The sequence below is a fragment of the Ochotona curzoniae genome, unplaced genomic scaffold, assembly GCF_017591425.1.
Source record: "Ochotona curzoniae isolate NIBS_2020 unplaced genomic scaffold, NIBS_Ocur_1.0 scaffold_4506, whole genome shotgun sequence".
NCBI lineage: Eukaryota > Metazoa > Chordata > Mammalia > Lagomorpha > Ochotonidae > Ochotona > Ochotona curzoniae.
In genome coordinates, this window is record NW_024467119.1 from 25,503,831 (window position 1) to 25,792,188 (window position 288,358).

Here is a 288,358-nt window from a genome sequence, read left to right on the forward strand (position 1 = left end):
AAATGCTTCACTGGCTCTTGGTGAGTGATGCTGTCCCTTTAACAGAGGCCCCAGCCTTGCACACTGATTACATCACTGCCCCTAGTGGCCAGGAGCTGGGCTTTAGCCAGATCTCAATGCCCTAGCTTCAGGGTTCACATGGTATATAAGAGTTTGCTTAGTGCCACCCAAGTACTAAAACCAACTCACACCTGTCTTAAAAACTTAAAAATGTATGTATTTTCATATTCCTTGGAAGGCAGGGAGATGGTTTCCATCTATTGGCGCACTCCCTAAATGCCATAGCAACTTAGGCTGGACCAGGCTAAAGCCGGGAGCCAGGTACTGCAGCCTGGTCCCCCGTGTGGGTGACAGGAACACAAGCACTCGGGCCATGTTCTTTGCTTTCACAGGATGTACATTAGCAGGGAGCAGGATGGGAAATGGTATGGCTGGGACTGGAGGCCAGGCAGGGACCTATTGCGTCAAACGCTGCCGACACCTGTCCCTTCCGTCAGTGACAGGCTGCTTGGGCATCCCTGCAGGTGACCTGAAGTTGGACTCCCCAGGCCTTCACTCCACATATCCCTTTAAAAAATTATTTTCATTTGAAAGGCAGATTTACAGAGAGAAGGAGAGACAGAAAGAGCTTTCATCTGCAGGTTCACTGTCCAAATGACCACAACGGCTAAAGCTGAGCTAATCCAAAGCCAAGAGTCAGGAACTTTCTCCGGGTTTCCCACGTGGGTGCAGGTCACCACGGCTGTGGGCCATTTTCTACTGCTTTCCTAGGCCACAGGCAGGGAGCTTGATAGAAACTGGAGCAGCCAGGACATGAACCCTTGCCCATATAGGATGCTGGCACCTGCAAGGCAGAGGATTAGCCAATTGAGCCATCAAGCCAACTTCTACTCTCTCCTCCCTCTCCCTGTCATATACCCTTGAGTCTTCACTAGACATGAAGCACTGATCTCAGCTCCAGAAAGGGAGATAAGGGGTGTTCCAGAAGGCAGTCAAGTGCACTTATCTTTCAATTCCATTTTCCCACAGATATTGGCAGCGCTCACACATGCAGCTTTCTGCTTACTCTGGTTGTGAGAGGCGGAAGTCATCACAGCATCACTGAGGGTGGGCCACAGCTGAGATGCTGTGGAGGACTCCACAGCCACACTGCCTAGGAGCCCAGCATCCATGAACACCTGCACCTCCTCCATGTTAGACTCAAGGTGCATGACCCAAACTCCCACCCACTCTACCCTCAGCTCTCTAAAATACATGAACAATACCTATTATTGTGACAGAAGAAAGGCGATATTAAGTTTGCTTCCAGCTCCCCTCTCCTCCCCACAGCCCTCTCCCTTTATTTTAGAATATAATTATTTTGCTTGTCAGGGGGAGATGCGCTGAGTTCTTAGCTGCTGTGATTGTTTTGGTCTCAGTAACCTCTTTTTCCTTCTCTGTCAGTTACCCACAGGCTGTCACTGGTTTTCTCTGGGGAGGGAGGAGCTTGCTAAATAGGGTTCAATAATGTCAAAAGGGTGACCCTGATGTACGGTACCAAGGAAAAAACCCAATTCATTGTTAGCCCCATGTAAGCCCTGGAATGCAGCCTGTTTAAGACTCAGGGGATACCCATGCAGAGAAGTTCCACACATGGGCATGGATATCCCTAATAAGGAAGACTCACCATGTAAGGACCTTGAGGCCAGGCAAGCATATCTGTTTCTGGTCCTCATGTTATAAACCCACTCATGCTTATTCACTTGTTTCCAAGGAAAATGCTACATTAATTGCCCCGCCCCTCCCACCACCACCATCAACCCAACTGGAAATCAAATTAACCCTACCAAGGGAAAATGCCATCCATTACAAGCAGGTCCCAGTTGTTTTTTTCCTCCCTTACAAAAGCTTGGGTCCTTGCCAACATTTCTTTTTGATTCCTTCTGAAAGACCTGAAGGTAATATCACCTGGGAAATGTCAACAGCGTAGATTTGCAGTGCCAAAAGTGACATGAGAGATCAATCCAGTCCTGCCCTTCCTTTAACGGAAACAGAAACAAATGCAGGCAGGAAGAGGTGACATGAGTTGACCAATGGTAAGAGGCAGAGAAGACACTAGAACCCAGTTCCTGGATCAAGCACAATGGCTCAATTGGCTAGTCCTCCTCTTACAAGCGCCAGTTTGTATCCCGGCTGCTCCATTTACCATCCAGTCCCCTGCTTGTGGCCTGGGAAAGCAGTGGAGGATGGCCCAAGACTTGGGACCCTGAACCCACGTGGAAGACCTGGAAGAAGCTCCTGGTGTCTGGCTTGGGATCGGTCCAGCTCTGGTCACTGTGGCCACTTGGGGGGAGGGGGAGCAGCAGATGGATAATCTTTCTTTCTGTTTCTCCTTCTCTCTGTAAGACTGATTTTCCAATAAAAATAAATGCATCTTAAAAAAAAAAGAGGTCATCCATTACAGGGAGACACAGGCGTACTTCAAAATGTTTGTAGAAAATGAATTGAAAGGTAACTTAATTTTGGTGCAAAAAAAGTGAAATCCTATGTTTCAACACATTTTCTGTATACTTTTTGAAGATCCAATTTATGCCCCGATTTCTAAATTTCCTGTACCATCATCAACTTATCTCTTACATTTCCCACAAACTTTCCGAAATCCTCTGATATATTCGCAGGGAAAGGAAGTGAATTTTAGGCAACTTTGAGGAAATGGCTGCTTTCCTTACTGCCAAGACCAGCTGGCAATTTCCATTCTACCTTCCTCGGCAATCCTCCAGCAGGCAGACACCTGAATGGAGAGACTGCAGGGTGCAAAGGTTTTCTGTCACTCATTAGAACATGCTTACTGGTCACCAAGTGCTATGGCTCAATGGCTAAATCCTCACCAGGATACCATACGGGTGTCAGTTTGTGTTCCAGATGCTTCACTTCCCACCCAGCTCCCTGCTTGTGGCCTGGGAAAGCAGTGGAAGACAGCCCAAAGCCTTGGGACCCTGCACTTGCATGGGAGATGGAGAGAAAATTTCTGGTGCCTGGCTTGGGATTGGCTCAACTCCAGCTGATGCAGTCATTTGGGAAGTGAACCAGCGGATGGAAGATCTTTCTGTCTCACCTTCTCTGCATAAATCTGATCTTTTCAATAAAAGTAAATAGGGCCCAGCACGGTAGCCTAACAGCTAAAGTCCTCGCCTTGCATGCACCAGCATCCCATATGGACATCGGTTCTAATCCTGGCAGCCCCACTTCCCATATAGCTCCCTGCCTGTGGCCTGGGAGAGCAGTCAAGGATGGCCCAAAGTCTTGGGACCCTGTACCCACATGGGAGACCCAGAAGAGGCTCTGGGCTCCTGGCTTCATTTTGGTGCAGCTCTGGCCATTGCAGCCACTTGGAGAGTGAATCAGCAAACGGATCTTCCTCTCTGTCTCTCCTCCTCTGTTTATCTGACTTTCCAATAAAAATACATCATAAATCTTAAAAAGTAAATAAAACACACACACACACACACAAACATTATGGGCACTCTTAAATTATAGATTATATTCACTGACATGTTACTTCTGGGGAGAAACAGTCTAGAACTCTCATTTTCTATTCAAACTTGATCCCACTATAATTGCCCTGATTTTCATTGCCTACCTGGAGACACATCTGTAGGGACAGGAAGTTTTTAATGAGCTATAGAAAGTACTTCACAATATTCAGGAAGTGCAGAACAATCTAAGAATACTAGCACAGGGCCCAGAACAATAGCCTAGTGGCTCAAGTCCTCGCCATGTATGCGCCAGGATCCTGTATGACACCAGTTTGTGTCCCAGCTGCTCCACCTCCCTTCTAGTTACCTGGGAAAGCAGTAGAGGATGGCCCATGTGGGAGATCTGGAGGAAGCTCCTGGCTTTGGATTGGTTCAGCTTCATCTGTATCTCCCACATGGGTGACAGGGCCCACGTGCTTGGTCCATCCTCTGTTGCTTTGCCCAGGCCACTAATAGAGAGTGGAGCGGAAGTGGAGCAGTGGGGACACAAACTAGCACCCACGTGTGATAATGGCGTTGCAGATGGCAACTTTTCCCACACCACAATGCCATCCCCTCTTCAGTCTTTTTGAAATAGCCTTCCTCTATCTCACAAGACCTCTGAAGCTGCTTCCCATTTGTTCAATGTTAGGCCGCTAACAAAAGGAAAAGGAACCCTGGAAAGTTCACAGGGTCAGGAGATTTTAAGATGTCAGCCATAAAAGCAGACCTCTAGGTCTAAGTTAGCCTAGTACCAAATAAAAATTCAGCAGTGAATACAGCTACAATACAATGAAGAACTCAGATATTATTGAATAATGATACTTGCATGAAGTCATTCTAACGGCACAGCCTTAACTATGTCAGTGTCATTTGCTAAATGAACACTTCAGCCCAGTTATCTTTGGTAATGGATGCAAACAAATACACACTGTGGCTAACCCAAGGCTATTTGCTTCATTTTATTCACTTTCGAAAAATTCATTTCAATCACCCCAAGGCCTTCATAGCCCACACCTTCTGAAACAAAGGCAAACATCTGGAAAGTAAGGGAGGAATAGTATGAACACAACACAGCACCCAGGCACACACGTTTACCAACGCACTGAAGCAGGTGCAGCAGCAAGAGGGCACAGCAGGGCTAAGGGGACGGCATCTCCCTCCTCTGCGCTCTGCCTGTGTTGAGGATGTGGGGGCTTTACCCTAACTGCAGCAGCTCACACTGTCTGCACACAGAGCACTCCCTGCCCTTACTTCCTGGCGAACTGCAAGACTGACATCCATGGGAGACACCCCTACAGACTATTCAGAGGCTGGGATTTGGGGGTGCTGCTGCCCACTAGGGGGAAAGACAAAACTGAGAAGAGGGGACATGTGTGTGTGCACATACTGTTTGCTGGGATCTATAGACTCCGAAAGTCTCCACAGCAGAGGAGATGGAAGGTAGCTTTGTTGTTACTTGTTCTTGGGTGAACCCAAATTCCTGGTGAAACCCAGGGTGGTAAATGGTAGCCAGCCATTCTCCCCTCTCCAGCTTTCAGATACTTGTGGAAAGCAAGGCTGCACGTGTTTGCCTGGGTACCCACAACATCTTCCCAACCTCCGGGATACAAGGGAATTGTTCAAGTCCAGAGGCTCACATGTAGACTGCCAGTTCCCAACTTATTCCCACTCCCACATTATTGAAATGAACAACCTCCACCCCACCCACATCTCTCATTACTCCTAGTGACTCTCAGGCAGGGCACAAGAAGACACCCATGGCACCAAAAACAAGAGTGCCACAGAGAAGGGAGAGGTCAAAAAGCACCACCTCCGTATCCTGTCTCCTGCCAACACCTGGTTCCACTGACCAGTTTCCCTCATATTCCTTCATTCAAAACTTCAGTAGTTTTAAACGTGAAAACAAGACATAAGAAAATCAGAGAGGTCTGTGATGCAATGTATACTACTAAAGCATACTACTAATGCATACTACTAATGACAGGCAGGACATGACGTAATGACACAGGCACAGAGAATGGTATTGTGACAACAAAACTGAACAATCAGCTGCATGGTCCCTAAAGTCTTCACCTACGAATAGCGTGAAGCATAGCTTCCTGAACTACTCAGTATATATGGCAATACTGTCCATGTTGAAAACATTCCAACAGAAACATTTTATAAAACCAAGATGTTGTCTTTTTAAAGATTTATTTTAAGAGATCGATCGATCTTTTATCCCCTGGTTCACTCCCCAGACAGCCACAATGGCCAGTGCAGGCCCAGGCTGAAGCAGGTAGCTGAAGCAGAAATGAAGCAGCCAGGACTCAAACCAGCACTCAAACGGAATGTCACAATCACAGGCAGCAGCTTAACCTGCTATACAATGTATCTCCAAAATTCTGTCTTTATTCCCTAAAAAGTAAATCAAAACTTTTCCTTAGAAAAACTACTACTGTTTCTTGGCCTTTTGGCTAAGATCGAGTATAGAAAAATGAACTACTCCGCAGCTGTGCACAACAAACTGAACTTCTACACGCAGTGCCAGCATCCTCTATGGGCACTGGCTGGGAGTCCCAGCAGCTCCCCTTCCAATCCAGCTCCCCGCTAATGGCATGGGAAAGCAGGGGAGGAGGGCCCATCCTTGGACTCCTGAACCCCCAGGGAAGACCAAGGAGGCTCCTGGATCCCGACTGGCCTAGCTCTCGCTATTGTGGCTATTTGGGGAGTGAAACAGCATTTGGATGGTCTTTCTGTTCTCCTTTCTCTAACTCTTTCAGGTAGAAACAAACAAACAAACCTAGCTACTCTGTCCATAATTTCTTATCTTCATACTTCAGAGACAGAAACAATTTTAGGTTCAGCTCATCTTACCACCTTTCACTGAAACTTCTCAGGGTTATAAATTACACTAAGAAATGGCCCCACAGCAGGGACAATCCCACAACATTGTACTGTAAAAGAAGACAACTCCTCGGATGTCACAGGCAAACTGTTTTCTTACATGCACACTCTAGAAACCCCAAGGTTTGGCTAGGGCTCCCCTGCCACCTAATCTTCTCATCTTCTTTCTTTCCAAAGTCTCAAACTTCTGTCTTTCTAAAATGACTCCAATTATCCCATTATGACAAGAGGGTAAACATGCAGCCACAAACAGATGTGACAGTAAGAGCAATGAGTAGAAAAGAATGAGTAGAAGCCAGCAGCCTGCTATCTAGATGGAGTCCCGGGTTGACTCTGTGGTTCAGTGTCAGGTCCAGGCCAAGCCTTCACCTAGTGGAGCTGCCAACCGCTCCATGCCTAAGATATACATACATGTGTGTCAGTAAGGCACTTTCTTTTTCAGTTGTAAAACTATTGTGAGATGTCAAATTGGGTTGGTTGATTTTTTTTAAGTGTAGATGGCTTGTTTGCCTCATTCCAGCCCAAGAGATGAGTTCTCGCAGACTATTTCCCTGCAGCTACAGAAAAGCCTGATGAATTCTTACTCCTTCAATAGCCCAGCCATCTATGCAGTAGTTAAAACGACAATTATCAGCACTTAAGTCTCTACATGCAGTCTAAGGGCATTATTCTCTTCTGTCTACCACTACTCTGAAAAGAAATTAGAGGCTAGCAGGGTGGCACAGCATGTTAAGCTGCCGCCAGAACCACTGCCATCGTATATGGGTGTTGGTTTGAGCCCTGGATGCTCCACATCCAATCCAGCTCCCCGCTAATTGCCTAGGAAAGCAGAGGAAGATGACACAAAGTGCTCTGGAGACCTGGAGGAAGCTTGTGGTTCAGTCCTCGCCATTACGGCTATTTGAAGAGTGAACCAGTCTATGTAAGGTCTTTCTCTCCCTCTCTGCAACTGAGTTCAAACAAATAAATGTTTTTAAAGAGCAGGTTAGAATAAAACTATTTAACAAAAAAACTGGATAAAAATGCTTTGATTTTGCTCAGCAGGCCAACTAGAACTAAGGTTTTTCTTGTCAGGCTTAAATCTCAAAGTCACAGGTAATTTTTTTTTAAGGGAATAAATTTCTAACTACAAAATGTAGAGAATTGGACCTAAAATTCAGACCAAGCACTGAAAATGTTTAACAGAGAAAAGCTCAGTGCATTCTACAGAACACAATGTTTAGGTTCCCCCATACCATTTGCTAAAACCTATGTAGTAGCTTCTGGTTGCCATTACTGGCTCAGGCCTATCGTGAGGCTTAAAAGACAGAATGGGGAGTAAACTCAGTTGCACAGAGCTGTTCTGAAAAACTCACGACATGCGCATGAAACAGGAGTATACACTTTAATTTGATTGACATAGAGGAAGTAGAGAAGACATGGAAGAAATTTAGCTTTCATTCTGCTTTATGCATAACCATATGCAGTTTTTCTAAAAAGTAAACTGAGGTTTTAAAAATCATATTTATCAGAATACCTGGAAAACCATACTGTGTGTAATCCAGGAAATACACTATTTGCAGAACAAGAAAATCAAGATGTGCAACAGAAAGTTACAACAAAAGGAGGCACTAGGGTTTTGAGCAGTGTAAAGTGAGTACAGCTGTAGGAACCATGGAACTGCTCTTCACTGGTTGCTATGGAAACATGCTAATGAGGATTGGTCCATGTCATACAATTTCTCTAGAACACGTTTCTTTGGAAAAAATGGCAATATTGGTGGGGAGATGAAGTTGTCCCTTCAGACACCCAGCTTATTGGCCTGGGTGAGGACAACTTTGAGAACTGGCATGAAGGCGGAGGTCTCACTGAAGTTGCTGGTGCTGACGATGTGCGTGTGGATGGCCAATCCTTCGGAGTAGTTCCGCGTTTCAATGCTCCTGGCAATGTTGTGTAAACCATTGATGATCGTCGGTGACAGCTGAAGTAAAGGCAGAACCAAAGAAACATTAAGAGAGGATTTCCCGCAGTAGTCTCTATGAACATTAAAGCTGGATAGTGAAATGGGGATTGAAGTGAGCATTATTATTCTTGGATAAGCAACAGTGAAGTCACAGAGCAGAATCATGATGCAATGATTTGCATAAGGGAGCTATTTATGAATCTTACATTATAGCTGCCAGGTACTGTCTTACATAGCATCATTCTGAGTCCCAAGGCTGTAATGACATGACACTTTCTCGGCCTGCCTAATGTCTTTAATTCTCCAGTTATTGCAGTCAAAGTTTTTGACAGACTTTCCTATGTCATGAAAGAGATGAAAACTTCATCATCAAGCTCTCTCAAAGTACGGATTCAAGTTACTACAACAGAGTGCCTGAACTGAACTTGGCTGGGACAATAGGCCTGGCCACATACTCAGTTCACCCAGTTCTTAACCACTTTTTATGATTTTCCCATCTCTTACAACTATAAAACCAAGTTTTCTTTTCCATGTACTTTCTTAGAAAAACAACTTCATTTTGGATCAGGCCACGGATCACACCACTTCCACTGTGATGGCAGAGTTCTTTGGTCTGGGTCTCAGGAAGGACATGGTTATTTTTATCTGGTTGGACTGGGTGTGGGGAATGGGGCAGAGGAATGCTGAAATGCAAAAATAGGCAAGGAATGCACCAGGCCTTTCTCCCTCTTCTCTCCTAGTGCTTTCATTAATTAAAAAAGAAAAGAAAAAACTCAAGAAAGGAATAGAGAGGTAGGGACAAGAGTGGACAGGGTACTTTGCTTCCTTACTGGCAGCTACCTTTAGTTACAGCGCACTGTCCTGTTCAGCTTGTAGCTTTGTCTGGCTTCATCTCTGCATAATAGCTATTCTAGAAGAACAGGACCAGGAATTGCGGATCACAGGAAAGATGACACTCCGGACACTAGAGCATCCGCCTAGTCCATGATGACTTAGTGTATCTAGGATTGTTTAAAAAGAACAGCAGTAGAAGGCCAGAGATCTCAAGGCTAAAATATGCCAGTCTGTGTTTCTAGTTAGTTCTAAGAAGGGTTAAAATTTCTTCTACACATGCAAGCATGCATCTCTCCCTTCATTCTCACTGAACAGAATGCACAATTTAGGGCCCAGAGAAAAGGCCATTTTATAAACATTGCAACTTTGCCCCCAAGCATTCTAAATGAAAGTGATGTATCACTCATGTTACTAGCAAAAACTCAGAATCAACGATTATCATAAATCCTCCCCTTTACCCCAAAACTTACTGTTTGTTCCCTAAGTTTATCATATAGAAACTCCAGACGTTTGCTGGCATCATCTAGCTTCCTCTTGGTTTGCTGCAGGAGAGGAAAAACAGATGTTACATTATGGACAGTCACTTTGCTCAAGAAAAGACTGCTGTATCTCATTTCACCACACCTTATCCTCAAGCTGCTCAACAGCTCCCTTTTATAAAGAAACGGACACAACTAGGAGACTTGACCAGATTATTATAACAGAGATCAGGAGCTCATTAAGGATGGGGGCAGGTGAAGACTGGCCTGCGGGATGAGCAGTTATGCTAGATCCACAGGTACCTGTAAGCAGCAATGGTTAGTATTCCAGGAAAGAGGTCGAATGATGCAACTGCAGACTGTAGGCTTTAAAGGGGAAAATAAGTGAATGAACTGTGGAGCCATATACACTTTGAAGGACTGATGCCTGCCTGCCTGCCTGTATGTTTTTATTTATTTGAAAGGCACAGTGATAGTAAGTCAGAGAAAGAGGATGTGTGAGAGCAGACAGACAGACCTTCCACCCACTGATTCACTCACTGAATGTGCGCAACAGCTGAGGATGGGCCAGGCATAAGCCAGGAACCTAGAACCCCATTCAGATCTTACCCCATATGGGTGGCAGGGACTTAAGCATCTGCTGCCTCTCAGATTAGCAGGAAGCTAGAAGAGGAATTGAGTAGTCTAGGGCTAGCACGTTAGCAGACCAGGCTAAGTCTCATATGGGTGCTGTTCTGAGTCCTGGCTGCTCCATCTCCGACCCAGCTCCCTACTTAGGGCCTAGGAAAGCCAAAGAGCATGACTCAAGTCCTTGGGTCCTAGCACCCACTTTGGAGATGCAGAAAAAGCTCCTGGTTTTAGATCAGCTCAGCTCACACAGTTGCGGACATTTAGAGAGTGAACTGGCAGATGGAAGACCCCTCTCTCTGTCTCTCCTGCTCTCTGCAAAATCTGCCTTTCAAATAAAAATAAATCAAATAAAAGTAAATCTTAAGAAAAAAAAAAAGAGAGTAACTGGACTTGAATCAAGCACCTTCATATGGGATGCAGGCATCCCAAAAAGTGGGTTAGCCAACCGTCCCACAATATTAGCCTGTGAAACTTTGCTTTAACTTTTCAAAATTGTACTTCCACACACTTAGTCACACTTGGCATGTTTAATTCTCCTTTCTGAGCCTTTAAAGCACCAAACCGGGGTGGAGTAGAAGGGGGAACTCCAGAAATTTCAGATTACTAACAAGAAAGTTATAAAGTTCTTTCGTTAGAGGTTCTTTGCCCACCCTACTCCCATCCTCATTTTGTAAGTACAGTGAGAGAAAGTATTTCAGAACAACAATGAAAAGCTTTCCGTTTCAGCGGGAGTGGGCATTTGGTATGGCACATAAGACCACACTTGAGATGCTGGCACCCCATACGGAATCCCCACAGTCAAGTCCTAGCCCTGCTTCTAAGACAGCTTCCTTCTAAGGTGCATCCTGGAAGGTAGATAATGGTTCAAGTCCTTGGATCCTGCCACCCATGGGATGGCGAGTTACGGCTGTCCGGCTTCATAAAGCCCAATAGTCCTGGGGCACCTGAACAGAGACTTTAACAGAGCCAGAGCAGGCAATGCCAATCAAGGGGCATGAGTGCCAGGCAGAGGGCTCCGCCAGGACAAAGGCCTTGAGCTGCAGGGCTCTGGGTATTTGAGGAAAGAGTGCCAAGGTGTCAGGAGCAGACAGAAGCAAGGCGAGGCTGCCACTGACACTATCAGGGACTCAGTTGGGCTGGAAAGTTAGTTTGTGCTGTTGGAACATGTGTGAAAATAAGAATAGACCAAGGCTATAGAAACTATTCTAATTACTGATGCAAATGAACCTTGGTGAATGCAAACTCATGGTCCCTGCCCAAAACTAACCCTGCACAGCTACAAACAGAAGCTGTACCCCGAGGGGGTGCAGAAAGCTGAGGAGACATAACAACCTCTCAGCTAACTGGAGAATGACATGAGCAGTCTTTGCAGGTTCCCTCTGCCCAGGATTCCTGGGCACCCAGAGGGAAGATATTATGACTACCTAAAGAAAAGGTAAACACCACCAAGATGCTACTGAGCTGGGTCACGTCTCCCTTGCCTCTTCACCTCCATACTGACTTCCACCAGCAGCAGGAGTGGAGTTCTGCCACCTTCTTCCTAGCAGCTCTCCAGCCCTGCAGCCTACTGTCTAGGTCTCAGGGCGTGCACAGCGGACAGTGGCTGTTTCTGGCTCTCAGCTTCACATGCTCTCCTTTCCCAGCTCCGTCTTCCCAGCCCTCGCCGAATGCCAGGAGCCAAGGTTCCTGCTATTGCTCTGCTTTCCTGACAGTCTCCATGCTGGGAATTCCTGGCTACAGGGCTAGCAGAAGGCTACACATACTAATACCCAGTGTTTGATGAAAACAACACATTCCAGAAGCTGTTTTGTTCAAGCAGACGAGTAGCAAATGACTGTAAAAAATATATTCGCTGTTTGCTGGCAAAAAAAAAAAAGCTTCATTTACAATATTGACTTTGTGGAATTTTGGTTGTTGACAAAACACAGGCATCCTCAAGATACATTAAATAAAAGCAACTGGTTTAACTACCCAGTATCTAAAACATCTAACTAACTTTAAGATTCCTGTAAAGTTACAGAGGTGATTGTTGGTGTAATTTCAGCAAGAACTCCCATATATGACCTTTGTGTGTGACAGCAGGATGCGGTTATATTGATGCTGTATGTATGCACCAAGTACGCAGGCGGCTGACGAGCCACTGCACAGCTCAGGGGCTGCGGGCACGTGGTCTGCAGTGGGACTGTCAGGGGTCCAACACTGGCTCTGAGTGCAGATGGTCCCTGCCTGCCCCTTGCTGTAATTGTTTTCATCTATAAAACAAAACGCACAAATCTACCTATACTGGGGCTAGTGGGAGGACTAAGCACACGTGTGTGTTCATGTGTACACACACACACACACACACACACATAAAGCAATGACCCATTTCTCTAATGTAAGCTGTATAAGTGCCAGGCTGGGGACTTTCACACAAACTTTTAAGACACACATCTTATAAGACTTAGAGCAGCAATTAGGTAAGAGTCCCATACAGGATTGTTTTAATAACCCCCAAAAAGAATAAGATACACACAGGATCCGTGGCCGAAGAGAGGCAGCGCTGAATAAGCTCCTCGAACGTGGTCTTCAGAATGAGGTGCTCGTCAGGGATGGGTTTCTTAGTGATTTTTTCTGTGGGCAAAGACTGCACATGCTGGAAGAGATGTTGTAAAATAATCAGAAATGGCCTGAAGCACTTCCATATAAAATTCTGAAGCTATGAGGTAGAGAAAAGCTGACCATTGTATAGACAGGTCTATTAAAATCAGATAAAAATATAACACGTGGAATCAATAAAGAAAAGGGAACTGTAGATATACGGTGTAACAAGCACTCTTCTGGTAGCTTAGATTTTCGTAAGCAGGACTAACTTAAAATAGCTCCTTAGGGAACAGATGCTCACCATTATCAAACAGAAACAATGGACATAAATCTGCTCCAATGGAAACAATCAGGGTACTAGAGAACACAGTTGGCTGGTCAGGGTGGCCGCTTGCTTTGGTGGCTGTTTGTGTGTGTGTGTTTTTAACGTTTATTTCTTTATTTTAAAGGCAGAATTAGAGCAAGAGATAAAGATCTTTAATCCATTGGTTGACTATCCAATGGCTGCCAATAGCATGGGGTTGGCCTGCTGAAGCCAGAGAACGGAACTTCATCCAGGTCTCCCACATGTGTGCAGAGACCCAAGCACTTAGATTTCCCTCCACTGTTCTCCCAGGAGCATCAGCAGGGAGCTGGATAGGAGATGGAGCAGGATGCTCATATGGGATACTGGTGTCATAGGCAGCAGCTTAACCCGGCTCTCCCATAGCACTGGCTTCTGTTTTTCTGGCTCTTTTTTGATCATCTTACAGTGCAATTTCATTTGTTGTTTCACTGAGAGCTTATTTACTGTGTAATTTTCAAAATAGCAAGATCAAACTAGACGAGAGAAGGTGCCACGATTTTGCTGAGTGTATACATGGTGCTTACTAGTTCATTTTTCATTCACACACAAAAAAATCATGCAATGATATCCCAGACACTGGCTACATAGAAATCACCGAGTTCCCAAGGAGTTCTCAAAGTAATGGGAAAAAAATTTTTTTAATGATCAAAACAGGAACTGTAGCAAATTAACACTCAGTGAAACCTGAAAAATGCCATGCCTGGGATTTGACTGAAAGGATGGGAATTCTCTTTCGGAAATTATATTTGAAGGATAAGTAACAATTAAATGTGGAAGAAATGGCATGTCCAAAAGAAGGAGCATGAGGAAAAAGGACTAAAAGGAGGTCAAGTGGCTGGAACAGAGAAAGCAAGAAGTAGCATAATAAAAGCAGGCCTTCCAGACTGTGTTAGATATTTTGGCCTTTATCCTGATGACAAGGGGAAGTTGTACTGTTTGCAGTAAGGAGGAATCAAAAGCAAATTAGAACTAGATCAAGATAGGAACACATGTTGTGGCACAGCTGCTGTTGAGGAATCTGTATCCTATACTGGCATGCTGGTTTGAATCTCAGCTATTCTGCTCCAAGCCAGCTTCCTAACAATGACATCCACTTGAGACGTGAACAGAGCTCCCGGCTGCTGACTTTGATCTGGACTGCCCCAATGTTGAAGGACCTTGGGGAATAAGCCTATGTTATATCTTCCTATGATCTTGGTTTTCAAATAAACAAATAAATAAATCTCTCCTTCCCCCCCTACCCCTTTTCTTCTCTAAATGGGTCAAGAAAGATGCTGACAGAAAAATCACGAAGCTCCTGCCCTGGTGTAGATCAGAGATAAGGGCAACATGGGACAGAGTAGAAACATACAGAAGATCAAGAAATAATTTACAGTAGTACATTCAAAATCTGAATTGGAGTTTAAAGGAGGCAGATTCCTAGGTTTCTGGCTGGAAGCAACAGAAATGAAAATGGTCCCACTCACTGAACCAGGAAACCCTGACACTCTGTTTGGAAGTAAGAGTATAAATTACAGTTTGTACATGTTGAGGCTGAGGGGCCTTGGGGACAGCACCAGAGCCAGGCAGCTGGCTCCAGGACCTGCCTGAACATTGCAAATCTCTCCCTGTATGGGTCAGACTTTCCATGATCACTGATGTTCTGCTCTACAGGAATCATTTACTGCCTCCCACGCACATTAGCAGGAATCCAGATCAAAGGAGATTACCCAGGATGTGAGAACGGATGTGGGTACCACAATAGGTGGCTTAACCCAGGATACCTCAATGCTTTTCCCATGTGTTTTCATAATTCAACTTTTAATATTTAAAATTAAAATATTTAAAACAGCAAAACACAGTCCTGTTAAAGAGATACTGATTTGACAAATCTGAATTGGATGAGTAAAAGACAAACGGAACTAGTTTTTTACTGGGGCAAGAGCTTGCTTCAGCTCCCTGCTTTTCATGAACAGACAGATGTCACTGATGAGGTCAGGATACAGCACAACTGGGCCGGGTGCAACAGCCTAGTGGCTAAATCCTCGCCTTGTACAAGCGGGATCCCATACCGGTGCTGGTTTGAGTCCCTGGCTGCTCTACTTCCCTTCCAGCTCCCTACTTGTGGCCTGGGAAAGCAGTAGAGGATAATCCAAAGCCTTGGGACCCTGCACTTGCATGGAAAACCCAGAAGAAACTCTTGGCTCCTGGCTTTGGACTGGCTCAGTTCTGGCCAGTGTGGCTATTTGGGAGTGAACCAGTAGATGGAAGATCTTTATCTCTCTTCTCTCTAGATCTGTATTTCCAATAAAAATAAATAAATAAATAAATAAATAAATAAAATATATACCACAACTGTCAAGGCAGAAAATGTAAATGATCAAATAGATAACCCTCTTTATATGAAAATGCATTTAACAGAGCCATCCTCCCATTCCACTTCCACAGCCTGTTACCTGGACAGTATTTCCAATAGGAGCCCCTGGGGCACCTTCCAAATTGGGCTTGGAGAAAGATGGTGGCATACTTGCTTGGCCAAGAGGCTGTTGCATGCCATGGAAAGGCTGGCCACCTGGAAGGTGTGGCTGTGGGAATGAAGCTTGATTCGATGGTGGTATTGGAGCTGGAGTTTGTTGCTGCAGCATCTGTGACTGGGGGTCACCCAAGGGGTTCATGATTGGCGACGTGATGGGAACTGGAGGCGTGAAGTTCTCGGGCATCTTTGCGAAGATGGAAACAGAGGGCACCAAGAGTCAAAACAAAAACAATAGCAACACTTTCTCAGCTTTATGTAAGAGAACTAGACCATTTCTTGGTTTAAAAAAATTCACAACAGAAAACTTCCGTCAAATGAAGTTTCATGCAGAATTCTAGGATAGGACACAAATTAATATGGCTAAGGTTGGTGGGAGCTCTAACCTGGACCTCTCAGTTCTGCCCTTGCCCTTCCACACTGACCCCAATTAAGGGAAGCAAAAAACACAGCCTTTCCAAAAGGCAATGTTAAGTCTGCAGAAGTCTGCCTGGGAATACTTGGAGTCGCATGTGCCGCACTTGTGTGTTTAATGTGTCTAGGGAGGGTACTCCTTTCCTAGGCCAGAAAGTAGATATTTAGCAATTTTACAACTCAAAGTAGCTGATCAAGTCTGTTTTAGGTTTCTTTGAGCACTTCATGTCTCTCAATTTCACATTGTGTGCTCATGGCTGTATTTGGAGGAACAGTTAAAAAAAAAAGAAGTAGAAAATGGCTTGGGAAGAAGGAAAGGAAAATCATAAGAACTATGAAGTTCTTAATAACTTTGACAACTGAACAACACTTAGCTACACCATCACTTCTGTATTCAAACAATATCCAGTTAGACAAAATGCCAATGTATCATGACCAAGTTCATGATTCTTGCTGGAACCCCACAACCGAAGTAATGCCGTCCAAAACACATCATTTGAGAAGCCTGAAATGTTATTTCCTACTTTTGGAAGAGGCCTGCTGGGAACTGACACTTTGCCTTCTTAAAGGGATTCAAGTTGTACCACTTCCATTAGAGCTAGGTTTAGATGATACTGTTTTCCACGGTCTTTGCTTCCCTCCAGGGAAGACTAAAACCATGTTGAAATACCCTGTAAATACACCAGTGAGTAAACTATGCCTTGAAAAGGATCAGTGAAGTGTAATGTGCTCCAAGTGCCTATGTGATGAGCCTGACACCTGTGGGCCCCAGGATGGGTGTCTTTTTCTAAGTACCTTCTTCTTCTTGGGTACTCTGTTCAAAGCTGGAGGGTCATTCCACCCATTCTGTGGACCTATCAGAGACAACAGAAGATAACATTTCTTTAGAATCTTGAAAGCAAGAAAACGAAACTGAGTTCATCATTTAATTTCTAAAATTCTACATAGCTCTGAGATAAACCTCATAAAACTTTTACCAACTGGCCTGTGGGGTCGCTGGTAGCACTGTGGTCTTGCAATCAGACCTCTACCACAGGTTGCAGTGGAGGGACCAGCCACCTTTGCACCATTTCTACTTAAATGGCTAATGTATGAATGGCGACATGCTTCACCTCCAAGGAGCAGTTTACTATTCTCTCCCAGGAAGGGCAGAATCAGTGACCTTAGTCTGTTTAAAAAAAAAAAAAAATTCTGCTACATTCACCATACCTGAATAAATAAGCACATACTCTCGCCTCTATATGGTAGAAACATTGCTTAAAAACAAAAACAAACCTTTACACAGCACCACAAATTCTGATCATCTCTGCTTTGAGAATTATAAAATGGAAGGATTACTAAAAAATCTGCTGTAAGATTTTTTTTTTAATGCTAAAAAAAAAAAAACCCCAACCCTCCAGACTGGCAGCAAACATATAATGAAATTATTGTAAATAGTACATTTCTCTGAACACATCAAAACAAACCAAAAAGCACAAACTCCCACCCCTATATCTCAAGTGAAAAATGAAGATCGGAAGCAGAATTTACTAAACACTGGGGCTAGTGTTGTGGCATACTGGGTAAAGCTGGTCCCTGTGACACTAATATCCCATATGGGCACCAGCTCATGTCCCAGCTGTTCCACTTCCCACCAGCTCCCTGCAAATGGCCTGGGAAAAGCAGATGGCCCAAAGCCTTGTGACTCTGCATTCATGTTGGAGACCCCAATGAAGCTTCTGGCTCCTGGTTCAGCCAGCTCTGTCTTGGCACAGTTGTAGTGACTTGAGAAGTGAACCAGTAGATAGAATATCTCCCTCTCTTTCAAATAAATAAACTTTTAAAAAATAGAAAGAATTTATTAAGTATATTAGAGCCTTGAGTGTCTTCAAAGGAGAAAAAGCATATTGAAAACAGGATCATTTTATTAAAAAAAAAAAAAGATTTGAAAGGTACAGTTACAGAGGGGTACATAAGGAGAGACAGAGTTTCCATTCACTAGTTCACTCCCCAAATGGCCACAACAGCCAAACCTGGGCAGGCCAAAGCCAGGAGTCAGAAGTGCCTTCCAAGTCTCCCATGTAGATGCTGGGACCCAAGCATTTGGGTCATCTTCCCTTGCTTTCCCAGGCACATTAGCAGGGAGCTGGATGGGAAATGGGACAGACAGTATTCAAGCATATAGGAAGCCAGCACTGCACGCAGTGACTTCACTTGCAGTGCCACAACACTGGTCCCCAAAGCCAAAAAAAATTTTTAAAGATTTATTTTTATTGGTCCCACAGTAAATTTTAAATCATAACATTTTTCATCAAGTGCAAATTATAATCTGTCCTATCATGGACCCAGATAACTGGTAAAGATAGTTTCGTGCATGTGTATATATAAGGATAACAAATTACTCTTCTTCCAATAAACTATTTTTCAGCATGTTAACTTTTATTTGTTTGATATGCATGACATCCAATCACAAAATTGTTGAGCAAGCCAAAGAACCTGATTCACGCATAACATCACAAACTTTTAAACTACAGATCTCCTAACCACCCTGTATCCACAAGTTTATCAGGAGGTGGGACACAAAATCAGGCTAAAGTACTCCGAGTTCAATTATGCCAGCTTCTTGGAAAATGCTTACATCTCTGATCAGGTATCAATCATTCAAGTCTCTTTCATGACTTTTTATTTTTACCCATACCTAAGATAATCTTTAGCAGTCTATCGCTTTAACCACTCAGCCACCTCGTCCCATTACCTAAGACAATCTTACAAGCTGTTCCCTTTATGTCTTTATAAAATATACAGCTTTTATGATTTAAAGCTGTTTTGTGTCATGATATAAAGTCAATCAGCTAGCAAATTTTACTGAATCAAGGCTAAATAAAAATTATACTAATCACATTTTTGGATCATTAGCTTTCAAATTTACATGCATTATTGTTTTTGTTCATTCATCAATTGTACTTAATGATTCAGGTATTACCAAGTATATTTTACAACCAATTCACCTTCCAACATAAATGCCTGGTCTTGGATAAACTGAATTTCTGTAGATAAAAAGTAAAAGTCATTTACATAGTTTTACTGAAAACATTCCAAAGTCTAATTTAACATCTTCTCCCCTTCCCCCCACCCATTTCTATAAAGAACAAATTATTTTTTTAAATTTACTGCCGATGTGCTGGGGATGCTACAGGGTCAAGGTTACTCATTTCATGTCTCCCTCTCTTCTCTGTCATCTACTTGCAGGGCAGCGAGAGCCAGAAACGCAGACAGAGCTCCCATCTGCTGATTCACTCTCCAAGTGTCCTCCACAGCCAGGACTAGGCCGAGCTGAAACAGTCAGGAACCCAACCCAGGTCTCCCATGTGGGTGGCAGAAACCCAAGTACTTGAAAACGCTGGAATCCCATATGGGTGCTGGTTCTAATCCCAGCAGTTCCACTTCCCATCCAGCTCCCTGCTTGTGGCCTGGAAAAGCAGCTGAGGACGGCCCAAAGCTTTGGGATCCTGCACCCATGTGGGATACCTAGAGGAGATTCCTGGCTCCTGGCTCCAGATGGCACAGCACCGGCCATTGTGCTCACTTGGGGAGTGAATCATCAGATGAAAGATATTCCTCTCTGTATATCTGACTTTGTAATAAAAATAAATAAATCTTTTAAAAACAAAAATCTAGGGGCAACTTGGGAATTAACCTATCTCATCACTGGACCCTGCTGAAGTCTCATCTCCCTGGTGTGGAGACCAGGTCCTCCACAGAATTCTTTGGGAAGAAACAGGGGCCTGCTGCTCTTGCACGTTGAGTGCGGGGCTGCACACCACCCTTAGCTGAACGCCTCTTCTCAGGGACCTTCTCAGGAACTCGTGGAGAATACAATGACAGGATGGATACAGTGGCTAAGATACTTTCCAGTTGCCTTGGATCTCAGTATGATGCCAATGTCATGGTAAGTTTTGGTTAGATAATCTTTTGAAAGGCAAGGAATAGGGAATCCTCATTATACATAAACTCTTCCTATCGTTGCAAGCCAGCAGGTTGTATTTTTTTAAAAAGTCATAAAATCAAAGATCAAATGTAAAAAGACATAAATCGTTGCAGCCATTTTTCAGTGACCCAAGATAAAATTAAAGTAAGGAAGGCTATAATGCTCCATTCACTTTACCTGAAACCAGTAAAACCAGGTCCTACAGTTTTAGGGAAATTCATAAAAATTAAGACAAAATTTTAAGAAACTGTTTCACAAAAACATGCAATACTATGACCCTTCAAAATTGTTGAATAAGCACAAGTATAAGACTGTATGCATAGGTGAAAACTTCAAAGGCTGCTTTATTAGAAAATAATTTTTCTGAGTAAAATTCTAGAGACTTCACTTTTGAAAGCACTTTCCCTTTAAAAATGAGCACACATTTAACCAGAGGCAAGAAAGTTAACCAACCAACAAATCAATGAAATAAGTGAACTGGGCAGTGCCCACTTCTCCTGGAACAGAGGCTGCTCCCTGCTGTCCCGGGCTGGCCACTCCACACGCAGACCCTGGAGAGCCAGCCAGCTTTGCTGCCCCGCTCCGTTGGTGTGCTGTCCACAGGCCACCCTGCAGCCCCCTTCAGCTGATGCTCCCTCAGCACCACTCACCTGCTCAAAGTCCTGCACAACAATCTCTCATCTTACTAACCTCTGCCCTTCTTGCCCTGCATAAAAGGTTCCCTAAAACTGAGCCCAGATACAAACTGTAGGCTTCAGCTTAGCTGCTGCTCGATAGAAATGCACTGTGCCTTTCTACCTCCCCATCCTTGGGGTAATTCCAATTCAAGATCAAACAGGTCATCATTAAGAATTTACTGAATCAATGTTTGTGGTTTATTCATGGGAGAACCAAAAGTCTATGTCTATGACAGCAATTATCCACTGTCAACTGGAATTTCGAAATGCTGAATAAAATCATGATCATAGAACAAAGACAATGTTTTCACACAGAATTATTTATATAATGATCAAAATTCTTAGGAAGTAAAAAAAGAACAGAGTTAAGCTATTAACTGTTAATATAAAATACAGGAGACTGTTAATGTGCAACAGAGCAGCTAGGTATAGTGCATGCCAAACACTGAAAAATGTTTGGTTTCTTATTATTTACTCTGTTTTCAGCCAGGTTAGAGCACTATGTTACTTTGCATTCACAGACTAACTTTCACAGGGCGCAGCCAAATGCTGTTTTGCTTACAGAGAGAAAGAACACCCATGCAAATATGTACACTAAATTATAACGTAACAAACTCCTGGGCGGTGCTGCTATACGACTCTCGCAATCCCCAGGCTGGGCACTTTTCCATCATCTATATCAAGACTAGACTATCTGGTGCAGAAGGAACAGGAGCTTTGAAGACTGAAAGAACCTGGGTTTGTATCTCAACTTGCTCAATCCTATTGCACACCTGAGAAAATTTTATAAGTTTAATCCCTAAGGAACTCAGTTTCCTCACGTACAATTAAAAAATAATAAATGTTATTTCTCCGAGTTCTGAGATAAATAAGAAAATATAAAACAATAAAAAAATAGTGTCCAACATCAGCTCAATCTTATTTCCTTCCCTTTTTCCCTGTACCACTTTTTAAGTGAGGATTTCCTTGATTTCCATGCTACCTCTTTCACTTAAGAGCTCTGATTATTAGCCAATTATTATTTGGTAAGGTTTATTTCATTTATTGGAAAGACAGAGAACATCAGAGAGGGGGAGACACAGAGAGATCTGCATCCAAGGGTTCACTTCCCAAATGGCCTCTAACGACTGGGACTGGGCTAGGCTGAAAAGAGGAGTCTGAACTGCATCTGGATTTCCCACTCGGGTGGCAGGGGCCCAGCACTTGCGGCACGTTTCATTGCTTTTCCACGCTCTTCAACAGGGAGCTGGATTAGAAGCAGAGCAGCAGGGTCTCAAAATGGTGCTCTATTATGAGATGCCAGCAACACAGTAGCAGCTTAATCTACTGTGACATTACTCAACTATTCAGAACACGTACTATCTTCACTCATCCACTAGAGATGAAGTAGCACTCCTCTCTAAAATATGCAACAACTGGGCCCAGCTCGATGGCGCAGTGGTTAAGGTCCTCACCTTGCACACCCGGGATCCCATATGGGCGCCAGTTCTAATCCTGGCGGCCCCGCTTCCATTCCAGCTCCCTGCTTGTGGCCCGGGAAAGCAGTGGAGGACAGCCCAAAGCTTTGGGACCCGGCACCCGCGTGGGAGACCCGGAAAAGGTTCCTGGCTTCGGATCGGCATAGCATCGGCGGAAGATCTTCCTCTCTATCTCTCCTCTCTGTATATCTGCCTTTCCAATAAAAAAATAATAAAAATAAATCTTTAAATAAAAATGCAACAACTGAAGCTATCTGTAGTGTATCACTGTACATTTATCTGAGTAACAAAGGACAGTGCACATACACATAGTAGCTTTATTTTTCATAGTTCCAATTACTGGAAGTCAAATACGGACTGATAATATAAAATGGAACATTCCAGAAAGAAGCCATTTTTAAGTTTTAAATTGTGCAGCACTGTGAGCAGCATGATGGAATCTTGTGCATTCAGCTCCCTTCCTCCTGGGACATGAATTATCCCTATGTTCAGTGTGCATGTACTAAGCATTCTAACCTGCTCCCTAGACACTTAGTAGCCATCTTGTTACCATGCCAATAGTATCAGAGTACTTGAGCTCAAGTAACCTTTATTTTACATAATCATCGGTCCTAAGGTGAAATAGCAATTATGTCAGATTTATTACAGTATACAGTAATAATCATTCTGGTTCATAATTACTGTTAGTTTTAATATGTCTAAATAATTTAACTTTTTCATAGGCTTATATGAATAGGAAAAAACATAGTATATGCAAAATTCAGCACTTCTGTGGTTCTTGGCTGGGGATCCTGCACTATATTCCTAACAGGTAACAGAGGATGACTATAGCATACTCATGAGTGTGAGTATTACGTGTGTGTGATTTTTACTATTAGGGATTTTAACATTTTACACTAAAAAAGGAGATGAAAATGCATGTATAATTCTGGGACCAAACGTTCATTAGACTTTAAAAGGAACTCCTGACTCCTGGCTTTGGACTGGCCCAGTTCTGGTCATTGTGACTCTGGGAAGTAAAGCAAAGGATGGCGGGTTTTTCTCATCTCCCCCACCCTACCCTGTAACTTTGTCTTTCAATAAATAAATAAATCTTTAAGAAGCACAAAGGAAAGAAAATGTCATATCCATACTTATTAGGACATTATCAGAGGAATTAGCATTGTGGTGTAATGGTTAAAGATGTTGCCTGCAATACCAGCATCCCATACTGGTGTGGATGAGCGTCCTGCTGTTCTGCTTCTAACCCAGCTCTGTTAACGGCCTGAAAAAGCGCTGCATGACAGCCCCAGCACAAGGCAGACCCGGATGAAGTTCCAGGTTCCCAGCTTCAGCCTACGTCAGCCTTGGCTGCTGTGCCACCTAGGGAGTGAGCCAGGGAATGCAACATCTTTCTCAATATCTTTCTCTCTCTCTTTCAAAAGTAAATAAATAAATAAATAAATAAATAAATAAATAAATAAATCTTTAATAACTTTGGAATTAGAAATAGCTAGCGTCACCTCATCTTTTTTTTTTGCCAACCTATTCAAAGCCATAATTTATAACCTGAAAAGGAAACCTCTTTTAAATATTAAAATGCACAGAGCTCTGAGTAACGTTTTCTATCATTACAGTTAACTTTGAAAAAATGTGTTTATTTGGGCTGGTGCTGTGGCATGGCAGGTAAACCTACTGCCTGTGACACCAGCATCCTATGTGAGTGCTGGTTTGTGTCCCGACTGCTCTACTTCTAAACCAACCACTGCTGACACGCCTGGGAAAGCAGTGAATGACGCCCCAGCGTTTGCGCCACTGCATCCACTCAGCGGACTTGGACGAAGCTTCTGACTGTAGCCATCTGGGGAGTTGGAATTTCTCACTCTTAACTTTCAAAATGAACAATCAATCTTTAAAGATAAACAGTGCTTCTGATATACCAATCGCTGTCTTCAAAAGTATTTAATGCACTAACACATTCAATCTCTCTTGATGGATAGGTACTACTGTTATTCTCTGAGGAAACTGAAACTTAGGAAATTACTCAAATCATATACTGAGTAGCCAAGCTGAAACACAAACCCAGACAATCTGTACACTCAATTTTTGTGGAAGTGGTTCTTGTGCTAATCTGATGGGTTCTTTTTTTATATCGTGTACTTCTGAGGCCTCTTTTGAGCACCCCAAAGTGAAAACCAGATAATACAACCTTATCCATAAAATGAACACAATGCTCTAACTGTAATATTAAGAATTTAAAAATGTATAAAACTGTATTTTACCACGAAGAAAAAAAAAAGGCAGGCGAGTGAAGTGAGAGACAATACCCTGAAGCAATCACTACATACTGTACACGCATACTGTACACGCATACTGAAACAGCGGGTACTTCTGTAATTATAAAATGCAAAATTAATAAAGATATATCTCATCATGAAAATTTTACAAAATTATGAGTTTAATTAGAAATACTCAAACACAACTACGTAAGACCAAAAAAAAAAAAAAAATCCTGGAAATTTCCAAAATGTTCAAGAAGGCAGTATTACCATAGTGGACACTGCACTTACTACTGTACACTGACTTTACTCTTACAATACACAGTCAAAGTTGAATGCTCCTCTTCTCTCAGCCCAGCATGATGAGATCTTAGTGAATTTTTAACAAATAAAATTATAAAATTTGGGTCCAGTGGCATGGCCTTGAACGTGCCGGAAACCCATATGGGCGCCGGTTCTAATCCGGGCAGCTCCACTTCCCTTCCAGCTCCCTGCCTGTGGCCTGGGAAAGCAGTCGAGGATGGCCAAAAGCTTTGGGACCCTGCACCCATGTGGGAGACCCGGAAGAGATTTCTGGTTCCCGGCTTCGGATTGGCAAAGCACCGGCCGTTATGCTCACTTGGGGAGTGAATCATCGGACGAAAGATCTTCCTCTCTGTCTATCTGACTTTGTAATAAGCATAAATAAATCTTTAAAAAAATAAGTAAATAAAATAAAATTTGCAATACTTCATTAAGATACTGTACTAACTTCCATGAATGAGTTTAAGTTGCAAATGATTTTAAAAACCAAAGCTTTCCCCATGAAAACACAAAAGAAATTAGTGTCCACTAGACTGATTCCAAACACTACATTGTGCCCATTCATAGCTTACTTTCAATGGTACATCACATATTTTCTGCTATTTTGAAGCTGTGATTTTTCCTAATTCAGCTGCTCAAGATATTATGAGAACACTTTCAGTTCTAGAATTTGGTATGAGGCCCCCACCAACACCTCACAGTACCCATTTACAATCAGGTAGAAATAACACATGTCCCCATCCACCCAGCTGTTCATGACCAAAGGAAGGAGGGAGCCAAACCACACCCCTTTCAAGCGCAGACCTGTTCTCTGGGACGCAGGCAGCTCACTGGCAGCAGGCAGTGTACCTGTTGTTCCAGGGGGCAGTGCATAAGCTGCAGATGACGGTGGAGCTCCTGGCCCGCCATGCTGGAAGGATGCTCCAGAGGAAGGGGGAGGAGGGAGAGAAGCAGCAGGGCTGGAGGTAGGTGAGGAGGCCTGGTGCTGTGCTGCATAGAGCTGAGACTGCCCAGAATAGGAAGAAGCAGAAGAGATGTAAGGGGTGTTAGGGTAAGCGTTTGAGGCAGGAGGAGCAACAGGCTGCTGAGGTCGATACAGTGCTGACCCCCCTGTTCCGAAGGGATACTGCTGGGCTGGTTGATAAGCTACATCAAGAAGAAGAAACAGAAATTTTGGTTAGTTCAAGTTTATTCATACTACAACAGAAACCCAAAAAGCTATATCATTCTAGGGACTCTACTCAGAATAAACTACAGAAAAAGGTACATGGAGTATGGTGGCAGTTCAAGATCTGTCCCCAATAAAAACTGCAGCGTTAACACTATCATGAATCAGTTATCTTCTCCCAAACCTTGTAAAATCATCGGTTTCCCACATTCTGAATCTGAGGGTCTTTCCAGACTAAGAGTCAATTCTGTAAGCCCGGAGAGAGCCAGTACTTTAATGAATTTACATACTGCATGGAGGGGGTTAAGAGCCAATCAAGCAAGAGAGCCAACCAATGTTTTAAAGCAAAGACTTAAATTTAAATTAGGGTGATCTTTATGACCAAGGGTAGGTACCTAGCAGAACTGTGACGCGCTTCTATTAGTACTCTCAAGCACATGTTCACACTGAACACTTGAAAGAAACACTGTCTCGTATTTACATTCATGGAAAGTGAGAACATTATTTTAACACAAATGGTGGTTATCTAGATTAGTTCTTGTTTCTGCAATTAATTGTAATTTTTGTAAATTGTCTTGTTAATTTTTTCATTTGAGATTCGGTGTTTCTTTTTAAATTTTTTTCTTTGCTCTTAAAATTTCGAGCACATTTTGTTTTTAATATTCCCAAGTGCATTTTCTATAATGAAACAAAACAAAAAATTAAACCCTAATAATGGATAATGTGATTTTACATTTGTTGAAACCCATAGAATAAATATCAACAAATAAACTACTTTTTAAAAAAGCAATAAAATCCAGAAGCTCTATCTACAATTCCAAGAGTACAAGTTAATGTGTGCAAACAGTGGACTTTGGGTGACAATGGGGGGTTCAGCGCAGCTTCACTGAATCTACCACCGCAGAAGCAGAGGTGGACGGACCGTGGGGAGGGTGGGCAGATAGTGGCACTTCTGCTCTAAACAGGCCTATTTTAAAAATAAATAAATAAAATGGATAAACAGCAGTAACAGCAAATGTCCCTTGGAACCACTTTTCCCAGAAGAATTTACATTCCCTAAAGGAAAAGATTGCACTGTATAATTTTTAAAATTGTATTTCTTTACACCAAAAGTGTGGGACATCTGCATCTCTTTAACAGGTCCAAGTGATGGCTCAGGCAAAGGAGTCAAATGCTCCAAACACAGTGACAGGACAGGAGCTACTGCCCAGCCTGCTGATTCAAGCCGGATGCTTCTTGGGAAACCGTGTTCCTCCACTGCAGGGATTTAGCAGTCCTGGGCAGAACTGATTCGCACTTTGTCCAAAGTGAATGGCTGCTACATCAGCTATGCTGCTGTGAAAGAACATTAGGGTTGCACTACTTACGCTGTGGCTGCGGATAAGGTGGTACCTGGCCATGCATATGACCCGTAGATGGGGGAAGCGGAGTGGCAGCATTTGGGTTAATATTTCCATGCATTATGAAACCTGGAGGTGGAGGATTTTCTCCCTGGGAAGTAAGAATATGGTCAAAAAAAGAGGATTACATTGGAAGCAACAACCTCACAAGATGAATTTATAATCTCTGAAATAAAATGCCATGTTCATTTTTTTTTTAAATTTACTGCAAAAGCAACATCGCATTTTATAACCTCAAAATGATTTTTAAACAGACATGTCCAAAAAAATAACTGCAATGAATGGCCAAAGATGTAACAGCCTCATAAAACAGTGTCAGTGATACTTATAATGTCACCAGGATTTTCTGTTTCTAATTGCCATTACTATTTCATACTTTAGAACTATAAATATGCATGTCAAAAAGAAAAATTTTATTTCTCCTCAAACTCTGCAAAGCTAAAAAAAAAAAAAGATAAAGAAATTCTAAGAGAAATTACATTTAAACCATTGTTGACGAGTTCCAGTTCAAGACATTTTTTGAACTGCCAAAAAAAGAGAAGGGATAAGGAAATTGCTAAAGACTGCTTCTCGCACCACAGAAGCATTAAAACACAGACAGACAGGGATGGGGCACTTCAGAAAGGGGGTAGGGAAATATATAACTCTCTCTCTATGTATTTCTATTTGGTGAGCAGAATCCTGCTCGAAGCGGAATAATGAAGGATATACCTGTGTGTCAGAGGGAGAGGCTGCAGGTGGATGGCTGGGAAGGGCAGTAGGAGTTTTGTTACTCCAGGTAGTGACAGTAGGGGCAATTTTAACCTGAATTGAACAAAGAAATACCAATCACAGAAAATAAAAAATGAAAATGTTAAAAGAAAAAAAAAAATCCTCAAAAGGTATTAATACTAGCCAGATAAAAGGCCAAAAGAGCTGCAAGATAATGTGCATCAGTCAGGCAAATGTTTTCAAAGTAGCTGGGATACCAAACGGAAAACACAAAGTCATAACAAAATGATGGGAGTGGGGCAAAAGAAACACAAATATGAAAAACATAAATCAAAGCACGAGGACAATGCCATTCAAGCACCAAGAATAAATGGGAAAAGTGAGATACTAAAACTAGGATAAGAAGACATGGCAGAAAAAAAAATGCTTAAGAAAGTGATTTTTGAAGCATTAATAGCATTCATGCCACCATTAATCTGCAAACATCCTGACAGAAGTTCCCTTTTCTGGATTTCATTAGAGCCACAAACACCACATTAGTCCCACACAAGGCTTAACAATCACACCGCAAACACTGAAGCTGAATCTGTAGCCTAGTCCTCTCCTTAGCAGGAAGGAAGGAAAGCAAGGGCAAGAGAAACGAGGGGTCTGCTAAGGTGCCTCGCACTCCACCATGAGCAGAGATGGTGCTCTGCGGGTCACCTGCTTCCCAGCCCTGGATTCTCACATGGCACCACGCGACTTACCTTGGAGTCCAGTGCTTTCCAATGTTAACTCTAAAACCACTAAGATCTTTTTTGTCAAGTAAATCTTGAACACACACACACAAAAGAAAGGCCAAGCTGTGCTGACTGGATTGGGAGTGGAAGTCCTGTTAACCTGGCATCCTGTTTGCCCTGTCTGCAAACTCCTCTTTAAAACTACAAATCACTGTCTTTACTTATCTAAGGTACTGTATGTTTTAATTTAAAAGAAAAAATGCTTTATTTATAATTCAACAACTGGTATCAACGTAGAACAAGTCTTTGAATATTTTTACCTTTTCCCACAAAGACTTAGTTAAACTCAATGATGGAAAGAGTGTCCTAAGGCAGGTGCTATGGCACACCGAGATGCCACTTGGGATGCCAGCACCTCTATCTCTGAAGGCTAATTTGAATCCTGGCTGTTCTGCTTCTGATTCAATTTCCAGGGAAGATACTAGGTGATAGTGCAAGCGGTTATTAAGTTCCTGCCACCCTCCTGGCTTTGCATGTCCCAGCTCAGCTGGTTTTGAGTGCTTAGGGAGGGAACTAGTGGACAGCAAATCTTTCTTTCCCCCTCCCTCTCTTCCTCTGACAAACTTCCAAAAAACAAATAAAGCCTCTTCCCCCCTGTTGCCTTGCTTTAGTACTCCAAGAAAGCATTTGCTCTAACACAAGTACCTGGGAGATTTAATATTTTGGCCATTGAACAGCCACTTAAAGCTGAGAGAGAGTCAAGCTCTGGGTTTTGAAATTCTGGTTGGTCACTTGTGATCTGTCTCAGTTTTCCTAGACACCATCTGCTCTGTTGCACCTACCGTAGAGACTTTGAAAGTCTGATACAATCTTCAGCAAGGAGGAAAATTCATGTTTGTATATCATTTTCTTTTTTGTATATTATTTTCACCAGTATACACTCAACTACAAGAATACTAGGTAGTCACAACAAACTTATTAAATGAGCAACAACAACAAAATACAGAGAATTCTAGTTACTTTCAAATGTAATCTATCCTGGTTAGCTACCAATCAAAAATACAACAGAAAAAAAAAAGATGACTTCTTTTTCTTTTTAAACATTTCATGATTGTATTTTTACTCTCACTACAATGAAGTGCAAAATGCCTGCCAATGCTATTAACAATCTGTTCTATTTAAAACAGACAAGGTACTTACTAGGTTTGCTATCAGTTAAGTCCACACATTATATACTTATGGGGAGTTACTTCTCACCAAACAACATGAAGAATCTCTGTTGTTCTGGAATTTTTTCTAAGTTTGTACATGAAACAGTAACACAGTAAGAAGCCACATTTTATGTGACTAAACATTTGATAATTTAAAAAATAAATAAGATTAAAACTGTTAATCCTTCAACATGCTCTAAAACCTACACCTTCATAAACCTTTTGGTCACCCACTTTTCTCTAATATCCAAGTCACCCAAAAATGTGTATTCTGGATACTCTTCATTGTGTAGATACAGACAACAAAAGAAACCCATACTAATGTGTCACAAAAAGATGCTCAAAAAGACTGTTTACTAAAAATACAAAATTAAGTCACTAACAAGATAATTCCTGCTACTGTACTCAAGTTTATAGAATTAATCAAATAGAAATTTCTAGTACAGATGTACAAGGGCTGGCACTGTAATGCAGTGGGTAAGCCGGTCCTAGTTTAAATCCTGGCTGTTTGACTTGTTGTCTAACTCCCTGCTAATGCTCCTGGGAAGACAGTGGGAGACAGAGCAAGTCCTTGGGCCGCTGCACCTATGTGGGAGACTGAGCTGGAGTTCAGCCTCTTGCATTTAGCCTGGCCAAGCTATGTGAACATCAGCAAGCGAATCAATGGATAGAAGATCTTGTTCTCTGTCTCTCCCTTTCTGTCAACCTCAGAATAATATTTTATCACTTTCAGACATTATTCAAATAAATAAATCATGAAAGACAGATATACCTTTAAAGAGAAATAATAAAAAATAAAATTTCCTATAGAATTAAAAACTAATTTACAGCTAAAATAATCTGTTTGACCAGATTAATGCAATGATTTATTTTTTTGATGTATCTTATTTTTTATTTGAAAGGCAGAGTTACAGAGAGAGAGTAAGAGACAGAACGAAAGTTCTTTCATCTGCTGGTTCAATTTCTAAATGACCATAATAGCTCAAACTAAGCCAATTCAACACCTGAAGCCAGAAGCTTCCTCCAGGTCTCCCAGATGGGTACAGAAGCCCAAGGACTTGAGCCTCTGCTGCTTCCCAAGCCATTAGCAGGGAGCTAACTGTATTGGAAGTGGAGCAGCCAGGACACAATCTGGCATTCATATGGGATGCCATTGCCACCAACAGAGGCTTAGTTTACTATATCACAGTACTAGCCCCATGCAATGACTCTGAAAAGGAGATCATAAATGTCACTTTGACTTATCTAAAAAGTATTAGTGCTAAGAAAGGTACTACGTGGTCTACTTTTACCATATCAGAACTGTCTTGTCCAACAAACTAAAACTTTCAATTTGAACAGAAACACATAAATACTCACATGGGGATAATATTGCTGAGCTTGCATTCTTGGCATCTGTGGGTGGCCAGCAATCGGCCCAGGCCTGCCCTTGGACACTGGCTGCCTCTCATAAGGAACTTTAGCTGATTCTTGCACTGATAAAGGCTCTCCTTGTGCTCGACGAAGTCGGTCACGCAGCTGCACAATATTTGGCTGTAAGGAGCAAGAACAAATTATCAGAATTCACCCAAACTACAGCAGCATATTGAAAGTCCTAAAGCAATATGGTCATTCAGGAGACCCCACTCGATATGTATTACACCACAGACCTTGACATTTGAGGACCTGCCATTATGATTTCTAACATTCACAACCGGCACTGGAATTCAATGACCTACAGTGTAAGTTCTAGTTTAACTGAGGCAGGAGTTTGAATTATGCTCACATCATTATAGCATGACTTCCTACTTGTCACTGCATCTCTTCTGAAGTTTCCTTGTGGTTAATGCTCCCAAACTACAAAACTAACTTACAATATACACTAAAGGAGACTCCAAGAGAGTATCAATTGCTAAAGGTAGTAATGGATGAAAAAAGTGACCTAAGACAAATGAAATTTAAAATACTTTTGAAATAAATTGAAAGATTCAGATTTGTGGCTCACATAACTCTACAATTATACAGACTTAGAAAAGTATGAGTTGATCACGTTCTAAATATTTATCAAATAATAGAAAAAAATGTGTTAAAATGTTTCAAGAAATATCTTTTTAAAAGACTAGATAATCCTATAAGTTGGCTACAAGTTCAAAGGCATCATTTAAATTTCCTATTTATTTATTTATTTATTTATATTGAAAAGGCAGAGCTGGAAAGAGAAGTGACAGAGAGAGAAAGAGAGAGCTCTTCCATCTGCTGGCTCACTCCCCTAATGGCTGCAACAGCCAGAGCTAGCTGATCTGAAGCCAGTAACCAGGTGCTTTTTTTTGGTCTTCCAAGTGAATGCATGGGGCCCAAGGACTTGAGCCATCCTCCACTGCTTTCCCAGGCCACAATCAGGGAGCTGGATCAGAAGTGGAACAGCAGGAACACAAACCAGGACTACTGTGGAATGTCGGCACTTGTAGCCTGAGGATTAGCTTGCAACAGTGTCAGCCCCTAAACTCTTTCAGATATGTGTATTATCTTTCATGGAGGAGAATTTTATACAATAATAAACTTGAAAAAATAAGTTATGAAACTTCAAAAAGTTAACCTCCTCATAAAACTGTAGTGGCAATGTTGCTGTAAAGAAAAAAAAACCTATGCTCCTAAAATTAATATTTTCATTAACAATTCAGAATTCAGAGAGGTAATAAGTGGATCCTAGCATTGAATGTTTACAAAACCAATTAGAATCCTGGAGCACATCAAGTTTTGTAGTTTTATTCACTGATATTTAATGATAATCCCCCTATAACACACAAAATACTGCAAACAACTTTTAAAAAGTCCATCGACACCCAGAATAACATTAATAATAAAAAGTACAGGGGGCTAGTGTTCCACTCTAGTTGGTTAAGTGTGATGCCAGCATCCTGGCAGGGCACCGTTTCCTTTCCTGACTGCTCTACTTCTAATTGAGTTTCCTGCTAATGCACCTGGAAAAACAGCAGACGAATGTCAGGCCCCTGCTACCCACTTGGGAGATCCAAACAAAGCTCCTGGTTCTTGGTTCTGGCCTCGTCCAACCACAGCAATAGAAGCCATGTAGGTGAGTGAATCAGCAGAGAAAAGATTTTTCTGTAACTTTGCTTTTTCAAATAAAAAAAAATAAATCTAAAATAAAACAAATAATCTAGTGAGGCTAGGGAAGTGCCACAGCTGACAAAATCTCTGCTTGCAAAGCTGGCATCTCATCTGGGTGCCAGTCTGTGAACAGCTGCTCTACTTCTCATCCAGCTCTCCACTCAAGGCCTGGGAAAGCAGCAGAGGATGGCTCAAGTTCTCGGGCCCCTGCATTCAACAGGAAGACCTGGGAAAAACTCTTGCCACCCAGCTTCAGAGTGGTCCAGCTCTGGCTGTTGCAGCCATTAGGGGAGTGAAGCAAAGGGTAGAAGACTCAAGTAAAACAAATAAATCAAAAAAAAAAAAAAACCTGAACTTTATTATACACCAAATAAGGACAATGAATTAGAAATGTAAAGCAATTGTTCCTTATAAATAGCATCAGATTAAAATGGATTCAGACATCCGCCAGTCATGAAAACACTTAATAGTAGCATGTGAGTAGATGGAACTTTCTGGAACATTCCAATAAGGCTTAGGGTACCCACATCTCATACTGCAATACCTGGGTTTGAATCTCAGCTCTGTTTCTAATTCAAGGAGCACATCCAGGGATTTAGCAGGTAATGACTCAAATGGCTAGCCCCCTGCTACCCGTATGGGAGTCCTATATTGAATTCAGGTTTCTGAGGCTGATGCTATGGCACAGCAGGTTAAGCCACTGCTTATTGCACCAGCTGGACTTCCAGCTGCTCCAGTTCCCATTGAGCTCTCTACTAACGTGCCTGAGAATGCAACGGAGGGTAGCCCAAGTGCATGGGCCTCTGCACCCACATGGGAGATCTGGTAGAACCTCCTGGCTTCTGGTTCTGGCCTGACTCAGCCCAACTGTTGTGACCATCGGAGGGTGAAACAACAAATGGAAGAAGATCTGTCTCTCCTTCCACCCTAACTCTGTCTTTCAAATGAAAAATAAATGTTGGGGGCTGGGGATGGGGATGGGAGAACAAACTCCAGATTCCTGGCTTCAGGATGGCCCAGTCCTGACTTGTAGACACTTGGAGGTGAACCAGTATATGGGAACTCTCTCTATTTGTGTCTGTGTCAATGTCTGTGTATACCTTTTAAATAAATGAAATAAGAAATTAAAGCAGGGTGAAAGTGCCACACAGAATAGATTTCCTTGCTAATATCTGTATTATATTGTGTGGGAATCTAGACACTTTAATAATCACACCTGTTTCACTAACATTTATACCTTTCTAATATTAAATATTCCTAAAAAGAATCTTACATGAAGAATCAGCAATTTGATTCAGAATAATTTGGCCTCCCCCACTCATTTCCCTCAACACAAAGCGATCTTTCATACTACAAGAGCATCCTGTCTAACACAGATCAGGTGTCCTTAAAATGATCCTTGAAGAACTATCATTAACATCCACCCACAGTTGAGTGATAGAAATTTAACTGTTCCAAAAAAGCCCATCTACCTAGAGCACCAAAAGGTGCTTACTGGCCTCATCTTACTCATACATTAATGATGACAAACTGTCCATTCTACTGACCTGGTTGGTGTTGTCGGGAAGAAAAGCCAACGCTGCAGTAATACTGCCCTGGGCAGCCAGCAAGTTGGCATACTGACTCATCTTCTCAGCCAGCAGAACCCCCACAGAATTAGTGTCCATGGCTTGGGTGAGTTGTACAGCCTTTCGCAGAATGACAACTTTCTCAATTAGATCCTAAATGAGAAAAAGAAAGAACAATCCAAAAGAATTTGTCAAAGATATCAAAACCATGTGAGGAAAAGGAAGCAAGAAAAGATTCACAGTTACTAAGAATGTCAAAATCTACTAGAAATATACTACCTATTATCAACTCCCTTTGGAAGGCATGGAATAGCTGACCACTATTAAGGTAACTGAAAAAGTTGAGGAAGAAGAAAGTCTCTTACTCACGGATAAGGACTAGGTTACCACCTTCCCCTAACCATCCAAATCCTTGCCCAGCAATCTAAAATAGGCAAATATTCAAAGTGAATAACAGGAAGTTATCTGCATGTTGAAACTAGGTTTTAGCAAGTGGGGGATGAACATCATATCATCTACACACATTGCACCATTTACCCCAAAAATTCCCTCACTACTATAATATGACCCACATATAAAGGCACATAACCCTCAAATGGGCACACTGTTTAATTCAACATTTCTCATGTTGCCCTTCAACATGGCAAGCCAGGCTTCACAGAAAATGGACAGGCCTATCTTATCTGTCTACCTTTGAATACACAACTTCAGTAATGTGAATCAAGTGTTTTTCTCCCAGAAGCAATTAGATGGAAAACCTTTAGATTTATGTAATTAATTACCCAGTTGCTTTGTAGTTTTACAGTGATGTTACTGAAATCATAAGGAAACATAGTAAAATTTGGCTGATTTATGTTTAGGGAAAAAACTTCAACATAATTAAGAAGTCAATGAAAATAGTCTTCACTTTTACTTCATCCCTTAACACTGAAGATTCTGTATTGGACCGGGGATACATTCTATTACATAGCCTGCATGACTTCCTTCTGTGCCCAAGGCAGGAAGACCACTGGACAAAGGGACAGGACCATGAGCAAAAAGAAGTGATCACATTGGGACCATTTTTGCTGCAACCCCATTTTCCTATAGTATCATAATGGATTTTGCTTTTTCAAAGACAGCAATAAATGCTTACAACTGACTATGAAAAAACTCTTAGAACATAAACTAGGGTGAAAGCAATGAACTTCTAGAACAATGAACGTCTAGAATCTATCTTGATTGTATACAAAGAAAACACTAAAATGTGAGGGCCACTTGTTTCAGATGCTAACCTGAAGGGACAGAGAACTGCTTCCATCTTGAGCTTTGGTCCAACACGAAACTAGCTTCTCAACATTCCCAGCACAGATATAGCAGAGACAAGCCTGTGTCTGCAGGAGACTATCTCCTTCCCTTTCAAGCCTCGTTCCCAAAAGATCTAGAAAACCAAAGAAAAGCAAAGATGTTACTCAAAGCAATCTGTATGTGAGGCTGTGAATAACTTAAGAATCTCATAAGTATGGATTAAAGTTCACACTAATGCCTAGGAGAGACAAAATCATTTTAAATGCTCATAAAAATTTGTCAACTGAATGCATGTAGGTGACAGACTGCATGCAATAAATCATGTCACAAGAATCTATATCTGCATAACTTATTTCTATTGATTATGAATAGACTTTCCAATGGTAGGTAGGTTCAGTATAATTTATGAAAAGAGTTAATATCTTATTGTTTTCATATTCTCATAAGCCTTTAAGGTAGCAAATGCCTGTTTCTTTTTTTCCTGTATTAAAACTTATTTTCTTAAAAATAATATTGATTCCACTGCCAGCACTTTAAACATGGCCTATGACAATAATTCCTATTCAAAGGTTGTCATTCCTGGGATCAGCATTGTGGTACACCAGGTGAAGATGCTACAGGTAATGTCAGCATCCCACATGTGCAACAGTTCAAGTCCTGGCTGTTCTACTTCTGACTGAGCTCCATGCTAATGCATCTGGGATGCAGGGGAAGATGGCCCAAATATTTTGGTTCCTGCCATGGAAGATGTCTTTTTCTCCCTTCCCTCTATAACTTTTTCAAAATAAATAAATGAATCTTTTTCTTTTAAAGTGTTCTACTTCTATATTGATAACAGGCAGCATTCAATAATCAGGGTTTCCTTATGTGTCATTTTATGAATGAATAAATTGAGGGTTAGAAATTATTTTTTCCTAAGTGATACAGAGATAAAAGTAGTAAAGGCAAGATTCTAACTCAACTCTCTGGTTTCTGTCTACAACCAAAAAGTATTGCTTTTAAACTTTAACAATCAGAGAACTAACGTTAATAATTTTGACAAAAACACTGAAATGAAGACTTTTCTTATTTGTTGCAGATATATTTGTTAATTTTATCATGACAAACTTAAAAAATTTGCAATAACATTTGTATTTAATATTTACAACAATGATAATATCATGCACGTGAAGTAAATATAAAGCCCATTTCTTACCACAAAGGGCTGAGAACTCATCTGGTTTTGCGTAAGTCAACACTGCAGCTAATGCCTCTCTCCAATTCTTAAGGTCACAAGACTCTACAATCTCTTTCCAGTTCTTCATCACTACTGCAGTGATGAGCTTAGGAAAGAAAAACAAAGGGAGAATTACAAGTCTTAGGTATATCAACAAAAATCAACCCTGCCTAACCAAGCATATCTTTCATAATTACTTGTGCTAGTACTCTATGCCAAATAAAGCTGTAGCAAAGTGAAGCACATCCTTGAGTCAACAAAATGACATAATAGATTTTCACACAAAACACAAAACTATACTAACACACCTGTAAAATATGAAGAAGAGTAGAGATGACTGTCAGAACTTTGAACAGGAAGATGGGACCTGATCTGATGAATCAGGACAAACTACCTCGGCATGTGGACTTCTGAGATGTGACAAGAGGGCCACACAAGAATGAACCTCACCAAGAAGAATAAGCTAGGGTATCTGGCACAAGCCAGGCCAGAGTTGCAGCCTAGCATGCTAGGCCCTATCTGCAATGCTGGCATCCTGTGTAAGCAACTGAGTCTCAGGTTCTCCACTTCTGCTCCAGCTCCCTGCTACTGCACCTGCAACCGGAGCACGAGGACCCCAGCCATGCATGGGGGAAGACATTCATTGAGCTGTGGGCTTCTGCTTTCAGTCGGGCCCAGCACCAGCTAATGTGGTCATTTGGAGAGTAAACCAACACATGAGAGATCTCTGCCTATTTTTTTCTCAATGTGTTCTCAAATAAAACAAATTAATAAAAACATATTTTTAAAAAAAAGAAATAAAGAAGAGAAAGCAGGGGAATGCATTATAGGCTCAGCTGGAAACTGAAAAACACTCAGTGTGTTGAAGATATGTGCCCCGGGGAGGCTCATGAGATGAGGCCGTGGGAGATGAATGGCACCCAAGGCAAGCACACTGCACTAATTCCTACAGATAACAGAATCCACAAAAGTTAGTATTTTACAATATGGAAAATAACAATTAGAAGGCTTAAAGTTTTTTAGGCCTTCTATGCCAGAAGAGACTCAGAATATGAGTAAATCTTTACAGTAATAAAATTTTTATAGCAATCTTACATAATGTGGGAAAATGCTTACAATGCTTGTAAACTGTAAATGAAATCAAATACAAACATACACAAGTATGATTATGACCCTGTCTTAAATAAATTAAAAATACACAGGAAGAGGAATAGGAATATTTTTCTTAATTTTTGGTTAAATTTTTCTACAATTCAAAAGTAATTTTAACCTTTTAAAAATATTTCATGTATTAGATCCAGCATGGTAGCCAAATGGTTAAAGTCCTCGCCTTGTGAGCAGAGATCCCATATGGGCACCAGCTCTAATCCTGGTGGGTCCTGCTTCCCATCCAACTCCCTGCTTGTGGCCTGGAAGCACTAGAAGATGGCACACAGCCTTGGGACCTGCACCCACATGGGAGACCCAGAAGAAGTGTTTGGCACCTGGCTTTCGGGAGTGGGAGTGGTCTAGGAGGGAAATACTGGCACCTGGCTTCGGACTGGCTCAGGTCCAGCCATTGTGATTGCTTGGGGAGTGAATTAACGGACAGATCTTCCTCTCTGTCTCTCCTCTTCGCTGTATATCTGACTTTGTAATAAATATAAAATAAATCTTAAAAAAAAACTACATATGGTAACAACAGAAACTGGAATAATTGTGTCAAACTTCTAACAACTGCTTCTAGATAAAGACATCATGGAGGGTTTTGTTCTGTTTTTATCCTTCAAAAATCTAGAATATGCGCATATTGCTTTTACAATATATTATTATTTATTCTTAAAATAACATACCCTGGTAATTTTGCTTTGGGATTTGGCAAAGTATTTTCTCTGTGTTCGAGCCAAAAGTTCTTTTCCACCTGCTATGGCCAATATAATGGCATCAGCCATACGGTTGTCATGTAAACAAAGGTCAACAGCACTCTCAAAATTCCCCGTCAGCAAAGCTCGAGTAATTAGACCATCAATATCTGCAACCAGAATGTAACACCAAAGTTAAACAGCAACTATTAAAAACAACAAAAAGTACACATTAGCAATTCATACACACACACACACACACACACACACAGAATGCAATGTGAACTACTGGTAGATAGAATGAGCTGGAATTCATACAAGAGATCTATAGAAATATATGGGAAATATAGAACCATAGTGTATGCGATCCCAGGCACAGATCGCATATGCTAAGTGATAGCTAAGTCTAGCTGTTGCAAAATCTCTATACCTTAAACTCAGAGCTGCTGGCTTTCAAATTTAACAAAAGCAATAAAAAAAAGAACAAATGCTTTGCTTACCCCCACTGACGGAGATATTAAATGTTCCTCCAGCTGAGGGCAGAAATTCAGACTCTTGTGTTTCCTCTTTATTACGCTAGGAGATTAAAGGGAAAAAAAGGCAGCAATTTCATCAAAATGAAACAGTCTGCCATGATGTGTTGGCAAAACAAAATTCGTAAATGATTATTTACCTATTGACTGGATGACACGCCAAGAGTCCTATAGAGATTCTTACATCTAAGTGTCCACTAAATTCTCTGACTCTCCTAAGTATTAACACCATTACACAAAAATAAATTTAAGGTTATCAAGAGCATTGTTAAGCTGAATTGTATATATTTATATTGTATATGGGGATATTTATTATTGTTGCCTCCAAAGTTATGATCAAAATGGAAGACCCTTTTCTTGGATTCCTCAACCATGAGAAGATTTTAAGTCACACTATTTAAGATTTTTGAAAAGCCACTTTTACACATATTAACTCCATTTACCAGGTATGGTTATAAGGGCTATGTTTGCTTGAATTGGATTATAAAAAAATAATCTGTAAAACAGATGATTAATGTAATAACATAACTTACAGTATTCATAAACTCAAATTCAATTATATAGGCTACTATTCTCTAGAATTAGTCATACTTCAAACAGCATGTTACTCTGGAAAAATATTTTTTTAATAAACAAGTTGTAAATTTCTGAAATTAGTTACAAAACTAATTAACATAAATTTAATATTTTCACTGGTTAGAAGAAATATATCGCAGCCATTTTATTGGCAAATAACTATGTGGTTTTCCATTTACTCACAAAAATTCAAAAGAAAAATCTTAGAGACCAATCTATTTATAAAGTTCTTCTAAACAGTTTCAATACAAGATAAAAGATCTAATCTTTGGTGGTTAAGGTATCTACCTATATGATTGCACATGCCTAATATTCAAGGTCGGGGGCATTTGGAATAGGATAATATCAGGGCTGAGTACAGCATTATGTCTTCTAGTACTTAATGTTGACTATTACAGAAGAATGCATGATCCTAGTATTTTTTCGCTTATTAAAAGGCAGCATTTGGGCCTGGTGCGATAGCGAAGCGGTTAAAGTCCTCGCCTTGAATGCACCGGGATCTCATATGGGCGCCGGTTCTAATCCCGGCAGCTCCACTTCCCATTAGCTCCCTGCTTGTGGCCTGGGAAAGCAGTGGAGGACAGCCCAAAGCCTTGGGATCCTGCACCTGTGTGGGAGATGCAGAAATAAGTTCCTGGCTCCTGGCTTTGGATCAGTGCAGCACCAGCCAGTTGTTGCAGTCACTTGGGGAGTAAATCATCAGATGGAAGATCTTCCTCTCTGTCTCTCCTCCTCTCTGTACATCTGCCTTTCCAATAAAAAAAAAAAAAAAAAAAAACTTTCAACAAAATAAAATAAAAGGCAGCATTTGAGCTTAAAAACTCAAAAATGAAAGAAAGAATCTAAGTTATTCACATTAAGAAATAAATCAGACAGCCAGTGCCGGGGTATAGTATGCTGAGCTTCAGCCTGCTGCACTGGCATCCCATATAGACTTGGTTCAACCTAGGTTACTCCACTTCCACTCCAACTCTCTGCTTGTGGCCTGGGAAAGCATCAGAAGATGGCCCAAGTCCTTGGGCCCCTGAAATGATGTGGGAGACCAGGAAGAAGTTCCTGGCTCCTGGTTTCAGACTGATCCAGCTCTGGCCCTTGTGGCCATTTGGAGAGTAAACCAGCAGATAGAAGCTCTGTCTCTTTCCTTCCCTCTCTGTAACTCTGCCTTTCACTTAAAAATCAAACAAAAGGGAATAAATCAGAGATACTTATCAAAGATATTCATTAAAGAATTTACAAAAAGTATTTTTAAAATTCATTAGCTTTCAAACTTGCTTTCTAAAAACAATTATTAAATCTGTATTTACGGAGTTATAAAAAACAAATGTAGCTAAAAAAATAAAATTTATTATGTATTAAGTACCTGCGATGTGTACATTAACTTTGATAGCAAATAGTATCACTAAGGGGAAGGGGAAAAAGAATGTTTACCTACCTAAACACCATTCTTTATTCCTTTTATTTATTTTTTTTTTCATTTGTTTTTTGAGAGAAGAGCTTTATTTTCAGTACTTCCAAGTGGTAAAAGTCTAGATATCATTTTCTCTTCCCTCCAAATTAACCTACCAGCCAATTTCTAAAACCACAACAAACAATTCCAGCAGACATGGATCCAGGCACAGACTACCGGCAATGAAACTAGACTCACTTCTTAAGGTACTTGTGAACAAACTGCAAAAGTGTTTTTCTTAGATTGAAAACTGCTGTTTTTTAACCTTGAAATTGCCTACTTTAAAAGCAGACTTGGGAGGAGTGGGGAGGATCCGGCGCTATTGCTCAATGGCTACCTCTACTTGCAGGTGCTGGCAATCCATACAAGCACTAACTTGTGTCCCACCCAGCTCCCTGCTTGCGGCCTGGGAAAGCAGTGAAGGATGGCCCAAAGCCTTGGGAACCTGCAACTGTGTGGGAGACCTGGAAGAGGCTCCTGGCTTCAGATCACCTCAGCTCTAGCTGTTGCAGCCATTTGGGGAGTAAACCACTGGATGAAAGATCTTTCTCTGTCTCTCCTTCTCTCTGTAAACATGCCTTTCCAACAAAAATAAATCTTAAAAAAAAAAAGCAGACTTTGAAACCCCAGTTTTCTGATCATGGTCCTAGTATCACCACATAAATATAGTGGCTCTCATTCTGGCACCTGCACAAGGAATGACTCCCAAAGTTGCTTAACATGTGATTCAAAGCAACGCAAACTTTCCAACACCCTCAATTAGCCTCAGCTAATATTCTGCATCCCTCCTCCCTGAAAACCAGTTGTATTTCATTTCACCAAAGTTGCTCTTTCTTCTTCTAACAACTGAGTCTGAATAAGACCTGGATCAGCTCCAGGTGATGGTGGATCCACTGCTTAAAATGCTGGGGATCCCACCCAGCTCCCTGCTTGAGGCCTGGGAAAGAAGCAGAGGATTAACCAAAGCTGTGGGCCCCTACATCTGCATGGAAGAGTCAGATAAAGCTCCTGACTCCTGGCTCCGGACTTCGGATAGGCTCCGCTCTGGCCATTGCAGTCACCTGGGGAGTAAACCAGTAAATGGAAGATCTTTCTCTGTCTGTCCTTGTCTCTGTAAATCTGACTTTCCAATAAAAATAAAATAAATCTTAAAAAAAAAAAAACTATATTGGGTGGGCATTCTGCACACTGCTTAACCTGCCATTCACGATATCCACTCACAATATCACAGTGCCCGGATCAAATCCTGACTACTCTGTTTCTGATGCAACTTCCTGCTAATGAGCCTGGAAGGTAGCAGATAATTATGCAAGTAATTGGGTCCCTGCCACCTACAGGAGAGACACAGATGAAATACTCGGCTATTGATTTTGGCCTGGCCTCGTTCCAGATGTTGCAAAGTGGGTAAGATGCTTGCATCCCATATCAGATTGCATAGGGTTGAGTCCTGATTTATCAGCAGATAGCTCAAATAGTGGAGTCCCTGTCAACACATGGGAGGTTGAACTGAATTCCGGCTCCTAGCTTTGATCTGGCCCATTCTCGCTTGGTCAATACAGGCATTTGGAGAGCAAAACGGCACTTGGAGGACTCACTCTGTCCCTGCCTGCCGCTAAAATAAGTAAATTCTTTTAAAAAGCTGTATGATTCTAACCAAAGGGATGCTTAAACACTATTTTTTTAGAAGTGAAGGATCAGCATTGGGCCACAAACGGCTAAGATAAGCCTTTGATGCCATCTTCCCACAAGAGCGCCAATATGAGTCCAGGCTGCTCCTGGCAAACGCATCTAGTAAAGCAGCAGAAGCTGCCCCAAGTACTTGGGACCCTGCTACCCAAGCAGGAGACTCAGAAAAGGCTCCTGGCTTCCACCTAGTCCAGCCCCAGCCACTGAAACCAACTGGGGAGTGAAGCATCTGATAGATCTGTCTCTGTCTCTCCATCTTCCTTTCTTTCTGGCTTTCAAATTCATACATAAATCTCTTTAAAAGTTACAGTGATGGTTAGTTTGTTAAGTTATCTATTATTCATGAGTATATTGTCAAATGGTTGTCTACTAGGCAACACACAGTTAATCTAGCTGTATAAATAAAAGTACTTGTATATGCCCCTATAAATTTCCCTAGGTACTCCTAAATTTAATTGAAACTTTTATGTCTTAAACATAGCCGGTAGTCCCATCTTGCATTAATGCTACTAGGAGATCTACTTCTAAAAAAATTTTTTTATTATCTTCTTGTAATGATGTTTAAACTTACTAATAATGAATCATTTTTTATAATCTAGTGAAAGATCATACAAAGCATGGCAGGCAAGATAGTTTCATATCAAGAACAAAGAAAAAGTCAGAAATGAGATGAGAATCATGAACTTGCTGATTAATTTTCAAAGACAACACAGAAAGCAAGAAAAGCAAATTACCGTGTTAGTTGTTAAGTTAAAAAAAATCTCACAAAGTTAAATGGAAAAATTTAAGGATACAATCTTGTGTTCAAGGACTCTTTTAAGTTAGTTACAAAAATTTATCAGCTACATTAAGGATACATTGTTAATAAATGACATTTATTAACAAATACATTGTTAATAAATTTAGTTTAGTGAAAAATACTTGCTAGTCTAAACTTCAGGACTAATTCAGAGTCTATGCCATTGAGAATTTATGTGCCATAAAAAAATTATCTCTATGTGCAATGCCAAGTAGATTTCTGAATACAATCCCTTTTCAGTTTGCCATGCTATCTGACCTAAAAGTTAAATCTCAAATCAACTGTTAATTTTAATATAGAAACAATTATATACATATATTACATCTGGAAGTCAGATGAGAGAACTGAAGAGCTCAGAGATGACATTTCCTTTGGTCTACAATCAAAATGAACAGATTTCTACCGTACGCATCTCTAAAAAGGCAACATATTCCAATTTCCTTATTTAAGAAGTAGTCAGGGAAATTTTCCATATTTCACCAGATACACAAACATTTGTCCAATATAATGCAAAAAACATCAGTACCTCTGCCAAGAGCTGCTCCTCGGCAGCAGGGCTTTCCTCCCCATCACTCTGTGCTCCTGGGCCAGAGTCTGTAAGAGCCTTTGGTACACGAAACAGTCCCAGAGCAGGAGGAAGAACGGAGCAGGAAACGAGGATTAGTCATGAGGAAGACAAAGACCCAATCAAACACCATTCAGAGCCATTTAATTTAAGAAACACCATTAGAGGAAAAGCAAGGGTCCCCCAGCCACAAAAAGATTTTCATCCCAAGTATCGGAGCAGTTGTTGGCTCTGCCATTTCTCTTTTACCAAATTCAAACATGCCAAGAGAAAGGAATGCTGTGTGTCAGCTAAACTGATGCTATTTTATGACGAGAGCCAGAATTAGCATTTATTTTTCAAATCCGAAGCGTAAAACAAATTTCTTAAGAATTAATTCCCTTTTTGTCATTATGCCCTAACCAAAACTTTAAAGGCCTTCTTACCACATCAGTTCCATCCACTTTGTTCAAGGCCAAAGCAATCTGAAAAAAAATAACAACTCGCCTACTAAACAAAATTCTACTTTGGGGTATACAGAAAATGTTCACATGTTATTCCATTCCCAAGAGCAATAATCCACAAATCTTAGCAGGTACAGTATGTTTAAACAAAGAAAAAAAAAAAGCTGTGCAGAACTGGCTTTAAAATCTTCTACTTTCCTTCACAGAGAAATTTGCAAATCAGATGTCATCCTGCTCTGCAGTTCAATGACAAAACCAACTTGAAAAGGAACATGCTTGCTTCGACTTGGCTTTAAAAAAATTAATTCTTAAAAATATTTCTTCAGATACTCACTATGAAAAAGAACTGCTATTACAAGTATTTTGAGAATCAGATTCTAGCTCCTCTTTTTTTTTTTTTTTTTTTTTTGCTATCAGGCATGCAGCAAAACTTTCGTATTAATCTTTGGCAAACCTAAAAAAATTATAGCATCATGAGGTTTAGGCTAATGGAAGAGTTAAATATAAAAACTCTAAGAATGAGTAAGGATACACAGCCACTAAATAGTGGGGCTGTGATGGGATCCTTGGCCAGACATCAAAGGGACACTGACCAGCTCCTAGAATGGACCCTACCCAACCTGTGATGCACGGATGCTAGATTTCAATCATTTCCAAACAATCACCAACGCTAACACAAATTACACAGAAAGAGAATATAAAATACTATCTTCAAGCTTGCGAAGTCAGGGTGCTTTTACTATTACTGATGTTAGTGGCAAAACAGTGTATAAGTTCCCGAAGGACAACATAAAATTGCAGCGTGACTCCCTCTTTTCAGGTGGCAATCTTTCCATTATTGAAAATGTGGAGACCCTAAGGTGACCTTTCATACTTTCCTTTACCCCTCAAGGTCACTGGTTACACACTGCATTAAAATGTCAGAGTTATTTCCAGAGTCTGAGGTTCCTAAGTGACTTAACATTCAAGGCCCAATTATCCGTAACAATTAAGTTTGAACTGAATTGCTTCTGGCAGCTTCTAAATACAAGTATAACTTAAAGTTCTGAATGTTAACAACCTGTATTTGCCACTTCTGTAACCAAGCACAAATTCTTATTAGATGCTTATTAATTGGCTTGAGATAATCTATGTAGAGCTTTATAAGAAAAAAAAAGTCTGCCAACTAAATATTTTACTTGTATAAGTACAGTGATTCAACCTTCCCAGACTTCACCTTCTTTCTCAAATCTTCCTTTCTGTATCCCAGAAGTTCAAGATATTTTCCACGAGAATCATCCTCAAAGTTCACCTTTAAAAAAAAAAGATACAATCTTAAAGGCCTATTTTAAAATACTTGCTTTTATAACAACTGACAAGAATTCAAGATTTATTTAAAAAGTTTAAGGCCCACTATATCATCCTAAAGATTCACTACTAGAAAGAACTCAAACAACAATTTTTTAAAATCTGCTATTTTAAAAATAATTAGTATTAGCAACAATCATTGTTAAATACAACTCATTTTGAATTTTAATTTTTGCAAAGACAATCTCACATCCAGTTATAAGAATGCAAAGTTCACACTATATGAAACAGTCTATCCCAAAACTCTTCCCCCAAACTAATACATAAATATAAAATATAAAAATACAATCTATAGGCATGGTGGCGTGGCCTAGCGGCTGAAGTACTCGCCTTCCACACACTGGATCCCATATGGACACCAGTTCTAGTCCCGGCAGTTCCACTTCCCATTCAGCTCCCTGCCTGTGGCCTGGGAAAGCAGTTGAGGACGGCCAAAAAGTTTGGGACCCTGCACCTGTGTGGGAGACCCGGAAGAGTCTCCTGGCTTTGGATCAGCACAGCATCGGCCGTTGTGCTCACTTGGGGAGTGAATCATCGGACGGAGGATCTTCCTTTCTGTCTCTCCTCCTCTGTGTATATCTGACTTTCCAATAAATAAATAAATCTTTAGAAAAAAAATGCAATCTACAATATTTTCCCATTGTCCTTAACTGGATCTAGTAAAGACATTTAAATGGTCCATACTGGGTTAATCTCTCTGTTTATAAAACGATTGGCAGAGCAGTTAACATGCTGTTCGGGATGCCAGCATCCCATTTTAGAGTGTGTAGGTTGGAGTCCTTGCTCCACTTCTGATTCTAGCTTACTATTACTGCACATCTTGGGAGTCAGGAATAACTGAATCTGCCTCCACATGGAAAACCTGAATTAAGTTTGAGATTTCAGTTTGGCCTCGCCCAGTCTATTGAGGACATTTGTGGAATAAACCATTAGATGCATGGCTGGTCTCTGTCTGCTTTTCAAATAAAAAAACAAATTAAAAATAAAATATTTTAAAATTATTTTATATCAGGCCATTCAAAGTAGAGAAGGAAAAAACTCCAGCTATAAGACAGATTATTTGCATTTTAAACTTCATGAATTCAGGCAATCATACTTTTCCAACTGCTTCTTAAATTAAAAGGCAGATAGAGTATAAGGAGAAAAGTTTAAATATGCAGACAGGTTCCGGGGGCCACTTCCTTCGGGGTGAGTAGACCGAGGGGGAGGCCTCCGGGGCTGGGCAGGCCCGGCACCCACCCGCCGCCCTCATGGGGCAGTGAATGGGATTTGGGAGGGGGGCGACCTTGGGCCTGGGTTATTTAAACCTCCAGCTGCCTCCTGGCAGCTGGTGGGTCTCAGGACGGGGCGTCTCATGCCTGGATCCCGGACAGCCGCCATGTGCTGAGCTGTCCCCGGGCCTGCTGGTTCCAGGGGCCGCTTCCTTCGGGGTGAGTAGACCGAGGGGGAGGCCTCCGGGGCTGGGCAGGCCCGGCACCCACCCGCCGCCCTCATGGGGCAGTGAATGGGATTTGGGAGGGGGGCGACCTTGGGCCTGGGTTATTTAAACCTCCAGCTGCCTCCTGGCAGCTGGTGGGTCTCAGGACGGGGCGTCTCATGCCTGGATCCCGGACAGCCGCCATGTGCTGAGCTGTCCCCGGGCCTGCTGGTTCCAGGGGCCGCTTCCTTCGGGGTGAGTAGACCGAGGGGGAGGCCTCCGGGGCTGGGCAGGCCCGGCACCCACCCGCCGCCCTCATGGGGCAGTGAATGGGATTTGGGAGGGGGGCGACCTTGGGCCTGGGTTATTTAAACCTCCAGCTGCCTCCTGGCAGCTGGTGGGTCTCAGGACGGGGCGTCTCATGCCTGGATCCCGGACAGCCGCCATGTGCTGAGCTGTCCCCGGGCCTGCTGGCTGCCCGGCCGGGGAGCTCTGGGGATTTGGTTCTTTGAGTTGCTGCTTAATTCCCTCCAGTTTGAACCCATTGTGCTTCTTGGACCTGAAACAGGCAGTAACTCTTCCTTAGCAAAACTTTCAATCACTAATAATTCTGAGTACCAAATACCAGTCATGCAGAAGCTAGGGCTTGGGGCCTGTCCTGCAAAAGTAGCTCCAACAGTTGGCCAATGTGTCAACTGGTAATGGAACAGAGTAGATTAGGCACGACTGAACAAACCTTAGCCCACAAGTAAAACTAGAAACCAGGAGGGCACAGAGGTCTTGCCGAGCTAGGTTCTTGTACCTGCTGGTCTGTGGGAGCCAGGGACGCTAAGCCACAGTGTCTAAGGCAGAGGTCGGGACAGGTGAGGAGCTGTGCCAAGCTGAGTCAGAGCATCCATTGGCAGGCAAGTGGTCTATGGCTGGGAACAGACCTGGTTGGGGAGCAAAGGGGACAACCCTAGCTGGGCTGAGGTTCCCACCAAGAGGCACATGGCCTGGAAGGGGAGCTGCGTTCTGATCTGGAAACAGCTGTAGTCTCCCTTGGCACAAGTGTGGACTGGGATTGGGTGCACCGAACCGGGCCGGACCCCGACTCCCCCTGGTGTTCTGGAGGACCAGGGCAGATGTGGGATGGACCAGGCAGGGTCTCAAACCCCTACTGAGCCATGTGTGAGCCATATGTGGGTATAGACAAACCATGGCTGGGCTGGAACATCCAACAGCAAGAACCAGATTGGGTGGAAGGCCAGACAGGAAAAGCCACAGTTCCTGTTATTACAGGAGGTGGACTGAGTAGGGTTGGCTCATGGACCCACTGGTAAGCGTGAAACCTGGCATTGGGAGAGGTTCTGATGGAGGAGCCTGGGCAACTCCTCTGGCAGGACACAGACCTGGCAGGTAAACGCAAGAAACATGATAGGAAACAGCCCAGAAAAGGCCATGGAAAGCTACCCACTGGCATACAATTGGCTGATGTGGGGGCAAGACCAGGCTGAATCTGTCCACATTATCCACTGGCAAATCCAGGCACCAGTGTGGGTCGACCTAGGGTTGGTCGCAACAAAGACTAGTGCACATTATGGAATGCCGAGGTGAGGTTGCCTGTACCGGAAGGGACCGCAGCGCCCTACCAGCCTGAGAACAAGAAAGGAAGTGGGCAGAGCCGGCAGGGGAATAAAGGAGGGTTTCTTTGCAGGACAGCTACTTCCGCAGGAGAGCATGGGCTGGGATGGGGGCAGACCAGACTAGGCAGAGCTACCACACCTGTGCGCCTCATGTGGACTAGATCAGGGAAAAGCCAGGCTGGGCGGATTATTCCTACTGGTGCAAGCAAAATTAAAGTGGGCAAGGGTTGTTTGGGCTTAGACGCAGCATCAACTGGAATCTGGGAGTGGGAGAGGCCTGGGAGGGAAATAGTGGGCTCATCCCTCTTGGGTTACCACTTTCACAGGACATAAAACTAAGATAACTAAGATAGCGGCTGGGGTGGAATGGGGTGTGGGACAGACTGGATTACTGCTACACTTACTGGCAAACCAGGGTAGGGAGTGGGCCTGGTGGGGGTTATTGTGGGTCGCTCCAACCTAGGCTGCAGCTCCCGCTGGTTTATGTGAGGGCCAAGTATGTGCTGGGCAGAACCAGGCTGGACTGCAACACCCATTGGTTCCAGTGGAAGTCGGGAGTGAAAACAGAACCAACCCAGCAACTGCAACCACCAGCTGATTGGAGCGATGGACGGTGCCAGGCCCTGTACTTGTTAGCACATACAAGAAGTTTCTTTGGAGATCTTCCTAATCTAAATGCTCGACTCAGAACCCTAACGAAGAAAAGAGAGAAGACAGAACAGGTCAACCAACCATCTCAGCTATGATGGACTATGTCAATCAGTTGATTTTTCAAAGATCTCATAGTGCTTGGAGTGGCAAGATTGACAGCGATTCATGACTGTGGCAATATCAAAACCACTTGAGCAAGAACCTCAGAGCATGCCCTACATCCGGGACCTGGGGAGGGTGGGAAATTGGGTGGGCCTTCTCCCTTAAATATCCCCCTGTAAACATGAAGGTAACAATATGGAAAACATACTAGTATTATCCACTTTCATGTAGCCCTTGAACCTTCTTACCCTAATTAACTATGTAAAAAATGTCAAAATAAAATCTTATAAAAATCTAAAAAAAAAAAAAAAAAATGCAGACAATAAAATGGTTTCAGGGCCCAGCATGATAGCCTAGTGGCTAAATCCTCGCCTTGCACAAGTGGGATCTCACATGGGCTCCAATTTGTAAAGCAGCTGCTCCACTTCCCATCCAGCTCCCTGCCTGTGGCCTGGGAAAGCAGTCAAGGATGGCCCAAAGCCTTGGGACCAAATATCCACATGGAAGACTCAGAAGAAGCTCCTCTCTCCTGACTTGGGGTTGACTCACTTCTGTCATTGCAGCCACTTGGGGAGTTAACTCAGCAGATGGATGATTTTCTGTCAGTCCTCCTCTCTGTAAATCTGACTTTTCAACAAAAAGAAAATAAATCCTTGTTTTTTTTAAAGGTTTTACATACTAATTTTACCTTCAAAAAGGACCACACATTCTTCTCAAACTCAGTCTGGGAGGCATCAATTTTCTTCTGGCAATAGCTGATAAATCCTTGAGACTGTACAACCTGCTGAAGCTGGTCTGACCGGCTGAGGAATTCCTTTTCTGTTACAACCTGACTGATGAAGACCTGCTGCTGCTGCAGCTGCTGCTCAGCCCCCTGTGGAGACTGCACTCGGACATTCTCGAATGTAACCAGCTTGCCTCCAAACTGTGGAAGAACAAAGAACAAAGGAACAAAATCAGTCTCCCTGCAAGGAGGTAACCAAAAAACAAGCTTATTGCAAATCTGGAGACAACTGCTCCTGGCTCCTGGCTTCCTCGGCTCAGCTCTGGCCACTGTGGCCACTTAGGGAGTGAACCAGCAGACAGAAGATTTTTCTCTGTCTTTCCTTCTCTCTGTAAATCTGCTTTTCTAATAAATCTCTGAGGGGAAAAAGTGTTTGGATTATTTATACATCTATAATGAGAACTCATGGGGATGAGGCTCAAGTCTAACCAGGAAATGTATGTTCTGCTTCACTTACAGCCCAAAGGTAATTTTTCACAATATTTTTAGTGCTGCTATATTCTGACTGCAACCCATCTGAGAAGGTTAACTACACAATTTTGCACCTGTGGTGTCATGCAGCACGCTAAAAGGTTTGAAATTTTGAGAATTTTGCATTGCAAACCAGGGATGCCTAACCTATACAAAAATTCTTACAGGGGAGGCATTGTGGTCCAGCACAAGTTAATTGCCATGTGGACACCAGTACCCCACACAGGAGTGCCTGGTTTAAATATTGGCAATTCTGAGCTGCTGACCCTTTCCTGCTAATGCATGTGGGAGGCAGCAGATGAGGGTTAGATCCTTGTGGTCCTGATACCACATAGGAGACTTGGATGACCTTGCTTGCTCCTGGCTTCAGCCTGGCTCAGCAACAGTTGTTAAGGGCATTTGGAGAATGAAGTATTGTTAAAAATTTTTCTTACTGTCTTTCAAATAAATGCATCCTTTTTGAAAAAAAGAGAGGCAAGTCTTAGACTACATAAAACCAAAATCTGAAAAAAAAAAATGTACGTCCTACTTTTTCTGAGAAATCATTCTGAACGCTGTGATGAGAAGTCCACAATCACACCCCAAGTTCAAGCGGGCTCACTCTGATCATACTACAGTAACATTCTGCCTGGGGAACATGAAAATAAAATCCACCTACAGAAAAAGAAGCCCCGACAGGCCTTCGGATCCACTTGGGAGGCTTCTTCAGAGGTAACACTATGCTGTGCTGGGTGCTCTGCTGGGGAATCTGTAACGGGGGGAGCGGCTGTCCTGTGCCAAAAGGATCCAGATTCCCAAAAGATGACGACAGCTAAAAAAAAAAGAAGGAAAGGAAGGAAGGAAGAAAAGAAAGTGAAAATTCGTAACAAACTGTGTGCATTTTTTCAATAAATTTTTTAACTTAATTGTCCAGGAAATCCACATTACTGATCAGTAAAAAATGTTCAAAATAACAATGTAATTCTTTCATGCATTACAATATAAAGCTCTTAACACTTCTATTACCTTGTCAACTTGTTTCTGCCTCAAAGTATCTGTGCTTCCTCCCATGATAGAGTAAACACTGATACGTCCATCAAACGAGGCGGCTGATAAGACAGCAGGATTGCGGGGACACCACTGAATGTCAAAGCACCACTGTGTATTGGTGGGAAGTTCATATAACACCTAGGCCACAAAAATAACAAAACAGAAGTCAGGAAAGGATGCAGTCCTTTTAACACCAAAGCACTAATGCGGCCAACCACTACAACTAACATGAGCATTTTCTTCTAGAAAATATCTGTATTCAAGAAAAACACCATAGCAAGCTTTTTTTTTAAGTGTAAGAATGACCCATTATGTAGTCTTTGATGATCATAAGAATGCTACTTGAACTTTCAACCAGACTGAAACTAGCGCATCTTAAAACACTCAAGCTTTTCCACTTATATTGAACTGGCAATAGTGAATGCATTTGAAAAACCAGAAAACGTGATAGTCAAGTTACTAACCTCTAAAAGAATAATTCTTTCCTTTTTGCCTGATAACATCAAAATATCCATTATTTAGGTTACCTGAAAGTCCAATTTTAAAATCAATCTTACTTTGATTGTCAGTGTTAGAGACCTTCCACCAGCTACTTCACCCCCAGGATGGCTGCAACAGCTGAGTCTGAGCTAGGAGAAAACCTGAAGCCAGAAATTCCATCCGAGTCTCCCCAGCGGACAGCAGGGTCCCAAGCAGTTGGGCCATCTCCTGCTGTTTTTCCCATGCCATTGTCAGGAAGCTGGATTGGAAGTGTAGCAGCCCAGACACAAACTGGTATGCATTTGGGATGCAGGTTCCACAGGCTGTTTATACTACAAGCCGCAACACCAACCCATAAAGTCAATCTCAACACGGAGGAACTCACTGAGAAATCTGGCTTTAAGTCAAGAGAGGATAAAAATTAAAAAAAAAAAAAAAAGTAAAATCAATCACAAGAAAAATCAATACACAGAGAGGATAGACAGGGAGGAAGATCTTCTGTCTGTTGACTGATTTCCCAAGTCACCACAACGGCCAGAACTGAGCCGATCCAAAGCCAGGAACCAGGGGTCTCTTCCTGGTCTCCCACACAGGTGCAGGGTCCCAAGGCTTTGGGCTATCCTCAACTGTTTTCCCAGGTTAAAAGCAGACAGCTGAATGGGAAGCAGGGCCGCCAGGATCAGAACCAGTGCCCATATGGGATCCTAGCATGTGCAAGGTAAGGACTTTAGCCACCAGGTTACCTTGCCAGCCCCCCCAAAATTAAAATCTTAAAGAACTCAACAACATACTCATTGCCCCATTTGTGAAATAAATCAATCTAAGTATTTCTGATTTATTTTATAGAAAATGGTGATTATTCATATCCATGTACTATTTTTAACAACTGTTTTTCTGGTTAAAACAGCCAGGTTTATATAATACTCCTGAAGAAATTTGTTGGATTAACATTTCACACTTACCCATCACATGTACTTAAAACATGTTATTAACTATAACAATGCAAAAAGAACCTCTCTAGAGGTGGGCATTCAGCCTAGTGATTAAGATGGCTGTGTCCTGGGGACATGAGCAGGCTAACTTGCTGCATGAGATCAGGCAACCCACACCGGAGTAATGGGTTCAAGTCCTATCTGCTATGCTTCCCACCCAACTCCCTGCTCACGCCCCTGCTACCACACAGGAGAGCCAGAGTTCATGATTCCTGGCTGTGGATTTGGTCCCTCCCCAGTTGCTAATTTGAGAAGTGAACCAGCAAATGGAAGATTTCTCTCTCTCCCCTTTCCTCTCTGTCTCCTATATCTGCCTTTCAAATAAGTAAATTTAAAAAAAGATACAATTACCCATCCATATTAGAGATATCTGACTCAAACTCCTGACTGCAGCAATCCTGTAAAAGCAGCCCCAGGGTTAACAGTAGAGAAGGTTCTAGTAACTGACTTCCTGCCACTCATTGTGAGAGGCCTGGATTAGGTTCTCAACTCTCAGCTTCGACTCTTGGCCCAGCCACAGCTGTTTTGGCCTTATCAGGAGAAAACCAACACATGGGAGATTTCTCTTTTCCTGCATCTCAATTAATTGTTTTTTAAAAAAGATCCATATGGTAAATTTTCAACTCTTACAAGTCACATAAAAATGAAATATAGGGCCTGGCACGGTGGCGCAAGTGGTTAAGGTCCTTGCCTTGCATGCCCGGGATCCCATATGGGCGCTGGTTCTATCCCGGCAGCAGAGGACGGCCCAAAGCCCTGGGACCCTGCAACCCACCCCCTCCCCCCCGTGGGAAACTGGGAAGAGTCTCCTGGCTTTGGCTCAGCATAGTATCGGCCGTTGCGCTCACTTGGGGAGTGAATCCTCGGACTGAAGATCTTCCTCTCTGTCTCTCCTCTCTGTATATCCGCCTTTCCAATAAAAAATAATAAAAAGAAATCTTTTAAAAAAAAATGAAATATACAAGGGGTATAAGGTTAGGAAACATTTCCTGCCCATACCTCTCCTGTGTTTGGGTTGGAGCAGAGAATCTTAGCATCCTTTCCACAGCTCAGTAACAATTCAGGATCAGCCATGCTCCAAGCAATTGCCAAAATTCCCCTATGAAAAAAACAAAGGAAGCAAGACATCATTAATTTTGAAAAGTCAAATCTCATATTATTTCAATGTAAAAGTTATTATCTCAATTTTCCACAAAACAATTTGGTAATGTACACATTCTTTGATCATTGCAAGGATACAGAATGTTTGGGCCAATACGGTGGTGCACCTTGCTAATCCTCTGTCCTATAACGCCGGGATCCCAAACGGGTGCTGGTTCATGTTCCAACTGTTCTATTTTCCATCCTGCACTCTACTGATGGCCTGGGAAAGCAACGGAGGATGACTCAAAGCATTGGGACTCTGCCGCCACCCAAGGAGGAGACTCCTGGCTCCTGGCTTCAAATTGGCTCAGCTCCAGCCTTTGTGACCATTTGGGGAATGAACCAAAGGATGGAAGACCTTCTCTGTCTCTCCTCCTCTCTGTATAATAAAACAAATCTTTAAAATACATAAATAATACAGAATTTCAACATGATGTGTACTATGTCTTTCTTACCTTCCACATGATAAATATATAGATACAGTTAGATTATGACCATGTGGGGCCCAGCACCGTGGCCTAGTGGCTTAAAGGTCCTCGCCTTGAACGCACCAGGATCCCATATGGGCACCGGTTCTAATCTCGGCAGCCCCACTTCCCATCCAGCTTCCTGCCTGTGGCCTGGGAAAGCAGTCAAGGACGGCCCAAAGCCTTGGGACCCTGCACCCACGTAGGAGACCCAGAAGAGGTTCCTGGTTCCCAGCTTCGGACTGGCGCAGCACTGGCCGTTGTGGTCACTAGGGGAGTGAATCATGGGATGGAAGATCTTCCTTTCTGTATATCTGACTTCCCAATAAAAACAAAATAAATCTTAAAAAAAAAGATTATGACCATGTGAAAGTTAAGAACAAAAAATAAAAATTACCTAACAACATGATCTGTGTAACTTGGCCCCTCCACCTATATAGGAGACCTAGATGGCATTCCAGGTCCCTGGTACTGGTCTGACACAACCACAACTGCCACAATCACTTAGGAGAGAGGATGGAAGCTCGCTCTCTCCTCCTTTCTCTAGCTTTACCTTTCAAATAAATAAATCTTACAAAAGAATAAGAAAAAAAAAGTTTTATTCTCCTAAATACATATGCCTATATTCCTGGGATACCCAATTATCAGCGAGAAGAACTGTGCCCATTAACTAATTCAATTCCGTAAATCTGAAACTAACATGAGAAAAATCTCCATCCTGCACATTTATTAAAACTGAAAACAAGTCAGCATTGTAGCATAAGTGGGGAAGGCTGCCACCTGGTGCCATATGGGTGCCAATTCAATTTCCAATTATTCCACTCCTGATCCAGCTCTCTGCTAACTCTGGGAAAGCTGTGGAACATGGCCCAAGGTGTCTGAGCCCTGCCACCTATGTGGGAGACCGTGAAGAAGCTCCTGACTCCATGCTGCGGCCACCTGTGAAATGAATGTCTCTCCCTCTCTCTCAAATAAACTCTCAAATAAACTTAATATCCGAAGGGGGGGAGTGAACCCTCAGAACAGAAGGAACCATATACTTATCTCAAAAGTATATGCTTTTAAATTAGAATGAAAACTTAGAAATAAAGTTAAAATGCTTTCTGGCACCAAATGTTACAGAAGACTTGTTCTGATTAAGAATGATAGATACTAACAAAAAATCACACTGCTTAATAAATTTCAAGGGTTGTCCCTAGGTTCTATAACAAATCAGAATTCTGATCTGCTAATTATACTTAAAACAAGTAGTAGAAAATCTTTCAACAAAGGATACATGCTACAATATGATTTAGCTGCCAACTCTTGGTATAGAAAACAAGATGACTATTGTTTAAACAGGGACCCACCTTTGGTCTTGTGGACAAGCCACTACTGAGGATGCCCATATCACACACTGGAGTGTCAGGGTTCAACACCAGGCTCTGGCTCCTGATCCAGCCTCTTGCTAATGCAGACCCTTACAGCCAGTGGCAATGGTTCAAACCTCTGGATTCTGACACCTGCATGGCAGCCCGGCTTGAGTTCCTAGTTCCCGGACTAAGCCCAGTCCCAACCATCTGGGGATCTGTGGACTCAACCAGTAGATGGGAGCTATTTTTCCCTGTCTCTCTTTTTCTTTCCTCCAACTTGCCTCCCCTTCTCCCTACCTTTAAGGAAATACATTTTTAACTTTAAAAACAAAACATGTACAGTACCTTTTACCAGTTAGAGACCAAACAGATTCATAATTTCAAAAAATTACCTGACAACTTAAAAATGCTTTAGGAAAACAATCAAGTTTCTTGGAACAGCAATATGATACCTGGCATGGTTTTCCAGGACGCGAAGTGGAGAGGAGGCGAATCGCAGATCCCACATCTGGATCACAGGTAGCCTGTCATCCTCAGAGGCAAGGACCATCTGAGTAGCAATCTCAGGGTGCCACGCCAACCCGGAGCAATGCATCTGCAGACAGTTAGAGCTCATATTTTATCAATCACTTTACTTTATGAGAAACAAAACAGGAAGTCTGGGATTGCTTCTATTGAAACAACAATAAAAATGTTTAGGTTTAGTTTTTAAAAACAAAACTATTAAATGTTAGTAAATTGTTTTGAACAGCAATCTTTTCAAAAGATTTATTTATTTTTATTATAAAGTCAGATATACAGAGAGGAGGAGAGACAGAGAGGAAGATCTTCCGTCCAATGATTCACTCCACAAGTACCCACAACGGATGGCGCTGCGCCGATCTGGAGCAAGGATCCAGGAACTTCCAGGTCTCCCACACGGGTGCAGGGTCCCAAGTCTTTGGGCTGTCCTCAACTGCTTTCCCAGGCCACAAGCAGGGAGCTAATGGGAAGTGGAGCTGCCAGGATTAGGACCGGCGCCCATATGGGATCCCAGTGCGTTCAAGGCAAGAACTTTAGCTGCCAGGCCACATCGCAGGGCCCAAAACAGTAATCTTAAGAGTCAAAATGTTTTGAAGTTTTCCATTCACCTAGCTATTTCACATGTACAAAATCATTATGGGCCATAATGATTTTTATCAAACATCTCACTGTCAAAATCCTAACTATGTTACTGCAGGTTAAATGACTGCTTGCAATGCAGGCATCCTGTATCAGAGCGCTAGTTTGAGTTCCCACTGGCTCGTTTCCAATTGCAATCCCTGCTAATGTTCCTAGGAAGGCACAGAAGATGGCCCAAATATGTGGGAGACCAATACAGAGTTCTGGGTCCTTGGCTTCAGCCTGACCTGGAAATAGGTATCTCTGCCATCTAAGAATGAGTCAGCAAATGGAAGATCTCTGTGCCTTTCTCTCCCTCTCTGTCACTCCATCTTACAAATAACAAATCTTTCTGTAAAAACAGAACCAGAGGGGCCAGCACCATAGTGTACCTCTGTTTGCCTGCAACTCTGGCATTCCAAAGGAGTGCCTATTCTTGTCCCAGCTGCTCCACTTCAGATTAAGCTCCCAGCCAATGGTCTGGGAAAACAGAGAAGGATAGCCTGAGTCCTTGGGTCCCTGGCACCCATGTAGAGACCCAGAAGAAGCTTCTGGTCGTGGCCTACTCTGGTCATTGGTGCCATTTGCATGAAAGATTCCCCTCTCCTGCTCCTCAATTCTTTTAGCCTTCTAAAAAATAATGACAAAAATATTTTAAAAACAAAAAAGCTTCATATTTTTTTCCCTATTTTATCAGGAAAACCAACAAAAATGTTTTAAGTAACAACTACTAATTAAATTTTCATATAGGATCAATTGACATTATTACTGAAAATTATCTGGAAGTACAGATCCCACTGTTTCAAAAAATGAACAAAATTCTTACTGCATATTTAATTCCACTGAAACATTTGCTTTAAAACTGATTCACTTAAACAACAATACACTGAGCCCAGCACAGCAGCCCAGCAGCTAAAGTTCTTGCCTAGCACACGCTGGAATCCCATATGGACACCAGTTCTAATCCTGGCAGTTCCACTTGTGGCCTGGGAAAGCAGTCGAGGACGGCCCAGGGCTTTGGGACCCTGCACCTGCGTGGGAGACTTGGAGGAAGTTCCTGGTTCCTGGCTCCAGATCAGCACAGCACAGGCCGTTGCGCTCACTTGTGGAGTGAATCATTGGACGGATGATCTTCCTCTCTGTCTCTCCTTCTCTCTGTATATCTGACTTTGTAATAAAAATAAATAAATCTTTAAAAGAAACAGAAGGTCTATATTTTGTCTAAATTACTTCACAGCACTGAAACATAAAAATGGAAGGACTCCGTAAGGCTGAATTTCAAGTGCCTTACAGCAGGGTACCCAGGGCAAAGCGCAGTGACATTAGCTCCCTCCAACAGAACCCAAGAGATAAGCCAGGGTTCTGGAAAGGTCAAGTCTGCACATTCCAGGAAAAGCTAATGAACTAAAAATTGTTACAAAATTTTGCAAAATAATCAGCCTACTATGGAATAAACTATTTGCTGAATCAACCTCTCTCTTATTCTGAATGGTACACAACATGACTTACTGGTAATCTTATCATTTTCCCTAAGGGAGATAAAAAGATTCTTTCCAATATGACTGATCAATAAAACACAAGATTTGATCTTACAGAATTTTCTTTCCTGCCAACTCTAACAATACTGGAACAACTCTTGTAGAAATGCAACATCACACATTACAGGCTTACTCACCCTGTTACTATGGTCACTGACTTTGATGATCGGTTCATTTTTCCTAAGATCCCATACTGTCGCCCGGCCACTGGGACTGGCTGATGCTAAAATATGCTGAACTTGTCTGTTCCATGCAGTGCAGCTGACATCTTCTGGGGGCTAGAAGAATAAACTATTACGAGCCATTTCTCAATGAGAGCAAAATTCAACTGTAACACAGAAACCTTTGGTTAAATTAACACTGCTGTTAGCACAATATGCCACTTCAAGTTTATTTTGTTTAATATTGTCTCACACAACAAGCATTTATTGAGCTCTGCTGTAAATCAAGTACTGCTTCTTTTGCAGTGACTCCAAGAAAAAGCACAGCCACAAAGTAGACTCTGGCGAATGACACAGATATCTGGGAAAAACAAAAATTATGACCTTGACTACAATAAAAATGTTAGGCCAAATGTTATCATTAAGAAATTACTCTTACTGGGCCCGGCGGGATGGCCTAGCAGCTAAAGTCCTCGCCTTGAAAGTACCAGGATCCCACGTGGATGCCGCTTCTAGTCCCGGCAGCTCCACTTCCCATCCAGCTCCCTGCTTGTGGCCTAGGAAGGCAGTCGAAGACAGCCCAAAGCCCTGGGACCCTGTACCCACGGGGGAGACCCGGAAGAGGTTCCTGGTTCCTGGCTTCGGATCGGTGCAGCACTGGCCATTGTGGGCACTTGAGGAGTGAGTCATCGGACAGAGGATCTTCCTCTCTGTCTCTCCTCCTCTCTGTATATCTGACTTTATAATAAAAATAAATAAATCTTTAAAAAATAAAAAAAAAGAAAGAAATTGCTCTTACTGTTAGGGCCAGTTAAAGTGGTCATACTGGGTGTCTTTATGTAAAGAAAGAACAAGGAGGGATTAACTTTACCCAACTTACAAGAAATGCACAACAAAAAATTGAGTGGCTTTGTTTTTTCTTTTTTAAATTAAGGTTGCAAGTTCAGCTAGCAGAGACAGTGGAGCAACAATCACACACAAAAAAATTACACTATATCTAAGAAAACCTAGAGTATTTGTCTCCCTGTTACTACTGTATGTCTAGTAAAATGAACAGTACCTAATAATGCAGTAGGTGCTAGATGTTTACCATTGAAGGCCTCACTGAAACTCTGAAGAAATGTATTAGTACAATGACATTTAAGCAAAGATTTGTGCAAAAAAATTAAAAACAGAAACAGTTTTTTTTTTATTACATTGGTCACAATTAATACAATACCTGTGTTTTGGCTCCTGGAGTCATTGGAGCTGCAAAATTGTTGAGATCCCAAATGTAGATTTCAGACTCATTAGCACCAGAGGCAACAAGATTCGTCTGCAATAAGAAATTATTCATAACTAAGTAAGACTTGATACCTCAGAATAACTCAGGCAACAGCTAGGAGAATGTAAATTTTAGCACATCTGATTTTTCTCATCAATTAAGAAAGCAAAAACATATTCTTATAAGACTGTATGCAATATACCTTCATATTTTAATTAGATTTTTAGAGAAACAGATTCTAAAATTATTTAACTAAAAATAAAGTATGTGCATGTGGAGGGGTGAATGTCAATTGTGGCATAATGAGAGTTCTGCCATCACCCGTGATGCCAACGTCCCATATATGCGCTTACTCCTATCCTAGCTGCTCCACCTCCCATGCAGCAAGCAGGAGGAGACGACCCAAGTGTGTTGTCCCCTGTTACCTATGTGGGAGACCCAGATGAAGCTCCTGGCTTACCCAGGTCCAGCTTTGGTTGTTATACCTATTTGGGGATTGGATCAGCAAATGGAAGAGGATCACTGTATTGCCTTCTTTGTGTAACTCTTTCAAATAAAATACACAAATTATCAAAACCAATTCTAATGTAAGACATCACACAAACAATTACATGGACTGATTTTAAAACCATCTAACCCTGCAGGGATTATCATTTGTAGCTTTGCAGCAATATATAGGAAAAACAAATCTATTTTTTAAAAAGTTTTATTTTTTCTTGAAAGAGAGAAAAAGAAATCTCTCATCTGCTGGTTCATTCCCGCAAATGGTCACAAGAGCCAGAGCTGGGCGGATCCCAAGCTGGGAGTCAGGAGCTTCCTTCAGATCTCCATTGTGGGCATAACTGCCCAAGGCCTTGGGCCATTCTCTGCTCTTTTCTTAGGCCATAAGCAGGGAGCTGGATCAGAAGTGGAACAATCAGGACGCTTTTGGAGCCCTTGTGGATACCAGAGCTGCAAGCGTAGTATTAGCCTGTCATACCACTGCACCAGCCCCACAAGGAAATCTTATTCTGAAAGACAAAGAGGTCACTATCAACTGTTTTCAGAAACAGCTGAATGCTAAAAGCATAACATGGTCCTTAGGATATCTTTAGGTCAGCTTCCAGAACCAGGCTACTTGAGGACTAGTGGAACCCTGCCTTAAATTCTCACATTTTTCTAGTTCATTTACATGCAAAATATTCAAAGTGGCAATAATTTTATAATCTCTGTTCCGCATCTTCAGGGCAAAAAAGGACCCTAAAACTACGATATAAAACACAAAAAAATGAGTTTCAAATATTTACTTTGACTCTCTATTATGCTCGTAAGTTCTCTAGTCAAGTGGCATAAGACACCACCATCACCACAAGAAATTTATGGTAGTAGCTACTATAATACAAAACACTCACCAAAAACCAACAAATGCTTCATATAATTGACTAGGAATTCACTATCTAAACAGTAAGCAATTAAGTGAACTTAGGCTCTATTTCTTTTATTTTTACTTTTTATTTTTTTGCAAAGCCAGATCAGATTTACAGAGAGTACAGACAGAAAAGATCATCCATTCGCTGGTTCACTCCCTAAAAAAACCAAGGGCTGAAACTAGGCTGATCTGAAGCCAGAAGCCAGGTGTTTCTTCCAGGTTTCACACACAGTTGCAGGATCCCAAGGATTTAGGCCCAGCACTTTCCCAGACCATAAGCAGGGAGCTGGATAGGAAGTGGAACAGCCAGGACACAAACCGGCATGCATATGGGATCCTGATACTTGCAGAGTGAGGATTTAGTCATTGAGCCACTGCACAAGGCCCAAGGCTCAATTTCTATGCCCTAAATTTATAGTTGTAATAATAATGAAAAAAAAAAAAAGAACTATTTAAAGTATTCTTAATATGTTATCAACTATTCTGGTTGCTATTAACCTAGACGTGAATGTGGACCAGCACTATGGCATAACATGTAAAGCCACTATCTCCTACAGGCGTGAGTTTGAGTTCCAGCTGCTCTACTTCCAATCCAGCTCCCTGCTAATGGGCCTGGGGAAGGAGCAGAAGATGCTCCAAGAGCTTGGGTCCTTGCATCCACATGGGAGACTCGGAATAAGTGCCTGGATAATTGTTTTGGATCAGCCTAACTCCAGCCGTTGCAGTCATTTGGGGATGGAAGATCTCTGCCTTTCAAATATAAATAATAATAAATAAATAAATCTTTTTAACAAATTCAGAATCTGTTTTTTAAACAATCTTTTTAAAGATTTATTTTACTTTTATTGCAATGTCAGATATACAGAGAGGAGGAGAGATAGAGAGGAAGATTTTCCGTCCGATGATTCACTCCCCAAGCTACCGCAATGGCTGGAGCTGAGTCAATCCAAAGCCAGGATCTAGAAACTTCCTCTGGGTCTCCCCCGTGGGTGCAGGGTCCCAAGGCTTTGTGGCTGTCCAGGCCACAAGCAGGGAGCTGGATGGGAAGTGAAGCTGCCAGAATTAGAACCAGCATCCATATGGAAACCTGGTACATTTAAGGTGAGGACTTTAACTGCTAGGCCATCATGCCGGGTCCAACAAATTCAGAATCTTATTAACTCAACATCTTTATTAACCTATGCATTTATGCAACTAATACTTAATGATATTTTAAAAAGGCAACAATAGGATCTTTACTAATTACTAAATTTGTATTACACTAAAAAAAACTTCAAAGTATTTTAAATTTAATTACTAATGATCAATTATTCTATTTTTTTAAAGTTCTTAATTAATAAACAGTGAATTACCCCAGACAAAATAGCAGTACCTTAATGCTAACCTACAACAAATTTTTAAAGGTATAGATTTTAAATTTTAAAGGTATAGATTTCTGGTGGCCATGTACCACATCCCATATGGCGTCAGTTCAAGTCTCAGCTGCTCTACTTCCAACCCAGCTCCTTGCTAATGGCCTGGGAAGGCAGCAGAGAATGGCCCAAAGTCTTGGGTCCCTGTATCCACATGGGAAGCCTAACAGAAGCTCCTGGTTCCCACTTTTGGACTGGCCCAGCACTGGCTTTTGTGACCATTTAGGAAGTGAATCAAAGGATGGAAGATCTGTTTCTGTCTCTCAGTGACTTTCAAGTAAAACAAGCTTCTTAAAAAAAAAAAAAGATATATCATACACACATAAAAACTAGATTTCCATCTCATAGGACTCTAATGTTTTTAAAAAGTCCAGTCAGATAGACTTCTAGAAATAAATCCATTAGCCTGGTTCCTTCATAGAGTCAGTAATTTTCACTCTTATCCTAACTCTCAACCCACCAACTAACTAAACAAATGTACTCACTCACCAACCTGTCCAGGCATGTATTTTGTAGCTTTCAAATCCATGACTGAGCCAAAACAGATACATGCACTTATCTCAACTGAACAGCACAGACACTGAGGACCATGAAGAGACGCAGAAATGGCTAACCTGGAAAGTGTTCACATCCAGGGCTCTCACTGGGCCAGTGTGCTTGTCATTCTGGGCAATCACAACGTCCTTGTCTCCAGCTATAATTTTAGAAGGATCATAAAGAATAATATTTCCATTTTCACCACCTGCAATCAAAACTCCAGAGACTTCTCCTTTGGAATCCATCTTATGAGGCCCCCAAATTAACTTGTGGTACCTTTAGGACAAAATGAGCAAAACAACATATTGTTGAAATTGAAGAAATGTTGAAAAGAATTTGAAATTATATGCTGAATTTTTGTGTTTTCATAAATACTCCAAACACTGTTTTTCCATCTGGTAATTGTGTACAAGTTTAGTGAAATGGCATTTTTATTTTTAATTTACAGAGGGAAAAAAATGTAGAGGTAGTGTACTATAGCAAAGTATACTTCAAAAGACAGGACTAGAGAACTCTTCCTACTGAGAATTCTGAGGCCCTAGCTAAGGTGATCATCTTGCAAAATAAAAAAATTCTGACTACATAAGCAGTCACTAGCAAGTACTCTATTATACAGCAGAGGTACTTCAAGGAAGTGAAATTTAAAAAAAAAAAAAATGTTTTCTAACAGAAAAGCAACACTAAAAGTATGTCTACTATGACAAGTGTCTACACAGGTAACCAATAGAAGGTTCTGGAACGGCCTTGAGAAGAACCACAAAGGTTGGGGAATCTGACAAGGAAGGGTTTTCACTAGACACACCCAGGCTATCTGGAGCTCCCATCAGTTTGAGAGTTCTGCACAATGTAACGTAAGAGAGGCTTCATGACATTCCATTACCTGAGCTGTATTCTACCAGCTAAATACAATCTCTTCGAAATGTGCTAAAATATTAAGGCAATAAAGTTTGTTTAATTGCTCAAATGAAAATGTCCTTCCTTTGTACATATAAAGGCACAAGTACTTAAACAGAAAAACCAAAAAAACTACTGTCATAAACCAAAAAATCCTTTGTGAAATAAACTTCTAAATAAATAATTCTAAGTAATCGGTCATCCAGGAATAATTAATATTAGCATGAATATTTATTTCAAGCAAGCAGCACATATTTTCAAAATTATTAATAAATACTGAAGTCCAACACAGAAAATGCTCACTTACCTGTCCTTAATAAAAAGTGAGATATGGGGAATAGAAAAAAGTAGAAAAGTAATCATGAGGAAAAAATACTAGAAACTACAGCTTCCTTTTTATATCCTCTGTATAATAATGAGTAATAAAACAGTGAATGGAACATATAAACATTTCTTTACTTCCATAAAACCTGGAGCCAGTGCAGTGGGTTAGCGAGTTAATCCTCTGTCTGCAGCACTGGCATCCCACATGGGCTCCAGCTCAAGTCCCAGCTGTTTCTCTTCCTATTCAGCTCCCTGCTAAAGACCTGGCAAAATAGTAGAGGAAGGCCCAAGTCCTTGGGCCTTTGCAGCCATGTAGAAGATCTAGAAGAAGCTCCTGGCTCCCAACGTTAGAACCAACCCCGCTTGGGCAGCTACAGACAATCTGGATGTAAATCCTCCCTCTCACTCTGTTAACTCCATATTTTAAGTTAAAAAAAAACTTAAAAAGATTTTTTTAAACCCATTCACATGATTTCTTACAACATATTTATTTCATATTACTTTGATATCCCTTGCAGTTTATAACAACATAATTACATCAAAAATATACACCAACCACACATGTAATTAGACAACCATGGATTTAAGTTGAGCCTCTTACCTGTGAGAGGAAGAGAAAGTAGCACAGGATTTCATATCCAAGGATGGGTCAGAAAGGTCTAATTCAAATATCTCAAGGGAAGCATTGGTACTAAATGTTGCATCTAATTGCTGAGCAGATGTTCCTGTGAAAAACACATTCATGCTAACTACATACACAAAAGATTCAGAGAAAACTACACAAAATGAAAATCAAAAGCATGATTTTTAGCTGTCACTCAGGAATGCTGGATTAGAGGCTCACTCTCAGCATGTAGTTACTGAACAGATCTTACATCACTACGGCGGTGAGATTCTGGCCCAGGGCTGGAACACCGTCTCTGTAACAGTGGGTGCTGCACCAAGTTTTTATAGCCTGTGTATATTTTAAATGCTCTCTGAAGAATGGTCCTCTGATTTACTGTATCTACTTACAGTCATACACGATATAACTACCTAATTTTTTTTCTTTTTAAAGATTTAACCTAGCAGGGCCCGGTGCGGTAACCTAGTGGCTGAAGTCCTTGTCTTGTATGTGACAGGATTCCACATGGGCGCTGCTTTATATCCTGGCTGCTCTACTTCCCTTCCAGCTCTCTGTTTGTGGCTGGGAAAGCAGCAGAGGACAGCCCAAAGCCTTGGGACCCTGCGCCCACATGGGAGGCTGGGAAGAGGCTCCCGGTTTCGGATCAGCTCAGCTCAGCTCTGGACACTGCAGCCACTTGGGGAGTGAACCTGCAAACAGATCTTTCTCTCCTCTCTGTAAATCTGACTTCCCAATAAGAATTTTAAAAAATCTTTAATAAAAAAAGATTTGCTTGGGCCCGGCGGAGTGGCCTAGCAGCTAAAGTCCTCGCCTTGAACGTACCAAGATCCCATTTGGGTGCTGGTTCTGGTCCCAGCAGCTCCACTTCCCATCCAGCTCCCTGCTTGTGGCCTGGGAAAGCAGTCGAGGACGGCCCAAAGCCTTGGGACCCTGCACCCGTGTGGGAGACCTGGAAGAAGTTCCTGGATCCTGGCTTCAGCTCGGCATAGCACTGGTCGTTGTGGTTCTTGGGGAGTGAATCATCGGATGGAAGGTCTTTCTCTCTGTCTCTCCTCCTCTCTGTGTGTCTGACTTTCCAATAAATAAATACATCTTAAAAAAAAAAATTTGCTGCAACAGGTTGAACCACTATCCCATGTAGGTGCAGGTTTGAGGTCCAGCTGACCCACTTCTGATCAAGCTTTCTGCTAATGCGTCTGGCAGAGCAGCGGAGGTCCCAAGGGCTCCAACCCTGCCCCATGTGGAAAATCCAGATGAAAGTCAATCAGCAGATGGAAGATCTTTTTCATCTCTTTCTCTGTATATAGCTCTTACAACTAAATCTTTTTATTTTTGTAAGATTTATTTACTTCAAAGAGCTACATATGGAGTTATCTTCCATCCATTAGTTCATTCTTCAAATGCAAAATGGCCAGGGTTGGATCAGGCAGAAGGCAGGAGCCAGAAGCTTCATTTGGGTCTCCCAGGGTCCCAAGACCTTCGCCATGTTGTGTTGTTTTTCCCAGGCCATTATCCAGGAGCTGGTCTCGAAGCAGAGCAGCTAGGACAAGAACTGGAGCTCATAGCAGATGCTGGGTCACAGGCAGTGGCTTTACTTGCTACACCATACCACCCACCTCAATTCCATCTATTTTCACATAAAACCGCTAGTCAAAATTGTCATCAATGAATCAAAATCATTCATGTAAACTGATATGTGTACAGGGTCTTTTATGTGTCATCTAGTACCAGAAGAATAAAGATAAAATCGCTGTGAAGCAGGACAGATCTGTGTATGTAAACACGCATCAGGCACGCCGCGGTGCAGCAGGTGCTGAGGGAACACTGAGTGAAGTCACTGAGCTCGGGGGTCAAAGAGGGCTGGGGTTCCCTGCCCGGGAAGGAAAGGCTCCACAAACAAGATGAAGCTCGAACCAGATTTTAAAAGACAAATATGAATAAGGTAGATGGGGAATAAAATAAACTGATTGCTTGCATCAACTGATCTTTTGAGCTTACCTGTAGCTAGGTAAATGGGGTGATTGTGGGCAGGGCTCCACGCCTGCATGGCCGTACGATCTACCTCCTTCAGCTTCATCCTGCTGGAGAGAACAGTTTACAATGAAGTATAACACAGAACACAGAAGCATATTTTACATAAGAACATATTGGATAAACAACATTAGCATCAATCCAGTGTCAATAATCCAAATTGGTTTAGATACATCATTTGTTGGGAATGTTCACACCTAGAAACAAGACAAACTTGGAAAACGTTTGAGGCCCACAGAGGGCTACAACAGACCAAGTGGCTTGAGTATTCACGACCCAAAAGCACCTTGGGTTTCAGCCTTCTGAATTTTCAAATACTTGTACAAACTTTACTACTAGTGCTCAAAGAGTTTTAGATGTTGCAGCACTTTGGATTTGAGGATTAGAGATGCTCAACCTGCAGTGCTTCCACTGGAAACTGCTCTACAGAAACAGTACAGAATAAAGAGATGAGGAATCAACTTTGCTGTACAAGTGCTTCTCAAACAAGGATGAGCAACTGTGTCTGTGGGGAAAGCAGCCAGGTCACAAGGTGCATCTCCGCAGAGCAGGAAGGTTCCATGCTAAGAGTGAGTTTAAAATGAATGTTTAACAAATTTACTACAAAAAAAAATATGGTAAGTATAAATATTTTAAAACCAAAAATGTTTGAAAGAAAGTTGGTCACTCCAAGCTACAAAACCACATGCCATCTTACAAAATTAAAATCATTTCAGTAGAAAAACTCAGGAGGTATGTTGCTACATTTTTCAACAATATTTCTGATTTTTTAAAAAATATTTATTTTGTTTTCATTGGAAAGGCAGATATACAGAGGAGGAGAGGCAGAGAGGAAGATCTTCCCTCCAATGGTTCACTCCCCAAGTGACCACAACGGGTGGAGCTGAACCAATCTGAAACCAGAAGCCAGGAGCTCTTCCGGGTCTCCCACGTGGGTGCAGGGTCCCAAGGCCTTGGGCCGTCCTCAACTGCTTTCCCAGGCCATAAGCAGGGAGCTGGATGGGAAGCAGGGCTGCCAGGATTAGAACCGGCGACCATATGGGATCCCAGTGCATGCAAGGTGAGGACTTTAACCACTACACTATCGCTTCTCGGCCTTTTGTCTAAGATCAAGTGTAAACACTACACTATCGTGCCGGGCCCAATATTTCTGATTTTTATATAAATACATTTTCATCACATAGTACTTTACTATAAGCTGTAATATAATTTAAATTACTAGTTCTACACCAATCAACACTTCAGCAGTTTTACAAGCAATGCTTAAATCAATGGCCACACACGTGTTATTTCATGCAGATAAGGATACCTACACATTTTCAAAAGTCAAGTTGCCAGGTTAAAGGATACATGCAATTTAAGTTTTGATAAATACTATGAAGTTAACTTCCAAGGCAAGCTTTTTACAACTGGAAGAGTAATATAAGTGGGCACTTCTGAAAGTTCATGGAAAAGGGGAATTTAAAGATTCCTATTTTGGTGTAAAAAGGTTTGAAAGCCGTATACAATTTTTTATAACACACAATCCCATGAACTTTTTAAATCCTACCCATATGAATGGTATTTGAAATTTTTTCTGCATCAAAGTAAAAAAAAAAAAAAGTTACACCCCCTCTAAAAGTGATTAAATGCATTGTCATTGGCTCTGGATGGCAAAGAAAGACAGCTCACTCCCCCTAATGTCTGCAAGATCATGGGCTCAGCCAGTATTCAAGGCCTGCGGTGTGCACAGCAGGACCCCAGTACTGAAGCTGTCAAGAGTCCTCTGCTTCCTCCTGAGAGATGCAGGAGCAGGAAACCGGATTCCTTTTTTTTTTTTAAGCATTATTTTATTTGTTTACTTACTTACTTATTGGAAAATCAGATAAACAGAGAGCGAGAGACAGAGAGGAAGATCGCCTGCTGATTCACTCTCCAAGTGGCTGCAATGGCCAGAGCTGAGCTGATCTGAAGCCAGTTTCCCATGCAGGTGCAGGGTCCCAAGGCTTTGGGCCATCCTTCACTGCTTTCCCAGGCCACAGCAGGCAGGTGGATGGGAAGCAGGACTGCCAGGACACAAACTGGCACCCATGTGGAATCCCTGCATGGGCAAGGCGAGGACTTTTAGCCACTAGGCTACTGGTGCACTATGAGATGTAGCAATTCAAGAGGCAACTAAACTGCTGCACCAAATACCCACCCACCACATAAACTTCTCGTCTCACTGCATGTTCCCTCCTATGATCAGCTCGTGTTCTACAGTCTTACAGTGTATTCTCCTCTCCACTTTTCAGATTTTCACAGACACAATAAGTGAAAAATATTAGCTCGGCATAGTTACAATCTACATTTCTCATAGTGCAGAATCTCTTTTTATGTGGATTAGGGAACACACCTATCCACTGCCATCTTTTTCTATTAACATCACTTGCCCATTTTCCTATTAGCAGGTCAAGACTTTCATGGGCTGGCCCAGTATGATAGCCTAGAGGCTGAAATCCTCGCCTTGCATGCACCAGGATCCCATATGGTCACTGGTTCTAATCCTGGCAGCCCCGCTTCCCTTCCAGCTCCCCTCTTGTACCTGGGAAAGCAGTGAGAGACAGCCCAAAGCCTTGGAACCTTACACCCACGTGGGAGACCTGGAAGAAGCTCCAAGCTTCTGGCTTTGGATTGGTGCAGCTCCAGGTATTGTGGCCACTCAGGGAATGAAACAACAGATACAAGATCTTCTCTGTCTCTCCTTCTTTCTGTAAATCTGAATTTACAATAAAAATAAATAAATCTTAAAAAAAAAAAAAGACTTTCGGGCCGGTCCAATAGTCTAGCAGCTAAAGTCGCTGCCTTGCATGTGCCAGGATCCCATACAGTCCTCCGTTCATATCCCTGATGCTCCACTTCCCTTCCAGCTCCCTGCTTATGTCCTGGGAAAGCAGTCAAGAACGGCCCAAAACCCTAGGACCCTGCACCTGCATGGGAGGAATGGAAGAGGCTCCTGGCTTCTTGGCTTCAATCAGCTCAGCTCCAGCAATCGTGGCCGCATGGCGAGTGAATTAACCAACGGAAGATCTTCCTCTGTCTCTCCTGCCCTCTCTATATATAACTTTCCAATAGAAAAGAAATCTTTTTTTTAAAAAAAAAAATCTTTTGCTACTGTGTACTTTTACTGTGTGCAAATATGTCTTTTGGTAATCAAGATATCTGGATTTTTTCTAATCCGTGCATCTGGTTCTAACTTTATAATTTTAAATAATTTTATTTAATGCCTTAGTCCTCTATTTCTTCACAAGGTTAACTAATGCTGTACTAATTGCACTGATGAAACCAATTTATGCAGTCTTACTGCTCTTCTCCAACTACACAGTTATACTCAACAGTGTTATCTTCCCCACTGTTTACCTTTGTACTGCGAAGCAGGCTTATACAGTTCCTAATTGATTTGTCAGCTGTAAATGGTGTCCTTGACTCAAGGCCTTTATGGAAGCAATAGTCCATAAATACTTTTTGTAAAATATATTTATTTTGTGTCCAGCGCAAAAGTTCAGTGGCTAAATTCTTGCTTTGCATGTACTGGGATCCCATTTGGGCACTGGTTCACATCCTGATTGCTCCACTACCCATCCAGCTCCCTATTTGTGGCCTGGGAAAGCAGTTGAGGACAGCCCAAAGCCTTGGGATCCTGCACCCGCACGGGAGACTCAGAAGAAGCTCCTGGCTCCTGGTCTGGACTGGCTTAGCTCCAGCCATTGCAGCCGCTTGGGGAGTGAATCAGCAGAAGGAAGATCTTTCTGTCTCTCCTCCTCTCTGTAAAATCTGTCTTTCCAATAAAAATAAATAAATCTTTTAAAAATTTTTATTGGAAAGGCAGATTTACAGAAAGGAGATACAAAAAGATTTTCCACTTTTCTTTAGTCCCTGCATCCACAAGGAAGACCTGGAATAAGCCCCAGCCTCCTGGCTTCTGTCTGGCTCAGCCCCAGCTACATGGCCATTTGGGGAGTGAATCAATGGATGAGCTATCTCTCTCCATTTCTCCCTTTCTGTATCCCTGCATTTCATACTCTGGTTTCTCTTCAGATAATATAAATCTTTCACCTTTTAACTCTGCCTTCCAAATAAATAAATCTTTAGAAATATCTATACAAATAATTCTCCAAATTTATACAATCTGCTTTTATTTGAAGATTGTTCAGATCCTAAAGATAAGGCAAAGAAGAGAACTCGCACAGGCTAGCAAGAGGCAGTGCTAAGATTTAAACTTACAAGTTAAGCACTTGGGTCCAAGTTTTTCTTTGTCACTTCCAAGAAGTTTGTACATCATAACTGCTAGGTTTTGGACACTGATTCTAATGTCAAAAGCCCCCCAAACACTTGGGAATCAACACTCTGGCCTCTAAGTTTTATGCTAATCACACTAAGAGGGGGGCCAGAGCTATTTCACAGGGGGTAAAGCTGCCGTGTGGGTTCTGGTTCCAATCCCAGTTGGTCCACTTCTGATCCAATTCCCTGCTATTGTGCCCTGGGAAGTAGCGGAGAATCACACGGGTCCTTGGACCCCTGCACTCCGGAAAGCTGGAAGAATCTCCTGCTCCTGACTCCAGACCAGCCCAGCTCCAGCTATTGAGGTCAGTTGGAGAAACCACTAGGTAGAAAATCTGTCTCTTCCCCTTTCTTTGTAACTCTGCCTTTCAAATAAGTAAATACATCTTTAAACACAATCACACTAGGAAGTCTGGAAATCATTTCAATAATGGTATTTGGAGGTACAAATTCTGGCTTGGGTTATCCCATGGTGGAACCCAATGACTGAAACCTGGCAGCTTTGGAAGAGACCACACAGACATACAATCTGTCTCCTGCCAAGTGATGCCCTGTGCCTCCTCAGCAATAATATCATCAACCAGAGGCCAAACCAATAGGGCCACTGGATCCTGGATCTGAACCACCAAAACCATAAGCCCCTTTTTTTCCATTATAAAGTTACATGCTTCTGATATTTCATTATAGTGACAAAAAGCTGAAGATACAATAGAAAGAATCAACATATAGAAGAAATGGTTAATGGCAAAGCACCTATCATGCACAATGCAATTAAGACGGAAAGAGCTGCATATCGGACATTGTGAGAATAAGGGAGCCAACACTGTGGTAAAGCCACTGTCTACAACGCTAGCATCCCATATGAGCACAGGTTCAAGTCCTAGCTGCTCCACTTTCAGTACAGCTCCCTTCTAATGTGCCTGGGAAAGCAGCAAGGGATGGCCCTAGACCTTGGGCCTTTGCACTCATATGAAAAGACCCAACTCAGGCTAACATGGCTACCTGGGGAGTGAACCAGGGAATGGAAAACCTCTGTCTTTTAAATAAATAAATAAAATCTTTTTTAAAAAAAAAGGGGGAGGGGCCCGGCAGCATGGCCTAGCAGCTAGTCCTCACCTTGAACATGCCAGGATCCCATATGGGTGTCGGTTCTAATCCCGGCTGCTCCACTTCCCATCCAGCTCCCTGCTTGCGGCCTGGGAAAGCAGTCAAGGATGGCCCAAAGGCTTGGGACCCGGCACTGGTGCAGGGTCCCATGTGGGAGACCCGGAAGAGGTTCCTGGTTCCCGGCTTCGGATCAGCGCAGCACTGGCCGTTGCAGTCACTTGGGGAATGAATCATTGGACAGAAGATCTTCCTCTCTGTATATCTGACTTTGCAATAAAACTAAATAAATCTTTAAAAAGATTTTTTAAAAAAGTTGTGGAATTAGGCAACTTGTCACATGGTTAAAAGCATGATTCCTGCAGTCAATCCTCACTTTGACCAGTGGCTGTGATCCTTAGCAGGTATGATACCTTGGGTACAGCATTTAATTTCTGAGTCCCAGATTCTATATTTGTGAAATGACAATGAGAATGACTAATTCGTGGGATATTGTGAAGTCTAAGTGAGATCATGCATTTACACATCCTAACTGCCTAGAACACAGGTTAGCGTTGTATGATGGCTATTTTGAAAAAGTATTGCTCTCATGAGATTAATCAAGAAAACTGCACATCTAAGATTATGTGGTAGGGGAACCTAGTTTTAAAATATGCAGGAAATTTTTAATGACTGGCTTTGAATGCTTACATTTAGAGTAACAGAAGTAGACAGAAGGGCTAGAAAGACCAGGTTCATACACAAAGAAAATTTTAAATTCTTAACTTTTTAAAGGACATTTTCCAGGGGGAGAAAAGGTTATAAGTGCCCTCGGAATGATTTCTAAAAGTATAAACCAAAATAACTAAAGGGGAAAAAAAATGGAACAGAATTGCACTGTCTCCCAGAGCAAAGGTACAAGGGCTACCTACTTGTGGCATGCTTAGTTAATGTGTAACACTGGCGCAAAGAGACAAGTTTACAAGAACACAAATTCCAACCAATTTAGAGATGTCTTTCTTGCCCCTGGTACTCAGTGCTCCGCCAGCAGCAATTCCACTGCCAGTCTGTCCTCATACAAGGTTCAGTGCCACCTGAAAAAACAAACCAAAACCCTACACAACGGCCGGGAAGCACCTCGTATGATCTTCATCTATGAGACACAGTGCCCCACTCCACCTGCTACCATTATTCTCAAAATTACAAAAATGTTTAAAAAAATCTAAGTCCACTGAGACACATAGGTTTGCCTTTCTTAGGAAAATTCAGCTAAATGATTTTCTTGAAGATCAGAAAGTTTAGAGTAAATCAAACCTTCCAAGACTAGCTTTAACAGCTTTGTTACCATTTAAAATAAATGATCAGAATTCACATGGCAAATATTACTACTTTCACCCAACACTATCTTACACAGAATATAAGCATAATGAAAGGGCATACTGTGAGGACAGTGGGTTGTTCACATATGCCATCCACAAGACCGCATCAGGCAAGCAGTTAAAGCAGAGTCTGGAGCCAGGACCCTGGCTCGGAATACCAACTCATCATAAGACTCCAGCTTTCTGCGTCTCCGCTCCATCCTCAGTAAAACACAGGCAACAACCCTATCTACAACACAGAGCTGTAGGAATTGGATAATGTGTTACTCAGAGTGCTTAGAAAAATTATGTGGAGGCCCCGTGTGGTAACCTAGTGACTAAAGTCCTCACCATGCAGCCGCTGGGATCAAATACAGTTCATATCCCTGATGCTCCACTTCCCCTCCAGCTTCCTGTTGGTGGCCTGGGAAAGCAATCAAGGACAGCTCAAAGCCTTGGGACCCTGCACCCGCAGGGGAGACCCAAAAGAAGCTCTTAACTTGGGAGCAACTCAGTTAAGGGCATTACAGTCACTTGGGGAGTGAACCAGATGCAGTATCTTCCTCTCTGCCTCTCCTTCTCTCTGTAACTCTGACTTCCCAATAAAAAATAAATAAATTTTTAAAAAGGAATAATTACATGGCACATGTTTGTGGCCCATAATGGTTACTATTACAGGAGTCACAGTGCAGCATGTCTATGCCAGCGAATCTTCAAAGTCTTAAGTTCAATACTAGAACTCCATTTGGTATGGCTCTGTCCACAGCTGCATTCAATTAAGTGAAAACTTTCTCTTTCTGCTCATTTTCAAAACACAAATTTTGTAAAGTAATACTAAAACCCCAGAGTCCTTTAAGCAATGCTATTAACAGAACTGACACTGACCTCAGTAAGTGAGAACAGAATCAGAACTTCAGACTCCCACACCTACCAACAACTGGGAGGCCTTGAGAAGTCTGTGAAAAAATGCAATTAGAAGATAAAATACATTTTGGTGCAAACCATTTCGTTTTATAATATATGCATAGCGAGCGCCCTTCAAAAATTCAGAAAAGATTTATGTTATGGGAAAATCATAGTCACATCTCAGGCAACCAAGAGCAAGCCAAAGAAAACTGACCAGCGTCCACACTGCCTGGTTAAAGGTGTCAAAATAATCTGTAAGGCCAGAAAATCTTTTGAGCAGCAATTAGCCTTAAAATGGTAACATTTCTAAAAACAATCTAGCAACAATGTGACCAGACAAAAAATTTTCATTTGGGATTTATAAGCCTGATGAAATTAGCAAACGTGTATGGGTTATGCTAGAACGATGATTCAATGTTTCATTACTCTCAGAATGGAGTAGAATCCCAAAAGATTATTCACAGCTCTTCACAGTTTAGATTTCTTTCTAGTCTTATGTTACTTTCAGAAAGGAATCTGTTTACATAAAATGGAATAACTGTATATGCCGCTCACATACATATTGTATTGTATGTAAATGCCACTCAGATTTCCCACGTCCCAAATAAACTGTCAATACCTATAACGTACATTCACAATTACAAGAACATTTCGTTTCTCCAACGTTCTTAAAACGTGCAAGACTTTCTCAGTTAATTACAAGACAAGGAGGAAAGAGCAGACAGGAGTCACGGAAAAAGGGAGCGCCTGCACTGCCCAGCCCCAACTTCGGGACGCACAGCAAAGGCCGGATGTTAGAAACCAAAGGCGAACCTCCAATTACAGACTGGATCGTGACGAGGAGTTTTTTTGAGATCACAGGACGCATTTGTCACACAGCCCATCACATCCTCGCAACTTCAAACAGACTACTTCTCTGAGTTTACACAAAAGTTTATAACGCCCTCTCGCCCAACGCAATGCGAGTACTTTGATTTTTTTTTTTTACAACCGTCTTATAATTAAACTTCATAGTAGGACAACTTAGTAGCAGTACCACAAAACACTTCCTGAGACTTCTTTGCCAGTACAGGCTGCGACTAGCAACTATTGTCTCCGGGTCAACGGCAGAAGCTTCCAGTCCCAACCTACGAACCTTCACATCATGACATCAGCTCAAACGAACGAAATCCTAAGCACACTGAGGAGAGGAATCCCAAGCTTGTTTTCCTGCCCTGGCCCTTGGAGACCGCACCTCTTTGTGCACCCGGGATCTGAGGGTCTCCGTTGACTGCCCATTAAAGTGCAGTTACCGGCCCGGCCGCGAGTCCCCAGCTGGAGGCCCGGCCAGCAGCGGGCGCGGACCGGCGCGATCCCCCAAGGAGCCGCCTCCCCGACGCCGGGCCCCAAACCGGCAGCTCCAGACAGGGCCTCAGGCCGGCGGGGACAGCGGTGCCCGAGGCCGGGGCTGCCCGGCTTCGAAAACGGCTCGGACTCTACCTCGAGGTTCGACAGCCGGACAGAGACGACGGGAGACGAGAGGCGGACACAGCCGGCGGAGACCCTCAGCGACCACTCCTGGCCTGAGCGCGGCGCCCGACCGAATCTGCCGGAATCCGCCGCTGCTCCTCCTCCCGAGGCCCAGGGCCACCTCCACGTTCCGCTTCAACGTGGCAGCCGCAGCCCCGCCCGCCGGCCGGCCGGCACTTCCGGGTACACGTCTCGCTCCGCCCTCCCCGCCGCACGGCCCGCCAGGGTACTTCCGGGAGCGCCGAGCGGCGCGGCGAGCGACGCTGGGAACTCGGGGCAAGGGGCAATGGAGCAAGGGGGGGCTGATCTTTGCGGTTTGACGCGCGCACGCGCCAGGCAGGCGACCTTTCTCTGCTGGGCGGCAGGGTGCTGGTGTGGCCAGCAGGATCGCGGGTGGAGGCAGAGCCCTGCGGGGCGTTTCCAGCTAGCGAAGGAACGCCACGTAGCACTGGTCCAGGGGGCGTCTGCAGCCACTGGCCACACTGCTAGCGCCGGCCAACTTTGAAAATGGGGCTGCGAGGCCCTCAGTGCCATTTGCTACTGGGCTCATAGGGCTCAATTGGGCGTCCTACACTGTTGTTTAAAATTTTTTTTCTGTATCTGGGGCAAAGGGGGAAATAGAGGGACAAACCCCACCTTGTCTCCCACCCACCCCAGGTCCCTGATGTGAGGCATGCTCCGAGAGTTTTGCTTAAGTGGTTTTGGTAGTTCAGCAGTTATGAATTGCTGTCAGTCTCACCAATCCAAGCACGATAAGGTTGCTGAAGAATCCACTGATTGACATAGTCCATCATAGTCTCCGTTTGCCCAGTTTTTCACTGCCAACATATGGTTGAGGTAGTTGATTGACTTGTTCTGTCCTCTGTTGTGGTGCCAGGTATCCTGTGCAGGTTCCGATGGATTGCCATATCCTCCATGTGCACCTGGTTATGCTCTCCACTGCTTTGTCTGAGCCTCTTAGGAGGCTCGTCTCTGGCGCTTGCACTCGATGGGAGACCATAGAACCTGCACTTCTCTTCATGGTTAGGGTTCTGAGTCTGCCAGTTCGATTGGAGAGATCCCAGATTCTTGTGTGTACTTGCAAGTACAAGGCACAATACAGTCCATCGCCCCAATCAGCTGGTGGTTGCAGTTGATGGGTCAGTTCTGGTTGCAGCCCTGTCTTCCAGCCCAGCCTGATTCTACCCCAGCACACACTCGGCCCTCACAAAAACCAGTGGGAGCTGCAGCTTAGTCGGAATGACCCACAAGAACCCCCACCAGGCCCATCCCCTACCCTGGTTCCCGTGCTTGCCAATATGTGCAGCAGACTAGTCCAGTCTGTCCCACATCCCATTCAGCTCTCATACATGTCAATGGGCATTGAAGCCTAGTTCAACCCAACCAACCCTGCTATTCCAGCCCACACGCATGCTGTTGAGTGCCTTTCTGTCTAGCCACCCCAGCCCCTATCCAGGTTTTTCTGCTCTCCAGTGGGAGTGGTAACCCAAGAGGGAGGTGCACACTATTTCCCTACTAGGCCACTCCAACTCCGGAATTATGCACTCTCCAGGTAGTTCTGGAGTTTAACTTGACAGATTAAGCTCCCAGTGCCAGCTTCTGCCGCCTGATGCTGCGGCAAGCCCAAGCAACCCTCATCCATTCTAATTTTTGCTTGCACCAGTCAGAAGTCATCCCAACCCGGCTTTTCCCTTATCTAGCTCTTACGAGGCCCACAGGAGTTGTAGTAGGGCGTCCTACACTATTGAGCTTAGAGACTTTCGAGGAAAACCAAGCCTTCGGGCCCAGATCACCGTGTGTCGTGGACATGTAGCCTCCACAATGAGGTACAGGTGACGTGAGAGATGCCAACTTCGCCGAGCTGGGATCCTTTGCAACCAGTTAGTAGCCCCTGAGCTCCAGGCCCCTTAGCACACACTCACAGGCCCTGGTGCCTGCAAGCTTCCCCTGGAGTTGTGGATCCAAACAAGTGCATGATCTGGATATCTGTCAGCCTTGGGGGTTTTATTTTAATGGAGAAGTCCAGAAAAACTACCCAGCAAAGTACCAAATCTGGACTGAACCCAGAGCAGGGATACGAGCTGGCATCCATATGGGACCCCGATGGTGCTAGACAAGGATTTAGCCACTAGGCTATTGTGCAGGGCCCAATGGGGTAATTTTTAAGGCAGGGATTCTAAACAGTGTTCCTGTCAACTGGTTCACTCCCCAAATTCCTGAAACCTCCGAAAGGATGTAAGATAAGCATGGCAGTGTGTATCACAGAGACCCAAAGTGCACACTAGCAGATTGACAAAAGGAACTAAAAGTTGAACCCATATGGGACATAGTCATCCCGAGTGGAGGCTTAATCCCTAGACTAAAAGCCCAAGTTGGTTTTTTATTGGCCAAGGAAGTCTGGTTTGGCCACCATAAAACCAGTGGAAGAGGGCCCAGCACAACAGCCTTGCGGCCAAAGCCCTCGCCTTTTACGTGTCATTATCCAATATAGGTGCCGTGTCATTATCCAATATAGGTGCCGGTTGTAATCACTGCAGCCCCGCTTCCCAACCAGCTCCCTGCTTGTGGCCTAGGAAAGCAACTGAGGACAGCCCAAAGCCTTGCGACCCTGCACCTGCGTGAGAGGGACTGGGAAGAGGCTCTGGGCTCCTGGCTTCAGATCAGCTCAGCTCCAGCCGCTGTGGCCACTTGGGAAGTAATTCAGCAGACAGAGGATCTCGGTCTCTCCTTCTCTCAGTACATCTGACTTTCCTCATTGACACCGACAGCTTCACCCTAGCTAGGATTCCCTGGTTGCATTACAGCAGCCACTTGTTGAATAGCAGAGTGCCAGCATGCCCAGAATCAGCTGTTTTCCACAACACTCCATCCAAATCCTGCAGATCTCTCCACAACACATCCTCACATGACTGGCAAAGCAAGGACAGCCTGTGGCTTGGCATCTGGGTACAAATTTCATGGACCATCCTTCTCTGAACGTGCAGCTCCACCAGAAAGTGAAACATGAATCAATTCATCCTGACTTCTGCCAATACCTGCCTTCTGACATACCAGTGGCTGCAAAATGTTTTTCAGTCTTACAGTTGTAACAAGTAATGTGAGAGTTTAGTCCCAAATGTTGGCTGTTTGGTTCGTTTAATCCAAAGTGAAAGTGAAAGTGAACACTTCATTACAACCAAAAGTGATATTTTAGTCCCAGTGCAATTTAAACTACAAGATGTAGAAACAGCTTTACCTTCTTTTATAGCCATGAGACATTCACTGATTCATACTGTAGCTTCATGAAGGCCTAAGCATCAGCCTATCTTTGCTGTAAGTATATTCAATTCTCTCTGATCACACTGAATTTTACTTGCAGTATTATCACTTTTCATTTCTTTGCTGACCAATTCCTTTTTGATTATCCACCATGTAAACCATCACATGAATTCAATCTCTGGGAAACAAAGAAGCATCGTAACTACGCACTTTGCTAAGTAAGCATAGTCAGTCACCAATCACTGGCCACATTTTATTTGCATAGATAAGAATAAAGAGCTAGTAGCAAAGCATATGCACCTATTCAGTTTATATTGTGTAACTGTTGTATTATTTAATGGTATTGTGGCTATCTAATATCACATACACTGGAAATGGGTAGAGCAAGACTAACTGAAAATACAAAAGGATATATTATGCTGGATCAAGCATTCAGATACTTCGATGCACAGTTCTTCAGATTAGGATTTGCAGTCTCAGGGACAGTCTTTCAAGAAGTTTCAGAAATCGGGCCGGCGGTGTGGCCTAGCAGCTAAAGTATTCCCCTTGAATGCACTGGGATCCCATCTGGATGCCGGTTCTAATCCCAGCAGCTCCACTTCCCATCCAGCTCCCTGCTTGTGGCCTGGGAAAGCAGTTGAGGATGGCCCAAGACTTTAGAACCCTGCACCCATGTGGGAGACCCAGAGGAGGTTCCTGGTTCCCGGCTTCGGATTGGCGCAGCACTGGCCGTTGCAGTCACTTGGGGAGTGAGTTATCAGACGGAAGATCTTCCTCTGTCTCTCCTCCTTTCTGTATATCTGACTTTGTAATAAAAATATATATATAAATCTTTTTTTAAAAAGTTTCAGAAATCTTGAGGTAAGCAAGAGTAAAATTCTGAACCAAATAAACACATCATGGGGCAGGAGCCATGGCCATGTGGAAGACCATTCATGTCCCAACCACTCTACTCCCAATCCACCCCCTGTTAATGGCATGGGAAAAGCAGCAGCAGATGGTCCAACTACTTGGGCCTTGTCACCCATGCACATGACCCAGATGAAGCTCCTGGCTTTACCTCTGGCCCAGTGCTGGTCATTGTGACCATCTGGGGAGTGAACCAGTGCATACAAAAATCTCTCCCTCTTTGTCAACAAAGACATAAAGTCATAAACAACAAAACACAAGGCATAAATGGCATGTGCACCCGACATGTGGAATAGCACTCAGTACCAAGTTTACAGTTCAGCCAACAGCAGCATAATACTCCAGTCATCTTTTTTTTTTTTTTTAAGATTTATTTTTTTATTATTTTTTCATTGGAAAGGCGGATAGACAGAGAGGAGAGACAGAGAGGAAGATCTTCTGTCTGATGATTCACTCCCCAAGTGAGCGCAACGGGCCGATGCTATGCCGATCCGAAGCCAGGAGCCTCTTCCGGGTCTCCCACGCGGGTGCCGGGTCCCAAAGCTTTGGGCAGTCCTCGACTGCTTTCCCGGGCCACAGGCAGGGAGCTGGAAGGGAAGCGGGGCTGCCGGGATTAGAACCGGCGCCCATATGGGATCCCGGGCGTGCAAGGCGAGGACCTTAACCACTTGCGCCACCGCGCCGGGCCCCAGTCATCTTTTATAAAGTGCATTTCTTTCATAAATCTTTCTATTAAAGGCTATAAGCAACATTTGTATTAGAGTTTTACAAACTTAAGCAGAAAATTAACTTTTGTCAACCTAAGTATTCACAACAGATCTTCACATTTAAGAAATGTCTACAACAAGCTTAATTATGAAAGAACTGACAGATTTGCAATATCCAGCTTCCTACCATCTTCTCATCTACAGTTCCCTAACGAAGCTGTAATTTGCTGCACAGTCATGTAGTGATACAAAGTAGAGTCATTTATATTTCAGTGCAAGGAGGCACTTCGCAGATTAGCTGAGAAGATTTTTGAGATGTGCGTATCACATATCCCAAGTGCCTAGGTTCAGACCTTGGCTCCACTTTTGATCCAGCTGCCCGCTCATGCGCACCCTGGGAGACAGATGATGCATCAGGCGGTTGTGTCGCTGCTGTCTACACGGCACATCTAGGTTGAATTTCCAAGTGTTTGGACAGATGGGAGTACCCTACAATAAATTTAAAAAGTATTTTTTTAATTTCAGAGGATGAAAGAATAACATCATTATTACTAAGAGAAACTGCCCTCCAATGATTATTCCTGAATCCAATATACCAACCCGAAAGTTACTTTTTTGTTTTTCATGATACAGTTCCATAGGCTCAAAGACTTCTCTTTTCCTCCCTCCCCATTTCCCTCTTTTTCACCTTGTTTTTCCTCATATTAACACAACAGCATAGTCTTTCAGCAACAGCCACAAGTCATCATTCTGCTATTTAACTGTATCATGACACTGTAGGCTTACACAATGGCATAGAGTCCAGCATCCTATTGTCAAGATATACTCAACAGTTTCTTTGGGAGTCCACCTTTCATTCAGGAGAAGATGTGCACATTGCACTGTGTCTTCCCTTCTCAGCATGACTGTCTCCCTTATACAATTACTCTAGATGAATATATGTATATATATATATGTATATATCTATTGGTCTTGTATTTTACATGAAGGTTGTCTTGTATCACAGAGAAACAATGATATTTGTCCTTTTGGGATTGGCTTATTTCACTTTTAAATCATAATTACCTTTAAAAGCTGAAAAGGAATTATTTTTACTTCAGGGTAAAATATCAACATTAAGCCTGTATGTCAGTTACATTCTAAATTTCAATTTTTTACTCATAACATTTTTATGTGCTTTAAAAAAAAAACTCATTACAAACGCCTTACCTTACTATATAAACCTTCAGACTCTGGATCCAATAAATCTGACAATGATGTTTGACATCCTCCAATTTAATTCCTAGGAAGACATTCAGACAGGCAAATCGACACACGGAAAACTGTACTGTGTGCGCATAAATATATCTCCCGATTGCTTTAATGTCCTCATCCAAATACATTAATCACAATCAATCAGAATGTGAACAGCAGTGGGAAAAGTTTAATCATTGGACATTTAATACTTTCTTTTAAAGCCCCATTGATGAAGTTTCCATTGCTGAGCTTTCTGCAAATGTGTAACAAACTGTATTTTAATTTTAATTTTCTATTGCTGAGCATTTAAGGCCCCCAATTACCATATGACTGGCAAAAAACTCAGCACAAAATTATTTCAGGGTAGGCATTTGACAGAACTATTAAGGACTTGAGGCTTCTTATACCTTGCATAACAGAATGCTTGGGTTCGAATCCAAGCTCTGCTTCCTAATGCATGCCCTGGCAACAACAGGGGAAGGCTCAGGCAGCCGTGTTCCTGCAGGTGATGAGAAGAACAACAGTTCAAAGCTTCTGAATCTCAGGCACTAAATACAATTTTCCCTTTCAGGTCTACTTTCACTATCTGACAAAATATTTCTCATGAAGCATGACAGAAATTAGTAAGAGGGGAGTGGGGAAAGATGTCAGTACTTGCAAAATGTACTATTTATACTAGATACAAGTGAAGCTCAAAGGAAAAGGCCAAACTGCTCAAGGATGCTGCATTTACACAACTGAACTATGTTTCTTGGACCCAAGCAATTATACCATATTCCTTGAGAAAACATTAAGGACAATGCTCAGCCATTCCAACTTAGCAGCAACACAAGCCAAAGGGTAAGGTGTGACAGCCAGCCTCCACATGTTGGTGCCCCAAATGACTGTCCCCTTACACAGTCCCTCCCAACCTGCACGAGCATGGCCTCAGTGAACAGGAAAAGGCAGAACATACAAGTCTTTCCACAGTTTTCAAGGACATGCTTCTTTCTTTAGACCCTATAACCTTACAAGAACACCGGATCAGAGCCACCAGTCCCTACCCCCAGATTCCTGACCCACACAAGTGCCAAGTTAACTGTGTGGTGGCTTAAAAACTAAGGTTAACCAACATCCACATCCATGTCCAAAAGGTACATGGAATCAGGCCCTGTGGCATGGCCTAGCAGCTAAAGTCCTCGCCTTGAATGCACCGGGATCCCATATGGGCGCCGGTTCTAATCCCATCCAGCTCCCTGCTTGTGGCCTGGGAAGGCAGTCGAGGATGGCCCAAAGCTTTGGGACCCTGCACCCGTGTGGGAGACCCGGAAGAAATTCCTGAATCCTGGCTTGGGATCGGCACAGCATCGGCCGTTGCGCTCACTTGGGGAGTGAATCATCGGACAGAAGATCTTCCTCTCTGTCTCTCCTCCTCTCTGTATATCTGACTTTCCAATAAAAAAATAAACCTTTTTTTTTTGTGACAAATAATTATGGTGGGCTTCAAAAACCACCAGGGAAAATATGAATTAGGAAATAACTGGGTGAATTTGAAAGGCTTTTGCAACAAACATCTTTCAAGTACATTTTCCAGACATTCTGAAGTACTGTCGTGATTACGTACAAGGGGAGCATGATTATTTTTGTCTCATCACAGCCACTAAGAAGATCTATGTTACAATCTACTTTGGGTTTTTAAAAACATTTATTTTTTTATTGGAAAGGCAGATCAGATCTACTGAGAGGAGAGACAGAAAGATCATCTGTCCACTGGTTTACCCCCTCAAACTTCTGCAACAGCTGGAGCTGAGCTGTCCCAAAGCCAGGAGCCAGGAGCTTCTTTGGGTCACCCTCGCAGTTGCAGGGTCCCAAGGCTTTGGATCATCCTTGACTGCTTTCCCAGGCCACAAGCAGGGAGCTGGATGGGAAGTGGAGCAGCCGGGACACAAACTGGCACGTATACAGGGTCCTGGTGTTTGTAAGGTAAGGATTTAACTGTTGCACTGGGCCCACAACCCACTTTTTATCTGAACTATTTTCCATTTCCAAGTTATTTGTATAGTTTCAAAAATGCATGATACATTCAAAACACACAGACAAGGATGAGTGTGTAGTGACTAAGGTGCTGGTTGAGATGTGTGTAACCCATGCAGAGTTACTACCTTCATGACTTGGGGCCAGTTCCTGAACCCAGCTCCCTGGTAAAAGGCAGACCCTGGGAATCACAGCTCAAAGTATTTGGGTTTTTAATACCCACGTGGGAGATCTGAATTGAGGATCTAGCCCTCAGCTGTGGCCTGGCCCAGCCCAGCTGCAGCTGTTATGGGCATTTGGGGAGTGAAACAGCAGGTAAGAGATTGCCTCCTATCTCTTTCTACTTTTCAAATAATTTTTTAAAATAACAAAGAAAGATACTCTACCTTCCCTGCACATTTTCAGTCATTATCTTCCAAAACCTATACGTCTTTCTCCGACATCTCCAGGAGTGCCACTTCTGAAAAGATTTTGATTAAAAACAAACACTTTCTGCATTTTCAAGGCCTTTTTTGCAAATCACAATTATCTTTAACACAGCTTACATATCCTCATTGAAGTAGTCAATAATCACAGCGGCTCATTATGTGAACAGCAGTGAGAAAGGTTTAATCACCGGATATGAAGCCCCTAAAGGAAGCAACAATACAGCCTGAGGATCCCACAGCAGAATCCACAACAGGGACCCAAAGCACGCAGAGGACAGAAACCAGTGTCAAGACAGATCCACACAACTCAAAACATGGCTCCCCAAGGGGTCCCACATGCAGACATACCGCAAACGCTGAGTGCACTGACCTCTTGTGGCGCCTGTAAGAATGAGCTGCTTTTATGGAATCACTCTTAGGGTATCTGTTGGGCCAAGCAGCCATTTTCAGGAACTGTTCTGCAATTAATAATTGGGAGAATATCGTCAGAATCACGTTGAGAACTACACTGTTTAATTTTTCTATGAGAGTTACAATAGTTGGAACCCAATTAGGCAGGACATAAAAAGCAGTCCTCACTTCACATGCTCAACTGACAGCAACATTTTCAACAATAAGGAAGAATTAGCCGTGATAATCAAAAACCCCCATCTGGTATATACCCAAATGTCGACCAACTGAGCAATGGATAATTCTATTGCTGTACAGCCACACGATGCAGTTAAAACTCATCGGTACAGGAATGAAGGCCCGATGACATGCTACACCGTGGGCCCAGGCACCATTCTGCCAAGTGAAAGAAGCTGCTCATCAAACACCATGCATTCTAGCTAATGACTTCCTTATGGACCAAACCTAACGGGGCAAATCCACAAAGACAGAAAGTAAACTGGTGCTTCCTAGGGACTGGAGTTTGGGAGGTGAGCGGAAGCACAGCTGGTTAGAATGGATCTCCCTTCAGGGGTGATAAAAGGCTCTCCCATGGACTCAGAGGTCAGTTGTGCAGTTGGCGCACAACAAATTCGTACACATCCTACAAATCACTTTACTGTACATATTCCAAGTCAGTTTTATGGACTAGGAATTATCTCAATGAAATTATTACCCAAAGAGGGCAGCCGATTTTCTCCTTAAAGACAACTGAAGGGCTAGTGATGTGGTTCCACTGGCTAATCTTCCACCTCCAAGCACCAGGATCCCACATGGGTGTTGGTTTGTGTCCCGGCTGCTCCACTTCCCATCCAGCTCCCTGCTTGCGGCCTGGGAAAGCAGTCAAGGACGGCCCAAAGCCTGGGGACCCTGCATCTTCATGGGAGACTCAAAAGAAGCTTCTGGCTCCTGGCTCTGGATGGGCTCAGCTCCAGCCTTTGTTGCCACTTGGGGCAGTGAACCAGCAGATGGAAGATCCATCTCTCCTCTCTGAAAACCTGCCTCTTTAATAAAAATAATTAAATCTTTAAAAAACCTGAAAAAGCAGTGTTATTTATTTTTACTTTACTGCAATTAGGCGTTATCTGGTTGAGCGCTGTATCTGCAACCAATAGTCCAATCAACTGACACTAATTAAACTCAGGCGCTATCCGCACAGGCCGGCCAGCATTGGCCCCTCATCTCCCTGATCTCAATTTCCAATCTCATGGACCACCCTCAGCCGAAGCTCAGTCCATCCCAATCGGATTCAATTACAAGCCTCCTGTTGATAGGCCCAACAGGTGAGAAAGCCAGACTTTACCTTGAATATTGTTTTCAGCTGGAACCTTTGCAAAATGCACAGAAAGGGCAAGACAGAAACAAATGAATGCAATGTTTCCTTCTATGCAAAGCTGAGCGAAAATAGAGAAGAGCCAACTCAACCCCCGTTCCAGCATCTTCTCACTCGCAGCCCACACCATCTGCCCGCAGCGGCCACCGCAGGCCCTGACCCCATTTTCTTCTGAATTCGCTCGTTTCGATCAGGAGTTCGCTGACGAAAAGCCAGCGGCTCCTCTCATCAGTCAGTCTCTCGAGCCAGTCTGGAACCACGCACCTGCCGCCCACGACTCCTGCGTTTTCTCCGCATCTGAAAGCTGCAAGGGAGGGACAGGAATCTCAGACCATCATTTTTGCCTCGACTTTGTCTTCCAGATTTCGTTCCCCATTCCTCATCCCTCCCTCTTATCCTCAGTTCTAAATCGCACCCTGGTCCCGTCGCCGCGCGCTGGTCAGCCCCTCCCGCTTCACCTCGGCAGGCTCCATCTCCAAATAAAAGCCGATGGCACCGGATTGAACCAGAACCGGTGAATACAAAAGGAACAACTTCAGAGCACGACAAAGCCCGCTCCCCAACCCCCTGCCGAGTAGGAGCAGTGTCCAAGTGCACGTCCCTCCCACCGCACCGACGACCTTTTTCATTGGCTGTTGCGACGCGACGTGGCTCATGATTGGCTCCAGGGCCGAGCGGGGCGCTGACTGACAGGCCACCTAGGCCCGCCTTTCTGTATAAGTAAGGGTCTGAGCTGGGAAACCTGGAGGCGGACCCCCCCTTCCCAAACAAGAAGATGACCCGAAGCTGCTGCGCCGTGGGCTGTAGCGCCCGGGACACCGTGCTGAACCGGAGGCGCGGCCTCTCCTTCCACAAGTGCGTGTGAGCGCAGTCCCGCAGCGGACACTGCGGCCCCCAGGGCCTGGCGGGCTGCGGACCGGGGCGGGCCGTGCGTGGCGCCGTCCACGGGGCGGGGCGAGCGGAGCGAGGGAACTCTAAAATTGGGGCTCCTCTCGCACCTGCTCTGTGCTGACCTCATTCCTTCTGCTTGCGTCATGACTGTCAACAAGGGTACTGGGAGGGAGGCCTCCTGTCGGGACAACGGGAGTACTCAGCTCTGGCCTGTCCCGTCTGGCGTTTGAACCTGGCTCTACTTCGGCCTGGATCTGAGCCACAAAGTTTCCACTGGGGCCGAAAAGGGGGAAAGGGGTGGGAGGGGGCCCAGAATTTCTAACGTGCGTGCACGTCTATGGTGCAGACTGGGGTTGAGACACGCTGGGGCCTGCAGACATAGAAATTTGCTTTAACTGCGGTAGGCTGTTTGGGAGATGTAGGGAGTTCAAAGACTTAAATACTTGCTGGGGCAAGAGATGGGGCCAGGCGGAGCGGGGCCGGCTAACAGGGGCAGAAAGGTAATGCATTGCCAAGCGCAGGTGCAATGTAGAGGAACGAGAGGCAGAAGGTGTGAGTCCAGATGAAGGAGTTCCAACTATGTAGTTATGTATTTTCTGGAACCTGGGGCCTGTTCTTCCCCTGCCAGGTTCTCCCGTCAGTTAATTACCCTACTCTTCAGCTGCTCTGTCTACTTTCACTGAAAGCCCTTTTGAAATAGGGACAGCCAGCTGAGCCTGTGTACCCCCTTTCGCTGCTCCACCATCCCCCTTCCCTTAACCAGGCTCTTAATTAAGTCCCACTGGCTTTACTACCTGCTGTAGCCAGGTAACTGCCACCACCATTACCAGTGACCTCTTTGTCCTTCTCTTTGGTCCTAATCATTCCTTCAAATGCCCCCACACCCTTCCTTGCATTTTACTTTCCTTTGAGGCTTTTAAGTGAGGACTTTAATCATGTGACCCCTCCCTGTCTGAATTACATTTCCATTTCCTCTGTGCTTCTGCTTTATACAGAGCTCTTCCGTATGCTGATTCTATGCTGATTCGTGCCCTAAAACCTTGCAGTGATGGGTGGAGCCTGGAATTTCTTCAGGGCTCCCAAGCGGGTGGTGGGGCTCCAAGCATCTGGGACTTCTACTTTTCCCAGGCCATGGGCATGGAACTGGATGGCATTTGGAGAAGCCCAGACAGCAGTCTGCCCCTATGTGGGCTTTACTTCCTAGGACAATGCCAGCCCCTGCCTTGGCTTTTTGTTAAAGGAGTTGTCTCCATCTAAAAAGCCAGCCAGGTCCCAGCACATTGGCCTAGAGCTAAATCCTTGCCTTGAATGCTGGGATTCCATATGGGAGCTGGTTAGTATCTCAACTGTGACACTTCCCCATCCAGCTTCCTGCCTGTGACCTGGGAAAGCAGTCAAGAATGGCCCAAAGCCTTGGGACCCTGTACCTATGTGGGAGACTTGGAAGAAGCTTCTGGCTCCTGGCTTCAGATCGGTTCAGCTTTTGCCATTGCGGCTGCATGAGGAGGGAACCAACAGATGGAAGGTCTTTCTCTGCGTCTCCTTCTCTCTGTAAAATCTGACTTTCCGATAAAAGTAAATAACAAATTTTGAAAAAAATTTTATTAGAAAAGCAGATTTTACAGAGAGAAGCAAAGAGAGGAAGATCTTCCGTTCACTAGTTCACAACCCAGTGGGCCACAATGGCCAAACTTGAGCTGATCTGAAGCCAGGAGCTTATTCGGGGTCTCCCATGCAGGTGCAGGATCCCAAGGCTTTGGGCCATCCTCGACTGCTTTCCCAGGCCACAAGTGGGTTGCCGGATGGGGAAGTGGAGCAGCTGGGACACAAACCTGTGCCCATATGGGATCCTAGGTACATGCAAGGCAAAGACTTTCACCACTAGGCTGCCTACTCCAGGCCCTGTTTTTTGTTTGTTTGTTTAATAACAATTTTTGTTTTTTTATATGAAAAGTTAGATTAGAGACAAAGAGAAACAGAGAGTTCATCCATCCCTGATTCACTCTGTAACAGCCAGAGCTGAACTGATCCAACCAGGAGCGTGCTCTGATTCTCCCATGTGGGTGCTGGGTCCCAAAGACTGGCGTGATCCTCTGCTGCTTGTCCAGTCCCTAAGCCAGATATTGGGTTGGAAGTGCAACAGCTGAAATGCAAACTGGCAGCACAGGCAGAGGATTAGCCTACTAAGCCACTGTGCTGTCCCCTCCTCCTTTTTTTTTTGTTTTGTTTTGTTGTTGTTGTTGTTTTTGTTTGTTTTTTTTTGCAGAAAATGCATGCAAGCTGCCTAGAAATCTGTTTCTAAATCAAAGAGAAGGGACAGAACGAGCACTAACGTGCTCTTCATGTGTGTTCCATAATAAATGCCTTATAAAATAGAGAAATGTGAGGCAGTTTCATATTCAAACCTAGGAAACAGTAGGGCCTTTTACCCAAACATGAGAGAACTAAGTGTAGTGACATTTTCTGTTGCATGACAGGTGGAAGATTCAGTGGCAACATTGTGAGCTCGCACATGGATGAGGCAGGCGTTGTGGGTTACCTGCTAAGATGGCGGTCCTCCCAAAGCTTGGCTCAGGCTGAAGGACTGGCCTTCAGAAGAGAGGTAACTCACAAGGCCTTGGGCCTCAGCCAGTAGGCTTCTGCACAGCACTGCTTGTAGCATGGTGGATAACTGCGCAGGAGCTGCCCATGCAGCAGAAAGAGAGTCAAGAAATCTGCTCCCCCATGGTCACTGCTCCTGGTCCTGCGCAAGCAAAGTAGAACTAGACTCTACCTCTTCAAAGGAGAAAGCACCAAAGAATTTCCAGATAAAAACTCGCTACAGGAAAGAGGATGATGCTTGTGTTCATGAACTGTTCACATTTGGACAGATTCTGTTGGGTGTAGGCAGTGAGGAAAGAATAAGGCAGGATCTACGGTAGCAGAATTGCCCTCTTACAGATGAAAACATTAAATCGTTGCGATGTTGAACATGCAGCTTTAAAACTCAGGGAGCCTCGACAAATGCAATCAAGTAAAGGAAACTCGATTGGGGTTAATGTGCAGCAGGCAGATAGGTTTGTCTAATGAATGTTACGGAAGTTTCATCCTATCGCTCCAGTTTTCCCACAGATACCCTCATGCGCTCAAGATGGATCAGCGCTGTTAACCGCGTAGACCCCGAGAGCGGCAAGATTTGGCTCCCAGGACCAACTGCTGTGCTGTGCTCCAGACATTTTCAAAAAAGTGACTTTGAAATACATGGCGTCCGCAGAAAGCTGAGGAAAGACGCCGTGCCCTCTGTTTATCTGCACGAGGTACTCCCCCTTGGTGTCAGCAGAGCTGAGGTTTCCCCAGCGTTGCAGAGCCAGGATGGCCCACGTCACAGCTGGGACTGAAGTACAGAAATGCAGATCCTTAATGCACATACGGAACGGTTACTGGCAGATCGCAAAAACAAAGATGGAAATGGCTTAAGAACTCAGGCTTTTGTTAAGGATGAGACAGCTTTCATAATACTTTTTGAAATAATTACTTTTGTTAGTTCCTCTCAGTCATATTATGTACTTTGACCAAAAATATGTCTAATATTAGCATTGTGATCGGAGGAATAAACGAAAATGTGAGACTTATTATGAGTGAATCATCAGCTTAGGTTTCTTTTGTTGTTGTTGTGTTGTGTTTAAGATTTCTTGTTATTTGAAAAACAGTTGGGGCTGGCACTGTGGTATATATTATGTTGGTCTTCTGCTTGGAACACCAGTGTCCCATATGGTACCAGTTCAAGTCCTGGCTGCCTCACTTCTGTTCCAGCTCCCTACTAATATGCCTGGGAAAGTAGTGGAGGATGGCCAAGGTCCTTGGGGCCCTCCAGGGAAACTCCTGGCTCCTGGATTCAGGCCAAGCCAGCTCCAGCCATTAAAGCCATCTGGGGAGTGAACCAGTGAATGGAAGCTCTCTGGTGCCTTTCAAACAAAAATGAATAAACGCTTTTAAAATTGTTTAAAACAAAAGAAAAAGAAAGGCAGAATTACAGAGAGAAAATTCTTCTATCCACTGGTTTATTCAAATGGCTTCAATGACTAGGGCTGGCCCAGGCCAAAGCCAGGAGCTTCTTCCAGATCTCCTACAAAGGTGCAAGGACCCAAGTGCTTGAGCCATCCTACATTGCTTTCCAAGGTCATAAACAAGGAGCTAGACTGGAAGTGGGAACTGCTGGGTCTCAAAATGGTGCCCATATGGAATGTCAGTGCCATAGTTGGTGGCTTAACCCACTATGCCACAGAACCAGACCCTTTGATTTATTTTATCTTTTTACCCCTTAACCACAACTCGCATACATGGCTTTTACTTTTTCCATCTTCTTCAGTAGTCACTGAATTATTTGCACTCTGACACTAGGCGGCTTCTGGTTACAGTCATGTTTGCTGTTGTTCTATCCTGCTGCCATACTTAGAAGTATTTCGTTGGTGTCAGACTTACTCATAGGAACTTACTATTTTTTTTTAATATTTTTTTTTTATTGGCAAGTCAGATAAACAGAGAGGAGGAGACACAGAGAGGAGTATCTTCCCTCCACTGATTTACTTCCCCAGGTGACTGCAATAGTCAGAACTGCCAGGAGCCCTGAGACTTCTCTGAGTCTCCCACATGGGTGCAGGGTCCCAAGGCTTTGGGCCGTCCTCCACTGCTTTTCTAGGCCACAAGCTTGTTCGCATTGTTCTATAGATTATCGATTTAAAAAATTCCGTTTGATACCTAACTCCCCAGCAGCCAGAAGAGTGCTTTGTAATCAGTGGTGGTTTTATAGATAATCTATATAATGATTTCTAAAATAGCTCATTTCCTATTTCTGTAATAGCCTGTTCCAGGTATATACCTTAGAGGTAGAGCAAGACGGAAAATCCTGAGAAAGCCCCTTCCGGGTGAGTCTCAAGAGGTTGCTATTGAGGACCATAATTATAGTTTAAAGACGCACGTGGCAGTAGATGCGGAGATGCTGGGTGAAGTGCAGCAAATGCTACGGGAGTCCCGAGCAGGACCTGTCTCTTGGACAAACCGCAGGCTGCTCAAGAAGAGAAGGGATTTGCAGCTGATCGATGCACTTGTGCAAGAGAAACTACTTTCTGAAGAAACAGAGTTTCTGCTACGAACACAGTTTTCAGGTATTGCTCCTAGTAATCTGTCATATTTGCAAAATAGCTGTGTGGGTGTTTTTGTAATATCCTTACATATATACTTTGCTCTTGAGAATGAAACCATACTTTAATCTGTGAACTGAAAAGTCTCAATAGCATAAGTGAGAAAAATGAAAATTTAACCAAGTTGCTTTTTGCATTTCAATCTTCCAGGTACAACATTTACATGTTTATTCTAGGAAAGGTAAGGAAGTAACTGAAGGTTAAAACATCACGCAGCCCAAAACATCACATAGCCCCGACCACACAGAAATGACAGCCTGTAGTTTATACAGCATTGCATTCTGAACTTTTCCTTTTTTATAATAGACTTCACACATGCTATTGTGCTGTTTCTTTTTAAAAACAATCACATTTATTGAATTTACAAATTAATGAACAGATAAGTAAGTGAAAAATAGTCAAACAGTGGTTCGGACGTATAAATATTCCCATTTTCCAGATGGAGGCCCCATTTTTAATAGACTGAAATCTTGAAAAAGTTAGTTCCTCAGTAAAACTAACATTTGATATGGAAGAGCAAGGATCCAGCATGCTCCTCCTCACTCTTCCTCACTCGGAGGCCTCAGGTTCAATATAATGTGAGAAGTGAAGGTGATGAGCACCTGCTGTTCCCTAAGTGACATTTCAGTGCAAATATTTATCAGTATGTTCATTTAAACTTTCCTTGGATATTGCCCAACTGTCATAAGCAGTTTTTAAACTGTCATGTAATGTGTTAGCAAAGCCAATTCTTTTAAGTATTTTATTTTTATCGGAAAGGCAGATATACAGAGAGGAGAAGAGAAAGAGAGGAAGATCTTCCATCCTTTGATTCACTTCCCAAGTGATGGCAATGGCCGGAGCTGTGCCAATACAAAGCCAGGAGCCAGGAGGCTCTTCCAGGTCTCCCACATGGGTACAGGGTCCCAAGGCCTTGGACCTTCCTCAACTGCTTTCCAGCCACAAGCAGGGAGCTGGATGGGAAGTGGGACTTCCAGGATTAGAACCAGCACGCTTATGAGATCCTGGCACTTGTAAGGTAAGGACTTGAGCCACTAGGCTACCGTGCCAGGCCTGCAAAGTCTTTAGAGTGGAGTTGAACCATAGAATCTACAGAATCCCTATTTTTTCTTGAACAATTCTATAGCATAGGTATGTGGATAAATTAAAAAAAAGATTGCTTAGTCCTTTTTGTGAGCCAACATGTTGAAGAAGGGCAAAAGAGTTTCCAGCTTACTGTTTTTATGGAAATAGCTGGAAAATTCTGGGAAAGGAAAAAAAAAATCCTGTTTCAAGAAATGTCTCCAGAGGAGAGGAAGAGATTAAGAGATTAAAAAGGAACAGGGGGCTTTACCATGAGCAGAGTCCAAAATAAGGCAAATTGATAGCTCAAGGGAATTTCAACCAGCTGTTTATCTCCTTGTTCTAAAAACTTCTAGGGTGGGTGCTAATGAATAATAAAGCCTTCAATTGAAATTTTTCACATTTTGACAGCTAAATAATCCACAATGGTTCGGACAGTTAAGAGACCCAATTGCAATTGCCGTATTTTGAATGAACAGCGTATTTTACATGCAGACATGATGATCCGTTTTACACCACACACACAAAAAATGTCTGTTGAGGCAGTAGTAGGTAAAGCAAGTACGTGTTACACCAGCTTCCCGTATGGACACTGGTTCATGCCCTGGTTGTTCCACTTCTATTCTGGCTTCCTGCTGATGTACCTGGGAAAGCAGCAGAGGATGGTTGAAGTTCTTAGGCCCCTGCACACAACTTGGGAGACCTAAAGGAAGCTTTTGGCTTCGGCCCAAGCCAACCCTGGTCAGTCAACCGAACCCTTGCAGCCATTAGAGAAGGGAACGTGTGCATCGAAGAGAACTTTTTGTGTATCACTCTCTAACTAAATGAATGTCACTTTCACAGATTTCCCTTGGGAGCTGCATGACTGGAACAACCCAGCTAATTACTCTAAAGAAATGAAACAATTTGCTGGTACACTCTACCTGTGCGGTACAACGGTCTATGAGTACGTGAGGAAGATCCTGAAGCTGCCTCATGCTTCTGTCCTCAGGACGTGAGTAACTGCTGAGATGGGAAAGGAAACCAAGGGTATTCCTAGGACTCTGCACGTGATAGCTGCTAGTATCAAACGCCAATGCATGGATTTTGAAATTTTAATTTTTAAGGGTCTATTTTTTTTAAGATTTATTTATTCCTTGTGTTTATTGCAAAGTCAGATATATATAGAGGAGGAGAGACAGAGAGGAAGATCTTCCATCTGATGCTACACTCCCCAATCAACCACAACAGCTGGAGCTGAGCCAATCTGAAGCCAGGAGCCAGAACCTTCTTCCGGGTCTCCCACGTGGGTACAGGGTCCCAAGGCATTGTGCCATCCTTGACTGCTTTTCCAGGCCACAAGCAGGGAGCTGGATGGGAAGCGGGGCTGCAGTGATTAGAACTGGCACCTATATGGGATCCTGGTGCGTACAAGGTGAGGACTTTAGCTGCTAGGCTTTCGTTCCAGGTTCCCTGAATTTTTTGCCTCCGAATTAAGTTTTCTTTTGCCCACAAATAATCTTTTCATTTCCCACATTATTTTTAAAGTGTCCTCATACTCCTGTTTTGTAGCCCGTTTTCTCTTTTTTAAGATCTTCTAGGTAGCATATTATTTGTGTATTATTTCAGCAGTAAAATTTCCACCAACAAAGTGAAGATGCATAGATATGACAAGAGTTTTGTAACTCCTAGATGTTAGAGACACTCAAATCAACAAAATCTGAGTCCGGAAATAGTGGGGATTCTTCTCGATCTATCTATATCTACCTACCTACCAGAGATTTAATTATTTCTTTGAAAAGCAGAGTTAGAGTGGGAAGGGCACAGAGCACTTCCATCCACTGGTTCATGCCCCCTTGGGCACAACAAGTGAAGGTGAGCCAGCCTGAAACCCGGAGCCAGGAACTTGTTGTAGTTCTCCCACATGGATGCAGAGGCCTAAGTGCTTGAGCCATCCTTTCCTGCTTTCAAAGGCCACAAGCAAGGAGCTGTATCAAAAGTGGAGCAACTGGGACATGAACTAGCGCCCGAATGATCCTGGCACTTGAAGGGGGAGGATTAACTTACTACACCATGGCACCAGTGCCTATTCATACATTTTGATAATGTCTGAATTTTACCACAAAAACACCTGAATGGCCAAGCATATTGGTATTTGGTTGCATTTACATTCATTTTCCCATTAAAAATATTTGCTCCTTTAACGTACCTGTGTTAAAGTATTAGATCTTTAAAATCATTGTATTCGATATTTATTGATCAGGAGCAGCCAGGGACCCAAAACAATGGCTGAATTAGCTAATCCTCTCCCTTCAAGTGCTGGGATCCCATATGAGCACCAGCTCGTGTCCCAATGTTCCACTTCCTATCTAGCTCCCTGCTTGTGTCCGGGGAGTGCAGTGGAGAATGGCCCAAAGCCTTGGCACCCTGCACCCACCTGGGAACCCCAGAAGAAGCTCCTGGCTGCTGGCTTTGGATCAGTCATTACAGTTACTTAGGGAGTGAACCAGAGTGTAGAAAATCTTTCTTTCTGTCTTTCCTTCTCTCAGTAAATCTGACTTTCCAATAAAGATAAATAAATCTTAGGGAAGCCAATAAAATGGAGTCACCAGGGGAGAGATGGAGGCAGGATCATGGTGCTGGAATGCAGATGTAGAAAGTTTGTGGGAGGGAGTCAGATGCTGCCGGGAGATCCTGTAAGATGAGGGCAGAAAGTTGACCTTTGGTAGTCACTGATGACCATGGCAAAAGCAGTTACAGTTGAGTAATGGAGGGGGCATGTGGTTCAAGTAGAGTCAAGATAGAGTAGAAGATGAAGCAGCAGGGAAAATGGTTACAGATTCCATGCAAGAGTTTTTGCTGTGAAGAAACGCAGGAAAACATGTGTAGGCAGAAGAGAAGACCTATTGGTGGAGGATGTGTGTTGAGCTTCCAACATGGCGGAGTAGTCTAGTATAGAAGAGAGAATCGGTACTGCACAAGGAAAGGAGACTTGTAGTTAGGACAGGGACATTTCATTCACTAAAACAGGACAAAGAACAGGTACCCAGATGTGATGGGGTAGCAGGTTGGGTGGTAGGAAATAGATTTTTATTGGGTTGTTTCTGTTTTCTCAATGAAATAAAGTGACTATCCAAGAGTTGAGGAGAGAAGCGCTAGAAGTTTGGGAAGAAAAGAAAAATATGTGCCTAGTTGGCTTAGTGACCAGAAAAGTGAGTAACCAGGGAAATGTAGCAGCAGAATTGTGGTCAAAATCCTTGCCTTTCCCTCCATAGTGATGGAGAAACCATTAGATGTGTAGCAATTAGATGAGGGCACTCCAAGCCAGACTTCAAGAACCTTGTTTTGTTTAGAGAAGTACTTCATTCACCCAGTTCTAGTACTTTGGATCTTTAAGGTAAATTGCTTTTACAGATTCCTTAGAATTACTCAGTTTTTCTTGTGAAACTAAAAGATTTAGTTTGATCATAGGTAAGTGCTGGCACGGTTCCTTATTGATATTTTCTATGTTTATAGTCCCGATAGCTTAGTAAACTAAATTGCTCTATAGATAGACACTGTACAAGATTCAGAAGTAAGTAAGACAGAGGCCAATACTGTGGTGTGACACATTAAGCCTTAAGTAACAAGTTTGGCGTCACTTTGATCATGAGTTCAAGTCCCAGCTGCTCCACTTCCAATCCAACTTCCTGCTAATGCACCTGAGAAAACAGTAGATGATATTTCAGGCACTTGGGCCCTGCCATCACACCAGGTTGGAGTTCTTGGCTTCCAGCTTAGGTCTGGCACAGTCCTGATGCTGAAGCCATTTGCTGCTTCACGTACCAAATTCCCACTACAGCTAGGGCTTAGCCAGTCTAAAGCCAGTAGCCCAGAACTCTGTGTGCATCTCTTACATAGGTGGTGGGGACCAAACTACCTAAGCCATCATCTGCTTCCCAGGGTTCATTGCTAACAGGAGGTTGGATGAGCAGTGGAGTACCTGGGAGTCCAACACAGGCATCTGAAGCAGAGGTTTAATCACTTGTCCCTTTTTTCTGTTCGTTTTCCAACCTCATTTAGAATAAAATATCTATATAAGGAAATCAAATAGTTACATTATTTTCTTACTACATAAACAGAACATATGCATTTTTGGTATTCATTTGAGAATCCTAACACAACAAAATAAGACTTAAACATTTATAATTTGATACCATATTTATGAAGGGTTTTCCACCATAACACCCCCGTTTTCTCATCATCTTTCTGTTCTTGTCCTTTCCTAAAATACAAGTACCACGTAACAACACTGTGGCACAATGGTTAAGCTGCCACCTACAATGCCAGCATCCCGTAGCAGTGCTAATTTAAGTCCTGGCTACTCCACTTCTCATCTGCCTCCTTGCTAATGGGGCTGAGGAAGCCGTAGACGTGTTGGGTCCCTATTCCTCACAAGGGAGACTTGGCTGGAATTCTGGGCTTGTGTCTTCAACCTGGCCCAGCCCCAATCATTGCAGCTATTTGGGGAATGAACTAGTGATTGGAGGATGTATGCCTGTCTCTCTTTCTCTCTGCCTTTCAAATAAATGAGTAGATCTTTGAAGTAAATTAATTAAATAAAATACAAATTACCTATACATAATTTCATCTCTTAAATGCATTATAAACAATTTATTGTCAAAGGATAGGATTTTACATTCTACTAGTGGTTCTCTAAGCTATTTGTGCACAATGAAGTCACGTTAGTGTTCTCATTGCCACAAAAAGTAATGATATACAGGTTATATAATTTCATACGTGTGAAACTTCATGACATGTCATAAGAGTATAGTTTCTCATCAAAGTGTTAGATTTCAGGTAAAATATTTGGAAAGCCATATCCTGAAATTCTCAAGGGAATATGTTAAAATCTCAATTAAATAGAGCCCAGTTATCAAAAAAAAAAAAAAAAACCTAAGTTGCCTGGAATATAAACCCAAATTCATAAACGTTAGATTTGAGTTACAAAAGCATGCTTCTGTTAGAAGCGAGCACCTCAGTTTGTATGTTGGCATCCATTTTAACCTATTTTTGAATATTACCATAATCATGTCTTTGCTGAAATTCACACGTTAGAAAGAGAGCATTTGAAGGTTCTGAAGATAGACACAAACAATAAGAGGAAAGAATAATTTGCAAAATGTTAGAGAAGATCAGGAATGTGCTCGCTTTGGCAGCACATATACTTTAAAAAAAAAAAAAAAGGATCAAGGATACAAAAATGCTTCTGGGAGGGGGTTTGGCAGCCCTCAGTGGCCCCTATGGGCACAGTTCTCTTACTATACAAAGTGATGAAAACATTGCCCTGCTGGGCAGTAAGAGCTGGGTTTTGCATTTATTCCTGCCTGGCTGCACAGTTGGGCCACCTCACCTAACATCTCCTTCCGTCCCAGTTTCCTGATCTGTAAAATGAGCCAGAGGAACTAGATGTTCTCAGCGGTTTCTTCCCATCCGAGAGTATTCTCATTTCAGGGAATTTGTAGGTGAGACTAGCTGATGGACTACATGATAAGCAGATCAACGGGAAGAAACCAGGGAATGTGCGCACTTTTCAGAGGATGAATGAGAAATTATGAATTATGCTGCAATGTTTGCTTCCTCAAATGCCATTTTGCATGCCTGAGTTGCTCTATTTTCTCGGCTAATGTGTTGTAACTGTGTGACTATCTACTTGTAAATTTTGGCTACTTGGCTGGATTCCTGTGGGAATTTGAGACTCCTTAGACTTCTGAAAGCATTTTCCCTTATATCTTTCTAGTTCTTCATTCATTTTCTCCGATTTTCATTTTGTATATTTTCCAGATGGTTTTCCAACTGGAAACTCGGTCCAGGTTTCCACAGCAACAGCTTTTCTTTCCTTCAACGAAGAGCAGAGAATGGAGAGCAGCTGTACAAATACTGTTCACTGATCGTAAAGGTTACCCCTCTCAAGCAGCAGCTCCAGTGGGATCCCAGGAGCCACAGTATGCAAGGTTTTGTGGATTTCGGCCTTGGCAAACTGGATGCTGATGACATGCCACTTGCCTCAGAAACGATTTTGCTCATGGCAGTGGGGCTTTTTGGTCATTGGAGAATCCCTCTTGGCTACTTTTTTGTCAACAAAGCATCTGGCTACTTGCAAGCTCAGCTGGTCCGTCTGACTATTGGCAAATTGAGCGACACAGGGATCACAGTTCTGGCCGTGACGTCCGATGCCACAGCTCACGGCATTCAAGTGGCGAAAGCCTTGGGGATACGTATCGACGGCAACAACATGAAGTGTACGTTTCAGCATCCCTCATTTGCCAGCGAGGAGGTTGCATACTTCTTTGATTCTTGCCACTTGCTTGAATTAATAAGAAACACATTTCAGAGTTTGCAAACCATTCGGTTTAAAAATGGCACAGCACGATGGCAGCACCTTGTCGAGTTAGCGACACTAGAGGACCGGGAGTTAACAAGTATGGAAAGACTCCCAAGGGAACTTGCAAGACTGAAGCAGCACATACTCAAACCAAATTGTACTGCCCAGATCTTCAGTGAGAATGTTGCCTGTGCATTAGAATATCTGTTGGCCCTAGGCCTGCCTGCTTTTCAGAACTGCACTGGGACTGTCCGGTTTCTACGTATAATTAGCAATCTGTTTAACATTTTTAACTGCAGGAACTTTTATGGGAAAGGACTTAGAGGACCCCTGTCCTCCAAAACTTATAGTAAAATAAATGATGCATTAACAGAAGCCAAGACTATTTTCACTACGTTATATGACACTAGTCAGAATCAGATCATCGAAGGGAAGCAAAAGCTGGGATTCCTGGGATTTTTGCTTAACGCAGAGAGCCTAAGATGGCTCTACCAAAGTTATATTTTCCCAAGACTCCTGCCTTTTCCATACCTTATGACTTACAAATTCAGTCAGGATCATGTGGAACTATTTTTGAAGATGCTTATTAGGCAGTTAGCCAACAATACTAATCTCACCTGTGTGACATTCCAAAAGGCTTACCATAACCTAGAGAGCAAACACAGATTTCCAAATGAAGTGTTCCTAAATGAAATAAGCATCTTCGACATTTCCATCGCACGAAGGAAAGACTTGACCCTGGGGACGGTGCAAAGTCAGTGTGGAGTCAGGGAGGTGACGACAGTCTTCCACAGAGCGGGCATTTGCCAAGACTGGTCCCGCTGCTCGCTGAGCGCAGCGTTGCTGGACCTTTCCACTCATAAGCCAGATCACAATTTGTGTGCCACCTATGTTGCCAATAAACTATCCACTCTTTTAACTTGTGAGGATTGCGTCAGTGCCTTGTATGCCTCAGACCTCAAGGCTCCTAAAATTGGGTCCCTGTTATGTGTTAAAAGGAAGTATGGTTCCTATTTTCCTTCAGAAAGCCTGTGTCAGGTCATAAATATCTGCGAGCAAGTTGTAAGAACCCATTCAAACATGGCAGTTTCGCACCTAGGGCCTAATCAAAGAGAATTTTACCTTCAACAGAAAATACTATACGAACTTTTGGAGCATCTCTCTCTCTTTGCAGATTTAGATAAGCATCTCTTTGATGGAGACATGTGTGCCATTAACCACTTTGTGAAATTGCTGAAGGATATAATAATCTGTTTCTTAAATATCAGAGATAAAAATGGGGTTTGAGGCCCTTTGAAACATCATTCAAACAGAACTAAAATGAGAACCATATCAAGGAAACACTGAGCCCTACAGATTACACCTCGTGATGTTTGGCTAGAAACAGTTAATTCAGGCTGAGTAGCAGTGGATATCCATTGACATGAGAGACCAGAATATCTTGACATTTTTATGCTTGGTAAAAGTTCATGTCACCATATTTTAGCAGTTGATCATTCTGCACAGTGGACAAGTTTGCGAATCTGACTGAAAATTTGGTAACATATCCTACAATTTGTTCACACTTTCATATGATCTGAGACATTTGTGAATTTCCCAAGACAGAAAACAGTGTGGGAGTACAGACCCAACCAGTGAGTTCCATCTTTGATGATGCTACTATAAACCAGAATAGACTGTTTCCTAAAAGACCTTTGGTTTAGGACTTTAGGAATGTTAAGAGTTGTGAAACCTTATGATCTTTATCTGAACATGAAGTTGTGGTTTGGAAATTAGGCTAAAGCCAAATATCACCCTTGTCCCAGGGTGCCCTGAGAAGGAAGTCCTACTCTGTTAGGCGGAAGGTTAGTACCAGCCATGGATTGCTCTTGGGCTACAACCAAACTGGGGAGGACCTGGCTGACGTGGTTTTCACTGCCTGCATTCCTGGACTTGGAAGTAAGCACTATGTGTGGGAAAAAAAGGTGAATACTTACTTGACTCCTTCTAGAAGAGTCTGCTGCTCATCAGTAAGCACAAAGAAGCCATGATTTGACTCTGACCTCTGTATTTGCAGAAGGCTAAAATAACGACACATACACACACATTCTGTGTTAATAATGAGATGTGGTGGCGCATGAGAAACAAGCTGTCAAGATGGTCAAGCCCTACAAGAGGCAGGAAAAATGTATACAGCAGGTGTTTTGGAAATGCAAACGTTTAATCTGAAGACCGACTAAGCAAAGAAAAAAAAATTTTAAGCATAATTTCTTCCACTGTCTCAGATTTGGAAAGTCAGTCAGTCAGAAAACATACCTGTATTTCCCCAAATCTGGGTACTTTAGTGATGGAAAGAAGAAACAAGCACATTATTCACTCATGCTTATAAAACCTGTTAGGTGGCGGGAGATGCTTACAAATTAACAGTGGAGTCTGGGAGAGCTCTCAGCCTAGCACTCAGATGACCACTTGAGAAGTCCCGCCTCCAGTTTTGATCCAGTCTCCTAATGCGTACCTTGTGAAGGGGCAGGTGAAGAATTTGGACCTCTGTTTGCGCGGGAGCCCTGGCTGTGGGCAATAGAGTGGTGAACAAAGTATAAAGGCATCTGTGTCATTTTTCACCTTTCATATATAAATATTTTTTTTGAGGGGGTATATTTTTAAAGAATATTTTGGTATGTCTTAATTCTACCTCAACAGAAACGTTCGGGTGATGAATTGTAACCAGTGTTTTACTGTTTTATACAAGATCTGTTGCTCAGAAGTCTGAGTTTTTCTACTTGTTGGCAAATAGAATTGATTTTAAATAAACCATGATACATTTTATTAAACAGAACCTGCTACTGAACTGCCCCTTGTAACTTATTGCCGTGTCAGCACAAGCTTTTGTACCTGACCTTTATGTAAAACCAGGTCCACATATCTGAAGGCTGTTCCATTGGACAATACTGATATGTTCTGTATTTGAAGAAATACACATTTTATGTTACTCCTTTAAGTGCTGAGTAAATTGGGAAGGCAGACGTTGGAGACAAAAATATTCCCACCCCTGCCTTTTATGAGAGCACATTGCCTTTGCCATCTGTGAAAAGGTTCTGAATCTTCTGTCAGATTCACTGATGGTGACATTATCACTCACATGTTGATTAGGGTGAATTGGTTATAATTTCAACTTTAAAGACCAAACCAAAAAGCTTCCTTTCCAGGGGCAGGTGTTTCATCCAGGCTTTCTGCTGGTGAGGACAGTTGCAGCCCACACAGAATGACACGACCTGACCCTTAGCTCCTTCAGCCTGGAGAGCCCACACTGATGTCCCAAGGATGGGACTCTGCCCCTCATATGGGAGACCTGCTGTGCCTTCCTGGCTCCTGGCCTTTGGTTCCCGCCCTGGGCCAGCCTCAGCTATTGGCTCCAACTGAGGAGTGACCCAGCAGATGGGAGCTGTCACTGTCTCTAGAAAAAGCAAAACCCAAACTTGAAACCAAACAAGGAAGGACAGTCAGGGTGGCAATGTTCAGTCAAGTGGTAGCTCTCTTATCAGAGTGCCCAAGTTCCATTTTGTGGCCCTGGATTCTGATCCCGCGGTTGTATTTCTGGCCCTGTTTCCTGATGCCTGGATCTTGCCAGCACAGATCCCTGCAGGCGCAGGGACGCTGACTCAGTTAGGTTCCTGCTGCTGCTGCCAATCTGGAAGACCTGGACTTCATTCATGTCCCTGGCTCTGACCTGGCCTAGCCTGTCTCTGCCTGTATTTGATGAGTGAACCAACATATGGGGATTTTCTATTTACTCTGAAAAGCTTTAAAATGTATCTTTTGGGTCCGGCAAGATGGCCTAGCCACTAAAGTCCTCGCCTTGAAAGTACCAGGATCCCATATGGGCACTGGCTCTAATCCCGGCAGCCCCACTTCCCATCCAGCTCCCTGCTTGTGGCCCGGGAAAGCAGTCGAGGATGGTCCAAAGCCTTGGGACCCTGCACCCATGTAGGACACCTGGAGGAAGTTCCTGGCTCCTGGCTTCGGATCGGCACAGCACCGGCTGTTGTGTTCACTGTGGAGTGAATCATCGGACAGAAGATCTTCCTCTCTGTCTCTCCTCCTCTCTGTGTGCCTGACTTTGTAATAAAAGTAAATAAGTCTTTAAAAAAAGAGTATCTTTCTAGGGCCTAGCGTGGTATATACAAGATAATCCTTTGCCTGCAGCTCTAGCCTCCCATGTGGGCACCACTTCGTGTCCTAGCTGCTCCACTTTTCATCAAGCTGCTTGTTTGTGGCCGAGAACACTGGAGAATGGCTCAAGTCCTTGGTCTCTTGAACTCATCTGGGAGACCAGGAAGCAGCTCCTGGCTCCTGGCTTTGGACGGGCTCAGCTTCAGCCGTTGCAGCACCTCGGGGAATGAACCAGAGGACGGATGATCTCTCTCTTAACTCAGCCTTTCCAATAAAAATAAGTGTCATTTACAAAAAACAACAGGGGTGGGGGAGACATGGTGTTGTAGAAAGCTAATGAACCTTCCACCTGTTAACATCTGCATTCCATATGGGCAACAGTTTATGTCCTGGCTACTCCTGACCCAGCTCTCTGCTTAAAGGCCTGTGGGAGCAGCAGAGGACGGCTCGGGTCCTTGGACTCCTGTACTCACACAGGAGAGTGATCCAAAGCCTTTGCCCCCAAGCTTTGGATTAGCTCAGCTTCAGTTCTTGTGGCCATCTGGGGGGTGAACCAGTGGATGGAAGACCTCTCTCACTTTAAAATCTGCCTTTTGAAGAAAAAAAAATTTTTTTTAAGATTTATTTTTATTGAAAGGTGGATATACAGAGAGGAGAGACAGAGAGGAAGATCTTCCATCCGATGATTCACTCCCCAAGTGAGCACAACAGCCGACGCTATGCCGATCCGAAGCCAGGATCCAGGAACTTCTTCTGGGTATCCCACACAGGTGCAGGGTCACAAAGCCTTGGGCCGTCCTCGACTGCTTTCCCGGGCCAAAGGCAGGGAGCCGGAAGGGAAGCGGGGCTGCCGGATTAGAACCGGCACCCATATGGGATCCCAGGCGTGCAAGGCGAGGACCTTAACCACTGCGCCACCGCACCGGGCCCAAAGAAAAATCTTTTAAAGAACACACAGATGTATGTAATCCATACTGCATTCCCTGGGATGCATTCCTAAAGTAGACTCCAGAGAGGAGCACACTAGGACATTTCAGTATGGGATACAGGCATACTTAACTGCTCTGCCAACTGCTCATCCAACTGCTCTGCCAACTGCTTTTTAAGTCATTGTTTTAAAGATTATATTTATTTGGGCCCTGTGCAATGGCTCAATTTGTTAATCCTCACCTTGCAAGAGCTAACATCCCTATGGGTGCCGGATCGAGTCTTGGCTGCTCTACTTCCCATCCAGCTCCCTGCTTATGGCTTGGGAAAGCAGTGGAGAATGGCCAAAAGCGTTGGGACCCTGCACCCATGTGGGAGACTTGGAGGAAGCTCCTGGCTCCTGCTTCGGATTGGCTCAGCTCTAGCCATTGTCATCACTTGGGAAGTGAACCAGAGGGTGGAACAAATTTTATTTAACCTCTCACATTCTGGATATATAAGTGTATTATGATACTCTGCAAATGTTTCCCCTCTGTATCTTTTACAGAGCATATAATAATTAAGTTTTGTTACATCCAGTTTTTTTTTTCATTTAATGACCACACTTTGTAGTTTCTTGTCTGAGAAATCTTTGCTAGCTCAAGGTCTCAGATTTTTCTTCTATCTGGTAGCTTTAAGTGCTCCATGGAAGTTACAAATGCTCCCTTTGCATTTTTTTTAAAAGTGCTTTTCCTTTTTTAAAAAAAAGAGATTTATTTATTTTATTACAAAGATATACAGAGAGGAGCATAGACAGAAGATCTTCCATCCGATGATTCACTTCCCAAGTGACCGTAATGGCCGGTGCTGTGCCAATCTGAAGGCCAGGAGCCAGGAACCTCTTCCGGGTCTCAGGTTCAAGGTCCCAAAGCTTTGGGCCGTCCTCGACTGCTTTCCCAGGCCACAAGCAGGGAGCTGGATGGGAAGCAGGGCCTCCAGGATTAGAACAGGCGCCCATATGGGATCCCGGTGCGTTCAAGGCGAGGACTATAGCTCGCCTTTAGACCACACTGCCAGGCCCTCCCTTTGCATTCTCCTTTGCGGGATAGTATGAACTGAGGTTCCATTACTTACAGATATCCAAATCCCACTGAAGACTTTTCCCCCTCAACTGCCTTTTGTGCCCTTGTCCAAAAAGGAATCACATGTACATGTATCTGTTTCTGTAGGCTGTGTTCCACGACTCTGTGGGTCTAATACAAACTTCAAGTCTTCTTTGTTTTAAAAAGATTTATTTATTTATTTATTTTATTTCAAAGTTGGAGAGAGAGGAAGATCTTCCATCCAATGATTCACTCCCTAAGTGACGCAATGGCTGGTGCTGCACCGATCCGAAGCCAGGAGCCAGGAACTTCCTCCAGGTCTCCCACGCAGGTGCAGGGTCCCAAGGCTTTGGGCCATCCTCGACTGCTTTCCCAGGCCACAAGCAGGGAGCTGGATGGGATGTGGGACCGCTGGGATTAGAGCCAGTGCCCATATGGGATCCTGGTACTTTCAAGGCGAGGACTTTAGTGGCTAGGCCATCGTGCCTGGCCCACCGATACGATCTTGACCAACTTAGCTTTATGTGTCTGACATCAAGTGAGTACTCTCCAACTTAGTTCTTTTTTTCGAAAAGTTTGTTTGGGGTGAGTATATTGCACAACAGGTTGAGTTGCTGTTTTTGATGACCACATCCCACGTTGGAGTGTCTGGAATCCCAGCTCCTGTTCAGATCCAGCTTCCTGCTATGCCTTCTGGGAGGCAGCAAATGGTAACCCAGATATAGGCATTTCTGCTTCCCACATGTGAGACCCAGACTGAGTGCCTTACTCCGACAACAGCCTGGCCCAGCCCCTGCTGTTGTGGACTTTCTGGGGAGAGAACCAGTGTATGGAACATACAGCTCTGTCAATCTGCTTTGCAAGTAAATAAAACTTCACATTACAAAAAAAGTCTTTGCTATTATGATTATCTTTTTCCACACAGACTTTATAATCAACTTGTCAGTTTCTATCAAAACTCCTGCTGGAATATTGACTGAAGTTATGTCAAGCTCAACTGGAGGAGACTAACTTCTTGCAATCTATGAACATGGTAGCTCTCTCCAGTGTTTCTGGATTAATTTTCATAAATACTTTCTGCTTTTAAGCATAGATCTATTTTTATTTTACTGTATAAATCATTAAAAACTTCGACTTCTAAATGCTCATTGTTATTATGTAGAGATGTAACTCTCTTGCATAGTGACTTTAACAAACATATGTATCAATTTTATTGGCTTTCTCTTAAAATCATCTTATTGTATAAACAATACAATAACCTCAGATACTGCTGAATGAAATATGGTATTCCCGGTCTTGGAAGGAGACTGCATTTTCACCATTTGTTTGGGTGTCCTTTATAAAGTTTATTAAATTTCTTTTTAAGCATAAACGAGTGCTGAATTTTTCTCTGCCCTTTTTGTCTTTTAAAGATTTATTTTATTTCAAAGACTTATTTATTTTTATTGCAAAGTCAGATATACAGAGGAGGAGAGACAGAGAGGAAGATCTTCCAGCTGATGATTCACTCCCCAAGTGACACAATGGCCAGTGCTGAGCCAATCTGAAGGCAGGAGCCAGGAACTTTCTCCAGGTCTCCCATGCAGGTGCAGGGTCCCAACGCTTTGGGCCATCCTCAACTGCTTTCCCAGGCCACAAGCAAGGAGCTGGAAGGGAAATGGAGCTGCTGGGATTAGAACAGGCGCCCACATGGGATTTTGTCATGTTCAAGGTGAGGACTTCAGTGGCTAGGCCACTGCACCAGGCCCATAAATATTTATTTTATTTTTATTGGAAAGTCAGACATACAGAGAGGAGAGAGGAAGATCTTTCGTCCAGTGAGTCATTCCCTGAATGACCGCAAAGGCCGGAGCTGCGTCAATCTGAAGGCAGGAGCCAGGAGCTTCTTCCTGGTCTCTCATGCAGGTGCAGGGTTCCAAGGCTTTGGGCCGTCCTTGACTGCTTTCCCAAGCCACAAGCAGGGAGCTGGATGGGAAGTGGGGCTGCCAGGGCACGAATCAGTGCCCATAAGGGATCTTGGTGTGTGCAAGGCGAGGACTTTAGCCACTAGGCTACTTTGCCAGACCCTTCCCTGTGTCTTTTGCAGGACAATTTTTGACTTGTAATTCATATTAGCTCTTAAAGCATAAGATTGAACTGTTTTTCACATATCTGCAAAGTAATTTGCTGCAACTATGTTTTTAAAAAAAGGTTTATTTTTATTGCAAAGGCCAATTTACAGAGAGGAGAGACACAGAAACATCTTCCACTCGCTGGTTCACTCTCTAAATGGCTGCAACAGCTGGAGCTCAGCTGATCCAAAGCCAGCAGCAAGAAGCTTCTTCTGGGTCTCCCACGTGGGTACAGAATCCCAAGGCTTTGGGTCTTCCTCTCGTACTTTCTCATGCCACAAACAGGGAGCTGGAAGGGAAGTGGAGCAGCTGGGACACAAAGTGGTGCTTCTATGGGAATCTGGACACGTGAAAGGCTAGGATTTAGCCATGGAGCCATCTGCGCTGGGCCCGATTTATTTATATATTGCCAAATTTCATTTGGTAATATAATACATTAGTTACATTAGAGTTCTTGTGATTTTACAATAAATGTTCCTCTGAATATAGTTACTGCTTTTGAACACAATTTAAGAAGGTTTAAATGCTCCCACACAATTTACCATTTAGGAAACTTTTCACCAAAAAATCTATAGTTTTCCTCATAAAATCAATTGGATCAAAGAAGGCTCACATTTGTTCTAAAAGTGATAAAATGTGTATGGAGATCTAACACATACATTCTCTCACACAAGCCTTAAGTGATCTGCTTAACAGAAAACGACTCCAATAAGTAAAGAAGTTAACTAACTGGGTTCCCTGCAGAATCGTTGCTGTAGGGCTGCAGGATCTGATTTGAAGCTTTAGTTATGTAATAAGTATTCATTTTCTTAACTATTTGTGTTGCATAGCAACAAAAACGGAAAACTTTTAAAAATATATTTAGTTTTATTGGAAAGGCAGATTTACACAGAGAAACAGACAGAGAAATCTTCCACTCACTGGCTCACTACCCAAGTGACTGCAACAGCCAGAGCTGAACCAATCTGAAGTCAGGAGCCAGGAGCTTCTTCCAGGTCTCCCACATGGGCACAGGGTCTCAAGGCTTTGGGTCGTCCTCTACTGCTTTCCCAGGCCACAAGCAGGGAATTGGATGTGAAATGGAGTAGCTGGGATATTTATGACACCCATATGGGATGTGAGCCTCCAAAACTTTTCTAAAGATGATTTTTATTCACATTTTACGTAGGATTGAGAAAGTATCAGTTGTTCAATACCCAGAATTGGGAGAGCTAATTCTTCATTGAGAGGATATCCCAGATTATGGGCAAACACTGCAGTGTAGTGGGAAAAGCCACATGTGATTTCAGCACCCCATATGGGCACTGGTTCAATTTCCCAGCTTTTCCACTTCCAGTCCAGCTCCTGGCTAAGGTGTGGAGGAAAGCTGCAGGGCAGTGGCCCCATTGCTTGGTTCTCTGCATCCATGTAGGAGATCTGGCTGAAAATCCTGGCTTCGACCTGACCCAGCCATGTGGAGTAGCTCTCTGCCTTTCTTTCTCTTTCTGTACTTTAAAATAAACAAATCAGTATTCTTTTTCAATTACATAATAAAAAAAAGTGGATTGAGTTTTTCCACTTAAAGTGAGGGATAGAAAATACTCTCATTTCAAAACAATTTGTTAATTGCGTTTTCAAAAGTAATGTCAAATCTCCTTGAGAATTAGATAATATGAAAGTATTTTTGCATGTGAACTGGTTAAATAAATGTGTAAATAAACTGAAGAAAAAATGCAAAACCTTTTTTTTTACAGAATAGTATAAATGTTTATTTTTTCTGTATGATTTTTTTCACTGTCCTGTTTTTACAATATAGAAAAGTGTATTCTTTGAATAGCTCTAGTAAATATAAATTTAATTTTTCTACTTTGGGGTGTAAATAGAGCTAAAAAATTATATACCCAACCCTCCCCAAAAAGTCTTTTAAAATTGTTGAGTTAATGTGGTTTATAATCTTGTTCAGCAATTTGATGCAAATGCCTAAATACAAAAAGTCATTTAGTAGGAACTACCCAGGAAGGAAAAGGCTTAATACTTAGATAGCTTCTTGAAAAATCAGAAAAACTAATAGCATTTGATTGCACCTTCAAATTTTTACAAGCAAAACATTCTCAAGCAATGCCATCATACATAATCTACAACTGCAGTTGAAATTTCACAAACACTTTCTGCACACTGTATATAAATACACATCACAACAGGACAATTAGAATTAACACAGAGTATGTACAAAATGAACAAAGTTTAGGTTTAGACCAAAAACTTATTGCAATCTTTTGAAAAATAACTTGATTAGATATTTTATCCTCTTACACTAATTTACATTTATACAAATTTTAATTAAACAGACTATGATCGAGGTGCTAACAATATTTGCACTATCTACATTTAGAGTTACTGCACTATAATTTTATAAATCCTGACTTCAAAAGGAAGATATTTTAATGAATAACGGAGTCCTTTTTCAGATTACTTAAGCTATTTCCTATATCTTGAATGTCCATATGAACATATATACAGAATACATACACCTACAGAGTCCTTGCAGGAAGCGGTATAATCACACACCGATCATCACTGAGAATTAAGGTAACAGAAAAAAAAAATATCCCTCAATTACAACATGATTTTTTTCTTGTCACAAAATCAAGAGGCCTACTATAATAGCCTCCTAAATTCATGGCTTTTGAAATCTGAATTTCTAAAAATGATTTAAATAATTCCTTCCCTCATCACCCTCAACTTTACAAATCACTAACTAGAAAATGATGCCACAATTAAAAATTTCCTTACGGAAGAAATGCCACTGTAATGGCGAACGCTTTGTTAGGAGGCTGGTTCAGCAAATCCAGGAAGTGGTTTGAAACCGCTGGAACTCAGAAGCCTACAAGTAAGTTTGTAGAGATGGAAAATTCCTCCCCTAAATTCATCTCTCTCAATGTCAATATTCCTTATTTATCCATCTAAGCCAAGTTATATACTTCATGTGAGGTTTTATGTCATTATATAATAAAAATATCCCTACTTTTATTCACAAGCACCTTTCATTTTCATGGAACCCAGTAATCACTCTGACAATTTCTTAGCATCTCAAAAACATACCACCTCATGGAAAGAAAATGAAGACGCTCTGTAATATTTATCTAGAAACACAATGCCAGAATTGAGATTTACTGTTCCTTAAGGTTTTATAGTTTTTTTTTTAACTTATTTTAAAAGTGTGCCTAGGAACTGCTTCCCTTCTGAGAATCCCAAAATGACAACAGATTATTTTAGAATCTGCCCTAAAAAGCTAATTCTTAAAAATAACAGTACTTTTGTCAACACAGCCTATGATTAGCATACATTTCCTGTAATGTTGTTGATATAGATAGTCCATCTGTATGTGGTCTACATCTAGTACCAAAGAATGACGGGGTAAGGCTCAGGCTGCGTTGGCTTTTCCTACTGAACAAAGTGATACGACGCCATACAGTATAAATTATAGTGTAGTAATTTATAAATGCTCTTTGTCAATAGAATCAGAAGGAGAGAACATCTAAATCTCAGGAAACCCAAGCAAGTTAAAAATCTATCATACAACAAAGAAAAATTCAATTTAGAAGGGGCATAAGCAGATTTAACCAAGATTTAAAATGCACTAATTTCTTCATTTAAAATCTTTGCTTTCAATGTTATAATTTCAGATCTCTTAAAAATAAGGACCAAATTAAAATACAGTAATTGCTGAACTATGTGCCAGAAAACCAAGTGTCCCTGCACCTTATACGTCCTGCACAGTGGCACTGACGAGTCCTTGGGCGGGGTTAGCAGTGCATGGCACAAGGATCACTCTTGGCTTTCCCCGCAGAGCTGATGACGCTCATCAAGCAACGGCCAAACTCCTCCAGGATCATGCGCTCTGCGGCTGCCTTGGACGATCCCTTCTTGTCGGCCTGTTCCGCCTGGGCAAGGAGGCAGTTACACGTGGCTTCTGCAACCTCCTTGGTTACAAACGTGAAGGGCAACCTGGAATGAGTTTTGAGAGAAAGAAAAAGCCAATGATGCTACTGAGCGAGAACAGAAGTGGCTAAAGTCTCCCATCTTGTTTGCACAGCGAGCACCAGCATACCATAAAGGGTTTCCAAAAGGCAGATCTGCTTTGTCACTAGGCATAGTTTAAAAATACGGTACAGAATATACAACATTTATGATTCACTCCATAGACAAAGTTACTTATAACTAAAATATGTAATTGTACAGACTAAAATTTCTGTGACTCAAGTCCTTCCATGAATGCAAACTGCGTGCGTGCAGTGTTTGACTAAAGTTTTACTCACTGTTTCCCCTGTAGCTAGAACAGTGCTTGATGCAGAGACATTCCATGAATAGTTGCTGAATCAATACATATTATTGGATCCTGGAGGCCCTATCTGATGTAACAGTAAAAACAAAGCCTCTCATGTTGTTTAAAACAAACAGCAGATGAAGCATGCCACAATTCTTCAATGTCCCATCACGACACGCAAAAGCAAGCAATGGGAAAGCGATCACCAGTGTGCACAGAGTTTGATTCATAAGGATCTAGACTACTGAGTGTTACATCGGAACAATCCTTCCCGAGGGCTTGCTGTACTGCAGCCACACCAACCCTCACAGCCTGACAGATTCAACCAGGAAACCTCACCTAACCACCACCTCAACAACTTCAGGAAGCAGTCACTAACAGAAGCAGGCTGCAATGGCAACTGAACATGGCAATCTGAAATCAGGCCTATTATCCCAAGAGAAGGGAGCCGAAAAAGTAACTGAGGTACCTGAATGGAAACCTTCAGAATGCAAAGAGGCACTTTAAATTAGAAATACTGTAACATGCAGATTATAATTCACATGACAATAATGTTGGTATAATACCACTCCATAATTGGTCTTGCCACATAATAAAAATTTTATAATGAAATATTTGGAAACTACAGAAAAGTAGAGAAAAAATAATTCAGGGGTCTGTTACTCAAAACAAAGGCTTACCCTACTAAATTATACAGTTGTTTGTATATTTCTGATTATGCCATATAATTTTGGTTTTGCTACATAGCATAAACATTATCTCTCGGTTGAGAAATTGACTGCACATATTTTACTGCTGCATTATCTATAATGTTCACATGGAGGTGAGATTTAATAACCTAAAGAATTATTTAAAAACTTAGAAATGATTCTAATTAAGGTGTCCAAGCTTTTCCACTTTTTATCATTAGAGAACTACTTGCTGCCATTAAGTTGTCAAGAGCTCTTTAGAAATACTGAGGGGTGGTGCTGTGGCACAGCAAGTAAAGCTGTGCCTCAGGTGCTGGCTAGACTCCCGAAGGCATCAATTCTGGTCTAGCTCCCTGCTGATACTTCTGGGAAAGCAATGGAAGATGGCCCAAGGGCTTGGGCCCCTGCATCTATATAAGAGAACCAGAAGAGGCTCCTGGATCCTGCACTGTGACTGGCTCAGCTCCTACTGTTACAATCATTTGAGGAGTGAACCAGTGGATGGTTTACTCTCTCTTGCTCTCTCTAACATTGCCTTTCTGATGAATAGGTCTTTAAAAAAGAAAGAAAAAAATTATGTATGCAACATTTTTTCTACTAAAAAAACAAAACAAACAAAAAACAAAAGCCTTAATTAAGTACCGAAGAACTTTGTAAAACAGATCCAAGTTCAAACTGCAAGCCACAATGCATCAGGCTAACAAGTGATGGGGACTCCTCGTGGTCACCTGAAATGGTTATTTTAAGGAGAAGAAAACAGAGGCCTAGAAAGGTGAAGTGTTTAATTTGCAAACTACTAACAGCAAAGACTAAAGTATCTAAACTCAGGGCTACCTGACATCAAGGGTCACTCTTTTCTGGCTGGGGGGCACGTACTGTGATGGTTAGGATGCCATTTGTGCTACTTGCATCCACTTTTCTTTCATTAATTTTTTAAAGGTTTTTATCTATTTTCGTTTAAAAGGCAGAGTTAGAAAAAGGGAAGCAGAGCGATCTTCTACCCACTGCCCCAACCCCCAAAATGGCCAAAACAGCCGGAGCTGAGCTGATCTGAAGCCAGGAGCATTCTCCAGGTCTCCCATGTTGCTGCAGGGGCCTAACAACTTCTCCACTACCTCCCCAGGTCATCAGCAGGCAGCTGGATCAAAACTGAAGCAGCAAAGAATCAAACCAATATTCACATGGAATGTCAGCACACAGAGAGTGGCTTAGCTCCCATGACATGGCACCAGTCTCTGGTTCTACTTTTGACCCAGCTTCCTGTTAAAGTACACCATGGGACACAGCGAGTGACAGCCTAAGTATGTGGACCTCTACCAATCACAGACAGAGCTGGAATAAGTTTCCAGCTGCTGACTTCAGACTGACCTAGCCACAGGCATTGTGGACACTTAGAAAATGAATCAGTGGATGGAAGAACACACTTGATTTCTCTGTTTCTGCCCTTTAAATAAAATAAAAAGAAGTAAATTTCAAGGTCAACCTTTTCTATCTTAGAGTTCAGGAGCCTAACAAAAAAGAAAATAATAAAGATTCTAGTAATAAACAGTGATGGGTGGTTCACTTGATGAAGAAGGTGTTCCAAGGACATAAAACAAACAAACAAACAAACAAACAAAAGGTAAGCAAATGCAAAAATGTGAAACATGCTATCATGTATTTAGAACCTGATATTCTTATGGATTTTTCTTAATGTCAAGATTTACTTATTTATTTGAAATGCAAAGCAACAGAGAAAAACAAAAAGGGAGAGTGAGACTCTTCCATAGGCTGTTTCACTCCCCAAATAGCTGCGACAGCTAGGTAACAGCTTAGGCTGGGATGACCAAAGCCAGAAGACAAAAAAACTCCACCAGGGGCCCAGTTACTTAGGTCATCCTCAGCAGCCTTCCCAAGCACACTAGCAGGAAGCTGGATGGGAAACAGAGCAGATGGGACTGAAACCAGTACTCCCACATGGGATGCCAACATCACAGCCAGTGGCTCAGCATTCTGTGCTATAACACATCTCATCTTAGTAGGCAGAAACCCAATTAAAACAAGCATAGCAAGCTAAGACATTACCATACATTGCAGAATCACACGATCCAACAGTAGTTTTTCTGCTGACTTTAAAATCTCTTTATGGTAAGTAACAGTGAGGGGAAAAAATGCAAAAATCATGTCTGCAGCAACTAAAAAGAAATTCAACTTTGCTCCAAAAAAAGGACCTATCAAAATTAAATATTTGAGAAATGCTATAAAAATACTATAAATACTATAAAAATATTGACTTGACACTTACTTTCCTCCTCCACTATTCAAAGTTGGTGCTGGCCTGGTGAGCAAGTCCGAAATTTGGGAGGATAACTTGGTCTTGGCTGCAGTTTGCTGCTGCACCCGGACCTCAGCCGCATCTGCCAAGTGCATCAACGTCTTTCTCTCAGGGCTTTCTTCAAAATTCTTACAGCCAATACATTTGCATATTGAGGAACACATTATTTTAGCCTAAAAGATTTACAAACATAAACAAAGAATTACTGTAAGTAGGTTTCACAACTAAATGAACAGATGTTAAGACTACTACAAAAGTTTACTGGAATCAGAAGGTAAGTTGATTTAGGTATTTCTTTTTGAAGTACCCTCAAAAATAGCATCACCTGGTCCACCAGCGTTAGGATGCGCTGGAAGCCTCTCTTACTGACACACTCAATGGGTTAACTATGCACAGACAGCAGTTGGACAGTGGCTGCACAATGCTTGTGCTTAAGGTCTTCCATGTGAACTTACCTCACCAAGAACATAAATATTTCCTTCCTGATAACATGTACATATCGTAACAAATATGAATGGCACATTGCAATACTAAAAATAAGGCTATTCAATCATCTCAGGCAAATCACCATTAACATACTGGTGACCCCTCTTCCAATTACGCAATTTACATTAGAGGTACCTCCCAGTTGCTATTTTTATTATAGCTGCTTTCCCTTGCTGAATTTGGTCCACAGATTAACAAAACTCACCAAAAATAACACTATTTCTTTAATGTAAAAATCCATAAATGTAAGTATTTATGTGAAAAAAAACAGAGCTTATATGTAGATAACTTTTTCGTTGCTTTAAGTTCACATAATCATATGCCAATTATTCTACACCTTGCTTTTCTTCTTTTGTTTTTTTTTTAAAGATTTATTTATTTTTATTACAAAATGAGATATACAGAGAGGAAGAGAGACAGAGAGGAAGATCTTCCATCTGATGATTCACTCCCCAAGTGAACCACAACGGCTGATACTATGCCGATCTGAAGCCAGGATCCAGGAACTTCTTCCAGGTCTCCCACGTGGGTGCAGGGTCCCAAAGCTTTGGGCCATCCTCGACTGCTTTCCCAGGCCACAAGCAGAGAGCTGGATGGGAAGTGGAGCTGCTGGGATTAGAACCGGTGCCCATATGGGATCCCGGGGCGTTCAAGGCGAGGACTTTAGCTGCTAGGCCACACCGCTGGGCCCCTTCTTCTTTTTTAAATCTTGTTTTTCTTACAGTTCAACTCGAAGGACTGTTTGCCTCCAATCACCTGTCACAGTCTCAATTCCTTTGAAGGGCTGATATGATGTGCCACATCTAATGGGTACTGACAGCTTGATCAACAGGTGGTTGTTCCCAGGTTTTTGAAACAGGTACCATCAAGGATGTACTAAACGATTTATGCTTTTATTTCACCAGGCAAGATTTCTACTATTAGGTTTATTTTTCCTAGGTTATATGTGTTTTGAATTTTAAAAATGTGGCTAAGTTACTTTTCCAGGAGGCTGTAACACCTTACTTCTCATTAGCAATGTACAGAAGGAAGCTTCTCCCACACCCCCTCCCAAATGGACGCATTAGTTCTTAATATTTTCGAGTTAGGTTAGTCTACCTTTCCCTGACTCGTACTGAATTTGAGTATCTCTTGCCAGCTATACCTTCAGTGAATTCTGGTCAATTTTAACAAACAAAATAACTATCCTTTCTCTCTATAGCGTCTGGCAAAAGATGGACTACAGTATGAACAAATATATCTACTCCTTTTTAAAAAAATTTTATTTTTGATAATTTTTTAAAAATTTTATTTATTTATTGGAAAGTCAGATATACAGAGAGGAGGAGAGACAGAGAAGATCTTCCATCCGATGATTCACTCCCCAAGTGAGCTGCAACGGCTGATGCTATACCAATCCAAAGCCAGGATCCAGGAATTTCTTCCTGGTATCCCACACGGGTGCAGGGTCCCAAGGCTTTGGGCCATCCCCGACTGGTTTCCCAGGCCACAAGCAGGGAGCTGGATGGGAAGTGGAGCTGCCAGGATTAGAACCGGAACTCATATGGGATCCTGGTGCATTCAAGGCGAGGACTTTAGCTGCTAGGCCACGCCGCTGGGCCCTATTTTTGATAATTTTTACATATTTTATTAGGGTGTGATGAGTCAAGGGATGAAGCAAAGTGGGTGAGAACATTGTTTTCACATTCTTTTTGTCCTTATTGTATACGAGGGAGGTGAGACAGAAGGGGAGAAGCACATCCAGCCTCTCACCCATCCCACGGTCCCTGATGTGGGACATCCTGTGAGTGTCCTGCTCAAGTGGTTTTGATAGTTCAACAGTTCTGGATTGCTGTCGATCTTGTCACTCCAATCACGTTGAGATCTCTTCAGAATCCACTGGCTGACACAGTTCACCTTAGTCTCCATTTGCCCAGGTATTCACTGCCAACTCTTGATTGGGGTAGTTCATCAATTTGCTCTGTCCTCTGTCCTCTGTCATGGTACCAGGTGTCCTCTGCAGGCTCCAATGTACTGCCATATCCTCCAAGTGCATTTGGATATGCTGTCCACTGCTCTAAGCCACTGATGAGGCCTAGCTCTGATACATGAACTCTATGGTCAAACCATGGAACCTGCAATTCTCTCCATGGTTGGAGTTCTGAGTCTGCCAGTTCAGTTGGGGGGATCCCCAAAGAAACTTTGTCTGAAGTGATCCCAGACCTAATTCTTATGTGTGCATGCCAATACAGGGTCTGGTCACAGTTGGTCTCCCAAATCAGCCTACATACAACTGGTAGTTGCAATTGCTAGGTCAGTTTTGCTTCCAGCCCTGTCTTCTACACAAACTAATGGGTATTGCAGTCCAGCCAAATCCTGGCCCAGCACACTTGGCCCTCATTCAAACCAGCGGGAGCTATAGTTGACACGACCCAGAATAACCCCTACCAGGCCTGCCCCCTGCCCTATTTTCTGCACTTGCCAGCAAGACAGCAGACTGGTCTAGTCTCTCCCTCATCTCATTCCGCTCTCATACATGTCAATGGGCATTGAAGCCTAGTTGAATGCAACCAGTCCACACACATACTGGTGGGTGCTTCTCTCTGACCAGCCATGCCTGCCCCTCATCCTGGTTTCCATGCTCACCAGTAAGAGTTGCAGCCCATGAGAGAGGTGCCCACTATTTCCCTCATGGGTTCACTCCCAATCCTGGATCTTGCACTCTCCAGGTGGTTCTGTAGGTTAGCTTGAAAGTTTGGCCCACGAACTACCACGTGCTGGCTGATGCTGTGGCAAAGCCCAGTCAACCCACACTTACTCTGACTTATGCATGAACCAGTAGGTACAGTCCATACAGCCTGACTTTCCCTGGATCCAGCTTACATGAAGGCCAACAGGTGCTGTAGCCCTGCTCAACCTGGTCTGCCTCGAGTCCCAGCTCTCATACTCGCCAGTGGGAATAGTGTTCCAGCAAAGAAGCCCCGTAACTCTCTACCAGATTAGCCCACTCTCCTCTAGGTCTCACATGTGCTGGTTGGGTGCGGCAGCCCAGTCTGTCATGGCCCACCTCACCTCAGCATTTGCCAGTGGGTGCTGTAGCCTGGTCTGGGATGGCCCGCCTCCAGTTCCAGCTCATGTTGGTGGGGACTACAACCTAGCCAGTCTGGCCAGCACCCAGTCCTGGCATGAATGTGAACTGGCTGGTATTGTGGCCTGACCCACACACCATTGTTGTTCACAGATTTACCAGTGGGTGATATGAACTGGCCTAGCCTGGCTTGTGCAAGACCTAAACCAAAGGTAAGCCTGTGGGTACCATTCCCTGGTCAGGTCTGGGTTGCTCCCTTTTTTGGTTCTTGCACTCACCTGCACGGACTGTGTCCCAACAGAGGAGTTCCCCAAGCTCCTCCTCCTCCATCAGAATCTCTCCCAATGCCAGATCGCACACACTGGTGAGTCCATGGGCCAGCCCTTCTTCGTCAACCTCCTGTCCTAGCAGGAAAGATGGCCTTTCCTGACTGGCCCTCACCCATTCTGGTTCCTATTGTTGGGCGCCACAGCCCATCCAAGTCTGGTCTACACCCAGATACAGCTAACACATGGCTTGGCAGGGGCAGAGACCTAGTCCAACCTGTCCTACACCCAACCTGGTTCTCATGAGCACCAGTGGGTGTTGGAATCTAGCCTAGTCTGGCACACCTAGACCCAGTCCACACTCATGCCAGAGGACACTGCAGCCATGTCTAGACCAGACCGTAGCCCCAATTCCATCCCCTGAGCTCACCAGTGGAACCCAAACCCCAGCTGGGGCGTCCCCTTCGTTCCCTAACCAGGCCTGATTGCAGCCACAGATCTTGCATGTTCCAGTGGTTGCTATGGCCCAGCTTAGTATACCCCCCAGCTGTGTTGGCCTTTGCCTTGGGATGCTGCAGCCTGACTCTGCTCAGTCTGCTCCCATTCCTGGCTCATGTAAACCAGTAGGTGTGGCAGCCTAGCCCTGTATGACCTGCACTCCATCCTAGTTTCTGCAATTGACAGTGGGCTATGGTTCGTTTAGCCCTGTCCAGTCTGCTCCCTTCCAAAACCAACTCACACACTTGCTGACAAATGGAGATACCCTGCCCAATACCCAGGCCTGGACCACGTGCTTACCAGCAAGAGCTATGACCCTAAATTATGTCAAGATTGTCAAAAATAAATAAATTAATTAATAAAAAAGAGATTTATTTATTTTTATTTCAAAGGCAGATTAACAGAGGAGAGAGAAATATCTTCCATTTACTGGTTCACTCAGCCACATGGCTGGAACTAAGTCAATTTTAAGCCTGAAGTCAGGAGTCAGGAGCTAGGAGCTTCCTGAGCTGGGTCTCCCATGTGGGTGTAATGTCACCCTCCGCTGCTTTCCCAGGCCCCAAACAGGGAACTGGATGGGAAGCAGAGCAGCTAGAACAGGAATTGGTGCCTGCTGGGGTCTGTGTAGTGGGTCTGGAAGATGCAAAGGTGTGAAGAGAACTGTTCCATTGCAGGCAAGGCCGCAAGGAATCTCCTACTGCATGGCAAGGCTTGGTGGGTGTCTCTACAACCACGTGAAAAGCAGTTCCACCTTCCTTTGCATGGACACCAGACAACCCTGCTGAGAATTCTATAATTTATTTAGGCATTGTCTGCCACTGCTGAGTTGGTCTTTACTATCAATGTGAGCTTGGAAGTTGATGTTGTTAACGTCTTGGCAAAAGGGCCTTTTACAACTCATGTTGTCTCTGTCTCTGCTACCCCATTTGACCATCGTTAATCTTTAGGTTCCCCCCTTTTTTGTGATGCATTTCTTCCCTTAACTGATTCAAGATTAAGTTGTAGAATGAGAACTGTAGTAAGAAATGTGTTACTGATTGATACGCACCATCTATTGAGAACTTCTACTGAGAGCTTTAAAGTGAAACAAAGAGTAGAATCATCCTTGGAAATACCCACTTAACTATGTCTGTGCCATAGCTTGTGACTGCTTCTGTATAAATAAAGGAGACAGCTTTCTTGCGTGGCCCACTATAATCCTGAAATTGTAGTGGTCCATTTCTTTTCTCTCTACGTTTATTCCACGCACCCTTCTCAAGTTTCAAACTCGGCTGCAGCTGGACTCCGGCAGGTGCCCGTATGGGTTGCAGGCAGGGGATTAGCCAGTTGAGCCATGGTGCCAGCCCTTAAAGCTGCTCTTAATAAGCATCATATGCTGAGAAACTGCCTGTTCTCACGGTGACAGAAACATACCAATCACATTCTTCTTGCTTTGCTTCCAAAGCAGCTTCTTGCAAATGCTCCTGGGAAGGACCAAGTACTCACTCTCGTGCCATGCATGTGGGATACAAGGATGGAGTTCCTGGCTCCTGACTTAGGCCTGGCCCAGAGCAGGCTATTGCAGGCATCTGCAGCGATCTCCATCTCCTGTCTTCTCTCCCTCTCTCTCAACTATTCTGCCTTGAGGTAAGTAATAAATAAATGTTCAAAAACAAAGAGAGACACAACCATTCAAGTACTGTGGACAGCCACTTACCCAGTCAACAAGCCTGAAGGTAAGTGATGTGAATGTGAACCTGGGTCCAGCTGCAAACCAACTGGATCAAAAAGCCAACTTAACTGAAGACTCGGGTGTCAAAAGAACAGTAATTCAACCCAAACTGTGAGACATGGTAGCTAATTCCTCATGAGCAAATAAACCCTCATTATTCATAGTTTCGTATCTTCCAAGTTTTACCACTTTTTGATTCATGAATTTTGGAATAACCAATTAGTTACTGGACACTGCATCTGTCACAACACAATCCCCATTAAAATGCCTATGGGTAAGTTTCTCTCTTTGAACACTATTTTTTCTACTTGTAGCAATTCACAAATTTGATCACCAGCTCAATAACACGATCAGTTCATATCTACTTCAATTTTGCATGCCTAGCATGCAGCTGACTGGCCGATGTTATATATGTATGAAGGGGTAGTTTTGATCTTCTCCAGCTTTTCACCAATTTTCATTTTTCTCTTTGGTGGATTTGAAAGCTTATACCCCACCCCACCCCCCAAAAAACTGTTCACATGACAACTTCTGTATGGTATGGTTTATAAACATAAGCCAATGTTTTATCTGGTATCCAAGTAAAAGAAAGCAACAAAACAGTCGAACATTGGATGCAAACTGGCAGGTCAGACTTGTGAGATATCCTTAGAGATGTTACAAAATAACCCTGACTTTATACAAATTGTATTAACTACAGAGCTAAGAACATGCTACTCTACTGTATGATTTTACTTCATAAAGTGTAGTATTTGGCCTTTTACATATGTAAATCAGACAAAAGTTCATTACACAAAAAAATCATGGTACATAAAATCTTTCACATGTCACCTGCTATTTGGGGACAGGGATGGAAGCACGTACCCTTGTGCAGCACGGCAACCTGACCAAGGGAGCAGGCAGTTACCAATAGAGTTACTTCAGCAAGTGCAAAGGCAAGGCTTTTTTGGCAAAAAAAAAAAAAAAAAAAAAAAAAAAAAGTCGCCCACTGAGAAATAAATTTCAAACAGTAAAAAAATATAAGGAGATGAGATGAGCCAACTGTAGGAATGATTCAACCCAAAGAACTATCAGTAGTTTCAGGCATATCAAGAAATCAGTTATGGTAGGGCCCAGCAGCATGGCCTACCGGCTAAAGTCCCTCGCCTTGAACGCTCCAGGATCCCATGAGAGCTGGTTCTAACCCCAGCAGCTCCACTTCCCATCCAGCTCCCTGCTTGTGGCCTGGGAAACCAGTCGAGGACGGCCCAATGCTTTGGGACCCTGCACCCATGTGGGAAACCAGGAAGAAGTTCCTGGATCCTGGCTCTGGATCGGCACAGCACCAGCCGTTGTGCTCACTTGGGGAGTGAATCACCGGATGGAAGATCTTTCTGTCTGTCTTTCCTCCTCTCTGTGTGTCTGACTTTCCAATAAATAAATAAATCTTAAAAAAAAACCCCAAGAAATCAGTTATGGTAACCTGAAGTTTACCTCAGGCATTCCAAGCCTGTTACATTGAAGTTTTCAAAATAAAAATGAAAACAACAAAAAAGCCCCCAAAGAGTTACAGCAATAGAGGGAGAGAGAAAGAGTGACCTTTCACCTTTCGGTTCACTCCTCAAATGGCTGCAATGGCTGAGTTTGGGCCAAGCCGAAGCCAGGAGCCAGGAACTTCTTCTGGTCTCCCACATAGATAGCCAGGAGCCAAGCACTCAGGCTATCTTCCAACGACTTTTCCCAGGCTATCAGCCACGAGCTGGACTGGAAGTGGAGTGGCTGAGTCATGAACCAGCACCCATACGGGATACTGGTGTCAGAAGCAGCTTTACTTGCTACACACACAGCCAGCCCCATGTTTTTCTTTCTTTTTTTAAGATTTACTTTTTTGAAAAGCAGAGAAACAGAGTAGAAAGGACAGAGAACTAGGGATTTTCCGTCTGATTCACTCTGCAAATAGCCACCCCAACCAGGCTGGGCAAGGGCAAAGCCAAGAACCAGGAACTCCTTCTCGGTCTCCCTGTGGCTGACAGGGGCCCAAGTTCTAGGGTCTTAAGCTGCTGCTGCAATAGCAGGGAGCTGGACTGGAAGTTGAACAGCAGGGCCTTGAACCAATGATCAAAAAGGATGCCAGCATCACAAGTGGTGGCTGACTCACTGTACCACATCACTGGCTCCCAGGGCTTAGGTCTCCCAGAAAAGACATCTGAGCTATAAATGAAAAAGTTAGGTCTATGGAAAACTAAAATTGGGAAGTAGATGCAATCACCTCACAGACACCCGTAACCATATTCTTTGCTTGCCTTTTTCTGTTGTCAAGGCAAATGGCACATCATTCAGTTTAGCTTCACAGTGTTCCTGCAGAGGGTTCTCTTGGCATTTAGTGGGAATCCCTGCTTTCAGGCCTACACTCTGCAGTGCAGGCTGCCCTGAACCTAAGTGCCTCTGAAAAGTACGTGGAGAAGGGCAGGCAGCACTGACCTTCAGCTGAGCACCACTGCTGCACAGAGGCCAAGCTCTTGAAGTTTGTCCTGACAGGGCAGAGACCCGTGCTCTGATCTGCATCCAGCCAGCTATGACGGCTCAGAAGCTGCAAGCTGGTAAGTCAGCTAACGAGACCCCCACTCCCCAAGCCATAAGGACACAGCCAAAGCTCTGCTGGGGAGGCCAGGAGACCTTCTTCATGCGAGGAACCCCAGCTAAGGGTGCGTATGTACAAACTGCAATAGCAGAATGAGTTCCTAATTTTCAAGTAAACTGTAGTACTATGTTTTGATGTAAAACAATTTTCACAAGATGCTTGGGCCATTTCCCCCAGCTGGTGTCCTACCTCATAGCATTCACAGTAGTTTTTAAGACATCCTGATCGCTTGCAATTACATCCTTTGCTATGACGTCGATCCGACTCTCCCTCCTTTCCTTTCCCTATCTTCGGCTTGAAGGCTTCTGGATTTCTGTCAAGGCATGCCTATCAAAACAGATCAAAGCACAACTGAGGCTGAATCACAGATGGTATCTCACTGCAAAGGGAATAAATATGCTTCCTTACAAAACAATTTCCATTCTTTAAAAAAAGTGAAATTGGAGATTACTGTTAAATAAAATAAAAAATAATCACCTTTATTGCTTTTTGCCTTTCATTTTCATGTTCCAAATTGTTATAACAATTAGTACAATTGCAGTTGTTGCAAAATTCACCATTTGCAAAACAATCACAATATCTGAAAAGTAAAAACCAGTATAAGATTAACACTCATTAAACAAAAGTAGTAATTACCTGAAGACATATATATAAACACACGCACACACATTTTATATACATGGTATGCATGTGGCAAAGCATTTACAAATATAAACAGGTTCACATAGTTACAGAGTTAATACATACTATCAATCATACTCAATCAGGCTAAAAATTTAAGTCACCAACTAGAATTTTGGCCTAGAAACCTAGCCTAAGTAATAATAATGTCAACACAGGAGCTATGTGATTGTATGTGTTCCCTAAGTAAGTTACTTCAAAATCCTGAAAAACATAAAAACACTAATAGGACCTGCTCACCTGAGCTAACTTAGGGCTTACTGACCCCCCAAGAAGAGCAACTGTTTTATCTTGGAGCTTAATGCTAACAAATTAATTATGTAAAGCCTTGCAAAATGGTTCAGAGGGTGGGCATTTACGCTAGCCATTATGACAGGGTTAGGATGCCTGTGTCTTAATTAGCTCCAGCTCCTGGCTCCTGCTCTGTGCCGGTGTAGACCTCTGGAGCTAGTGCCAATGGTTCCTGTGATTGGGTCTGAGCCACCCACAGGGCAAGCACTACACTAATTCCCTGGTTCTAGACTTCACGAACTGAGGAACAACATCCAAAATTACCTTAGCTGGGATCCCAAATACAAACGTCAGAAATAAACTCCAACTTCCTATTCAGCACAGAAAGGCTGTCTACCTCATGCTGCTGTGTTTCTACCTTGGAAGCTGGTTTTCTGGAAAAAAAGGATATTTTTACACTGCCTTCAGTGCACCAACACGCACGTGGACGTTTACTCAGAGGACTTAAGCTTATGAAACTCGCGTGTTAGGAAGCCTTAGTTAGCTCTTACTTATTATTATTATTATTATTATTATTTTAGCTCTTGCTGATTTGTAAGAGTACTTCCAATTGCATCAAGTGAGTAAGCAGCTGCAGAAACACTTACAATTTCAAGCATAGGGATTTTGTACAATTACAGGGTTTTCTGGGCCGACTTGCAGACTCCGATGGGATTACGCTATGCAGGAGAGAACAAAGATCCACATGTTCATCAATGAAAGCACGTAGTACAAATTATAAGTCTCTAAACTGTAAATTCTTCCTAGGATAAATCTACAACCAACACCATTCATCTTTAGTAAAAATCTGTCCCGTTATTATTTCATCATCACAAAGTTCAAAGACAAGTTGTAACATGAAAAGAGAGGGAAAGAGCTAAGATCCGGGATAGCCTTTTCAAATGGGTAAGTTATCAACAGCTGCCAGAGACCACTTCACAGCCACTCCTACTTCTGAGAGGAAAAAGTTAAAGGCTCCTTAAAAATCTCAGGATGCTATTACAAAAAGCGGTTAAAGTCAAGGGGCACACAGAGAAACTGGAGATTCAGTATGGCTGATGCCACCTAACCGAGCAAACACTGTTTCTAACTTGGTATTGTTAAGGCAGCAAGTAGCAGATCAACAAACAGCAACAATGACAAAAGGAAACAAGCATCAAATAAGCAAAAAAAAAAAAAACCCAGGATCTAACACACCACTTCTAAATAGCTAGCATCTTCATTACAACCACATTCTCAGGATGAAAATCAACAGGAGTGTGGCAAGGCTGGTGAAGCTGATACAGGGCATTTGAGAGTTCTGTGATTGAATTCTGCACTGAAGCTGGTTCAACTGCTTCACTTAGGTTTGTTCCAAATACTCACCCATTGAACGGGAGCCTTGCCTGGGTCTGGACACCAGATGTGCCGGTAAAGTTTGAGTTGCTCGCTATGGACACGTAGGAAGACTGCTGGAGCTACAGGTAAAGAAAGCTGGCTTTACACCATATTGTACAAATATGCCAGATACTCTCAGACACAATGATCAGCATTATTAATCGGTGGCCATAGAAACACATTCCAAAGCACCTTTCAGTATATAGGTAGATTTCTGTTTCTGTTTTTTTTTTTCCCTGAAATATTTATTTACTTATTTGAAAGATAGAGTTATAGACAGAGAGAAAGAAAGAGAGGTGGGGAGGGGAGAGCCACAGAGATATCTTCCATTTGCCGGCTCACTTCCTAAATGGTTGCAAGGCTGAAGCCGGGAGCTAGGAACTCTTTCTAGGTTTCATGGGCCCAAGTCCTTGGGCCATCTTCTGTTGCTTTCCCAGTCACATCAGAAGGGGGCTGGATCAGAAATGGAGCACCTAGGATATGAACCTACACCCATGAGGGATGACAGTGTCACAGACAGCAGTTTAATCTTCTATACCATAATGGAGGTGCCGTCTCTCTTACAACTTGGGCTAACCAATTAGAACATGGTATTAATTTGATTGCATACATAAACCTTCTATCTGTTTCGTGAAATCAGCACTCTCCCCTCCTCCTAACGTTAGTCTTTAGCTTGCTTCCTAAGATAACCAGATGACAGGGTTGGTGAAGGCACGTCACCCACAAATGCATCCCACATTTCTGTTTTCCAAGCACAAGTCAGTGGCTTCATATTTATGTCTGAGGGAAGGCTTTATTATAATCAGGCTTTCTTAAAAATTCATTTGGACTCTGCTGAGTTTAACTTCAATGTGATTTTTTTTTCCTCCCATCTTCAAATGTTGCCCTCATCAAGCTACTCTCAGCTCCCAACTGACTTACTCCTATATCTGGCTCGACTCGTATATTTGTAAGTGCTGTAGAGACACAGAAATAAGCCCAGAAGTTTTGGCTGACATTTTCAAATTCTAGAAACAGCCATTTTAATTTGGAGCTAAGTTTCAGAATGCAACAGTGTTAGCCATCTTAGATTCAGTTCCCATTCCTGACATGCGGTGACTTCCCTTCTCCCACATACCTGAGTAACATACTGAGCTGGAAGCACTGCGTAACCCACATTTCCTGTTCCCGGAGCAGGTGCCAGGACAGTGCCTGGTGGCAGGTTGGTGAGATTGGGCTGGATCTGTGGCAGTGGTGTGGCAGGCATGATCAACCGCTGCTGGGGCTGGCTAGTGGTCACAATTTGTGAACTTGGATTGATTGGCTTGGGAACAACCTAAAAAGAAGGGAAATATATCCATGATCACCAAATAACTTCACAGTTGTTTATGCAGTGTAAATCTCTTGGCTCTAAGTTAGAGCTTTCACTGTGAAGGGTAAGTTGTAGGCGTAGAAGACTGAGAAGCTGTGTGATACTTACTTGCTTGACAGTCTGAGCCGGAACGATTGGAACAGACATCCGTACCGGGGTTGTATTAACGACCACTGGCTTTGCTTTTTAGAAAAAAGAAAAATATGGACAATTTGTTTAGAGAAATATTTTTAAGCAGTTATGATGTTGTTCTCCCAGTTTATCTGCATGAAACAGCTTAAAGAATTCCACTTATTTCCTGTTTTGGGCAATCTTTAATCAGGATACTTGTAGTTTCACACTAATCATCCCATCTTACCAGGAAACCCATGGTTACGGCTGCCACAGTCTAGCTACTCTAGGAGGGTTTATTTAACTGAAAACATTCATTATGTAGCCAGATGATTTAAACACTCAGTATTAAATCCAGTGAAGTGAAATGTTACACAAATGAAAGAATTGCCGTTGGTGAGCCCAAGTAACAATACTGCTCTATACTAAAATTTCAAACTGTTACACTTCTATTCAAAGCAGGAAAAATGACAACATAAATCAGTATTAACACAATATACAGCATAGTATAAAAGGTAGGCATATGGTGATACATCAATTTAAGTCACTGCTTTTGATGCAAGCACTCTACAATGGAGTTCAAGTCCTGGCTGTTCCATTTCCAGTCCAGCTCCCTGATATTGTACCTGGAAAGGCAGCACAAGATGGAACTCCTGACTTTAGCTGGCCCAGGCTTGACCACTGTGGCCATTTCAGGAGTGAACAGGAGAATGGAAGATTTCTGTCATTCTAGCTTTCAAATAAATAAAATAACTCTTCACATACATATACATATTAAAATTTATGAAGTTCTAAACCTAGCTCTGTGATTTTCTCAATACGTTAACTCTCACTGTCCAAATCTTTTGCAATATGGATAGTACCTACGCTGGCTCATGAAAACTCATTAGTGTCTAACAAACAGCAAGTGCTCCATACTACTTGCCTTTATTGTTACTGTTATTATCATAAGCATCACGACTTGACACATGGCACTGTAACCATTGCTATGCAGAAGCAGAAACACAAGACACCTGCTCTCAAGATTACACTCTAGTGCAATGGATCTGGCAAGGACTCAAAAAAGACCAGCAGGACTAAAGAACTGGAGTGCAGAGGAAAAAGAATTTTCATTGCATTGTGCAAGGCTGCTGACACGGGCCCTAATTAATAGGCAGACCACTAAGAGGGCCTGCAGGCTGCAGAAGGGACTACATGGCAGAGGCACCAGGAATGCAGGCCCAGTCCTGGGAAGCAGCAAAGCAATCCACACAACACTAGTGAAGAGGTCTGGATAGATGTTGGGGTTACAGCCAACAGGCAGAGGCAAGAGGCGGACTGCAACCATTTAGCTGAGGGCCTTGCATGTTAGGGTGAAGTCTGCACATTTATACAGGAAGAAAGAGTAAGCTGCAGCTAAGTGACTGCTGCAGTGAGAGCTATCTGAATGGAAAACCCCAGGACGAGCAGGCTTGAAGACAGAGAGAAATGCTGGGATCACACTGAGCCAAGACATCGGTACTATGCATTTGAACCAAAACAAGTACACATGCTAAAACTATATGCTAGGGCCTGGCGCGGTGGCCTAGTGGCCAAAGTCCTTGCCTTGAATGCACCAAAGTCACATATGAGCTCCGGTTCTAGTCCTGGCAGCCCCACTTCTCATCCAGCTCCCTGCTTGTGGCCTGGGAAAGCAGTTGAGGATGGCCCAATGTGTTGGGACCCTGCTCCCACGTGGGAGACCTGGAGGAAGTTCCTGGCTCCTGGCTTCGGATTGGCATAGTACCAACCGTTGTGGCCACTTGGGGAGTGAATCATTGGATGAAGATCTTCCTCTCTATCTCCCCTCCTCTCTGTGTATCTCACTTTGCAATAAAAATAAGTAAATCTTAAAAAAAAAAAAAACCCTATATGCTGGCTTCCCTTCAGATAGTATAAATCTTATGCCCTTTTATTTATTTCTTTAAAAAAAAACCTGCTTGCTGTATTTCTGGTCTGAAGGAGGAATTTAAAAGAGTACAAACAACATCTCTTTTCAGATTTCATTTATGCCACAGTAAGGCCTGCAGGCTAATCTGAGAGATGAGGCTGAGATAATGGGATCTAAATTGCTCTGAACAGTAAATGAAAAATAGACTTTCTTGGACAGAATGGCTACTGTGGCATGAACAGACTGTTTATTTTTGGGAGGGCTGGAAGGTTGATGACTAAAGGTAACACTGTGAGTTCTGGAAAGAGAACATCAGAGAGAGGGTGCTTTGATCTGAGAGGCAGCAGGTGCACAGCAAGGTGACAGGCCAACAAGAAGAACTGGGGAGGGCAGGAGCATTCCAGAGAGTGGGGAGTGCACAGCTCTGTGATGATGCCAAAAGGCAACACATCTCAGTAAGGTTGCTACTCAAGAAGAGTATATGGCCATGAAGTATAGGAGCAGTGTCACCTGACATGAACTGGAAGTTGTTCCTGTTCACCTTTGATTCTCCTTAATTGCAGCCAAGCATCAGGAAAGGTCTAATAATCACTGCAGATGAAACTCCACAACAGTAGTGGGAAACAGAAAGTGAGCTGGAATTCATGCTGGGGACGCAGGGCAGTGGCCTCCTCCTGCACCTGCTTCCTGGAGAGGCTTCCTAAGTCAGCCACAGGCAGAGGGATACACCAGGTACCTGGTCAAAGGAATCTGACTTGCCCTTGGTCACAGCAGACAGGGGGACCATCCCTGCTCCTACCCTGCCTGTGTGTATCTCACACACAACACACATACCACACCTAGAAAACCTGGGAACCCAAGTGTACACGGGTTTGGTCTCTGTACATGAGGGAATGCAGATGATATAAAACCAAGTGGTCAGCAAAGAGAACACCCTAAACACTTAGGAAAGGGCAGGACAAAACCAAGGCCCCCGCCTGTGCACACGTTAGCAATCATCACTGCAGGTTACATAGCAGTTGGCACACTCTTCAACATTTTTATTATGTGAAAGGGACTCTGAACCATCCTTTGGAACATCCTGCTTCCAAACTTCAGGAACCATCACCACAAGAGATGGAGGCTTCTTCATGTCTTTAAGCTGAATTCCTCCTTCTCCCAGTTGGACTCTCCACAGCCCTGTTCTGCCCTTTGCCATGAGCAGGCAACAAACAGGCTGTGACCTTTGAACTTTGGCTTCTGTTTCTATACTGCTTTTGAAGGAAGCCTAGTTCCTTTTGGAATGTCAGAAAACTCCTCTCGGGAAATCAGGCCATTGGAAAGATCGTAATATATTTAACGCCACATTTACATTTTCTGTTATCTCCCTCTCTATATATCCACTCACCCATCCATGCAATTTTCCTTTTATCCATTTAAATTTTTCTTTTTGCCTTTCTTTTCCTGTCCAGAAAAAGATCTGTATACATATACAATATGTTACTTCCCGTTAGTATTAACTTAAATTGTCATTTTCTCTCAGCAGGTGAACGAACTAGCCATCAACAATGGGTAGCTTCAAATCTCTGAACTTTTAACAAAACTGGAAAAATAACCATGATCCTTAATGCTTCTATTTATTTCCTACAAAATAAAAACATGTGATTTACTTGACACTGACTGATTTTGGAAACTGTTCGATAGAAAGCAATCTTTCAAGGAAAAACTTATATCCTGACCTATAAACTATTGTGATCCTTTTACATAATCCAATTTTCTTAAAAAACAGACAAAGATGGACAAGAGTTATGTGTCTTTGTGTATCAGGTGTAAAAATGGCTAACCTTAAACAAGAAAACAAAAGGACACAAAATGGGAATGACATTTAGAAAAAACACAAGTGAGAAAAGACTAGTACAGTTTATAATTACTTCTTGTTAGTAATCACAGATTCAACATCAGAAAAAAACAAATGATATTCTTACGTATTCATACCTTGTCTATTTGTCATGTCAACTGCTCCAAACCTTCTCAAGAAGTCGCATAGTTTAAAAAAACAAAATAACTTGGTACCATCTAAAACTATTTCACTGGCAGAGGTGGTACTTTTTTCTTCTACAAGATTCACTTATTTGAAAACAGAGTAGCAGAGTAGCAGAGAGCAAGAGGGAGGGAGAGGTTTTCACAGCTCACTTCCCCAATGGTCATAACGTTGGTGGCAGACTGGAGACTTAAACCATTCTCTGCTGCTTCCCAGGCGCATTCAGAAGGGAGCTAGATCAGAAATGGACCAGGGTACAAACTGGCACTTGGATACGGGAACGCTGGGGTCTTAAGCTGCAGCTTAACCCACTGTACAATACTGCCTGCCTCCAAATAATAAATTTGAATATCGGCACTAAAACAGCCAATCACAAATTAACAAGCAGTTGTATCTGGTAATACAATACAGTGACATGGTGTGCTAACTTGTGGCAGGATGAAATACTAAGCTACAATTGTTACTTCCCATTGCCCTCTATAACCACAGCTAGCTCCAACTGTCAGCTGAAATGCCACACTCCACCAGGATTTTTAGCAAGACAAGGCTCGCTGTTCAATCAAGTTGTTAAAGGCATTGACAAAACCCCAATCGGTTGCTGACCTTGCTGGAGAGGCTGCGTATTTGTGCTGGGGTTCTGGCTGGCGGGCGGGGTGGCGCTATTGGCTGTCGTGGCAGTGACAAGTCGCACATAATGAAACTTGCTTCCAGGCACTTGGATCTGCTGGACATTGGGAGCGGTGGCCAGAGGAATGATGGTCTTAAACTGGGATGTGCTCACTCCTCCAACAGTGATGGTCTGGACAGCTGACTTTACTGCCTGTAGATAATACAACACAACCCAGCTTTTGTTAATCTGGACTTTGACTTTCCCCAGCTTTTAACTTACAGCACTTGCCCAAGCAATAAAATGTGCTCCTGTATTTCATCAAAGGCTGTTGAAAGGAAATCCTGTTCAAAGAGAAAGACAGAGAATAGTAACAAATAAAGGCATGAAACCAAAATTAATGAGCTCCACTTTCCATCTCTAGCAAACTTCTTTGACAGTCCAGGTCAGATGACTTGCTATAAAGAAATTATTATTTAATTTGCAAGAATCAACTTTGTTAATATCAGGGAGAACTAGTAAGACATTTTAAAATTATAGAGTTCCAGAATTAAGTCCCATATTCAACAGAAAGAAGACAAATTTTATTTCTACCCACCAAGTTAATTATAGCATCTTTATATTCCCATGCTCTCCAAGTGAAACTCCAAAGAAAAGCTCATCGTACACCCTAATTAAGTCTAGTCAACTCTGAAAGGCTTATAGTACCTCGGAGGTACAAAGTATTAATTATCACATGGGCAGGAAGCCCAATTTGGTCCAAAGTTAGCCCAATTTTGGTTGTGTAAGGAAAACTAAACAGTTCTGGCTGAATGAGATCTGAGGCAATATAATCATTTCCATTAATTTTAATCCTTTCCTTCGGTCCGACAGAAAACAATGGGACTTCCCAGAAAGCTAAATACAACATCAGGCAAAGCAAAACAAGAGTCTCTTGACGACCTTAGTGCATATTTGCTGACTGCGCTGCACTATGTCATACAAAGGGAAGGGCCACAAGGTACTCTCAGGCTGCACAGCATTATTTGTACACTGGGACAGCCTTGTAACTCGTATTCACACTGGCAACTGCAGCTACACTGTATAAAGAATTACATCCCCACCTCATCTTACAAAAAGTCTTCCTACTAAAAGATAGTGACATATGATGGAGGAAATACGTATTTACCATGTAGGAAATAATGTATGAAAGATAAAATCTGATACTTCTTCAATTTTATAAATGCCCAGGAGGAAACTAAAAGTGCTATTTTGTTCAGATCCTGTCTATAGTTAAAAGATTATTACTTCAACATAAAGTCACTTTCATACTAGGTTGGGCACCCAAAAATAAATTCAAAATAAAGGCAGCATTGGCCTTAACAGCCACTGAATTACATGAAAATAGAAAGAGTAAGAAATAAAATGTATAACTATCCAAGCTAGTGAAGAAGCAATTAACCTAGGGGACAAATATGTACAATGGAACAAAAGTTGGTCTCTTTCCTCAAGAGGGGGAAAAAAAATGTAAGCCTAAAGAATTAAAATGCTTCAAATGTAACAGACACATTCACTTGGTATTTAACATGCTTATAGATTACTTGATTGAAACCTAGCACTTAAGCAGACATTCTTAAATAGATGTATTGTGGTACCAGTCTAGGGGGTAAATAATTTTGATTGTTATACTGTTTTCTGTCTCTTCCTTTAAAACTGATTTTTACTGAGTGGATTTAAGTATAGACATGAAGAAATGGAATACTTAAACCAGCAAAATGGTCAGTACAGTGAGTGAATTTTAGGGACAAGGGCAGCTGGAATGTATTCGTTTACAGGAATCTCAAATGCAGTACCATTTTATTCCCGAAGACATTCATGGTGAATCTGCTACTTTAACTCATCTGATCTTGAGCTCACCAACTGCTACCACACTATTGCTCTAGGCTTGCTATCTACATCTTTGACTCTTCTGTAAGATTTCACATATGGGCCCAGCGTGGTGGCCTAGCAGCTAAAGTGCTTGTCCTTCATGCACTGGAAGTAAAACTCCAAAGAAAAGCTCATTGTACATATGGACACCGATCCCAGCGGCCCTGCTTCCCATCCAGCTCCCTGCTTGTGGCCTGGGAAAGCAGTCGAGGACGGCCCAAAGCCTTAGCACCCTGTACCCACATGGGAGACTGGGAAGAAACTCCTGGCTCCTGACTTTGGATCAGCGGAGCTCTGGCCACTCTGGTCACTTGGGCAGTGAATCAATGGACAGATGATCTTCCTCTCTGTCTCTCCTCCTCTCTATATATCTGACTTTACAATAAAAAAAATTCACATATATTAGAAATTGTATCATAGTTTTCCTTATATGTTACAATTGTTTCATTTAGTGTAATACCCTCCAGATTCAATTATGTGGTGGAAAATGGCAGAATCTTATTTCTCTAGACTGAATAATATCTATCTAAATAGATATTGTTGTTCAAAGAATATGGAATTAAAAATTGTTTATTTTGATATAAAAACTTTGAAAACCATTTTAATAATATACATTTGCATGTTCTAAAACTTTTGGAGGACTCTTGTAAGTAAAGCCACATATTTATATCACACAGCTTTTTTATCTGTCAACATTTAGATTTTTCATATCTTGACTACTGAGAATGATGCAATGAACATGGGACAGAAGATAACATTGTAAACAGTGATTACATCTTTGTTGGTGGAATCCCCAGAGGAGGGACTGCTGGGTCACATGACAGCTCTATTTCTTGTTTCCTAAAGGAACTGCCACCTCAGTGTCCATAATGGCTGCACCCATCTACAGTCCCACCAACAGTGTGAGGAAGTTCTTGCTTCTCCCCATCCTCACTGGCATTTATCTTGTGACTTTTTGTTCAGACCATCCTTGTGAGTGCAAGGTGATGTCCACTGCGGTTTGGACTGGTGCGTCCCTAGAGCTGAATGATATTCAGCATCTTTTCATATCTGCTTTTAGGTCTTATTTGGAGAAATGTCATTCCAGTGAGTTGTACGAATGCCTTCACAGAATTGGGATATGAACTCCTTATCAGATAAATGATTTGCAAATATTCACTCGTATTGTAGGATATGATCATTCCATTTTACTGTTTACTTTGTTGCAAAAAAACTAGTTTGATGCAGTCCCGTACATGTTTTTTTTGTCTTTGCAGCCTGAACTTTTGGTGTGACATCTCAAATAACATTGGAAAATGGTCACAATGCTGGCTCTTTTAAAACTTGTGGGCCTGGACTGCAATGTTCACCAGCTCATACAAGGCCAAATGGAAGGCCAGACTACGCCGGGCACTGGCCTAAAGCCCACACTGGCATGTGTGAGAACTAGGTCTGGGAGTGGGTCAAGTGGAAGAACTTGGGAAACTCTGTTGGCAAGTCACAGCTCCCGCTGGTGAACACGTGGTCCAGACCTGGGGGTTGGACAAGCTGGGCGAAGTAGCTCCAACGGCTGACCAATGTGTGAGTTGGTAATAAAACGAAGTAGACTGGGCTGCACCGAGTTAACTTAGCCCACAGGAAAAATCAGAAATCAGGATGGAGCACAGGTCATGCTGAGCTGGGCTCTTGCACCTACCGGTCTGCGTGAGCCAGGGATGCTAAGACACAGTGTCTTAAGGCAGGGGTTGGGACAGGTGAGGAGCTGTGCCAAGCATAGTCAGAGCAACCACTGGCATGTGCGCGATGTATGGCTGAGAACAGGCCTGGTTGGGGAGCTAAGGGAACACTCGAGCTGGGTTGGGGTTTCCACCAAGGGGGCGTGGGCTAGAATGGGGGGGCTGCATTCTTATCAGGATACGGTTGCAGTCTCCCTTGGCACAAGTGTGGATTGGGACTGGATGCACCAAGCCAGGCCAGACTGCAACACCCTCTGGTGTTCTGGAGGACCAGGGCAGATGCAGGATGGACTAGGCTAGGTCTCAGCCCCTACTGAGCCATGTGTGAGCTGTATGTGAGCATGGACGAGCCTTGGCTGGGTTGAAATATCCAGCAGTAAGAACCAGATTGGGTTGAAGGTCAGTCAGGAAAAAGTCCAAAACAGGCCATGGAAAGTTTCCCACTGGCATACTTTTGGCATGGGCCAGGGGAAGACCAGGCTGAATCAGTACACGTCATCCACTGGCAATCCGAGCACTGGGACAGAGTGTGGGTCGAGCCAGGTTTAGTCGCGACAAAAACCAGTGCACATTATGAAATGCCAAGGTGAGGTTACCCGTAGCATTGGATGTGACCACCGCACCCAACCAGCACACATGAGAACCAGGAAGGGAGGGGGCAGAGCCGGCAGGGGAATAAGGGGTGGTTCCCTTGCTGGACAGCTACTCCCACTGGAGAGCATGAGCTGGGATGGGGGCAGAACAGACCAGGCAGGGATACAACACCTGTGGGTCTCATGTGGACCAGATCAGGGAAAAGCCAGGCTGGGCTGATTATTCCTACTGCTGTAAACAAAAATTAGAGTGAGTGGGGGTTGGTTGGGCTTAGCTGCAGCATCAGCTGGCAAAAGCTGGCACTGGGGGCTAAGCCTGTCAAGTTAAACCACAGAACCACCTGGAGAGCGCATAATCCGCAAGTAGGAGTGACCTGGGAAGGAAATAGTGGGCTCCTCCCTCTTGGGTTACTACATACACTGGAAGGCACGAAAACCAGGACAGGGGCTGGGGTGGCTAAACAGAGAGGCACCCAATAGCATGTGTGTGGGCTGGAGAGTCGGAACAAGGCTTCAATACCCATTGACATGTATGAGAGCAGAAGGGGATGTGGGACAGACTGGACTAGTCTGCCACACATACTGGCAAACCAGGGTAGAGGGTGGGTCTGGTGGGGGTTATTGTGGGTTGCTCGACTAGGCTGCAGCTCCCACTGGTTTGTGTGAGGGCCGAGTATGTGCTGGGCAAAGTCAGGCTGGACTGCGGCACGCACTGGTTCCAGTGGAAGTCAGGGTTAGAAACAAAACAAACCCAGCAATAATTGTAACCACTAGCTAATCAGGGCAATGGACTATGCCAGGCCCTGTGCTTGCTAGCACATACAAGAATTTGGTCTGAGAACACCTCAGATGGTCTCTTTGGGGATCTTTCCAATTGAACTGCCGGACTCAGAACCCTAACCATCAAAAGACAGAGGACAGAACAGGTCAACCAACCATCTCAGCTATATCTTGGCAGCGAAAAACTGGGCAAACGGAGACTCTATGATGGGTTATGTCAATCAGTGGATTCTTCAAAGACCTCATAGTGCTTGGAGTGGTGAGATTGGCAACGATTTATAACTGTTGAACTATCAAAACCACTTTCCTGTAGCCCTTGAACCTTTTTACCCTAATTAACTTTGTAACGATTGTCAAAATATAATAAATAAAAAAAAAGAAAACTACAACAAAATCCACAATACACATTTATACACAGCACTTAAACCACAGAAACTCGCATGCAAAGAGTAAATCCTGACAATAACCAGGAAAAAAAAATACACAGAAAAAATAATTAAAGACTGCGGTAGCCATTTTGGCCAAAAACTATGTAATCCAGAAAAGTTATAGCACGTTATCTTTAAAGCACTGTGCAAAACCTCTCAACTTCTTCACTCACTGAAAATATTTTTCAAGAAGAGTGGAAAAAATGAGAATTTTGTGAAGAAAGAAAAGCTGAAAGAATGTATTATCAGTAGTCTTTGATTAAAGGAATTACAGGGCCCAGTGCAATGGCTCCATTGACTAATCCTCCACCTCTAAGCGCTGGGATTTCACACGGGTGCCAGTTTGTGTCCCAGGTGCTCCACTTCCCATCAAGCTCCTTGCTTATGGTCTGAAAAGTAATGGAAGATGACCCAAAGCCTTGGGACCCTACATCACTGTGGGAGACCCAGAGGAAGCTCCTGGTTCCTGGCTTTGGATCAGCTCTTCTCCAGCTGTTGAAGCCATCTGGATGGAAGATCTTTCTGTCTGTCTCCTTTTCTCTGAAAATCTGATCTGCTTTTCCAATAACAATAAGTAAATCTTAAAAAAGAAAGAAAATATTACAAACATTTTTTAGAGATGTTTGATACCAGCCTGACAATGGGACCTACACAAAGAAAGGAAGTATGTTAAGACATAGTTAAAAGGAAAGGAAATAATGTTTTCTTATTTTTAATGATTTTAAGGGTTATCTGGAAGTGGATTATGGGGGCAGGACAATGTGGTGCAGTGGGCTAAGATGTCACGTAGAATACTCTCATCCTGTTTTGGGGTGCGCCTAATCTCTACTCTATGTCCCCTTCACTACCCTGCCAAAGTGCACCCTGGGAGGCACTATTTCATGGCACAAGAACTTTAGCCTACGCTGCCCACTTGCAATAACCAGATGATATTCAGAACTCCTGACTGTGGCTACCCAGCCCTGGCTACTGAGAGAATCTGAGAAACAAACCAGCAGATAAAGATCTTACAGGGCCCAGCATGGTAGCCTAGTGGCTAAATTCTCGCCTTGCATCCACCAGGATCCAATATGGGTGCCAGTTTGTGTCCTGGCTGCTCTGCTCCCCATCTAGCTCATGCTCGTGGCCTGGGAAAGCAGTAGAGCATCGCTTATGTGCCCACATGGAGACTCAAAAGAAATTCCTGGCTCCTAGCTTCAGATCTGCTCAGCTCTGACCAATGTAGAAATCTGAAGAACAAATCAATGTATAGAAGATCTTCTCTCTATAATTCTGCCTTTCCAATAAAACAAATCTTAAAAAAAAAAAATAAATTAACTCCCCCAAAAGAAGAAAGAGTTAAATAAACAAAGTACAGCTGGGGACAAAGAAAACAACTAGGAAGTTGAAAGATATAAATCCAATCTATGAATAATTAAATATAAATGACCTATATTCTGATATTAACCAGGTATCTAAGAGCATGGCCATATTTACTTGCTAATTCCAACAGTCCACTGGCAAATTTAAAATTTTACATGGAAATAATATAATAATGAAATATGTAAATTGTGAAATTTTTACTTTCTTTTTAAACGTTATATTCTTATTTTTATTGCCCTACTGCCTTAGGTCAGATATGCAGAACTCCACCAGGATTCAAATTGATTATTCTTTCTTGTTACATTATGAAAGTGTCCTCCTATTTGTTTTAAGGTTTTCACTTTTTAAACCAAAATGGAGGTTAGATATTAACAAGAATTTTCTGCATGTACTGAGACTCATAAGATTACTCTTATCTGTTAACGTAAATTAAATAAATAGTTTTTTTAATAGATCTTTAAATGTTAAGCCACATTTTTTCTGAAACAAACTGATACGGATATGAATAAAAGTTGAGAATAAAAGACAGATTGAAGGTGAGAACAGCTTTGATAATATTTTTAAAAAGTAAATCAAGTAGAATCACATTTTCTTTAGTTTAATTCTTATTTGGAAACCTAACAAGTATTTTTGTTTACAACATATTTATTTGAAAGGCAGAGTGACAGAGAGGGTGCCACGGACCCTCCGAGTCCTGCTTCACTCCCTGGATGAATGCAGTAACTGGGGCTAGGAGGGGCTCAAGCCAAGGGCTTGGAACTCCATCCAGATCTTCCTGGTGAGCCGTGGGGGCCTAGGTGGTTAGGATACCTTCTGCCAGCTTCCCAACTACATTAGCAGGGATCTTGATCAAAGGAGGAGTTTCCAGTTCTTAAATCAGCATTCATATGAAATACCAGTGTGCCAGCAGAGGCGTAACCCATGACCCCGGAACACTGGTCCTAAGCCTTACAAATATTATATAAAACTGAAGGTTAGAAAGTATATAATACACAGGAAGAAATCCTCCTTTACGAAGGCAACTGTAATACAAAATAAATACTTGCTCCCCCACACTGAACCTGGTAACAATAAACTCAAAGACAAAGGAGAAGACAAAGGAGGGATAGAGAATGGCCTAGACCTATACTGCAAAGCAAGCAGAAAACCTAGTTTCAGCTCTCCAGGCTTGGACTATACACAGCACTGTGAACACAGCCATCTCTCAGCAGTCCAACTGTAGCGTCCTCTGGAGCGCCAGAGGAGTAAAGTACCTCGCAGTAGAAAGGCTGCAGACTCAAGGACCTTCTGGATCACAAAATCAAGCCAGGGGCACAGTGGAGGGATGTCACGTGGGGGTAAGCAGAGGAGACATGGAGAGCCTTAGGGGGATTCAATGGGGGGGGGGGGTCACAGAATTGGGGCTTTCTGGTGTCATCCAACAACAGCAAAGAACAGTAGAACAGTACAGTGAGAGCTACTCCAGTGGATTCAAGGCAGATGGGGGTGGTCAGATTTGCTGGAAGGGGAGTAACAGCAAGTGCGTGGGTGTCCTTCTGAACTGACAGCCTGAGCAAGCAGGGTGTCAGCAACTTTTTTTTTAACTTATTCCTGACTTTTGTAGGATACCCAAAATGGTGGCCAGTATCATTGTCTTCCACTTACTCCTTTTCTTCTAACACGCACTATTCTGTGGTCGGCTCTGCTCTACCTACAACCGCATGCACTCCTTGGGCAGTTTCAACTAAGTACAGAACTCAGTCACCACGGTTATTCAGCTTCCCCATGGGCACCCTCCTCCAGATGATCAGTGGGTACTTCAAGACAGGCCCAAGAACTAAACATCTGTCTACCCAAACCAGCTATTTCTTACGCATTCTCTTTCTAACTCGAGAGATCTCTAAATTTGGCTGAGACTTCAACAGTGAGAGCTACAAATGATAAACCTGTCCATACCTTATGTAAAAAGAAAGGCAAGACATGCATGGCAGACTTGTAAACATACAGGATGTTAGAGCTTCCTCACAGATTAGGTAGAACAAAGGCAGATTCCCCCAGGAACCCTCCGATGCCACGTGGTTGATACTGAGTGAGGAGATGCCAATGCCTGAATGGTAAGCTGCCAACGCGTTAAGATAAAAGCACTCTTGGGCCCAGTGCGGTGGCATAATAGTTAAGGTCCTCACTTTGCACGTGCTGGGATCCCATATGGTTGCCAGTTCTAATCCCAGCGACCCCACTTCCCATCCAGCTCCCTGCTTGTGGCCTGGCAAGCAGTTGAGGACCGCCAAAGGCTTTGGGACCCTGCACCCATGTGGGAGACCAGGAAGAGGCTCCTGGCTTCGGATTGGCTCAGCTCCAGCTGTTGTGGCCACTTGGGGAGTGAATCACCGAGCGGAAGATCTTCCTCTCTGTCTCTCCTCTCTGTATATCCGCCTTTCTAATAAAAATAAAATAAATCTTAAAAAAAAAAAAGATAAAAGCACTCTTACACGCCCCTTGGAGCAGGCCTCTAAAACAGGACAAAATGTTCTCAGGAGAATCTGACACGTCCTCAGAAACACGCAGATACAGCCTGAGCCTAACCTGGAACATTTGGCAAAAAACAAGATGCAGGTAGCTGTCACAACGGCACAGATTCGCAAGCTGTACTTGTACCAGTGGTTTCCCATCGGCCAAGGAAGTGCTGCAGAGGAGCGGAGACATCTTAAGGGGCCCCTGTCAAAGACATGTGCCTTATGGAGTTAAGATATTTATCAGAAACAGGATGGGCTCAATTTAAGAGGTGACAGCTACAAGGGAATTGCAAAAGGTGGTGGGAATGTACACCCTAGCTGAAAGGAAGCTGGGTAATGTGGACAACCCGCCGGGGATATCCCAAAAACGACCCTAAGGTCACACCTCTGAAAGTTCACATTTGTATACCCGTCACACAGAGGCCACTGGCAGCCAGATCACAACAGTCCTAGTCAGGTAAAACTTATTCCTTTCTCCACTAATCTTCCTTCTGAATCTAAAGTGGAAAGTGGGAGAAGGTAGCAGACTGCATTCCTCCTGCCTGCTATAGATCCCTGAGCTACACAGATAGGCCTGCCAAGGGGCAAGAGAAGGCTCCCATTCGTGCTGGCCTGAACTTCTCATACTTAATCATCAGGATAAGGTCTGTTCTTTTCTGTTTTTCTTTGAAGGGTAGAATGAGAGTGAGGAAGAAAACCAGAGTGATATATTCTGACTGCTCACTCCAGATGCCTGCAGTCGCAACATATTGTAGGAAGGCAGAGGCCAGGAACTCCATTTGGATTTCAGATGTGGGTGGCAAGGACACAGGTACTTGAGCCATGACCTCCCAAGAAGGTGAACTGGAAGTAAAGAGTAACCAGGATTTGAACGAAGCACTCTAGTACAGAATGTGGGTGTGCCACTTAACCTACCATCCCATGAGGCTTATGCCCAGGCTCTTTTTTTTTTTATTTGGAAAGGCGGATAAACAGAGGAGGAAAGACACAGTGGAGGAGAGACAGAGAAGAAGATCTTCCGTCCGACAGTTCACTCCCCAAGTGACTGCAATGGCTGGAGCTGAGCCAATCCAAAGTCAGGAGCCAGGGTCTCCCATACCGGTGCAGGGTCCCAAGGCTTTGGGCTGTCCTCCACTGCTTTCCCAGGCCACAAGCAAGGAGCTGGATGGGAAGCAGGGCCACCAGGATTAGAACTGGCATCCACATGGGATCCCGGCACGTACAAAGTGAGGACTTTAACCACTATGCTATCACACCAGGCCCTCAGGCTCATTCTTAAGAGCTATGAGTGAACTCTTTTTTTCTTTTTAAAGATTCACTTATTTTTATTAGAAAGGCAGATATATAAATAGGAGGGAAGGCAGAGAGGAAGATTTTCTGTCCAATGGTTCACTCCCCAAGCAGCCACAACGGCCAGAGCTGAGCCAATCCAAAGCCAGGAGCCAGGAGCTTCTTCCCAGTCTCCCACATGGGTGCAGGGTCCCCGGTCATTAAGTCACAAATCTCCTTCCAGCACATCTCTTTTCCCCTAGTCCCTTGGCTACTAGCCAAAAACCCAAGGTACTATCAGCTACCTTGGGATTTCTCGACCCTGATGTACACTTCAGAATTTTAAAGTATTAAGCCAAAAACCAGGGCCCAGCCTAAAGATTCTGGTTTACGCGGGGTGGCAGGAGCCAGCCATTAGCTTTTGGTGCTGCTGTTGTTCTGAATATTTATTTATTTTTATTGGAAAGGTAGGTTTAGAGAAAGAGATACAAAGAGATATGAAGAGAAAGATCTCCGTCTACTGGCTGACTCCTTAAGTGGCCACAATGAGAAGTGCTGAGCCAATCTGAAACCAGAAGCCTGGAGTCTCTTCTGGGTCTCCCACATGGGTACAAGGTCCCAAGGCTTTGGGCCACTCTCCACTGCCTTCCCAGGCCACAAGCAGGGAGCTGAATGGGAAATGGCGCACCTGGGACATGAACAGGAGCCCATTTGTGATCCCGATGCATGCAATGTAAAGATTTAGCCACTGAGCCATCATTCCAGACCTGGCTTTATCTTTTTAAGAGCTCCCCAGGAGCTGCTGAAGTACAGGCAAGACTGAGGTCACCAGGCTACCTGGCCTTGCCCAGAGTTCAGGCATCCCTACCCCCAACCACCAGCACAACGCTTCAAAAACGATTTTCTTAAAAATGGAAATCTTCTATGATTTAGAACAGTGGTTCTCAATCTAGGCCACCCATGTGAATCACTTAGGGGCACTTAAGAAACCCCTGGCCCTAGGGCCAACTGCAAACAGATGTATACACAGTTTCTGGGGTTAAGAGGCAGACAGACAGCAGGATTTATTAAAGCAACCGAGATGATTCTGGAGTGTTGATAAAGTCGAGAAACACTGACTCGGAGGTGACAGGAAGCCGTATCAATCTCCAAGAGCAAGCAGCCCAATCCAAACTCCTTTGAAGATAAAGAGATGTTCTCTCCAACGTTAGCATCCTGGGCTCCCACACCAAAGTGATGCAGCTCATATGAGAGGGCCACACAGACATATGGTCGTGTGAAGTATTACTTCCCTCTAGAAAGTCCCCTGCCACTCATTCACAGCGTACTCCCATCCCAGGGTTAAGACCTTGCCAGGGCTGCCTACCCGGCATGGCCCTTCTCCCCTGACACACAAGAAGCAGAGCTCCTACAGCCTCCTGTGACCATTGCTCTTCTACAGGGTGGGGTGAGGGCAATTGTTACTGTCTCAGTCTAATTCCCTTTCCCAACTCCTTGAGATTAAAAATTGAATCATATCCATGTTTTAATCCCACTGCTACCACTGTGCAGGACACACAGTAAACTCCAAATATTAACTGTCTTCACTTCATCTAGAAGGAGAAAAATTTTTATTATTATATAGGTAGAATCCCCTTTAAAAAAAAAAAAACAAAACAGACAGACATCAAGTTTATATATTACATGCAATTCTCCTTAGAGCAGAAACCAACAGCTGGACTTCAAAAACTTTAAGACAAATGTGCAATGTCTGTTCTGTTTATGAGCTGTAACAAATCAAAGGAGAAGGGTGGCAACCTGCAGAATAGTAATGCTGGGCTTTCCACTGAACAACACATCTCCTAAGACACACTGCTTTAACATGCTGAGATTGGCACAACGACATGTGGCTGCCTTAGTCAAGTAAGTTAGACTGCTAACTTCATATGAAAGTAAACAATAGGTACTCTATCTCCTTAAAATGAAAACAACTTATAAAAATGTTTTGAATGATCTGACTTAAAGCATTCAAAAAATGATACACTGATAAAATAATATGGCTAACAGCATCTGATGGCAGCTTGGACTGCTCTGGATCCTGTCACCCAGCAACGAATCAGGTCTTTATCTAGGAAAACTTACACTAAACATGTTCTACTTATATGGACAGTGTATGTGCTTTATCCAAAGACAACAAGTTTCCTACAATATAAATGGAAAAGGAACTAAACACTTAGAAAGTGAACTTCATTCGAAGATTTTTTTGCTATGGGCTGTAGAAATCAGAACATGCAAAATGATTACTATATTACTAAGTGTCTAAAATAAATCTTTGTAATCCACAAAATAGCCTTGATTACTAAATTGATAACACTATGCATTGGATGCATATTACTTGCTTGGGAACATATTAAAATTGAAGTATATCAAGTGACTAGGAAGACAAACAGAGGCATCAACCATAATATGTGGTATTCGTGGCTCATTTGTTTTTTTACCTTATTTGGCGATTTCAAAGGTGAGATGGCTATTTTATTTGGTGTCTGTGTTGTAGAATTTAAAGTTGATCCAATAACACCACTTTCAGATATTGTTATGGTCTTTGATGGAGTTCCAGGAGTAGATTGTGAAAGAACCCTACCTGCAAATGAGAGGCAGGATATCAGTTCGATTTCTTTCAATAACAGCAAAAAAAATCTATGTGATGATGATCTATACCCACAAGGGCTGTAGCATATGTAGAATATTACTCATATTTCATATGTATCAATACAGGAACTTAAATGTCCCTAATGAACTCTGGTTAGTGAACTTAGAAAGGAACAAAACAATGTTTCTTCTATTAATATCATATCAGTTTATATAGTCTACAAAACAGTCCCATTCATAGTCTCACAAATATTAAGTTAAAAGGATCAGAAAATAAGTGCAAGACAAACATTAAACGTTCCCAGTATTAACATAGCTTCTGAATGTGGCAACCTAAACCTGTCTTTGAATCTCAGTACTCTGCTAGACAGGACTTCCTCTCTGCGCTCAGACTGTGAAGGTGCAATTCAAATGCATACTTGGAAATCAGCTTTTGGAACAACTTAGGGTTGGGAATTTGGGGAGGGGTTAGGGAAACACTAGAACCTATGCAGCTATACCAGACTTATCACCGACTTTATATGACCAAAGCAAAACCACTGTATCTCTAGCTACCCTAGGTACATTGCATACTGTGTTCCCTTCAGGACACAATCTCTCATGAACACAGAAAAATTACTGTACACTGTATCTGAACAGCTCAGGCAATTCCAAATCATACTAAAATGAGCTGAAATATCAGGAAGCTCCTAGGCAAGACAGAGTCCATCCACTCTTCTCTGCTCATTCGTGCCTTACACTCAGTATTCTGTGTGTCCATTCTGAGCCCATGATAGAACTGTAATCGCATTCCCTATCACCCTAATCCCATCTTAGACTTGGCCCTGACACATGTTGGGTTAAAACCTGAGCCAAAGCATCAACCCTTTATGTAGGACCTCCCAGAGCTGCCTGAGACAGGGGCTCCTCTCTCAGCTACGGAGTGACTGGCACAGTGCCCCCAAGGAGCAGTAAATAAGAGCTCTCTTTGGAAGCCATAATGGACATATAGATAATCATGAAGTATAAATTCAACAAAACTTGTTTAACTTAAAAAGCAGAATAAAGGGCATATGACTACTTATGAAGGACTCTACTATTGTAATAATAGTGGGAAAATCAGTTGGGGTTGGGAATTTGAGGAGGGGTTAGGGAAACACTAGAACCTATGCAGCTAAACCATAAATTTAAAAAAAAAAAATAGCATTATGACTTAGTGGGTAAAGTTGTCACATGCCATGCTGGCATACCATATAGGCATGAGTCATGTCCTGGCTGTTCTACTTCAATCCAGTTTCCTGCTAATAGCCTGAGAAAAGCAGAAGGAAGATGGCCCAAGTACTTGGGTCTCTGTCACCAACATGGGAGACCTGGATGAAGCTTCTGGCTCTTGGCTTTGTCCTGGCCCAACCTGGCTATTGTAGCCATTTAGGGAGTGAACCAGCAGATGCAAAACCTCTCACTTTTTCTCTCCATAACCAGGTCTTTCAAATAAAAATAATAAAATCTTAAAAAAAAAAAGGGGGAATACAAAGAGAACTAAATTATCTCCAAACTAACTTGTAAATGCTTTGACTTAGTTTACACACACAAGAATGAATGGTGTAGGGGTTGGGTGGAGAGGGAGAAACAGAAAGAATTTTCTTTCTAGACAAAAACACGGCATTAGTATCCAACAGCTTCTGAGATATTTGATAATAACACCAAATATAGTTTATTTTTAAAGTAAATCAAGTTTTATCCTCATTTGTGAATTAAAAAAATATTCTGAATGTAATTTTCCAAATGTCTTTCTGGCACATGATCACATGAATTTGTGTGTGCATCTATATATTCCTTGATGAATTTCAGATGAATATTCTGGTTTTTTATTTGAATATATCATAAATCATTCTGTAGAAACAGAATGAATCTACATCGATCATCCTACAAAGCCAGCCTGAAGCAGCAGGCCTGCCTAAAGGGACAAGTATGTTTATTCTGGTTTCCAAAGTGCATGCCTATCAGAGAAGGCTTCTACAACCAGTATATTAAGATGTTATCATACCAACAAGGATGCTGATCAATAAAAGCTCATCAATTCTAGTTGTCAGGTATTTCATTGCCTTTCCGCAAATATTCATAAAGAAAATCCTCAATCCCCGAGTATAAATGGTATCAGAAAATGTCACTTAAGGTAAAAGCATTTTAAACACAAACAAGTTCCATTATCAAAAACAAAACAGGGCCCAGTGCGATGACTAAATGGCTAATTCCTTGCCATGCACACACCAGAATCCCATGTAGGCATGTCCCATCTACTCCACTTCCCATTCAGCTCCCTGCTTATGGTCTCGGAAAGCAGCAAAGGATGGCCCAAGTCCTTGGGACCCTGCACATACACATTAGATACAGAGGAGGGCCAGGGCTCCTGGCTCTGGATTGGTACTGTCTGACCATTGTGGCCACTTGGGGGGGTGGACCAATAGATAGAAGATCTTTCTGTGTGTCTCCTTCTCTCTGTAAATCTGCCTTTTCAAATAAATAAATAAATAAATAAATCTCAAAACAAAACCTAACTAAAACTCTCTTTTGTTTTTCTAAAAATTTAATCTGTTAAAAAAATTAATTTGTGATTGTAACTATACTAAACCAAAATGAAGAAAAAAAACCTAATCAGCTGTTGAATTTGGGAGAGAGAGGCTCCTTGTGATAACATGCAGGATATCACCATGACAAGTGCCACACTATCATACAAGTCAGTTCTAGCCACAGTATTTATGGTGTCGCAGATTCCTCCAACATCTCCCGTTCTTGAAAAGGAGGCGGCTCCCCTTTGTGAAGGGACTTCTTGGTTTCCATCTCCCATAGCATTTCCGATGATCTTATTGAACTTCACATCAAGCAAGTATGCAAGCTAAGTCTACTTCATCTTTAACTCAATTCATCAAACTTTTCTAATTCTACTGTCAGGTATTATCCAAGAATGAAGAGAGACCAACTGGGGAAGGCCCACAGTCTAGCAGTGAAGACACCAAGCAGGATGCCCAGGTCCCATGGCTGAACTTCTGGGCTCCATCTGGACTTGGGCTCCTGATTCCAGAATCCAGGAGACCGTGGGAGGCCAGGTTGATGGCTCAAATGGTCGGGTCCAAGTCGCTCACATAAGAAACTTGCGTTCAGCTCTTGGCTTTCAGCCCTGGCCTAACCCCAGTCACTACAGGCATTTATTTGCTCTTTCTTTCTCTTTCTGTCTCCCCTCCCCTTTCCTGCCTCTCAAAAACCCAAACAGAAACAGTTATTAGTTGGACAGAATAAGCTGAGGCAGGCAGCTAGCGGCTTTGAACAAGGACATATTTGTAAAAGATTAATTAATTCCATGTGAGGATGCAGCTTGCTCCCACGAAGCAACCTGTGACCGTGGGAGCTCTGAGAATGGAAGTTTCTGTATCTCAAAGAACTTGTGAGATAGCTGATTCTCATCTTTTATAGAAACAAGATGAACAAGTAACTCCCATATCAAGTATCACACAGAAAATCACTACAATGACGACCTTTCCCTATCACGACTCTGCCTCCATGATGCAGACAAATGAATAGGCAGAGACATTTATGGAACCACACCTCAGTGCCAGAAACTGCACTAGCAACTAAAGCAGGTGGGAAGGGCAGGAGGAACAAAGTCAGGGAGGGAGTGAAACACAGCAAGAAAGAGCCACCATAACACAGTACAATGGGGGTTCTTAAAAAAGGCATGTGTCCCACACATCCATGGCAGTTGAGACTGGACCAGGTCCAAGTTGGGAGCCAGGAATCCAATCTGGGTGTCCTATACAGGCAGCAAGAACCCAATGGCTTAACCCTCAGTGCAATTTCCAGGTTCTGAATCAGCAGGATGCTGGAGCCAGGAGCCAGAGGCAGCCATTGAATCCAGGGGTCTAAACCATCATCCCAACAGCAGGGCCAAACTCCTGCCCTAAAACTGACCTCTAAATTCCATGTATCGATCAACTTTTAGAAGTACCTTTGCGGGCTCTGCAGCATGGCCTAGCGGCTAAAGTCCTCGCCTTGAACACGCTGGAATCCCATATGGACACCGGTTCTAATCCTGGCAGCTCCACTTCCCATCCAGCTCCCTGCTTGTGGCCTGGGAGAGTAGTTGAGGATGGCCCAGGGCTTTGGGACCCTGCACCCGCGTGAGAGACCTGAAAGAGGTTCCTGGTTCCTGGCTTCAGATCGGCACAGCACCAGCCGTTGCGCTCACTTGGGGAGTGAATCATCGGATGGAGGATCTTCCTCTCTGTCTCTCCTCCTCTCTGTATATCTGACTTGTAATAAAAATAAATAAATCTTAAAAAAAAAAAGAAAAGAAGTACCTTTGCACAATACTGTCCTTTTAAAAAGGAAGGGAATTCTGACCCATGCTATAACAAGTGTAAGCCCTGAGGACATATAGTGAATGAAGTAAGTAGGTCATAAGAGAATGAAAACGATATGACTACCCTTATACTACCTTTATATGAGGGAAAGGACCCAGAGAGACGGAGAGGCCAGTGGCGCTTGCCACAGGCTAGGAATCAGCAGTTCAGGGAATTACTGATTACAGAGTACAGGATTTCAGCCTCGCAAGATGAAAAAAGCATTGGAGATAGACGGTGGTGCTACCTGTACGATAATGTGAACAGACATAATGCAACTGGATGACACCCCTGCAAATGGTTAAAAGTGTCCAATTTGTTATGTATAATTTTTTACTAAAAACATATAAATCATTTTTTGGAGGAGGAAGTAGTTGGCAAATCGCCATCAAGAAAGATCTTAAGTGCCATAGGAGTCAAACAAGAAAAGCCAAGCATGTGACTGAAGGTTAAAAGCTAGTACGAAATTTAAAAGTTTAATTAAAGACAACTCTGTGCTAAGCATAATCAAGTTTTATGGGAACACACAGGAAATGACTGAAGGAACAGTACCTGACTACCACAGAGTCAAAAATTCCCAAGACGGGTAACCCAAAATGTAAAAGGGTTAACTTGAGGAACACAGAGAAAGAAATCCCAGGTGAAGGGAAAAGAGACAAGACCCAGCTCATGAGAGGAAATGATCTATCAAGTGATATGGAGCTGACAGGACGTGGGAATGAAAAAGTATGCATTAGGGCCCAGTGTAATGGGCCAATTGGCTAATCCTCACCCTGCAAGCAACAGAATCCCATATGGGACCAGGTTCATGTCCCAGCTGCTCCACTTCCTATTCAGTTCCCTATTGTGGCCTAGGAAAGCAGTAGATGGCCCAAAGCCTTGGGACTCTACACCTGAGTGGGAGACCCAGAAGAAGCTGCTGGTTCTTGGTTTCGGATCAGCTCAGCTCCAGCCATTTGGGCAGTGAACCAGCAGATGAAAGATCTTTCTGTCTCTCCTTTTTGTAAATTTGCTTTTCTAATAAAAGTAAATAAATATTTTTTTAAAAAGTATGATTAGATCATCAACACTCTGAATGCTAAGAGAGTACTGGGATTTGTTGTTCAAACTGAGTTAGGGAAGCCAAGAAATGCATAAGCCCAAGAACATTTTAAGCAAGGGTTGGGACCAGATCAGATTTGTATTTTTAGAAAAATAATTGTGCACAATAGAAGTTCATCTTGATCAAAACACACACAAAAAATTCAAGACCAAAAGTCATGAAAAAACTGTTGAAAGCACTCTGAAAGAGTGCTTTAGCTACAACATATGTTTGATGGAATCTACTTGTGATATAATTTAATAGGACAGCTACTTTTGCAGTTTAAAATCTGGCTTATATGAATTTAAAAGACTCCTAAGAAGGAGTTAAAAGTAGGAATTATCCTTCCAAACTGAACTAAATAATAACAATTAGTGAAATGTAACAGAAATTCTCAAACCCAGAAAACAGTAAAGAAAATGACATTAAGGCATCACTTCCCATCTAACTGCCTGCAGCTACTCAGAAACTCCCACGGGACTGGCAGCCTCTTTTTCATTCAACTTTCAAGTCTCTTTTCCTTGGCAGCCCATAAAGCAGATCCAAACCAAAATCCATTCCCATCTTTCCTTTGAGCCATCCATGGCCACCACCACAGCCCTCAAAACAGTCTCCTTCCTGCATCCTCTACTTCTTTTTGAGGACCTCAAAAGAAAGAGAACTCTCACTCATTGAACACTGCCCCTTACTACTACCTTTCCAGCTCTTCTTTCATTGGCTAAAAGGAGAAGACTGTGGAATATGACAAGTCATTGTCACTGACTTCAGAGTTACCTATTATCAGTATTGTACAGCCATTTATGGCAGCATATTAAGTTTACATCTAGAGAAACTTCATCAAAATATACATTCTAGCCATGGGGAATGAGCATAATGAAAGTCAACAGTTTACCATTCACAGATGCTTCCACAAAAGCTTTTAGAATATTGAAAACTAGCAACAGTCATGTAACTGGCAAACAGCAAATGTTAGGATAGCTCTGAATTAAAGAACAGTCACCATGGCTTTGTGATTTTCCTAGAGGAACAGAACTATTTGTATAGCTGCTTGCCAGGAAAAAAAAATAAGCCATTACAATACAGAGCAAAGAGAATCAAATGGCGTTTGCAAGGGAGTAACCATGATGAGTCATGACCTCCACACTGACAAAGAATTTCAGAACAGAAGGAAGTGATTCTTAATGAGAAAGTAGAAGAATCAATGAATCAGAGATTTCAAACTCAAATTGTAGGATGGAACATATAAAGGCAGCCATCCACCTCACAGGATCGCCAGAGGACTATGTAAACAACTACATGTCATGAGTTAAGAATGGCACTTGACACAAAGTAAATGTAACACGAATATTAATTAGTATCAGCACAATTTTAAACTTTGCCACACTTACGGTAAATCTCTACCCAAACTCTAAGATGACTAAAGTAATGGGCTGATTTTGAGATAAAACATTTTGCATGAAGCATTCATTTAATAACATTTCTTACAAACTAGTCTGATTTATAATAAGCTATTATTGCATTCAAACATTTCTAAGGTGGCAGAATGGCTACTTTTAAGCCTAAAAGCAAGGTAAGTATATAGCTGAGTAAACTATAAAGAAATATAACCTGCAATGACTGGTGGTGATACTTGAGTTGTCTGTCCTGAAACTGCTTTACTATTAATTGGTTTTGCAAAGATCAGCTTCGTGATTACTGGGCCAGAAGTTGGTGTTCGAGGCTTCTTAGCAATCTGAAACATACAAATAACTATGAAGACCAGGTGCATCAATAAAAACATCTTTTCAATCAAAATTAGAAAAAAAAGATTTAGACAAAAAGTCCATATGAAATCAGTTCATTTAACAAAATATATCTATGTGTTAATGTTAAAAATTCTTAAAATGCATCCATTAAATTATCAGACTGATCACATTCTCAACGCCACACTGACCTGCACCTTTGCTTTTTATTATAAGTCCTCCTTTTAGTTTCTTGGGTAGATACAAGTGAAGAAAATCAAATTAATGTTTAGTAATAAAACATTATGGCACAGCAGCATTATCTCTTTTTCAAAACAGCAAATTATTTGGTAATAAAAAAACTGAAAGAATAAGTTAAGAAAGTATAAATGACAGACCACCTACATACAGTTACACTGGTCACTGGATGCAAAAAACAAATGAAATAACTAGAGACTGGCTTATGATTAGGTTCTCAGCTTTAGCTCTATATATCAGGAGTAGATAAAGGAAGCATGCTGCAAGTTAAAGCCCAGGATGCAAAGAAACAAGCACTGCAGAACGAAGACTGTTATAGAGGGCAAGGTTCTGAGATGCTGTTTACAAAAATCCTGGTTACTATACTTTCAACTCCTTCAAAAGAGGGCCTGCAGTTCGTCTACCTTCAAACTGAAATTACACTGGCACATTTTTGACCCAAACTAAAATTTTCCACAAGTCAGGAAATACAGAATTACCAATATTTTTATGTTGAAACTGTCAACATAATGCAAAGACATAGCTTCTTCTAAAAGTCAGAAGCAAAAATTTACCTCTGATTTAAAAAGTCATAGAATTTCCAAGTTCTGAAGGACATTCAACATTAATTTTATCTCTGGAAATATAGGAACATTGAGAAGGGTACTATTATAGGAAATAAAACATACTATTATAGGAAATATAGGAACATCGAGAAAGTTACTACTACTAGGAACAAGATTTAAACGAATAAAAAATTACCTACTTGAACAGCAAAAAGACACCAGAGGCAAATTTTCTTAAAGTTTAAATCAAAAAACAAAAAAAGAAATACTCCAGAAGCTATCACAGATCACAGAATAATGCAATACATTAGTACTATGTGCTCAAATTACAAATTAAATTAAATAACAGACACAATGCTATATCCAGATTATTTTCTTACACTCAGAATATATTATGGACAAAACAAAATGCACATGAAATACAAATCACCAAAAAGTGGCTCATTACTATATCACAAAATACCAGCTTAAAAATTATAACATATTCAAATAAATCCATAATTATATTTTAGAAAGATTACACCAATTTAAGTAAACATAAAGGGAAACTATTAGTTTTCACATGTGTTTACAAACCCAAAATTCTAAAGACAGAATTCAAACACACACACACACATATATTTAAATATAATTAACAACCTCAACAGTCAGAAGTATCAATATTCCCAGAAGTCCATCTCCAGAAAAAATAACCTTAGCCATAGAGATAAAGAGTTTGAACTGTTGGGGCCTGGTATGATAATACAGTGGTTAAATCTTGCCTTGCATGCACCAGGATCACTTACGGGAACCAGTTCAGGTTCATCCTGGCTGCTCCATTTCCCATCCAGCTCCCCGCCTGTGGCCTGGGAAAGCAGCAGCAAATGGCCCAATGCCTTGGAACCCTGCACCCATGTGAAAGACAGAAGAAGCTCCTGGCTCCTGGCTTTGGATTGGCTCAGGTTAAGGTGTTGTGGCCACTTGGGGAGTGAACCAGCGATGGAAGATCTCTCAATTTCACCTTCTCTCTGTTAATCTGCCTTTCCAATAAGACAGCTGTTTCCCCATTTTTGTTGAGTGGTATAACCATCTGATTACATAAACAGATACCAAGAAGGAGAAAAACATGAACAGTGTAACTAAAATTATATTAATTATTCAAATGGATGCTCTCATCTTGCCTTTGTGGTTACATTTCTTTAGAGAGCTCTGTTGAAACTTAATAATTTCCAGTTCCACTAAAAAACCATGATTTTTTGCATTTTGAATTCTAAACTACTCTAGAGCAACATCACTACAAACTATAAAAACTGATTTGCAACAGGTTTATTCAACCAGAAGTTTAAGACAAAAATGAAAAACAAATTTACAATAAGGTAGCTAAATGTGTCATCAAATAGTATGTGTGACCTTCGACAAGCTCATGCATGCTATGAAAATGCTATGGGTAGACTTCAGGAATTTCTGCACCAAAATAACCCCGGTTTTTAATTCCAGCTTTTCCATGAACATTTCTGAGCGCTCCTGATACTGCGAGCTTCTGATACTGCAAGCCGTGTCTGGTGGGTTGGGGAGATGTAGGAGCTAGGAGGAGTCATGTTTCCACAGATGCTAATGATGTGTTACTCTTTTATACTACGCACATAACAACTGGGACAGTGTTCATGTATCTTGAATTTATAGCAACTAAACCTTTCTAAATGCCTCTGGCCTCAATGATCCCGTTTCTTCCATTTCTCAACATGGACCTCCTTCTTACACCTGTCCACACCCAGCAGTCACAACACCTTCACTAAATCTAAGACAATGCTGAGCACTGTTTAGGGAATAAACAGAGTATTACATACACCAGGTAACACCAAATGAAACACTGTGGTTTGGCAAGGGAAACCAGACATACAGCATTTCAGAGTTTCGCAGTTTACCTTCAGAATGGGAACATCTAAGTTGCCCGAAAATTATTCGGACAAGTAGAACAATATTCTAAATGGACTTTTTTGTTTCTCTTTTAAAACAAATTATTTTTTAAAATTTAGAAATAGTTTTATAAAAAAAATAACAATAAAGAGACCCAAATTTTTGTTTTTTTATTGCCAGTATTTACAGAATTATTATAGAAAATTAGTGGTTTACAAGTATACTAATCATAAAAAGTACACATATGTACATTGCTCTCACCAATGAAATTAAAAATGTGATTCATGTTATCAGGTCATTGTGAACGTGTTCTGACCCATATTGCCAAAGCCACGTAAACTCTGGAACATCAATACAAAATAAGCTTCAAAACCAAGGACAAGATATTTGATGTGAGAGACTATCTCACTCAAGAAACTGTCCACAAATATGAAGAAAAGGAAGCCAGAGACCAGTGACTGATGACAGGCAGCACCAAGGAAAAGGGCACTAAAGGTTGAGATTTGACTTGGCAAATTGCAAACTATGAAGTTGTCAAACACAAAGCCCACAAAAAATAACTTTTTAATTCTTTTGCCAACATAGTAATCAAAATATTACTTGTTGTCAGCTGAAAGTGCTCATTTTCCCCTAAACTCTCCTACTCCTCCTTCACTTCTCATTCATGCCTTCTCCTTTCTTCAACAAGGCGACTCTCCCAAGCAAGAAATGCATTTTTGTTTCCTGGTCATAGTGGGTCATTCTGCTCCTTAGGGCAACTGTGATGAAGAGTCCTAATCACAGAAACAGGTACAACGTGGCGAGACCCTCAGTTCCTGGAAGTTCACGGCGCTGGCTAGTTCATCATGATCAAACAGCCATCTTAAAAGTCAGAACTTCAGAATTACCAAGAAGTTCCCAAGGTTAGTCTAGGAGTCAGAGGGAAGTTGACACCCCGTTTGGACTCTGAAACCTGTTATCCTCCATTATATATCATTGTCTTGCTCATATTACAAATAGGAGTGATAACACACAGTCGACCCCCCAAAAACAGGAACACACTGGCGAGCATGCACTCTCACCAGCCCCCAGTTTTCAGGAGCTGTAATATTTTCTTCACCTTTGGCTATCTGTTAACTGGGGGGAGAAAAAGTAATAATAATAATAACTGTCTGAATGACTTTTTGATAGCCCTGCAGCAAGTCTAGCTTTTTAATACCATCAACGTATCCTTATAATTAAGCTATTACTAAGAATAAAATGTAATTTTAAATGAGTAAAAGGCTCCATATAAACCCATATGCAATTTCAATAAAAATTCAATTCGTTCTAAATTTTCTGGCAAAATTTTTCATTCACAACCATCAGATACATCAAAAAAGCAAAAAATCCCGCACCATTACTCAAACATTCAAAACAATTCAGAAACAACTGTGCAATTAAGAACTCTACAAACACAACTAAGAAATCAGTTAGACTGTGTTAACATGCATTTTAATTAATAAGCCCCCTTTTTTTTTACCTGCACTGTTTTTAACTGTTGGGTCTGTAACACAGAGGGCTGAGTTGTAGTATTAATCAGTTGACTTCCTGGGGTCAGTGCCGAGACACCAATGACAGGGTTCACCTCTGGCCTCCCTCCAATGGTTACTACTTTAATCTGCTGCGGTGGCAACTTAGCATCTCCTGACTGTGCCTGAGTTGTAACTTTTTGAGCCTGGGGCAGTTGGTTATGGGGTAGTGCTAAAACAATTGGTGAACCAGACTTGCCCAAAGTTGTTAAAATTAACTTCTGTCCATCTGGTTTAAGGGTCTGATGGCCAAGTTTAAGATCAGATGTCTGTGATACTTTGTTTAAAATGATCTGATTGGCTGATATAGTCACAGGAGTCTGAGCACCAAGTTTTTGAAGGCCACTTTGAAAAGCTGGTTTCACTGTGGTATTACAATCTGCTTTAGTAACTGTGGTGTTGACTGCAACTTGGTTAGTGTGGTTACTGTACACTGTGATTGGCTCCGTGGAAATGGGCGTGGTTGTAGAGTCACCAGTAGAATTTATGTTGACAATTTCTTCCAGTTCTGTCTCCATGGGAATTGGGGATGAAACAATAACAGCCTCAATACTATCATCATCCACTAAAGTTATACCAGTGTCCATTATCTCCTCTGGAAGCAAACTATTCACCTCAGCTGGCACCACCTCCATGATCGTTCTCCTGCTAGAAAGTTGATCAGGTGCTGCAATGAAAGTTGAAAAATGAATCAGTTACAAGGCTTTAAAACATATTTAAGAAAAAAATTCAAAGAAAAATGCAAATGACAAAATAACTGCTTTTTAAATGGATGCATAACTGAATGAAAGCTTTTCCTGATGTCCATTTGGGTTCAACCATTTTCACACATCCTCAACTTTCACGAACCTGAAAATCAAATGATGGGGGACACAAAACTAGAAGCAAATATCCTTTTACTCACTATATCTCAGTCCCAAAGCAATGCCACACCCAGTCCACACCCGAGCAAGGCCACACCCAGGCCACGCCCAGTCGGAGAACCATGCAAATCACCTTTCCAATGTTTTCTCACACATTTTTCAATCTTTGATAAGGCTGATCATCTTACTTCTTCCCAGTTTTCCTTTCCCTTTCATTGACAAGCTTCAAAATTGCAGATTCACACAAGGATATAAGAATTAATATATTAACATATTGAACAATAACTTCAAACCACCTAAGCTAGGTCTCAAAATCAGGGCACTATTCCATTTATTAAAATACACTCAGTATCTAAATGAATGCTACAGAAGTTTCTACAGTAACCCATCTTAGCAAACAGACCCAACTCTGACCCAACTTTGAGGAACTATCTTCATATCAAGGAAATTTCCATTTGGAAAATATCCTCAAATTTTGCTTAGCCATTTAAAATGTTAAAAAAAAAGTGGGGTTCGGCACCCCTGAAAAGCATGGAGTCAGTCTTCACGAAGAAAAGCAATGATCATAACAGGAAAGCAGACTACAGACAAATCAGAGCTGCAATGATTTTGGCTGAAAGGTGAACAGAATTTCCAATAAAGCAATCAATTCTATTACTTTCATGTATTAAAGACAGAATATCTTGTTTGTGGTAGACTAAATAATAAGTTATCTGCCCAGAAAATATTGAAGAGCCATAGGAACCTTGTAAGACCTAATCCATGATTCTCCCCCGCCTTTTTTTTTTAAATGAACTTAAACAGCATTTAAAAGAAATTTTCTTCTTTTTATTAGAAAGTCAGGAGCTTCTTCAAGGCCTCTCATGTGGATACAGGGTCCCGAGGCTCTGGGCTGCCCTTGTCTGCTTTGTAAAGCCACAAACAAGGAGCTAGATGGGAAATGGAGTGGCCGGGATTAGAACCGGTGCCGACACGGGATGGCAGCACATACAAGGTGAGGACTTTAGTCACTAGGCTACTGCACTGGGCCCTTCACCCCTTTTTAAGATATAAAATATGGGCCCGGCGCGGTGGTGCAGTGGTTAAGGTCCTCGCCTTGCTCGCCCGGGATCCCATATGGGCGCCGGTTCTAATCCCAGCAGCCCCGCTTCCCTTCCAGCTCCCTGCCTGTGGCCCGGGAAAGCAGTCTGGACGGCCCAAAGCTTTGGGACCCTGCACCCATATGGGAGACCCGGAAGAGGCTCCTGGCTTCGGATCGGCATAGTATCGGCCATTGCGCTCACTTGGGGAGTGAATCATCGGATGGAAGATCTTCCTCTCTGTCTCTCCTCTCTGTATATTCGCCTTTCCAATAAAAAAAATAATAATAAAAATAAATCTTTAAAAAAAAGATATAGGGCCCGGCGCGGTGGTGCAAGTGGTTAAAGTCCTCGCCTTGCACACCCGGGATCCCATATGGACACCGGTTCTAATCCCGGCAGCCCCGCTTCCCTTCCAGCTCCCTGCCTGTGGCCTGGGAAAGCAGTTGAGGACGGCCCAAAGCTTTGGGACCCTGCACCCGCGTGGGAGACCCGGAAGAGGCTCCTGGCTTCGGATCGGCATAGTATCGGCCCGTTGCGCTCACTTGGGGAGTGAATCATCGAATGGAAGATCTTCCTCTCTGTCTCTCCTCTCTGTATATCCGCCTTTCCAATGAAAAAATAATAAAAATAAATCTAAAAAAAAAAAAAAGATATAAAATATAACACTCCTTAAGATTAAGAGGGACTTGAGTAGAAAATCATTACTTATTAGGCTGGCAAATACTACTGCTACCAAAATAAACCATCACCATTGATTAATGAGGTAGCAGTGATGACAACATTTATCTCAGGCAGGTACCATTATCATTTCTGTTTTGCAGATAAGGTTAAATAATTCGTCCAAGGTCACAAAGACACTGATCTTAGCCACAAGGCTGAGAAGCAATCAAGGTCACAAAGACAATGAAAGGCAAGTTGTAAGATGACAAAATTATTAATTTCAATAACAAAATTATAATGCTTTTTCACTACCAGTGTTTTAAAAGGGAGGAAAAACATAAGTCTATTCCTTTACAGACAATATGCAATCTCAAAATGCTACCTAATATAATCACTCATTTGTTCTAAAGCCTTGAGCTAATTTTGCACTTTTATTCATTCTAGAACTTCATATAAATGCAGTCATATTCAGATGCTACCCAATGTACAATGGGCCAAGTCTTGATGATTCCAGAAAAAAGTTAAAAACGCATTTACTAGAGCCCAATGTGATAGCTTAGTAGCTAAATACTTGCCTTGCATGCCTGGGATCTCATATGGGCACTGGTTCATGTCCCAGCTGCTCCACTTCCCATCCAGCTTCCTGATTTTAGCCTGGGAAAGCAGTAGAGAATGTTTGGGACCCTGCACCCATGTGGGAGACCCAGAAGAAGCTCCTGGCTTCGGATCAGCTTAACTCTGGCCACTGTGGCAACTTTGGGGGTGAGCCAGTGTTTCTCTATGTCTCTCTTTTTCTCTGTATATCCGTCTTTCCAATACAAATAAATAAAATTCTCCATGTTCTTTCGGGGTTGTACTATTTACAAACTTCTTTTTGTAGCCAAAGCAGCTTTGACAGAAGGTTCTGCACCAAGCCAAAGGATCTGGAACATAAGTGGGGATCTCAAACCATCTTTCCTTTTGTGTTTTCCCCGCTCCCATCCTATTCTTAAAATGTGATGCCTACTCTTCCTCTCTTCTCCATTCCTCCACCCACAAAAGAAAACCCTACACATTTAACACATAAATTCTTGGGGTATCTCCACACCCCTAAAGGATTCATGCCAAAATCCTAAAAAGAATCCCTCGTTCCCAACCTCCCAAGTCAAGGCCATTTCCTTATGTGTGATTCACATGCCAAAAATTTAAAACACTGATGTCTTTGGGTGAATCAAGCCTACTTCATTTGTATCCTAAAGAAGAGAAGCTACTGGGGACCTTCCATGCGGGAAGTGGAGTTTGGAGACCAAGAAGGGAACTATGGTGCAGGAACTTTTATGCAGGTGCAAGAAACTTAAGTCAAACTGGCCACAAGATTATTTGATAGGAGATGGATGAATGCAACTCCATGCTTACACTAGAAACCAAAGTTTTGTGTGAAATCTTGAATTTATGGGGAGGGAGGGTAGGAAAGCTTGTTCCTTTCAAGGTCTCCTCATTACTAACCTGCAGGACACTAAGCCTCCTGGGGTTGGGGAACCCCATCCTTGGGGTTTGTGTATCTGAAGGTTGATTTTTTTTTTCTGTACTGGATGATTTTTGCTGTACTTTCCTGTTTTCTAATCACCTTGTAACACATATACTGACTTCCCCACCCTTTCTCCTTTCCCTGGGAAAATAACATTGAATAAATCAAGACTTATTGGTACTGAAAAAAAAAGTACTTACTGTACCTAATTTCTTAACTACCTTAAATACTCCATTTAGAAACACCCCATGGCAATGATGTGGGAATGAACCTACAGATGGAAGATTCTTTCTCTCTGTATATCTGACTTTTAAATTAAAAAAAAAATTTTAAATAAAATAAATAAAATACAGTTTCTACTGAATGAGTATTGCTTTCCCATTATCATAAAGTTTAACAATCTTAAGATGAATTCGAACCAATATAAGCTAGGGACTATCTGAGTAATGTATTCCTGATAGAATCACAGAGTAAGGTTTTTCTGTAAGTGTACTTTTTGAAATCTCTACTTCTTATTAAGTTTTGTGTGTTTTGTTTGAAAGGCAGAGTGGCAGACAGAGGGGTTAGAGGCAGAGATCTTCCATCTGTTGCTTCACTCCCTCTAAATGGCTGGCTGCAAGAGCAAGGAGTAGGTCAGGTCGAAGCCAGGAACCCAAGTACTTGAGTCACATTTGCTGCCTCCCAGGTGAGTAGGAAGCCGGATCACAAGTGGAGGAGGGACTTGATTCGAGGCACTCTGATAGGAGACGCAGGTGTCCCAAGTGGTAGCTTAATCCACAATACCATGACTTCCACCCCTTGAGATTTACTCTATTGCTGTACTTGTTATTCCGTTTTTTTTTAATTGCTGAGTCACATTCTATTCTGTGAATGTATCACAATTTATCTATTCACTTGTCAATGGGCATGTGGACTATTTCCAGTTCCCAACAATTATGAATACTACGAACATTCCAGTTCAAAGTTTTCTTTATTTTATCACCTGAAACACCCACCAGCAATGTATGACGTGCACGTTGTTGACAACTGTACTGTCAAGCCTTTTGTTGGTCTGTTGTACTGTCAAGCCATTCTAGCAGGCGTGAGTGATACCTCACTGTGGTTCTGATTTGCAATTCTCAGATGACTAATGATGTTGAGCACCTTTTCATGTACATAGTCTATTAGTGTATCTTCTTTTGAAAAGTGTCTACCAAAATCTTTGTCACTTTTCTAAAAAACTACTGGGTCTTGAGTATTCACACTGGGCTAGGTGAGTCCTATACATATACTGCAAACTCACTGTTATAGTAATTTATCATTAAAAGTAATCACTAGCATTTTGAGACTCCCAAAGTATCAGCACTTCTGTGCAGCTCTTCCTTAGCAGAATTCCTTCTAGCCCTTATGAACTCAGTCCAGCCATATAAAAACACCACTCTCAACTACACATTCCAAAACGTGTTCCAAACTCACAACACCAGCAAACAAGAGCACTCCCCGACACACAATGTCCCCAAGCTCCTTTCCCTACTGTCAATCTTACTCGAGCCCATCAGTTGATTGGATGCTCTCTGGCATCAGAGAATGAGGTGCCATGATGACTTTGAGTGCCTGTATCCAAAACAGTGACATAAACTTTTCACTCCTCCTCCTCCCTAAAATTATCCTCAGCATACTCAGAAACATGGTTAAGGTCTTCGGTTTCCTTCAGAACAGGGAGATCTCAACCCAATTCTTTACTCATCATCTTCCTTAAAGCACCTGAGGTCATGGAGGATGGAAACGGGTAGAATGTGCCTTCACCCTAGTAAGGAAAGCTTTTTTTCTTTTTTTTTTTTTAAATTAATTTATTTTTATTGGAAAGGCAGATATAGAGAGGAAGAGAGACAGAGAGGAAAATCTTCCATCCGTTGATTTACTCCCCAAGTGACCACAATGGCTGGAGCTGAGCTAATCCAAAGCCAGGAGCCAGGAACTTCTTCCGGGTCTTCCACATGGGTGGAGGGTCCCAAGGCTTTGGGCTGTCTTCAGCTGCTTTCCCAGGCCACAAGTAGGGAACTGGATGGGAAGCAGGGCTGCTGGAATTAGAACTGGCGCCCATACAGGATCCCGGCGCGTTCAAGGCGAGGACTTTAACCACCATGCTATCGTGCTGAGTCCAGGAAAGCTTTCTTACTACTTCAGTTTCAAGACCTCACCACTGCAGCACAGCCAACGAAAGTTCTAAGGCTTCCAATTCACCCAAAACTCTCCCTCCTCACTGCCAACCCAGGGTTGCAGCTTTGAGATCTGAAAAGGCAGCAATGGCCACTCTGCCTTTTTTTCTTTCTAGATTTATTTATTTTAATTGGAAAGACAGATAAGGCAGAGAAAAGGAGATACAGAGGGAAAGACTTCTGTCCGCTGGTGTACTCCCCAAGTGGCCGTAACATCCATAGCTGAGCCAATCTGAAGTCAGGAGCCAGAAGCTTCTTCTGGGTGTAGGATCCCAAGGCTTTGGGCCATCCTCTATTTGCTTTCCCAGGCCACAAGCAAAAAGGTGGAAGGGAAGTTGAGCATATAGGGTCCCAGGGCGTGCAAGGCGAGGATTCAGCCACTAAGCTGTTGCACTAGGCCCCACACTGCCTTTCAACAGGGCCACAGAGGTGAGTATCCATCATTCAGCTGGCAGCTGCCAACTCTCTTGGGTAAACCTCTAAACATTCCTGCACAAATGCAACCAGCACAACTCTCACCCCTTAGCCCCACTGCCCTTTCCCAACACCTGGCTGAGAACATACACTCCCAGCTGCCAGTCACGCCATAGCCATTAGCCTTATCTTTCCTCTTTAAGAAAGACATGTTTGTCTCAGCCCGCAGCCTCAAGGCCAGAACCATCAAGAATGGAGACGGGGGTCTGAGAAAAGACAACCTTCTCGCAAGCCAACAAAGTAGCCTGTCACTGTGTCCTGGACCCTGGTGGAAGACCCAGCAGTCCTGAGTCAGAGAAAAAAGGACTTCTGACTCACAACATGGCAAGGAACGGGTATGGCTCCATTTCTCCACAGCCTGGATCACCACCCAAAGGCACAAATGCCAGAATCGAGCATGGCAGTAGAGGAACCTGGAGCTGAGAGAACCAGAATCATTTCTAATAGGCTCAAGCAAACCTGCCGTTTTCCTGCAGACAGGTATCCATGACCCTAGAAAACAGCACATCTGCCCCACGCATCAGCGGGAGGCACTATCTCTTTCATGTATGGCTAGTTGCTACATTTACATCCCTGAACATACCACTTGGAAACAAAAGCGCTCCACGCCCTGCACAGTGGCACAGGTTAAGTCTGTGACTCCGGCACCCCATAGAAGTGCTGCTTTGAGTCCCAGCTGCTCCACTTTTGATCTAGCTCCCTGCTAATGCACCTGGGAATGGTAGAAGAAATCGGCCCAAGCATTGGGTTGCTATGCCCACCCAGGAGACCCGGAAGAAGCACCTGGCCAGGGGATGCTGACTGCCTCATCAGAGGATGGAGAGCAGAACAGTTGGACAACTCCTGGCCAAGCTCTGCAGCATGTTCCTGGGTCCGTGCATGCACTAAGGTGGACCTGGTCAACCACAGGCCTTGGACAGATGTTCTCAATCATAGGGCAACTTCTCAGAACTGTCAAAACCACTCAAATAACACCCTCAGAATATTCTTCCCCACGTGGGGGTCTCTAAGCGTCATTAAATGATGTCCCCCAATTCCCAGGGGTGCTTGTGTACTTTGACAGCAAGCAGAGGCCCCCTCTCCCTCATCCTCTGTAAACACAGGAAAAAAAAAAAGGAAAAATTGAAATATGTGTCCCATCATCTTCCTCCATACCTGACCTTCCCCACCCTAATCAGAGGCCCACATGGGCATGCATCCCTCAACTATGTAAACGATATTAAAAAATAAAATTAAAACAAAAAAAGAGGTTCCTGGCTTCAGACGGGCCCAGCAGTGTTCCGCCCTCTGGGGAGTAAGCCAATGAATGCAAGGCCTCCACTTCCTGTGTTGCTATTTCAAATAAGTAAATCTCCTTTTTAACCACCTCATTTGCAAGAGGATTAATTAAAGACACTTATTTTGGTATGAAAAAGTTCAATCCATGCATTTTTCCATGTACTTCTTTTTTTTTTTTAGATTTATTTTTATTATTTTTTATTGGAAAGGCGGATATACAGAGAGGAGAGACAGAGAGGAAGATCTTCCATCCGATGATTCACTCCCCAAGTGAGCGCAATGGCCGACGCTACGCCAATCCGGAGCCAGGAGCCTCTTCCGGGTCTCCCACGCGGGTGCAGGTTCCCAAAGCTTTGGGCCATCCTGGACTGCTTTCCCGGGTCACAGGCAGGGAGCTGGAAGGGAAGTGGGGCTGCCGGGATAGAACCAGCGCCCATATGGGATCCCAGGCGTGGAAGGCGAGGACCTTAACCACTTGTGCCACCGCGCTGGGCCCTCCATGTATTTCTTGAAGACCCCTTATATATCTCGTTTTCTCAATGACATTACATACTTCAAGTGCATATACATATTTTGATAAATTTACCCCTAAGTATTTCACATTTTTAATGCTACTATAAATGCTCCTTCTTCCATTTTCCAATTGATTGCTAACACAGAGAAATTAAATCAATAATTGTGATGTGTTTACGTAGTCTATAACAGTTCAAGTATTAGTTCTAGCTTCTCCACAGACTCCTAAAGATTTTCAACAAAGGTAATCCATGTTATACAAGTAACACCTGTATTCCTTCCTTTCTAATCATCTTTACACAGTCTCCTTTCATTTATCTGTCTGTCCTTGGCTTGCTGGGACCACCAGGAAAATACTGACCAAGAGCAGGGAAGGTGGACGGCCTTGCTCTGCTCCCAATCTCATCCCTTGGCTACAGTGGTGGGTTTCTAATAGGTGCTCCAGCTTGAGGAACTTTCCTTCTATTTCTAGTTGGCTGTATTTTCTCTCTTTTAATCATAATGAATATTTAATTCTGTCATACATGTTTTCTGCAACTACTGAGACAATCACAAGGCATTTCTTTCATCTTGTCAATTACATTAATATTTTAAAGATTTTTATTGGAAAGTCAGATATACAGAGAGGAGAAGAGATAGAGAGGAAGATCTTCCGTCCGATGATTTACTCCCCAACTGAGCCACAACGGCTGATGCTATGCCGAGCCGAAGCCAGGATCCAGGAACTTCTTCTGGGTATCCCACATGGGTGCAGAGTCCCAAGCCTCTGGGCTGTCCTGCTTTTCCAAGCCATAAGCAGGGAACTGGATGGGAAGTGGAGCTGCCAGGATTAGAACCAGCGCCCCTATGGGATCCCAGAGCGCTTAAAGTGAGGACCTTAGCCACTAGGCCATGCTGCCGGGCCCCTTAGTGACCTTTTCAAAAAACCATGCTTAGCACCAATCATTTTTCTCAATTGTCCATTTTTACTTAAGTGATTGTTATCTTTACTTTCCTTCTTCTGCCTGTTTAGGATTTAATTTGGATATTTTCTAGAATCTTCAGATGAAAGTACACATCAGATTTCAGGAAACTACAGCTTACAGATCAAACTAGAATAAGAACTTGTCCTCATTTTTTTTTTTTTTAACATTTTTAAATGGCTGGGGGTGGTGGACAGGAGAAGCTCAACATGTGGTGGACCTAAATGACCTGCAAAACTTCAATTATTTGTTATCTGACCCTTAAAAAAAATTGTCAACCTCTGGGTTGACATGAGAACCAGGGCTGGGAGTAGCCCCTGGCTGGACAGGCAGGAGCAATTGCCAGCATAAATGTGGACTAGACAGTGGGGTCAGTTGGGTTGAACTAGGCAGCAGCATCCATTCATGCGTGCAAAAGCCACATGGGATGTGGGACAGACTGGACCAATCTGCTGTACATCCCGTCATGTGCAGGAACCAGAGCTGGACAGGCCTGGTGGGGTTACTGGAGGTCGCTCTGACTGGGTTGCAGTTCCCACTGACGTACATGAGGGCTGACTGTGTAGTGGGCAGGTTGGGCTAGGCTGCAGTATGGTTGGTTTACGTAAGAGATAACGCTTGAGACAGAACTGAGGCAGCAACTGCAGCCACCAGTGTATGTGTTGGCTGATTTGAATGACAGACTGAGCCAGACCCCATACTGGCTAGCACACATAGAAGTCAGGTCTGGGATCACCTCAGATGAGGTTTCTTTGGGAACTACCTCCTCCCTGCCCCAGTCCCACACCTGAACTGCTGGTCTCAGAACTCCAACCACGGGGAGAATCGTAGGACCTGTGGTCTGACCATAGAGTGCATGAGTCAGAACTGGGCCTCCTCAGTTGTTGAAGCTTGTGCAGTGGACAGCATGCCCAGATGCACACGGGGATATGGCATTCCACTGGGGCCTTCAGAGGGCATCTAATAGCATAGCAGAGGATGGAGGACAGAACAAATTGGACAACTCTTCCAGCCAGACACTGACAGCAAGTATCTGGACAAGTAGAGACCCTAAAGTGGACTATCTCAGCCAATGGATATTGGAATGATTTCCTCATCCTTGGAGCAACAAAATGAACAGCATTTCAGAACTATCAAAACCACTTGAGCAATACCCTTGGAGCATGCTCCCCACTGGGGACCCTGGGATGATACTGGGTGGCTTCCCCCAACACTGAGTACTGATGTAGTTGGGAGGCTGGGTATGGCTTCTCCCATTATCTTCCGCCTTCCCCCAGATACAGGAAGAAACATGGAAACAGTCATCCATGTTCCCCAATTCCTCAACCTTCCCCACCCTAATCAGTGGTCCACATGGTCATGCATCCTTCTCAACTATGTAAATATCATCAAAAATAAAACTTAAAAAGATTGCTATCTGATCTTTTACAAAACAAAAAAAAAAAATTGTTAACCTCTGGCTTAGATTATTGACTTCAAGCTTTTCTCTAGTAGTCATTTAATATGAAAAATTCCCCCACAAAATTGCTGTAGATGATTTTCATTAATTTTAGTGATAAAAACATGTATTTCAAAGAGAAAGAAAAAAACAAGAAGGGTGAGCAGTGAGCTAAGAGACAGCGAAGTGGGAGATCTTCCATATGCTGGTTTGCTCCCCAAATGGTTGCGATGTCTGCTACTGGGCCAGGGTAAGGCCAGGAGTCCCCTCTTGCTCTCCCTCACAGAGGGGCAAGGTTTCAAGCACTTGAACTTCCATCTGCAGTCTGCCCAGGAACACAGATAGGAATCCGGAGAGCAAGCACAGCAGCTGAGGCCCAAAATGGTGCTCCAGTACGGGTGTCAAGGGCCTGCTGTGCGATGATACAGTTTTATTATCCTTGTGGGCTCAACTTTGACATGTGGGAAAAATAAGAGTGCTACTTAACTCCCAAAATATTTAACTCCTAGCTATCTCATTATTAATTTGCTACTGTGTTTCATTATTGTCAGAACATGCTAGTCTACAACATTTCTGACATCTGAAATTAGACGTATTTTACGACGCAGAACACAGTGCATCTTTCCAAGGGAACGTTCCATGTGCGCTGTGCACACGAATGTGTATTCTCCAGGTGCTGAGGGGAGAGTTCTATAAATGTCAATTAGGTCAAGTTGGCTGATAATGCCACTCAGCTGTGATAGCCTTACCTAATTTTTCCTATTCTGTCAACAACTGAGAGGGTATGCCAAAATCCCTAAATACAGTGGTAGCTTTGCCTACTGTTTCTCTTTTAAGATGTTTCTGTTTTTTTAAAGATTTATTTTTTATTATTTTTTCATTAGAAAGGCGGATATACAGAGAGGAGAGACAGAGAGGAAGATCCTCCGTCCGATGATTCACTCCCCAAGTGAGCGCAACGGGCCGATACTATGCCGATCCGAAGCCAGGAGCCTCCTCCGGGTCTCCCACGCGGGTGCAGGTTCCCAAAGCCCTGGGCCGTCCTCGACTGCCTTCCCAGGCCACAGGCAGGGAGCCGGAAGGGAAGCGGGGCTGCCGGGATTAGAACCGGCGCCCACATGGGATCCCGGGCGTGCAAGGCGAGGACCTTTAACCAATTGCGCCACCGCGCCGGGCCCCGATGTTTCTGTTTTATATGTTAAAGCTCTGTAATTAAAAGAACATGTGTTTTCATCTGAACCATTAAAACAGACGGAGCAGTTTCAGGAGCAGGAGGTGTTTCCTAGGAACCAGGAGCAAAGTTCAAACCTCTAAGGAGAAAAGGTCTAACTGGGGCCTGTGCAGGACCCCAGCACAAGGCGACCTCAAGTCGCACCCACAGTCCCCAAGCGGACTAGGGACAAAGGGATGGTGAGATGTCCTTATCTGTTTCAATCAGGGTCACATGCAGGGCATGGTGGCCAATGCTAAAAAAACTCTCAAAAGGAACTGATGGGCATGGCAGAAAAAGGATTTGGCACCTAGCGACATGAATCATCATCCTAATTTTATCCCAGAGGAATGGAAGCTATGTGCCAGCACATGCGACCTTGTCATGGCCATGTGGAGGACCACTCCAGGCAAAGAGAGGGTCAGCACAAGCCCAGGGGCAGGCGAGGCTCAGATGGCCTCGACTGGAGGACAGTGCACCTGTGAGGCCATGGGAGGGGAAATCTGGCCATAGTCAAGGGATCCCACATGCTTCTAACACTTTCAGTTCACTAAAGCAAAGGTCTAAAGGCAACAGGTTGTCCTCACAGCTGAGCACAGTGATGGACTGAAGTCCAAGCACAGAAAAAGGACCACTCACCCCAGAAAGTCTCAGGATCTCCACATTTGTCTTAAATGTATAAAAACAAAGCAAGGGCATGGCACATTGGCTCAAAGGGCTAATATTCTACCTTCAAGTGCCAGGATCCCATATGGGCACCAGTTCATGTCCTGGTTGCTCCACTTCCCATCCAGCTCCCTGACTGTGGTCTGGGAAAGCAGTCAAGGATAGCCCGAAGCTTTGGGACCCTGCACCTAAATGGGAGACCCAGAAGAAGCTCCTGACTCCTGGCTTTGGATGAGCTCAACTTTGGCCGTTGTGGCCATTTGGGGAGTGAATCAACAGATGGAGGATCTTCCTCTCTCTCTCTTTCCTTCTCTCCGTAATCCGGCCTTTCCAATAAGAATAAAATAAAAATTAATAAATCTTGAAAAAAAAGTATACCACGGTGCCACTACTACCCTGGTCTCCACTGATCCAAGTGATCTAAACTACTCCGTCTGGTTTCTCCATCACTGTATCTCTCATACTCAGAAAGTTTCACTGATTTCTAATCCCTCCCCGGTTTGTTCAGAATAAAAGCTACATGAGAACAGCTACATGTCTGCCTTCACCGCTCTACCCTCATCCCCCCTGTACCTGAAACAGATGATAAATGCTCTCCACACCAATCTGAACAGTGAAGAAATACATCATGGCAAGGGGTGCTACCTAAAACTCCTGAGTTGCTTGTGCTGGGCTGTCAAAATACCTGTTGGTCTGTCTGAGCAGAATGGGTTTACGAAAACACTCTGGGACCCCACAACACTTGAAATAAAATAATAAACCCCAGAGGGAGCTGAGAAGCTCCTTTCAAGTAAGTTTCTAAATACTCAGAATTTAGAAATACTCCCAATCAATCTCCTCAGCAACTGCATTATGTCTTTTTTTGTTTTTAAAAGATTTATTTTATTTATTGGAAAGTCAGATATACAGAGAGGAGGAGACAGAGAGGAAGATCTTCTGTCTGTTGATTCACTCCCCAAGTGAGCGCAATGGCCGATGCTATGTCAATCCAGAGCCAGGATCCAGGAACTTCTTCCAGGTATCCCACACAGGTGCAGGGTCCCAAAGCTTTGGGCCGTCCTCGACTGCTTTCCCAGGCTACAAGCAGGGAGCTAGATGGGAAATAGAGCTGCCGGGGTTAGAACCGGCGCCCATATGGGATCCTGGCGCGTTCAAGGCGAGGACTTTAGCCACTAGGCCACGCTGCCGGGCCCCATGCATTATGTCTTAAAATCTACAAGATTCTCTTAGTTTGAACTGGCCTATGATTTTGTTGAGTCACTTAGCTAACATCTAGTTACTGCCTCCCAGCTATGAGAAGAGCTGGAGAATTCAGGAAAGATCTTTCCCTGAAAGAAACCAAGTAGATAAGTGGCAGGACCACAGTGACCTGAGGAATGCCTTGGACTCTAGGTCAGAGGAGCAGCAGCAAGCAGCCCAAAGCCCACGGTCAGCATTAGGATGGAGACAATAGCATGAAGTCAATTAAACAAACAAATAAAACTCATACAAGAAAGAGACGACAAAAAAAGCTCAGGGCTTTTACATTTTTCAGAAAGTTTTTCACAGAATATTACCATCACAGAAACTTATTTTCATAGGTAGAGGAAAAGAATAATCTAGGTGAATAAATGCTTTCATTGTTGCACATTACATGAAGGCGTTAACCTATAACTACATCACAGATGAATAGCTCATCTGTGAGATGTTAGAGATAATTTGAGTGTTAGGGAACTAAGCTTTTACACCTAGAACTTACCAGCAGCACTACCTGGTTAATTACATATACCATTTAGATTTTAGCTTTGATTTCTAAAATCAAATGTCAGCCATTCAAAAACTAAGCACACAATTATACTTCTCCAACTGCACTTGAGGGTCAGTGGGTTAGAAGCCATGACTTCTGGTAACACTCTCAAAGATTTGCATTCTTTTCTCTAATGTGTATTTTAAGCAAATTCTGGTAATCTGGATAATCACCTCATCCACAAAATCTATGATAAAAGAATCAGGATGGACTAAAGAAAAAGCACAGAAAGGGCTGATGCTGTGGCTCAACTAATTCTCCACCCTCAAGCACTGGTACCCCACATGAGTGCTGGTCCATGTTCTGGATGCTCCACTTCTGATCCAAATCCATGCCTGTGGAGCAGCAAGATGGCCCAAGGCCTTGGGACCCTGCACCCATGGGGAGACCTGAAAGAGCCTTCTGTCTCCAGGCTTCAGATCAGCTCAGCTTCAGCCATTGCAGCCAGTGGAAGGAAGACCTTTTTCTCTGTCTCTCCTTCTCTCTGTAAAACTTTTGAATAAAAATAAGTAAATCTTTAAAAAGAGAGAGCGAGCGAGCACCTAGTGTGGTTGCCGGAGTCCAGCTCCAGCTGAGTTCGGTACTCGCGAAGGGTGCGTGGATGAGGCGTAAAGAGGAAAGAAAGAGACGGACCACTAGGACTTCATGATAATAATGGACAATGCGGGAAAGCTGTCCGCTTTATTTATACAAAATCAGTCAAACTCTGGCCCAGACTTTTTACGTCATGGTCAAGTGGGTGTTTCTAAAGATAACTCTTGCCATAGTATTACCTAGAAGTTCCTGCTGCCAGTACCTAGAAGTTCCTGCTACAATTCTTATCCTACAATTCAATCTTGTATCACAAAGAAAAGGAGAACTTAAAGATCAAGGAAAGAATGAAAGCCTAAATACAGGTCCCTTGATTAGCATAGGTTCAATGGGGACAGCCAAGACAGTAGGAATGATAAAGGGCCCTTTTTGCAAGATATTGACCTCCAAGCTCAGGCTGAGCAAAAAGTTAACCTCGCAAATGCCAGGATGGATTAAAATTCTTCCGCAGGGTGGTCCAGTGTCCATGCAAAAGAAGGTGGAGCTGCATTCAGGTGGTTGTAGAGACATCCGCCGAGTGGGCCCTGCCGAACAGCGGGGAAATTCCTTGCGGCCCTGCCTGCAATGGAACACTCCTCACCCACTCATGTCCCCCACATCTACTGCACGGACCCCAACATGTGGTGGCATAGTGGCCTTGCTTGCGCCAAGATCACACATGGGAGCCGGTTCATGTACCAGCTGCTCCACTTCCCATCCAGATCCCTGCTTGTGGCCTGGGAAGGCACTAGAGGACGGCCCAAAGCCTTGGGTTCCTGCACCCGTGTGCGAGTCCCAGAAGAAGCTCCTGGCCCCTAACTTGAGATTGGCTCCGTTCCGAACATTATGGCCACTTGGGCATGAACCAGTGAATAGAAGATCTTTTTCTCTATCTCTTTTTCTCTGTTGATCTGCCTTTCCAATTAAAATAAACAAATCTTTAAAAAAAAAAAAAAGGCACAGAAAGGTGAATGACATATATGCACAAAGTGAAAGTGCAACCATTTAGCCTGTGATTCGAGAACAATCACAATTTGGATTTGTGGTATCCAAACCCAGAGCATCAGGGTGGGGACTGTCATCCTAGAATCAACATGTGACCAGCCACACACCTGTGTGGGAAGGCAGACAACAGAATGGTCACTGTGCAAAGACAGACTTAGTTTCAGAAAACAGCATCATGCCTCATCTCACATTTAGTTTATTTTACTGGTCTTACAATTTAGCTTACATTATACTTACAAATTTATTTTTGCTTTATACTTGTTTTTTTATATATAAGTATGAATTACATATTTTAAGAAAAATTTTGCTCAAGATACAAGTTTCACAATTTTTTTCCCTTTAAAAGGAAACTGTGGGGGCTGGCACTATGGCACAGCAAGCAGTAAAGTGACTACTGGTGATGCTTGCATCACCAATGGGTGCTGGTGCAAGTCCCGGCTGCTCTGTTTCTGATCTTATAGTCTGGGGAAAAGCAATGACAGATGTCCCAAGTGCTTGGACCCCTGTGTCCATGTGGGAGACCTGGCAAACACCTGGCTGCGGCCCAGCCCGGCCCAGCCCTGTGGCTTCATTCATTTGGGTAGTGAACCTGCAGATGAAAAATATCTGCCCCATCACCCTCTCTCTCCATCTTTCCCTCTCTCTAACTGTTGGGCAAAGCAAATAAATACATTTTTACCTAAGAAATGGGGAGGGGTGATTATGTATTGCTCATGTTTAAGATTAGGATGCAGGGAAAAACACTGAGCATCAAATCTAACTTATTCCCAATGGTGGCTCTCCTAGTTGCCTGTGCCAACAGTATCTCCCAGCCTCAGCTGCCCACTGTAATGGAAATTAAAGTCTTTATTCTGCCTTTCTAAATCAACTTCTGATATTTCAAGTATTTTGTTTAATGGCATTCAATACCCTATCAAAAAACAGAGCTTAAGCTCTTGGTCGTGTTAGCATCTCTCTGCACATAATCCTGTCACATAGCATGGAGATGATGCCTTCACGGGGACCCCATCCCACTACACTCACCTGTGGTGTTTCTACTTCCACCTCCTCCATCCTGCACGGAAGCCACAGGACTGACCTCACCAGTGAACTTCTGAGGCGATAACCCTCCTACTCAAAAGGCTGTCTAAATAAGGCTGTCCAGTCCAACCTTACTCCATCTACTCTTCCCACTGCACAGTGAGTCCAAAGCTAGAGTTTCTGAGGCAATGACACAAGCACAGTGTGTGACACACAGAGACCTGATGAGATTAAGTGTCAGAGCCATGCAATGCTCAAGACCAAAAGTATTTTGGATTTTGCAATGTTTGCAGACGTTCCTAGCTGAGCCACCCTAATCCCAGAATCTGAAACTCCAACTTCTCTGACACCCACCCCTTTTCTAGCAGCCTGGATTTTGAGATTAGGATGCTCAATCTATAAAGTCAGTGGTACAAATGGTTCCAGCGCCAGAGCTGGTAAAACACACCTCTCCCATTCGGGCATGGGACTATCTCCAGCAGCCTAACTCTTTCCTCATTCCTCCATAACACATCTCCAATCAATAACAGACAACTGTTTTTCCACAACAATTAAGAACTGGAAAACTGATCGTTAATGCAATCACACACACATATCACAGTAAGACAACAAACTTCTGTGATTAAAACAGCAGAGGGTTGGTGTTGCAGTGTAAGACGTAAAGCTACTGCCTGCCACACCTATATCCCTAATGGACTGTTTCACTTCAGACCAAGCTACCTGCTAATGCTTGGGAAAAGAAGAGAAAGAGAGTGTTTGGGCACCTGCCACTCATGGCGGAGATAGGGATGAAGTTCACTGCATCTCCTCTCTATGTAACACTTTCAAGGAAATTAACCTTTAAAACAAACAAACAAAAAGCATAAAAGCATTTCAGTCTCCCTGCTACAATTATTTTTCAAAATTCTCAATCTCTTTACAAAATAGCAGACTGATATGAGCCAAACAACTGCGACAAAAAACTGCAAATTTTTTTTGAAAAGGCAATAAAATCCCACTGAAGATCATAATAAATTATTTTATTAAGATTATTATTATAGGAAGGGCAGATTTACAGAGAGAGGGACAGACAGAGAGAAAGGTCTTCTGTCCACTGGTTCACTCCCCAGATGACCTCAATGACCAGAGCTGGGAGCTGAGCTGATCTGATGCCAGCAGCCAGGAGCTTCCTCCAGGTCTCCATGTGGATGCAGTGGCCCAAGGACTTATACCATTCTTCGCTGCTTTCCCAGGCCACAAGCAGGAATCTAGATGGGAAGTGAAGCAGCAGAAACAGAAACCAACACCCATATGGGATGCCAGTACTTGCAGATGGAGTATTAGCCTGTAAATCATGGTGCCAACTCCCATCAAAACTTTTCAAATTAATAAAATCATCATCAACTAAACTTCTGGTATATCCCCTAAAATCTTTTTGGCTCCTTACTGTAATGAGTGAAAGTCACAAGTCCAAACTATCCACACAATTTCACATACAGTATTTCTCTTCTGTTAGATATTGTATAACGCCACTCCTGATAAGTAAAATGAATAAGAGAACTAACTGCCCACCACAAATACGACCAGTGGGCAATTCTTAAGCACTGACTTCTCAGCTGACTCTCACAGCTCCAAGGCACTGATCCAGCCTTCTACTACTCTAAAGCTAGAGGAAAACACACAGACACATTCCAGCAGTCACATGTAACCTTTCAGTAATATCACTGCTGTGGGCGAGCAGGTGGACCCCATGGATCTTCAGATGATCCAACATTAACCACGGCCACCATGCAGTCAGTCCAGTTCTCCAGCTCTCTAAACAATGGGCGACAAGTCCAGCACTTGGAATATAACAGAAATCTCAACTGATCCTGACCAGCTTCACACCCTCAACACCCTCACAATAAACACTGGTATCCACACTCCATAACAATGAAGCAAAAACTCATGACCAAAATGGAACTGCAGGAGCTGTATTCCACTTGGATTGTCCACCACAGCAAAAAAAAAAAAAAAACAAAAAAACACAAAAAACCCTTCATAACTTTATTCTCTACATTCAAGAAACTGGATGGGGGAGGGGAGCGCAGAGTAGAATTTCTCTGAAAAGCATAGGCTACATAATATCACTGACAGTATCTCAATTGTTATCCAATGGCAGGGGCAAAAGGGGTCACCTGATGGATGAGCCTCAAAAGGAGGAAAAAATAACATTTTTCATGGTTTCACACTGGTCCTTATGCAAAAACTGTGAGCCTCCAACACCCCCAACAAGTTATAGACTATATTTAAAATCTTCCACATAGAATAAAATTCCAGTGCCCACAAGAAACATATAACCCCCTAAATTGATGAACACCTCCCAACCAACACTGGCTGGCATAGGTATTTTCAGTATAGCATCAGGAACCCACAGTAGCTGCTGGCAGTTCCTCTAGGCCTCAGCAGCGCCTTAGGTCTAAGGGCACACTGGAGCCCTCTTCACTCTCAACGGATAATGTTGATGTCATGACGAGGCTCTGGATTCCTGGCACTCGGGACAAGTCATTCCTCGAACCACCACGTAATTCTTCCCCTACGCACCAGCACCCCCTCCTCCAAATACAGAGCTCTCCAGCCAGAGGAGCCCCCGGGGCACCCCAGCCTCCTCTACCTCCAAGCGACGGCCGCTTTCTCCTCCTTCGGTTCCGAGATGGGGTATCCAGAAGGTCCCGGGCAATCCCGAGCCGTGCGGGCACTGCTTGCTTGCCTGACACGGTGGCTCTGGCCGGCCCGTCTCCTTCCCCACTTGGCCCGGACTGGAGCGCTGCAGGGTACCCCGGGGGCTGGGGAGCAAGCCCCGGCGGCGACGTCGCCGCGGTCGCCGCCTCTGGTATGTCAGGGGCCGGGATTGTATTTCGAAAGATCCGCCATTTTCACCTCGTCATCACCATCACAGCTCAGCAGCTTCCCCGACAGCCCGAGCCCGGGCCGCCGCCGCCGCCTGCAGCCTCCCCCCTCCCGCCTCCCCGTCCCCGCCCCGGCCCGCCCCTCCCGAGAGGCGCACACCCACATATCCGGGGAAGCCTCCCGCCGGCCCCGCCACCCTTCCAACGCACCCGGAGGAACAAGTGCTCAGGGCTTCGCCAACCTTTCACCCCCGAAACCACACGCCGCCGCCACACCAAAGGAAGTCGCTCTCTCCCTTGCAGGTCCCAAGTCCGGCACAGGATTGTGTGCAAAAAGCAGCCGCCGTGCAGAAGGTGGCACCAAGACAATAAATTAAAAAAAAAAAAATCCAAACTCCTTCATCGCCACAAAAGCAACTTGAGACAGGTGGGAGGCAGGGGTTGCCTTAACCATGCCTACCTCAGACACCGAAAACACCACCGGCATCTTGAACATCATTCTCCAACTTTGACACTCAACCCACAGAACTACTCTGACAGAATGAGCTCTCTCCATTTGCTCACCTTGACCTCTGACCCGGTCCTAAACCACGGGCACTGACCCCTCAGGCAGCTGGGTGGATCAGAAACAATCTATCCTTAAAAATAATAGAGTTCTGAACTGTATCCCTCACCATTCAACTTTATCTGCTCGTTTCTGCCCTTGAACCGGAGACTTCCAAACCTCAAAGTGCAACTAGATTTAATACGTACCACCCCTCAAATTATGGAGACATTCCTGATTAATTTCTCAAATACGGAAAATACAGCTCGGCACTACAAAGTCTTGCCACATGCTTATGATCATCATTTTTTAAGGATTTAAGTCATCAAATTGAAAAATAAATGATCCGCTTTACAATAAGACCCCAGAGCTATCCCTTAGCCCATCCCACCAGTTCCTTTAATCATATTTAACAAGTAATTCAAAAAGAACCTACGCATTTTTACAATCACCTAATTAAGAAAATACCAACATTTCTCTTTAAAAAAATCAGTTACCTTTGTTAATTTCAGAAAGAGTCCACAATCACCAGGGATGGCAAAAGAGCCACTCTGGTGCCTCTTCAGTCTTGACAAGAGTCTAAGGTGGAAGTCGAAAGAGCTCTTTATCTCCCTACCTTGTTTGAAAAGACAACGCCACGTACAGTAGTCGGTGGACCCAGGCTTGAACAAACGCTGGCCACCGCCCGCCCGCCCCAATGCCCGCGTTCCGGTGCAGCCTGCCGGACGCTGAGTCCATCCAGTGGCCCCCAAGTCCCTCGTCCTCCCGGTGCCCCGGACCCCCGCCGGGTTGTTTACCGTTGCGTGGCCCGGCCTCCCCCGCCCCGTGCACCTCGGGAACCCTGTGACACTTAGCTGGTGGACTTCGCGAGCGAAACGGACGCACGCACACCGAGCACGGTCCGCACAAAGGGGGCGTAGGAAGGACGCGGCGGCGGCGGGCAGCCAGGGAAGGAAGGGCTGCTCCCGAGTGACACGGCAGCAGAACCGGTTCCCTGACAGCGCGGCCCACACGGCCGGGCTCTCCGGACCGCGCTGTCTGCCCGTGCGCGGCCCGCACGAGCCCTTCGTCTACACCGCCGGCCAGGCGCTGGCCCTCCGGTGACAGCCAAGGGGTTCCTCCGCCCCGCTGCGGCCCTCGGCCGGCAGCTTCCTGCGGTCAGCCCGCAGCTTCCCGCTCCCCGCCACTGCCCGGCCGGCCCGGCACCCGGCGGGGGAGCGGTCCGCCGCCCAGAGCCCGCGCCGGCCCGCCCGGGAGCCTCCCTCTCGCGGGGCTGACACTCACCAAGGCCGGCGGCGCCGCCGCCTCCTGCTTGCGCCGCGCTCCCTGGGCTCCCGGCAGCCGCGGCGGCGGCGGCGCCTCCGAGACACAGACCCGGGTTTGTTCAAAATCACGCGCCCAGCGCCATTCCACCGCCGCATCCCATAATACGCCGGGCCCTCCCCGCCCGCGCGGCCCGCTCGGCCCGCCCCTCCGCCCCGCCCCGCCGCGCCGCGCCGCGCTACCCGGGCCGGCTTCCTTCGCCCCGCCCCTTCCGCGACGTCACGCCCCGCCCCTTGGCAACCCGAGCGCGCGTCATTCCGCAAGGCTTCACGTGACTACGCCTAGGCGCGCTGTCAAAGCTTTCGCACGGAATGTTCCATTTCGCAGAGCGCGGGGGGGGGGAGAGCGGTGGAAAGGCGTGGAGGCTGGACCCGGATCGCACCGTGCACTTGGCGGAGGCCAGTCCCTCGCCTAGCTGTCCTTGTTAGGAAGTGCACGCCGTAGGTGCATTTTGCAGCATCCTCCCTTGTTTGATGTGCTTGAGTGCGCGGGTGTTACACAAGCCAAAATCTCTTCGTTTTCTAAGGCCTGATTTTGCAGGGGTCACTAAAAGCCCCTAGGAAACCATGCAGTATTAAACTTATTTAGAAAGGGACTTTTTTTTTTTTTTGCACTACATGATATACAGTTAAGACTAACACAATCAAATTTCTTTGTTTCTAGTCATGATTTTTTAAATTATTATGCACACTACGTATAAAATGCCCCAGTGTGGAGTCGGAAAGGCAAAAAGAATGTAAATGTAAAAAATAGTGGGCCACAGAACATAACAGCTAATGGAGCAGGAGGACATACAGGTCTCTGTGAAATAACAAACACCGCGAGGGAACTGAATGGGGCAGCTGAGAGTGAGACACGTGGCAATACAAGCTGTGGTCATTTCTTTTCCTATTTATTTATTTTCCACTGGAAAAGCAGACTTAGAGAGAGGGATGAGTGGTGTCATGCAGCTGCCCAGGCTCTGTCTCAGATGACAGGTCTGTTGTGCTGCGCTCAGCACAATCCACAGTAAGGATTTAGTGGGGTAGGCGAGTGGCCTCTACTGGTTAATCCTTTACCTCTAAGCACTGGCATCCCATTTGGGCTCCGGTTCATATTTAGGCTGTTCCATTTCCCTTCCAGCTCCCTGCATATGGTCTGGAAAAGCAACAAAGGATGGCCCATGATCTTTGGAACCCTGCACCCGAGTGGGAGGTCTGGCTTCTGGCTTCAGATCAGCTCAGCTCTGGTCACTGTGGCCAGTTGGGGAGTGAATCAGTGGACAGAAAATCTTTCTCTCTTTCTTGCTTTCTCTCTGTAAATCTGTCTTTCCAACAAAAATAAATTAAAAAAAGGATTTAGCAAGAATGGGTGGGAGTTTGGCCCAGTGGCGAAGGTGCCAGGTCAGGTGCCTGGGTTTGAGACCAGGCCAGGGCTTCTGACTGCAGCTTCCTGCTGAGCAGACCCTGACCCAAGCAATCCAGTGTCAGCAACCCAAATGGAAGAGCTGGATTGAGCTTCTGGTTTCTCATTTCAGGCCATTGCGGGATTTGGAGAGCTGGAGAGTGGACCAGTGCTTAAAAGCACCCATTTTCTCTCCCCGCCCCTCCCTAGTCTGTCTGCCTGTTAAATAATAGTTTAGGGCCCTGCGTAGTAGACTAGTGGCTAAAGTCCTCGCTTTGCATGTGCTGAGATCCTATATGGGTGCCAGTTCTAATCCCGGCAGCCTCACTTCCCATCCAGCTCCCTGCTTGTGGCCTAGGAAAGCAGTTGAGGATGGCCCAAAGCCTTGGGACCATGCACCCACGTGGGAGACCTGGAGGAGGTTCCAGACTCTTGGCTTCAGATTGGCTCAGCTCTAGCCATTGCGGTCACTTGGGGAGTGAATCATGGGACAGAAGATCTTCCTCTCTCTATATATGGCTTTGTAATAAAAATAAATCTTTTAGAAAAAAGTTTAGCAAAGCAAGGAAACTGGATTTAGTAACAGCTTGGAAGTTGGAAGGTCTGTGACCTGTGCAAGGAATGTGGAAAAATGAGTGATAAAAAGACTTTTTTTCCCCTGTGGGTAGGGGAGTTCAGGTGTGTGAACTCAGTTGATAAAGAGCATTAGAGTGAATCTGAGAAATGTTCATGGTCAAATGATTAGTGCTATTGTTATCTACCCAACGTGGGTTCATTTCTTGGTAGGTGAAAATCTAAACCACCAAAAGTGGTTGCCACAAAAAGTCATTTCTATATAATTTTAGTATTTTTAAAAATACTTATTTGAAAGGCAGAGAGAGAGAATTAGAGATTGACAAAGATCTCTTATCCTCTGGCCTAACCCCACTCAGGCCTGAAATGGGGTGGGGCCATGAGCCGGGAAGTCAGTCCCAGTGTCCCATAGTGGGTATCAGACATGCACCTGCTTGAGTTATCATCTCCCAGCATGCACAGTGGCGGGAAGCTGGAACGGAAGCAGAGCCAGGACTTAAACCCAGGCCCTCAGTTACAGGACATAGATATAACAAGTGGTGTCTTAACTGCAGGCCCAAAACACCCACTCCATAGAATAATTTCTATTTGCAGCAAACAAGGACACTATGGGGAATCATCTTCAAAGCAGTGGCTCCCTGAGTTGGGGAAATCAGGTACCACCTATTTTGAGTGGGAAATGACTATTCAAAAGGGGAAGTTTTTATCTTGCACAGGTGCAGTTTGCAAACAATCTCTTCCCGACATTCACGTTATGGCAATGGGGGTAAAGTTCTCCTGGCATTAATTTTAAGCAAAGGGCAACTCCTGGACACTTTCTGGCCCATCTTAATTGGGTTTGGGCCACGTTGATGTAGCTGGTTGCTTCGGCCAGCAGACCCAGTAACATGGACACAGAGAGGGTCTGGGGATGAAGCACCAACAGGAGACCAGTGATGGTAGAAGTCTCTGCGAATCTCCCTTTAGTGCCCCTTCACCTCTCCTTATATACTCTTCCCCCCACATCCTCATTTAGCAGGATATTGGATACAGATAAGTCCAATTAGTCTAGGTGTTTTTAGCCATAAGCCCAGTTCCTGTTCCTGCCCAGGCTAACAGGCACTACTCAACTCCTTAGCCCACAACAGCTGGTGGTTGTGCCTCTTCCTGGAACACGATTGAAAACAACTCTGGAAGACATGAGGTGATTTGGAGGTTTGAAGGCTCTTAAGCAGAATGAGTCAAATTAAAGCCTTGGAGCTGCTTGAGGATTTAGCCAGTGACAAAAGGAAGGAAGGAACAAGGCTGACCTATCCAAACAAGGGACATGTTGGGAGACATAGAATCCAAAAACCGAGGAAAGTTTCCACGTTATTCCACAAATCTAGCATACCTCTGATACCATGACAGTGTCAAAAAAGAAGGAAAATCCTCTCATTTGCACTATGAGTTGTTACAAAGACAAACCTGAGTATTAAAACACTATCAGAGCCCGGTGGCGTGGCCTAGCAGCTAAAGTCCTCGCCTTGAACCCACCAGGATCCCATATGGGCGCCAGTTCTCGTTCCAGCTGCTCCACTTCCCATCCAGCTCCCTGCTTGTGGCCTAGGAAACCAGTCGGGGACGGCCCAAAGCTTTGGGACCCTGCACCTATGTGGCATACCCAGAAGAAGTTCCTGGATCCTGGCTCCGGATCAGCATAGCATCGGCCGTTGTGCTCACTTGGGGAGTGAATCATCAGCTGGAAGATCTTCCTTTCTGTCTCTCCTCCTCTCTGTATATCTGACTTTCCAATAAATAAATAAATCTTTAAAAAACAAAAAACAAAAAAAGGACTATCAGATATGGAGCTGGGTATGATGGCTCAGTGACTAAATCCTCACACTGTAGGCACCAGGATCCAATATGGGCACCAGTTCGTGTCCCAGCTGCCCCACTGCTCTTCCAGCTCCCTGCTTGTGGCCTGGGAAAGCAATAGAGAACGGCCCAAAGCCTTGGGACCCTGTGCCTGTGTGGGAGACCTGAAAGAAGCTCCTGGCTTCAGATTGGCTCAGCTCCAGCCATTGAGGCCCTTGGGGAGTGATCCAGCAGATGGAAGATCTTTCTGCTGTTCCTTCTCTGTAAATCTGCCTTTCCAATAAAAACAAATAAATCTTTTTAAAAATGTTATCAGATCTAGCAGAGAGATGGTAAAGTTAAATAACAACAAAGTTCAGTTTATTTTTTATTTTTTTTTTAAGATTTATTTTTTTTTATTGGAAAGTCAGAGTTACAGAGAGGAGAGGCAGAGAGGAAGATCTTGCTTCCAATGGTTCACACCCCAAGCTGCCACAATGGCTGGAGCTGAGCCAATCTGAAGCCAGGAGCCAGGAACTTTTTCAGGTCTCCCACGTGAGTGCAGGGTCCCAAGGCTTTGGGCCATCCTCAACTGCTTTCCCAGGCCACAAGCAGGGAGCTGGATGGGAGCCAGGCTGCTGGGATTAGAATCGGCACCCATATGGGATACTGGTGCGTTCAAGGCGAGCACTTTAACCACTATGCTATTGTGCTGGGCCCATCAGATTATTTTTAGAATGCTTGTTTAACATTAAGAAATCTACTAATTTATAGATTTATTCATTCATTCAAGTAGATTCAAGAAGAAAATCCAAAATAAATCATCTTACAGCTCTATCAGTTTTAGCTTTCAACAACCATTATTATTATTTTTTTTAATTCTTAGTAACCTAAAAATAAAAGGCTGTTTCTTTAATTGAATCAAGGTAATCACAAACCCAACAAGCATGTGAAGATATTACAGCTATTAGACATTTCTAATGATTACATGGATGATCAGGGTGGGAAGGATCAAGGTTTAGGGAAAATTGGGTAAAGTCATTGCTTCCAAATTTGCTATTTCTTCTTCTTGTTCCTGGAGAAAGGGGAGAAGCAAAGGGTGAAAGCATTCACAACTTTCCACACGTCCCAGTAGCCAGGGATGAGGAACCACCACCTCATATCAATTGAGAGTCTCAATGTGTACCTATTCCGAAGGTTCTGCCCAAGTGGTTTGGATAGTTCTGAAATGCTGCCGATTTCAGTGATCCGAGGGTCATGTCACCCTTTCCATGTCCATTGGCTCCATTCACTGAAATTATTTGCTGTCATCATTTGGGGTTGTTGTCCAGTTAGTTCTGTTCTGTTGCAACACCAAGTGCGTTGCCATATTCTGCTTTTACAACATGGCCTGTGTCCACTGCTCCACCTTTTTCATTAAAAAAGGCATGTCTTGCAGGGGAGTCCTAGTACCTGGGCCAGGTGTCCCAAGCCCTGCCAAATGCCCCACCCCCCGTGGAGTTCACAAACCTGACACCCACCTAGAAGGCAGGCCCAGGGTCTGGGTCAATCGGCCCACACCCCACCAGTTCCCTTGTCCCAGGATGAACCCATCCCTCACCACAGGTGGGTCCCATGACCTGAGTCAAGCTACCCGAGCCCTGTCAGATCCCCCATCCCTGGGACTCGTGTGCCTGGCCCCACTGGGCCCAGGCTGGCATGACTCTCCTCACTTCAGCATCTGCAGTCTCATTGCGCAGCCTGGGCTAGTCTAGTCTGCCCCTGTTCCAGCTCCTGCTGGTGGGTGCTGCAGCCTATCCCAGCCCAGCCTGATTGCTGTCCCCGTCCTAATGTGAACTGGCTGGTGTTGCCACCTGATCTGGCTCCTCCTGCTCCCTGCTCTGGTTCTCAGATCTGCCAGTGGGTATTATGTGCTGGCCTAGACTGGTCTGTCCCCAGACTTGCCCCACATGTATTCCGGCTCATAATGTAATCTGGCGTTGTCTGGGCTGCTCCTTGTCTTGCTTCCTATGCTTAATTTTATGGGCTGTGTCCCAAGAAGGAGTTTCCCAAGCTCCTCTATTGAGTCTCCTCCCAATTACAGTTCTTGTGCACACCAGTGAGTTGTTGGTCCAGGATGACTTTGTCCACCTCTTGTCCTGACAAGAACAGTGACTTTGCTCAACCAGCCACACCCATTCTGGTTCCCTTTGTTGGTTGTTGCAGCCCAGTGCTACCTGGTCCGTGCCCAGACACAACTTTCATTTAGTTCACGTAGTTCAACCTAGTTTGGCCTGTTCTACACCCAAACTCTCATGAGTACCAGCAGGGGCTGGAGTCAAGCCCAATCTGTCGCTGCAGCATCCCAGCGCACATCTGTGCAGGTGCAGGCTGTAGCCATGTACAACCATGCGTGCTGAGCTCAGTCCTACTCTCATTCTCACCAGCGGGAACCCCAACTGAACCCAGCTGAGGTGCCCCCTTACCTCCCCAGCAAGCCCCGACTCCAGCTGCAGTTCTTGGACAAGCCAGCAGAGATTGCAGCTCCACAGGGGTGAGCCCACATTGCCCCCACAGATTCTGCTGTCAGACCCACTTCTCTCACTCTTGTTCTCCCCTCCAAACCAATTTGTGGTCAGCTCTTTACATACATACACATGTCATGGACTTGTCTATGGAAGTCCCTCAGCTATAATTCCTAACCCGGGCATAAAAACCACAGGTCATCTCCCATTGCCACCTGTGCAATCCCATTATCCCCCTGTACATCAAGACCCTCTAACCGTAAGGGTGCACCTCCAGGTGGCCTGAGAGTCTTTGCCCAGCACTTTTGGCACCTGGGCTGCCAGGCTACAGGGACCCGTGTGAATTAAAAAACCTAACATCCAGGATGGGGTGGTCCAGGAAGCTCACTGAGTGTCCCTTCCCCCAAGGGATCCAGTGTGCTCAGCTCTAAGTACCTGTGCTGGGTTTGAAAAGCCTCCAAGCAGGGGGTCTTGTAGGCCCACTTCATGTGCCCCAAACTTTTTCTGTTAGAGCAGATCCTGGGAGGATTTTGTCACAGGATATTGTCACAGTTCAAGTAACTGAAATCCTGCACTGAGGGAGAGCTGCGCTGAGCTGCAGGCTCCTGGCTTCAGCCAGACCCCATCTTCATCACTCCAGGGACTCGGGAGTGTGAACCAGCAAATGACAGTGCCCAGCTCTTTCTCTCTGGAATACACAAGTTAAACATTTTTTAAGTTTTTATTTTTATTTTTGAAATTTATTGTGCAATTTTGTATAGTCTGGGATTCCCCTCTCCCCATTTTTCACCCCTGATTGATTTTTCCCATAATGTCACAACTCTTCATAAGGAGTTACAATTCCATCAGTCTGCTATTTAAGTATGCCCCAACCTTGCTGGTACAGACAACGAAATTAAACATTTTTTTTAAAAAGAGGCTAACGGGGCCTGGCGTGATAGCATAATTATTAAAGTCCTCAGCTTGCACGCGCCAGGATCCAATATGGGCACTGGTTCTAATCCTGGATGCCCCACTTCACATCTAGCTCCCTGCCTGTGGCCTGGGAAAGCAGGCGAGGATAGACCAAAGCCTTGGGACCCTGTATCTGTGTGGGAGACCTGGAAGAGCTCCTGGTTCCTGGCTTCGGATTGGCTCAGCTCTAGCCATTTCGGTCACTTGGGGAGTGAATCATCGGAAGGAAGATCTTCCTTTCTGTCTCTCCTCCTCTCTATATATCTGCCTTTCCAATACAATAAATAAATCTTTTTTTTTTTTTTAAAGAGGCAAACATTGTGACACAGTGGTTTAAGCTGCAGCTTGCAACATGGGCATCCCAGAACACAGTGCTGTTTTGAGTACTGGCTGCCCTACCTCCAAACCAGTTGCTTGCCAATGTCCCTGGGAAGGCATCAGAAGATGGACCAAGTCCTTTGGCCGCTGCTACCACGTGAAAGGCCAGTATGGGGCTCTTGGCTCCTGGAGTCAGCTGGCTCAGCCCTGGCTGTTGCTACCATTTGGGCAATGAACCAACAAGATGGAAGATTCTCTCTTTCTCTCTCTCTCTCTCTGCTACTTCATTCATGCCCTCTCTTTCTGTAGTTCTGCCTTTCAAATAAATGAATACATCATATATATCTATATATCTATAGATAGATATTTAAAGAAATTAGAGGCACTAGGGCAGCATGATGGCTCAATTGGCTATTCCTCCCCTTACAAGCACCGGGATCCTATATGGGTGCCCACTCAATTCCTGGCTGCTTCACTTCCCTTCCAGCTCCCTGCTTGTGGCCTGGGAAAGCAGTAGAGGATGGCCTAATGCCTTGGAACCCTGCACCCAAGTGGGAGACCCAGAGGAGGCTCCTGGCTTCAGATCGACACAGCTCCAGCCATTGAAGCCACGTGGGGAGTGAACCAGCAGATGAAAGATCTTCCTCTCTGTCTTTCCTCTCTGTATATCCACCTTTCCAATAAAAAAATAATAAAAATAAATCTTTTTTAAAAAAAAGGCTAGAAAAAGGAGCATGTAATGTTTTGTCATATGCACTTAAGCTGTAGGAGACAAAACCAGCCTGTGGCCAGGCATGGGGTTTCCCTTGGCAGGGAGTAGATACAGCTGCTGCCAATGAGCCTGAGATGTGCATCTCCAGACGGGATACAGGAGCTTGAAAGAAGAGAGGTCAGGCTGAGGGAAAACATGATTTATTCTAGGCTTCCGCCATTTGGACCTGGACTTTAATGTGTGAGAAGGAGAGTGCCCACTTGTCCACTCAGTTGGAAGAAAAAGATATCTGCCCCTGTGGGGAGATTGGAAACTAGGTCAAGCTTTTATCACCAACCCTCTTACATTTCTTCGCAGCTTAGAAACACTAGCATGTATTTTTCTCAAGCATTGGATGAGTTCACAGATCTAGATTGGATTCAGCCAGGCCTGTTCTGAACCCACGCTTTAGGTTGGGGTGTCGTCTATGCCACATCCTCTAATTCTAGGACCTAAGTTCATCAGGCATTAGATGCTTGGGAATTCCAGAAACACTTGTGATATCCTTTTTATAAGATTACCCTACCCAGAACCAACTGGCACGCTGTCACTTCTGCCTACATCCCATTGAACAAAATGGATCATGTGGGCAAACCCACCATCAATGAGACGGAGCCTGTGAACTCACAAATCCATGTGCCACATACTTTTAAATTCTTTATTTATTTTTAAAAATTAATTTCATTTTATTGGAAAGGCAGATTTGCAGAGAGAAGGAGAGACAGTGTGAAAGACCTTCTATCTGCTGTTTCACTTCCCAAATGGCCACAATGACTGGAGATGAGCCAATCTGAAGCCAGGAGCCAGGAGCTAATTCCTGGTATCCCACACAGGTGCAGGGTCCTAAGACTTTAGGCCATCCTCTGTTGCTTTCCCAGGCCACAAGCAGGGAGCTGGATGGAAAGTGGAGAAGCCAGAACATAAAACAGCACTCATATGGGATCCTGGCTGCTGCAAAAGGATTAGCTAACTCAGCCATCACACCAGGCCCAAATTATTGTCAATAGTAATTAGATTGCTTTTAGCTTTAAGTCTCAAAGAACTCAAGTCAAATAGCTTATACATCGCATAACTACCTTTATATCTTATAAATGGTAAATAGCTCTTTCCTAGAGTAATTCTGCAGAGAAAAAGGTGTCTTCAAAGACAGATACTCATAAGGGCTCAGCATTTCATGATTAAAATGCTGCTTGGGATGCCTTTATCTTATATGGGAACCCTTGGGTTTGAGTCTGGTAGTACACGCCCTAGGAAGCAGCAGATAATGGCTCAGGTGGGTTATGTGGCCCTGCCACCCATGTGGGAGATTCAGAAGAAATTCCTGGCTCCTGGCTTCAGCCTGGCACGACCCCAGCCATTGGAGGCATTTTAGGGAGTAAATATATGGATGGAATATCTCTCTCTAGGTCTGCCTCTCAAGCAAATACAAATAAATGCATACATATATAAATAAAAAATAAATACACAAAACTTTAAAAAAATTATTTATTGGACAGACTGATATACAGAGAGAAGAAGAAACAGAGAGAAAGATCTTCTGCCCACTGGTTCACTCCCCAAGTGGCCACAACAGCTGGAGCTGGGCCAGTCTGAAGCCAGGAGCCAGGAACTTCCTCTGGATCTCCCATGCGGGTACAAGGTCCTTGACTACTTTCCCAGGCCACAAGCTGGGAGCTGGAAGGAAAGTGGAGCAACTGGGATATGAACCAGCACCCTTATATGGTCCTGGCATATGCAAGACTGGGATTTAACCACTAGATTATTGCACTGGGCCCAACAAACACCAAATTTTTAAAAATGACTTTGACTAATTCCTCCTTTCCAAGCCGCTCTCCTTAACTTGTTAACTATTCTTGGGTTTGCTTCTCATGGTTGTCACCAAGGATGATAAGACACAGACTGGACACATACCAGCTGCTAAGGAAAATATTTTTTTCTTTGTGTCTCTTTTCATCAACAAGTTAAACTTGTCTTCAGGAAACGTCCCATCATGATGTACTGATATCACCTGATCAGATAAATCTTCTTAAATGATTAACCACAAAACAAGATAGCCTAGAGCAGGGTCAGCCACTTAGGGCTTTTCAAATCCACCCAATGGCCTGATCCTATTCATCCCAGGAGCTAGGAATATTTTAGTGTCTTTTTTTTTTTTTTTTAACATTTTAAAAGTACTGTAGGGACTGGTGTTATGGAATAGTAGATAAGCTGCCAACGTCAACGTGATGCCAATATTTCATAAGGGCTTTTGAGTCCCAGCTGCTCCATTTCTGACTCCCAACTAAAGGCTTGTAAAACACTAAAAGGGGGCCCAAGTGCCTGGGTCCTTGCCTCCACCTGGGAGACCTGGTAGAAGCTCTTTGCTTGTGATTGCAGCCCAGCACATCTCCAGCTACACAAGCCATGGCGGGCATTTAACGAGTAAGCCAGCAGATGGAAGATCTCTCTGTCTCTCTATAACTCTTTCAAATAAGTAAATAAACAAATAAAATACCTCTAAAATGGACCATAGAAGTTAAGCAGCAGCAGCGTACAGAGGCCGTATGTGAACTAAAAATCTAAAGCATTCATTATTCGGCCCTTTGTACATCCCAGCCCAGCGCAGTCATGCTTCACCATGAGGCCTGATGAAACATCAGCTCCACATACACAACGTTCTTGCCCATTGATCATTGTCAAAGTAAGTTAAGGAGAGGTTTTTGTGCAGACATGTCAGGGTGCTATTGCAGGATGCTGTTGCAGGCAGACAGTAGAGGTTTGTGAAGAATCCCCACAGGGTAAGTACATCTTTTTTTTTGGCCATACAGTTCACTTTAGGACCAGGACTGGGGCTGGACTAGGTTGTAGTACCCACCATCATGAGCTGGAACTTGAGGCAGAGCCAGGCTGCAACACTCGTTGGGGGACGTTGAGGAAAGGTAGGTCGTGCCAGACTTGACCACAGCATCCACCAACACTTGTAAGATCCAGTGGTGAGGGAGAACAACGAGCCCAAGAGGAGGGCTCCGAGGATCCCACTGCTGGGCCATGAGAGCTGGTGACACGAGAGCTGGGACTGGAGGCAGACCAGGCTGGGCAGAGCTACAGAGCCCATGGCCTGCATGTGAGCTGGGTTAGGGGGAGAGCCAGGCTGAGCTAAGCAATCATATCCACTAGAGCAGACATGAGCCAGAGTAGGTGTAGGCTGGTTGCACTTTGCCTCATCATCAGCTGGCAGGTGCTGGGACTGGGACCAAGTCCTGTCAGGCTAGACCACAGCACCACCTGGAAAGTGCAAGATCTGAGGCTGGGAGTGGGCCTAGCAGGAAAATTGTGGGCACCGCTCTGATGGGCTATAACTCACCAGCGAGCATGAGAAACAGGGCTGCAGTTCCTGCTGGCATGTGTGAGGGCCAAGCATGTGTTGAGCACTGGACCACAGCATCCATGAGATGGGGCTAGGGACAGAACTGGCTAAGTAACTATAGCCACTAGTTTGTGTAGAGGCTGACGGTGGGTGATGAACTAAGCCGGACCCCACACTGGCTGACACACAGCAGTCAGGTCAGGTCTGGGTTCACCTCTGGTGAAGTTTCTTTGAGGATTTCCCAACTGGATCACTGGAATCAGAACTCTAATCATGGGGAAAATCACAGGATTATAGAGTGCATGTGTCAGAACTGGGTCTACATTTAAAGTAATAGAGTAAAGATGCTAAGAGCTACATAATAATATATATTTTTAAAGATTTATTTATTTATTGGAAAGTCAGATATACAGAGAGGAGGAGAGACAGAGAGGAAGATCTTCCGTCTGATGATTTACTCCCCAAGTGACCGCAATGGCCGATGCTATGCCGATCCAAAGCCAGGATCCAGGAACTTCTTCCGGGTATCCCACACGGGTGCAGTCCTCGACCGGTTTCCCAGGCCACAAGCAGGGAGTTGGATGGGAAGTGGAGCTGCTGGGACTAGAACTGGCGCCTATATAGGATCCTGGCGCATTCAAGGCGAGAACTTTAGCCGCTAGGCTACACGGCCAGGCCCTACATAATAATATTTTGAGAGAGACCACCTCATTTTTATTACAGTACATACAGTTGGTCTACTCCATTATTAGGCATTGTGATCAATTATTACTGTGTGTAATGAATAAGTTGTTATAGATAGATATGTATGCCAGGAAAAGAACATAATATACAGGTCCATGGGGTTAGTTACCTTTGGTGATTTCAGTCATCTTGGACACCCTGCTGAGAGGGCCACATTTGGACCCAGAGAATACAATGAACACAGGAAACCATCTCAGAGAGCAGAATCAAGGTCTATCCCTGAAATTGTATTCTATCAACAGGGCAGGGCACAGTGGGTATTTTCAACTATTGCCTAGGATCGTGCCATTGCTATGGAATAATCACTGCTGTATATTTCCCGGTCTTCCTTTTCTGAGTTTTATTGTGGTTGTTCCACTGTTGTTTTGTCTTATATGTACAGACACGGAGGATAGCATTTGTTTTATGTTCCTGGACCATGAAAAGCCACATCCTAATGTGACAGGACTGTGCATTACCAGACATCCTGGATTTGAGCTGATGTAGAACATTTAAATTAAAATTGCAGGAGGTCATTGTTTGGGACTCAGCCCCAAATGATCCAGCCAAAATAATAGAGTCACTCACGCTAAATTTCCATGTCACTAAACTGACACTAAGCCATTTATCTGACCTTCTGAGAAATCAGATTTAGATAATAACCAAACTTCACAAAGAGGTCAGTTTCCATTGACATGAAGAAATTTTCTCTGCTTTAAACTTTGATGAAAAAGCTAAAGCAACTTAACGTTAACCAATAATTCATTTTTTGATTTTTCTGTCTCTCCTTTGAAATGACTGCATTTTGTTTTCTTGTTTTTGCCTCATTTAGTCCTATTTTATGATTATAAAACCTATCTGTTTTCCTCAGCTAATTGAAGATGTATTTTGTTTTATAAAATACAGTGCTGCTCATTCTGGAATTGAAAATAAAGCCAAATAAATCTAGTTTAATCATTAAGCTAGGTTTTTCTAATTTTGTCCTCAGACACAACTGAACTCTTTTTCTTAGGGAGGGAGTATACTGTTCTGCAAAGAGCACAAAATTCCAAACTGGCTATTATTAAGCCTTCTTTTTTTTTTTTTTTTGCCAATGGAATGAGCTCTGATTTGATGTAGGCGATTTCTACCTCCTTTTCCTTTTCAAAGAAAAAAAAACATATTATTTTATGTATGTTGGAAAGCCAGAGATATGGACAGAAGGAGACAGGCAGAGAGAGAGCTTGCATTTTCTGATTCACTCCCCAATGGCTGCCATGGTCAGAGTTGATCTGGTCCAAAACTGGGAGCCAGGCGCTTCCTCCGGGCCTTTCATGTCCTCTGCTGTTTTCTCAAGCTATCAGCAGGGAGCTGGATAGGAAGTGGAGTAACCAGGACATGAACAGATGCCCATATAGGATGCTGGTGCCAGCAGATGGAGGATTAGCTTATTAGGCTAACATAATAGCCCCTCTAACTTCTTTTCTTTCTTCTTTTTTTTTTTAAGATTTATTTATTTTTGTTGGAAAGTCGGATTTACAGAGTGAAGTAGAGATAAAGATTCTCCATCCGTTGGTTCACTCCCCAAGTAGCCTCAACTGCCAGAGCTGAGCTGATTCAAAGTCAGGAGCTAGGAGCGTCTTCTCGGTTTCCTAGGTGGGTGCAGGGTCCCAAGGCTTTGGGCCGTCCTCTACTGCTTTTTCCAGGCCAAAAGCACGGAGCTGGAAGGGAAGCAGAGCAACCAGGGTATAAACCAGCACCCATATGGGATCCTGGGTGTGTAAAGCGAGTACGTTAGCCACTAGGCTACCTTTCTGGGCCCTACCTCATTTTCTTAAAAGAAATTTCTTTTTCTGTATTTTACATCTCTCCTTTGTAACAGAGGAAACATACCATTTATCACATCTCAAGACGGCCTTTGCAGCCAAGACTGTAAGAAATTGCATTGTTAGGGAATGTGCCATGGCTGAGCCTCTGCCTTCAGTGCCAGCATCCCATATGGGCATCATGTCTGGTTGTTCCACTTCCAATCTAGCACCATGCGCATGCCGTAGGAAAGCAGTGTAGGATTGCCCAAGTTCTTGGGCCCCTGCACCCACGTGGGAGATACAGAGGAAGCTCCTGGCTCCTGGTTTCAGATCAGCTTAGTTCTGGTAATTGTGGACATTTGAGGAGTAAGCCAGCCCAAGGAAGTCCTCTCTCTCTCTCTCTCTCTCTCTCTCTCTCTCTCTAATTCTACCTTTCAAATTAAATAAAAGAAATAAAGAGAAATTGCATTCTTAGGTCTTTCTATTAGGAGAGCAAAATGATAAGAATAGCTATTTCTGCAATAACAATTTTGTAAGTTCTACCAAAATTCTAAGCATGTCTCCTTTCAGTGTCTTTCTGGGAATGTGTTTGGCCTGTACATTAATGTATATAAAATGACGCATGAGAAAGGTTATTCATTACAGCAATGACTGATCAAAAGTAAAGAAAAGTAAGTGTTCTAGCAGCTAAGACCCTCACAACTGCTTTTGGAGCTCCTGGGTTTGATTTTGGGGTCCCTGCTCCTGACTCCAGCAGACTCTGGGAGGCAGCAGGGTATCTCGTGTAATTAGGGTTCTGCTTCTCACGTGGGGAAGACCTGGGTTGTGTTCCTGGCTCTGGTTTTGAACCTGACTTTGGTTCCAGATGGGAGCTGTTGCAGACATCCAAGGAGTGAACTAAGAGATTGGAGCTCACTCTGTCCTCTCTCCTTTTCTTGAAAACAACAATAATATCCCATTCCCCCAACTTAAGTGTCCTATTGTAATTAATAAACCAATTTTGCCATATCTTCAGTATGTATTACTTTCCAAGCTGTACAATGAATGACTTTTTAGATTGGACTAACATGGCAAGATCTTCAGAAAAAGTAAAAAATAAAACAAAACAATACGAAAAAGCAAGCAAGAACGAAATGCAACACACAAGCAAGAATAGAACAATGAAAACGTTATTTTCTGTGAGACGGAGGCACACAATTTCCCATTTATTCGCTTGTATTTGCACAAACATTATACGGATACAAGGGCCATGAAATACCATCACCTACAAAGGGCGAGTGAACATTTTATCAGTCACTCAGGTGGAACTACGTACAGATCGAAGGGGGGTGTAAGTACCGCGGCACATCAGACTGAAGTGGCATCGTTCTGGCCACACTAGACTGCACGAACAAGCACTAAAAGGGAAAAGAGGGTAAGAGTGGGAACGCGGACGCTCTTAATTGTATTCTTCAAGACAAGCATCTGTTTGTGATGAAGTGGGAAATAGAAACAACTCGTGGCTTTCAAGAACACAACCCGGAGCAGAGCGAAGAAATACTCGTTCCACGCACCGAGCCCTCAGTGGAGATGCACAAGCCACGCTCTGCCTTCAAGTTCATCAGCCAATCCCAAGTCGGAGCGTGAGAGCCAGGCCCGAGGGAGGGGCCTCGGGTGTCTGTGTCACTCAATCTCGAGGGCGGAGACAGTCCAGGCCCCGCCCCACGGACGCTCTGGCCCACAGAGGCGCCACTCTGTGGTGTGTCGGGTTCTCTCTGGCCTTGCCTGGAGGACTGTACTCGTTTACTTTTCAGGCTGTAAGGGGCTCCCGGCAGCCCCGGTTGAGGTGGAGGAAAGATGGCGGCAGCCGTGCGCCAGGATTTGGCTCAGCTCATGAATTCCAGCGGCTCTCATAAAGATTTGGCTGGCAAGTGAGTATTTCCCGGGAGCACGAGAGTAGAGGGCTGGCGGGAATGAAGTCACAGACTTGTTCTTGGGTTGACCGCGGCGCTCGTGTGTGAGGCAGGCAGCGGGCCTGACCGCCAAGGGGGCGGGCCTGAAGTCAGCCGGCGAGGCGAAGGTTGCGAGCCGCGGAATACTGGAGGAGACCTTGTGCTGGGGCTGCCTAAGCTTGCTAGGGGTCGGGGATGGCTGTCGGCTTGTTCAGTCCTCCGTGGCATCCTTAAGTGGCTGCTTTGAAAATTCTGGAAATGCAGCCAACGAGACCACTGCTCCCTGGGCCTCCGCATCGGTGTCCCTTCCTCTAGCGGCCTGGCGTCCTCCACCCACGCTGGCCGCTCTCTGGGGCTCTTCTCCACTTATGATTGAGGGGGGAGATTTATATGCTGGGACCTCGATGAGCTGATCCAGAATTGTCCGGGGAGACGGGGAGGGACGGAGGAGGTATGGCCTCGCTCTTGTGGGCCAGAGCCACTCCAGACCATCCTCGGTGGATGCATGTGTCTTGGCTGCTTTCCCTGACGCCAACTCCGAAAAAAAGGCACGATGTCTGTGTGCAGAATAGTGCAATCTTTTCAGGGAGCTGAATTGTTTAGGGATGTGGTCCAAGTTTTTGTAGAATACGTAGGTGGCGTCCCTGGTTAAAATTTGACACCTGTGCTTGACCGGCAGGTCATTGCTCAGCAGTGTTAGTTACATGTGGGGAGCAAAGCAGGTGTCTGCCGCCCATGTTTTCCTTGTAGATTTACCAGCACTGGTCTTTGGTGGGAAGCATGCTTTCGTTTATAGAGTATGCTTCTGAAAATGGTCCTAATATTTACATCTTGACACTTTAAACTGCATCAATGGGATATCCCTGGCCTAACACTGAATTTTCTTCTGTTTTTAAAAGTGTAGGCTGTACTGTCTTTTCTCTGGCAAATATAAAGGCAGCTGTATGTATCACGTTTATCCCGTATGTGCCGCATTTTCTTACCTGGGAAAATGGACATAATGGTAGGACTTCCCTCTGAAGTGGCCCAGGACAAAAATGAGTATGTTTGTATAGGAGGGAAAATGGATTTTATGGAAACATGGAATTAAAGTATGAATTTATTTTGGTGCAAAAGTTTTTGGGTGGGGAATGATTTTTGTTCATAATATGTAGAAAATGTATGCTGTGAAGACTGCATGGACTTCAAAAATATTTTGCACTCAGATAGACTCATACTTTTAACTCCATTTTTCATGAGCTTTTTGAAGTACCTTTGCATCTTTACTGTTATCGCTTGGGACAGTACTTGACCCAAGGACTGTCCTAGCATTGTTGTTAGTGTGTTAAGCAGTCACTGAGTAGGCCCTGACTTCCCCAAGGGTTGGAAATAAGTGGAAGACAGCTTCCTGGCTAATTCCTTTTTTCATTTGGCTGAAAGTCACAGAGCTATTTCTCCCTGTGCTTGCTTTAGTTTTGATTTTGTTGAATAAAAAGTAAGTATATTCGTTATTAGAAGACAGAACTTTCTAAGTACTTGTTTTATTCTGGAACTTCCATGTTACTTCCTTGGTTTAGAACTGGAGATAACCAGCAATGCCTATCTTGTAAGGTGCTTCTGTCGCCTGTCACTGTGTAATGAGAGAAAGCGTTGTTCATCAACTTACTACTACTCAGGATTCTATGTACCGATGAGGCTGTTTGGCTGTCCTGGGCTTGTATACGGACAGTCAGCTGGCAGCTCTGCGGCCACCCCACATATCTGGCCCCACATATCTGGCTGTTGTTGGAATTTTCCTTTCTGCACACCTCTCATTCAAATACTTAACTAAGGCTTTCTTTTATGGCTTTGAGTAAAAACTGTGAACTCCTAGGGTTCCTGGGTAGTCTCACATTTATTCTGTGCTGGTCTGTCTTCTCGAGGAGGAAAATGAGTCTGCAACTACATTTTTTTTTCATTAATTAATGGATTTATTTTCATCTTATTTGAAGGACAGAGACAGACAAATATCTTTCATTTGTATTTTGTTTGTGTTAAAGATTTATTTTTATTGGAAAGACACATGTAGAGAGAGAAGGAAAGTCAGAAAGATCTTCCATCTGCTGGTTCACTCCCCAAGTGGCTGCAGTGGCTGGAGCTGAGCTGATCTAAAGACAGGAGCCAGGATCCTCTTCCAGGTCTCCTGTGCAGGTACAGGGTCCCAAGGCTTTGGACCATCCTCTACTGCTTTCCCAAGCTACAAGCAGGGATTAGGATGGGAAGTGGAGCAGTCAAGACATGAATTGACACTCCTGTGGATTCCTAGTGTTCGCAAGGTGATAATTTAGCCTTTGAGCCATTGTGTCAGGCCCAAGATCTTTTGCTTGTCTGTTTATTCACTCTCCAGACGCATGCAGTAACTAGGGCTGGGCCAGCTGTAGGCTGCAGCCAGAAGTTCAGAATTCCATCCAGGTTGGGCCCGGCGGCGTGGCCCAGTGGCTAAAGTCCTCACCGGGATCGCATATGGGCGCCGGTTCTAATCCTGGCAGCTCCACTTCCCATCCAGCTCCCTGCTTGTGGCCTGGGAAAGCAGTCGAAGATGGCCCAAAGCTTTGGGACCCTGCACGGGTGTGGGAGACCCGGAAGAGGCTCCTGGCTTCGGATCGGCATAGTATCGGCCGTTGTGCTCAATTGGGGAGTGAATCACTGGATGGAAGATCTTCCCTTCTGTCTCTGCTCCTCTGTGTATATCTGACTTTCCAATAAATAAATAAATTAAAAAAAAATTCCATCCAGGTTTCCCACTGGACTGAGGACTGGGTGGCCAGGACTCACATTCTTGGGCCATCATAATCAAGCACTGCCTTTCTAGATGCCAGTGAAGAGAAATCTTCATCAGAAGTGGAGTAGCAGGGACTGAGCTCACGCCAGGCCCTCTGGGAACCGGGTGAGGGCTGCCCAAGCTGTCACCTCAGCTGCCGGGTCGAATAGCTATCCCATGCTGCCACCTTTTTGAGAACAAAAGTTAGCAGTGTAAAGGGCCATGGACAGAGAAAGGTGTGATGCCATCACTTTAACATTCTACCGTTTGGGCTTATGGGTGACTGAGAGCCAGTGCCACCTTAAGTAGCAGCAATTTTCAGAAGTAGTTAGAGCTACTTTCTGAAAATAGTCTTGGCCTTGCCCTTAGCTATATCTGTGCTTGGCTGGGTAAAAAGGTGTCAGGATGTTTATCCTCAGAACAGAATAGTTCTGCCAGCCGTATGTTTTATGAAAGAAATACTTTTGGATTGTATCAGTGATTATAGGGTTTCAGAGCTGGGTGACAAAGGCTCCTGTATTAAAAAATGGTGGAGTACACTAGTTTCCCAAAATATTGATACCGTATGTTCCTAGGGGTTGGCCAGATATCTGTAACAGTCATTCGGTGTTAGTGAATAGAAAGGAGCAGAGTTTGGTTTTGAACCTAGGGTTGCTTTTTTGTCTGTGTTACAAATGCTTTTCTATAGAATCAACACAACTGCCTAAAGTTGATAAAAGAAATTAGCTGGTCCAGATTGGCTCAACTGCTCCCTGCAAGTGAAATCAGTATGGAGAACACTCAAACAACTGAAAATCTGCATACCATATAATCCAGCAATAGTACTCCTAGAAATATCCAAAACACCTGTTACATGAGAAACTGCAAAAACTTGGAAGCAGCCAAAATGCCCATCAACAGAAGACTGGATAAGAAAGCTTTGGTTCATTTACTCCATGGAATACTACTCAGCTATTAAAAAAAATGAAATGCAGTTATTTGTGGCCAAATGGGCCCAACTGGAAACCATTATGCTAAGGGAAATGGGCCAATCCCAAAAAGTTAAGATACCACATGTTTGTCTTAATTTAAGATGAGATGAGTTCAATCTGAAAAATAGTACCTGTAAATTGTAATATTATTTCAACCTCTAACAACCTTACACGCAGTAAGATATTGTGATGTAATCAATAAACCAACAATCAATGTGAGTGCTGGGATTCTATAATGGTGCCAGTTCAGGTCCTGGCTGCTCCACATCTGATCCAGTTCCCTGTTTGTGGCCTGGGAAAGAAAGCAGTGGAGGATGGCCCAATGCCTTGTGGTAGCCTGCACCTGCATGGGAGACCTGGAAGAAGCTCCTGGCTTTAGATCAGCTCATTTCCAAGCGTTGTGGCCATTTGGGGAGTGAACCAGAGGGTATAAGATCTTTCTGTCTCTCCTCTCTGTACATCTGTCTTCCTGACCCCCCATTAAATAAATCTTTAAAAAATTAGCCATATGAGAAGAATTTTTGCAGATTTATAGGATGCTTTTTCTTTATTTTTTCAATTTTTAAATTTGTAGAAAAGATTTATTTATTTACTTGAAAGAGCTCCAAGAAGATATGGCAAGACAGACATCTCTCATCTTCTGGCTCTCTTCCTGAATGGCTGCAGCAGTTAGAGGCTGGGCCAGGTTGGGGCCAGATTGGAGCCAGGAACTTCTGGGTCTCGCATGTGGGTGCTGGAGCTCAGCACTTCGACTATACCCCGTATTTTCCCAGGTGCATTAACAAGAAGCTCAATAGAAACAGGACCCATATGGAGTGCTGGCATCACAGGTGGCACCCAATCTTGTTAAGCCATGGTGCCAGCCACTTTTTGTTCTCTTTTAATGGAGTGACAGTTGGGAGAGAGGGAAGGATGGAGAGAGAGTGTTGTCTTCCATCCACGAGGCCAGGAGCCAATAATTCTCTGATTCTCCCATGTGGTTGACAAAATCCCACCTACTTTTGAGTCATTTGCCTCCCAGGAAGCATCAACTGGAAACTAGATTGGATACAGAGTAGCCAGGACTCAAATTGGCTTTCCTATAGGCTGCTGCTTGTGCCTATTATGCATAGTGTTGATTGTCCCATATAAAACTTCAGAGGGGGCCACAACAGCCAGAGCAGAGCTGATCCAAAACTGGGATCCAGGAGCTTCTTCCAAGAATCCCATGTTGGTGCAAGAGCCCAAGGCGTTGGTACATTTTCCACTCTTTTCCCAGGCCATTAGCAGGGAGCTGGATGGAAGTGAAGCATCAGGGACATGAGCTGATGTGCACTGGGGATGCTGGTGCTGCAAGCAAAGCATTAGCTTGCTGTGTGTGCCACTGTGTCAGACCTAGATAAGAGCTTTTTAATAATAGAATTGTAAAATGGAGAATAAATGTAGACACAATGGGAGATAGACTGTGTAAGTTCAAAGACCCTTTCCTAATCAGATTTTCTGGTTCTGTGTTAGTCTTGCTCCACCACCACCACCAATGTTAGTTGGTCTCACCTCCAGACTCAAAGCTAGCACACCGATACTTACAGTTTTAAACCCTTTAAGAAGTAGATGATATTAGTTGCATTACATGAGGGAAGGAAGGACAGAGGTGAGCTTGCAGTTGGTGGTAAAGCCAGAATACAGCCTGTGGCCTGTTGTCTCAGCGTCCCTCACTCTGTAAGCATATCTGTCTTGGCAGCGACCTGTACCGCTTTTCAGCTCGTAATTTTTTATCTAGACTGCCAGTTTTCCTCTTCCACTCTTTCCCATTATCACAAAATTTAAATGTTTAGAAAGAGTAACTTCACTCTTGTGGTTTTTTTTAATTATTATAAATTTATTTTTGATGCTGTTTACATAGTTAAGGATGCATGCCCATGTGGACCACTCATTAGGGTGTGGAGTGTCAAGGAATGGAGGAAAGTGGATGAGACTTCTGCCTCCAATCTCTGTTTTTCTTCCTGCATTTGGAGAAAATGGGGAGGAAAGGGGAGAGGGCCAATCTCAGCAGCCCAAACATGTCACTACACTGAGATGGGGAAGGCAACTTGATGTCATCCCAGGGTCCCTGATATGGAGCATGTTCTGAGAGAACTGCTTAAGTGGTTTTGATAGTTCTGAGAAGCTGTTGATTTTGTTGCTCCAAGGTTGAGGAAATCCTTCCAAGGTCTGTTGGCTGACACAGTCCACCTGATAGTTTCCACTTGCCCAGACATTTGCTGTCAAAGCTTCTGGGAGAGCTGTCCAGTTTGTCCTGCCCTCCATGGTACTAGATGTCCTCTGCAAGCCTCAGTGACCTAGTTGTCATGTCCTCCATGTGCATCTAGGCATGCTGTTGTATAAGCTTCAACAACCAAGTAGGCCCAGTTCTGACACATGCACTCCATGGTTAGACCACAGATCCCGTACTTTTCCCTGTAGATGGAGTTTTTAGTCCAGTGGTCCAGACCCTGTCTGCTGATGTGCCTGTGTCTGCCCTCACATGTCTTTAAAAAGGAAGAAAAAAAGGCAACTATGTTGGCACACTAGTACGGTTAACACAAATTTGGCATTAACCAGGCCCAGGATGCTTGCCAGCTACTAGCTGCTTTTCTCCCAGCAGTGTAACACTAGCCTAGGTATAAGGTAACCTAGGCAGTTGCCTACAGCTGGGGGTAAAAGATGTGTTTTTCTCCCCAAAATTTTGTTAGGACTTCCATAATTTTTACGATTTTTGTCCTTAATTTTTTGTAGCTTTATGTGTGGATGTGTTTTTACTTATCTATGTTAGCTCTGAGAATTAAACTATTTAAAAACCTAGTGACTTATAACAATAGTTTTTTTATTTAAATGAAATTCTGAGTTCTTTTTATCTTTTTAAAAAAGGTTGATTGATTTATTTTATTTGAAAGAGTGACAGAAAGAAGAGATTTATTCCATCTGTTGCTTCACTCTTGAGATGCCCACAGTATCTGGGGATACCCCAGGTGAAAACCAGGAATCAGAAACTCCATCTGGGTCTCCCATGTGAGTGGCAGGGGACCAAGCACTTGAGCCATCACCTGCTGCCTCCCAGGCACATTAGCAGGAAGAAGTATGTGGTAACTAGTATTTTAATGGACACTCCAGTATGGCATGTGGGCATCCCAAGCAGAAATTTCACCTACTGTGTCACAGCAGCTACCGCCGATGATTCTTTTCTATTCCACATGGTCTTGACTCCAAATGAACTCATACGTATCTCTGCAGTTGCCTTCAGAAGAGGTAGGCAGCTTGGCCTCTGTGGTTTGGCTGGCCTGTTGGCTGGGGCAGTGCAGGTAATTTGGCTACATAGCTTATTGGCCAGCAGGTTAGTCTGGCCAGTAAGTTCATCCCACTGTGCTGGCTCCAGAGAGATATTTTCCACCTGCAGGTTCCCTCCCCAAATGACCACAGTGACTGGCACTGAACCAGCCTGAATCCAGGGACCGTGAGCTGCCTTTGGGTCTCCCACATGGGTTCAGGATGGTTGGGCCATCCTTTGCTGCTTTTACAGAAGAAAGTTGGATCAGCAGTGGAGCAGCCAGGACTCAGACTGGCACCTATATAGGGTGCTAGCACTGCAGGTAGAGGCTTAATGTGCTCGCCACTGCGCCAGCCCCAATTTTAATTCTTAAATTTTATTTATTTGCAAGGCAGAGAGATCTCATTCACTGATGCACTTGCAAGTACCTGCAAGTCAGGACAGGACGAAGACAAAGTCTAGAGTCCACAGTTTGGTTTGGGTCCCAAATACTTGAGGCATCGCCTGTTGTCTCTTATGATCTGCATTGGCAGGATGTGGCAGTTGAGAGCGGAGGAGGTACTCAAACCTTGGCACCTCTCCTGTGGCTTGTCAATGACCTTACCTGCTGTACCAAACATATACCCCTAAAATCTACCTTTTTTTTTTTTTTTTTAAGATTTGCTTATTTGAAAGACAAAGAGATGCAGAAAGACCTCCCATTTACTGGTTCACTCCCCAAATGGCCACAACACCAAGTTTGTATCAGGTTAGATCCAGAAATAAGAACTTTATCCTGATTTCCCGCACAAGTGGTAAAGGACCAGGCACTTGGTGCATCTTTGCTACTTTCCCAGGTATATTAGCAGGGATGCTGATTTAAAATTGCGGCAGCCAGGACCTGAACTGATAGTTTCATTTGGGATGCTAGCATTGCAAGCGGCAGCCTAACTTGCTGTGCCAAAATGATGGCCCCTAAACTCTACTTCTTGATGTGAAAAGCTGTCATGTCATGTTTCAAAGGTACTGGAGTCAGGCAGTGAGACTACTGTGTCCATTTCTTATAAATACCCCATCACATTATCCTGAATGAGCTCCCTTAGTTTCTTGTATTAATGGGTTGGATTCTTTCATCTCTCACAGGAAGTTTTCAGCAGTTTATCTTTATTTTAATTTTTATTTATTTATTTATTTATTTGAAAGGCAGAATGACAACTCTTCCATCCACTGGCTTACTCCTCATATGACCATAACAAGCCAGGTCTGGTCCAGGCCAAAACCAGGAGTTAGAAACTCCATTGTGGTTTCTTACTTGGATGACAGAGGCCCAAGTACTTGTGCCACCATCTACTGCCTTCTCACATGCGTTGTTAGAAACCTGGATTGGAAGTGGAACAGACAGGACTCCAGTTTGGAATGCTAGCTTAACCTGCTGTGCCACAATGCCAACACCTCTGTTGATGTTTGGTCTTAGTATTTTATATTTCTATAATTGTAGTAGTTCTTTTTTTGTCTTTTTTAGAGATTTGTTTTTTTTTTTTAAGATTTATTTTTATTATTTTTTTATTGGAAAGGCGGATATACAGAGAGGAGAGACAGAGAGGAAGATCTTCCATCCAGTGATTCACTCCCCAAGTGAGCACAACGGCCGATACTATGCCGATCCGAAGCCAGGAGCCTCTTCCGGGTCTCCCACGCGGGTGCAGGGTCCCAAAGCTTTGGGCCATCCTCAACTGCTTTCCCAGGCCACAGGCAGGGAGCTGGAAGGGAAGCGGGGCTGCCGGGATAGAACCGGCGCCCATATGGGATCCCGGGCATGCAAGGCGAGGACCTTAAACACTGCGCCACTGCGCAGGGCCCAAGATTTGTTTTTTTTTTGAAAGGCAGATTTGGCACATTTATAGAGGTAAGGAAAGACAGAGAGATCTTCTATCCATTGGTTCACTCCCCAAATAGGTGCATTGGCCAGAAGTGAGCTGATCAAAGCTGTCAGTCAGGAGCTTCTTCTAAATATCCCATACGGATGCAGGGGCACAAGGATTTGAGCCTTCCTTTGCTGCTTTTCAAGTTCATAAGCAGGGAGCTAGATGGGAAGTGGAGCAGCTGGGACTAGAACTGGTACACATATGGGAAGGCAACATGTCAGCTTGGTTCTGTTTTTCAAATTGGATTTTTTTTATGGTTTCTAGTTTTTGCCAAATCTTAAAGTGTGTCTATCTCTGTGAACATACAAATCATAATTGTACCATAATCTTGTAACTCCAGTATCTGAGGTCTCAGATCAATGCTGTCATCTGTTGCTTTTGGTGATGCTAGCTCATATTGTCATGTGCCTTACTAGTTTGTGAGGTAAATAATTTGAACTATGTATTTAAAACCCAGTGGAGATCTAGGATGTTGTTCTCTCAGAGAGGGTTTTCATTTCCTTCTACCAGTACCACAAGTGGTCTGGGACCAGGCTCCCAGAGGGTTTGGTTTGGCCAGGTGATCCGTAGAACAGAATCTATAACCTTACCTCCAGCGTGTTCCCTCCTTTGGCAGGCGAGAAACTCGACTCTCCTTAGACCAGCTGTGTTGGTGAGAAGCTGCAACTTGCCTGTCAGTGTTTCTGGCAGATTGGAAGAGATGCTCCAATGCTCAGCCAGAGCTCACTGCTCTTCCTTCCCTGAGTCCCCGTGCCTCACCTGCCTGTGTAGTTGGAAGCCGTGATTCACTCTGCTATGCCCTTCACCGTTTCACTTTCTTGTTGGGGTTTTGTACTGTTTATAAAAAAAAACTTATTTATTTGTGTTTGATGTGTAAGGCAGGTTTGGAACCACCCACATTTCATATTCAAGTCCCAACACCTTTTAAAAAATTTATTCTTATTAGAAAGGCAGATTTTTACAGAGAGAAAGAGAGACAGAGGAAGATATCCTGTCCGCTATTTCACTCCCCAGTGGCCGCAATGGCCAGAACTGAGCTAATCTGAAGCCAGGAGCCAGAAGCTTCTTCCGGGTCTCCCACCCAGTTGCCGCGTCCCAAGGCTTTGGGCCTTCCTCTACTGTTTTCCCAAGCCACAAGCAGGGAGCTGGATGGGAAATGGAGCAGCTGGAATGTGGACCTGTGCCCATATGGGATCCTGGCACTTGCAAGGAGAAGATTTAGCTGCTGAGCCATTGCGCCAGGCCCTTTATTTTTGTTTGAAAGGCAGAGTTAGAACGAGAGGGAGAGGCAGAAAGAGAAATCTGTCATTTGCTGGTTACTCCCTAAGTGACTGCAATGGCCAGAGCTAGGCTGTGCTAAAGTCAGGATTCTGGAACTCCGTTCATGTCTTCAAAGTCGATGGCAGGGCCCACGCACTTGGGCCACCTTCTACTGCTTTTTGACACATTGGAAATGGAGCAGCTGAGACTTGAACCATGCTCAAGGGGTTACCAGCTTTACATCTGGTGGCTTAACCTATTGTGTGTGCCACAATACTGTGCTACAATTTTATGCTATTGGGTTTTTGTTGCGTTGATTTCAGCTTTTTATGTTAGTTATTTTAAAAATTCTTTTTTTTTTTTTCATAGTTATTTATTTTTATTGAAAGCTAGATTTTACAGAGAGGAAAGACAGAGGAGACGTCTTCCAGCTGTTGGTTTACTCCCCAAATGGCCACAATGACCAGGGCTGAGCTGGTATTTGAAGCCAGAAACTAGAAGCTTATTCTGGGTCTCCCATGTGGGTGCAGGGTCCCAAGGCCTTGGCCATCACTGCTGCTTTTCCAGGCCATAAGTAGGGAGCTGGATTGAAGTGGAGTGGTTGGGACACAGACTGGTGTCAATATGGGATGCAGGCGCTAGCATGTGAAAGATTAGTGTGCTGTGCCACTGTGGGGGCCTTAAAATTTTTTTCTTTTTTTTTTTATGGGGGTGGGGAAGGGAGAGTTCATCTAGTCACCTATGCTGTAAGTGGAAGATCCTTTAATGTGTGGTTGTATCCCTCATTTTAACTCTAATTAAGGAATGTGGTGTATTTTTTGTGTATCACATGAAATTTTGCTATTTTATTTACCAAGAAACCAGGAATTGAACCTTTGCTCATAGACATACTAGATGCTCAATAATTTATTGATGCTAAATGAATACAAATGTAAGGTGATTTATAATGAAATTTATCCCCTACCCTATGCTTTTTAGTTTGTTGTTTTGAGTCTTTTTTTTTTTTAATATTATTTTTATTTGAGAGTTACCGAAAGGGAGAAATGGAGACAGAAATCTTGCATCTACTAGTTTACTCTCCAAATGGTTGCTGTAGCCAAAGCTGTTCTAATCTGAAGCTGGGAGCCAGGAGCTTCTTCTAGGTCTCCCACATGAGAGCAGGGACCCAAGACCTTGTGCCATGTTTTGCTTTCCCGGGAACATTAGCAGAGAGTTGGGTCAGCAGTGGAGTAGCCGAGACTTGAAATGGCATGCATATGGGATGCTGGCACTTAAGGCGGAGGTTTAAGATACCACTGTACAGCGTCAGCCCAGCTATTTTAAATCTCATGTGGTCATGGGTATTAGGTCGGATACTGCTTAGAACTGAATGTAAATAAAGAATAAGTAGGCTGATAGCGTAAGGGGTGCCCTATTCATGCAAATGCTTTGCTGGAGTTTATTTTGTATGCATGTACACATTCAATATCTAATATTTGATTTTGTTCATTCTCTAGTGTTTGGTTTATTGCCTAGTCAACATTGTGCTATTGTTGGTAACTCTATATTCATTAGGTTCACAAGAGGAAAAGGCATGGGTCATGTTAGGTAGTGGTTTTCTGTGTTTGTATAATAAAAAGTTGAAGGATTATAGTTTTATAAGACAGTGGAAAGGAAATTTACATTTTACTTTAAGTGCAACACTGAAAGTTTAAAGAAAAAAATGATACCTTATGTTTTACAACTTAGAGTTTGATCCATTCCTTTTTATGATGGATTTGAATACTTAAAATTTGGTAAACATAACTGAAATATAGATGAAATAACATCTTAAAATTATAAATTTAGTGGTTCTTATGATGGACTGGGAATTAATATATGTATGTATAATGTGTGTATTACATATATATAATGGATCAGGATAAATAGACTTGAATAAATACAATCAAAGTTAGGGTTGAAAATGAGTAAGTGAACCTCAGTGTTTGCATTGGAAAATATAGTGCCCTCTGAACATTCTTTTTCAAGAATTTTATTTGTTTTTCTTTTCTTTTTTTTTTTTTCTTTATTTTTGACAATCTTTACATAGTTAGGGCAAAAAGGTTCAAGGGCTACAGGAAAGTGGGTCAGACTATTATTTCCACATTGTTTTTTTCCTGTATCTGGGTGTTTTCATTTTCTTTGTAAGGGGGAGAGAGAGATGTTAGATTCTCTGTTCCACTCTCCAAGTGTTTGCAACAGCTCAGGGCTAGGCCAGCCGAAGCCAAGCATACTCAGTTGAGGTTTCCTGTATTGGTGGGGGGAACCCAAGCACTTGGACTATTACCTGATGCTTCCTAAGGTGCACATTAGCAGGAAACTGGAATCAAATGGAACCAACTCAAACTCAGCTACTCCGGTATGGGATGTGCGTAACCCAGGTGAAGTCTCAGTCACCGTACCAGATAACTACACTGAACATTTTTTATTTGGTATTGTTTTAGGTATCGTCAGATCCTGGAAAAAGCAATTCAGTTATCTGGGGCAGAACAGCTAGAAGCCTTGAAAGCGTTTGTGGAAGCAAGTAAGTAGGATGGAAATTCCTTATTTTTTGCTACATGCCAGCTACTGTCTAAAGTGCTTTATGTAATTTTACTGCATTTAAGGTTTAAATAGCCTTGTGAAATAAGTGGTATTTTAATTTTACAGTTGAGGAAACTGAAGAACAGAGAAAATTATGTCTTTTTTTTTTTTTAAAGATTCCTTTATATATTTTGATGGACTTGGAGAGACAGAGAAAGAGCTTTCATCTGCTAGTTCACTCCCCACATGGCTGCTATGGCCAGCACTGGAGCCAGGTGCTTCATCCTGCTCTCACAGGGCTAGCTTGGGCCCAAACACTTGGGCATCTTCTCTTGTTTTTTCCTAGGTGCACTAGGTGTTGCATCAGAAGTGGGACAACAAGGACACAAACTGGCACCCATGTTTGGGTGCTGGTGTTGCAGGTAGTGGGTTTATATGCTTGCCACAACACCAGGCCTCCTTCCCCTGTTTAAAAAGATTTATTTATTTGAAGTACTATTGCATACAAGAGAGGGGGAAATATCTTCCTTCTGCTTGCTGGCTCACTCCCTAAAAGACCAAAACACCAACACTGGCGCTGCCCAAATTTAATAGCCAGGAGCTTCCTCTGAGTCTCTCACATGAGTGGCCCAAGTACTTTGGTCATCTTCCAGGGATCTTAGCAGGGAGCTAGATCAGAAGCAGAGATGCTGGGACACAAATTAGCACGCACATGGGATGCTGTCATGGCTTAATCCTCCCACCACATTGCTGGTCCCAAGTTTCTTAAGCTGTAATTGGAAGTGGACTGCATGACATTGGTGGTTTCTTTGTTAACCAAATACAGTTAATACCTCATAGGTGTCTATAATAATATAATAACATATCTAGTATTGATTCAAGTTCATGTTTTTCAAATGTGCTTATTTATTTATGTTCATTTATTTGAAAGGTAGAGATAGACTGGTTGACTGCTTAATTATCTAGAACAGCAAGGGCTGGCCTAGACAGAGATCAGGAGCCTGAGATTCAGTTCAGCTCTCCCACGTGGCTGATGGAGACACAAGTCCTCGAGCTGTCATCTTCTACCTCCCTCCCAGGGTGTGAATTAGAAATGTAGTTGCTGGGAATCAAACCAGTTGCTTGACATGAGACACAGGTTTCCCAACCAGCAACTTAACTGCGGTGCTGCACGTCTGCCCTTTGTTTATCATTAGGAAAGTGCAGATGGCACCAAGTGTGCCGGCACTGCTTGCTTTATTTAAATTTCATGAAAATTATATCACTATTTTCTTCTTTTACTTTTCTGGAGCTCGGTTGGATGTAAGTATATAAATAAGAATCCAGTGTTTCCATGCCTTCAAGTTGTGGAAAAATAAAAGAAAGGAACAGTATAAAAATGTCAGCTAGTGAACACAAACTTTTCCCTGACATTTCTTTTGCTTAGAGAAGTCATGGCATTTTTGCTGTTTTGGTGCAGTCAAAATGTAATCAAGTAGCTCAACATAAGGAAAATTGTGTGACAGTGTAAAATGATTGGGGTATGGAATTCCTGGGATGTTGCGTTGAAGATTATGCTAATCCAGGTTGTTTCTAGTGTTAGTTTTTAGGTGAGGATTGATTGCTTCATGCAGTTTATGACTTGCTTATGTTTTCTGTCTCTTTCTATGAAACAAGTGGTAAATGAGAACGTGAGCCTTGTGATTTCACGACAGTTGCTGACAGATTTCTGCACACATCTGCCTAGCCTGCCTGATGGCACAGCCAAAGAAATCTATCACTTTACCTTGGAAAAGATCCAGCCCAGAGTCATTTCATTTGAGGAGCAGGTAACAATCTATAACTGTGTAGATTTTTTGTTGTTATTTCCATGATACCATTTTGTAGGTTATGGATTCTCCCTTGCTCTTCCTTCCTCCCACCATTTCCCTCTGTTCTATTGCAATAGATAGCCCTTTAGTAATAGTTATTTAGTTTAACATTCTGCTGTTTAAGAGTGTCATGGTATTGCAGGTGTAAGCTGTAGTAGAAAATCTAGTGTCAAGGCATATTTAACAGTTTCATTGGGAGTCCTCCTGTTATTTGGGGGTGGGGTGGAGATGCATGCTACAACATATCTTCAATTCCTAGTGTGCTTGTCTCCATTATACAGTTCATCCATGAGAATATGTGTATATACTTGTTTACCAGTATGTCTATTTCTTTTGTATTTTGCATGGAGGTTGGTTTAATATCAGAAAATGTACTTGGGATAACAGCAGTTGCTTGGAGAATCTGATAATTTTAAATTCTTAATGGAGATAATAGTTCAGTTTCATTTTTTATGAATATGGCAACTAGAATTTTAAAAAAATATTGATTTTATTTATTTATTTATTTATTTTATTATTTTTTAATTGGAAAGGCGGATATACAGAGAGGAGAGACAGAGAGGAAGATCTTCCGTCCGATGATTCACTCCCCAAGTGAGCGCAATGGCTGGAGTTGTGTCGATCTGAAGCCAGGAGCCTCTTCCAGGTCTCCCACGCGGGTGCAGGGTCCCAAAGCTTTGGGCCGTCCTCGACTGCTTTTCCCGGGCCACAAGCAGGGAGCTGGAAGGGAAGTGGGGCTGCCGGAATAGAACCGGCACCCATATGGGATCCCGGGCGTGCAAGGCGAGGACCTTAACCACTGTGCCACTGCGCCGGGCCCTATTTTGTTTTTTTGAGCAGTAGAATTACATAGAGATGAGGGCGAAACAGAAAGAGATTTTCCATTTGCTGACTTATTCCCCAAGTGGCAGTAATGGCAGTGCTTAGGCCTGGGAGAGGCCAGGAGCCAGGAGCTTCATCTGGGTCTTCCATGTATGTGCAGGGGTCCTAGCACTTAGGCCATCTTCCACTTGTTTCCCGAACACATTAGTAAGCAGCCAAATTGGCAGTGGGACACAAACCAGAGGCCATACGAGATGCCGTGTCATAGGTGGCAGCTTAGCCTAACACAGTGTGTTAATCGTCATTTGACAGTGTAAAATCTGTTAAACAGGAGGATGTTAGTAGCTCCATCTGACATTTGCTCATATATTAAAATTTTATTTTACGAATCAAATATTCTAAAAAGTTGTATAAAGTGAGTATAGTGGCAACATAGTGGTACAGCAGGCTATCTCTGCCCTGTGGCATTGGCATCTGATATGGGTGCTGGTTTGTGTCTTGGCTGCCCTTTGCTCATGGTCTGGGAAGGCTGCGTAGGATGACGATGGCCCAAGTCACTGGGCTCCTGCGCCAACGTGGGAGACTAAGTAAAGACTCCTGGCTCCCAGCTTTGTATCAGTTCAGTTTCAGCCAATGTGGCCCTTTGGGGTATGAGCCAGGACTTCTCTCTGTCTCTCCTTTGCTCTGTAAAATCTGCCTTTCAAATAGGTAAATCTTAAAAAAAAAATCAACATAAAAATTGTTAGACTAGAAACTAGGAAACTACAGCATCATGTTTGTAGAAACATAAAACCAGAATTTTTAAACATTTTGAAACATTTAAACTTAAATATTGCCATAACTCACATTGCAGAAATATGTTATTTGTTTACTACTTTGATGCCATATGAATGCAAAATTCATAGGAAAGTTTGGTTCCTGATAAACTTTTATTTGGTAGTCTGTTAGAAGAGAACATTGTCACAATGGACTAATTTGTTCTCTATTTTAATTAGGGAGTTCTTGTTGAGATACTTTAACACGTGTGCCTCCTATTGCAGGTTGCTTCCATAAGGCAGCATCTTGCGTCTATATATGAGAAAGAAGAAGATTGGAGAAACGCAGCCCAAGTGTTGGTGGGAATTCCTTTGGAAACAGGACAAAAGTATACTAAATAGTGAATATTGGATGAATATATAAAAATAGGATTTATATGCATATACACACATATATATTATATTATATTATATTATATTATATTATATTATATTATATTATATTATATTATATTATATCTTACCCCTATTTTTCTTACATGGTAATGCAAGAAACAGATAAAGACATTAATGAATAAATTTTGTAATATGATAGAAGGTGATAAGTGTGACAGTAAAGTAAGGGGAAAAAAAGAGGAGAGTGGTGTATATCATTAAACTGATGTCACTTCCCCAAAGACTTGACAGCAGGGGGTAGGTTGGGGGGGAAAGGGAGTGGCTGAGAGCTGTTTGAGGGAAGTGTCTCACCAGGTTCTTAGAGGGGTGGTTAGTACAAAGGCCTTGAGATGGGGACATGCTTGGAATGTGGTTTTTTTTTTTTTTTTTTTTTTTGTAAAATTTATTTATTTTTATTGGAAAGTCAGAGTTACAGAGAGAAGGAGAGGGAGAAAGATCTTCCATTTACTGGTTCACACTCCAAGTAGCCGCAGTGGCTGGAGCTGAGCCAATCTGAAGCCAGGAGCCAGGAGCTTCTTTGGGGTCTCCTAAGTGGATTCAGGGTCCCAAGGCTTTGAGCCATCCTTGACTGCTTTCTCAGGCCACAAGCTGGATGGGAAGCAGGGTCGCTGGGATTGGAACTGGTGCTCATATGGGATCCCGGGCACGTTCAAGGCAAGGACTTTACTGGCTGGGCTACTACGCCAGGCCTACCCACTACTTTTTTTTTTAAGTTTTATTTATATATGTAAAAGGTAGAGCTATGGGGAAAAAGAGAGGGAGGCAGGGAGGGAGAGGGAAATTTAAAAAAAAAGGGAGAGAGAGTTCTTCCATCTGCTGGTTCATTCTTAAATTGGCTGCAATGGCCAGGACTGGTCAAGACTGAAGCCAGGATCTAGAAGCTTCATCTGGATCTGCCACATGGCCAAAGTTGCCCAAGCACTAGGGCCATTTTCCTCTGCTTTTCCCAGGTCATTAACAGGGAGCTGGATCAGAAGTGGGAAAGCTGGGACTCAAACACATGTCCGTTTGTGATGCAGTGCCACTACACCACACTGGTTCCTAGATGGGTTAATTCTTGTCATATCTCCTGCTCACTGTCAAATGTTAAGTAGCATCCAGGTCCTCTGCTCCCTAAATACCAGTAATACATCCATGCCTTCTGTGACAGTCAAAATTGTATGTAGGGGCCTGGCACGGTGGCTCAATTGGTTAAGCCTCCCCCTTTAAGTGCTGGGATCCCATATGGGTGCCAGTTTATGTCCCAGCTGTTCCACTTCCTTTTTAGCTCCCTGGTTGAGGCCTGGAAAAGCGGTAGAGGATACCCAAAGCCTTAGGACCTTGCACCCATGTGTGAAACTAGAAGAAGCTTCTGACTTCAGATCGGCTCAACTCCAGCCGCGGCAGCCATTTGGGGAGTGAACCAACCAGTGGCTGGAACATCTTTCTCTGTCTCTCCTTCTCTCTGTAAATCTGCCTTTCCAATAAAAATAATTGCTTTAAAATGAGATCAATCAAGTTTGGTGGGTGTTTTCCTCCATCAGAATTCAGCTACATGAATTGCAGAAAAGAATTAGACAAATAGTTAGGGTTAGTAAGAGTTGTGCTTTTGAGTGACAGCAAGAAAGACAAGCATGAATGAATGACTTAAAAATAGTTTTATGTGCATTATAACTCTCACCAGGTGAATGAGGGATTCTTGTCCATATTTGTTAGTAATTGTGACGAGGCAGATATTTCTTCAGTCATCTTGCCATTTGTGCATTATTTTTTAAATTATTATATAGTGAAAGTCCTTCAAAAAGCAACCAATTTATAAAAAAAGCCTTTATCTGTAGGTGTTGAATTTTGTATTCCTAGGCAATTGACAATTCTTTTTATATTTTTATGGTGGTAATTTGAAAAGGCTCTTTTTAAAAAAGATATATTTATTGTTTTTTATGTCATATTTATAGATATAAAACATGTTTACATTTAAGACATATTTATGTACCCTGTTTTTAGGGTAACAGACAGAGATGGAGAAGGATATGGTGGGAGAGATCTTCAGTCTGCTGATATGCTCTCCGTGGCCACAGTGGCCAGGCTGAAGAGTAGAAATGGCTAAATCGGGATGTGGTTAATGATCAAATGAGAAAAAGTCTAAGAAACTTATTTTGTTAGTTTTTCTATAATATAATGCTGGGCACATTTGATTTCCTTGTGTTAAGAGAATGTACGTGAGCAAAATATATAATTTTCGTCATTTTTACTGATTCTGTATTGTTTGTTATACTCTAGACAGTACAATGTGGATTATAAACTGGAGACCTACCTGAAGATTGCACGACTGTACCTGGAGGACGATGACCCCGTGCAGGCCGAGGCCTACATAAATCGAGCATCGCTGCTGCAGAATGAGTCAACCAATGAACAGCTACAGATACATTATAAGGTACCGGCGTGGCTGCCTTGGAACTCATTGTTTATTGGAGAATCATACAATTCTTTAGATAACCCGAAACATCTGCTAAATGCTGTCATACAAGTGATTTGGAATTTGCGTATTTTATTTTTCTTTTCTATTTTCTCCTTAATTAAAACATGTTCTCCCTTTAGGTATGCTATGCACGAGTTCTTGATTATAGAAGAAAGTTCATAGAAGCTGCACAAAGGTACAATGAGCTCTCTTACAAGACAATAGTCCATGAAAGTGAAAGACTAGAGGCCTTAAAGCATGCTCTGCACTGTACCATCCTTGCTTCAGCAGGTAAGCCTGTCGTTTAGGCTTAAACCAACAGTGATCTTTGGTTTAATAACTTCATGTTGGCTAATATTAGAAAATCTAGCAAGAAACTGTCTTTCAAGGGGTGTTGATATAAAATAGTGTTGACTGCTCTGGTTCCTTGGAAAGATCGTAGGGGCCTCTTTGAAGAATTGTTGTATTAGAGTTTAATTTTTCAACCACCTGTTTCCTTCTAGTTATTGTCTCTAACCTGCGCCTCCCACAAGAAACGGGGTGAGAAGTTTTGTCTATTGCTTGCTTAAATTTACTTATAAATCTTTACTTTTTAAGAAGATATTTATTGGGGCTGACACCATAGACTAGTGGCTAAAGGCCCCACCTTGCATGTGCCGACATCCTGTATGAACTTTGGTTCTCATCCCAGAGGCCCCCACTTCCCATCCAGATCCCTGCTTGCTGCCTGGGAAAGCAGTTGAGGATGACCCAAAGCCTTGGAACACTGCACCCGCGTGGGAGACCCAGAAGAGGCTCCTAGATCCTGACTTAGGATCAGCTCAGCTCTGGCAGCTGTAGCCGCTTGGGAAGTGAACCAGCAGATGGAAATCTGTCTTTCTCTTCTTTTTATATATCTGCTTTTCCAATAAAAAATAAATCTTTGAAAAAAAAAAAGCTTCCAGGCTGGAGCCGGGAGTTTCTTTTAGCTTTCCCATGTGGATGGCAGGAGTCCACACATTTGGACCATCTTCTGCTGCTTTCCCAGGCACTAGAGCAGAGAACTGAATTGGTAGTGCAGCAGCTGGACCCTGAACTGGCACATATATGGGGAAACAGCATCAGGGTGGTGCTGAGCCTGCTGTAGTACAAATGCCAGTCCCCAGCAGTATGCTTGTAGTTGTCTGCTGAACAAGGAGAACCAGTTTTGCATGGCATTTAGAATATCTATTTAGAAAGAGTCTAGCATAGATTTCTGGCTTTTAAAATAATACTGCCACTTTTTAGATAGTTCAAGAAATTGTGTTAAAGACCCTTTATTCCAAATTTATTTGATATATATTGTTTGCTTATCTCTTAATCATGCATTTCTGGTGAATTGGAAATTACCCAAAGGTTAGATTAGATTCAGGATATGATTTTTCTTTCTTTCCTTCCTTCCTTTTTTTTTTTTAAGATTTATTTATTTTTATTAGAAAGGCACATTATACCAATAGAAGAAGATACAGAAAGATGTTACATCTACTGATTCACTCTTTAAATGACTGCAGTGGCCAGAGCTGAACCAATCTGAAGTCAGGAGCCAGGAGCTTCTTCCAGGTCTCCCACATGGGCACAGAGTCTCAAGGCATTGAGCTGTCCTTTACTGCTTTTCCAGGCCACAAGCAGGGAGCTGAATGGGAGGTGGAGCACCTGGGACATGAACCAGCACCCATATGTGTGAGATGCTGGCACTTGCAGGGTGGAGGATCAGCTAGTTGAGTCAATGTGATTTTTTTTTTAAGATCTAAATGTTTATTTGTGTGGTGGAGTTATGTGGTAAGATTGGGAAAGATAGATCTTTCGTCTGTTGGCTTACTTAGGAAGTGAATGGCTGCTAGGGTCAGTGCCAGGAGCCAGGAGTTTCATCTGGGCCTTCATGTGAGTGCAGGGATCCAAATGTTTAAGCCATTTTCCAGACTATTAACAGCAAACAGGTAGGATCATAATTGGAACAGATGGGACGTAAGATAGTGTCCGTTTAGGATGTTGGTGGCACACTCACCATGCCACAACACTGACCCCAGAAAATAAAAATTTTCCGAATATTTTCTGAATATTTCATAATGAAGCCATGTACTTGGAGCGCATCACAGCAGAGATGTGAGCACAGTAGTGATGCAGTCTGATCATTGGTTGTGATAGACTCCATGGAAAGGGGACATTTTCTTTTGGCATTTAGTAGTAATTTATGGGGTGCTGCTTGATACTCTGTAGGAATCTTGCTTTCCACCTCTTTTGTGTTACTTGTCTGAATCATTCATTGCCTTGTAAGTTGCAGAATGGTGATTAGTAATTTTGACCTAGTGCATGAGCTGCTCTTTTCTCTCCTTTTTTTCTTGGTATCACTATGTACTCTTTTCTTTTCTTTTTTTTTAAGATTTATTTATTTTTATTGGAAAGTCAGATATACAGAGAGGAGGAGAGACAGAGAGGAACATCTTCCATCGGATGATTCATTCCCCAATTGAGCACAACGGCTGATGCTATTCCGAGCTGAAGCCAGGATGCAGGAACCTCTTCCGGGTCTCCCACACGGGTGCAGGGTCCCAAGGCTTTGGGCCGTCCTCGACTGGTTTCCCAGGCCGTAAGCAGGGAGCTGGATGGGAAGTGGAGCTGCTAGGATTAGAACCAGCGCCCATATGAGATTCCGGAGTGTTCAAGGCGAGGACTTTAGCCGCTAGGCCACGCCGCTGGGCCCTATGTACTCTTTTCTATGATTTTTCTGCACACATACCAAAACTTGATGAAGACCTCTGTAGAACAAGCATCCAGAACAAGAAGCAATGTATTACTGCCACCCGAAGCCCTCCTTGTTTTGTTATTTTTTTTGAAAGATTTTAAAATTTTTATTTGAAGGGCAGATTTTTATTGAGAGAAGAGGAGACAGAGAAATAAAGAGCTCTTTTGTCTGCTGTTTCACTCTGCAAATGTTTGTAATGGCAGGAGCTCTCCCAATTCAAAGCCAGGATGCTAGAGTTTCCTCTGGGTCTTCCATGTGGGTGCCGGGATCCAAAAATTTGGGCCATCTTTCACTGCTTTCCAGGCACAGCAGCAGGGAGTTGGATTGCAAGTGGAGCAGCCGAGACTTGAACTGGTGCTCACATGGGACTTCAGTTGGAGGTTCAATGTGTTATGCAGTGGCAATGGCCCCATTCATGTTTTTTCTTGGATATTAGTCTCCGCTCCTCAACCTTCTCAAGGATAATTACTGATAGATTGGTTTGACCTGCTTCTTATTTTCATATAAATGAAACCAGATAGTGTATTTCTCTTTAAAGATTTGTTCATTTGAAAGTCAGTGTTGCAGAGAGGGAGAATTGGAGAGAGATCTTCCATCCACTAGTTCATTCCTCAGGTGGCCACAGCGGCCATGGCTGGAACCAGAGGTTTATGCTGGGCCTCCCATGGACGTGCAGGGGCACAGGCACCTGGGGCATCCTCCGCTGCTTTTCCCACGTACATTAGCAGGGAACTAAATCAAAGTAGAGCAGCTAGGACTTGCACCAATGCCGATATGGGATGCTGGTGATGAAAACATGCTATGCCCTACTGCTGGCTACTTGATTGTTTTTGCTCAACTTTTTAAATTTATCAGTATTGTTATCTGTGATTGTATTCCCTTCATTTTGACTGTTATATAGGATTCATTATGTAATAAACTACCCTATCACCTTTGGGTAATAATACTGTTACAAATATTCTTGTGTAGTTAAGTATTTATTTATTTGAAAGGTAGAGTTAGACAGAAGGAGAGCAATCTTCAATCCACTGGTTTACTCCCCAGCTGACAACAAAGGCCAGAGCTGGGTCACACCAAGGCCAGGAACCAGGATCTTTTTCTGGGTCTCCCATGTGGCTGCAAGGGCACCAACACAGGGGCTAACATTCTCCACTTTCCCAGTTATGTAGCAGGAAAATGGATTGGAACTCAAATCAGCCCCTATATGGATGTCGGGGCTGGGGGCAGTGGCTTAAATTGCTATTCACATGGCCAGAATGAGTTATCTTATTTATCCCGTGTTAGAATCAGTTAATCTTTGAAAATCTCCCTGCATTCCTGCTTGAGAGGATGTCTAGGCTCGTCTTATGTTTTCACTGCCCCGTGCTTGAAATCGTCTACTTTTCAAGAATTCCTTAAGTCCATTTGAATGGCATACCAAGAAGGAATGGTAGATGCTCTTGTTACTGCTGGGTGTCACTACAATAGGCTCCCCCCGCCCCCAACATACAGAACTTAAACTGTTTTAAAAGGGAGAGTTTGTTGCTAGTACTCTGTTATTTCAGTTTTTGAAATGCCATCCATTTTCCTGTAAAGGCTGTTGAAAGTATAAACTAAAACTAATTAAGTTCCTATGAGAGCAATATTTATCATTAATAATTTTTATATTATTCAAGTGAAATGTATAATCATTGTAGAAATACAAATAAGGTCAAGATAGAAACCACAGGTACTTCCATCCAGTTGAGCATTTGGGAGTTGTTGCTGGCTCTCACATAGGGCTTCGGCTTGACTCCTGTTACGTGCAGCTCCTGCCTTTGGGTGTACCTGCCTGAGAACCCCTCAGTAGTCCTTCAGGCAGCACTTGCAGGGCTTCCACCGGCTGTTTGCAGACATACACAGGGACAGCAAGTCACAGTTACTGTGAATAACATGTACGGACTACGGTGTAAGGCAGAATTGATGCCATCTGATAGATCATTTTCCATTGAAGGAACATTAAAGATATTGGGTGCTCATTTGTTTCCCCTAGGACAGCAACGTTCTCGAATGCTCGCTACTCTTTTTAAGGATGAAAGGTGCCAGCAACTTGCTGCTTACGGAATTCTAGAGAAAATGTACCTGGATAGGATCATCAGAGGAAATCAACTTCAGGAGTTTGCTGCTATGCTGATGCCTCACCAGAAAGCAACCACAGCTGATGGTAATACCCAGGTCTTACAGGTGGTTCCGAACATTTAGGTACAGACTATTGGAAAGCAGGTTACATTGGAAATGTATTGGTGTCTTTATTTCTGTGTAACACTCTCTGATGAAAAAAGAAATGCTCACTGAAGTGATGTGCAGCATAAAAATAGTTCTATCAGACAACGTTTGTGAAAGAATGGATTTTTTTGGAGACTAAGGGAAAAATATATATACTATACTTATAATATCCTTTTTTCAAAATTCAAACACATTACGATTTACTAAATGTTAAGCATCAGATTATAGCTTGTAATTGTTCAACTCTATTTTAGATAGAGCAAAATTTGCCATAATCATCTGTCCTGGGTTTCTGAGTGTAAAGTGTTGCCAATAACAAAACAAGTTCTGTCAAGAAGGAAATCCAAAAGCATGGTGCTCAAAGCTGCTCAGCATCTGGTGGGGGCCTTCTAGTTACGTCACACATTGATTGAAGGCATCTCATGACCTGACGGGATTAACATGTCAGTTTCTGAGCTTACACTTAGAACAAAGCCACTCCCCTTGGTAACTCTTGACTCGGGAATGGATTAATCTGCCCACAGAGACAAAGCGGTCTTCATCCAAAGGTCCTACCTCTCAAATACTGTTACCAGAGATCTTTGAGGGATTAAGTTACAAAGATTTGAGTCCTAAGAGTCACAGCAATAGTAATAAATGCAAATCACAGCAATGCCTAGCAAAAACGGTACTCTTGTAGCCCCTCCAGCACCCCTTCTTAAAGGTTTGTCTTATTTATTTGAAAGGCATAATTACAGAGAGAGAGAGAGATCTTCAACCTATTGGTTCACTCCCCAAATGGCTGCAGCTGCCCTGCTTGGCCATTCCGAAGCCAGGAACCAAGAGCTTCATCTCGGTCCCCGTGTGGTCTGAGGGACTCTGGTGTTTGCACTGCACTGTCCTCTAGGAGCGATAACGGAGCTAGCTGGGCGGGATTAGAGTAAGGTGCTTGTGGAGTGTCCGGAAGAACAGGAACTTGATCAAGCTGCTGGAAGAAGCTCTGTGGTAACTGTGCTGCTGCTGAATGTCTGTGCTGGGAGCAGGAAGAGGGAAGGTGGGAAGGAGACAGTCCACCGAGGCAAAACCCATCTCTGAGGTCAGACCTTTCCCCTGGCAGGCCCTTGCCAAGCACTCATCTTCTAGATATGCTTTAAGATTTTGATCATGGGAATAAACATGAATATGAGATGACATACCTAGATATTTTCAGGAAAAAGGTGCATCTTGTTGCGTGTAAAACTAGTTTCAAACTTGAAACTGTTTTATTTGTACTACGAAGGTTCTAGCATCTTGGACAGAGCTGTTATTGAGCACAATTTGCTGTCTGCAAGCAAGTTATACAATAACATTACCTTTGAGGAACTCGGAGCTCTTTTGGAGATCCCTGCAGCTAAGGTATTTTCTTTCTGTAAACAAAAAAGTTATTTATTAAACATGTTTTACTTCTTAGCCCTGTGAACTCATGCTAAGGATTTTTTTTTTCTTTTTATATATGTATCAGTAAAAGGAAAGTTAAGAGACAAAATAAAGAGAAAACTGAGGATTACGTAATTGCTAGATGTTGGCAGCGATAGCAAAAATTACGTGTAAGAGCCTCAAAATAAGTACTCAGTCTTACTTTTTCCTAACTAGCAAACCTTAAACTCATTGTAGTCACACTGTATTTTTCTGATACTGAAATTTTAATTTAACATCTTCTAACAGTTCTTCTATATGTACAGATCCACTGCACCTTGAAAGAGGTAGAGCACTTTGGGGACTACAGCTTAAGTTACAGTTAAAAGATTCTTTCTTTTTAGGCTTTGAGGTATGATCGGCACAGAAATTAAATTAATATATTTTTAGTGAACATATTTTTTAACAATAAATGCTAGTCACAGTTTATTTAGAAGTAGTTTATCATTGATGCTAAAGGGCCTGGCGCAGAGGCCTATTGGCTGAAATCCTCACCTTGGATGTGCCGGGATCCCATTAAGTTGCCGGTTTCCATTCAGCTCCCTGCCTGTGGCCTGGGAAAGCAGTCGAGGTCAACCCAAAGCCTTGGGACCCTGCACTCGCGTGGGAGACCTGAAGTGCTCTGGCTCCCAGCTTCGGGTCGGCGCAATACCGGCTGTTGCAGTCACTTGGGGAGTAAATCATCGGATGGAAGATCTTTCTCTGTCTTTCCTCCTCTCTGTATATCTGACTTTCAATAAAAATAAATAAATCTTTAAAAAATATTAAAAAAGAAAAGATGGACGGTGAAGATGACTAGAACTAATGAATGACCAAGTCACATTTTCATATTTTCTTAAAAATATTACTTAAAAGAGTTCTCTGAAGTGTTTAATAATGCAGACCATGAAATGAAATACAATAGGAAAAACTAAAGGTTTTTTTAATACAGTTTTTCTTTTGGAGATATGGATCCAAAAAAAAGAATTGTTTCATTCTGAACAGAGCAGAAACTTGATAAAAGAGCTAGATTAAAAAAATTCTTTTACTGATTTTTTTAAAAGATTTATTTATTTTTATTACAAAGTCATATATACAGAGAGGAGGAAAGAGAGAGGAAGATCCTCTGATGATTCATTCCCCAAGTGAGCACAACGGCTGGTGCTGAGCTAATCTGGAGCCAGGAGCTAGGAACTTCCTTCAGGTCTCCCACACGGGTACAGGGTCCCAAGGTTCTGGGCCATCCTCGACTGCTTTCTCAGGCCACAAGCAGGGAGCTGGATGGGAAGTGGAGCTGCCAGGATTAGAACCGGCACCCACATGAGATCCCAGCGTGTTCAAGGCGAGGACCCCAGCCATCAGGCCACGCCACCCGACCCTATTTTATTGATTTGAAAAGTAGAGTTGAGGAATGTGGAGATAGAGACAGAGATCTTCCGCTCACTGGATCACTCCCCAGATGGCCACTGAATGGACGGAGCTGGGCCAGACCAAAGCTGGGAGCCAAGAACTTCATCCCCGTCTACCGTGCAGATAGAGCAGCCCAAGTTTTGGCCATCGTGCATTACTGTCCCAGGCCAGGGAGCTGGATCATTACTGGACCAACTGGGACTTGAACTAGTGCTTCACATGGGATGCTGCATTGCAGAGGGTGGTCTCACCTGTTACAACATCAGCCCCAGGGCTGGATTCTCATCCACAGCCTCACAATAAAATCAGCAAGTCCCAGTTAACTTCAAATAAGATGGATTCTTGTAATGAATGTCAAATGAAGACAATTGTAAGTTAAAGTGAATTCTCTTATCAAATGTGAATAATTGTTCTACAATACTTAAAATTTCTGAAAAACATTTTTTTTTAGGCAGAAAAAATAGCATCTCAAATGATAACAGAAGGACGCATGAATGGATTTATTGATCAGATTGATGGAATAGTTCACTTTGAAAGTAAGACGTTTTGTGTGTTTCTGTTGTAATGGTTAGTGAGTTATTATGTTTATGGTTGAAATATGAATTGATAAAGTATTTTGATGCAGTCTTAAAAATAACTGGAATACAATTTTTTTTTTCCAAAAGGAATAGTTTGAAATAATTTTTAAGTTCATTCCTCAGCTAACTTAATGCTGCATTTTCTTTGCTAAGAAAGTTTTGAAATTCAGATTGTTGCATCAGTTCATTCATTTGCTTGGCAAACATTCATTGATCCCTTATCACATACTGGGCATGTGCAATGGATGGTTTACTGCCTCCTCACAGCAGTTCGTTAAACTCATGAAGTCACGCAGGTCAGTGGTTTTCTTGACTCTCTCTTGGTCCAGTGTCATCTCAGCTCCTTATTCCCGCTACCTGCACACCCTGGACCTTGTTGTGTCTAGGACTGTCCCACTTGCAAGTTTCACTTTGAAACATCTCACTCTGGCCACCATCTTTTCCCGGTCCTTCAGCACTCTGTCTCAGTTATACCATTTCAGTGCTTTTCCTTGATCGCATTGGAGATGTGCTCTCTTGATTCTTTGACATCCTTCTTATCAGCCAACCCTTCAGTTCCTTTTGTTACGGATACCCCACAAACACTTAGCTGCCTGTTGACTTTGTTCCAGCTACTCACAGAACTTCACCTTGAGTGAACCTGTGCTCTGTTGAGTAGTGTTGGAGAAGGGAAGACACAGGCCGACTACTGCTGCGAGTCCCAGCTCCTAGCTGCTCAGCACTGTGTGCAATAGAGTTGTTGACATAGTCCTCTAATATGCTCGTTTCCTTCCTTTTGCAATGACAGTGTCATGTCAGATTTTGTTTCTGACTGTTCCTTCTGCAGAGAGTCTTATTTTCTGTTTAACAACACCAGAAAAAAAAATCGTTTATCAGTGTAAAATGTTTTCAACTTCCTCACACGAATAAGCCTCTAAATATAAGATATGTTTTTATTTCTTCTTTTTATGAGGGAGTTAATTTCCATCTCTCTCTGCAGTCCTTGAACTTGATTCTCTAATCCCTGTCTCATCACCCTCACCAAAAACATAATTTTTAAAAAAGATTTATTTTTATTGGAAAGGTAGATTTACTGAGAGAAAGAGAGACAGAGAGAAAGATCTTCCACCACTCCCCAGGTGGCTGCAAATGGCCAGAGCTGAGCCAATCCAAATCCAGGAACAAGGAATTTCTGTGTCTCCTTTGAGACTGCAGGGGCCAAGTACTTGAGCCGTCTTGCGCTGTCCACAAGCAGGGAGTTGGATTAGAAGTAGAATAGCCAGGACTTGATCCAGTGTCCATTTGGGATTCCAGCATCATAAGCAGAGGTTTAGTGTGCTACTCCACAGCACCAGTCCCTAGCCTTAATAGTTTTGTTCTGATTAGAAAACAAAAATAAAGAGAGATTTTCTTTAGAATTTATTTTTCTAAAAAAAAAATAAGTTGTATTTATTTATTTGAGAGTTATAGAGGCCAGCACGATGGTATACCAGGCTAAGGCTAATTCCATATGGGAACTACTAGTTCCAGCTGTTCACTTCTGGTCCAGCTCCCTGCTTGCAGTGTGGGAAAGCAGCAGAATGTAGCTCAGGTTCTTGGGCCCTGTGCCCAGGAGAAACCTCCCACCTTTGGATCAGCCCAGTCCTGGCCGTTGTCATCATTTGGGCTGGTGAGTCGCACATGGAGATCTCTTGTTCCCTCTCCCTTTCTTTCAAGAGAGAGAGAATGAGAGTGAGAGAGAGACTCTGGTTCACTCCCCAGATGGCTACAGTGGCTGAGGCTGGGCCAGACTAAGTCAGGAACTCCATCCATATTTCTCTTGCGGGTGGCAGGATCCCAAGTACCTAGGCCATCATCTGCTGCTTTCCCTAAGCCACTAACAACTAGTTCAGCAGTGGGACATCTGACACTCAAAGCAGTGCCCATATAGGAGACCACAGGTGTAGGCCCTGGCTCTACATTGCTATGTCACGACATTGACCCTTGCAATTTCTTTATATTAGGAGGCAAGGACTGATATTTTAATAGTGTTTTTATATATTCAGAAAATTGATGAGTTTTCCTTTTTTTTTTTCTTTGTTTACTTTGAAACATTTAGTTAGAGAGGGCAAGACAAGAGTTTCAAGAGCATTTCTTAAGAGCATTACTGGCTCACTCTGCAGATGCCTGCAATGGCTGCTCCTGTTCCCAGTTGAAGCAAGGAACTTTGCCTGCTTCTCCTGCATGGGTACTGGCCTAAGAACTTGGGCTGTCTTCTTTTTTCAAAGAAACCTCACCAGAAGTGACCCAGGACTTGATTCCTGTGTGCCAGCCGATGCAAGGTCCAGCTCTGTTACTCACATCAGCTTACACACACACTAGTAGTTGCTGTCACCTGGTCATTTCTGTCTCCAGCCTCATTTTATACATAAACCAGTGGGTGCCATGGCCCAGCCAATCCCTGCCTACCACACACTTGGCCTTCATACACATAAGCAGGGAACTCCAGTCTAGTTTGGGGCGGCCCTCATTGACCCCCAGCAGGCCCACTTCAACCCTGTTTCCTGTGCATGATGGTACAGTCCATCCTGCATCCCGTTCGGCTCTCGTATACATCAGTGATGTTGGAGCCTAGCTCAGTCTGCCCAACCCCGCTGTCCATCCCACATTCATGCCAGCGGGTGCCACTGCCTGTCCAGCCGGGTTTTCCCCAGCCCTGGTTTGCATGTTGATGGGTGGGAGCTGTAGTCCATTAAGAGAGGTGCCCACAATTTCCCTACTAGGCCCTGCATCTTGCACTTTCCAGGTGGTTGGGCAATCTTCTGTTGTTTTTCCCAGGAACTTTAGTAGGGAACTGAATGAGAAGTGGAGCAGCCAGACACAAACTGGTGTCCATGTGGGATGCCGCTGTTGCAGGAAGTAGCTTTATGTGCTACACCACAATCGTTTCCCAGTTTTTCTTCTCTAATCACATATTACTGGCATAAGGAAAAAAAAAAATAGAGGGTCCAAGATGTGTTCTGTTTTTGTTCTTTTATAATTAACTGTTAGATTTATCCTTGAGAGTCAAGTAGAGACAACCTTGAATATGTAACTGGTCTTGCCAAGTGGGTGGCAATGGCTGATGCATCAGTATTGATGCAAAGGAGACCCCTGCCATGAGGCTGTCTTTTTGTTGTGGTGGTTGAAGTTGGCTGATTAGTTCTTTCTGTTAATAATAGAAACACATATCTTGGTGTGTGTATGTTTTTAGTTTTTGTGTCACATTGTTTTTTCAGTTTTTTGAGTCCTTTTCTTAGGTTAGCTTGGGCTTGGCACGATGACCTAGTAGCTGAATCCTTGCCTTGCATCCAAGGGTGCCGCTCTGTGTCCCGGCTTCTCCACTTCCCTTCCAATAGAGGATGCAAGGCCCTCAACCCACGTGGGAGACCATGGAGGAGCTCCTGGCTCCTGGCTTCAGATCAGCTCAGCTCTGGCTGTTGCAGCTGCTTGGGAAGTAGGCCAGCAGATGGAAAATCTTTCTCTGTCTCTCCTTCTCTCTGTATGTCTTTCATGAAATGAAATGAAAAAATTAATTTAGCTTTTTTAGCTAAGGGTTTCATAATAAACTGTAATTTAAAAAAAATACAACTGCTGTATTTTGCTTTTAACTCGTATTTTCTTAGGAATACAAAGAAGCAATTTCAATTTTGTGCATTCTTTTCTTTTTTCTTCAGCCCGGGAAGCCCTGCCAACCTGGGACAAACAGATCCAGTCCCTGTGTTTCCAGGTGAATAACCTCTTGGAGAAGATCAGCCAGACAGCCCCGGAGTGGACAGCGCAGGCCATGGAGGCGCAGATGGCCCAGTGACCCCGCGGAGTGTCTGCATTGCACACTACACGTTCCTCTTCACGCAGGGCCGTTTCATTTCTCTCTCCAAAGCATTTGCATCGCGACCTTAGACATTTCAACCCCTTTTATGCTGGATTCCCTTTCCAGATGGTATTAGAACAGGATGTACAAGCATTGAAAACAACATAGTTTCCATGTATTCTGGGTCTCTGTGCATTAAAAACGGATGTTTTGAAGGTTTTTTTTTTTAATGGAGTGGGTGAAATGCCTGTGGCTAGAAAGTTTGGGCTTTGTGATAACTTTGTAGTCATGTAAAATTTAAGTGCTTTGTGCCTCTCCAAATGTGATTATTCTAATAAATCGAGAGATGAGCCAAATAAAAGTAGTACTTTTTAAAATTTATTATTTTGATAATCTTTACATTGTTGATTAGGGCACAAGGGGTCAAGGGTTACAGGAAAGTGGGTAAGATCATTGTTTCCACATTTTTTGTGTATCTGAGGTAAGGAGGGAGATAAAGGGAGAAGCCCCATCCAACCTCCCACCCATCCTAGGGTCCCTGATATGGGGCATGCTCTGAGGACATTGCTCAAGTGATTTGGATAGTTCAACAAATCTGAATTGCTTCCAATCTCACCATGCCAAGCATGATGAAATCTATTCAGAATCCACTGGTAGACATAGTCCATCTTAGACTCTGTTTGCCCAGATTTTCACTTCCAACACTTGGCTGGGGTAGATGATCAATTTGTTCTGTCCTCTGTTGTACCAGGTATCCTCTACAGGCTTCAGTGGACTGCCATATCCTCCATGTGAACCTGGATATGCCGTCCACTGCTCCGTCTGAGCCACTGAGGAGGCTCAGCTTTGACACATGGACTCCATGGTCAGACCATGGAACCTGCAACTCTCTTCATGACTGGGGTTCTGAGATCAGCAATTCAGTTGGAGGGATCCCCAAAGAAACTTTGTCTGAGGTGATCCTAGACCTGATTCTTGTGTGTGCATGCCAGTACAGGGTCCAGCACAGTCCGTCTCCCCAATCAACTTATGCACATGCTGGTGGTTGCAATTGCTGGGTCAGTTCTGTTTCCAGCTCTGTCTTCCACACGAACCAATGGGTATTGCAGTCAGGCCTGATTCTGCCCACCTCACACTTGGCCCTCACACAAACCAGTGGGAGCTGCAGCCTAGTTGGGGCAACTCCCAATTACCCCCACCAGGCCTGCCCCTTACCATGGTTCCCGTGCTTGCCAGTATGGGCAGCAGACTTGTCCAGTCTGTCCCACATCCCATTTAACTCTTATACATGTCAATGGGCATTGAAGCCTAGTTCAACCCGATCAGCCCTACTTTCCAGCCCACACACATGCTTGCTGGTGCAGTTCTGTGTAGCCACCCCTGCCGCAGTCCTAATTTTCATGTTCACCAATGGGAGTGGTAACCTTGGTAACCCAAGAGGGAGGTGTTCACTATTTTCCTACTGGGACATTCCCAGATCATGCACTCTAGGTGGTTCTGCAGTTTAATTTGACAGAATTAGCCCCCAGTGCCAGCCTCTGTCAGCTGATGCTACGGGAAAGTCCAACCAATCCTCACCCACTCTGATTTATGCTTGTACCAGTAGGAACAATCAACCTAGCCTGGCTTTTCCTTTATCTAGCTCACATGAGGCTCACAGGTGTTGTAGCCCTGCCTGGTCTGGTCTGTCCCCATTCCAGCTACCACTCTCCAGTGGGAGTGGTGATCCAGCAGGGCAGCCCTCCACCTTCCCTCTAACTACTTTGCCTTCTCCCCGCCTGGTTCTCATGTGGCTGGTTTGGTGCTGAGGCCTAGTCTGGCATGGCTCACCTTGCCCAGCATGGCCTCTCCCCCACCCCTCCAATTCCAGCTGATGCTGGTGGGGGTTACAGTCTAGCCCAGCCCAGCAGGTCCCCCGTCCCAGCCATATTGTGTACTAGTATGTGTTGCAACCAAACCTGGCCTCCCACACTCTGTTCTGATGTTCCTATTTGCCAGTGGGTGATGTGAACTGGTTCAACGTGGTCTGCCCCCGGTCTATGCCAAATGTGGGTATCTTTCCCTGGTCTGGTCTGGGCTGCTCACTGTCTTGGTTCTTGCGCTCACTTGCAGGGATTGTGTCTTGACAGAGAAGTTTACCAAGCTCCTCCATCAGAACCTCTCCCAGTGTCAGATCTTGTGCATACCGGTGGGTCCTTGGGCCAGCTCTACTTAGTCCACCTCCTGTCCTGGCAGTAACAGTGGCCTTTCCTCATTGGCCTTCAATCCATTCCAGTTTTTTTTTTTTTAAATTTTAATCCATTCCAGTTCTTACTGTTGGATGTTTCAGCCCAGCTAAGGCTTGTCCATACCTAGACACAGCTCACACATGGTTCTGTAGGGGCAGAGACTTAGACTAATCCACCCTACACCTACCTTGGTTTTCACAAGCACCAGTTGGTGCTGGAGTCTAGCCTGGCTTGGTACACCCAGCCCCAGTCCACACGTGCACCAAGGGAGACTATGTCCAGACTATGTCCAGACCCATGTCCAGACCAGAATGCAGCCCCCACTCTGGCCCCTGCACTCACCAGTGGGAACCCCAACCCAGCCAAGGTGTCCTTTTAGCTCCCCAACCAGGCCTGTTCCCAGCCATAGATCACGCTCATGCCAGTGGTTGCTCTGACCCAGCTTGGCATAGCTCCTCATCTGTCTTGGCCATTGGATTTTGTGGTCTAGCATCCCTGGCTCATCCAGACCAGTAGGTGTAAGAGCCCAGCTCGGCATTGCCTGTGCTCCAGCCTGATTTCTGTTTTTGCTGGTGAGCTAAGGTTTGTTCGGCCCTGCCCGGTTTGCCCCCTTCCTTAACCAGCGCACACATTAGCCAGCCATTGGAACTACTCTGCCTAGCTTGCCCGATCGATCCCCAGACCTGGACCATGTGATCATCAGTGAGAGTTGTGACTCACTAGGGTGTCGCTGTCCCACAGCGATGGACTTGGTGCACGGAGTGATGGTCAAAGCCGAAGTTTATTAGGGGCATTAGACTTTATACACTGAGAGTCCATACTGTTTCCCTACTCTTGATTGGAATTCCTTTTGTTTTGTATATTCCACCAGGTGTTCTCATTTACATGCTGTTTATACCAAAGGTAGCCATTTGGTTGTTGTCATGCAAATACTGTCCAATGAACTGCAAACCTGTGCTCGCTGACCTTCCAGGCTCACAATGTCCTCCTACACTAGGGGAGTTTCCCAAGTTCCCCTGCTTGACCCTACTTGACCCACTGCCAGACCCAGATCTCACACATGCAGTGCCCTTCCATTTTGGCCTTCTATGAACTGGTGAGTGTTGCAGCCTGGCTCACTTCACACCCTGTTTTAGGAGGCACATTTGGGTGCTGCTGCGTTGACCTGCCCAGACTGTTGTTGGTTCGTTTACCCGTGAGTGATGGCAGGTTTCATGGTCACACCTAGCTCAGCCCATCACCACCCCAACTCTTGAGGTAACCAGCGGGACTTGTATTTCCAAAGGGTTGAGCCCACTTATCGCCCTCAGAATATACCCACAGACCTGGTTATCTTACATGCTGGTTAGTGTCGTGACCCTGCCTTACAGGCTCCCAGCCATACCTTTCATGTGGCAGTCAGAGATGCTCTATGCTAAGATCCCATCTCAGGACTCCCACGTAAGCTGGTGAATCAGTCTGGCCCAAATAGATCTTATGGACTCTCTCCTCCAAACCACCAGGTCTCAGTCCACTCGCTTGCCAGCAAGTTCCAGGACTCTGTCACTGGGAGTCACGCAGGGTTCATCCCTCACCTACACTCACACTGGCCTTATACAAGGATGTCCCTAGCCAACAATTACATACCCTAGAAACCCTAGAGCTCACCGCTCGGCAGCCAGCAGGCAGGGCCTGGTACCACTTGGCATGCTGGCCACCCAAAACCCAGGACTTGTTCACTGCATGGCAGCAGTGACCATGGCCTTAGTCCCCAGCATTGGGTCTGGCCTGGCTCAGACAACCTATCCCCTGCAGCCACCACATTGCAGAGGGCTCCTTTCGCCCCAGCCCCACGACTGAACGCTACTCAGACTCCAGTACTTCGTTTTAAATTAATGTATTGATACTTTCTCCTTCCATTCTGCAGGCCTTGATTTACACCAAGGGCTAGAATTCTGAAGGTAAGTCATCATGCCTGTTCTCTAGGCATTCAGATTCCCAGAACCAAGTAACCCTAAGTTTAGTTCTTCAAGTTGCACCAAGTACAGAAGTCCACAAGGAGGCGCTCATATCCAGCAAAATTATCTTTCAATGCTACTCAATACTGTTTTTGCTATGTCTCAGGGGGTTTGATATTTTTGTTTTTATTTTCATTCATTCAAGAAAAAAGTTTTTATTTTTCTTATTAATTTCCTCACTGACTCACAGGTTGCACAATAACATCATTTGCTTCAGGATGGTCTTTGATTTTCTTTCAATGGCATGTTGAGTTAGGTTATCAAACCTACTAGTTTGCATGAGTCAGGCTTGGGAGCTGACTGGGCAGGGTCAGGCTGCAGCACTCACCAGCAAAGGTTAGGACTGGGGTTGGGGAAGGGGGCAGGTCAGGCCAGGTCCCAGCATCCAGTGGCAAAGGTCAAGATGGGGGATGGGCTATGCTGAGCTGAGTCAGAGCAACCACTGGCATGCTCAAGATCTGGGGTTGGGAATGGGTCTGGTTGGGGAGCGAAGGGGACACCCTGGCTAGGTTGTGGTTTCCACTGGTGAGCATGAGAGCCAGAATGGGGGCGATGGTCTGGGTTGGACATGGCTGCGGTGTCCTCAGTACGAGTCTGGACTGGGTCTGGAGGGTGCCAGATTGGGCTAGGCTCCAGCACCCACTGGTGCTCGTGAAAGTCAGAATGGGTACAGAATGGGCTTGGCAAGTTCTTGGCTCCTACTGAGCCATGTGAGAGCTGCATCAGGGCATGGGCTAGGCAGGGCTGGGTTGTAACACTCAACAGTAAGAAACAGATTGGCTGTGGGCCAGTTGGGCAAGGCCTCTGTTATTGCCATGACAGGAGGTGGACTAAGTCAGCCTGTGCCAATGACCCACTGGTGTGCTTAAGATCTGCCACTGGGAGGAGACCTGACAGTGGAGCTTGGGGAACTCCTTTGTTAGGGTATAGTCCCTGCAGGTGAGTGAAAGAACCAAAGCAAGGAATAGCCCAGCCCAGGCCAGGACACAGTATTTGGGGCTCAGGTCTGGGGGTGGGCCAGGCTGGGCCAGTTCACAATACCCACTTGCAGATCTGAGAACCAGGATGGGGTGCAGGACAGGCTGAAGCACCAGCCAGTTCACATTAGGGATGGGACTGGGGCTGACTGTGCTAGGTTGAGTGGCAGTACCCACCAGCAAATGCCAAGATGAGAAGGGCTATGCCAGACTGGGCCACAGCCCCGACGAGCACACACGATTCTGGGGATGGGAGCAACAGGGAGTATTAGTGTGAGCCCCGTAGGGGAGAAGTAGTGCTGGGTCACTGCTTCTGCTGGTGAGCATGGGAGCTGGGACTGGGAGCAGACCAGGCTGGGCAGGGGGCTGCGACACCTGTAGCCACATGTGAACTGGGTTAGGGAGACAGCCAAGTTGGGCTAACAGGTTGTATCCACCGGTACGGGCATGAGCCGGAGTAAGTGTAGGTGGGTTGAGTTTTGCTGCAGCATTATCTGGCACGTGCTGAGACTGGGGCAAGTCCTATCAAGCTAGACTGTAGAGCCACTTGGAGAGTGCAAGATCTGGGGCAGGGAGTGGGTGCAGCGGGGGAGGCTGTGGGCACCTCTAATGGGCTGCAACTCCTTCTAGCGAGCATGGGGGTGGGCCTGGCTGGATAGATGGTGGCACCTGCTGGTATGAGTGTAAGCTGTAAGGTGGAGTTAGTTGGGTTGAGTTAGGCTTTAATGCCCAAAAATATATATGAGATCTGAATGAGATGTGGGACACACCAGAGCACACCACTGAATATGCTGGCAGGCACAGGAACAGAGCTGGGGGCTGGCCCAGTGGGTTACAGGGAATCACTGTGACTGGGCTGCAGCTCCCCCTGGTGTGTGTGAGGGGCAAGTGTGCAGTGGGCAGGGCTGGGCTGGGCCACAGCATCCTTTGGTTTGCAGAGGAAGGAGGGCAGAATAAATTGATCAACTACCCCCAGTGAAGCTTGACAGCAGATTTCTAGGTGAATGGAAGCTGAGGTGGATTACGTCAGCCAATTGACCTTGGAAGGATTTCCTCATCTTTGGAGTGGTGATATCAATAGCATCTCAGAACTATCAAAACCACCTGAACCGAGCCCTTAGAACATGCTCCAGAACAGAGATGCTGGGATAACATCAGGTGGCTGCTCCACACCTTTGGTTACTGCAGCAACAGGGAGGTTCGGTGTGGTTTCTCCGCTCGTATCCCTCCCTCCCCCAAATACAAGAAGAAGAAAAACAAAATGTGTAACAGTGGTCTCACATACCTTCCCCTGATCTTTGACCCATCTCACTCTGATCAACTATGTAAACATTTCAAAAATAAAAATTAAAAAAATCATTTTATTTGAAAGAGACAGAAAGAAGAGATGGATATCCTCCATTGGCTGGTTCACTCTACAAATGGTTAAATGGCTGGGGCTGGACCAGGCTAGTACCTGATATCAGACATTGTCTGTGGTACTGAAAATGCAAAAAATATAAAATGGGTTACTTATTGGAGGATTCGGGTGGTGTTTAGGTAACAGAAGTTGGTGTCTGGGCATGGCATGGTAACCTAGTGGCTAAAGCCCTTGTCTTGCATGTGTCAGGATCCCACATGAATGTTGGTTCTAATCTTGGCGGCTCTGCTTCCCATCCAGCTCCCTCCCTGTGGCCTGGGAAAGCAGTTGAGGCCGCCCCAAAGCCTTGGGACCCTGTACCCACATGGGAGACCTGGAAGAAGCTCCTAGCTACGAATCGGTTCAGCTTTGGCCGTTTTGGCCACTGGAGGAGTGAATCAGCATATGGAAGACTTTTTCTTTGCCTCTCCTCTCTGTATGTTTGACCTTCCAATAAAAATAAATAGATGTTAGGAGCCACAGACTTATGGGCCTTAGATTTGGCATGCCTGACAGCCTGTTGCACCGCAAAGCCTGCCTTGGGCAAGCAGGACCACAGTAAGCAGGATCTTAGGCCAGAACATCCTGTGTAAAGCAGCGGAATAGAATCTCCTCCTTTGTTCCTGTACAAATAATTAGTTCCTCCTCTGTTTCAATGTAGATAATTAGTTCCTCCTGTTTCAATAGATAATTAGTTCCTTCCCTGTTTCAATGAAGATAATTAGTTCCAGGAAACCTCTCCCCTTCCCTTCCTCCCCTAGAGAAGAAGGTATATATTGAGGAGTAAAACAAAGAGCATTGGGCACTCTTTTCCACCAAGTACGTGTGTCCATGTGTCCTTGTGTTTCTTGGGCCAGCAGCCTGGGGGGCTAGCAGCCGGGCATTCCCGGTCCACCCTCATGTCCTGTAGGTCGGGACAAATTTTTTAAAAAAGAAAAAGAAAAAAAAAGTTGATATTTGAGTGTGAGGAAAAGGAGATGGGTGTGAAGAGATCACGGAGGCCTCAGTAACATCTAAATCTCTCACTTGAACAAGTGAGCAGGTGATGGTGGATCTGGTGTGTAGAGAAGATCAGGGGACCTTCACATGGATTTATTTAGTAGTCAAAGATCTATTGAGGATCAGTAGGAAGGGGGAAACGGAAATTCTGATTTCAGAGGTCTCTTTGGCATAGAGAAGGCAGTTGAACCCCGGAAGTAGACGATGTTATTTCATGAAACCTGGATGTGGTAGGGGTGACCCTGGGGGAGAACCCCACACACTTCTCACGTGTATAGGACAAGTGAAGGAAGGGATGGAGTATTCAAGCTGGTGGTGTGCTGTCTAGCATTCAGGCTCGCAGCGTGCCAGGTTCTGGGTGCTTCGATACTTGATCTCACTGAGCTTTCACAACACATCTAGAAAGTCTGTAGTTGTGCCTTCCCCTATCTCCACCCCCCTCCAAGAAAAAAGGAAATGGACTCTTCAAGCACTGGAAGAGAACCCAGAATTAGGAAGTGAGGTTTCACCAGGACAAGATGTTGCAGCTGGACAAAGAAAAAGGACACGAAACATGAAAAGTTATTTCACACATTCCAACTTTAACCCAGATTGAATCAGACTTGATTTGATCATTGGATTTTTACTGCTTGCTTTGATAATTCACATTTGAAAGGGAAGGAAACAACACAACCCCCAGATGCGCAGCTGGGAAGCAAGCTACAGTGCACTTTTTGTATGAAGTTGCAATAGGAAGAGGAACAAGTGCAAAAGGGTTATCTAAATGTACCATATTTACCCGGGAATAGTTATTTGTTTCTTTCTTTTTTAAAAGAAAATCCTTTGAGAAGCAGTGCGATAGAAAGGTATGAGCAGGAAGGAGAGAGATCTTCGATCCATGAGTTCACGCTCCAAATGCCCACAACAGCTCAGGCTGGACCAGGCCAAAGCTAGGAGCTAGGAACTCATCCTGGTCTCTCACTTGGGCAGCAGGGATCCAAGTGCTTGAACCATCTTCCACTGCTTTCCCAGGCACATTGGCAGGGAGCTGGATCAGAAGTGGAGCAGCCAGGATGTGAACTGGTGTTCCAAAATGAGATGTTGGCACCATTGCAAGTGGTGGCTTAACTGGCTGTGCCACAACTCTGAAAGTTCTTAAATGAAAGAATTGAGTTGGTGTGGGCTAGAAGTACTGCTAAGGTACTGAAGTAGGAGAAATAACGACAAGGATATTCTGGGAAGAAGAGGGAAGCATCAGAAATCTTGTTAGTAAAATGCAATTTGGCTTACAGTTTTGCACTGGATCTTAGGCCAAGAAGCAGAGGTTTATAGTTTAAATGTTGTTAAAAAATTGAAGCCAGAAAATGTGATAATATGAAACCTAGAACAAACTAGGCTGGACCATTTGGCAAAACTCAGAGACAATCTCATTCAAAATAATTCAAAACTTGGTTTTCACAACATTACTATGTTCAGTGAATTCATGCTATTTCAGATGTTAAAAGGCACATTGTCCATGCTGAAGATATTTGCAGATTTCAGCTGCTTCAGTAGGAGCTCTTGACCTAAAAGAGACAGCCAAAAGAATAAAGTTAAGTTTTTTCAATCTAGTTTAAATTTAAAAAAAAAAAAAAGATTTATGTATTTTTATTGGAAAAACAGATTTACAGAGAGGAGGAGAGACAGAGGGAATGATCCTGCATCTGCTGGGTTCAATCCCCAAGTGGCTGCAATGGCCACACTTCAGCTGATCTGAAGCTAGGAGCCAGGTGCTTCTGTCAGGTCTCCATGCAGATGCAGGGTCCCAAGGCTTTGGGCCATCCTCTATTGCTTTCCCAGGCCACAGGCAAACTGGATGGAAAGTATAGGAGCCAGAATGTGAATCGGTGCCCATATGCTATCAATTGTGGGTGGAGGATTAACCAATGAGCCATTGTGCCAGATCCTACTTTTTATTTTTATTTAGTTTTTAAAAAGATTTTAAAAAATTTATTAGAAAGTCAGATACAGAGAGGAGGAGAGGAAGATTCTCCATCTGTCAATTCACTCTCCAAGCAGCCGCATCGGTTGGAATCATGCCAATCCAAAGCCAGGAGCCAGGAACCTCTTCTGGGTCTCCCACATGGGTGGAGGTCCCAAGGCTTTCCCTCGACTGCTTTCCCAGGTCACAAGCAGGACGCTGGATGGGAAACAGCATGGCAGGGATTAGAAACAGCATCCATATGGGGTCCTGGCACATGCAAGGAGAGGACTTTAGCGCTATGCTACTGTGCCAGGATGTCAACTTCATTTGGATTCATGGGAAAGCTGCAAAGTTATCTCCCAGAGTTCCCATATGCCATGCACCCAGTCTCCTTGTTAGTTAACATCTCTGTCTCTTTTAAAATATTTATATTATTTTTATTGAAAACATAGAATTTCAGAGAAAAATAGAAAGTTTTCCACCCATTGGTTCATTCCACAAATGCTGCAATGGCTGGAGCTGAGCTGATCAGAAGCCAGGAGGCAGGATCTTCCTTCAAGTCTTTCATGTGGCTGCAGGAGCCCAAACACTTGGGATTCTGTTGCCTTTCTCAGGCCATAAGCAGGGAACTGGAGGGGAAGTGGAGCAACTGGGACATGAACTGGCACGTATATAGAATCTTAGTGTGCTTATGCCATGACACCAGACCCCTAGTTAGTTTCTTACTGTAGGTTTTGTCACATGGGATGAATCAAGGTTGATTCATTCACATTCGTGTGTCTTTGGCTGAGGTCACTTGGTCCTGACATTTTGTTGGACTTTGCTGTACTGTGAAATGGTTTTTTTTTTTTTTCCAGCAAAAAGTTTCTTTGTTTTTGAACACCTTGGCAGAGTGTTCCCACATTCTGAGGGGAATTGGGTGGTGTTTTGTGGACCGTGGCTCTGTTGGCCTCTGTTGTGACTGGACAGGATCCATGGGATTTGGGGAACGTGACCGAGAAGAGAAAGGGTCATCTGACTGGAAGAGTTTTTGAGATTGCTCCATTGTAGAGGAATATTTTTAAAAAATGGTTAGGGTGATAGAATCAGAAGCTAGTTGTAGGAGTGGATGTGGACTAAGCTGCTGCTCAGTGAGCCACATCCTATATTTGATGCTTGACTTCTGACCCAGCTTCCTGCTAATACACACTCTGGGGGCAACCATGTGGGAGACACAGATGGGTTTCCTGGTTTCTGGATTCCACTTGACCCACCCAGCCTGGGATGTTGCGGGCATTCTGGGAGTAAGCCAGAAAAAGGAATGTCTTTCTTTCTCTGCCTCTCAAGCAGATGAAAACAAATAAAATAAACATTTTAAAAAGGACGCATTTATTTTTTTTAATGGATTAATGTTTTGAAACTCATGTATATGAAGGGTCTTCAAGAAAAGTTCATGGGGCCAGTCACAATAGCCTAGTGGCGAAATCCTCACCTTGTAAGGATCTGCCAGGATCCCATATGAGAGTTGGTCTGTATCCTGGCTGCTCTATTTCCCATCCTGCTCCTTGCTTGTAGCCTGGGAAAGCAGTAGAGGATGGTCCCAGGCTTTGGGGGCCCTGCAGCTGCGTGGGAAACCCAGAAGAAGTTTCTTGTGCCTGACTTTGGATCAGCTCAGCTCAACATCGTGGCCACTTGGGGAGTGAACCAGCAGATGCAAACCTTTTTCTTTGTCTCTCCTTTTCTCTGTAAATCTGCCTTTAAAAAAAAAAAACTTTAAGAAATTAATGGATATGAATATTCTGAAAACTATGCATAGATTTCAAATAATTTTGGACCAATAAATTTACTTAGTTTTTGTTTTCTTTTTTGGGACACACACACACACACAGCTCCTGTGTGCTGGTTTCCGCCCCAGATGCCTGCAGTGGCTGGGGCCAGGAGGAGGAGGCAGAAGTTGTGAGCCAGGAACTTAACCCAGGTCTTTCACATCATGGCAGGAATCTGAAAGCTTAGCCATCCCCTGCTGCCTCCCAGGCCTCTTCTCTGATGAAGGGAGCTGGAAGCTTTTCCAGGTCTCCCATGTGGCTGTTGGAGCCCATGGACCTGAGCCATCTTCCCAGGCCATAAGCAGGGAGCTGGATCAGAAGTGGAGCAACCAGGACATGAACCAGTGCCCATATGGAATACTAGTGCTTGCAGGCAGAGTATTAGCCTGTTTAGCCATAACACTGGCAGCAACACATATCCTTAAAAAACAAAACAAAACAAAAAACCTTCACATTTTATGCAATCACATTCATTGGTATGGCCTCATACACGATCCATTGACACTTTGGATTATTATTCAATTCAGCATCTTTTTCTGCCTCAAATTGTTCAGTTTGATCCTGGGATGGTCTTCACGCCAGGTCCTCTGTCCCTTTGTCTCCATCTGCTTGAATATAAATCATTGCTCCCTTGATCTCATTTCAGATACATTCACGTTTCAGGATTTACTGGCAAGGAGTCACACGGTGTCCTGGTTGGTGAACACGAAGGACAACCACCAGAGCATTTTTTACTTCAAAGCAAATCAAAGACTCGGTGAGATCATTGCCCTGGGGTTTGCAAGAAGCCAAGGAGGTGTGATGCCAGGACTCCTGATGATACAGATACATCTGCCAGACTGTTTCCTGTGTGTGAGTAAACAGTGTTGGACCGTGGAGCTCTACCTTGTTTCCTCATCCCGTGAGCCCATTCTGTGTCCCATGAACAGATGAACAGACGAACTGTCTCCAAAGAGGACCCTCTTCACGTGCTCAAAGCCTCATCCTGTGGCATGCCACGGCCCCAACTCATCAACGATTTCTTACTTCACTCATTGTTCTCTCGGACCATACACTCTAGTCCAGTTGGCCCAGCGCCCAGGAAGACATTATTGTGGTCCCTATCTCTGGCAGGTGTCGCTAACGCTACTGCTGATCAGAAGTGACATTCCGCGTCTAGTCACGGACATCACATCTGGGGTCAGGGGCCCTCCGTGTGCCCCATGGGATCCACCATGCACGTTCTGCGTCTGCCCTCTGTCTACCTCGTCGGCCCTTGGAAGCTTGGCCCATGCGTCCAGAGCAATAACTTTTCTGCCCTCTGTCAAAGGCAATCCCAGGAGGACATCAGAAAATGATGCTGGGGGACATTTCTCTGGTCTTGGTGCTGGGGGTTGCGCCAGGTCGGATTCTCTTCTTGTTAGGCGTCCTTTGTGCAGTTCTCTGCCTGGGGCTTCAGTCTGCAATTCAGGTAGCAGCACCTCCCCACTGGGGGTGGGGGGCCCCAGGGGCCCTGCCACATGGCCCTTGCTGGCATGGTTCTGTCAATGCCCCTGCCATTTATTTCCCTATGCCCTCCTGACTCCTTGGCAAGCAGCCTTCAGAAAATTCTTTGATGATCTCAGTTGGAGTTTCACCAAATTCCTGCTATAAGTGGATGCCCATTTCCTTTTTAGAATTAGAAACTACTTCTCCCAAGAAAACGTCACTTGGCTTTCTCACAAGATGGAATCTTTCTCCTTTGAACACAACATTGCGCTTGGTCTGGAGGCATTTGACAAGCACTGCCTTTTATTGGGTGGGGGGTATCTAGCCCCCTTTTTGTGAGTATATGGAGACCACAAAGACAGGGGAAGCAGCCTCTTGACTTTTTGTCTTCTTTGGTCGCCAGTAGAGTCTTACATGGCAGTAGGTGCAGGATACATTATTTTGGAAGTAAGTGACCACTTGAAAAAGATGACCTCCAAAGCATTATTTGTGAACCATGAAGAGTTGTCAATTGGGAAGAAGGGAAGTGTGATATTGCAAAATGTGGAAAAATGAATGTTCTTGTCCCATACTTTAGATAACTGATAAAATCATGTCAAGTTCTACTTAACTACTTCTTCAAGTGGCTAATTCTGAGAGCAAGTAGTTTAAATGATTTGGTTACATTTCAGTTCATGGGAGCTGTTATTATGGTGTAGTGGGTAAAGCCTCCTCCTATGTGGCTAACATTCTGTATGGGTTCCAGTTGTTGTCCCAGCTGCTCCATTTGCAATCCAACTCCCTGCCCTTGTGCCTGAGAAAGCAGTGGAAGATCATCCAAGGATTTGGGCCGCTGCACCCACTGGGAGACCTGGAAGAAGTTCCTGGCTTCAGCTTGGCTCATCCCTGGATGTCGCAGCCATCTAGGCAGCAAACCAGTGGTTGGAAGATCTCTCTCTCTCTCTCTGTCTTTTTCCTCTTTCTCTATAACTCTTTCAAATAAATAAATAAATCCTTTAAATTTGTTTTTAGATAGTGAAATTCAATGTAATCCTTACAAATATTCTAAGTCTTACGTCTATTCTCTTTTGAAAGTCACTTTCCAGCACTTCTCTGATTAAGCCAACCTCACTGTGGTAGATGTTTTATGCTACAACCAAGTCCAATATTACCTTTTCTTTGTTCAGTGTTTAAATTGGTTTGCTTGTCTTACCAGAGAGCATATTTTCTACTTCTGTCTTTCACCATACTCTGGTATTTTGTAAGGGGTAACGGCTTCATTAACAGGCTAGCAGAAATCTGAGGAACAGGAAAACCATCTTTTCTTTGCCCATCAAAATATGGCTTTAAATCCTAGAGCTTTGTTTCTCATACTAAGAAATCAAAATCAATCCTTATACTAAAATATCACATTGGAAGACTTAAGTTATTTTATCGAATTATTATTCAAACAAGAGTAAGGAATCAAGTGCTTTGTTATCTTCCTAGAAATTCCGATTCTGGACACAACGTTGGTACGGACTCACCACCAGCTCTTCAGAAGGCGTTCATGGCTCTCCTTCGGTTGATGTCTCTCTTGATTTGGCAAACAGAGCAGTAAGGACAGCAGAGGGTCACCATGTAGTCATCACAAATAGACCCCTGTTTGAAAAACAGAGAAGTAGAGATGTGAAATTCGCTTGTCTGGAATTTAGATTTGAATTTTCAGACATCTCGAAGAGAAGCACAAGGCATTGTCTTTCGTTTGGATGGGTGGGTGCATCGAGAGAAGTGCCCTTTTTAATGACTTAATAAGTCCCCGGACTCTCTAAGTCTGAAAATGTGCCATGAGGTTCAGCCCTACTATTAAAGTGAGGTTGACAATTTGAGGAATTTCAGAGTTCTTTTCTTCCAGACCCTCCTTATCCGAGGGAGCTATTAGAGGAGGTGTTTCATCAAAATGTGTAAGTAGAAAAAAGAGGAAGGCAGAGCTTTCTTCAGTTTCACGTAAGAGTGGTGTCTGGAAGTTCCCTGGTCTTGGTGGCCACAGTCCTAGGGTGAAAGGTAGGCTCCAGAAGTGAAGGACAATTAGTTCAAAAGGGCAGGAGATCCGAAGAGATTACATGAGGAAGACCTCTGCTAGGTGGAATCCTTTGGCAAATGATTTAGAAACCAGCCAAGAATCTGGGGTAAAGTACTCATAAGTAAGTGGAGGTAGATTATGGAAAATGACTGGTAGCTATTAATAACAGGATAAACAAAGATTAGGAGGAAAAGCAATTGTATTTGCTATGTGATTCAACCCTGGACTTGGATATAATAAATATAAGCAAGGGCCCAGTGGCGTGGCCTAGCGGCTAAAGTCCTCGCCTTGAACACCCCGGGATCCCATATGGGCGCTGGTTCTAATCCTGGCAGCTCCACTTCCCATCCAGCTCCCTGCTTGTGGCCTGGGAAAGCAGTCGAGGACGGCCCAAAGCCTTGGAACCCTGCACCCGTGTGGGATACCCGGAAGAAGTTCCTGGATCCTGGCTTCGGCTCGGCATAGCATCGGCTGTTGTGCTCACTTGGGGAGTGAATCATCAGACGGAAGATCTTCCTTTCTATCTCTCCTCCTCTCTGTATATCTGACTTTCCAATAAATAAATAAATCTTAAAAAAAAATATATAAGCAAACACTGAGTATGTAATTAGCCAAACACATATAATACTGGAAGGAGTGGGTGGGAGGAGGGTGTGCGTGTGTGTGTATGTATGTGTGTATGCTTGAGTAGGTAGCTAGGTAGGTAGTTCAGAAGGGAAGAAACCAGAGCTAAAGTCTCCTCTTACATGCTGGGAGAGCAGCAGAAAAATAGAAATTGGAGGATGTAGAAGAACATGCCCAAGGACTCCGCTCTGGGGAACCAGCCAGCAAGAGAAGTTCAGGGACTTCCTTAACAAACCTTGTGTAAAGAGATTACCATAAAGAAGTATTTACTTCAGGGCATTGATGCATTTAACAAATGAAAGCTGATGTAGAGAACACGCACCGGTGGTGTAATAGGCCAGACATTTTGAAAAATTAGGGGGCGGGTTGGGACGCAAAACAGATGACAAGGGGAACCAAGCAAACAAACTGAACCAATCAGGGGCAGGGCACCAGGTCAACCCTGGGCTCAGGCAGGGGGAGCACCTGTGGAGGTATGGGAGGTCCTATAACACTGCTGGAGGAGCAGGGCTAGCCCAGAGCAGGGCTTATGGCTTTGCTCCTAGGGTTCAGCCCACACTCAAGAGAGAGGCTCATGTGGAAAGAGGGCTGTGGTCAGAGCTGTTCCCCTATGTGTAAGGCCTTCAGACTCCCTAAGGCGCATCACAAACCCGGAGGAAAATGGCTGACAGGTCAAGTTGTTTCATCGTAGCAAGGAAACCTAAATTACTTTCATCCATGGGGAAGGCTTCCTTGGTTCACACTTGCTAATCACTGGGGAATTTTCCTCTGCTTTGTGTTGACTAGATCTTTCCTAGTTTGTTTTGTTCCCTTTTAGATGTTTCACTGTTCTTATCTGATTTTGATTACTTTTACGTTTTTCTATCCAAAATGTATGCTCTTATCCTAGCAATGTCAATCAGAGAGTTCTTTAGAATACTACCAATCTTTTCTTTTAGTTTCCCACACTTTGTGACAATCAGCTGAAGCTTTAGTTTCAGACGGTTATTAATTTTTCAAGCCTCTCAGAGCATTTGAAAAACAGGATTGTGTCGGGCCTTTAAAAATGTCATCACTTTTATATTTACTAGTAATTTTATAATAGGGGCTAGCCTTGGAGAACAGTAGGTTAAGGTGCCATTTGCAACTCTGGCATCCCCTAGCAGAGGGTCAATCTGAGTTCCTGTTGCTCTGCTTCCAATCTAACTCCCTGCTCATGCCCCTGAGAAGGCAGTAAATGATGGTGCAAATACTTGGGCTCCTGTTATCATGTGGGAGACTTGGTCCAACCCCAGCTGTTATGGCCACTTGTGGAGTGAACTAAGGATGAAAGATCGAGCTCTTTCTCCTCCTCTTCTTCCACCATCTCTGTAATTCTGTTTTAATCTGACCAATAAAAATGAAAGTAAAGCAATAATGAAATGCCATTTTTGCCTGCAAAGATGAAAAGAAAAATATTTCCCTTTATTGGCAAATTTACATAATGGATTTTGTGTTGTTACAAGCTTTTTGGAGGGATATATGGTAGTATCTTTCCAAATTTTGAATGTGCATAACTTGGAATCCATTATTCTAAAATTCAGGACATTATTTCTATAAAAATATCGGTGTACATAGACACAATCATAAGTATACAACTATTGAAACAAACATTATTTAAGCTTCCATCAAGGAGGAAGTGATTAAGTAAATTATGTCTTAGAATACTACACAGATTTTTAGAAAATCAGCATTCAGACATAGAGGTACATGGAAATAATAAGTACAGCATCGATAATCCCATTTTTAAAAATGGGGAGAAAATGAGCTCCCTAACCCTATAGCTATATTGTTGATATTCCTATCACTTTGGCCACCTATGATAGATATTTACATGTTATAGGCATAGAAGAAAACTTAAAATAAGTTGTCAAATTCTTATTGCAATTTATCACCGGGTAGTGGAATTGCATATAAAGGGATTAGATTTTCATTTTACAAACTTTTTAAAGTTTGGATGTTATAAAACTATAACTATTTTTATAGTTAAAAATGACAAACCTCTGAAATGAAAAAAATGAAATAATTCAAATAAATAAGTTCTTAAAACATTCTATGTATTCATTTGTTCCCTGTGATGGCTAATTTTATGAGCCAGCTTGGCTAAGCTATGTAACCAGGTATTTGCTTATCATTGTTCTACATGTTTCTGTGAAGATGTATTTTAGATTTTGAGGAAATAGGATTATCTTTCACCATGTGAGTAGTTCTTCTGCACACTGTGGAGACCCTTAATAAAGAAAAACTGACTTCCCCTGAGCAAGAAGAAATTCTGCTTGTCGATAGTCTGGGCGAGCTGGCCTACCAGGCAAGCTTTGTATTTGCTGGCCTCCACGACTGCATAGCCAGCTCCCTGACTGTTTCTGTCCTCACTCATAGATGATTTCCCAACTTTTGCACTGAAATAAACCTTTTTCTTTTTTCCACTTAGTGGCTTAACTGGCTGAGCCACAATGCCTTCCCTAGCTTACCTTTTAATTCCATTTTGCACAAGTCTTTGGATCTTTCTGTGCGTATGGACATACTTAAAGACATACATGTATATTCACAGACAAATATATGCGTAGACATACACTTGTCGTGTATATATACAGGTACATATGTGTTGTGTCTGCATGTGTATGGGAACACACACATATCCACCCATCCTATTGGCTCTGGGTTTTTTTTTTTTTGCAGACTCAAACTCCTATACTGTTCTGTTACACAAACAGAAGCAGGTGTAATGGAAAGTGTCTGAATCAAATCCTTGCACTCTGTCTCTCTACTACTAATGCATCTTGGGACAAATGACTGTCCCTCTTAAAAGCTGGAAGTCCTCATCTTTAACCTGTTGCAGATCTATTTCCTATACAGTATGACCAAGAGAGGGTCATGTTCATGGGCAGGTTCTACCGATTCCTCTTCCATTGTGTGATGCACGTGCAGACATAGGAGCTGCTTATTGTCGAGGGCTTTTAACAAACAAGCAGACAACAACAAAAATGACAAAAACATACACAAAAGTCACAGAACCAGAGAATCTAATGCTACAGGAATTGAATATAGGATTGCACAATGGTGCCTATGCCAAGTGGCCTCCGTAGGGATAACAGCAGTTGGGAAGATGGATGCACGTATGTGAGTGATGTGCCATCCTAAGAGACTTACAGGGATGCCGTATCGGGTCCGGAAGAGGGTCCTCATGGCCACAGAGGTTCCACAAAGGCAGCACTCATTCATGTCAGATGCGACTTGACAGCCCAGGCACGGGTAACAAAATGTGCCACACAGACCTGGACACACAAAACCAGGGATACAGGTGACTCAACTCTGTCTCACTGCAGTTGAAGGCTATGCCACATCCATGCAGTCCTGTCATGGCCTCAGCCCCTTACCCATCCATCTCCAGCGCTCCTATTGGTTCTTGCATCGGCTTCTCCCTACTGACTCCCTAGTCACTTCTGGAATGAATGCACCTTGGAGAATATGTCATGCTTCTCACGGCGCTGCCGCCCTCCATGTGTCCACCAATTCACTGAACCCATGTTCCAGACATGATCCTTTATGACCCTACTGTGTGCACTGTGGAGCCAATAAGAAAAGTTCTCAGACAGAAATCTGCGTAGGGAGGCCAGGGGCCACCTGCAGGACCCTGGGTAGAAAATGCTGATTGAACTGAATATTGAAGGATGAATAGGCATTTTCAAGGTGGAAAGAGGGAAAGGAGCTCCCTCTGCCCAAGGACTTTGTTGATACATTAGATTCCCAGGGTCACAGCAAATGCACAATAGTTACAACACAATTCTTATCAACTCTTCTGTTCAAATGACATCACAAAAAGAACATATTCCATGTAGTTTGTAATTTAAAAAAAAAATGGACTTGTTTTTATTTATTTGAATGGCAACGTGTGTGTGCGTGAGAGAGAGAGAGAGAGAGAAATCTATCAGCTATCAGTTGGCTCACTTCTCAAATGGCTGAAATGGTCAGAGCTGGGACAGAATGAAGCCAGAAGCTAGCAGCCAGGTACCTCCTTCAGATCGCCCATGAGGTGCAGGGGCCCAAATACTTGGTTCATCTTTTGCTGCCTTTCCCAGGCCGTTAGCAAGGAACTGGATTGAAACTGGAGCAGCTGGGGATTGAATCAGCATCCACGTGGATGCTGGCAAGAATATAATACTTTCCTTCTTACCATCTCTCTCTCTCTCTTTTTCTCCTCCTCCTCCTTGCTCCCTCCCTCTCTCCCTTTCAAAAGAGTCTCTTTGAGATAACTTGGCTGAGGTCAAGGTTCATCCAGTTGCTGGAGCCCTGGGACAGGAAGGGGATGTGGCAGATTGGGGATAGATGACAAAAGATCGAAAATGATCTGAGTTTGGGGTGGAAATCCAATGGGACCCTAGACATAATTCAAGATCGGGAGAATGAGGTAGGCAGCTTTGCATTTAAGAAAGTCTGCTGTGAACCAATTAAGCTCATAGGTCACAGGCATCTGTTCATTGAACTAGGTGACAAAATTAGGTGTGGGACCATTAGTGCTTATCGGGATTTTTCCTGGTGTCGCCTAATTGTTATCTTGATGCTCAGATGTTAATTAATGTCTCATAATCAGCCTGGATCACTTACTGAGACAATGAGCACCAATCAACAAACCTCATTTACTAGATGACTTTAATGGGGTTCAGTTAAAAGTTCAGTGCACAGGTAAACAAAAGGTTCATGCAGTTTACTCTCCTGGTCTAAGAATACAGTGACTTGAGCTATGTAAGGAGTCTTCACCTTTGTCGCAGGTGAGTGGGTTTGCTTTCTGGGCAATGGAGGAACTCTGCACCTGCATCCTCCCTGCATCCTCCCTGCATCCTCCCTGCATCCCCCCCTGCATCCTCCCTGCATCCTCCCTGCATCCTCCCTGCATCCTCCCTGCATCCTCCCTGCATCCCCCCTGTTACCCTGAGCATCCTTTGCCCCGAGTTTACTTAGATTGCACTCAGCAAGTTTCCCAAAAAGAACTCAAGCCCAGTTAGAGAGGCCCCTTTTTACCCTCAGTGTGCGGAAAACTGGCCTGGGAGCATGCAAATTAGTTCTGTTCTGAGCTGGCACTGAAATCCATGGAAGCAAATGATCCCATGTAGACAGGACATTGTGCAATCACCAAATTGAAAGCTGAGTTTAAGTCATATGCCCTAGGAACTACTTTAAAAAAAAATATATATATATATAGAAATCAAATGAAAGCTGAAATGTATCTATAGTAATAGAAAGCCTATTTGCAAATCAAGAGGCCAGGCCTCTTGCTGGAATCAGAACCCTTTTCCTGCTGTGTTTATGCTGGGAAGAAGGCATTTCCACTCCTTAAGTCCCTGCGGTAGTAGGAGGGACGTTTAGCATACGGTAGCAGAGTAAGCCAGGGAGGAGTTGTCCTGGGGCGATCCATCTGCACGTCCTACCCAGGGCTGGTCTTTCCCCGCACTTACACACTCCGCAGTCGCTAAAGCAGTCGCACATGCCGGTCTGCCAGTTGGAATTCTGCAAAGCTCGCACAGGTTGCTGGGTTACCACGACCACGGGCGGACCCTGAGGCTGCATCTCCTCCAGGCAGTGTCCCACGTTATCGGCTCTGTCAAGGAACAAGTGGCTGTCAGTAACGGGGGTCCTCCTCAGAGGCCCTCTTTGGAAGTTCTGGATGATGTTGGCTCAGGAGGTTAGTCCAGCTCCTCAACCCCAGCCCTGGGAGGACAGAAGCTCCCCAGGGGCCGGAGGGGAGGGAATTCACTGGATTGGTAAAGGTGAACAGGTGCTTTACACTGGGTAATGGGGTGGAGCCAGGTTGCTCACCAACTATTTTTAGACAGACACCTTGAATTCTCTTGAGACAGGCAAATCAATGGTTAAGCTGAGATACTGGCTGGATGGAATGTTCTGTACAGCTGTGTGCCTTACTGAAACTTTCTGTCTACATTAACCTCCCCAAACTGGCCCTGTTGCTACATTTTCTCTTGTCCTAGACTTATTTCTTTTCTCTTAAAGATTTGTTTTAATTGGAAAGGTAGATTTACAGAGAGAGAGAGATAGATATCTTCTATTAGCTGGTTCACTACTCAGGTGGCCACAGTGGCTGGAACTGAGCTGATCTGAAGCCAGGAGCCTAGAGCTTCTTCCAGGTCTCCCATGTAGGTGCAGGGTCCCTTGGCTTTGGATTGTCCTTGACTGCTTTCCCAAGCCACAGGCAGGGAGCTGGATGGGCAGCGGAGCTGTCAGGACATGAACCGGCATCCATTTGGTGTCCAAGTGCTTGCAAGGCAAATAAAGATTTAGTCCTGAGCCATCACCCTGGGCCCTTATACTCATTTCTTTTTAACATTTATTTTAATTTACTTGAAAGGTAGAGATACAGAGGAAGTCAAGAGATCTTCCATTGGTTGATTCATTCCGTAACAGCAAGGACAAGGTCAGTTTGAAGCCAGGAGCTGGGAACTACATTTGGGTCTCTCCCACAGCTGCAGCAGGGACCCGGATCCTCGTGTGCAGTATGGGAGACCCAAGAGAAGTTCCTGGCTCCTGGCTTCGGATTGGCACAGTTCTGGCTGTTGCGGTCACTTAGGAGTGAATCATTGCATGGAAGATCTTCCTGTCTCTCCTCTTCTCTGTCTATCTGACTTTCCAACAAAAATAAAAATAAATCTTTAAAAAAAATGAAGACTCCTGGTTTGCATGTGGGACACTGTTGTCACAAACTATGGCTTTACTTTCTCTACCACAACACTGAGCCCTTTAAAATTTCTTTTTGAAAATTTATTTCTTTATTTGCTTGAAAGAGTTACAGAGAGGGGGAGAGATAGAGTCTGCTTTAATTGTGGGTGTTGTATAGAGAAGGACAGTGTAGCTTTTCTTGTGTAAAGCATGAAGCAAATTGGAACTCCTATGTCTTACTAACAAAACCAAATTAAAAATAACAAGTAAAGGTTAAAGATATACTGAAAGATTATGAGGTATCAAAGCCAAGATCCATTTAAGAAATAAAAACTGTCAACTTTGAGGTGTTACCCCAGTTTAGTCCTAGGTGATATATTTTCTGAATTGTTTGGAACAGGGAAATTTTGAGTAAATTATGAATCAGTCCAATACCTGGGAAAAAGATGTTTGTAAATCTTCTAGTTACTGATATTATATAAAATGTCCTCTAAAACCTATTAAATCAGGGCCTAGTGCAGTAGCCTAGTGGATGAAGTCCTTGCCTTGCATGTGCTGGGATCCCATATGGGCGCGATTCTAGTCCCAGTGGCCCCGCTTCCCATCTAGCTCCCTGCTTGTGGCCTGGGAAAGCAGTTGAGGACGACCCAAGGCCTTAGGACCCTGCACCTGCATGGGAGACCCAGAAGAAGCTCCTGGCTTCAGCTTAGGATCAGCTTAGGTTCAACCATTGCGGCCACTTGGGGAGCGAATCATCAAATGGAGGATCTTCCTCTTTGTCTCTCCTCTCTCTGTATATCTGACTTTGCAATAAAAGTAAATAAATCTTTTAAAAAAATCTATTAAATCAAGAATTGGGTTTTACCTTTTGTTTTCTTTTGTAACGTCTTTAAATGGACATTATATAGCTGTTAAGAACAAGAGATTCTACGTTGCCGATAACTGATCCTCCTCCCAAAGATATTAGAGGTATGCGAACATATCCAGGGACTGGCATTGTGGTGCAGTAGGTATGTGTCCACTTCCGATGCCAGCATCCCATATCAGAACGTAGGTTCAATATCCAGCTCCTCCACTTCTGGTCCAACTCCCTGGTGAAGGCAGAGATTGATGGCCCAGGTGCTTGGGCCCCTGCCACCCACTTGGCTGCTGCAGCCCTTTGGGCAGTAGACAAGCAAATAGAGGGTCTCCTCTCTCTCTCTCTCTCTCTCTCTCATTCTACATTTCAAATAAGAAATTGTTAAACAAAATGAAACATACATGTACCTGCTCACTTGTGCAATAGGAATTGCAGGAAGAATAAACTAGAAAACTAACAAAATATGTGCAGAGTGAGTGAGAACGGAAATGGATGAATAAGAATGGACTGACCCTTCTAACATCTTTTCTTATACAGCTTTGACTCTTCCAACCATGCTAATGTTTCATATATGAAGCCAGCATGTACACAAAGAACCACAGTGAACCAGGATGCGGAAGAAACCCAAATGAAATGCAAATTGTTGCAAGGGACCCCAAATGTATGATAATCAATATTATAATTGCATTGAAGAGGGAAGTGAAGGAAAGGTAACTTAGAGAACTTTGGCTATTACAACACCAAGGACAAACTGAACTGAGGGAACAGTCACACTCTCATTAGTACATTTGAACAATTTTAACAATTCTGAAACACATCTGAACAAACACAAGGGTACTTAAAGAGTTTTTAGAACAAGGAACCGAAAGAGAAGTTTATTTTCATGAAAATTATGAAACCGTGCATAGCTGTTTCATATCACCTGTTTTCCATGAACTTTTTAAATGCCCTCTGGCATTTAAAGTTTTCCACAGTCCACAGAAGAAGTTACCAATGAGGGAAAGCAGAGGCTGGAATAAAACCATTGCTGTAGGATAAGAATCAAGGTATGGGCTCATGGCTGGTTACACACACACACACACACACACACACCCCTTTTATACAAGGAAGTATCCGTTTCCTTATGGAGTCTTCAAGGACCACTGTGATGTGGTTGTGAGAACTACATGCCAGATGCCTGGGGAACCGATGTATTTACAGGAGGCACTGCATACCCAGAGGACCACACACTGTTCTGCAGGAGTCTGAAGGGAGGCCAAGACACAGGGAGGGAGCAAGTGCCAAGACCCACAGGGCAGGCTTTAACTGAGAGTCATGGGTGAGGTGGCTTGTGGCATGCAGGAAGTGTTTTTGTTCAGCAATCAGAGTGTAACTCCATCAACATGGACAGGGTGAGATGGGAGTCTTTAGGCAGCTTTTGAGAGCAGATGTTGGAGGAAATGGGCAGGATGGCAGTCTCAGTGAAGCATGTCGATGCACATGTGGGGCCCCAGAGATGCATGGCAAAGAGGGGAAGCTCAAAATTAGCAGGGCAGGTACAACACCCAGTGCGCCATGGAGGCAGGACTTAAATTTTGTAGTAGAAGCAAACACAAAGATATTTAGCTCACACATGAATACACATGAGTGTGCACGTAGATTTCCCAGCCCTGTCCGTAGAGGGTTTAGAGGCAATGCAAATCCAAGGTTCAATAGCACATGTTGAGCCTTTCTAGACAGGTGGTGCAAGCCACTCGCTGATCGTGTGGGGCGCTTTGCCCGCTGGTGGAGAGCAATTCCGGAAGCCTTTGGAGTTGATCGGTGGTGGAGTGTGAGCTTTTCTAACACAGAGGTGGTAAAACTAGTAGGTTTTGAAAACCTGATGAGAAATAGGTACTGGAGAAACTCTCATTATGGCATTGTTATAGTATTTCTCCTAGAAGAACCTCAGGGATTATAAATGGAAAAAGTGCAACCTCACAGTGAAGAAGACTGGCAGACACGGAGCTGAATGACCAAAGTCAATGTGACCAGTAGAGGGGCGTGCAAGTACCTGTTACTGTGAATTAAAGGTGCAATATCACGTCTGTGTAATTCCTGCTCAAAAGACACAGAAGCTTTTCATCCGTTCTGTCCAGGGGTCAGCTGGGCCACCCTGTGGCTGTTTGGATTCCGCCCCACCTCAGCTTCCAGCCAGTAGTGCCTGGAGCACCTGGCTTTTGATCAACCGCAATTGAATGAGTGTGTTTGTGTGCCAACCTTCTCCAAAGTCCTGCTGTTGTTTGGAGAAGCCCACATTGAGTTTCTTCCTACTATAACAGCAGTGGGGAGATTTGAGCACACCAGCTGGCCTGCGGTGATCTGACTCTCGTTTTCTTTCCCACAGTTTCCTGCTCAAGAGAGCTCATCCAAGTCGGTGTTTTCCCATGGGCTATTCGCTTTCCCAGAAGTACAAGCCCTGAGCCTCCCCCGAGGGCCTCCGAGATCCAGTCTGGAGGAAGAAAACCTGCTCTCTCTCTCCCACAAGTTGCTGCTTGCCTAATACCCCACGCATGAATTTCTTTGAAAGTTGGCTCCCTTCGCGCAGCGGCTTCAACAGTTTTTAACTGTCAAAGCTGCGTGCTTCTATTTCCTTCCATGACTTTTGACTTGCCCCTTTGCATGTGGGAATCTGGAAGAGCTCAGGTGCTTCTGAGAACCTTAGCAACCAGGAACTGAAGCTGAGAGCCTGCTGTCTCTGGAGGTTTGGAATGCTGTTACAAGTTCCTTCCCCTGGCAACCAGTCACTCTCAGCTCAGGGGAAGGCTGCTGTGCCCATAGATGCTTCTAGAGGGAACTAGAATACTGATTTATGTGTGCCACCTGTGATGGATTCTGGGAGGGGGTTATTGGTAACTTCTCATGGTAGGCTAATTCCTTGATGAGCCACCTACCTGATCCCCTGGAGGAGAGGGCCCAGTGTAGTAGCCTAGTGATAAAGGTCCTCACCTTGCATGTGCCAGGATCCCATATGATCGTCGGCTTGTATCCGACTGCTCTAATTCCCTTCCAGCTTCTTGCTAGTGGCCTGAGAAAGCAGTGGTACCCCTGCTTTCCTGGAGACGCAACTGGCTCCTGGTTTCGGACTGACCCAGCTTTGGCTGTTGCAGCCATTTATGGAGTGAACCAGCAGGAGGAAGATAGATCTATCTGTGTCTCTTTCTCTGTAACTCTGCTTTTCCAGTTGAAAAAAAAAAAAAAGCCACTAAACAATTCCAGAAATCCTTTAAATGACAGCGAAGTAGAAAGCAGAAATGAATGCAAAACAGCCCTTACTACTGCTATTCTTTTTGCTTCAACCATTAAGTGTCCAGTAAGGTTGAACCTGAGCCCTTCAACGTAGAAGGTCAATGGAAAGTGGAAGGGGAAAATTTGGGGTGGAAATCTCTTTAGCGCTGGGTGATGCTGCTAAGGTTTCCTGGGTCCTCGTGGATAAGCCTGGTTCCTGAGTTCAATAGTTCCCAAAACATACTGGATGTGAAGTCTGGCCCAGAGAGCTGGTTTCTGGAAACCGTCATGAACACCTGCAGTCCTGCCACTCCTGAGCCTCACCGTGCTATTTGAAAGGTCCTTCTGTGGAGGCACAGCTTGGTGAGCACGTGGCTGCCTTGCTAACTGCATCAACAGAATCCCTGCCTCCCAGGAGATGTTGCCCATGTCAGGGTAGGCACTCCGGACCATCTGACCCTTCCTTAGCTGCCAACACAGCTGCAAGCCCTGCCTCCTGCAGGGTTCCAGCCAGAGGCCACGCAGAGCCCCCTTGATCATCCATAGCTGCAGCCTTTCTCCTTTCACTGCTGCTACTAACAGCTACAGACCCAATTCAACACAGCAAATGCTTGGGGAGCACCCACTGTGTCGGAGTCTTGGGCTAGATTTGGGAAGTGTTAAGGGGATAGCTGTTGTACCCTATCCCTGCGTGACCGCACCAAGACCCGTGGGAAAAAACAAACTGAAGAACAAAAAGCACAAGAAGTAGAAACTGAAGATGCAAGACTGGAAGATTTGCCAATACCTCACTTCAGAATTTTTTTTTTCCCCTGTGGAATCACTTCTATGGCAGAAAATTTTGCAGAATTTAGCTCACATTTTAATTTTGTCCATCAACCTTCATTAGAACCACCTACAATGTCTTCACTCTTTAGGACAGCTGTCTACCTGATGACAATTCATGTGATCAGTATATTGTATTATAGTCATCATACTAATATCAACAAATATTATTAATATCAATTAATCCAGATTTAGTTCTCAAATATTTCTTTCTACTATTTACTGATGTTTCATTTAATTTTTTTTGCTTTAATTGACACATTTCCATTTCATAATCTCTTATCGTACAAATGATCAAACCTGAGCCATGAAAGATAACATAGAAAACACCACAGCTGAATTTGCTCTGCTCCTAATGAGAATTCAATAACTCTTTTCTTAATTCATTAGCTAAATTTACAAAATGCCGTCTCGTTGCTTCTTACTATTTTAAATATATAAAATATTTGCCAAACACATAGAAACTAACTCGACACTATAAATGATTGCTAAAATAAGGAGTGAAATTAAACAACAGGTTAGTAAATGTGATAGATGATATGGATTTTCTGCCAACAGCAGTATTTGGTGAGCAGTTAAGGCTAAAATCTTCCATGACTTTGAAAACCATGACAACTAGCAAAATGTTTAGCACATATTGCTGAACTCGACTAAATTGAACAGAATTAGATAAGAAAACAGGTTTTCAGCTGAACCTCAAAATGTGACATGTTAAGAATGAAACAAGAAAACTAGATGACTTTTTAAACTAAACATTCCCTCCCCCCACCAGCAGCTCTATGATACAGTTTTGAAGTTCTGATTTTCAGAGTACTTACAATGAAGCAAGAGTTGCAGCTCAGGAAGTCTTGTGGCCTGGAAGAGAATCTAACTAGAAATGAAATCTACTTGCTTGTACAAGAAGAGCTCTACTTCTGGGTAGTACAAAGGGCAGATCGGAGCTTCTCATTGGCCAGTCCATCCAGGCCTGTGTGGTTTCTCTGATTTTGAGGATAACAATATTGTTTGGCTAATAGAGTAGGTTGTTTTTCCTACATTGTTTTAAATACACTCATAGATCCTCTAAGGAAACAAGAGTTGATTCACATATGGTCTTGCTGGTTTTGACATGCCTGGAGAGTTTACAGATTTTTTTTCCTTTTGGCTTACTAATTTGCAAGTACTTCTCCTTTAATGTATTAAATAACTTTTTTTTTTTCCCATTAGTTAATCTGTTTCAAAGGCAGAGTGACAGACAGGCAGGGATGAGGGGGCTAGGGGTAGTGGGAAGGACAAAGAAAGACATATCTTCTGCTTGCTGGTTTGCTGCCCAAATGACCACAATGCCTAGCTAAAAGACATGTTGGCTATCCGGCCTTTGAAAGTGAACTCAACAATCTGAGCTGGTGTTCTCATTTCTAAAACTGAGCCTGGCTTGATGGTTCAATGCCTAAATGGTCACTTTGCAAGCATTAGAATCCCATATGAGCGCTGGTTCATGTCCTGGCTGCTCTACTTCCCGTCCAGCTCCCTGCTTGTGGCCTGGGAAAGCAATAGAGAATGTCCAAAAGCCTTAGGACCCTGTACCTGCGTGGGAGATCTGGAAGAAGCTCCTGGTTCCTAGCTTCGGAATGGCTCTTAAAATAAAAATAAATAAATTAAATCTTCCCCAGGGACTGGTGTTGTGAGGCAGTGGTTAAGCTGCCACCTGTGACACTGGCTTCCCATAGGGCACTGGTTTGACTACTAATTGCTCTGCTTCTGAGACGGAGATCTTGGGTCCAAACTTGGGCTTTTATAACAGCCTCTCACAAGAACCAAGCACGTGTGCTGGGTCCCATCTGTCACAGATTCTACCATCTCTCAACCGTACCACCCTAGACAGCAGGCTTTTGGGAGCCCATAGGGAACCTGCAATGCCCAAACCAATATCCCAACTATAGCACTTTATCTCTGGCTCCCCTGAAGTTTCATGTCCATCTTAAAATGCAAAATGTCTTCAATACTTTCACCTAAGAGCCCCCAAATCTTAATGTTCCAGAATTGCTTAAATGTGTAAGTACAGGGTCTCCCATATGAAACTCAAGGCAAACTCCCTTAACTGCCAGCACCTGTTAGAAAAAGAGCTACATGGTTGGGGCCGGTGCAGTGGTGTTGCAAGCTAATTCTCCGCCTGTGATTCCAGCATCTCCTATGGGTGCTCATTCATGACCTGCTTGACCCACTTCTGATACAGCTTCCTGCTTATGGCCTGGGGAAGCAGTGGAGGATGGCTGAAGTCTTTGGTCTCCTGTACTCATGTGGGAAACCTGGAAGGAGCTCCGGGCTCCTGGCTTCGAATTTGTTCAGCTCCAGCCACTGTGGCTATTTTTGGAGTGAGTCAGTGGATGGAAGATTCTCTCTCTCTCTCTTTTCTTTCTCCTCCCAATTCTGTCTGTAAATCTGCCCTTTAAATAAAAATGATTAATAAAACTTAAAAAACCTAAAACTAAAAGCCCATTTAAAAAAAGAGCTACATTTTTGTAAGATGCAATGGTGGGAAAGGCATAGGGTGCACATTGTCATTCCCAGATGGGAAAATGGAGAAACAGCTGGGAGAAATAGTTGGCCTAAAGAAAGTCTGAGTCCCTTTAGGGAAAGCATTAGCTCCTAAAGCTCTGTGTTTTGCCTCCAGGGAACATAGTGACAGGGACAACCCTGCTCTTGTGGCTTCTCTCTGGGACTGTATGTAGACCCCCCTCCCCCCGCCCCCCAGGCTCGCCAAGGCTGGCATGGCAGATTGCTGGCCACTCTTGTTTCCTGGGTTCCATATAGGTTCTGTTCCCACAGCTCCTCTACAACTCTGTCTAGCCTCCCATGCTTTAGGCCGGAATCTCAGTGGAAGCTGCCAGGACACTATAACTCTTGTGTTCTGCACACCTGTAAAACCAGCATCACATGGGCAGTTTCAATGCCAACCAAGCTGCACCAGGGACCCTTGTGCCCTGGCTGCAGCTGTGGAGTGAACAAAATGTCATCTTGGACAAACCTATGGACCCTGCCCACAGAACAAATCTGCCCTTTCATGCCTTTGGGCCTATGATGGGAGGAATGGCCTCAAAAAGCTAGCTTATTTACTAACTTTTTCCCCCCCTTAATGATTTACTTATTTTTTTCATTGAAAAGGCAGAGTTATAGAGAGATCAGGAGAGACAGAGAGAGATCCTTCAACTGCTGTTTCGCTCCCTAAATGCTGTAACAGCCAGAAAGGAGCCAGGCAGAAGTCAGGAGCCACTTCTGGATCTCCCACTTAGAAGCATGGGTGCAAACACTTGGGCTGTCCTCCACTGCTTCCCCAGGTATGTTAGCAGGGAGCCGGATCAGAAGCAGAGCAGCCAGAACTCAAACACTATCACTCTTATGGGATGCTAATACCGCAGGGGCAGTTTGACCTGATACAGTAAAACACCAGCCACAAAATGATAGTCCTAAGATGCCCCTGAGGCCTTCCATGAAAATATTCTGGAATTAGTGGTGGCACAACTCTGGGGCTATATGAATCCCTACTGGTTTGTACTTGAAAGGGATGACTTTATGGGATGTAAATTCTATCTCTATTTTTAAATTATTTGCCATTTAAAGCTTTTAAAAATTCTTATTCTTAAAACAAGTGGCTGGACTTTAAGTTTACACTCAATGCAATTTTCTAATCACCATCTGCAGTTCCTGGAACCATGAGGGCCCACTTCTTGTGAAATGATAATCACTCATTGTCCTTCTGACCAGAAAATGGACTGTAATTATTATAAATGCTTTCATGGAAAAGTTAAAGATTTCCAGATGTGAATGAGGGCAACACATTTCACTTCTTTGACTAACTTTGACCAGATCATGTGAAAATCAGTCTTCCTCCCCTTTGCTTAGCCAGAAGGGTGGCGGTACTAAAGGTTGTTTGAGCTTGCTTTCTCTAATATTTCAGTGAAATCACACTAATCAAACATGTATAATTAAACCTAAACAGAGCAGAATAGAGGGCTAAAGAATGTGTGCCTCAAATATTGCCAAGTGCACCTATTTCCCTAACCAAGTATTTTCTCAGGGGAAAGGAAGGAAGATAAAGGCCATATGATTTTCAACTCACTTGGAAAAGAAGACACATATTGCAAAAGTCGTATCATTGGAGGTGTATTTTATCCTAAAATATAGGATCTTTCTTATGGAAACTGAAACCCCACTTACCTGCTCCTGGCCCTCTCCCAACTAATGAAATGAAAAGAAACATGAGTTCAAGGGCAGGGAAAGAAATAGCTTTTAGAGATAATTAGAAACAGGAACTTGGATGAAGCTGGGACTCTTGTTTCCCAACGCTGGTTCTTTAAATTGCTGACTGGCTTTGTTTGACCACAGGGCTCTGAGTAGAGAAAACCACAGAAGACAACAGGACATTTCTTCATAAGCTGGAGTAGAAGCTGCGAAGATCCAGCTTGTGACAGCGTGGGCTTGTTGGCACTTGAGGGGAAGTGCCATGGAGAAGGTGCTCTTGCCCTGGGTATCCTTCAGTCATTGTCTATTGGCTTGGCAAGAACCTGGGGTTTTGTATGTGTGTATGTCTTATCTTGTCATTTTCTTCCTTCCTTTCTGTGTTTTTCCTTCTTCCTTACTTTCTCCTCCCACCCTTCCTCCCTCCCCTCTTTCCTTCTTTTTTCTTTTTTTTTTTCTTAAGCTTTTTAAAAATTTTGATGATCTTTACATAGTTGATTAGGGCTCAAAGGGTCAAGGGCCACAGGAAAGTGGGTAAGACCATTATATTCACATTCTCTTTTCCATCCTATATCTGGGGGAAGGGGAGAGACAAAGGGAGAAGCCACACTCATTCACTTAAACATCCCAGGGTCCCCAATGCGGAGCATGCTCTGAGGACACTGCTCAAGGGGTTTCCATAGTTCAGTTGTTCTGAATTCCTTCTAATCTCGCCATTCCAAGCACATTGAGATCTCTCCAGAATCCACTGGCTGACATAATGCACCTTAATGTCTCCTCTTGCCCAGCTTTTCACCGCCAACACTTGGCTGAGCTAATTGATCAATTTGTTCTTTCCTCTGTTGTGGCACCAGGTGTCCTCTGCAGGCTCCAATGTACTACCATATCCTCCATGTGCTTGGATGTGCTATCCACTGCTCTGTCTGAGCCACTCAGGTGGCTCAATTTTGACACATGCACTCCATGGTCAGAACATGGAAACTGTAACTTTCTTCATGGATGGGGTTCTGAGTTCAGCAGTTCGATTGGGGGGATCCCCAAAGAAACTTTGTCTGAGGTGATTCCAGACCCAATTCTTGGGTATGCTTGCCAGTACAGAATCTGGCATAGTCCATCGCCCCTATCAGCCTATGCATATGCTGGTGGTTGCCATTGCTGGGTCAGTTCTGCCTTCAGCCCTGTTTTCCACACGAACCAATGGGTGTTGGAACCCATCCTAATCCTGCCTACCACACAACTCCGAATTAAACCAGTGGGAGCTGCAGCCTACTCAGAGCGACCTGCAATAACCCCATTAGGCCCAACTGCTGTCCTGGTTCCTATGTTTGTAAGTATGTACAGTAGACTGGTCTAGTCTGTCCCACATCCCATTTAGCTCACGTACATATGTCAATGGGCATTGATGCCTAGTTCAACCCAATCAGCCCCACTATCCAGCCCATACTCCTGCTGATGAGTGCCACTCTATGTTTAGCCATGCCTGCCCCAGTCCTGATTCTCATGCTCACCAGACGGAGTAGCAATCCAGGAGGGAGGTGCCCACTGTTGCCCTACTGGGCCCATTCCTACTCCCGGAACATGCATTCTCTAGGTGACTTTGCAGTTTGGCTTGACAGAATTTGTCCCCATGTCAGCATCTGTTAGCTGATGCTGCAGCAGAGCCCAAACAACCCTCACCCACTCTGACTTATACTTGCACCAATAGGAAAAATCAACCCAGCCTGGCTTTTCCCTGGTCTAGCTCACATGAGGCCCATAGGTATTGCAGGAATGGTCTGCACCCATTTAATTCATGCTCTCCAATGGGAGTGGTGATCCAGCAGGGGAGCACTCCACATCCCCCTACCAGCTTTGCTCCCTCTTGCCAAATCTTGTATGTGCTGGTTGGGTGCCACGGCTCAGTCTGGCATGGCCTGCCTTACCTCAGCTTTTGCTAGTGGGTGCTGTGGCCTGGCTGGGCCTGGCCCAAATTCCAGCTCAGATTGGTGGGGTTACAGCCTAGCTCAGCCCAGCACGTCCCCCATCACAGCCGTAATGTGTACTAGTATGTGTTGCAACCAAACCTGGCCTCCCACACTCTGTTCTGGTGCTCCTAGTCACCAGTGTGTGCTGTGAACTGGTTCAGCCTGGTCTGCTCCCAATCTATGCTGAATACATGCCTGTGGATATGTTTCTCTGGTCTGGCCTTGGGTTGATACCTATCATGATTCTTGCATTCACTTGCAGGGTCTGTGCCCTGACAGAGAAGTTTCCCAGGCTCCTCCATCAGAACCTCTCCCAATGTCAGATCTCACATACACAGGTGGGTCCTTGGACCAGCCCTACTCAGTCCACCTTCTGACCTAGCAGTAACAATGGCTTTTCCTCACTGGCCCTCAATCCATTCTGGTTATTATTGTTGGGTACAGCCCAGTCCAGCCTGATCCAAACCCAGACACAGCTCACGTCTGACTTGTAGGGGCCAAAACCTAGCCTAGTCCATCTTATGCCTACCCTGGTCCTCACAAGCACCAGTGGGTGCTGGGGTCTAGCCCAGTGTGGGGCACTCAGCCCCAGTCCACACTTGTGCGAAGGTACACTGTAGCCATGTCCAGATCAGAACACAGCTCCCATCCCAGCCCATGCTTACCAGTGTGAACCACAACCCAGCCAGGGCATCCCCTTAGCTCTCCAACCAGGTCTGTTCCTAGCTCTAGATCTTGCACATGGCAGTGGTTGCTCTGACCCAGCTTGGCCTAGTCCCTCATCTGTTATGACCTTTGCCTTTGGATGCTGTAGCCTGGCCTGACCCAGTCTACCCCAAGTCCCACTACTTGCTGGTAGGTGCTGAAATCTGGCCCTGCTCCCATCCCAGGCTCATGCAATCTGGGAGGTGTGACAGCCTAGCTGAGCTTGACCTGTGCTCCAGCCTGGTTTCTGCTCTTGCTGGCGAAGTAAGTTTGGCTAGGCCCTGCCTGGTCAGCCCCCTCTAAAACTACCCCACACATTAGCCAGCAGGTGGAGTTACCCTGCCCAGGCTGCCCAACACCCAGGCCTGGAACATGTGATCGCCAGCAGGAGCTATGACCCCAACAGGGGAGTTTCCCAGGTTCCCCCATTGGCCCACTCTCCCCCCCAGATCTCACATGCTCCAGCAGGTGTTAGGCCCTTGCCCGGCATAGCCTGCCACTCCATCTTGTCTTTTGTATGAGCTGGAGGACATTGCGGTCCAGCCTGCTTCACACCCTATTTTAGGATGCACGTGTGGGTGCAGCAGCTTGGATCTGTCCAGCCTGTTTTCAGTCCCAGCACCTGTGAGTGTTGATGGGTTCCATGGTTTCTCCTAGCTCACACCATCCCCACCCCAACTCTTAAGCTAACCAGTGGGACTTGTATTTCCATAGGGTTGTGCCCACCTATTGCCCTGCAGAATCTACCTCCAGACCTGATTCTTTTGTGTGCTGGTTAGTGTCATGACCCTGCCTAATGTGTCCCATCCTCTGTTCTGACACTCAGTCAGGTACTGGGATCTAGTTCTACCAGACAGGTCCCCAGCCATAGCTTTTGTGTGGGCTGGCGTGTGATGCTCAGAAATGTTCTATGCTAACATCCCATCTCAGGATTCCCATGTAGGCTGGTGAGTCAGTTTGACCCACACAGATCATAAGGACTCTCCTCTCTAGACCCCCAGGTCTCAGTCCCCATGCTTGCCTGCAAGTTCAGTGACCCCATCGCTAGGAATCACACAGGATTCATTCCTCGCCTACATGCATTTGGCCTTATCCTTGGATGTACCTAGGCAACAATTACATATCCCAAAAACCATAGAGCTTGCTCCTGGGTGGCCAGTAGATAGGGCCTGGTGCCACTTGGCATACTGGCCGCCCAAAGCCCAGGACTTGCTCACCACATGGCAGCAGTGGCCATGGCCAGAGTCCCAAGCATTGAGTCCAACCTGGCTCAGGTACCCCCAGCAGCTGCCACACTGCTGAGGGCTCTCTCCATCCAAGCCCCACAGCCGAATCCTTTCTTTCTTCTTTTTCAAAATTTATTTATTTTTATTGGAAAGTCAGATCTACAGAGAGGAGGAGAGACAGAGCTCTTCTATCTGCTGATTTACTCCTTAAATGACCCCAATGGCTGGAGCTGAGCCAATCTTAGTGGAGCTTGGAGCTTCCGTGTTTCCCATGTGGGTGCAGGGTCCCAACGCTTTGAGCTTTTCTTCACTGCTTTTCTAGGACAAAGGCAGAAAGCTGGAAGTGAAGTGGGGCTAGAAGGACAGGAACTGATATTCATATGGGATTCTGGTGCATGCAAGCCGAGGACTTTAGCTACTAGGCTACTGCATCATGTCCTTTATATTTTTTAAAAAAATTCATTTATTCTTATTTGAAATACAGGAATCTTTCGTCTTCTGGTTCACTTCCTAAATGGTCACAATGGCCAGAGTTGGGCTGTTCCAAAGCCCGGAGGTAGGAGCTTCTTGTGGGTCTCCCACTTGGAGTTGAGGCCAAAGACTTGGGCCTGTCTCTGTTACTTTCCTAACATATTAGCAGGAGCTGGATTGGAAGTAGCGTTGTTAAGACTTGAACCGGCACCAGTATGAGATGTCTGCGCTTTAGGTGAAAGCTTAGCCTACTGTACCACGGCATTGACCCCTCGTGTGTGTTTCTTGTTTCACTGTCTTCACACCACAAGTACTATTGAACTCAACTCTATTATAGGAACCTTGCCACCTCCAGAATTTTTAAATCTCCCCAGCATCCACAAAGACTGATTCTTCTTGGTCTCCTCCCCACACCAACAACGTAAGGAAAAGCATGCTAGAGGCAGAGCATTAGCTTTCATGGAAGCTTCCAGAGGCTTCAGAAAGCTTTAAACATGGCACAAATGTGACCAATGTCCGCCAAGGGAAGTAAAAACTGACAGCTAAGTAGGGAAATGCCATAGTTGAAGGCTCCTAAGGAAAACTAATAACTGACTCTATCTTGAAGGTGCAAATAATTGCTGAGCGTGATAATCTGTTGCTCACATCACAGGAAAATGTAATCTTTAAGAAGCTGGGCTGGGGGAAGAGAGAGAAAGGGGAAAAGAGAGAGAGAGAGAGAGAGAGAGAGCGAGCTCTTCCACCCACTGGCTCATGCTGCAAAAGGCTTCAATAGTTGGCCTGGGGTGGTGCAGTCAGAAGCCAGGCTCTCCGCCCTGGGCTCCCGTTTGCATGGCTGAGGCTCAAGTAATGCAGCCATTGTTTTTGCTTTCCTGGGCAGGAAGCAGAGCAGCCAGGACCCTGCACTCCCATAGGGAATGTAGGCATCCCAAGCGGCAGGCTAACCCCCTGTGTTGCTACATCCTCCTCCTCTGTATTTTTGATATTTTGTAAGTCTTTGAAGTTAATAAATTTAATAAATTTACATCCTATTCTGTAACCACAATTAAGTAGCTTGTTCTTTGCCTAGTGATTTAAATTAAGTGACTAAAAAAGGTAATATTAACATTATGGCCATATGTTTATGGTTAGGGACATAGACAAGTTCACTTTCTTTAATCTACACAAAAAGCTTCTGTAGGCTTTACTAATTGTTGGACACTTTTCAAATCATGCTGTAATTATTAACTAGTAGGATCTTCATAGCCACCTATGAGGAAATGTTGTATTTTATGTGTAGTTAAGTGTCCCTAAGCAACTTGAATAACTGCTCATAAAACAGAATTGATAAGAAGTAACAGTAAATGCTGAGGTCAGGCCAATCTTTATCTTCTCTGACTCACACTGTCCCCTCAGCACTAGTTTCACATCTGTGGAGCTGTCTTCCCTGGCTCTCCTGGCTCTCCTGCTCCCTTTGGGAACATCTGTGGTTGGGACCAGCTGTGCTTCCATCCACCTGAAGCTGTTCTTTATTTCTCTCCGGGGTTTTCTAGATTCCAAGCCATCTTCTTTGAAGGTTTATTCTCTCATTTTGGCTGGATCCTATTTGAATGTGCCTTCCTAAGAGACATATGGGACAATTTTTTGCATCCTTCTGACGTCTAAAATTACTTTCACTCTTGCCTTTCACTTTCATAGCTTGATACTGAACTGCATGCTTAAAAAGAAATTTTTGGGAGCAGGCATTTAGTGGTTAAGATATCCTCATTCCATACTGAAATACTTGGGTTTGAGTTCTGGCTCTAGCTCCTGATGCCAGCTTCTTACCCATGCAGATCCTGGAAGACAGTTGTAGTGGCTTGAGTTGTTGGGTTCTTGCCTCCCATGTGGAAGACCAGATCCTGGTTTGTGTATGGACTATATGCAGTCATTCCTAATATTCTGGAATGAGCCAGTTGGTGGAATCCCTGTCTTTGTTACTCTGCCCCTTAAATAAATAAATCTACATCAAAATTTCCCTATAGGAGGGGTGAAACAGAAGAGAGACTCAATCCTAAAGAAATCAAGAAAGTAGGGCCCGGCAGCATGGCCTAGTGGCTAAAGTCCTCGCCTTGAACGCGCCAGGATCCCATATGGGCGCCGGTTGTAATCACTGCAGCTCCACTTCCCATCCAGCTCCCTGCTTGTGGCCTGAGAAAGCAGTCGAGGACGGCCCAATGCTTTGGGACCCTGCACCCGCATGGGAGACCTGGAGGAGGGTTCTGGCTCCTGGATCCTGGCTCTGGATTGGCACAGCACCAGCCGTTGTGCTCACTTGGGGAGTGAATCATCAGATGGAAGATCTTCCTCTCTATCTCTCCTCTTCTCTGTATATCTGACTTTGTAATAAAAATAAATAAATCTTAAAAAAAAGAAATCAAGAAAGTAAAGGATGAGGAATGAAATAGAATAGGAGATAAAAAGCAGGAAACAGCAAGATGACAGATTTCCAACCAACTAGTACTTACGTTAAATAAATCAGTTAACACATTAAAATGATCATATCAAATTTTAAAATTAGATATAGCTCTAGGTCTTATTAAGATTTGCTGGGGGCCTTGTGCAGTAGTTTACTGGCTCAAGTCATTGCCTTGCACATGCCAAGATCCCATGTGGTCATTGGTTCGTGTCCTGGTTGCTCCACTTCTCATCCAGCTCCGTGCTTGTAGTCTAGGAGAGCAATGGAGGACGGCGCAAAGCCTTGGGACTCTACACCACGTCACACAAAAGAAGCTCCTGGCTTCTGGCTTTGGATCAGTTCAGCTCAGGCCATTGTAGCCACTTGGGAAATGAACCAGCAGATGGAAGATCTTCTGTCTTTCCTCCTCTCTGTAACTCTGACTTTCCAATAAAATAAATGAATATTTTTTAAAAAAGACTTGTTGGAGTATAATACACAAACTCTTTATAAGGCAAAGACGGGATAAAGTTTTCCCAGGCATCTAGCCAAAAGTAAGGTGATTATGATTAAGTAAACATTTAGATAAAAAATATAGTGCAGTGGACGTGAATGAACCTCAGCTCTCTGTATCAGCATGAGTAAGTTCAACAAAATAATGAGTGGGAAAAAGCAAATCATGAATAGAGGTAGCTTGATTATAAAAATTTTATATCATGAGTACATATATAATAATACATTTAAAAATAAAATTATATTGGCCAGTAATACCTGCACACATGGTGACACAGTAAAGAAAATAAAGGAAAAGGGCAGGCAGGACTGAAGAGGAGCTACTTCCAGGGAGGGGATGAGTTTGGGGCTGGACTTTTAGCTGTGTCACAGGTGCAAATGACGTTGTTCTCTTGTGGGCGTCTGTTTTAGTCTCACTTGAAGGTCTTGCTTATATGTTATTTGGAATTGTCCATAGATTTCTCTTTGAACACATTGCTTGATGGTCTCCCACCATCTGATGTGGCCGGTGGAAGTCAATCAAATTTTCATTCCTTTGGGAAGCTTTAAGGATTTCCTTTTTTTCCCATACGTTTGTTCCTGAAGTTTCACAATGATTTATCAGTGAAGAGTTTTCAAAAAGTTCACAGGAATGCATGCTCATTACATGGATCTTCACTTCTGCAATTACTGAAGGAAATTAACCGCCTTTGTTTCCTTGTGGCTTTCACTTAGGGAAAAATTTATGTGAGTAATTTTGGGTCATGACTTTTTAGCTTTTATCGCTTCTAGGCTAACGTGTTCCATTACTGGAGCGGGAGTGCTCTACCTTGCCCTTGATGCATTGCCTTAAGGCTCTAGTGTTTGGGGTTGGTATCTTATTACAGCGCAACCAGACCTATATTTACCAAGTAAAATGCGGAATATGCCCTGAAAACTCTGCAAATAATATCTGTTTATGTAATTATGGTTTGAACTTTCCATCGGTTATTCACTTAGTGTGGCATCATGTAAGTGTATTTATTTAGATTTATTCTCTATTTCATTAGACAGACAATTGAGAGAGAGGGGGAGAGAAAGAAAGAGAGGAAGAGAGTGAGAGAGAGAATCAGGTTGTAATCTTAGGAACTCTTGAATGATGAGATTATGAGTGACATAGCTTTCACGGAATGCTTTTTTCCCCATTGTTACAGCAGTTTTGATCCTAGCCTAACAGAGTAAGCATGTGGGGCAAAGAATGAGCAAATAAACAGTAATGTTAAAAATCCTATCTAAGAAGGGACTTCAGACTGGATATGGTTAGTTTTCTATTTTTCCCTTATAAATAATCCCCGATCCTTTAACACTTTCACATAGTACTTTTGCTCTCCACTTCTTAATGTATGATCTATTCTTTATCCTCTTTATCTTTTAAACCTTCAATAAATCAACTTTTATTGAATACACATAATATACTATGAGGAAGAACTAAATGTTCTTTTTTTTTTTTAAGATTTATTTATTTTTCTTGGAAAGGCAGATTTAGAGAAAGGAGATACAGAGAGAAAGATCTTCCATCTGCTTGTTCACTCCCCAAGTAGCTGCAATGTTTGGAGCTGGGCTCATCCAAAGCCAGAAGCCAGGTGGTTCTTCCAGGTCTCCTATGCAAGTGCAGGGTCATCAGGCTTTGGGCCATCCTCTGCTGCTGTCTCAGGCCACAGGTGGGGAGCTGGACAGTAAGTGGAGCAGTTGGGATACAAAACAGTGTCCATCAAACGGAGACTCTAAGGTGGACTATGTCAATCAGTGGGTTCTGCAGCAACTTCATTGTGCTTGGAACAGCGAGATTGGCAGCAGTTCATAAGTGTTACTCTATCTAAACCACTTGAGCAAGACCCTCGGAGCATGCCCCACATCAGGGACCTGGGATGGGTGGGAGACTGGGTGGAGCTTCTCCTTTTATCTCCCTCTTTACCCCAGATACAGGAAAAAAAAATGTAGAAATAATAGTCTTACCCACTTTCCTGTAAGCCTTGAATCTTTTTGCCCTAATTAACTATGTAAAGATTGTCAAAAATAAAGAAAAACAAAACAAAACAGTGCCCATATATGGGATCCTAGCACATGCAAAGCGAGGCTTTCAGCCACTAGGCTACTACACAGGAAAGAATTCAGATGTGAGCCAGGGAGGGATGTAAAATAGCAAGGTTTAACCGAGTAGAGCATCCAACAGATGGATACCTGTCTGGGTGGACTTGGAGAGAGAGAGTGCCCAGTGACTGAGTCTGGGCAAAGCCAGGTGCCATGGTTCATTCGTGGGGAGCAATCTGGCAGGCCAGGCAGGTGTCTTGGGAAAGAGCCAAGAGCTGTGTTTGTCCTGGGGCCTGGAAGGGGATAGGGCTCAGCATCTGCCACCATTTCTCCTGCTTTCCACCCGGGGCTCCAGGAACCGGACTGCCTGAGCGTGGTTCTAGCAAAATGACTCCTAAGGTTTTATTCCTCAGGTTATCAAGATGGACTGGGCTGACCAGGCAGAGTTGCTTCCCAGGGGAAGGCCTTCTTTGGGGCAGGATGGGAGGGTGCGTCCTGCATGTTAGCAGGCTGGGCAACCCACCGGGTGCTAAGCAGAAATTTTCCTGGGGGAACGTTCCTTGGCAGGAAAGGCTGGGGCCACCTGTAGCGTCATTGGAGTCTGGGCAGGACTTTGTACTGTAGAACACCAGGCTGTGTCCTTGGTGAACTTCCCATAAGCCCCTTCACACACCCAAGCTAATCCCAACCTCCTAACTATGTCTTTTTTGTCACATAATTTACAGAGGGGTAAAACCCTCTGTATTACTTGTTGGTGGTTTCTGGGAAACCTACAGATGCAAGTTGGTTCCTAGTTTGATATAGAGATGAAAATACATTCTTCTTTATTTTTTTCTTTTCTTAAAGATTTATTTTTATCAGCAAGGCAGAGTTGCAGAGAGGAGGGACAGAAACTTCCATCCACTGGTTCACTCCCCAAATGGCTGAAACAGCTGGAGCAGAGTTGATCTGAAGCCAGGAGCAAGGAGCCTCCATTGGTTCTCCCCCATGTAGAAGCAGAAACCAAAGGACTTGAACCATCATCCACTGCCTTCTCAGGCCATACACAGGAAGCTGAATAGAAGTGGAGCAGCCAGGACATAAGCTGGCACCCACATGGGATGCCAATGTTGGAGGCAGAGGCTTAGCTTGCTATGCTATGGCCCCACTCCCTGAGAATGCATTCTTGTTTCACAGTGGGATTTCAAAAGCTACAGACTGGTAGCAGGCTTAGGTTAATGAAACACTCAAATTATGCGACTGCAACAGCTTCAAGGAGGATGAATGCTGGAAATAAAGATCCCATTCTGTTCACCCTTCTGTTTGATTAAAGGGAATTGATACTTGAGTTGTTGAAAAACTGTTAAGAGCACCATTTGCATCTGGGGTGAGTAAATGCTTGCCTGTGGTCTGTGGCTGACAGCACATGCTCACAGGAAGGCACATGGACCAACTGCAAAAGACCCTATAGTTAGCATACATTAGAGCCCACATTTTAGCATTTATGCGTTCTGTACCCTAAAACCTTTCTGGTTCCTGCTATCTGGAACTACAGGGAGCAGATCAAACCCCGAAAATGCGCAAGTAGGAGACCAGCGAATGCCCCAGCACACGGTAGGAAGGTCACAGCGGCTCTCTCCTTCCTTTCCCCTGCAGAGGCTGTGGCCCTGGCCCGCACAACCTTGGCTGTCTCCATGGAGCGAGAGGCCGATTGAAGATGCCGTTTGGTTGGATGTGAAAGGGAAGCAAGGCAGACAGTCTGAGTTACACGTCAGGGCTTGCTATGATGGGCTGCATTAGAGAGCTGATTGAAGGTGGAAGAATAGACGTGCTCTCCAGCAACAGACCTCTGTAATGTATGCCAAGGAATGTGCCACAGACATCATCTTATATGACTTCCTTATGACACTTGAGAACACAGATGCCACCAACTGTCTAGTGACTTCTTAGAGCGTCATCAAGTGAGGAATTTACCACACTGTTTATAGAAGCAGAGTTCAGCTGAGCACCCTCCCTTTAAACCATTTTAGAGTCATGAAGTGTCACCCCACTCCTTATGTACATTGTTACATATATGACTGTCAGGGCATTTCAGAAGTTCATGGAGAAATGGAATGGAAGGGGCCCAGCGCAATAGCCTAGTAGCTAAACCCTCACCTTACATCTGCCAGGATCCCATATGGGGAGCCAGTTTGTGTCCCGGCTGCTACACTCCCCTTCCAGCTCCCTGCTTCTGGCCTGGAAAAGCAATAAAGCCTTGGGACCCTGCATCCACATGGGAGATCTAGAAGAAGCTCCTGCCTCCAGGCTTCAGATGGGCTCATCTGTGGTCATTGCAGCCACTTGGAGAGTAAGCCAGTGAATAGAAGATTTTTCTTTCCTTCTCTCTGTAAGTCTGATTTTGCAATAAAAAGACATCTTAAAAAATATGGAATAAAAAGACAAGTTTCTTTTGGTGTAAAACAATGCATAGTTTTGCATTGTTCATGAAACTTTTTAAATACTCATTTATATGAAAGACAAAGAGACAGAAAGGAGAGAAAGAGAGAGAGAGAGAGAGAGAGAGAGAGAGAGAGAGAGAGAAAGAGATATCTTCTATTGCTGATTTACTCCCCAAGTGGCCACAACAGCTGGGGTCGGGCCAGGACACAGCCAAGAGCCAGGAGCCAGGAGTTTCATCTGTGTCCCCCATGTGCATGCAGAGGCCCAAGCACTTGGACCATCCTCTGTGTTTCCCAGGCCATTACTAGGGAGCTGGGTCAGAAATGGAGCACATAGCAGTTGAACAGGTTCCACATGGAATACTGCAGAGGGTAGCCTAACTTGCTGCAACAAAGCACTAGCCTCTTTATGAACTTTTAAAGGCCGTTGGATACTACACTTGGCATACAAGAGTCTTCAAAAAGTTCCTAGGAAATAGAAAATTATGAATGAATTTCAATTCTTTTGGTTATTGCACTTGCACCAAAACAAAGTTTTCACCCACTGTTTCCACAAACTCACTGGTATGCACTCAGTTACGACCACTTGACATATAGTTTTAGTGGGTCTGTGGGCCAATCTTGAAGTTGAGAATCCTGTGTGTTATGTACATAAGAGTAAGAAACTTTGGGGCCCAGCATGGTAGCCTAGTGGCTGAAGCCCTAGTCTTGCCTGCACCAGGACTCCATATGGGAGCCGGTTCTAGTCCTGGCAGCTCCGCATCCCATCCAGCTCCCTGCTTTGTGGGGTGGGAAAACAATTGAGGATGGCCCAGAGCTTTAGGACTCTGCACCCACATGAGAAACCTGGAAAAGAATCTGGGCATCTAGTCTTGGATCGGCTCAGCACCAGCTGTTGTGGCCACTTGGAGAGTCAATTAGTGGACAGAAGGTCTTACTTTCTGTCTCTCCTCCTCTCTGTGTATCTGAGTTTCCAATTAAAAAAAAATAATAATCTTGAAAAACAAGAGTTAGGACTTTTATTAAGAGAAGCAGGGGATTCTGTGAGACCATGTGATTGACTGAGCAAGCCCAGGAGAAATGAAACCAGACTAATTAACCCTGGCCTTGACCTGGGAAAAGAGATGAATCACCTTCTAAGAACAAACAATAATAAAAGTTATTTATTGGAAATTTATGACTTGCCAGGCCCTGTGTATTATCTCACATAACTCTGACTCCTGCACCACTGCAGGGAGGATCATTTCCTTGTTATCAGCCAGAGCTACAGCTTAACAAGGCTGATAAATTGCTCTCTGTCACATGGCAGCAGGGCTTTCCAGCCCACAGTGAAAGCTAAAATAGTTCTCTCTGTGTTCTGTGAGGTGTGAAAGTTTCTAACCCTCATTTGTGTTCTGTTGTCATGTTCATCTATCACCTTCCCTCCCCCACTCACTCAGGTTTTGCATCTTCCATCACTTGCCATTTCTGGAACATTCCACACAAGCTGTGCTTTGAGACCTTGACATGGCTCTAGCACTTGGCCCACCACCACCGCTACCCTGGACTCCTCTCAGAGGGGTCACTCACTCATCCTTTACCTCTGTATTATATTAGGACACTTCAGCAGTTTTAGTTCCTCTTCCTTGCTTTGTTTTTGCTCTAGTTCTCACCATTACCCTACACACTATGCCTTCATGGAGTGCTTGCCTTCCAGGGCCTACAGATCACTGACAATCATCAGGTTGATAAGCCAATCTTGCCTCAGTGGATATGATAGCTAGACGGAGAAAGTGAGATAAGGAATACAAGGTTTACAACTCCCTACTGTGATGGGAAGATATCAACTTTATAGTGGAGAAGATCTTAAACCAGGATATCAAAATTCACTCACAGTGCTTCACCTGGGATGGGACAAGCTGATGTCCTGTGTGCTCCACTATCATCTACACTATAATCATAGTGTCATAATGTCACTTTTGGGGAGTTTCTGCCCAAAAAGTGTAATCCTAATCTGATCCTGAGGAAACAGTTGACAAAACCAACTGAGGGAAGTTCTGTAAAACCATCGAGCTCTATTCCTGAAAAAGTTTAAGGTCATGAAAGACAAGGAAAAGATGGAGAATGAATCTGTGTCATAGGGAATTAAAGAGGTATCTGTCAGATGTAGTCTATGATCACAGGTGGATTTTCCTCTCGTGTATATGATGCCATTAATATAATGATAGCTATTCAATCTATTCTATAAATGTCAGCTACTAGCACTGCATAAATGCCAGATTTCTGTTTTTGAGATTTATATTGTGGTTATGTAAGAGGATGTCCTCATTTTTAGGAAATACACACATTGAAGTATTTAGGGCTAACTGCAAATTCAGTTTGTGACCTACTCTTAAGCAACTTAGACAAAAATAGAACAGATAGCCAGAAGGGAAAAACAGATCAGATATATAGAGGAAAAAAAATATAGCAAATGTGGCAAAATTACAATATTTGGAGAATCCAGGTGCAAGGTATTCAGGGATTCTTGTACCCCCTATTTTGGGCAACTTTTCTTTTGATCTGAAGTTAAATGAAAGTAAAAATTTAGCAAAAGAAAAAATGTAAACTCCACAAAGAGAGAGATTTGGACATGCTCTGCTCATTGCTGTTATCTGGCATGTGGAAGAGTCCCTGGCATGTTCTATGGACCCAAACACTCCTTCTTGCATAAGAGAGTTCTGGCTTGAGAAACTGACCTTCAAGGCAAATGTGCCAACTCTGAGTGATCCATCTCTGAGGTGATCTGCCACATGCCCGTTTTTGCCCAAGTCAGTCTAGGAAATTGTCACTCCATCTGACTCCAAGGAAAGTTGAAGGGCCCTGCACTGGTCTTCTACTCACCTACTCACATCAGAGACACATCTGCTGAATTAATTAATAAAAGCTTTTATTACATAGATCCCCTCACATTTCACAGGCAGCCACACGAACCCTGTGAATCACTTTAAGATGTTAGGACGTTAGCAGCCCAAAGAATAACACTAAATCTAGGAGGGCACTTAGGAAGGTCCAATCAGCCACGGGAGGCATCCCAGGTGTCTGTGTTGTGCCCAAACAGAGATGCCTACATGACTCAGTGGGAAGCCACAGCAGGTCTGATACAGGATCTTTTAGGCATATTGGGTCTACACAGGCAGTTTTCACTAAAGTCAGAGCCAATCCTACATCAAAGGCCCAATGAAAAGGGGTCCCGAAGAAACCTGGGTGTAATGAAACCATGCAGAGGAATTGATGGTCATGCATTTTGAGCAAATCAAACTGCGTTCAACAGAGGTGGGCACTGTGCTCAGTGGGTTAAGCTGCCTCTTAGGGCTCCCACATTGAGTCCTTGGCTCCTTTAGTCCCAGTCCTGCTATGGCAGGAAGGTGATGCCCCCCATACTTGGATTCCTGTCACATTCATGGGAGACCCAGCAGAGTTCCTGGCTCTTGACCATTTCCTGAACCAGCTCCAGCTGTTGTGACCATACAGGGAGTGAACCAGTGAATGGAAAATTTCTCTGTTTCACTCTGCCTTTCAGATAAATAAATAAATTAAAAATATATGTATATGTATATGTGTGTTTGTGTGTGTGTATACTCCTTGTGGAAATAAAGTGAGCGTTCTGAAGACTGTTGTCTTTTGATTCTGTGTGTAGTTTGGGAGTTGGGGAAAGGGGCAAGGCAGGTAGAATTGCAAAAGTCCCATTTTGACAATTTCACTGTGTCCATACTCTGTTCCCCATTGTTTACTGCTGTGGGTCACGCTGTGAAGGAAGTGCCGAGATGACAGAGAAGCCTCTTGCTAATTATGGGAAAGGTTTTTCATTTTTTTCCTTCAGAGTGAGAAACTGCCAAATGGAGAACTCATCAGGGCTGACAGTGAGAAAAGCAATCGACCATTGGTGATTATTTGGGGGAAATAATTGAATCCTATTGTGAGATGGGAGCAAATGGAAGAGACACCAGCCTCCAAGGCTTACGATGCTCACTGCAATTAAAGGAGATGTCTGTGACATCAAAAGGGACTGAAGAAAGCAACAAATTCTCACCTCTGTCCTGAGTACAAATTTTCTTGAAAAAAGCTCGAGGGCAGATCTTTGTTTTTTTTTAAGGATTTATTCATTTTTATTGGAAAGTCAGATATACAGAGAGGGAGAGAGACAGGGAGGAAGATCTTCTGTCCAGTGGTTCACTCCCCAAGTGGCTATGATGCTGGAGCTGAGCTGATCCAAAGCTGTCTTTGGGCTCTTGCACTCACATGGGAGACCATGAAGAAGCTCCTGGCTCCTAGCTTTGGATCAGCTCAGCTCCTCTTCCTCTGCTGTTTTCTCAGATCACAAATAGGGAGCTGGTTCGGAAGTGGAGCAGCTGGGATTCAGATTGGCAACCACTCCTGGTGGAAGGTTAGACAACTATGCTACCAGGCTGGCCTCTTGTCTGTACCCTAGATAAGAAATGGAACTCCACATTTTTCATTTTTTATTTTCTTCATTGATTGCCTTTAAGTAGGAAGCACTTTCCAATGAACTTGGAATTTCTATTATGTACCCAAAACAAAAGGCAATTATTTCTCAAACTGGTGGATCAGTGTCACAGAGTATTTTCAACTCTTGTGGTTACAAGGACCTGAAATACAGAATTGTCCACAAAGGCATGGTTAGTAGGAAAGAAGACAGGATTGCAAATAAGTTTCTGAAAAATGCAAGGCTTCTTGAAATGCAGCAAAAGTCATAAGAAGGAAATAATCAGAGTCAGGACTGTGGAAAACAAAAGCAAATAGAAGACAAACATGTTCTGATTAAGAGATGGTAAAATGGGCCCTACATGGTAGCCTAGCAGCTCAAGTTCTCACCTTGCATGTACTGATATCATATGGGCACCAGTTCTAATCCCGGCAGCTCCGTGTCTCATCTAGCTCCCTGCTTGTGGCCTGGGAAAGCAGTCAAGGACGGCCCAAAGCCTTGGGACCCTAAACTCATGTAAAAGACTAGGAAGAAGCTCTTGGCTCCTGGCTTCAGATTGGATCAGCTCTGGCCTTGGCAGCCATTTGGAGAGTAAACCAGTGTGTGGAAGACCTTCCTCTCTGTCTCTCCTTCTCCTTCTCTGCATATGTGATTTTCCAATAAAAATAAAATAAATCTTTAAAAAAAAGAGGTGGTAAAATGTGCAAAGAGGTGATCAGATTGCAGTAGGAGCATAAGCTCAAAACCTGGCTGACCAAATAAGTGAGGTAGGTTGGAAAAACTGTCAAACTGAACTTTTGTGGATGTGAACATGCCACCCTGTGGAAGAGAGCCCCATGCTCATGAGGTTGTCACCTCTCAACGTGTGGGTGCATGTCACCATTGGAGAAGGATGTCTTGTATTTCCAAATTTCCCAGTCTGTCAAGAGAAGAGTGAAATCTAGGTTGCAGAACTGGACTTTTATATGGAATCTTATATGTAGTGTTCATTAGCTACCTGACAAGCAAAGTATGTCTGAAAGGACTGAATCTATGCATGGGCTCCTGGTTGGTGACTTCTGAGTTACAGGCTAGAGCATGGAGCTTAAGGAGAGGATAAGTAATTTTTTATTATGTCTTTCTGTAATTCTTTCCTTTTTTTTGAAATCTTTTTTATATAATTTTTTTTGTAATGATTACGTGGTGGATAATAATGGGAAGGATCAAGGTTTAGGGAAAATTGGCTGAATTAATTGCTTCCAAATTTGCTGGTTTTTTTCTTGTTGCTTCTGGGGGAAGGGCAGAGACCAAGGGGAAAATCACTTATGACTTTCCACACGTCCCAGTACCCAGGGATGAGGAACCACCACCTCATATCAATTCAGAGTCTCAATGTGCACGTATTCCGAGGGTCTGTCCAAGTGGTTTGGATGGTTCTGAAATGCTGCCGATTTCAGTGATCCGAGGGTCATGCCAATGTCCATTGGTTCCATTCACCGAGATTTTTTGCTGTCATCGTTTGTTTGGGGTAGTAGTTGTCCAGTTAGTTCTGTTCTTATTCTGTTAAAGTACCAAATGCGCTGCCATATTCTGCTTTTACAACAGGGCCTGTGTCCACTGCTCTACCTTTTTCATTAAAAGGACATGTTCTTGCAGGCTAGTCCAAGAACCCAAGCCAGGTAACCCAAGCATCACGGGATTCTCCCACCACTGGGGCTCATGGGCCCAACATCCACCTAGTAGCTGGGCCCCAGGACCCAGGCCAGGAGAACCAAGCCCCCTTGATCCCCCTCACCCACCGGTCACAAACCCGACACCCACCTAAAAAGCAAGCCCCAAGATCTGGGCCACATGTCCCAAGCCCCACCAGTTCTCCCATTTACACAGGTGGACCCCAGGACCTGAGCCAAATTACCCAAATTCTGTCAGATCCCCCAACCCTGGGACTCGTGTGCCTGGCTCCACTGGGCCTAGGCTGGCATGACTCTCCTCACTTCAGCATCTGCAGTCTCACTGCACAGCCTGGTCTACTCTAGTCTGTCCCTGTTCCAGCTCCTGCTGGTGGGTGCTGTAACCTATCCCAATCTAGCCTGATTGCTGTCCCGGTCCTAATATGAATTGGCTGGTGTTGCCGCCTGATCTGGCTCCTCATGCTTCCTGCTCTGGTTTTTAGATCTGCCAGTGGGTGTTATGCGCTGGCCTAGACTGGTCTGTCCCCAGATCTGACTCACATGTATGCTGGTGAGTACTGTAACCTCGTGTTGTCTGGACTACTCTTTGCCTTGCTTCTTTTATTATTATTACTTTTTAAATGACTTTTATTTGTTTTTATTGGAAAGTCAGATATACAGAGAAGGAGAGACAGAGAGGAAGATCTTCTGTGCGCTGATTCACTCCTCAAGTGGCTGCAATGACCAGAGCTGCGCCGATCTGAAGCCAGGAGCCCAGATTCTCCCAGGCAGGTGCAGGGTCCCAAAGCTTTGGACAGTCCTCCACTGCTTTCTCAAGCCACAGAAAGGAGCTAGATGGGAAGTGGGGCTTCTGGGATTAGAACCGGTGCCCATATGGGATCCTGGTACATTCAAGGCGAGGACTTTAATTGTTAGGCTACCATGCTGAGCCTTGTCTTGTTCTTGTGTTCATCTGCAGGGACTGCGTACCAGTGAAGGAATTTCCCAAGCTCCTCCCTCAAATTTTCTCAGTGGCAGTTCTCGTGCACATCAGCAGGTCATTGGCCCGGGTTGATTTTATCTGCCTCCTGTCCTGGCAAAAACAGTGGCCTTGCTCAGCCAGCCACACCCATTCTTGTTCTTGTGCTTGGTTGTTGCAGCTCAGTACTACCTGGTTCGTGCCCAGACTCAGGTTTCATGTAATTCAGCGGGAGTCAAGAACTAGTCTGGCCTGTTCTACACCCAAACTGGCTCTCATGAGTACCAGTAAGGGCTGGAGACCAGTGTAATCTGATGCTCTACAGTCCCAGTGCACACTGGTGCCAGTGCAGGCTGTAGCCATGTACAGCCAAGCCTGCTGCTCCCAATCCTACTCTTGTCTTCATTGGTGAGAAACCCAACCCAGCTGAGGTGCCCCCTTACCTCCCCAGCAAGCCCCGACTCCAGCTGCAGTTCTTGGACAAGCCACCAGAGATTGCAGCTCCACAGGGGTGAGCTCACATTGCCCCCACAGATTCTGCTGTCAGACCCACTTCTCTCACTCTTGTTCTCCCCTCCAAATCAATTTGTGGTCAGCTCTTTACTTACATACACATGTCATGGACTTGTCTGTGGAAGTCCCTCAGCTGTAATTCCTAAACTGGGCGTAAAAACCACAGGACATCTCCCATTGCCACCTGTGAGAGCCCATCAGTCCCCTGTAAATCAAGGCCCTTCAAACTGTGTGTGAGCTGCCAGGCACCCCGAGGGGCTTTGCCAAGCACCTATGGTGCCCAGGCTGCCCGTGCTCTTAGGTGGGGAGACACACAGCTTGGCTACAGGCACCCATGCAGGTCACAAAAAAACACTGATAACCTCCAGGACGGGGTGGTCCAGGAAGCTCGCTGACCATCCTTCCTCCCAGGGCAGCCAGTGTGCGCAGTTGTATGTACCTATGTCGGTTTAAAAAACTTCCAATTGGGGGTGCTGTGAGTGCCCCTCCATCAAAACAGTTACATGGCCCAACTATAGACACCTGTGCGAGTCAAAAAAAAAAAAAAAAAGTAATAAAGCTGCAATTATTTAAAGAAGAGAGCATTAGCGACATACATAGCTACTTATGTTCTAGCATGTTAGCTGCTGGGTTAGATGCTTGTTCCCACAAAGAGAATTGAAACGCATAAATCCTCAAGATCAGTTAGTACATGAGTTGGAATTTGAATGCATTGATTTAATTTACTTATAATAGTAAAATAGATACATACATTTATTTTTTATTTATTTGAAAGGCAAAATGTCAAAAGAGTTAGAAAGAAATATTTTATCTGCTGATTCACTTCCCAAATGGTTATAATAGCTGGGGTTGGGCCAGGCTGAAGGGAGGAGCCCAGAACTCCATCCAGGACTCCCATTTGGGTGGCAAGAGCCCAAGTACTGAGTAAGCTGTCTTCTGCTGCCTTCTCAGGCACTTTAGCAGCGGACTGGATCAGAGCACAGGGACCAGGACTTGAACATATGCTCCCATATGGGATGCTGAAGGCTCAGTCTGCTGTGTCACTATGCCACAAGTTGAAGCCAGATGTTTTTATACAAATCCAACTGCTGTCATTCTGTAAGTTTGGTGAGAAGTGTGGAAGATGTTTAATATAGAGCAGAAAAAACTCTAACCATTACAATGATCTTAATTTTCCTATAAAATTGTCATAATGAAAACTGGGAGCGGAGCCCTGGATTGCAGGCTGGGGTGAGGACTGGTGGACTGGGTTGGGGAACCTACAAGATTCTGGGTGTAATGACTATGGACTGATCAGGGAAAGGGGAAAGGGGATATGGGGGAGGAAGGACTGCTGAAGGAGTATGTTGCAGGTGAGGAATGACTTCTGAGGGACTCTTATCCACAAGGTCACAGTGCTTTCAGGTAAGTAAGGGGTCTGAGACAGAGCAGTTTGGAGGGGGAAAGCTGCAGGACTTTTATGGGTCAGACAGGTGTACCAGCTGCATGGGAGACCTGAGCTGGGCTAATTAGCCTGGATTACAGCTGATCACCACTTACAGGCCTACACTAAAGCTAGGGTTAGGGACTTACCTGGCAAGGCTAGACCATAGTATACTCCAGTGAGACTTGGAACAGGAGTGGGTCATGTTAGGCTGGGCCATGACACCAACCAGCACAAGAGAGAACTAGTCTGGGAGCAGATTCTGTGAAGGCTATGTGGGCCCCTCCTCTGTGGAACTGCAGTTTCCACTGGTTTGCTTAAAAGCAGGGGGGGTGGTGATGTCAGTTAAAAAATAACTATGGTGAGTTAAAAATAACTATGGAACCCTCTGACACTGATGGGTACTGCACTGGGTAGGGGGAGAGCCAGGCTGGGCTAACTGATGGTACTGACTGGTGCATTAAAAAGCCAGAGTAAGTGCAGGCTGGTTGGGCTTTGCCACAGCATCAGTTGACAAGTGTTGGGGGCAAATCCTATCAAGCAAAACTACAGAACCACCTAGAAAGTGCAAGATTTGGGACTGGGAGTGGGCCCAGAAGGGAAACTGTGGGCATCTCTCTGATGCTACAGCTCCCACCAGTGAGTATAAGAACTAGGGCTAAGGGCAGGCCTGGCTAGACAGACAGTGACACCTGCTAGCATGAATGTGGGCTGGATAGTGGGGGTGGTTGGGTTGAGCTAGGCTTCAACATCCATAGATGTATATAAGAGCTGAATGGAATCTGGGACAGACTGGAGCAGACCACTGCACATACTGGCAGGCACAGGAACCAAGACTGGCAGTAGGCCTAGTCGGGGCTGCTGGTGATATCTCCAACTAGGCTACAGCTCTCACTGGAGTATGTGAAGGCTAAGTGTATGGTGGGCAGGGTCAGACTGGGCCGCAATATCCTTTGCTTTATGTGAGATGGGCTTAGGGACAGAATTGACCCAACAATTGCAACTGTCAGTGTGTGTGTTGGCTGATGTGGGTGACAGTTAGATATGGACCCCACATTGGCAAGAACACACAAAAGTCAGGTCTGGGATTACTTCAGAAGAGATTTCTTTGGGGACATCCCAAAATGAACTGCTGGACTTAGAACTCCAACTATGGGGAGAATCATAGGGTCCATGATCAGAGTGCTTGTGTCAGAACTGGGCCTCCTAAGTGGGTTAGACAGCGCAGTGGACGGTATACCCAGATGCACATGGAGCATTTGGCAGTTCATTTGAGCCTGAAGAAGATATCTGGTATAATAGCAGAGGAAGGAAGGCAGAACAAATTGGTCAACTACCCCAGTCAAGCATGACAGCAAATTTCACAGTGGATGGAAACTCTAAGGAGGACTATGTCACTCAATGAACCTTAGAAGGGTTTCTTCATCCTTGGCGTGGCAAGATCAACAGCATTTCAGAACCACTGAAAGCACTTGAGCAGAACCTTTAGAGCATGCTCCACCTTGGGGACCCTGGGTTGATACTGGGTGGTCATTCCCCATGCCCGTATACTGAGGCAGTTGGGAGGCAGGGTGTGGCTTCTCCCCTTATTTCCCCTTGCCCCCAGATACAGGAAGGAGAAAAAGAAAATTTTGAAATGATGGTTTCACTCACTTTCCCCTAAACTTTAGCCCTTCCCACCCAAATCAACTATGTAAACATCATCAAAAATAAAATTGGAAAAAAAAAAGAGACACAGGGGCATGCCATTGAGAAGTGCTGCTTGGGCTGCCTGTATGCCATAGTAGAGTGCCTGGTTCGGGTTCTGGCTCCGTTTTTGATTCTGGTTTCCTGCCATTGCACCCTTTGCAAGGCAGCAGGGGTGGTTGAGTGGATAGATCCCCATGTGGGAGATCCTGATTGAGTTCTGGACTTCTGGCTTCAGCATGCCCCAGTCCTGGCTGTTGTGGGCACCTGGAGAATGAATCAGTGGATGAAGGATCTCACTCCATCTCTCTGTTTCTCTTGCAAATAAGATGGAAATAAATAAAAAGAGAATCCAGATACATTACTCTGATTTAACAGCCTTGAGTGAGTGCTAGTTGTGTAACAGTATTAAAAGGTGATGGTGGCACAGCCAGCTTGGCAATGTACTATTCTAAGGGATGTTTCACCACTTGTGGGTTTCAGGGCTTTCCTATCAGCCTTCTTAGTTTGCCACCTAGCCCTGTTCTTTTTAGTGCTGCAACCTGTCAACTCTGAGGCCTGGGGCAGTTTTCAGTTGATTTTCAGCCCTCATGAAGAAAAGTGGAAGTTCTACAGCTAGCCAGAGTCAAGGAACTTTGAATTGTACTGGGAAGTTGCCTCTAACATTTGTGCCAAGATCATGCTTTGGGGCACAAAGGGAACATAACTCAGGTTAAGAAGGCTGTATAACCACAGTCAGATCACAGTGTTTGAAACTGCAAGGTGTGAACAGATATTTAACTAGAACCTGAAGATCTTTCTCCTCTTGAATTAATTGGGAGCTATTGATGCCTAAGTTAACATCGCAGGAAAGCCTACAACTGACAGGCGAAGGTAGTAAGAAGTTTGACCAGTGAATCTTACAATAGTGCCTGGCACACAGTGGGCATGCAAAAGGACTCTATGGAAAGGGGTCCATGAGAGAAGTTTTGGGAAAAATCATGAGCATGGCATAAGGCCAATTGGGGTTTTTGAATACTAAGAGTGTTCTATAGTTCTAATTGCATTGGCATTTTAAAATTTGGTTTCTTTGAAAGTCAAGGACAGAAAGACAGAAAAAAACCTTCCGTTCGTAGGTTTTCTACTCCCTAAATGCTTGCAACTGGTTGAGCTGGGCCAGGCCAAAAGCCAGAGGCCTGGGACTCCTTCACGGTCTGATAGGGACCTGAGTGATTGAGCTATCCCAGCATGCCTCTTAGCAGAAAATTGGAATTCAGAGTAGTGGCTCTGACCAGCAGAACCAAAGAAGCCAGGACTTGGGTCATCAGAATGCTTGCAGAGGTGAGAATTCCCTTAGACATGGGCGTCAGCATTAACAGTCCATCTTGGGGGGAGAGTTTCCTCAGTGGTTACTGAGTGCTGCTCGGGGCACCAATCCCCCAATTCAGAACATCTGGCTTGAATTTGGCTGCTCCACTTCCCATCCAGCTCCCTGCTTGTGGCCTGGGAAAGCAGTGGAAGACGGCCCAAATCCTAGGGACCCTGTACCCATGTGGAGCCCCAGAAGAAGCTCCAGGCTCTTGACTTCAGTTCTGCTCAGCTCTGGCTATTTGGGATTTGAACCTGTGCCTGTATGAAATGCCAGTGTCATGGGCAGAGGCTTCACCTACCATGCCAGGGCACTGATCCTGACAACAGCCAAAGCTGATTTATTCATCAAGAGAACAATAAGGTTGTAGGGCAATAGGTGGCAGAGAGCAAGCTTACAGGCCAGGTTTGCACAGCATACACCAACTAAGGGCCACAGAAGAGGCACTGAGGGCTTTTTTTCTGTTTTCTTCTGGGGGAAGTTGAGCTGGCAGGAAGCTTGGGGAGGGTGAGTTTTGAGTATTTGGAGAAGGCAGAGGAGAGGAGTATCTCATGGGGTGGGAGTCGGGGAAGGTGCTGAGGTCTGGGTTTCTGGCCTCACTCTAGGCTGGGGTTTGCAGACACTATCAACCCTCAAGGGGTTAGAGATGTCTTTTTCAGTTTCCCGATTTAGGCTAAACATTTGCTAAAAACAAAACTGTAAGGAAATAAGAGTGTGAGAGAGGAGACAAAAGACAAATTCATAGTCAGAGCAAGCAGGTTTATCACAAAGGGGGGAAAAAATGCCCAAGCGAGGCTGGCTGCTGGCACGCACATAGAGCAAACGCGAGACAGTGCGCAAATTCAGTTGCAGGCTGGGTTTGCATGGCCTAAAGCAGCTAAGGGCTCAGAGCTGGAGGGGGTCTCTGAGTCAGCTCATACAGGCACTTTCCTAAGAGAACCTGAGCTGGATGAAGGAAAATAGGAAGCTGGGTGAGCTTTGGATATTTGGAGAAGGTAGCAGGGGCTGAGGTTGTCTTCTTTGCTGGAGTCAGCTGCTGTCTGAGGAAGATTGCATGGGTCCTGGTCTCCTGACTGGGGGCAGATTACAAGGGATCCCTCAGGCAGGAGGGTCACATAGTCAGAGGGCTGAAATGAATCGAAGACTTTTGTCCTTGCTCCAGCAAAACTTGTATCCAAACCTTTTTTTTTTGCATTAAAGATCCTTATCCATGATAAGACATCAATTGAGACCCCTGGCAGTACTTTGTTTTTCAAGATTTATTTAAAAATTTTTTATTTGAATGGCAAAGTTACAGGAAGAGAGAGAGAGAGAATCTTCCATCCATCCACTGACTCACTCCCCAAATAGCTGCAAAGGCCAGAGCTGAGTTGATCCAAAGTCAGGAACTTCTTCCAAGTCTCTCATGCAAATTCAGGATTCCAAGGCTTTGGGCTGTCCTCCACTGATTTCCCAGGCCACAAGCAGGGAGCTGGATGAGAACTGGAACAGTTGGGACACAAACCGGTGTCCATATGGGATGTCAGCACTGCCCTAAGCACTGTCCATGTTCTTAATAGTTCATGGAAAGAAACTTTTTTGACATCTTTCAGCACAAAGTGAAAGGGACTTATCCCACAAATTATTTGCTTTGAGGTGAGAAAAGTCAAACAGGACAAATTGGGCTTCTTTGATGCCTCCATTATCTCGTTATCACCAGCCACTCCAGCTAACTTGCCAGGTATCCTCTCTAACTTCTTTTTCTTCCAATATTTGAGAGACAGAAACAGAGGCAGGGAGTACCCTTGTATTGGATCACTCTACCAAGTGTTTGCAGAGGCAGGGAGCATCCTTGTATTGGCTCACTCAACCACCCAGTGCCTGGGAACTGGGCATTCGTTCTAGTCTCACATGTGGCAGGCTGAGATCCAGTGATTTAAGCCATCACTACTGCTGCCTTCCAGAGTCTGCACTGGTGGGAAGCTGGAGTCATGAGCTGGAGCTAGGGTTCGGACTCAAGGACTCCCGTAAGGGATACAGGTGAGTTAACTGACATTGTGACCTCTAGGCTAATCAGCCATCATGTTTCTGTTCTACGTTTGTCCTACAGCAGCCTGGTCCCCAACATGCGAGGCATACATGACTTAGGGGGAAGACTGCCCTCTCTCCACCACCCCCACCCTCTGAGACTGTTCTCTGTAGCTCTTTACTGCAATCTTCCATTCTTTACATTTCTGCATCCTTACTTCCTTCCCATCACTGCTCTGCAAGGGTTCCCTTCATATTCTTCCTGCTGCTATTCCCTGTCTCCTTTTCCACCTGTTAAAGACTCATCTCAAGTGCCACCTCCTCCATGAAGCCCTTGCTAAGCCTCTAAGATTAATTTTGCACCACCTCCTTTACACTTTCTGAACACTTTCCAGGTGAGGCAGAGAGTCCGCTGAATGGGAGGATCACGAGGCTGGGCCCCCGTTAGTGCATTGAAACTTGGCTATCTTCGTGTCTCTCTCTAATGGCAATAACAATGTCTTTACTTCCTTCTTCCCAGGATCACTAAAAAAGAAAAGCAGAAAGCAAAGAAACCCACAGGAAGCTGTGCTAACATCAGCCATGAGGTCTAGCTGTACACTCCCTAAACACCTATGTTTTTCTTGCTGAGTTATCTGCAGGATGTTTCCTACTGAGGACAACAGCCCCATGGTCCTTGGCAGCCCACAGTGCCAGAGACCTCAGCCTCCATCAACAGTAGGGACACCCCCCGACCATGCTGGAGTGATTCCAACTCAAAGGAGACCCAGCCACCATCTGGTATCTGCCAGTTTTTCCAACTGACTTATTTCCTCCCCAGCAACCCTCCTCCTTCCCCAGACTTCATGACATGGAAACATTGGCTTTTCCCCCTTTTGCTGGAGACTCAGGGGAGCCAAGCTCCAGTCTTGTGCATACCCCCCTGCCTCCAGCCCCCCTGTGAGGGCGGGCAGAAGGGGTTCATCTCCATCTTCAGAGGCACACACCCTGTTCCTTAAGTCAGGTAGAGAAGGATCCAGCCAGATCTTCCCTCTCTCTGGGTTGCTTTTCTTTCTCACCCCAGTTTATTTTTTGCTGCCCTCTACCCTGCTCTCACCTCCGAAGCCATTTTATGAACTGTCATGTGCCACCTGAGCCTCCAGTAAAAACAAAAGTAGGTGTCCTCTAAGGAGAGTGGCCCACACTCACTAAAAAAAATTGCTAGTGCTCACTACTAGTCTATTTATTCCTCCTTGCCAGGGATCTTCAATCAGGGATGATTTTGGTCCCACCAGGAGACATTTAGCAATGGCTGGTGGCAGTCTGATTTGCCACAACTTGAGTACAGCTGGCAGTTGGCTATGAGCAATGAGTGAGTAGGGGCCAAGGATGCAGAGGACAGCCCTGCCTTCCCCAAGGACCACCAGAAATTACTCATCCCCAAAGTATCGAGGTTTAGAAATTGTAATGTATACCTTCATCCTGTGTTTTTGGTGAAAAACAAACGAAAGATTTATTTATCTAAAAGGCAGAGTGAGAGAGATAGAGAGAAAGAGAGAAGAGGAAGGGAGAGATCTTCTATCCCTGGTTCACGCCCAACACGGCCCTAATGGCTGGAATTGAACCAGGCTGAGAGCCAGGAGCTTCTTCTAAGGCTCCAACATGGCTAATAGAGTCTCAAGTACTTGGGCCACCTTCCATTGCTTTTTCAGGTGCATTAGCAGGGAGTTGGATTGGAAGGAGAGCAATTGGGACTTGAACTGATGGTGCTGCAAGCAGTGGCTTAACCTGCTAATGCCACAATGCTGGCTCCCACTGTGTTCTTAAGATTTTGGAAAAAAATCCTTACATTTGTAACAGGACACAACATGAAAATGAAGAAATCAGGAGTAGAGAAAATAAGGCGTACACAAATTTAGTGCATGCACGTGGTGCTGGCATGAGCTGCAAACTAGAGTCTATGCTTCTTATCAGATAAAGCAAAGGGGAAAAACAGATATTTCATAGGTTGGCCATGCCTATATGTAAAAGCAAATGTAGACGCAAGGAAATTTCTTAAAGAAAAATTGAAGTCTTCAATGGTAGGTCTACAATAAATAGAAGAGAGAGTCCCCATGGCAGGCTCACAGAGTATAATCACTGAAGGTAATGGAGAAGCTTGAATGATTCTATCTAAATACTTACCTTTCTGGAATAAAATAGAAAACCATCTTTTTTTTTATGAACATATAAATACACATGCTTTGACAATCCTCATGAGTTACATCTTTGATAAAAGTTGGGCCATAGTGAGACTGAGTTGCAAGTCTCACTTTTTTTTTAATTATGTATTTTTATTGGAAAGTCAGATATTCAGAGAGGAGGAGAGACAGTGAGGAAGATCTTCTGTCTGCTGATTCACTCCCAAGTGGCAACAGCCAGAGGTGAGCTGATCCGAAGCCAAGAACCAGGAGCCTGGAACCTCCTCTTGGTTTCCCATGTGGGTGCAGGGTCCCAAGGTTTTAGGCTATCCTCGACTGCTTTTCCAGGTCACAATTAGGGAGCTGGATGGCAAAGCTGGATGGGAAGAAGGGCTGCTGGGACATGAACTGCTGCCTATATGGGATCCCAGCACATGCAAGGTGAGGACTTGGAACAGCACGGGGCTCTGAATTGCAAGTCTTTAACAAGAATGCTAATTCAGTTCTCCAAGGAGACAGACAGGCGTGTGTATCAGGCAGAGGTACGTGCAGGGAAGACTACTAATGTGAGTCAGCTTTGTCATCACTGTAATGAAATACCTGAGTAGGTGGATTAACACTCTCAAGAAAAGAGGTTTATTTTGGCTTATGCTTCCGAGGGGCCAGGTCTAAAAGCCTGCTTTGGCAGTGGCCTTCTTGCTGGCAGAGTCTGGGCTTGGCATCGATTATTACACAGCCAGAAATGGGAAGTGTTCCTCTCTCTCTCTTTCTCTGTCTCTGTATGTACCCCCACTCGGCTTTATTTAATCAAATCACTTTCTAAAGACCTCCCCACCCCTATACACCATGGCTTGATTCAGTTTCAGTTTCCACATCTTAATACCATGGATGACTTTGAGGACCAAAATCCTGTACAACTTCAAAGTGAAAACTATTCAAATCATAGCAACCCCCTGGTGTACCAAGTTGGTGAGCTAAAGGCATCATGCTTGTGGGAAAGCCTGGTTAAACTCAGAAAGCAACCTGGACAGTTTCAGCAGGCGATCACGTGGTGGATGACTGTCCCAACAGTCTGTTTCTTACAACTTGGTAAACTTTGATATTGATGATGCCAACTCCCTCCTTGTGGCAATAAAAGAATCCAGGAAGGCACCACGAAGTAAAATTTTAACTAATTTACTTCCCTTGATATAGAGACAAGAGAATTGCATTTTGGGACCTTAGACAATGTAAAGAGCTGGCCTTCAAAGATACCAGTGACGTGGCCCTCATCTGATATTGATCCAGCTGGTAGAAATGGGAGAGTTATGGCTGGAATCAGTACTTTTGTTTTTAAGGTTTCCCAA

General features: G+C 43.9%; 6 protein-coding genes and 1 long non-coding RNA gene across 18 annotated transcripts; 2 read left to right on the plus strand and 5 right to left on the minus strand.

The window, feature by feature from the left end:
• Positions 1-7,751: 7,751 nt before the first annotated feature.
• On the minus strand, positions 7,752-77,547 carry SEC31A (SEC31 homolog A, COPII coat complex component). 5 transcript variants are annotated; one of them, XM_040967449.1, is made up of 28 exons: positions 77,404-77,547; positions 68,246-68,328; positions 66,224-66,347; positions 64,482-64,680; positions 61,003-61,098; positions 59,760-59,900; positions 57,397-57,539; positions 54,982-55,081; positions 52,487-52,648; positions 52,140-52,292; positions 50,915-51,151; positions 46,301-46,375; positions 45,067-45,105; positions 44,603-44,680; positions 39,536-39,611; positions 39,027-39,205; positions 37,174-37,300; positions 35,966-36,111; positions 34,671-34,844; positions 31,375-31,548; positions 27,342-27,465; positions 25,611-25,952; positions 19,111-19,149; positions 16,919-16,977; positions 15,633-15,896; positions 12,784-12,903; positions 9,630-9,701; positions 7,752-8,343 (listed from the first exon to the last, which is right to left on the minus strand). In XM_040967449.1, exons 2-28 carry the CDS (start codon positions 68,322-68,324, stop codon positions 8,164-8,166), a joined length of 3,702 nt encoding a protein of 1,233 aa, XP_040823383.1. In that variant the 5' UTR covers positions 68,325-68,328; positions 77,404-77,547; the 3' UTR covers positions 7,752-8,163. The 5 variants fall into 5 exon arrangements, with proteins under 5 accessions (XP_040823383.1, XP_040823384.1, XP_040823382.1 ...); XM_040967450.1 differs by lacking the exon at positions 19,111-19,149 and having other exon boundaries at positions 25,656-25,952; XM_040967448.1 differs by lacking the exon at positions 19,111-19,149.
• Positions 77,548-82,302: 4,755 nt separating this feature from the next.
• On the minus strand, positions 82,303-88,460 carry LOC121147362. 4 transcript variants are annotated; one of them, XR_005882367.1, is made up of 6 exons: positions 88,011-88,117; positions 86,355-86,442; positions 85,943-86,016; positions 83,951-84,042; positions 83,517-83,589; positions 82,303-82,796 (listed from the first exon to the last, which is right to left on the minus strand). XR_005882367.1 is itself a non-coding variant. In XM_040967184.1 (3 exons), exons 1-3 carry the CDS (start codon positions 88,400-88,402, stop codon positions 86,400-86,402), a joined length of 324 nt encoding a protein of 107 aa, XP_040823118.1. In that variant the 5' UTR covers positions 88,403-88,460; the 3' UTR covers positions 85,869-86,399. The 4 variants fall into 4 exon arrangements, 2 of the variants coding, with proteins under 2 accessions (XP_040823118.1, XP_040823117.1); XR_005882368.1 differs by lacking the exons at positions 83,951-84,042; positions 88,011-88,117 and having other exon boundaries at positions 86,355-87,172; XM_040967184.1 differs by lacking the exons at positions 82,303-82,796; positions 83,517-83,589; positions 83,951-84,042 and adding an exon at positions 88,162-88,460 and having other exon boundaries at positions 85,869-86,442; positions 88,011-88,050.
• A 60-nt stretch (positions 88,461-88,520) lies between these two features.
• Positions 88,521-102,667, plus strand: THAP9 (THAP domain containing 9). Its single transcript, XM_040967182.1, is given in 5 exon segments — positions 88,521-88,601; positions 91,738-91,933; positions 93,478-93,781; positions 95,723-95,873; positions 100,682-102,667. Coding segments are annotated over 5 exon segments (2,619 nt in total). The 5' UTR covers position 88,521; the 3' UTR covers positions 102,570-102,667.
• An 8,530-nt stretch (positions 102,668-111,197) lies between these two features.
• LIN54 (lin-54 DREAM MuvB core complex component) lies at positions 111,198-180,453 on the minus strand. Of its 4 annotated transcripts, none has more exons than XM_040966739.1 (13): positions 180,307-180,453; positions 158,994-159,046; positions 154,018-154,141; positions 146,802-146,944; positions 133,771-133,987; positions 129,236-129,309; positions 128,894-129,091; positions 127,765-127,856; positions 127,008-127,079; positions 125,926-126,028; positions 125,638-125,775; positions 116,771-116,973; positions 111,202-113,478 (listed from the first exon to the last, which is right to left on the minus strand). In XM_040966739.1, the coding sequence occupies exons 2-13, from the start codon at positions 159,012-159,014 to the stop codon at positions 113,277-113,279; spliced, it is 1,587 nt and encodes a 528-aa protein (XP_040822673.1). In that variant the 5' UTR covers positions 159,015-159,046; positions 180,307-180,453; the 3' UTR covers positions 111,202-113,276. The 4 variants fall into 4 exon arrangements, with proteins under 4 accessions (XP_040822672.1, XP_040822673.1, XP_040822669.1 ...); XM_040966735.1 differs by having other exon boundaries at positions 158,331-159,046; XM_040966737.1 differs by lacking the exon at positions 180,307-180,453 and adding an exon at positions 178,244-178,521 and having other exon boundaries at positions 158,331-159,046.
• Positions 180,454-196,164: 15,711 nt separating this feature from the next.
• COPS4 (COP9 signalosome subunit 4) lies at positions 196,165-228,061 on the plus strand. Of its 2 annotated transcripts, XM_040967001.1 has the most exons (10): positions 196,165-196,409; positions 209,090-209,169; positions 210,825-210,976; positions 212,881-212,984; positions 215,311-215,464; positions 215,629-215,779; positions 220,261-220,431; positions 221,752-221,867; positions 223,768-223,852; positions 227,569-228,061. In XM_040967001.1, the coding sequence occupies exons 1-10, from the start codon at positions 196,336-196,338 to the stop codon at positions 227,700-227,702; spliced, it is 1,221 nt and encodes a 406-aa protein (XP_040822935.1). In that variant the 5' UTR covers positions 196,165-196,335; the 3' UTR covers positions 227,703-228,061. The 2 variants fall into 2 exon arrangements, with proteins under 2 accessions (XP_040822935.1, XP_040822936.1); XM_040967002.1 differs by lacking the exon at positions 223,768-223,852 and having other exon boundaries at positions 196,217-196,409.
• A 7,805-nt stretch (positions 228,062-235,866) lies between these two features.
• Positions 235,867-255,717, minus strand: PLAC8 (placenta associated 8). The gene is made up of 5 exons (XM_040966582.1): positions 255,620-255,717; positions 248,656-248,798; positions 246,353-246,477; positions 242,025-242,139; positions 235,867-236,849 (listed from the first exon to the last, which is right to left on the minus strand). The coding sequence occupies exons 2-4, from the start codon at positions 248,765-248,767 to the stop codon at positions 242,035-242,037; spliced, it is 342 nt and encodes a 113-aa protein (XP_040822516.1). The 5' UTR covers positions 248,768-248,798; positions 255,620-255,717; the 3' UTR covers positions 235,867-236,849; positions 242,025-242,034.
• LOC121146984 lies at positions 237,846-259,656 on the minus strand. The gene is made up of 3 exons (XR_005882317.1): positions 259,644-259,656; positions 256,727-256,733; positions 237,846-238,042 (listed from the first exon to the last, which is right to left on the minus strand). It is a non-coding gene; the product is annotated as an uncharacterized LOC121146984 (long non-coding RNA).
• Positions 259,657-288,358: the final 28,702 nt, after the last annotated feature.

Excerpts from the sequence above, each read along its gene's own strand:
- SEC31A (XM_040967449.1), bottom strand. The coding sequence starts at position 68,324 with ATGAAGCTGAAGGAGGTAGATCGTACGGCCATGCAGGCGTGGAGCCCT. Across the intron at positions 52,293-52,486 it reads GGCAGAAACAAGTTGACAAG|CTGTCGTCATCTTTTGGGAA; the intron begins GTAATAGAAGTG and ends TTTTTTTTTTAG. Across the intron at positions 27,466-31,374 it reads CTCAGCAATATTATCCCCAT|GGAGAAAATCCTCCACCTCC; the intron begins GTGAGTATTTAT and ends CTTACTTCCCAG.
- LOC121147362 (XM_040967183.1), bottom strand. The coding sequence starts at position 88,402 with ATGAGCCACGTCGCGTCGCAACAGCCAATGAAAAAGGTCGTCGGTGCG. Across the intron at positions 88,051-88,161 it reads CGCGCGGCGACGGGACCAGG|CTTTCAGATGCGGAGAAAAC; the intron begins GTGCGATTTAGA and ends CCTCCCTTGCAG.
- LIN54 (XM_040966735.1), bottom strand. The coding sequence starts at position 159,014 with ATGGAGGTGGTGCCAGCTGAGGTGAATAGTTTGCTTCCAGAGGAGATA. Across the intron at positions 129,310-133,770 it reads TACGCAGCCTCTCCAGCAAG|CAAAGCCAGTGGTCGTTAAT; the intron begins GTCAGCAACCGA and ends TTTTCTAAAAAG. Across the intron at positions 126,029-127,007 it reads AAATCCCTATGCTTGAAATT|ATATTGTGATTGTTTTGCAA; the intron begins GTAAGTGTTTCT and ends TTTACTTTTCAG.
- COPS4 (XM_040967001.1), top strand. The coding sequence starts at position 196,336 with ATGGCGGCAGCCGTGCGCCAGGATTTGGCTCAGCTCATGAATTCCAGC. Across the intron at positions 196,410-209,089 it reads CATAAAGATTTGGCTGGCAA|GTATCGTCAGATCCTGGAAA; the intron begins GTGAGTATTTCC and ends GTATTGTTTTAG. Across the intron at positions 210,977-212,880 it reads TCATTTCATTTGAGGAGCAG|GTTGCTTCCATAAGGCAGCA; the intron begins GTAACAATCTAT and ends CTCCTATTGCAG.
- PLAC8 (XM_040966582.1), bottom strand. The coding sequence starts at position 248,767 with ATGCAGCCTCAGGGTCCGCCCGTGGTCGTGGTAACCCAGCAACCTGTG. Across the intron at positions 246,478-248,655 it reads CTTTAGCGACTGCGGAGTGT|GTCTGTGTGGCACATTTTGT; the intron begins GTAAGTGCGGGG and ends TTGTGTGTCCAG. Across the intron at positions 242,140-246,352 it reads GGACCCGATACGGCATCCCT|GGGTCTATTTGTGATGACTA; the intron begins GTAAGTCTCTTA and ends TTTTTCAAACAG.